Source organism: Ceratotherium simum, chromosome 2, assembly GCF_057802395.1.
Source record: "Ceratotherium simum simum isolate JZ-2026a chromosome 2, ASM5780239v1, whole genome shotgun sequence".
Lineage (NCBI taxonomy): Eukaryota > Metazoa > Chordata > Mammalia > Perissodactyla > Rhinocerotidae > Ceratotherium > Ceratotherium simum.
Genome location: NC_141901.1, coordinates 65,542,184 through 65,830,541, shown reverse-complemented (window position 1 = coordinate 65,830,541; position 288,358 = coordinate 65,542,184). Strand labels below are relative to the sequence as shown.

General features: G+C 38.0%; 2 protein-coding genes across 3 annotated transcripts; one reads left to right on the top strand and one right to left on the bottom strand.

Annotated features, from left to right (window-relative positions):
- The first annotated feature begins 156,819 nt into the window (after nt 1–156,819).
- PALMD (palmdelphin) lies at nt 156,820–206,391 on the top strand. Its single transcript, XM_004420791.3, has 8 exons — nt 156,820–157,111; nt 173,818–173,898; nt 179,596–179,720; nt 198,566–198,680; nt 198,820–198,853; nt 198,975–199,088; nt 200,780–201,877; nt 206,053–206,391. The coding sequence occupies exons 1-8, from the start codon at nt 157,067–157,069 to the stop codon at nt 206,094–206,096; spliced, it is 1,656 nt and encodes a 551-aa protein (XP_004420848.1). The 5' UTR covers nt 156,820–157,066; the 3' UTR covers nt 206,097–206,391.
- A 9,752-nt stretch (nt 206,392–216,143) lies between these two features.
- Nucleotides 216,144–265,452, bottom strand: FRRS1 (ferric chelate reductase 1). Of its 2 annotated transcripts, XM_014780123.2 has the most exons (16): nt 265,316–265,451; nt 255,099–255,294; nt 253,785–253,921; nt 252,598–252,692; nt 251,196–251,343; nt 247,881–248,063; nt 240,912–241,010; nt 239,503–239,650; nt 232,116–232,229; nt 225,337–225,449; nt 223,979–224,065; nt 220,124–220,221; nt 219,811–219,869; nt 218,835–218,978; nt 217,649–217,710; nt 216,144–217,571 (listed from the first exon to the last, which is right to left on the bottom strand). In XM_014780123.2, exons 2-16 carry the CDS (start codon nt 255,292–255,294, stop codon nt 217,479–217,481), a joined length of 1,776 nt encoding a protein of 591 aa, XP_014635609.1. In that variant the 5' UTR covers nt 265,316–265,451; the 3' UTR covers nt 216,144–217,478. The 2 variants fall into 2 exon arrangements, with proteins under 2 accessions (XP_014635609.1, XP_087302949.1); XM_087446823.1 differs by lacking the exon at nt 247,881–248,063 and having other exon boundaries at nt 265,316–265,452.
- Nucleotides 265,453–288,358: the final 22,906 nt, after the last annotated feature.

The following is a 288,358-nucleotide window of genomic DNA, read 5'->3' as shown; positions in this document are numbered from 1 at the left end:
GGTAACTGCCAAATAATGCTGATCCATCAAAGAAGATAAAGACTGAGGAAAAGATGACCATGGTGTTTAGTCCTTGGAAGTTACTGGTGATCATGATGTGAGCAGCCTTTGACTTGTATTAGAACTTTGTCTTCTACTTCATTGAATGTCTTTCAAAGGCACTAACATACCTCTCTATTTTGAGCTTCCCACAATCATGTCAGCTAGCAGTATTATGACCCCATATTGACAAGTAGGCTCCAGATCACACAGTTTTGAAGAGGCTAAACTAGCCTCATAACTCCATGGTCATGAGGGTCGTTCCACATCCCCCAGGCACTCTGTAGACATTCAATATTAGAGAGTGTTTCCCAATTTGTTCTCTATCCTTCAAAACCTCGCTATTTATCTCACAAGACAAATTTATCTAAGCCTCTCCACATTACCAATTTGGCTTATAAGACCCCTGGGTTAACAAATTCTGTAAATTTGTCATCTACTTTGCTCTGCAATGTCCCCTCTTTACCTCTGCCTACCTCTTCCCTCCAGTATGGACTGCCAGGAGGGTTCAACAAGTCCGTGTTGGAATTGCACAGTCATCATGTTCTTATTTACTCTAATTATCATTTCTGTTAACCATTTCACCTTTTGTAGACAGCTTTTATCCTGACATCCTTTTGTCTGTCTCTTAAGGAACATATTTTCCTGGGTTCCAAAATGGGCACTCTTTCTGTAGGTGCCACACAAAGACAGCTAGAGTGCTCTCTTCTAGTGGAGAGGCAGAATTATTTTGTACATGCTTCAGATGATGCTCTCTGTGTTGTTTCTTTCCTTATGATGCAAGACCCTTTTGTGCTTCTTATATTTTAATGCCAATACAAAACATATTAAAATAATAACCTAGATTATTTTACCCTAAATGCATTGAAGAATTAATGCAATATATGGAACATCTCAAGAAAAAAGCTTGCAAGTAAAAGATGATCTTAGCCCAAATTTAAATTTTACCCTCCCCCAGTTGATCTATACACCCTTGGAGGTGTTAATCAAAACCCTTTTACTTGAAAGTGTCAGAAAGTAATTCAAACTTGCTAAAGTAGAAAAGATAATTTCTTGGCTCATTTGATGAAAAATTCAGGGCGTGCTGGGTTTAGCTTTAGGCATGCTGGTTTCAGGAGCTCAAATAAAGTCATTAAGACCCCTACCTTGGCTCTGCTTCCCTCCATGGACTTCACAGTCAGAGTTCTTAGGACAGATTCTTTTGGGCCTATACCATCCCGCCTTTGGCTGCACCTTTGGCTGAAAGACCAAATCGGGTCACCTGAACCAAACACTGTGGCCAGAGGAACTATGTATGTGATAGTCCTAGTCCTGGATCCATCTCACGTGATAACAGTAGGTAAGGGTTATGTCCTCAGGGGAAATACCAGTAACTGGGTCAGTAAAATATCACAGTAGCAGAATGCTGTTACTGAAAACAGAGACAAGGGTGAAAATAGGAGTCAACTCCATTTGGGTACCAAATCTAAAGAGGCCTTCACATTATGAACAGGGTTTTTTAGAGAACGATGGTACATTTAGCTAACTGATGGGGAAGGGTGGTGCGAGTTAGCATTGCTGAGCATCTTGCTTAATTTTTACACCTGTGTGTGTCAGCCGATGCTGCCCTTGTTCTACAGATGAGAAAACTGAGGTATGGAGATGTTCGGTCACTCGCCAACAACCTCATAACTAATGAGAGACAAGCCAGCCATGGAACCAGAGCTTCAAGCTCTGAAGTCCATGTTATTTTCCCTCACCAGGAGGCTCAGCACTTTTCCACTGAAAGCAGGTAATTGAGTGAAGGTAACATTGGATGCAGTCAACACTGAATGCAGGTTCACTGGAGCAGTGGAAAGCTGCCCGTGAGAAGGGGGCAGCTGTACTGTCCTTGATGTCTGTCACACTCTAAACCATGCCTGCAGCCCAGGAGGCTGGTCCACAAAATAAAAAAACATTCCCTCCCACTGAATTGAAGGGAACCTCTTTTATAATCCAGGGAGTTCACAGAAAATGGTACTATGTTAGACTATTTTTGTATCACATAATTTCTCTGATGTCTGGAAAAAAAAATGTATCTGTCTATATCAACTCATGTTAGAATCATGTATGTAAAGAATACAAAATAGGGGGCCAGCCCAGTGGCACAGCAGTTAAGTGTGCGCACTCTGCTTCAGCGGCCTGTGGTTCACAGGTCCATATCCCGGGCGCGCACGGATGCACCGCTTATCAAGCCATGCTGTGGCGGCGTCCCATATAAAGGAGAGGAAGATGGGCATGGATGTTAGCCCAGGGCCAATCTTCCTCAGCAAAAAAGAGGAGGATTGGCATCGGATGTTAACTCAGGACGGATCTTCCTCACAAAAAAAAAAAAAAAAAAGACGACAAAATAGGATGACAATTTAAAATGGAAAGAATAACAGTGTTGTCTTCTGTTCTCAGCCAGTTTCCTGGAAGCCTTTTTTAAGAAGTGCAAATAGTAGAAGATAAAAACAACAACAAACAAACACATAGAGACGGAGATTGGATTGGTGGTTACCAGAGGGGAAGGGGGTGGGAGGAGGGTGAAAGGGATGATTAGGCACATGTGTGTGGTGATGGACTATAATTAGTTTTTGAGTGGTGGAAATGAAGTAATCTATACAAAAATCGAAATATAATGATGTACACCTGAAATTTATATAATGTTATAAGCCAATGTTAACACAATAAAAAAAATTTTTATGAAGAAAATAAAAAAAAAAGTGCAAAGGCAGATGTGCATGTACTGTACAAAATGTTATCCTATTCAACACTGCAGACCCTTCTTGCTTTGCTTCCCTACTTAGGTGATCCAAAAACATGCAGTATTTTGAACTCCCCCAAAGCAGTAAATAATTTCCATAATTATTCCAGGAATAATTTTATTCCCAACTGGGGCTAAAGAGAACATCTTAGAGCTCATTAAGTACTATGCCACTTAAGGATGATTTTTAATTTCCCTTGTTCTCTGTTTTGTTGGACAATCAATAACTATCAACACATATTTCTTAATGACGCTAGTCCTGGACAAGCCTGGAAAATGATGTCTGATTGACCCACAAAGGTTCCTCCTAATATAGAATGCCATCTCTATGTTTAAAAAGAGATGCTTTGAGGCTCAGATGAAGCAGAAAAGGAATCTAAGTGTTTCCAAAGTAGCTCAGCCTTTTAGCCACAGACAGAAAATCCTGTGCCGAGATTCCAGAATTTTTCTTTGTCTTGGTAATTTTCCAGCATGTGTTTTTACTCTTCCAAGTGCCACATCAGAGTCACAGATGGCAGCATGATTTGAGCATGTCTGAGCTTCTCTGTTCTTTAATCCCAATCTAAATTAGATGGAAATCGATATTAACCACTCAGCCTCCCCCACACCAGTCTTCCCCTTCCTGGTGCTGGTTGTATTCAGCTCATTGAGCTTTCAATTGTTTGACCCTATTAGTGTTCTTACCAGCACAACTAAAGCACCTGAGTCTCAGTAATGTGAATACCATTTCACAGCACCTCAAATGTTTTCTTTCTTGTTTCAGTTTGCACCCTCAGATCTAAACTAATTGAGGTTATCAGAGGAGTGCTGCATGGCTAGTTTTGCCCTTTTATGAAGGTAGATGTAGTGTGAATAGTAGGTTTGGGCCTGGGGTTGAAAAGAAACCATCAACAAAACAAAAAGACAACCTACCGATAGGGAGAAGATATTTGCAAATCATATGTCTGGATATCCAAAACATATAAAGAACTCCTACAACTTAACAACAAAAAAACAAACAACCCAATTAAAAAATGGGCAGAGGATCTGAGCAGACATTTTTCCAAAGAAGATATACAGATGGCCAACAGGCACATGAAAAGATGTTCAACATCACTAATTATTAGGGAAATGAGAATCAAAACCACAATGATATATTACCTCACATCCATCAAAATGGCTACTATTAAAAAGACAAGAAATAAAAAGTGTTGGAAAGGGTGTGGAGAAAAGGGAACCTTTGAATACTGCTGGTAGGAATGTAAATCGGTACAGCCACTATGGAAAGCAGTATGGAGATTCCTCAAAAAATTACCATATGATCCAGCTATTCTACTTCTGGGTATTTATCCAAAGAACATGAAAACACTAATTCAAAAAGATATTTGTACCCCTAGGTTTATCGCAAAATTATTCACAATAGCCAAGACTTGGAAACAACTTAAGTGCCCATAGATGGATAAATGGATAAAGAAGATGTGGTATATATATACAATGGAATACTACTCAACCATAAAAAAGATGGAATCTTGCCATTTACAACAATATGGATGGACCTTGAGGGTATTATGCTAAGTGAAATAAGTCAGGCAGAGAAAGCCAAACACTGTACGAGTTCACCCATATGTGGAAGATAAAACGACGACAACAAAAAAACACCTAGATACAGAGAACAGATTGGTAGTTACTGGAGGGGAAGAAGGGTAAGGGGAGGGCAAAAGGGGTAAAGGGCTCATTTGTACAGTGACATAAAAACTAGACTTTTGGTGGTTAACATGATGTAGTCTATACAGAAGTCAAAATATAATGTTGTCCACCCGAAATTTATATAATGTTATATAACCAATGTTACCTCAATAAAAAATAAAAAAATGAAAAAACAAAAAAAATTTTTAATTAAAATTAAAATATTGTACTTTAGGCTGTTTCTATACAGTGCAAAATATTCCTCTAATATCCAAACATTTGACTTAGGATTTTTTCTATTTCTTACTTTTTATCCAGATGCTTGATATGGTTTAGATGTGACCTTCAATCTTAAAACTACAAATTGCATATACATTTATGTATTAAGATTTAAAGACGTTAATGAACCAAATATCAATAACCATGGAAATATTAATTTCTATTCAAAGATACAAAGATCATTCATGATTTTTAACTAACTTCTTTTTAGAATTCAATAAAAATTTATTGAATGTCTACTACCTGAAAGGCAGGGAGTTTGAGAGACATAATAAGTATGAAGGGATCTGCCCTCATGTTAATGTATGTAACACTCTGTTTAACTGGTTGACCCAAACGAATTATTACAGTATATGTTACTTTGCTGTAAAAAAGAGCTCTGCTTAGAGATGCCATTGATTCTCCTTGTGTTTTGCTACCAGTTTCCATATATTTGTGTGCTGTAACATGCAATTCTGGGCTTGGCTTAATGAACTAATTCATTCAATAAATGTACAAGCACCTACTATGTTCCAGGCATTGTACATGGCACTGGGGATAGAGAGAAAGTCATCTCCCTACTGAAGGGATACATACAGTGTAGTAGACAAGGCCATTCAAACAAATCCACAAGTATAACGCAGTATGGAATGGGCCATGGAGGCAGGCACACAGTGTTCTTGGAGCACTGAATAGAGGCCCCTGTGCTTACATTTTTATGTCCCACTCTACTTAGGTTCCAAATTTCAAAACTTCTCCCTGCTAACGCATCTCCCTCTAACCCAAATCTCCTCGTACTCTATGAAATAGACCCTTAGAAAAAGTACGTAATCAAATAGACTTTTAAGTCTGGCTCCACCACGGACAAGCTGTGTGTCCTTGGACAAATTGTTTTAACTTCTCTGAGTCTGAATTTCTCCCTCTGTAGCATGGAGATGTTAATACATCTGCATATATTTGATGTGAGAGTGAAGGGAGATAACTTATGCAAGGTGCCTGGTAAAGTGCCTGGGTACCATAAATGTGAGTACTCTCCCCCGCCCAGCCACAGTTTCAATTACCTTATTGGTCGTATCTCATGTCTGGCCTAGTTGACCAGCTTGACTTATAACGATAATCGCTAACATTATTCAGTATAGACAGTGATCCAAGCGTCCTCAATGTGTTGTCTCATTTCATCCTCACAACCGACCATTGAGTACATACAGCCCAGCCAAGCAATCTAACCGTCTGGCTCCCGTCGTGACCGGCACATGGTTCCTCCCTATCTTCCTATTACTGTCTACGTGTAGTCTAGCCTCCCAGTCACTTCCTAGCTTATGCAGGCTGTTGCATATGTGCAGTCTGACAGATCCACACTGCCTTCCCTGACTGCACCTCACTACATTTACCCCCAATTTGAGGTCTTTTGCTCCACTAGTGTTATATGGGAAGGAAGTTTCCAGAGACAAGGCCACATGGAAAACCATATTGCTAGGAACAGTAGGCTTCCTTTGCCATAGTCTTTTCCTGTTTGCCTTTCAAAATGTCCCCCGGCTAATGCTTCCCAACTGTTGCAACCAGTCTTGTAATCAAATTCTGCCAAAATGTTTCTGGTTGGGATAAGCACATAGACACCCTTTAACTCTTTCCTGTCTGCTATTTGCAGTTTATTCTTATCATCTAGGAAAAATAAAACTTGCCATTTAACTACACCACAAGGTAGAATAAGATAAATGTCAATAAGAAAAGTATGAGTTGCTTCAAGAAAACAGACCTCAGAGAATCTCAAGTTCCCCATACCTGGCTTCTCACAATGTCTTTCATTAACTAGTTGACACGGAGTTTAAGCAAGGAGACCCAGATAACCTGCCAGTAATCTCTTATAGGTTCTCCACCTGTTTTGTTCCTGAAGCATCTATTCTATTTCCGTTTCTCTTTCTTTTGAGGAAAAGCTATGGTTCTGTGAACACCCCGTCTCTACATAATCCCCCTCATGAAGGAAAGAAAAGACTGCCTAGAAACTACCTGTATTCTTCCATCTGTGACTAGCTTTATGACAAAGCTCATGCCAGAAGCTAAATGGCTAGTTTTATAAGGATGGCTCTTGGAAGGTGGAGGGCAGAGAGATGGCAATCTTATCAAACAATCACTGTCATTACAGTGCAAAGATGTAAAGATCTTTCTGACCAACAATCACACATTTATCCATTCCATTCATGGTCCCTGGAGGCGATTCACTTGGAGGAGTCAACATTTGTGGAGGTGTTCAGACCGAGAGCTATCTTTATGGCAGCTTGATGGAATGTCCATTGTTTGTATTAATAATTTACAGGCCCAACACATCTGAAATTAAGGATAACTTAGTATCTTATCAGTTGATGTCCTTCTGTTTCAGGGTGTTGTGTTAGCCACTTCAGAATGTGTCTTCTATCAGCCTCTTGTCATCACCTGGAAATCTGAAGAAATATTTTTGTGCCACAAACTATCTTCAGCCAGTTTCTTCATCAAGGTTATTAACTTTGTCAGTAAGAGCTTGTATCCATTTTAATTCCTTTTTCAAATTTAATCTTAATGTATGTAATGAAATACAATAATTTACTTTCAATTTATCATTATCACAGTACTCATTACAATCACATTTAGTCTAATAATGAATTATTATTACTAAGTTCAATAATGTAGTTAATTACAACTACATGCATATAAAAGCTTAGATGTCTCCAAAGCAGCTCAAACTCATTGTGCTCAGAACCATACCTAAAATGTGTTCTGCATGTGGTGTTTCTTAATTCCATACTTTCACCTCTTTTGTCCTGGTTGCTCAAGCCAGAAATGTAGAAAGCTTTCTCTCTCTTTAGCCATCCACCTCATGCCCCGCACCTCAACATTAGTCATCAGTGTCTATTGACACTAATATCCTAAAAATCCTTTATTACCAACTTCTCACTATCCTTTCTTCTACAAGCTAGTACAACCAACTAGAATCACAAGACCTACTGGTTGATCTGCCAAATCCTCTTTGCCACTTTTTTAAATTTATTTTTCAACCTGCATCCAAAATTAGCCTTAGAAAATCTCAAGTGTTTTCTTTTACTTCCCAACTGAAAATCCTTCAGTGGCTTTCCTTACCTGTGATGATCTTTGTTTGATATGATCTGGTAGACCCCACTTGACCTGAGGCCTGTCTCGTCTTTGTCTTCTGCACCAGCCATTCTCTCCCTTGCCTCATGTCTTGGCCACATTGGCTGATGCAAACTCTTTTCCACTTCAGGACATTTCCACATATTGTTCATTGCCTGGAATACTCTCTAACCCTTCTATGTCCCCTTAAACAAAGTAACTCTTATTTATCCTGTAAACAACAGCTGAAATATTCATTCAGGGAATAATTTTCTCCTCTATTCATCCTACCCACAAACACTCTCCCAAGTAGGCCCCCACTTCTGTGTTTTCAAAGTACCCTGAATAAATTTGTGTCCCATGCTGGAATGATAGCAGGTAGGAACCTTAAGCCACAAGTCCAAATGTGCAAGAAATCAAGCACTGTTTTGTTTTCCTTAAATCAACTGAAATCCAAATCTCACCAACCTGGAGAGAATTTTAATCCCAATTATTACTGGGGTTTGTCCTCTTTTCCTTAACATCATATAAAATCTGTGTGGGGTGTCTTACTCTGTCCCAAGGCACTGCAGAGGCCCAGCCTGTCTTTGGTACACACTGGTTACTGGGGGAAAGCCCATTTTCCATTCTCACATTGTCTCATACGGCTCCCATCTGTTCTGTGCCACACTTGTGGCCTGGGAATCTTTACTGGGAGTGGGAACTCCATGGCCTGGGACCAGCCTTTCTGGGTACACTCCAAGTCTTGCCATTGCCCAAGGGTACTGCCGAGGAAAAGGGACAGAGCCACTCTACCTGCAGACCAGCATCCTCTGCTCCCACCCTAGCCTGGGAAATTTTCGTCCTTTCTCAGTGACCCTGAAGGTATTCCCTCTCCCCACTGCTCCACTCTCTGAGCACAATCTTTCAGAAGAGCAGAAAGCATTGCTTTCAAAGAGTTTCTACTTTCTGCTCTGCAAAAAACCCTTGAAGCAAGAAACAAAGTCTTCTGCTTAAAATGGGAAAGAAGAGAACAATACAGGAGGAAAGAACACACAAAATAATGTTTAGAGACAATTCATGAGGGCAGCTCTTGCCCATAGAATGTGCTCAACATGTATATTTACTGAAAGAATGAATGGATTTGAATTATTAACTCATAATCCTATCTTCTGTTTTGTATGTATTTGAGTGTGTTGACAGATGCTTACATGAATAGAGGGAGAGAAATGTGAGCTGATTTCTTCGGGCAGCAAGAGGGGCAACCTTTCCCTGTACTACCAATCATAGCACCACATCCAGCTCCAGCTCCACGGCCAACTGTGCGCCTGCAGACACCACCATAGTCATCTTAGTAAAGTAAGAGGAAAATGAACACTCTCCCTGTAACACATGAAACCCAGGATGTGTTTTTCATAGGCTAATAACAGTTGGTCTTCGCCTTCAATGTGGACAAGGAGTGTGAATGATTGGGAGGTAGAATGGGCTGGAGGAGACCTTTTACCACATAGGAGGCAGAATTGAGTGTTTTACGTATAATCAGAGCTTAAATCAAGCAGGTTCTAACAAATCACATTATATGGTACTTAGATAACCTTCCTTTCAAATGGATAAAACATTTCCACTTCTCTCTCTCAAAGCTGAGATAAGTTTTCGAAAAGAGATTTATTATCCTCCTTTATAAAGGTCACAGAGAGAGAGAGAGATTCTGACATAGTTTTTCAGCTTGATTTCTTCTTATTTTTCCAGAAGACGTCCAGCAATTGGGCTATGCTTGCAGAAATTTCATTCAACTCTCTAAGGCTACATATTGTATAATATAAGTTTGATGCTTACGAACATCAAATAAAGAACAATAATTTCCTAGGAACTGAGCTCTCCTTCAGCTATGAAACATTTGTATTTTGCAAAATGTGTTTGTTCCTCCAGTACTGAAGCGGATCTGGACTTTGGCAAAGCACCTATCCTACAGGACTGGTTCTTTTAAGAACAAGCCCCCAAGTCCAGGCAGCACATTTGCTGAAATGTAAGTGGGCTGCTGCAATTCAATTTGCTCCCTAACCGCCTTGTGACAATCTTGTTTCTATTTCTGTGTTCCTTCTCCAGCTTCCCCCCTGGTTTGGCTCTAGAGAGCCAAAAGAAGTGGATTTCTGAAAGTACCATTCTGAAAGAATGGTGATGCACCATTTCATCTGTACTTTCAGAAATCCACTTTTTTTTCATATCCCATTTCTGGCTTGAGTGCTGCCTCCTAGCCCACTATTTCCATGGACTGGTAATCTTATAAAGAGTCTCTCCTTTCGCAACAGACTCACATTTGGCCCTCAAAGATATCCCTGACCATTCACAGCCCAACTCCATGAGCCCCAACCCCAGTCATAAACAGGCTAGGTCAGATTACCCTGTCTCAGAATTTGAATCTTCATCAAAGAATTCTAATACTGGTTTTCTAGTTTAAAAGAATCCCAGGATAGCAAGATACAGGGCTAGCCTGATATAGACATCCTGGCCATCATTCATATCTAATTCATTTCAATCATTGGGAAAGCCAAGCTCTTAAACAAGATATTCAGCTTTCTTTAAGCATACTCCTTCATTTAATATTCAAGCTAGTGCAAAATCATTCTCTTGTGGTACCCATTCTGAAGACCAGCCAGGAAAAATACTGTTAACCTTTTATTCTAAGGATATGGGTACATTTTCCACAGGGTGATTTAGGTGCTCAGCAAAAGATATGCACCCAGAGGCATTGGATCTAGTGACAGAGGCAACAAGTGGAGGCACGTCTCCATCCTCCTCACCATAAGGAAACACAATTTCTGGTGTTACAGAAGCTGTTTCTTGACACAGTTAAGGCAGGGAAATTCTCCAGCTCACACTTACCAGATGAATGCCACATTGCATAAGCCATTTGATGAATGAGGATAAAATCGGGTCACAGAGCATTATTGGAGAGAAAAATAACATCAAAGTATCCAACCATAAAATTATAGCTGAGGATGCTGTCATAAGTCAGCACCTCTAATGGAAATAGCACATCTAGCAATTGTTGCTCATGTACCTGAAGGCCAATATTCTATAAGATGATGTTCACCCAGAAATGCTCTCTGTCGGTGATGGCCTGGTCCCCAGCCTCACCATCTTTCTTCTACCCAACCTAGATCATCTGACCCACCCTTAGCTTCAGCGCTGTTGCATCACGAGAAATCAATTCAAGCCTTAGCATTGAGGAATTTAAGAAATTCTAGACCATGTTTGGATGTGACACTCATTCCAGCCCTGACCTTGCCTCATAGAACACACATTCATAATTGCATCTGGATAGTTTTCTTCTGTTCATTCAAATTTTATAAAAGCACAGCTTTTGAAACTGGATGAGTGTAAGTCCTAATCCTGTTTCCACTGCGGAAGTTTTAATATCTGACTTCTTGCCTTTAAAATGAAAATAAAACATTTACTCGCAAAGTTGTTACAAGCATTCACTGGATGATAAATATGAAATTGCCTAGCAAAGAGTCTAGCACATGGTAGGTACTTACCTTGTTGCTTTTAAAAATTTCTCATACTGAGGCTGGCCCAGTGGCCTAGTGGTTAAGTTTGGCGCCCTCCGCTTCCACAGTCCGAGCATGGACCTACACCATTTGTCAGCCATGCTGTGGCGGCAACCCATATACAGAATAGAGAAAGATTGACCACAGATGTTAGCTCAGGGAGAATCTTCCTCAAGCAAAAAGAGGAAGATTGGCGATTAGCAACAGATGTTAGCTTGGGGTAAATCTTCCTCAGCAAAAAAAAAAAAAAAAAAATTCTGATACTACAATTCTTGAGTTTTCCTCTAGTTTTAGTCTGATATCTTGTTTGTTGAAATTTTCAATATCTTATCTCAAAAATTCCAGACCTCTAGTGAGGCATTTCTTCTTCTTCACTGTCCAATATGGTAACACTAGTTACATGTGGTTATTTAAATAAAAATTTTAATTACTTATTTTAAATAAAGTTAAGTATTCAGTTTCTCAGTTGCACTAGCCACATTTCAAGTGCTCAATGGCCACAGACAGCTAGTGGCTACTATATTGGACAACACAATAGAGAACAGTGCCATTACGGCAAAAGTTTCCATTGGACGGTGCTGGCATAGACAATATCTAAGGAACTTACTAATATATTCCATTACTTAGCCCCGAAGAATTTAATAACCTTTTTCCTTAATGTGTCAACAAATGACAGATGGCCCAGAGACCATCTGCTTCTTGACACAAGTTATTAAACTTGAAAATCATACATGCTTATTGCAGTCACACAAATAATATGATTTTCAGTTTTGAGCCTTCTATTCTTAGTTTAGAATACCAGTGGGTAAGAAGAATTAACCTGGGACTTGACCGACCTTTAGAAATAGAAATCACATTAAATATCCTTGAAAGATTTTGAAATATTTCTCCTCAAAAAATTTAAGAATTGAATATTCCCAAAGACTGGGTCTCAGTACCAATGTCTAATATTTTATGTCCAACTTAATAGTATCTATGTTGACTCATGAGAAATCTCCCTTTGTTCCAAACTCTTTAAATCATATGATTCTTTCAGGATCTGAAGTGAAGCAGACTAGACAAGGTACTTTCAGAAGCTCACAGAAGGTTCCCCAGCTTTTACTGCTGGTATCTGTGTGTTACTACCTTCCAAAAGGCCATGGGTTGCCCTTCAAAGAAAACTCTCTCTTTTAATTTTCTAGGAACCCTTTCTCCAGAGCAGTCACCAGCTTAGAGTGAAAAATTGCCTCATTTAATGGAGAAAATCAGGTGGCATAAAATACAGTATTTGCCGTTATTCACTATTCACGCATTCAGTCAGCAAATATTATTGAGTATCTGGTATGGGTCAGACCCTTAGCTAAATGCTGGAGATATGGTGACGAACAAAATAAACATGACCCTTCTTTTATGGTGCTTATGGATGACTTAGATTAATAAAATTGTAAGAATTTTTAGTTGCTTTATTTTATCGCCTCAGACTGCATAGTTTATTCTTCTGCTGCCATGTGTATGGAGGAAGGGGCATTCTACTCCACTAAAGTCTTCATATTCAAGTCAAAATTATATTTTCCAAAGCCACCCAATCCTGGTCTGACTTAACCAGACGCCAATTTGGGCTAAGTCGCCAAGATGGCAAATATGTTTCATCTTATAAAACAACTGTAATTAATTGGTAGTGATACCTGAGATGTTCTGAGAAGCTGTACTGAGGATACTGAGGCTAGATTTGGGGGGTTGGGGGAATGTTGTGATCTATTAGCAATAGCTTCCGTGGGCTCAGAAGATTAGGGCATGACAGGTGTGCCCAGTTACTTGCACTACCTGGGGTAAAAATGAGAGATTGGTGGAAGGAGGTGTTATTCCAGAGTCGCAAGGCAAGCAAGGGCAGACACAGAGGCATGGAAAAGCATTAAGTTTAGATGATGTGTCTCCAAACTGCCTGTGTACTCTTTGGCGGTTCCCAATCTGAATCAAAGTTGCCTTCTTTCTGCTATTAGTTTCTCTAAAAAAGCCCTCTGTCTCCTCTAAACTGCCTCCTAATCAAGGCATCTGTTCACATACAAATCATTTTGTTATCATTAGTATTAACTTTAACATTCTTAGAGTTCAACTCTAAATTTGATGGGCTCTTCATTCACGAGGAAGTAAATTTCAGAATAACCAATAAAACAAAGTTAGTCATGTAATTAGATCATTAATATAAAGTCCTACCCAAACTGTTTAGAACAATGTCAAGCTAGCCAAATACAGCTCAAGATGTGTTTTTCTGAATCAAACTTAAGAAGAAGATGAGTCTGTGTTTAGTGCACAAAAGATAGAACAATAAAGCAAACTATACTGTGAAAACTTCTTCCAAAAAAATTTTCAATTTCTCATTTCTATGCCATAAGTACCTAACTATTCCTTAAACAATCATTCAAAAAAAAACACAAAATCTCCTTTTCCCTCCACCAACCTATGTGTGTGTGTGTGTAGGCTAAAAATAAAACAGAAGAATTGAAACTAGCTATAAAATTACCAATGAACAATTTACTGCAATGTCTAGCATATGATTCTTATAACTTTTTGTAAAATTACTTAACCGTACTAAAGAGATGAGTTATTTCATGCCAACAATTTGTGTGGTGGAGGTCTGTTCATCTTTTAAAAGTCATACACTGTATGAAAAGGGTAATAGTATTTATAGATTTTAAACTGAATGGCAAATGGAAAAAGAAACTCATGCAAAAATAATGGCCCAAATTTATTCTGTCAAATAATAGTCTTATGATACAGAACTCCAAGTCAAAAGAACTGAATATTTGTCTATCCCTGCCCCCTTGTGGTGGGATGTGGCTTTCAGGTAAGGTAAGCAAATTTTTACCGGGGGAAAACAAACACTTCAGGTTTGAAAACAGAGAAGAAAAAAATGAAAGTAGAAAGGAATTATTATAGTTAATACATAATATAATAATTCTATTTCCATCAATATGTGTATACTAAGTGTAACATCTGTGGTTAATTTTTAAGAGCTACTGTACAATAATAGTTATAAATGCAAAATCTAAATCCAAGGATAGAAACAAATAGCAAAATTACAGTTAATTGGTATTTTAGGTTCTCAAGGCCCTGTAACGGTAATTATATAGAGCTATGTTTTACCCAGAGACTATATAGGATTATATGATATATGTCATTCAACCACAATGATGAATGTTTACTAAAGACAAACTATATGCCAGGCACTGGATTATATCTTGGGAAGCAAATGATGAGCAATAATGAACACAGTCTTTGCCCTCACGGAATTTATGTCTTGTGAAGAAAAAAGCCAAGCATCAAATAATCACACTAAAAAATTATACCTCAAAGTGGCGTTTGAAGAAAAGAATATGGTTCTATGAGAGTCAATGATGAAAGAAATAGATGTGGGCACAGTGGAGGTCTAAAAAGTGGAAGAAGGTAGGGGACACTGCTTGCGGGGGGCAGGGAGTATATGGGAACTCTGTACTTTCCACTCATTTTTGCTGTGATCCTAAAATTGCTCTAAAAAATAAAGTCTATTAAAAAAAAAAAAAGAGGAAGAGGCATTTCATAGCAAAGGGCACTGGGGTAGGTAGGGGGAGGCGTACACAGGAAGTACTCAAGCAAAGGTTCTCGGCTGGGCAGTGGCATGGCACATTCCAGGGTCTTCCAAGGTCAATCCCCAGAGAAGCAGAGGAGCCCAGAGAAAAAGAGGGTCTCCAAGGAACATGAAAAGGTGTTCAAGGGCCCACTCTTGCGTGATTATGTGGGCCACGTTATAAATTTAGGTCTTTAAGAGTAATAGGAAGCTATTTAAAACTTATAAGCCGGAGAGTGGTATAATCTGATTTGTATTTTAGAAATACATTAAATATTTAAAAATAAATCTTAAGAAAAGAAAGGATGAGGGAGACAAAATAATATACTACTTTTATTAAATTGTCATACATTTAGTGAGTCCCTACTAGGTGTTCTAAGCTTTTAAGTGTAAAAATTTAATCCTCACAATCCCATAAGGCAAGTAATAGAATGTTATAGCAGTTTCAACAGGAGATGATGTGCAGCTTGGCCTAGAATGCTGGCAATGGAAAGGAATGATGAGAATACATTTGAAAAATACATAGAAGAACCAGTGATGAGTTGAATTTGGAGATGGAGAAAGAGGGAGAAACATGAATGACTCCTTGGTTTCTGGCTTATGCTGCTGGAGGTAAGGTGGTGCCATATCCTAAAACAGTGAACTCCAAAGAATAGCAGATTTGGAGAGTTGGGGGAGGGAGGAGGAGAGAAGCATATACCTACCTTGGATCTTGGAAGCATTGAGTTTGAAGAGCGTCTGAGCCATCCAAGTGCAGTTGTGGGGTATGCCCATGAAGAAATGGGTTAGGTCTAGAGCCACAGGCTGGCAAATTATCTCATAGATAGTGGCAGAAGCCATGACAAAGATGAAATTGCCGGGAGAAAGAACATAGAAAAAATAATTACAGAATTAAGCCTTGAGAGGACAAGAATATATTGGCCAGGTGGAAGAGGATGAGCCTGCAAAAGAGGGGAAAAAAATCCTCTAACCAGAGAAGCGTTAAGATATCTTAGTTGAAAAGAACGAACAGACATCACTTAAGAAGGATGCCAGAAAATCTCAGGAGGAAAACAGTCTTCAATTAACACAAGAAAGTTGTGGAAATTGGAAAAAGGTTGGAGAGCATAGGCAAGTTTGCTGGTGGCAAACAACCAGGCAAAAGTACTAAAAATCAGTTCAGTGAAAGACTGATTCACTGACAACCACCTCATCAAATATATTGGTTTGACAAAAAATAATCTTGTAAGTCTTAAGAATATTCAGTTTGATGACTGAATATGAAATGGTTCATATGCAGTAGGTAAACTTTAGTTTTCATACAGAAATTCTCAGTTTATACTGATTTTTACTCCTTTTAAAAATGTCATTTCGTATTGAGCCAAACTTTTAGCATTTATCTGTTATCATTTATAGTATTTTAACCAATTTCTTTTTACTTCTTTAACATCTTTTTTTATTTGGTCCATTGTGGTCATTTCTTTTCATTGTTTTTTGTGCTTTCAAGAATCGTTTTGCAAATTGCTACCAACCAACTCAAGATACCCTAATTGTTCCTTGGTGGAAATCGCATTTTTAGTTTCATGGAGATGTGATGTTTTTAACTAATTCTGATCCTTTCGGATGAATTTAAATTTTAATTCTAAATTTAACTTAATTTAAACATTTTATTTAAATTTTAATTTAATTTAAAACTCTGATTTATTTTAGTGTCTGTGAGTTTAAATTTAAAGTTTAATCTTAATTAAAGTTTAATTTAATCTTAAACTTTAAATGCTAGATGTATAAAAGGAAAGCTGGTATGCCATTTGAGGAATTGGCAAAAGTTACCGAAATAGAAAGTGACATTCAAAGGTAACTGAAAATATTTCAAAGGTAGACAAGCAGTCCCATTACATACAAAACGGGAGTGGGGAGGGATGGCAGTGCGGGGGGAGTTGGAAAACAGCTTTTCCTTTGAGAATTTTTTTTAATTAATACTGATTCTGTTTTGCTAACCTTTAGCACGTATGGATTTTTTGGTCAGGTTCTAAGGTTGTGAATCAACCTTAAAAAGTTACTGTCCAGAAAATCATATTTCACTGGGAACTGGGAACCAAATTTAAACATCCTAATAACTTTAACTATTAACCTATTTAGAATAAATTGATAAATTTGGTGAATCTGATCACTTGGCAAATGGCCTTTCAGTGAACTGGTCCTTTAGCAAATGTATTTCAAATTAGGAAGTATCAAATTTACTGCAGCAAAGGCAAGCTTCCTTTTCTCAAGGCTCTCACAATCTAGAAGGAGAGATGAATACTCAAGTAGTTACAGACTTTCTGATAAATATTTAGAAAAGAGGTGAGCGCACTTCTACTGTAGCACAGGAGGGAGGGTAGGCAAGCACCAATTTTGCCTCAGACAAAACTTCATAAGGTTCACAAGAATAGTGACAATATCGCTGATTATTGAAAGATTTTTCCAAGCTTAAAAGGGAGAAAAAGATAAGCTGCTTTTCAAAGGATGAAAGGGTATGCTATTTTCTAAAAATGGCAATAATATAGCTCAGGGGGCGTGGATAATGGCAAATGGTAGGAAATGATGAATGCAAAAAAAGGCTGTTAAGTTGAATTATATTAGAAAATAGAATTTCTTGTTAATTAACAAGACTTAGAACTTGATTGGGTGTAGAGGATGAATGAAGGAGCACATCCGAAGATGATGTGCAATTTCCAACTTGGATAAATGGGCAAATTGCTGAGATAGACAAGTTTAGAGGGGAAAATGTTAGAAGGAAAGATATTGAGAGAGAGAGAGATTATGAATTCAGTTTTAGAGATGTTGAGTTTGAGGTGCCTGTGCAGCATCTAAATTGAGAATGTCAAATAGAAATTGTTTAAATGGTTATAGAATTCAAGAGCAATGTGTGGACTAGATAAAAGACTTAGTAATGAGTGGCATATATATCGTAATTGAAACTGTAGGAGTGATTGTTATTGTCAGCAGAATATTTAGAACAAAAAAAAGAATTTTGGCAACAGAACCCTGAGGAACACCAACATTTAAGAAATAGTCAGAGGTAAAATTGTCCCCAAAGTTATTCTGAGAATGAGTGGCTAGAAAAGTAGTGTGGAGTAAAAAAGATGCTAAGAAAGGGGAACATGTTTCAGGAAAGAGAGAGAAGTGAACAGAACAAAATGTTTCAGAAAGTTTGAGGGACATAAGAACCAGGCAGTTTCTATTGGCTGTTTTTATAGAAAACAGGAGGCAAATCATTGGGTGGACACAAGCCAGATGCTTGAAAAGTGAGAGATGAGGAAGTAGAGACAGCAAATGAGCATAATGAAAGAGAAGGGAGCAATAGCTTCAGGGAACAGTTTTTCTCAAGATTGTAGGGATATGAGCATGTTTAAATGCAGATATAAAGTGAAAATAGAGTGAGCGAGCTTAAAGATATGTGGTGTTTCTACCATGCTTGCTTTGTGAGCAAATTGCTTAATTTTTCTAATCCCAATTCTTTCATCTGCAACACGGGGATATAAAATACTGCCTACTTTATGTGATCTAATGATTTAATCCATGCAGAGCTTCACATATTGCCTAGCACCCACTAGTAATCACTTAATAAATACTGTCTAATATTAAACAGTAGAAGGAGCAGGATTGGGACAGGAGGAAAGGAGATAAATGGGGATTTAGATCCAAGACCGTGTGTAGATTTGGCAACAGGACATTAACAAAGTTTCTGTCTCATAACCACTGTTGTCTCTGCCAAGTAGAGTGCAGAAGAAATGGTAGTGGAATTAGAGGTTTAAGCAGTGAGAAAAAGGATTGTATTCCTCATACCTAAGGGAGGATGGAAGGAAGTAGAGAAATTAAAATTGATCAGATGTCTTCTACGAATTATGCATTAAAATAAACACTTTGTTTATATTATCTCATTTAGTTCTCAAAACAAAGTAGTTATTATTCTCATTTCATAGATGAGCAACCTGAGGTTTCTACGTTAGAATATGCTGTGCTAACATAGTCTCAAACCATAACTCAACGTGGAATAAGTTTATTTCTGGCTCTCAGAACAGTCCAGGAGGGTGACAGCGTTCTTTCCCCAGAGTCATTTGAAAATTCAGGCTGATAAAAGCTCTGCCACTTACAACAATATGGCTTCCAAGTTTGGCACAGTCTTCTCTAGCTGAGAGAAATCAAAATTGGCCACCTCAAAATGTATCTCTTTACCTTGATTATTTTCTCTGACGGACATCTGACCTCCCCCACTAACTGCCTAAATGAATTTAACTCTGGGTATGGCTAGACTGGGAGGATTCTTGCTAAGCCCATTCTTATCAAAGTTCTGTTTACCAAACATTTACATTTATAAGGGAAATCTCCATTTGTAAAAGTATCTCCATCTCTGTACCAGGGAGAAGGGGGGATGACCTTATCTCTAGAAACTCTTAAATCTGCATACTCTTGTTTACTGTGATTTCTGGTCATCTCCCATAGCTGTCTCCCCACCACCCCCAACACCCTCCTTTGTCTACCTGAATATGCTACTAAAGGTGATAAATCTCTGCCATTTGTGGAGAAACTCAGTTTCCCTGGTTTCTCCCATGTATACAGGTTATGAAATTTTGTTTGATTTTCTCCAGCTATTGGGTGTCATGACAATTTAGTTTGTAGCCCAGCCAGAAAGGACTCAGAGTGGGTAGGCAATGGTCTTTCTCCCCTTCACAACCAAGTGGAAACTTAGGAAGAAGGACTTTTTCAATCTAGTTTTTTGTTGTTATTTTTGGTTTGTTTTTTTGTTTGTTTGCTGGTTTGTTTGTTGTGGGCCAGGCAGATGGTATGGGCCAGACTTGGAAGGGATATCCATAGCTTCTGCTCCCATTCCAGTGACTAGAAATCAGCCATGTGCCACAGCCAATAGGCTCTGCCCTTGTTTATTTGTTTGAGGAGCCTTGAGAGCAGGAAAGATCATGAGTTTATTTCAGAAACACTGCATTTAAGATTAGTTTATATGTCCAAATGGAATTGCACATGTAGAAGTGGAGCTTAAGAGAGAATCTCAATGGAGTTTTGAGGAGAACCCTGAGATGTAAAGTAAGTAAGACCACCAAGCTTTGAAATAAACAAGATTGCCAAAAAAACAGATAATACAGTAGCCATAGAATCTTAACGTGTCCATGGATAAAATAGCACTGAGAGAATCCCTACCTACTAATTAAAAAGTTAGTAAGGATAAAATGGGAAAATAGGTCCCAAAATGCTAAGCGAATACACAGAATTACTACTCCAGAAACTACAGTAAAGACCAAAAGAAGAGTAGGTGATAATGTATAATATTATCTATCAGTTTTCAACTTTCTTTTTTTCTATCAATAAATGCATTTGCTATGCAATTAAAGACCATGTAGCAAAGGAGACAATACTGGTCAAATGTACGTGGGCTATTTAGGAACCAGAAATAGTTATTAATGCTGCCTGACAACCAGCTGAAAATCTATAATTAGTTTTTTCCATTGTATTTGAATCATTTTCCTGATATATTTCATGCAGTATCTCTGATAACTGTTGTGGGAGATCAAGATTTGACCATCCTAAAATATATCTCTTTACCTTGATTGTTTTCTCTGAGGGACATTTGACCTCCCCCACTAACTGCCTAAAGAATTTGACATGGTGGCTCCTTCCTGGAACAGATCTATCATGATGGCTGTAAAGATAATGTAGGATAAATGTTACAATAGGAAAGGCACCAACAAGCCCATCTTATCAGAAGTTCTGTCTCTCTGGCCGCATTCTCTGGATGGCCCTGAGAAGAGTTGCCAGACAATCATTTACATTTATAAGGGAAGTCTCCATTTGTAAACGTATCTCCCTCTCTGTATTGGGAAGAGGGGGGATGACCTCATTTCTAGAACTTATCAACGTGAAAGGTGAGGCCTTAAAACTGCATAATAAACTTACTCTTGTTTACTGTGCTTTAGTGGTAATCTCCTGTAACTGACTCCTCCCACCCCCAACATCCTCCTTTGTCGTTGGCTGAACATGGTATTTAAGACGAGAATTTCTGCTATTGTGTTGAGAAACGCAGTGTCCCTGCTTTCTCCCATGTATATGTGTTATTAAACTTGGTATTATTTTCTCCTGCTAACCTGTCTTGTTAATTATTTGGCCAGCCACAAGAACCTTAAGGGAAAGGGCAGAGAGGGAGATTCTCCTTCTTCCCCCGACACTGTGTAAGAAAAAATTTAAAGCAAGCAAGAAAACAAGCAAACAAAAATAATAATCTTAATGGGAATAATGCTCAACCTAGCAAAATCATACAGCTCTTCCGGAACAAAATCCTCCATGAAGAGCAAGTGTAGTAAAAAGAGCAATAGACTTGGATTCTTGTTCTAGTTCTGTAAATATCTTATTGAGTAATTTAGAGAGAGTCACTTTCCTTTGGGGGCCTCAGCTTTTCCACCTGTAAAATGACTCAAGTTTGAACTAGATCTGATTCAGTTTATAAAACATTTATCGGATGTTTATTGTCAAACTCTGTGCTGAGTACTGGGGATACAAAGATGATTATGATACGATCCCTGTGCTAAGCTGTTCACCGTAGTTCACATTTCTTTCCTGGGCACATGGAAGACTAAGCTTCCCAGTCCCAGTCAATAGACAGAACCCTATGATTAGTTATGGCCAAGGAACTGTGAACAGCACAGACCTGTGTCAGTTGAGTATGAGGCAGTAGAAGCCACTACTCAATTCCTAATCTCTCTCTTCTGCCATGGAAGTCAGAGAAAAGCCCTTCTATTGAGAAAACGGAGCCTCAAGTTTGAGTTTCCTGGATCCCTGAGTTGCTGAATGAAATGACAGACAGCTGCCCTTGAGAGTTGCCCAGATTTGCAGCAGACTCTTGCACACGGGAGATGTAAAATTTTGTTCTGATGATCTACTGAGATTAATCGCAACAGGGTCTATCATTTCCTCACAAAAGAGACTAGTTAGAAGGCAGACATAATGCAACATGGTAAGCATTTTACTATGTCATAAATAAAATTCCCTTGGCAGGGAAAGGGGAGAGGAACTAATTGTTTCTAAAGAAGTTGATACCAGCTCAACACAAGGCTGACATTGTCGAGAGAGAGGGAGAATCTCCCTCTGCCCTTTTCCTTAAGGTTCTTATGGCTGGCCAAATAATTAACAAGACAGGTTAGCAGGAGAAAATAATACCAAGTTTAATAACACATATACATGGAAGAAAGCAGGGACACTGCGTTTCTCAACACAATAGCAGAAATTCTCCTACCATGTTCAGCCAACGACAAAGAAGGATGTTGGGGGTTGGGGGAGTCCATTACAGGAGATTACCACTAAAGCACAGTAAACAAGAGTAAGGTTATTATGCAGATTTAAGGCCTCACCTTCCACATTGATAAGTTTCTAGAAATGAGGTCATCCCTGCTTCTCCCAATACAGAGAGGGAGATACCTTTACAAATGGAGATTTCTCTTATAAATGTAAATGTCTGACTGGCAACTCCTTGCAGGGCCATCCAGAGAATGTGGCCAGAGACAGAACTTCTGATAAGATGGGCTTGTTGGTGCCTTTTCTATTGTAACATCTATTTTACATTATATTTACAGCCATCAGGTAGAAGATCTGTTCCAGGAAGGAGTTACTATGTCAAATTCTTTAGGCAGTTAGTGGGGGAGGTCAAATGTCCTCAGAGAAAACAACCAAGGTAAAGAGATCGATTTCAGGGTGGTCAAATCTTGATCTCCCACAACATGAGGGAAGTCATGGTATAAAAAAGCCCTATTGTAACTTTGAATGACCTCTGACTAACTAACCCAGCTGGATATGTACCTTCCAGGAGATCTAACTGCTCTGTAGATTTTATGACCCCTGCTTGTGCATATACCACCCAGCTGCGATAAGACGATAACTTTGTTCTTTTGAGCTCCTTAGGAATGTGATGACCCCCTAACAGAGAGTCTATGCTGATAGCCATCATCAATGAAAACTGAAAGATCTGGTGTGGCACTCCCAGTCTGTAACACCAGAAGGTCAACGTTCCTAACCCCCTCCCCTATAACCCACCGGCCTATATAACTGCTATAAGATTTTGTGCCCCCTTAAGATGGTTCTTTGAGACATTAGTTGGCCATCTTCCCCCTTGTTAGCAAGCTGTAATAAACTGCCCTTTCTTTTCCACCATCTTGCCTCTTGACAATTGGCTTTTGTCTTGTGGTGAGCAGATTGTGCCCTTTGTGTGGTAACAAAGTCAGGGAAAATTCATAAATTAAGGATGAGTGTGGCAGTCTAAATGAAGCAACTGGAAATATAATATTGAGACAGAAGAGAAGACAGTCAAGGATGGAACCTTATGGAACAGTAATACTTAAGAATTAGATACAGACAAGTGAAGAAAGACACTGAGAAGAGAAGACAGGAGAAGAAAGAAAACCAGAAGGAAATGGTGCACTAGAAACCCAAAAAGGAGAACATTCCAAGACAAGTCAGAAATTGTCTGTAAAGTCACCTACTGGGAAGTCATGAGATGTGATCTGAGAAGAGGCCATTGGATTTGAAATTTTGAAAGTCTTGAAGACAAAATCCAAGTTGAAGTCATTTGAGAGATGAAAAGGAGGTAAAATATGCTTACAGTAAATATAGAACAGGGGTTATCAAAGTGTGTTTTGAGAAACACTGCATAAAATGCTCCCCCAAAAGAGGGCGGGGTTCACAGTCAAATACATTTGAGACATGCTGCACGCTCTATACCTCTAGGGAAATTTCCTATAGTTCTATTTGTGATTTTCTCACATTGGGAGATGAGAGCAGGAAAAAAAAAAAAAGGTATCATCTACTCACAAACTGACAATAGCAAAGCAAGAAAGCAAAGTAGCATCCTAGGACTGGTCCACAGTGTTGACCAATAATGTTTGGCTTCTACTGTCACCAAGAAAAATGAACTTGACTAGGGAAGAATTAGGATAAGTTTTTGATTGAGTATGTTTTGAAAATAAAAAAAAATCATAAAATACGTTTCACTCTGATGTAACAAATTTGTAGAGAAGTCAGATTGCCAGCCTGATCACAATTATGAAATGTAACTTTTTAATTATGGGATGGGACTTTGGTCAATTTTCATAATTTTTCTTTCTCTGATCCGTATTATGGAAATAAGAATAACATCTATTTCAGAAGTTTTTTTGAGGAGTCAATGAATTAAAACATGCAAAGCACCTAGACTATTGCATGGAACACTGACAATGTTCAGTAAATATTAACTATTGTTATTACCATTGCTATGAAACTTTTCACATTTCCTTCAGCATCAAGCTGGCACACAGCAGACTCAAATAATCCGGGCTCCCTGATGAAGTGATGTTATTGCCCCTGGGAAGTCGATTTAGCGTTAAGTTATAATTTACATACTAATAATCAAGAGCTGACAGAGGAACTGTTATATTTGGTTACTTCAGTTTCAGCCGGAGAGATCTGTACTTGAGAATGAACTGTCAGTATAGCCATGGTCCCCACAGGAGAACTATACTTGTGGGATTTGCTCATTTAATCCCTTACTTGAATGCATGAAAATAGAATAATCTAATGTGTGTTCCTATCCGGGGTTCACACCTAAACACACACATGTTCCCAGCTGAGTGCATAGTGAGTCTGTGCTTTCCTGTTACTCCAACCAACGCATTAAATCACTCCTCAAGACATTTGTTTTCTGAAAGGATACTATAGGAAAGCCATTTTCATAATTAAAGAGCAATTCTTCAAATCTTGATGTGAATTAAAACTTTGAACATAAAGTCTTCTGCTCTGAGGAAAATGTGATTATATCTGCTGCGGCTGCCAAAGAATTCCTTCCCTGAGAATTTACACCATGTGGTCACGTGGGCTGTGAACATCATGAGAGCTTTCCTCTCAAATGGCCCAGACTGAACACTGCCTCCCACACACGTTTTTTTATTCTAAACATGGGGTTTTAACTCATTTTTACTTTAATGTCAGACTTCTTCTGAGGCGATTTACAGAATCCAGCATTAAGCACAGAAAAAGTGGTTTAAGTCCCCTTTCCTCCATATTGCAATAAAAATAAATATCTGAAATTATCAACAACACGATAGTCTTAGGTTGTATAGATTTAAAATCCTTGCTCTGAAAGCAGCACTGAATTCCCCTTAGAATGTCTTTGGAGATGGGTTTTTATATCTGCCATCTGGGTTTTTTATATCTGCCATCCTTAGAAAGCATTTTACTCATATTTTTGTCTGTCCAGTGAAAGGTCCACATTAGCCCATAATAACTATGGGATATAGCATAATAACTATGCTACCATGAGGAGAGCAGTCTACCCTTTCCCAGTTGCTATCTTCTACCTCTGCTGAATCCCTGGACTCTTCCTTCCCTCTTCTGGCACCTTCAAAGCCAAAAAGAAGGCCACCTATCCACCTACGCTTCTATAATTCTACCACACATCTCTGCTTTCCAGGGTGGAAAGAACTGTTTTAGAAGAATGACATATAGTAGTCCAGCTCCCTATTGTTATTTTGTGATGTTCTCAATTTCCATTACATTCCCTCCAATCAGTCACACCAGAAATAGTCAACTGGGTAAGTTTCTTTTGTACCTGACTTTGCGGGTATGAAACTCTTTTAATACAAAGAACAGAGTAAGATGGGTCATGTGGACCCTGACTCTTCCCACCACCACCTTCACCTGGCCGATATCTATTTATTCTCCGTCTTCTGAAGTGTAACTTATACAGGGACACTTTCTCTCAACACTCATTCCTCTTCCAACACACACACTTGTCTAGATTAGGTCCTTCTATACAATGTTCTGAGAAACAATATAATTTTTATTCACGACATTTAGCATAACTGTAATTACAGAGTGATGTGTAATTATGTTTTAGTGATTCTTTCCCCCACTAGACTATTCGCCTGCCCATGGTTACTGCTCAATGATTGTTTGTGGAACGGATGGATCATTGAGGGTAATATCTTTTAAGAAGCGAGGCTGATGAGATTATGGCAGTGCTCAGGTTTCAGTTATTAAACTGAGACATGATGAGGGAAAAATAGGGATAGTCCATTGCACCACTTTGACATTTAGCAAAGCACTTAATCTAACCATAATTCATTTCATGAGTCTGGCCCTTTAAATTTTAAATGTAACAAATAAACCCACTGATATCATCATATCCTTGGGAATACTATTTCTCCCTGTTGTTTTTTATTACTGACCCAGAACATTAAAATGTGGTGTCTGCTTTTGTAGCCACTTAGAATACAAAGTAGCGTTGCAAAATAGCCTATTGAGGAGAATAAAAATTTACTACCATCTTCTATTTGTTTCCCTGATCAATTGCCTCTAACAGCTACTCTGTGCTCTCTCCTGTGTGTTCTCTGCTATTAATGTCTTTCCTGCTGCCTTTCTCTGCTTGGCATCCTCTCTGTACTTCACGCATTTCACCACAGGCATACTATCCACTGGAGGGTTTTGCTGTGTGGATCTTCCACTGTTTGGGAGATTCAGAGCACACGATTAACCCCAGACTGGCCTACTGACATTTGCAGAACCACCCAGTAGTGCTCTTCTCCCCTTATCAGCTGGTGTATGTTCAGAAAATGCAAGCAATTAGAATTTTGTCCTGAAGTAAACACAATTAGGAAACCAATTCCTTGGAGAAAAAATATCCCCAATAATGTTTTCCAAAGCCAAACACAAATGATTTATTAAAAATTGTCCATATTAATTTGTCAAACTGATTTCCAGAATTTAAAATCTCATTTAACACTCCTATTCTTACCTATGATGGTACTTAAAAGGTTGCTTGAAATGTTGTTCATAATGACAAACTCGCACAGTCTAGCAGAAATCAAAATTCCAAGGACAAATACTTGCAAGGGTGTAATATGCAAAGCTGTAAATGTTTTTCCTCTAAATAGATTCTCCAAATTCCTTCTTACTGAATAAAATCAACCATGGAAGTGGGTTCTGCTACAAAATATTAATAAACCTAGAAGCAAATTGATTCAATAAATACTTATTAGGTGTCTGGTATGTGTCTGGCACTGGTAGAAATACAAAAATGAATAAATCGTTAACTTCTCTATTCCTCGGTATCTTCATCTGCAAAATGGTAATAATAATAGTGCTTAACTCAAATCTTTGTTGCAAGGGTTGCATGAGTTAATACATGCAAAGCTCTTAGGGCAGGGCCTGGCAGCTGGTAAGTGCTCACGAATGGCAGCTGTAATTATTTTTATTTACAGTAATGAGGAGGATTCAGCCTAGTGGGCAAGACTTAAATGTAAGCTTATAAATATGAACCTTGCTGTGGTTGTTCTGGCTGTTCTATGTTTTTTCAAACCTCATTTTCCTTGATCACACAACTGTATGAGTAACAAGTCTGGTAGAGATCTGACCCAGCATTAGACACCTCAGAGACTTTAAACTCAACCCATAAAATAAGGTCTTGTCTGACCTCTTCCTCCCTTCTACTCATTTCCAGAGAAAACTTGGAAATACTTGTTTCTGGAGGAGGCCCAAGTTTCTAGCTCAGTCTAATGCCTGGATCACTTTTTGACTATCCTAGATAGTCAAACCTGATATTTGAACCTAAATATCAGGTTAACCCTGAACGCAATTTGTTTGTTTGTTCTGTGTGTGTGTGTGTGTGTGTGTGTGTTTTGCAAACTATAAAATAGAGAGAATTATAAAAATAGCAAACATTTATATAATCCTGTGAGCCAGACACTGTTGTAAGCACTTTCTATAAACTAACTCATTTAGTTCTTAGAATAACAATTATTATCCCCAGTTTACTGATGAGGAATTTGAGGCACAGAGAGCTTAAGCAACTTGCCCAAGGTCACACAGTTAATTAGCTAGGATTTGAAACTACTCAGTGCTCTTAACCACAATACTATACTGGTCTTCATCCCATCTAGATCATAAATTCTCCCTAAGTCAAAATTTCTGGTGTTTCAAGACTAGAAGCTCCAGGAGCTCCTTAGAGGGAAACAAAAAGCATTTGTTTTGTCTTGTTCGACAAAGTTTAACTATGCGGTTCCTACGACTAAGGTCACCATACATCCAACTTGCCCAGGACAGTCTAGGCTTGTACCAGTTGTCCTGGTGACAATTATAAATAGCATCTCCTTTCACTTCCACTGGTATCCTTCTGGATAATTTAAATTATGTGTCTGAGCTTTAACTTACTATGTCTGAAAGCGGAAAATAAGTCTGTGTATATGTGTGTGTGTGTTTCTCCCGGAGATTTTGAATTCTTTCCCCTTAAAATATTTTGCTGTTTTTTCTTGAATTTGTCTGTCAGATTTCTGTCTTTAAAACTAATCCAGAATATTTATCTGTCTCAGTAATCCCCTGGCAAAAGGACTGAGGAGGTATAAAGGAGTAATGGGCCCTGATGCCTATGACACAAATAGTTGACAATAATTCTAACAGAACTCGGCTATTCTCCCATTTTTCTGCTTAGTTCATGTATTGTTGTTGAAGTCGTCTTGTAAAAGGTATTTGAATGTATCCTTGACCAAACACTGTCACTTTCAATTTGTTTTTTAATCTCTTAATTGACATAGTCACTTACCTGATCATTCAGAGAAGAGCATCCTCTTCTGATTCATGAAGTTTCCAGTTTCCAGTTGACAGCTTAGAAGCTGTCGCGCATTTTTGAGGGAACGTATAAAGGAGCAGATTCTTGTTTCCCTCCTTGAGCTTTCATTTCTTCTTGCTCTGGCTCGGTTGTCCTGGATGCTGCTTTGTTTTATGACTTTAGTTCATCTTCTCTTAATCCAAAAATAAATAAATAAAACTCAACAATTTTTTTATACCTCTTTTATATGCCTTCTGGGTATCTTTCTGCCACTTATTATTGTTTTAGAAACGAGTGACTCTCCTGTTACAGATTATAAGTAGATATCTGACTTGAATGCCCTTCTTGACTTCTCCCTCTGGTGAAATCTTACCTATCCTTCCAAGCCCATGTCAAATACCTTCTCTTCTCTGAACCCTCTAGACAGAATTAATTGATACCCCATCTGTGATCCTGCAGTTTTGTTTATCCTGTATTATGATTTTACCCTTATCTGTCACCTCCCTCAATTGTGAGCTCAGTCAGAGTAAAAACTATATCTTACTCATTTTCACATCTTTCTCTTGGGCCTAGCACAAAGTTTGGAATACATGTACTCAAAAAAATGTTTGATGAATGAATAATACTTTATAGTATACAAAGTTTTTTCAAATATATTATCTTATCTTAGCTCTACGGCAATCTCATGAAGATTATAAATGTCTCCATCTCTGGAAAAACTGAGAAATCCTGGAAGGTAAAGGATACAAAGAGAGGCTGTAAACCACTTTATAGGTTTCTAACTAGATTTATCCAAATTATACATGACTTAGTTTTCCAGGGCAATAAAGATAATTTGATTTAAGAAAACTATTTGATTTGACAACTTTTCCTAATGTCCAGAGAAGGCTTCTGAAAATATTTTTCTATTTTTCCTTTATAGTAACAGAGTTATCAGAGCTACTATGACCTTCATTGTAGCAGCTTCATCTGACACAAAATGTGCAGGACTCAGGCTATACTTCCAAAGTGACACAGGTCAAGGAAGACAGGCCTTGAAACTATGTTTCCTGGGTAGGTTTTTCATTAATTTTAGAATGACCTCCAGAGTTAAATGCCCTCTACAGAGCAGACCTTTGCCAATCATCTTGATGCTGACCAGCCAGGAAAATGTCCACGCAGCAGGAAACCACAGCTAAGGCAATGTGGAGAAGACCACTCTCAGACCCACTGAAAAATTGTCTAAGTTCCTCCTGGAGTGCTCCAATCCTTTTAGCCCTAATTCACTCATTTATTTTCTTTCTAAGGAGGTTGGGATGCAAGAAAAATATATTGACATAAAATGTCATTTACACTTGACCTCTGAACAAGAAGCAATGTGAATTTACTAAATAAAGATATATTTGCTTTCTCCCTGCACTACTAAAATCGTTTTAGTCCATGAACACAAAATAAATTAAACATATAAGTAAAAGAAACAGGATCAGCAAGTTGAGTCTGCATTGCAGTGGCCCATAGTAAGAGGAGTTCTGAAATCAGACGAGCCAGGAGTGTTTATTCTTTCAACCAGTATTCGTTGAGCACCTACTATGTACTGAATACTGTATTACATGTTAGCAATTCAGTACTAGGTGAAATGGACATGGTCCCTGACCTCACAAAGCTTACAGTCTCACAGGAAAGCCCGACTTCAAACACTTAATTACAATAAAGTATAAGTACTAATACTCAGAGGAGTCAAGGTGGGGCCTGAGGAAGGGATATTTAAAGCTCAGACTAATGGATAAATATGTTAGTTAGGCAAAGGAGGGGAAGGAATACAGGGAAATCAGGAAAAGTTTTTCAAGTAGAGAGAGGTAAGGAGACAAATGAGAGCTTACTGCAGCCTGTTCCCTCTGTCTAAGGGAGAAGAAATCTGGCTATTAGAGCAACCAAGAGTAATTAAGAATATAATAGGGAGAGAGCCAAAGTCTGAAGAGGTAGACAGAATACAAATCCTGGAGTACCTTATGAGTCATGTGAAGGAGCTAGAACTTCAGAACTTTCAGAACAATGGTATGCCAGTGAAGTGTTAGGCGGGGGTAATGGCATGATAGCCAGCCCTGGTGGTCTAGCAGTTAAGATTTCATACTCTCACCGCTGCGGCCCAGGTTTGTTTCCAGTCAGAGAACCACATCACCCATCTGTCGGTTGTCATACTGTGGTCATATGTTGTCATACTGATGCTATAAGCTACGCCACTAGTATTTCAAATACCAGCAGGGTCACCCATAGTGGACAGGTTTCAGTGGAGCTTACAGAATAAGACAGACCAGGAAGAAGGACCTGGACACCCTCTTCTGAAAAATTTGGCCATGAAAACCCTACGAATAGTAGCGGAGCACTGTCTGATGTAGCACCAGAAGGTTTTGCTCTGCTGTGCACCAGGTCGGAATCAACTTGATGCCACTAACAACAACAACAAAGTGGCGTGATAGACCATTCATTGATTGCTATATGAAAAAATGGATTACAGGAAGCAAGAATGGTAGTAGGGAAACAATTAAGAGGTTATTACAGAGTTCAGTGTAATAGATTGCCAAAATGGCCAGAAAATATCCTTCCCCCTCTACCCATACCACTTTGATAGTGCCTTGCCAAAGTGACTCAACGGCTCTGGATAATATTAATGAATATAATGCAAACAAAGTCTTGAAAAGTTCTTGTATATTGGGGCTTGTTCTCTCCTACTGCGCTTGGAAGCCTGAGATCACCAATGGATGAGCCCAAATTAGCCTGCTGAAGAACAAGAGGCCACATGGGAAAGAATCACTGCATCCTAGCCAAAAGCCATCCAGCCACCAGAGGACAGCCTGCCCACTATGAGATATGTGAGTGAGGTCATGGTAGACCATTAAGCCACCAACCAACTCACCAGCAGATCACAGACACAAGAGAAAACCCAGCAGAGATTAGCCAAACTGGTCCAGAGCTCACTTAATTGTGAGTTAAGCAAAAGGATTTCTATTTTAAGCCACTAGGTTATGGGGAAATTTGTGTTGTGCAGCAAACACTAACTGATACATCTGGCAAGAGATGATGTTGGCCTGAGCTAGCAGGTTAGCAGTGAGAACTAGCAGAGGGACATAGGATCAAGAGATATATAGGTGTTTCAATCAATAGAACACCATGATTTTTGGTTTAGACCAATAGGTAGATGGTGAGGCCTCATGGCTGAGCTCAAGGATAGTAGAGGAGAAAAAGATATGGGGAGGAAGATGGTAAGTACAACTGAGTATACGTAGAACTTGAGGTGACTGGAAAACATCTAAGAAAAGATGTCAAACAGGCCATAGGATAGATGGCTGGAGAACACCCAAGAGAGATCCAGGCTGCAGACCCAGATTTGAGATTTTTTGGTGTAGACTTTGTGATGGAAGCCGTGGTAGATAAACTTTCCTAAGCACAACGGGGAGAGTGAGAAGCCTGAGGGGCCCTAATAGTTACTGTATATATCATTTTGAAAAAGTTACTCAACATCTCTGAGCCTGTTTTACCACCTGTAAAATGATGTAATCTTAACTGACTTGCTGAGCTGTAAAAAAGAATAAATAAAATTTATTTTGTCTCCATCATCTGAGACATATTAAGGACTAAAAATATGTTAATTACCTCCCCCATCACTTACAATTAATAACACAGTAATATTTTAGAGTCAGTTTTGCTCCTTGTTTTAAATTCTTGAATATTTGTGAATTAGTGATGAATTTTAATCATGAGCAATAAGAATACTAGATTCTTCATTCTCCTTTTAAAATTTTAAACAGTGTTTCTTAAATTACATGCATCAGAATTACCTGTGGTGATTATTTAAAATGCAAATTCCTTAGTTACACATTTGAACTTCTGAACCAAGAAGTCTAGAGGATGCAAAGAGCATTCTGCATTTTTAATAAGCTCCCATGGTGATTCTATACACACACTCCAAAGCTGCCTAACCCATACTCTTCCCTGTGGCTCCTTAATAATAATATTAAAACAAGCAGAAGTTGCTGAAATTTATTTGATATCCTGTGAAATTCACACACAAATGGTTATTTCCTAATCATCCTCCCACAACTCTTCTGCTGCACTATCTCCATCCCTCTCCCCCCAGCAACATCACCAGGTAAAACTCTACAAATAGTCCTTCTGCATGTGGGTTGACTGGCCTCCCTGGAAATGGAAGTCCTTGGGCTCCTCCTAAACTGCCCTGAGAACCATTTTGTTATATTTCTAGAATAGAGTCTGACCCATTCCAAGATCCCTAAGCATCCCTCCCAGAGCACCCTTGATCTCCTCCTGTTGAAGTTCTGCTTCATCACTCAGGCAGCTCTGCGTGATTTAATACACAGTCACATACGTTACATGGCGGTAGACGCATGAAATCAGTTGCTGATTAAGAATAAATATTGGCTCAGCTGTTAGGAAGGTTCAAACACTTTAAACTGATTGCAGAAAGAAAATAGGTCCAATCTGTTCTGTTCTGCAAAATGTCAATAGAGACCGTCAAGCATGCACGTCTGATACTTTTCTTTTGCACAAATTACAGAGTAGAATAAAAACCAGGGTGGCATGAATAGAAATTCATATTTCAGGAGAATAAAGGCAGTGGAAAATCAATGAGCTGAACCTGCACAGGTAGCTACTTGTGGGCTTCTGAAGCAAAGTTAACGTGAAGAGGGAGGGCTTTCCCCCAATTTCCAAAGATGGAGCTCTCTGGTCACAAGGGCACTGTTCTAGGCACATGTTTTTGCAAACTTGCTTGTTCATAGCACTTGGGATCAAAAATATGTGGCCCATAAATACAATGTATTTGTCTTTCTGAGAACAATTTGCCTATTTCTCAGCAGCTGGAGCAGAAGGGAGGAGATAAGCTGGGAGCCACACACATGTTCTAAAATAGCATTAAAGGCCTATGATTAAAATACCTTTAAATCTGTTCAATAATACCACATGCCAGCTCAAAGTGCCGCTCCCTCCCAACCCTCTCTCTCGGTCTCAGCCCCCTCCTTCAGGGATCCTGCACATTTGCAGAATCACCGCTATCTGAAACAGAGGCAAGATAAGCCTTCTCCAAATGAAACCATTGAGAAAGTGAAAAAGCCCAATCTCTATGCTCCTATTATGAGTTTGGGTTTTATATTTCTGCTGGTGCATTGTGAAATATTTATTTTCAAATAATATGTTACCAGCAGGTTTTAGATTTATTCCCATTTGAATACTGCAGCCCCCATACACCCATGCCAAAGCACACTCTGTGTCCTTAACATACTCCAGCCCAAGTATAGTCACAGATGAAAAGAAATGATGCTTGCCCCAAGAGCATCATGTACCACTTCGATTTCCACCCTCGCGTGTACAAAAATCTTTGGTCTTTTAAAAAAAAATTTTTCTGGAAGAAACCAAGATACATGCATATTTTTCTCTATCAGAAAAGAGAACTGCTCAAAAGGAAAAGATAGTACACCCCTCCATATGCCTGTGGCTTGCTTTGACTCCACAAGCACTAATGTCATTGTCCCTAATGGCAAGCTCTCTTGTGCACGAGTGCTCGTCTCAGCTGACACTGGGCAGCTCAAGGAATTTATTGATGGTCAAAGTTTCAATCTTAAGAGAACTTTCATAGGTCAGGTGAGAAAAGGGGGATTGCTTATGTTACTCCTTTTGATAATTCCCTTCTCCCACATGCCTAACTAAATCTAATTGAAACGTAGTCTTTAGGAGTCTCTGATGGCTAAGGATCTCAAAATCTGAGGACGAAAGAAAAAAATCATTCTCTCATCACTGTAAATTAAATTAAATTAAACTTATTCCAATGTGATTCAATTAACCCCTTCTCTGTTCAAGACACTACTTGATGAATGATTCAAATACAATACATTTTGCAAGATTTTTTCACAAAGGTTTACTAATAATTGCTTAATAACAAAGTAAAAAAAATATTAACCTCATTTTAAACACCATAGGAAATCTGAAGCTCAGAAAATTTATGTAAATTTACATAAGATCAAGAAGCTTGTAATACAAAATGATTCTGAGTCGACTATTCTTACTACTGTAAATACCTCATGTTGCAGGAAAGACTAGTTCTAGGGCAATGTCTTAGTCCATTTGGGCAGTTATAACTTGTGATGGCCATAGATAGAGAACCAGGGATCACTCTTGTTTTTCCTGGATTATGTAAATCACAAGGTTTGGAATAACCCAAGTGATAGAGCAGGACCCGTGAAAAATGAGTGATATTGAACTTCGTCGCTGGAAAATGAGAGCTAGAAAAAGTTCCAGGGGGGCAAGACCTTGTCTGCCTTCTTTTCCAAGAATTTCCCCAGAATTGAGTGCATTTCTGGCATGTAATAGTCATTTAATGATTATTTGTGGAATAAACAAACCAGATTTAGTTTCATCTAGAAAAAAGGCTACGTGATATTTCTTATGTCTCAGGTTTTGGAGCAATTCTTACTCTATTCATTGTTGATTTATAAACTATTTTTAAGCTGAAAGGCATTTCTGCAATTATTTCTCTATTTTATGGATGAGGAAACTAGATGACTCAAGAACTCAGCCAGTTAGTGGGAGCTAGAACTAAACACTCACCAAATCTTCCTCACTCTAGCAACATCACTACATACTTTCCTTCTCAGAAATTCTTATAGGATCAAAAAGAAACTACTGGTTGAGTCACAACATTTCAGATAATTGCTATCCTTTTTCTTTACAGATTTTTCACTCATCCATACTGTTGTGGTCACATAGAAGTAATTTCTACTTCCTATACATGTTCTCTGTGGTCTCACCTCCAACTTTCACACATGCCATTTACTTCCATCCAGAATGCTTTCCCTTACTACCTCTTTGTTGGAACAAGTCCAACTTGGAGCTCAAACTTTTTTCACCATGGAGTCTTCCTTAACTAACATAATTTCTCAATTGAAAGTTTACCCACTTACGACTGGGACCCACTATCTTTCCAATGGAGCCTTCCCATGTTCGAAGAGGTAATTAAGATCATCTGCTCTACACTGGGTTAAGTGAAACAACTTCTCTGTAATACATAATTCATTCAGTTGCTTTTATTTGCTTCTTATTCATTAAAGCGAACATTTCAAAGCACAAGTCTTTTACTAATAATCTTTAGTGAGTCAGTGTTTTGCTTATTTTTAACTCAAGTTGGAGGGGTTAATCTTTCCTTACTGCAGTCTTAGGATTTTATCCTTTTCTTATGCAGAGGTATGAGAAATAGTTCCTCCCCAGTTGGTTTTGAAGGAAACTGCTGAAGACAAGAAGGTCATAGAAGTAGGGGTGCTAAAATACAAGATTACAGTTAAAAATGACGTCAGTATCATAGTGGCATAAGATGTCCCTCATTTTTTGTTCCCTCTAACAATAAAAATTCAGCATCTGTCCACAGATGAAAGTGCCTTTGAGGGAGCTGTGAATTCAGCACCATAGGCCAAGGAACCTGGGAAGAGTCTCGCCCACCCATGCATTGGTGATAGCAGAAAGACCTCAGTCCCAGCTGTGGATCCTGCAGTGGCCCATGAACCTGCTCCAGCCTCCTCCAGCCTGCAGTCTGGGAGCCCCTGGAGAACACTGACCCAGATAATCACCCCAGGATGAGAGAGCATTTGTTGAAGTCCAAGTTTCTAGAGGAGAGGCTCTAGCACTCTGTTGGAGGAAAAAAATATGAATTTGGATGTCTTGGAGGGGGTAAGAGGAACAGTTTGACCTTACCTGTGTCACCCATCTCCCAAGGTGGTCCAGCTTAGGGCCAAGAAAGATCTCCTTTGGCCTGTGATTTATTCTGCAAGGGAAATGGAGAGTGCGTGGGTGAGAACCCAACTTTTGCAGCTGTGCAGGAAGCTGCCAAAGGAGCTCATTTCTCTCTCACCGCATTTACAGTACTAAATTAGGAGGGCCATGACTAGGGGGCAGAAAGAGTCTGGGAGAGCGGCAGATAGGAATCTCAGAGAGACTTCAGCCATTATTTAGAGTGAAAATGGGAAGCTATTGGCAGGTTTTGAGCATAGAAATGACATGACTGCTAAGAAGAATCTAAGGGTGGGCAAGAGAACAGGAATAGAGAATAATTAGGAAGCTACTGCAATAATTCCCAGCAATAGCTGTTTGTGGCTTGCTTTATAATGATAGCAGTGGAGGTGGTGAGAAATGGTAAGATTCTAAATATTCTTTGAAGTTAGTGCTAAGAGGTAATGTTGAATGACTGTCTATGGCATATAAGAGAAAGCAGTTTCAAGAATGACTCCAAAGCTTTGGTCTAGAGCAACTGGAATGATGGAGATATCATCGCTTGAGATCAAGAAGACTATGGAAAGAAGTCTTGGGGCAAAGATCAGGTGCTCAGCTTTAGACATGTTACATTTAAAATGATTATTAGATCTTTAAGTCAAAAGGTCAAGTAGGAGGTTAGAAATATAAGCCTAGATTTAGGGGAAATATTCAGGTTATAGTTCCAAATCGGTTAGTCATCAGTGTACAGATTGTTTTTAAAACCATGAGACTTGTTGAGACCATGAGTTCAGAGAGAAAGGAAAGTTCAAGTGTAAGCTCTAGGGCACTTCTGTCTTAAGAGTTTGGTAAGATGAGGAAGACCTAGCAAAAGAAACTGAGAATGAAGGGTCGCTAAGATAAGAGAGAAACAAGAAGAGTACAGTGTCCTGGAGGCCCAGAGAAAAAAGAGCTTCAAAAAAGAGGGAGTGATGGGGCCAGCCCCGTGGCTTGGCAGTTAGGTGCATGCACTCCGCTGCTGGTGGCCCGGGTTCGGATCCCGGGCCCGCACAGACACACCGCTTCTCTGGCCACGCTGGGGCCGCGTCCCACATACAGCAACTGGAAGGCTGTGCAAGTATGACATACATCTATCTGCTGGGGGCTTTGGGCTAAAAAATAAACAAATAAAAATTTAAAAAAAAAAAGAGGGAGTGATCAATGGTATCAATGCTGCAGATACATTAATAAGATGAGTGCTGAGAAGCGACCATTGGATTTAGAAACCTAGAAGTCACTGATAGAGGTTGAATGGAATAATAGAGACGAAAATTTTTTTGGAGTGGCTTCAAGAGAGAGCAGAAGGAGAGCAACTGAAGACATAAAATATAGAATACAATTTCGAAGAGTTTTTCTCTAAAGGGAAAGCAGAGGAATGGGACAGTAGTTTGGGGGTGAAGAGAGTCAGGAGAAAGTGTTTTTAATCTAACTGCATGTATATTGGTGAAAGGCATTGCATTAAATTTACATAGAAATTAAAGTTTCCCTGGAAAGTTGAGTTAATTTTTTTCTGATTCCTCTTGAATAGCTATGTTTAAAATTGGCATATATTTTGTTAACAAAAAGACAAAGTTGTGGAATCATACAGTTCAATTCAGGGATGCAGAGTAGTGTTAATATAATTCTAATTGGATATAGTCCTCAATTAAATATTTCCTTTAACATTTTAATTTGAGTGTTAAAAAATTATAATTGATGCTTTTGATTATTACAGATTGTTGGATTTTTTTAGCTCTTAGTACCAGAGTGGATGTAAACACCAAAAAATGTAAAACTGAGGAGACAAGCATAGGTGAAAGGATAATACATCTAACAGTATCAACACTGAATGTACTGAAACGTTTATAGAATTCACTGAGACAAAATAATGTATTGCTATTCAGTAACTTCTACATTTTCATGTTAACTTTTAGAAGGAAATGATTCTGGGCTTGTATCAAAAATGACTAGGAGTTAATTTTAATTGTATTGAGAAATATATTGAGGTGTGAGAACAGAATTGCATTCAAAATAGCTGTGGTGTGCATGCTGCCCCAGTACACAAACGGTGCATAACTGAATTTATGAATTATTTTGGTAGAGCAAACAGGATTCTCAGTTTCAAATGCGGCTGACTTCTGTGATATGTTTCTTAGAAATGTGCATATCAATGTGGTATGTGGCAGACACCAATGGTTGTTTGCCAAAATCATCCTCCCTATTTCCTTTAGCGCCAGAAGGTCCAAATTTTAGCTGGGCACACATCAGCCCAGAATGTAGATATTTCCCAACTCTTCTTGCACCTAAGCATGGCCATGTGACAGAGCTGGTCTATGTGAATGTGAAAGTGGTATAAGTCATCTGCCAGGAAGTATTCTTCAGGAGAGAGTGCTTGCCCTGATTTCTATTTTATGACTGGAATGTAGCTCCATTGGACCAACCAGTAAACTAGGGAATGATGGCTATGCAAAAGAAAGGTAGCAAGGAGACAGAAGCCTGGACTTTTCCTTGATACTATGGAATACCATTTCAGCCTTATGCTGTTTCCTCCAAACTTCTCAAATGCAAGAGAGAAATAAATGTCTGTATCACTTAAGTCACTGTTGGTTGATGCTTCTCTCCTGACCCTGCTACATGGGATAATACATGAAGGCCCAGAAAGTAAGAGCTTTAAATGATGTGAGGTAAAAATGGGGGACAGAATAATGTTTGAGAGATTTTTTGGAAAGAAAAATGATGAATACACAGATCGATGTGTAAGATAATTAATTAATTGTCTGAAAGAATCTCTTCATCTCTGGTTTTATATAAGATGTTTATTCTTAAAGCAATGATTAGAAAGGCATCTGTGCTATCTTAGGGGTCGTTCTTGACTACCCATCTCCAAATAAGAACAAATGCTTTATGAATATCCTTATACCCTGGATACAAAACATGACACTGTTCCTTACTAATGGAGTTAAGGTGCCCAAGCAAAAGAGAAACCATGAATTTTGGTTGAGCAAGATAATAGTTGCCTGTACTGATAGCTGTCTTGAAAATTTATTCAGGGGATATTAGAGAATCCTATCAGACTACCCTAAGGAGAAAAAAGGAGATAATAGCTCTTACTAACAAAAATATCTTTGATGAAAAAGACAGAAGCTAGGAAATATAATCAAAGAAGAAAATTGATGGTGAGGTTCAAACAAGAAAAGCTACTTATACAATACATTTTGAACCATGTGAATAAAAAGGGACACAAATCAAGATTTTTCTATAACTTCCAAAGCCAATATTTTTATCTTTTCTTTTTTGATTACTTCTATTTGAAAGTAAAGATGTTCCTCTTTTGGTAGTGGACACTGTGGGTGGAATAGTGTTAATTCTGGCATCACTAGGTGAACATGAAAACATAATAAGAAACAGGAGAATTGCTCACATTTGACTCTTAGGCATTGTTACTGAAAATGGTGAAGGGCATATTTCAGAGTCTCTGGCCATCAGGATGCTTAGTTCTCAATATTGGAAGAGGACATTTTTATCTCTACCTACGTCACTAACTTCTGTTCTCAGAAATACATGAAATTTTAAAATATTAAACTACCAGCTGTTCTTACAAGGAGAATGGAGTAAATAAATTCTTGAAAAGAGGGAGCATATTTGGTCTTTGGTAAATGGAAGTGGTGTACAGGTTCCAGAAAGTGGAATGACAATTTTTTTTAAAAAAATGTCTTTATGAAGAGGAGTAATCAAGCTATAAAACAAGAAGGAAACAAAGATATCCTGATACCTGGGTTGAAATGAAGAAGCCAAGAAGAAACCAACCTGACTGTGTACCAAAGAGGGTGAACGTGTAGTGGAAGTGTCTGTGTGTTCTGCAGGAGTAGTAAAAGAAGCAAGGAGTGTGAGGGTATGTAACCAATTTTTGCTTCTGCATTTCAGGCATAGCTTGTAAGAACTTGGTTTTGCTTCCATCAGTTAGAAAAGCAATGTACAAGTATGTACTGAGTCCAGTAGACTACCACAGATACAGACCTAACAAGATTAAACAATGTATTACTAAATACTATTGAATACAGTAGAATGAGTAGCTATGCTGGTAGGAAGACCCTATATTAGGAATATGTAAACGCACTAAGGAATATGAACAGACGATAACTATTAATAAAAACAAATGCCAAACCCAGCTCAATTTCTGACTAGATTGACTCAATTCTCATTCAAAAGGTTGAGCAAGATAAGAGAGGTAACAATTTCCAGGCTTCTATTTCCAGATTCCATTTACCTCAGTCTCTACATTCCTACACAAGATTAATATCATGCATGCAAAACCTATAAGACACATAAATAAGCAATTGAAAAAAGAGAACACTGTCAAGAAACAAAGCAATCAACAAAACCAGATTCAGATGTGACCCAGAGGTCTAAGTATTAGACAGGGAATTTAAAATAACTATGATTAAAATGCTAAAAACTCTAATGGGAAAGATGGACAATGTGCACTAACACATGGGAATTTCAGCAGAGAAATGAAAACTATAAGAAAAAATTTAAAAGCCAGCCCTGATGGCCTAGTGGTTAAAGTTCAGCACACGCCACTTCAGCAGCCTGGGTTCGCTTCCCAGACATGGAACCACACCACTTGTCTGTCAGTAGCCATGCTGTGGTGGCAGCTCACATAGAAGAACTAGAAGGACTTTCAATTAGATTATACAACTATGTACTAGGGCTTTGGGGAGGAAAGAAAAAAGAGAGAGAGAGAGGAAGACTGGCAACACACCTTAGCTCAGGGCAAATCTTTCCCAGCAAAAAGGGGAAATGTTCATGGTTAAAGTGGCAACTGGAAAGATTTCATTTAAAAATTAAAAAATTTACAAAAGAAAAAATTAAAGAAACTACTATAAATGAAATATACAGTAACAGATGAGGACTTCCTTCAATAGGTTCATTGGTAGGTTCAACATGGCTGAGGAAAGAAGCAGTGAACTTTAAAGGAAGTCAGCAGAAATCAGACAAACTGAAACAGAAAGAAAAGGTGAGCGGCAAAAAAGAAACAGAACATCCAAGAGTAGTGAGACAAAATCAATCTAACATACTTATAATTGGAACCCAGAAGGAAAAGAGAGAGAGAACAGGGGAAAAGAACTATTTAAAAAAGATAATGATTGTGAATTTTCCAAAACTAACAAAATACACAAAACCACATACATGCATAGATATACCATAATAAAACTACGGAAAACCAATTATAAAGAGAAAATTTTGAATAAATGCAAAGGAAAAAGACATATTACACACAGAAGAATAAAAATAAGAATTACAGCAGACTTCATGTCAGAAACCATGCAAGCCAGAAAACAATGGAATGATATCTTTAAAGTATTGAAAGGAAAAAAATCTGTCAACATGGGATCCTATATCCAATGAAAATACTTTTTAAAACTGAAGGATAAATAGACTTTTTTAGAAAAGCAAAAATAGATCATCAGTAGCAAACTAGTAGGCTTTACTACAATGAGATGTTAAAGGAAATTCTTCAGGAAAAATGAATACAACGCCACACAAAACCCAGGAATTACACCAAAAAATGAATGTTGAAAATAGGATAAATTAAGATGATATAAAATTCTTTTTTCTTATTTTTAATAGCTCTAAAAGATAATTGGCTGCCTAAAGCAAAAATAGTAGCAATAAAGTATGTGTTTATAGCATACGTAAAGTAAAATGTATGTCAACAACAGGACAAAGAATGAGAGAAAGGAATTGGGAATATACTATTGCAAGGTCCTTACACTATGTTAAACATATAATATAATTTGAAGGTAGGGTATGATTGATTAAATATATATGGTAAACTCTAGAGCAAGCTGTTTTTTAAAAATGTTTAAAGAGTGTAAATAATAGTTAATATTGGAGATAAAATGAAGTCATAAAAAAAATCTCCAATCCAAAGAAAGTCAAAAAGATTGAGGAAAAAAACACAGAATAGATCAAAGAAATAGAAAGCCATTAGTAAGATGATAGAGTTTAATACAAGCATGTCAATAATCATATTAATTGCAAACAGTCTAACCACACCAAATAAAAATTTGTCAGCTTGGCTAAAAGAAACAAGACTCGTTTTACATAGAAGGTATAGATAGGTTAAAAGTAAAGGAATGAGGGCCGGCCCCGTGGCTTAGCGGTTAAGTGCACGCACTCTGCTGCTGGCGGCCCGGGTTCGGATCCCAGGCACGCACAGACGCACTGTTTCTCTGGCCATGCTGAGGCTGCGTCCCACATACAGCAACTAGAAGGATGTGCACCTATGACATACAACTATCTACTGGGGCTTTGGGGGGAAAATAAATAAATAAATAAAATCTTTAAAATAAATTAAAAAAATAAAAGTAAAGGAATGGAAAAGATATACCTTGAAAACACTAATAAAAGGGAAGCTACAGTGGCTATAATAATAGTAAACAAAGTAAACTTCAGAAGAAAACATTTTATTGGAAATAAAGAGAGATATTACATAATAATTAATGGTTAATTCACCAAGAAGATATAAAAATACTAAATTTGTATGCACCTAACAACAGAGCTTCAAAATAGATTAAGCAAAACTGATGGAAACAGACAACTCCACAATTATAGTTGGAGAATTCAACACTTTTCTCTCACTAACAAATAAAACAAATACACAGAAAGTCAGTAAGAATATAGAAAGTCTAAACAACACTATCAACTAACTTGATATAATTGACAATCTAGAGAATACATAATCTAACAAAAGCAGAATGCATTTTCTTTCCAAGTACAAAAGCATACTTAGCAATATAAACGATATTCTAGGCCATAAAAAGATCCTAACAAAATTAAAAGAGTTTAAATCTTGAAAAGTATATTCTCTGACCATAATTGAGCTGGAGATCAGTGACAGATAGATATCTGGAAAAATCTCAAAATACTTACAAAGAAACAACATTCTCCTAAACCCATGGCTGTAGGAGGAAGTCACAAAGAAAATTAAAGAAGATTTTAAATTGAATGGAAATGAACACACAGCGTATCATAATTGGTGGGATAAACCTAAAGTAGTACTCAAGGGAAATTCAAAGCACTAAATACTCATTCTAGAAAAGAAGAAAAATTTCAAATTAATGATCCAAGCTTTCAATTCAAGAAACTAGGAAAAAAAGAATGAATAATCCCAAACCAAGTATAAGGAAGGAAATAATAAGGAAAAGAACAGAAATCAAAGTAATTGAGAACAACAACAGCAAAAGTAATAGATGAAACCAAAAGCAGTCAGCAGGATTCAAGAGTCAGAAGCTTCCCCTGGCACCTCCCTTGGGTGGTTTTATCTCAGAGTAGCGCAGTGAGACACCTCCTCATGAACAGCTTTCCCTTGAACCCCAGATTCAGGTTTCTAGCAAGTTCCTCCTGTGCAGCACCCCAGTGAGTTCTCTGCCACCTAGTGACCCATAACTATGTCCTCTCCAACAAAATCTCAGCCCTGGGGCAGGAGTAGGAGGAGAAGGAGGAGACTCTTCTTGGGTGCTCTATCTAAGCCCTAGAGATAACGGCTGCTCCTTATATCTGCTACTCTTAAATTTTTTAGAGATCTCTTTATATTAATTAATCTCTCATTACTCCAATCCCCTGTTACAGTCAAGAATTCTTTATATTTAACTTTCCTTGTTCAAATTGCTAATTTGTGTGTGGTTTCTGTTTCCTGATTGGACACAGACTTATAAAATTATACATCATTCATCCTCAGACTCAGTGGTTTGAATAGCATACAGAAAGCTTTGCACTACCTTCCCTTTGAGGATCTTCAAACCACCTCATTGCAGAGCCCACACTCAACCCCACTCTAAAAAAGAAGGAGGAGTCTTATTTTCTTTCTCTTGACATATAGGAAATTGCCAACATGGCACCTATGAGTCAGACACCCAAAGAAACTTGTAATTTTCTTTTTGCCCCTTGCATAGAAGGCAGAATAGACCGAGACTTGTGCCTCCCACCAATTCTTCATTAAATCCCTCTCTTGGGACCTCCCAAAGAATTGTTCGATATATGAATAAAACTTCCCATTGATAGGAAATCACAGCAGGAGAGTCAAATTCCTGATCTCTCATTTCACATGCCACCTAAGACTTCATTATAAGACTGCATTTCTCTCTAAGCTTAAAAAAAAAAGTGAAACTCTGGGCGTAGTCTTCCAAAATCCCATGTGATTTTTTTGTATGCCTAATATTCTAATGCCATATAATTTTCTACTTGGAGGCTTATTCCTTCCATGGCCCTACCTGATAGAAGTTAGAAGATAAGACCAGAGTCTACAATAATAATAATGAGAATAGGAAAGATAGAGAGGAAAAATAATTTGCTTTTCATATATTGATTCATTTGAATTTGATACTTTCAGAAAATTCTGATTGGCTCATCAACAGATTTGGGCAAAGAAATGGCAGAATTACAAAACAATAGACTATGGATAAGAAGAATTAGAATTCATTCATTCACATCATTCATTGATATTTGAATACCCCACAGAATTTCCACTTACATGAATATCTTACATCATGAGAAACTCAGTATCAACACAACAATCTGTTCTCTACATGGACAACTGATGGTTAGAAAGTTCTCCTATTTACTTTGTACTGAAGTCTCTTACCATCGTTCCTAGTTTTATTGCTTGGGTTTGTAGAGAGTCAAGTCTCAGTCCTTTTTTATACAATAGTCTTTCAAATACCTAAAGATTTCTGCCATGTTCTCCCTTACCACACTTTCTTTGTACCTTTGGTAATGATGAACTTTGGTCTGCTCCCAGAACAAGGCTCCTGAAACAACCAAGATAGTGATTCTAAACAATGATGAGATGAGACAAAGTTCTCCTTACCCTACCCCCACAAGCACTGAGAGACTGAACACCCAGGACCAACTTCATGAGAGTCTGAGAAAAGTGAAACCAGACCCCCTGTCCAGAATTCTTCATGAAGAGATGATTCAGTATTGCCAGAGCACCTCTTAGAGTCCCAGAACCTTTGAGATCCCTGCAATTCTGGAGTCTGAGCCTCTGATCTCAGGATCTGGCTGAGTTTTTCACAAAGGATCTCACAGTATACAGCTAATTTGTTGAGTATGAGGTTGTAAAGAAAGATATTTTACACTGATATTTTACATTTTCTCTATTGATATTCTCAATTCATTTTAAGTAGTCTTTTACCTGATAAGTCCTGCTAAAATTTATTTCTCCATTAGAATGCCAAGGTAAATGTTCACAGTATACTGTTTGCAGAAGCTGGTTAGGATCTAGATGCAAGGTTAATGCTTGAGTTCAAAGACCCAGTATTTCTCATGCAATCCACAATGGGAGTGGAAATCACATGCTAAAACTTGCATTTGATTTTGCACCAGCAAAGAAGAGATGTAAGGACTCCAGATCCCACAGAAAATGACTAAAAAACAATTTCAATGGAATCTGGAATTTATTGCTCATACATGAGGCCTTCCAGACTAATCTTGGTTCTGAGACATAGGCCCCAATCACTTGCCCCCAAACCCACAATATAATCACAATTCTTCTTTCTTAGATGTCCAAAATTGATTGGCATTACATTATATACACTATTTAAGGTACATATACATGCCTCTGAAGAAGTTCAAAGTAAAATATATCCATCAGTCATATTTATTCTGTGAAATAGACTAGCTGGAACTCTAAGCACAATTGTGAGCACCAAGTGCACAGATGAAATCAAAACCTAAAGTTGGTCTAGAGTGTGGAAATAAGTACCAGCTCCATGAATGAACACCTCCTTTACATTGGGAGGGAGGGGCAATATATTTCAATACAAGGCAGCAGATGCTATATGCCAAAATAGCTACGTATACAAGAAGGGAGTGATCCTCATGGCATCCAGCAGATGGGGAAGGCTTCCCAGAAAATGTAGCTCTTATCCTGAGCTCACGAAGGAAAAGCAAGATTTAGGTAAATGAAAGGGAGAGAACAAGGCATTTCAGGTGGTAAGAACTGTATGGTCAAAATGTGGATGCAGGAATGTGCAGAGAATCTCCATTGAACAATTAGCCCAACTGGGACTAGAAAGAAGGATTCAGTGAGAGATAAGTATAGAAGGCAGACAAGTCAGAGGCCAGAGGGTAAAGGGTCTTAACATGCTTAATTGATAACAAAAACCTCAATTTGTTAGGAACAGAGGAGTTTCCACTAGGAAGAGTATTTTATCACCAGAATGATTTAGAATTGCTAGTGCATAGTGATTTTTAAAAAGCAAACTGATTTTAGTTGATATTAATATTGTTTTTAAACTATCTACAGACAATGCATCTTCTTTTTGCCTGTACCTGGGAGTTGACTGCTCTCATCTCCCTGTGGTACCCCACTGATTTAGAATAAGTCATAGAAACTTTCTTGTGAAATATGATGCTCATATTTGACATTTTCTCTCTCTCTCTCTCCCCCTCTCTCTCTATATATATAATAACTTACAATTTCCTAGGCATGGGCTAAATCTTTACATACGTTATCTCTCTTAATCCCAAAACCACCCAGTAACGATTATTATCCCCACTTTACAAATGAGGAAACAAGACTTAACAAACTTTCGAGTTTACACTGCCAATGAGTCAAATTCAGTTATCTCTAGTACTTAAGTGCATGCCCTTACCCAGTTTCTTTATTTTAGTTGTCATCAATAATTAGTAGTTTTGAAATTATTTGCAACACACTCATATCATGTTTTTAAACCATTATTGCTCGTAAGAGTTTTTCTCACACATTCTCTGCTGCCACCATCTGGCCTCTTGTAAAACTTGCAAGCTTTTCTTCTCAAGTTATTTTCAGCCTTATCAGAGTTTTGCATTCCCTTGAAAAAGGGCTGAAATTTGTGTGGACTGGATTTTTATTACTTAAAAATTCCTAATCTTATCAATAGACTCTATTTGTCTGCAATGTGTTAGGGTCATAAAGAGATTAAAATGGAAATTAATTGGCTAATAAACTGTACTGGCAAAAGAGAAATTCATAGCAAATCAGCCACTGTGCCAAATGCTGTTGAGGGGATGTGTCAGGTTTGTATTCAGAGCACAAAGTGAATTTGATGCACTTTTCCCTTGGTTTACTGTGGGAGCCCTGAATTAATAAGAAAGGGAAGGTAGGCGAATTCCAGCCAATCAATAAGGCCGTGAAGAGGTTCAAAGGGCAGGGAAGGAACCAGTAGAGATTTAGCACTTAAGTCATCAACTTCTAAAGGGCTGATGGCCATCATCCTACAAAAAATAAAACACGTTCACAATGGTAAGAATGGGAAAAACAATGAAACCCTTGCCAAGTCTTTACCGTTATCTGCTTTCCTCTGCCAATCACTACCTATCAAAAACCACAGATTGTATAAATGCAATTCTCCCTCATGTGGGAGGGAGGGGAGAGAAACAAAAGGGTGTATGGTAGGAGGACAATGCGCTGATGTGGAAAGAGCAACAGACAGGGAGTTTGCAGTCCTCTCTTGGATCTGACCCACTGTCCTCGACTTGTTCATGAGCAGTTCAATTGGTTCATCTCTAGGTGCCTTTCCAGTTCTCACACTGAGTCCCTTCTTTGAGTGTATAAACTTAATTCCATATTGAGATTATGGGAATATTGAGGATGGAAGAGAAGGCAACAGATGTTTAGTGACTACTACTTTCCAGGCTCCAGGCAAGGTTCTTCGAGCCTACTGCTTCATTTCATTAATCCCCAAAATACCCCTATGAAGTAGAGATCATTACCCTTAATTTACAGTTGAGAAAACTAAAAAGCTTATGAGCTCAGAGGTCCAGTAAGCTGCCCCAAATCATGCAAGCTGCTGCCTGAAGGAATCAGGATTTAAATCAAGATTTATTTAAATGTATGAATAAATGAATGAAGTCAAGAAAGGAGTGCATTCTTCTATTTTTTAACAAAATAGATATTTTTAACTTGCTATATATTTCCTTTCTCACTAATCACTGGGACTGAAATTTTGTTCCACTTGAAGCCACCTGTCAGTCAAATGCAAAGATGCGTATAATAATATTTAACACTTATCCAGCACTTGCTATGTGTCAGGCACTATTCTAAATACCTTTTAACCAATTAATCCTCATAATGACCTGATAAATTGAGACTATCACAGAACCCATTTAACAGATAAGGGATCTGAAGGCCTGAGAGGTTAAATAACTCACCCAAGATCACAGTTAGTAAATGTGAGGCAGAAAGCTAGACTCCATCCTGTTCCAGAGTCTGTGATCTTAATCAATACACTATAACACCTCTTCAGTACACACAGTCCCACAAATACACCTCTTATATACACATACACACACGTGTGTACACACAGTCTGACTTATTCTTACACAAACACATGGTGCTATAGAGGAAATAAATTCAATGTTCAGATTTTCTGGCACGTGTCAGACTCTCACCATCACACTCCCTCTCTATCTACCTGACAAGGAGTCAGAGGAAATAGACAGGGAAGCTGACTACAATAAAGTCTGTAACCACCTGGGCTGGAGCTCACAAAACCTCTCAGAAGAGTGAAGATTGGAATTTCCATAGCTATAGCTGTACTGTATTAGTTTGCTAGGGCTGCCATAACAAAGTACCACAGACTGAGTGGTTTAAACAACAGAAATTTATTTTCTCATGGTTCTGGAAGCTAGAAGTCCAAGATCAAGGTGCTAGCAGGGTTGGTTTCTTCTGAGGCCTCTCTCCTTGGCTTGTAGATGGCCGTCCTCTCCCTGTGTCCTCAGAGTCTTTTCTTTGTGCACATGTGTGTCCTAATCTCCTCTTCTTATAAGGACACTAGTCATATTGGATTAGGGCCCACCCTAAAGACCCCATCTTAATTGAATTATCTCTTTAAAAGCCCTATCTCCAAATACAGTCACATTCTGAGGTGCTGGGGGTTAGGACTTCAACATACGAATTTGGGGAAGGGGGGCACAGAGAAGCAATTCAGCCCATAGCAAGTATTAAATAAAGAACAATATTCTAACAGTTCAGAAATTAATTATGTCCAGAGGCCGATGCTTAATTTTTAGTGATGTCAACATAAGTTGTCCAGGTCAGGTGAATATTACTATCAATCATGTTTAAAATTGCACTTTTATCTTTTATCTCTATAACTAAGTGAAAGACAATTTTAATACATTAACAAAATAAGACACAGAAATGCTTAAATATTAGCTGTGAGAAATTAATTTTTATTGAGAAATTAAATGTTAATTTTGAGAACATTTACTCTGCTGCCTCACCAAAAAAAATGGACGATATCCGATATTTCCAGAAATAAAGCTCTGCTTCCTTCTGTGATAATTCTCATCATAATTTAAAATCTGGAGTTTAAACTTTGCAATGAAAAACATACTTGGACTTGGTGACTTAAAATTTAATATTGGTTAGTTAAGACTATGGAAGACTTGTTTCAATACAAGCTGATTCTAAATATTTTATTTCTTCTGGTAACCATGTGTTTGATTGCTCCCATAGCAAGAGCAAGATTTTTCAAGCAAGCAAAAGTATTATTTTGTCTGGACTATCCTAGCAACAGCCTGAGAAAATTCATGCTTCAACATATTTAAATACTTGGAATAAATTCCTGTTTTTCAAAATAAATAGGAAAGCCTCAGCAATCAGTTTTTAATTTATTAAATATCCATGTATATAATTATCAATTTCATACATTTAGTACAAATGAAACTGTCTCAATATAAGAGAAATTGGTCCTAGGTAGTAATTATAAGTCTACTAAACTTACGTTTTAAGTTCTCATGACTAAGGCTAAAAAGAATAAACAGATCCCCAAAAAGTAAATTTTACCCTAAGAATTGAAATAAAATAACAGAAATACTTTCTTATTCTAGAAATATATGCAGGCCTGGCCATGAGTTTTAGAGTTTGTTTCATTTCATTTCTTTACATGAAAACAGAAAAATAATAAGCACTTAATAAACTACTGGGTGATTTGCTCACTTCTAGAGTCAATTCCAACGTCACCAAGCAAAGTAGGCAAATACATGCAACTAATTAGTAGCAGAGGAATCTTGGTTGTCTATAAAATTATATCAAACCAGACGTAACTTAAAAAAAAAATAAAGTTAAAGCCAAAAAAAATGTTTTTTCAAAAGAATATAAACTCGGAGGCCAGCCCAGTGGTGTAGTGATTAAGTTCGCACGCTCCACTTCAGTGGCCCAGGGTTCACAGGTTCAGATCCCAGACGTGGACCTACACACCACTGGTCAAGCTATGCTATGGCAGCATCCCACATACGAAATGAGGAAGATTGGCATGGGTGTTAGCTCAGAGACAATCTTCCTCAAGCAAAAAGAGGAAGATTGGCAACAGATGTTAGCTCAGGGCCAATCTTCCTCACCAAAAAAAAAAAAAGAGAATATAAACTCAAAATCATTTACTAGATGCCTACTGTGTGTGTGGTGGGCACTGTGTCAGACACTGCACACTAAGCCAATGTTTCCTAAAACAAAAGGTCTTCAATCATCAGTCTAAGAATGACTTGTGGAGAAAATCAGGAGAATCTAATTAGGCAACATTTGAATCTATGTGATAAATAACTTAGTCTGCATCTCTCACAGTAAGTAACTATTGGCACTTAGCATTAACAGTAGAACAAGTTAAAGGTGTTTTGAATTCAGAACTGAATAAATGTTGTAAAGATAAATAAAAAGATCAAACGATAAATGAATAATTATACTCCAATTCTTCCATAATGAACTGATTATGACTTACTACAATACTGTAAAAAGATTTTTTAATTCCTTTTTAAGATAAATGAATGGAGAAATAAATACAAGAAAAATTATAACTAAGGCAGATGAAAAGTACTATATCTCTTAAAATACCAAAAACTGCACACCACCGCCGATGTGTTCACTAAATCATCGAATTACACTACCTGTTATTTTAGCCAAGCTTCAGTTATACAACTTACTGAACGAATTATTTAGATATTTTACCTCACCTTTTTGCCTCTAATGGCAATTCTTTGAGCACGTCACATACCACCATTATCATAACAGAAAAATAAATTTTCAATATGTGGAATTATATCAGTTTGCAATTTATTAGCCACTCTGATAAAATGTTTGCTTTTACTGGAAACTGAAGCTTGCATAATGGCTAATTAAGGTTTGAGATTGATTATTGGTGGATGTTCATTATTCATGATATCACCGAGGTTAATATAGATAATTCATAGTTTCCTCTGTTTTTCAAGTACTATTTTTAAACATCTAAAAATGTCGTAGAAGATCTTTGACCTCCACTCAAGTTTCCACATTGGATCGCCCAAGATATTTATGTATTTAATCTTAAAGTGTTCCACATGATAATGCTTTTAAAATACTAAACGAGTTTTTTAAAGTTCTGTATAATGAATCATTATATACAATCTGTTTTGAAAACAATTGTTCAATTTAAAGGTTTTTGCAAAAGAAGCAAGCATTCCAATTCTTTTCAAAGTTAGCACCAGGTCCCCAGCCCCCACTTAGATGGCTATCAATAAAAATACATAGTTTGGAACTTCAGCCAGTGATATTTTTCTAATTCAGGGATTGACAGAAACACACAGTCTTTTTATTTTTCTGGCCCTTGGAGATATTTATCTGTAGCGACAGAAAGAGAGCATTGAACCCTGCCAGAATTGATCCATTTCTCCTACTTGATGAGAAAAGCAAAATCAACAAATTCTGCTTGTTACTTCAGTACCATGTATGTTTTCAGGAGCAGCAGTTGCTCCAACATTTCTCTTAGATCTGCATGACGCAGCGAACTGACTTCCCAACAAGCTGGCCTCTTAGTTTCATCCTGCTCTGAAAGTAAGAAAATAATGACCTCAGTGATGCTGAAGCAATACTTCCAACCACCAAGAAGGAAACCTTAGTGCCCATTCTGCCACTCGCTGACTGGGTTCAAGACTAACGAATTTCTGCCACACAAAGAAGCATTTGCTCCTAGACAGGAGTAAGTCCTGATGTTTAACTCGAACAATCTTGCCAAGCAACATTGGGATGAACTTATGAAAGGATATGTGTATCTTAGTTCTTTTTTTGTTAATAAGTGCTCCATGTAGAGAGAATGAAAAGATTGAGAGAGTTGGAAGTAACCATCCCATTTCTCTCACTATATTGTCGATTTTCTAAAACAACAGGTCTTTGTTTACTTTTTTTTATTATTCCTCTTATAATCTGGCTGCTGGCCCCCAACCTTTGGGGTCTAAGAGTCATCAGACACTTTCTAATTTTCAAATCCAGTGTTTTTTTCTTAGTTCTCATCTGTCTCAGCCTCTGACACATTTGACATTGTAGACCCACCTTTCAAAGCCCCTCTTTTCCATAGCTGCCATCTCCTTGTTTTTTTCCCATTTCCCTCATTCTGGCTCTACCTTCATTCACTATAAGCACACATGCTAACTCTTTGGGATGCAAAAATATTCTACGTTCATGTATAGCAGTATAGAGCATGGTGTTTAAGAATCAGGTTTTCAAAGCAGACGCACCTGAACTTGATTCCCAACTGTACCACTTACTCTGAGCACATACAGTAATTTCCTAATTATTTCTCTGAGCCTCAGTTTCCCACTTCTGTAAATGCAGATCATAATAATAGTACCATTTTTTTAGTTTTGAGAGGATTCAATTAAATAATGTTTGAAAAATATCAAATTCATAGCACACGGGTTTTTCAATAAATATTATTATTATTTCTAATTTCAAAGGCATTTGACAGACAAAATTAGAAATGAATCAGCACTAGAGACCTTATTCAGAGAGTAACCAAGTGATGTTGGATTTTAATTTGCTTGAATAGAATTACAAAATTAGGGAGCTAGAAAAGACCAGTGAGTCCAGGAGTCGGCAAGCCATAAGCCCACAGGACAAATACAGCCCACCACAGGTTCTTATAAATAAAGAGTTAATGGAACAAAGCTATGCCCGTTCATTTATGTTTTGTCTATGGTTGCTCTCATGCTTCAGCAGCAGCACTGAGTAATTGTGAAAGAGACTGTACGGCCTGCAAAGCCTAAAATATTTTACAGAAAATGTTTGCTTACCCCTAATCTATTCTAACCCTCTTTGTTCCTGATGAGAAAATTAAATACAATCATATAATTCAGAAATTGCTTAGAAATTTCGCGATGTATCATCTTGTTAGTTTACCCGAAACGTATACGTACGCAGAAGTTTACTGAGAGAAATAAAACCTGCTGCGTAGCTTCTTTTGTTCTTTCTGTGACACTCATAGTTCCGGGAAGCCCCACAGAACGTGGGATTTTATTCTGACACTGTATATCTAGCACTTGCACTGTGAAAAGGAAGGCAATTCCCATCAGGACCAGAAAAACCTGAGCTTAAAAAGACAGCATAAGCTCATGCCAAAAGCTGAATTTTCCTGAATATAAAGAAAGGTGGCAACCTCCAACTTCGGCACAAATTAAGAGCGTCGAATTGTTGCAGAAACTGCTGTCCTCCAGAGACTGATGACCAGAATGACCCCAGAAGCAATTTTTTATTCTCATGAGATGGTTTGCTTAGATCTTTCTGGGAAGGAGCAGTGGGTCTTCGGAAAGGTTAGCATGTTATTTGTATCCTGGTAACTAGTTGCAGAGTTTTTGTAGGAATCAGTGAGACCAGACACAAAGCAGGAATAGTGTGGGGCCCTGGCATTTAATCAGCAGTTATAGAAGGCATCAGTGGATGGTCCAGAAAGAGAGATTTCAGGGTGAAGCTTTGATTGCATCTATTATATTCATGTTCGCTCTCTAATGCAGTATGAACATCACAAACAGAAGCTGCTTCTGGGATTCCCAAGGGTAAGGCTTAGCTTCAACTCAAAACTTAACAAAGTGTTAGATGCACACCTCTTCTGGCAGTGACATCAAGAAGACAGAGAAAAAGAAAACATCATTTCCCTTTTAGGGAACTCAGCTCTATTTTCTTCTAGGCCACAGGGAATGGCATTAACCCTAAATTGTACGTGATGTTTACGGGATGCAGAAATAACCCATAGCTTTTGCTACCAGAAGCCTTCATATGTGATCCCTATGGTGTTGTCCTACAATTACCCGTTTCAGAATTAATAAGTGTAGTTGTTAAAAATGCAGATTTCTGGTCCCTGTACCAGACATTGTGATTCAGCACCTGTGTGCCCACCCAGGCATACGCATTTTCAACGTTTCCCACGTGATTCTACTGCAAACTAGAGTTTGGAGACCATGGGTCCATTGAAGAGGGACCTAGCACTAAATCTTTTAGCTCTGTCACTGTCTAGCCTTGTGACTCTGAGCAATTTACTTAAAATGAGTATAATATAAGCTACTCTGCTAGTGAACAAGATTTATTAATTTTGAGAATTAGGAAGGAAGAGCCCAAGGTGTCATGTCGGTGCAATGTATGATTACCTGGAAGAGATTGTGGAGCACTGAGCTAAAACGGCTGAACTGCAGGGGCCGGCCCATGGCACAGTGGTTAAGTTCGGCACATTCTGCTTCAGCAGCCTGGGTTTACGGGTTTGGATCCTGGGCACAGACTTACACCACTCATCAGCCATGCTGTGGAGGTGACCCACATAAAAAGTAGAGGAATGGGTTGGCCCAGTGGCATAGTGGTTAAGTGCGCCCACTCCCCTTTAGTGGCCCAGGGTTTGCAGGTTGAAATCCCGGGCATGGACCAATGCACCCCTCATCAAGCCATGCTGTGGTGGCATCCCACATACAAAATAGAGGCAGATGGGCACGGATGTTAGCTCAGGGCCAATCTTCCTCAGCAAAAAGATGAAGACCAGCAACAGATGTTAGCTCATGGCCAGTCTTCCTCACCAAAAGAAAAAATAGAGGAAGATTGGCAACAGATGTTAGCTCAGAGCTAATCTTCCTCAGCAAAAAAAAAAAAAAAAAAAAAACTAATTTGTTTGGGGCTGGCCCCTTGGCATAGCAGTTGGATTCAGTGCACTCTGCTTTAGCAGCCCCAGTTGTGGGTCTGGATCCCAGGGATCCTGGGTGCAGACCTACCACTCGTCAGCCATGCTGTGGTGGCAACCCACACACAAAATAGAGGAAGATTGGCACAGATGTTAGCTCAGGGACAATCTTCCTCAAGCAAAAAAAAAAAAAGAGGAAGATTGCTAACAGATGTTACCTAAGGGCGAATCTTCCTCACCAAAAAAAATTAAGTAAATAAATAAATAAATGGCTGAACTGCTTGAAGGCAGGGGTGTGCTGAAGCTACCATGTTGAACAATATGGCTTTACTTTTTAATGTGCTCAGGAAAAGCGTTCTAATTTTATAAAATGTTGGCTTAGCTTTTCATGTTACATTGTCTCTTCTCTTTGTCCCTTAAAATTGATGGGGTAGACTAATGTTTAATATATATTTTCATGAGAATGAAGAAAATCTCATAATAAGCAATTTACCAAGGATTGGTGTAGTCCAGCCTGTTCAATATGTTCTACACAATTAAAATGTTTGTGGGCAGAGCTTGAGCAACCCCAGATGAGAAACCATCTGAATATTTGAATGTTGCTACAAACTAAGCTAATGAATATTTTACTCTCACCAGCTGCTTCATAATCCTTCTCCTGCCTAAAAGCCATGAGATTACAAAAACCAATTTCACCTTCTCTGGGGCTTTGTACCTCTGTATCAACAACAGCCAAATCTTTTTGGTATTTTACTGACAAAACAAAAGGCAGAAAAAGCAGCTGTAATCGAAGTCAGTGCTACTAAATAAATCCTAAAACTGTTCATTTGCTCTTTTCTCCTACAAGATACAGCTCAAAACTGGGCCTGCATTGCTTTTCTCTTGGTGTCATAATAGCTCCTGGGACCAAGGAACAAAGTAGCCACTAAAATTAATGTAAGTATTCTAGGAAACAACATCCTCTCACACTCAGCTTAAAAAAAGGTTCGTTAAAAGAATCCAGCAAAAAACTGTTAGAAATAATAAATGAATACAGTAAAGTTGTAGGGTATAAAATCAACATACAAGAATCAGTTGTTTCTATAAAATAACAACACACAAACTAGAAGAAACAAAAATCAAGAATATAATCCCATTTACAATCTCAAAAAAAAGAATAAAATACCTAGGAATAAACTTAACCAAGGAGGTGAAAGACCTGTACACTGAAAACTGTAAGACATCATTGAAAGAAATTGAAGAAGACACAAGAAATGTAAAGATATTCCATGCTCATGGATTGGAAGAATTAACATAGGTAAAATGTCCGTATTACCTAAAGCAATCTACAGATTCAGTGCAATCCCTATCAAAATCCCAATGACAACTTTTCACAGAACTAGAACAAAGAATCCTAAAATTTATATGGAACAACAAAAGATGTTGAATAGCCAAAGCAATCCTGAGAAAAAAGAACCAAGTTGGAGGTATCACACTCTTTAATTTCAAAACACGCTACAAAGCTATAGTAATCAAAACAGCATGGTACTCACAGAAAAACAGACACTCAATCAAGGGATCAGAACTGAGAGACCAGAAATAAACCTACACATTTATGGACAGCTAATTTTCCACAAAGGAGCCAAGAACGTGCAATAGAGAAAGGAAAGTCTCTTCAATAAGTGGTGTTGGGAAAACTGAACTGTCACGTGCAGAAGAATGAAAATAGACCACTGTCTTACACCATACATAAAAATTAACTCAAAATGGATTAAAAACTTGAATGTAAGATCTGAAATCATAAAACTCCTAGAAGAAAACATAGGCAGTACACTCTTTGACATCAGTCTTAGCAATATCTTTTGTAGTATGTCTCCTCAGGCAAGGGAAACAAAAGAAAAAGTAAACAAATAGAACTACATTAAACTAAAAAGCTTCTGCACAGCAAAGGAAACCATCAACAAAAGGAAAAGACAATTTACTGATTGGGAAAAGATATTTGCAAACCATATATCTGATAACCATATATCCAGTTAATATCCAAAATATATAAAGAGCTCATACAACTTAACAACAAAAAAACAAACAACCTGATTAAAAAATGAGCAGAGGATCTGAACAGACATTTTTCCAAAGAAGATATACAGATTACCAATAGGTACATGAAAAGGTGTTCAACATCACGAATTATTAGGGAAATGCAAGTCAAAACCACCATGAGATATCACCTCAGACTTGTCAGAATGGCTATTATTAGAAAGACAAGAAATAAGTGTTGGAGGGGATGTGGAAAAAAGGAAACTCTCATACACTGCTGTTGGGAATGTAAATTGGTACAGCCACTGTGGAAAACAGTGTGGAGATTCCTCAAAAAATTAAAAATAGAACTACCATATGATCCAGTCATTCGCCTTCTTGGTGGTTATCCAAAGAACACAAAAACACTAATTTGAAAAGATATATGCACCACTATGTTCATTGCAGCATTATTCTTAATAGCCAGGACTTTGAAAAAACCTAAGTGCCAATCAACAGACGAACGGATAAGAAGATGTAGTGTGTGTGTGTGTGTATATATAAATATATATATATATATACATGGAATACTACTCAGCCATAAAAAGATGAAATCTTGCCATTTGTGATAACATGAATGGACCTTGAGGGTATTATGCTAATCGAAGTAAGTTAGACAGAGAAAGACAAATACCATATGATTTCACTCATATGTGAAAGATAAACAAACATAGATACAGAAAACAGATCTGTGGTTACAGGGCAGGAGGTGAAAGGGGTAAAGGGGCACATTTATATGGTGACAGATGGCAACTAGAGCTTTGGTGGAAACGTGATGTAGTCTATAAAGAAGGTGAAATATAACGATGTGTTCATGAAATTTAGACAATGTTATAAAGCAATGTTACCTCAAAAAAAGATACACCTGAGCATATTAATAATAATAATAGATGACATGTATGATTATGTGACTAACCTCTAATACATCATCCCATTAAATCCTCATAACAAACCTATAAAATAGATATCATTATCCCCATTTTATAGATGAAGAAAGTGAGAGAGTTAAAGACTGCAATAAATATCACGGTATGTGTAGAACTGAAAATCATGTTAGGTAGTCAGCACAAGTTTACTTGGCTCCAGATACCACAATTTTAACCTTTACAACAAGATAGACCTGATGGCTTTGATGTATCCGTCTCTGTTAGCAAACTAATTCTTGTTCGAATTTAATCAGATTTTTCTATTACTTATTATTTTCATTTTTCTTTAAAATCTAGAAATTATCCCAATTTAAAGGACAATGTCTCGGGGCCGGCCCCATGGCTCAGCAGTTAAGTACGTGCGCTCCGCTACTGGCGGACGGGGTTCAGATCCTGGGCGCGCACCGAGGCACCGCTTCTCCGCCCATGCTGAGCCCGCGTCCCACATACAGCAACTAGAAGGATGTGCAACTATGACATACAACTATCTACTGGGGCTTTGGGGAAAAAAAAAAAGGAGGATTGGCAATAGATGTTAGCTCAGAGCCAGTCTTCCTCAGCAAAAAGAGGAGGATTAGCACAGATGTTAGCTCAGGGCTGATCTTCCTCACAAAAAAATAAATAATAAATAAATAAATAAATAAGGACAATGTCTTTAAGGCATGTGGTAAGGTGCTCAGCAAATATTTGTTGAATGAACAAATACCTCAGTGCTTAGAGGACTTTCCAGGTACTTTAAACCCCAAATTCTCTTCCTTATAATGAACAACCATCAGCATTATTCTCACGCCAGCTGTTCAAATTTAGCAGTTCTTCCCAGGTAACTTGTCACTATTAGTAATTACAGAAACGCAGTTTATAAATTATTTACTTTTTTTAAAAAGTGTGAAGTTAGAGGGCAATCTACCAGACTACTCTCACTTCTGACACCAGTTGCAAGTTCAGGGGTCTCCAAGAACACACTTAGGTTCAATAATTCACTAGAAAGACTCACAGAACTCACTGGAAGCTTATGGTTTAAGATACAAATTAGTTTAGGTTAAAAGACAGAGATTAAAATCAGCCAAGAGAAGAGGCACATGGGTCAGAGTCTAGGAAAGTTCCAAACACAGAACTTCACGTTGTCCTCTCCCCATAGAGTCATGGACAGCATTACTTTCCTGGCAACAACGTACGACACACATGGAATATTGCCAACCAGGGATGCTCATCCAAGACTTGGTGTCCAGAGTCTTTATTCAAACTCCATGGTTGACTGCCCACATGGCTAATCTCAGTTTCCAGACACTCTGGAGGTCAAGTTGATACCATGTGACTCAAAGCTCCTACCATAAATAACATTGTTAAACTATCCGGCATGGCCCATAGTCCCCAGTCACACAAAGACACTCCTATCAGACACAGCATTGCAAGGGCTTAGAGATTACCTCCCAGAAGCTGAGGGCAGAAGACAGACCTCTCTTGGGCAAGGTTTAATTCTTCGCTACACGAAGAGTTTAAAGAAAATCCAAGGTTTTTTCAAGAATATTATTTTCACATGCATTCTGATATATTTTTTGGTGTAGGAGATCAGGAGGCCCAGCTATAACTGGGGGACCAGGATGTGAATATGAACATCATCTTCCAGGTCTGCTGTTACTTCAGAAAATATAATTTAAAAGGGAAATAGAGCTGATTTAGAAGGCAGCCAAGTACAAGTATAAGCATAGATTAGCATCAAACTGCAGTAGAGACCAACATGCAATTATAGCTATTTCATGTGACCAAATTAGACAATTTAAATATGGAGATAGATTTTAGAGTGTCCTTAGTTTAGGATCCAGTCCAATAACTAGACTTTGAAGTCAGGTGTCTCCTATGTGATTGTCCCAAAAATGAGTCTCCCTCTTAATTCTACCATATTTTCCTCCAGCCCATCCCACAATTTTTGCTCTTCATTCTTTTGACTGTCAAGGAAACAGGTGGCTGGCCCATCTGGAATTCCAAGTTTCACTCCATTCTGTTTATTTTCAAATATGCTGAAGTCTCAAAGGCTTACATCTTGTTTCAATTATTTCAATTATTGGGTCCTTGGGTTGAAAGCAACGGTAACTTAATTCCAATTAATTTGGGCGAAAATTTTTTACACAGACACACACACACAGAATTCCATGTGATTTCTGCTGCTTAAGCCACCCAGTTTGTGTTACTTTGTTACAGCAGCCTTAGCAAACTAATATACAGACTAAATATGTATTTCTGGGTGTTTGAATATCATGTTTTATAGTTATCTGATTGTCAAAATCCAGTAGAGTTCACAAAAGCATTTCCTCTTTTGCATCTGCAAATCCAGTCTCTTTTATTTCATTGTCTTTCATCAGCCTACACATATTGGTTTCTCTGTTCACATCACAAATTTTATTCTATGTGGCAGATAAATGCAATTCCCACGAGAATCTAGACTACTTAGCCATATGTCAGGCATAAAGACCTGAATTTTAAATATTGTACTTTGCAGACCCAGATCTCTATTAGATTCTTTTAGTAGATTCCAATTTTCTGTTGAAGTACTCCATCTTTTTACTCATTTTGACCATCTTTTCCTTTATTTTTTTAACATATAAATCATGGTTATTTTGAACTCCTTACTTTACCCCATATTTATATCAGCTCTAAGTCCTTCTTTATTTTCTATTTTATCTCTTGATTATTAGTCACTTTTCCTACTTATTTCCATGTCTAACACTTTTTTATTTTATGCTAGATGTTATAAACGATACATCATAGATGCTCTGAAGTATGTTATCTTCTAAAGAACGTTAAGTTTTTATCTGGCAGGCAATTAAATTACCAGAGGGTCACCCAGATCCTGCCACAGCTTGATTTTTACCTTGTTAGGATAGATCTATTTTACTTTTTTCCTTTCTCGTAGAGTCTAGCCCTTACTCCTAGCATACTCCTAGCATTCTCCTAACTTCTAGGATGTGGTATTGCAATGAAAACAAGCCGAAGGTATTCACTAGCTGGACCCAAACTTTAATGTCTCCCCAGAGCTGTGAAACCTCTGAAATTCCTGATTATATTTCAGCCTCCCCCCCCATTTTTCCTCTGTTCCATCTCTTGAAATCTCATTCTGTGAATGCACAGCTTTATGAATCAACCAAAGACCCAATGTGAATTTTTATGTAGAAATTTGGAGCTCTTTCTCTGCGCTCTGTCCTGTCTAATACCCTACCCCTCAAATCCCAGTCACCATGGTAACTCCAACACCAGTCTCTGTTTCCTCTAACAGCAAAACCGCTGTTTTCTGCTTGGGCTCCATTCCCCATACAATGGTTTGGGAATTGCACTCAGGGAGAGATCAGGGTGAATGCAGGATGTAGCTCACGTGCTTCCCTTAGCTCAGAGATTTCGCAGCCTGGTATTAGTTGCTGCTCACTTCCTGAAAACAACTATTTTATATATTTTTCCCTATTTATATACATTTTTGAGAGAGGAGAAGTCTGATACAAGCTAGTTAATCATGGCCACAATTTAAAGTCAGGCATAAAGTTCTTAAACACTGAGTTAAGTCCTCATGATTCATTTCTTTACTCTTCCATATCCCCTTCTCTGCTCTCTCTCCATGCCTTACTAACCGTAACATAAGTAAAGCATATTTCCAGCAGATAATTCCATAAATAACTATAATTCTACTATAGGAAGAATAAAATGCTATCATCCTAGAGAAGAAAATCTGTAATAGAGTGACAGTAGGACTGCCAATCAATGAACAAATTGGTATCTAGACTTTTTACCTTCTGTAAGTTTCTAAGGAAGAAATATGTATTCTAAACATCATTCATAATTGCCTAGTTACTTAAAAGCAACCTTATGAGGAGACAGACCAGGCAAGGGGTAAAGACAAACACTACGAACAACACATAGTGGAGGCACAAAGAAGATTTCTTAGGTTGAGTTACAGATATGGCACTAGCAGAATTCATGTAGTTTCCCATTACTACATGGGATGCAGTAGTGTAGTAGATGTCCACTTTGGCCAGGCACGGCCAGATATCTTCCAGTTTTGTTCCATGAAAAGGACTCTGATTTCAGGTTTTCTCATATCTACAGAAGGGTTACGAGTAGGGAGGAAGCATCCAAACTGAGTAGAAAGAATCCTGGTCTTTGCAGTTGGAGTGACCTCGGTTTGTTCTCAGATGCCAATTGCCCAATAAGCTTGCATATCCACAGGTTTATAACCTGAGACCTTGAAGCTCTCCTAGATGATCCAGCTGGTCCACTTGACAGAGAAAACTTGACTGTCTCTCCACAGACAGTAAGGAACTGCCAATGGGTTATTATTTCAAGGTTATCATGAAGGCTTTTTCTAGCAGGGTCTTTGTTTCTTGTTAAAACACAAATATATCTAGGAAACATAGTACAGATTAGTCAGCAACACTGCAGAATGATGCCTTTATTGACTCCTTTTCTGATAACTTGTTTTGCTAGTTTAGAGACACTGGACCAAGTGCCATGGGCTGTGAAAGGAAGGCAAATAGGAAGAAGAACAAAGGAATATGCAGAAAAAAGTTTGGAGGCTTGATGAAATAGCTTCAGATTTAGCAATTTGGGCTCTCACTGACATCTGGGTGTTTGCACTGACATATCCTATTAAGAGCATATTAGTACATTAGTGCAAGTGGTACCATATATGTCACTTAACACAGTGGTTTTCGATTTGGAGCTACACAGAAGAATGAGCTGGGGATATTTTAAAACTCTAGGTGTCCTAAACACAGCCCAAACCAATGACATTGGAGACTCCGGAGATGGGGCCCGGGCAGCACTGGATTTTAAATCTCCACAGGTGATTCCAATAGAAGCCAATTTTGAGAATCACTGACTTAAATTCTCTTGGCTTTAGCTCTCTTCTATAACAACAAAGCATCAGTTAGAGGATACCTGAGCATCTTTCCAGTCTAAGTTCTTCAACTTCATAATCCTGCATGAAAACAATTTCTTTACCCAGTGTTTTCTTTTCCTGCTCACAAAACAATGAGGAAAATCCAGTGAGGTCATTTTTGCTTTGGCTTTGTGACTTTGGTGAAGACGAATGTTCTCCAAGGTTTATATCGTTTCATAAGATGTTTGCCATCTCTGCTCACCTGGTCATTCATCAGAGGAAAAGGAGAAACAGCTATTAGGTGTCCAAAGAAAACCACAAGTCTAGCATGAATGATATTATAAAAATAAACATTTTAGAAGTGAGATGAACCCTTTTTGTAAATATAAGGAAACACGTGCTTATTGACACTTTGCTATTGTGGAAATTGTGTATAAATGTTTCATAATTACACATCCATGTTCCATATATGTAAAGAAAAACTGTTTGCATGGCTCTTTTGCAGAAGACTTTGAGGCCTTTTGCTTAAGCCCTGACAGTGCTCAATTCTTTTCTCTCTCCCCAGAGCAGATGTGTAATGAGAAACGCCGTGATCGGCCACACGGGCTTTCACAGGGGTGCTCTGAGAAGAAGAAAACCTGGAGCCAGGCCCATCTCCACAGCATACTCACCTGCCGTGAGCCGCTCAGTCCATGTAAGGTTTTTTATCCACAGCTCTTCCCACATCACAGCTGTGTTATAAAAGAACTATGTAACGTGTAAGACACTCCAAGGTGCTGTGGAGCAAGAAACTAAATAAATATAGGCTGTTTACCTTGCCAAAAGGCATCATCAGCACCTCAGCATCCCAAAGGAAGATGCCAAGTCACCTGCTAAGGTCAAGTGGTTTGTGATCTAAAGCAAATTTCCTCTGTTGAAGATAAATGGTGTAACATCCTCAGCCCCCCAAAAATCTTCAGTGTGACCCACTTACATTCTCCTTACACATACCTACACATTTAGGCCTTCTCACTCCTGTTCACGCCTTTGCTCCACCTGCAAGATCTGCCTTTATTCTTCTGCTCTGTCTCTCCTATTCCCTCAATCCCAACTCCCACCATGGAAATACAACTTATCATTCAAGCCTCAATTTGACTAAAGCAGCTGCCATTGTTCAGCATTTACCGTGTACCAAGAACTAAGCTGAATGCTTTACATAACATTTTTTTATCTAATTCTCTCAACACATCTCCAAAGTAAGTTTTATTAAGCCAGTTCAACAGAAGACAACCAAAGCTCGGAGAGGTAAAATAATTTGCTCAAGATCACAAAGCTACAATTCAAACCTAGGCCTGTCTTGATCTAAAGTTGATGTTATTACTTAGTATATCACGCTGTCACTTTTACCAACTCTCCATGAAATCTTTCTTGATGACTCCACAGTATAGCAGTTTCTCCCAATCTAAACCAAGCTCCCTTCCAGAACATAATTTGATATGCTTTATATTGTCTTGATTTCTGTTTGTTTTATGTTGCTATTTAATTTTAGATGAATATGTTTTGTTTCTTTCCCTAAGTACATTAAAGCCTATTAAGGCCACAAAACTGTTCAAAATGCTTCAACTAATACGCCTACGTTCTGTAGGCCAAGCAAAAATTGGTCAACCTTTATAGTCATGAGCATATGTTTTTGTTATCCTCTTAGCACCCAGCATGTATTTATGCTCAGTAGTCTAACCCAGCCAATAAATTGTTCCCATTCGTCAAGGGTCCAAATGCAGGGAGTTAAATGACAAGGGTGAAGCTGAGAGGGCCAGTGGAGGTGTAATCAGAGATGAACCTGCCTACTTCCAGGGCATCAGGGTGTGATTGCAGAGTTGAGAAGAGCTATCAAAACATAACAAAATGTTCCTTTTTTGTAACTTATAGAATGTTTGTCAAAAAATATTGATATCAGACAGTATTCTATCTATGCATGAGTCATAATATTTTCCAATCAGCTGTGAATAGTCACTAGTGTCTTCTTTGTACAGAATGCTTTTCAATATGCCATAGCACAAAAGTAGAATCAAGCATAAAATAAATGAACATAGTATTTTACATTTCAAGAATAATGAACACTAGATCTTTCTATGCAAAGTGGTTTGGTGAATTAAGAAAAGTATTTAGAAAATTCAGAAGGAAAAGCCCTCTAGCCAGATAAACTTAGAAAATGGAGGGAAAACTTTTAGAGGTTGAATTAAGTAGATAATTTCTTAAGAGGAAAGAGTAAATTATATAAATAAGTACTTATTGATGAAATGAAATAAAACCTAATACTAAGAGAGAAAAATAATTAGCACCCAGGAGAAACTGACCCCACAGGGACTTCCTGTACCAACCACAGTATGGTGTTTTTACATAACTATGTGCAGCAGGAGTAAAGGTTACATTCTGTGGCTTCCTGATGAGTATGAAATTACTCCAATGCTCATTTTTCTAATTCCAAAACTCTTGGCTAAGAGTGCGCAAGCTCTTATTTGGGAACACAGAATGGAATATGCAGAGAAATAAGTTAAAGTAGAGAGGCAGGCATCTCAGTGAGCGGTGCCTTTGCTTACTCACCCACAAACAAGCCCTGAGTACCTCCTCAGTAACCTCTCACCCCTGTGACAGGGGTGTAACAGTCACCTCTGTTTAGAGTGCTAAGAATATGAAGCCACTCCATGACATAGAAGTCAGGAATGTGAGAGTCGCCTCACTCTTGTCCCCTGTTACAGTGTGTGTGAGCGTAAAGGGCAGTCTTCCTTTATTTATGAGTTTGTTTCCCATTTGCATAGATTGAGATAATACCCACTTACTTTCCTTCAAAAGCCTCAGGGGCCAGCCCAGTGGCGAAGGGGTTAAGTGCTCGTGTTCCGCTGCGGTGGCCCAGGGTTCACAGGTTCGGATCCCGGGCGTGGACCGATGCAGCGCTTGTCAAGCCGTGCTGTGGCGGCGTCCCATATAAAGTAGAGGAAGATGGGCAGGGATGTTAGCCCAGGGCAATCTTCCTCAGAAAAAAGAGGAAGATTGGCATCGGATGTTAGCTCAGGGCTAGTCTTCCTCACACACACACAAAAAAAAGTCTCAGGGATAATTCATGAAAAAGTCTCTTCAAATTAGCCAGTGAGCTAAGATGTTTTAAATAATAAATAATTTTCTTTAAGCCTATAAAATCTTCCATCTGCATATAACTACTACCTAGAATCTCAACTGGCTTTTCCTATTTTTTATTAATGCCTGTGAAACTTTCAGGAATTATAACTGTGGGCCCCCATCATTCCCCGGCCTCCCTATAGCTATAGATTTTCTAGCCACATGCTCTTCCAGAGTCAGCTTAGTTCCAGATATGGCGTCAAATGACTTATGTTCAAATTTCAGCTCTGCCTTTGTTAGCCTGTGACCTTGATTAAACCAAGCAGTTCTCTGAGCCTCAGCACATTTATCTCTAAAAGGGGAAATAATACCTGCCTGCACTTACCCGCAGGTGTGTGGTGAGACTCAAGTCGAAAGGTATGCAAAAAGGCTGCCTAAATCACATCTCTGTAGCAGGATTGTTCATGCTATTTTAAGACTTTCTTCTATCCCTTTCTTCCCTATCAGCCAGAAGTAACTACTGTTAAGATTTTCATTTATTTTCTTCCAGTCTTTTTCTAGAGTATATGTATATGTGTTTGTGTATATGTTTAGAAATACCTCCTAAAATGCAGTATTGTATTGTGATACAATTATGTATTATGATACTTGCATATATTATGACACATGTATGGATGTATCCCTAGGTTAATAAAAGTTCTTCCAAAACATGGTTAAAACAGCTTAATATAATGTCTATCATATACAATATATATAATGAAGTATGATGTATGTATGCATACATTTTCATGTTACTAAAAATTATTTCCAAACATGGTTAATAGTGGCTCCATTAAAAAATATGGTAGTAAGTAATTCTACTCTATGAGTGAACCATAATTTATTGATCATTCCCTATTTTTAACTCATTAAAAATACTTGTTTCCAAGGTTTTTTTGTTTGTGTTTTGTTACTTTTTGTCATTGTTGACGTTATTGGGTTTATTTGCTATCATAAACAAGACTGTAGTAAACATCTCTGTGCAAAAACCTTTTTATGAATCTCTAATTCCATAGAGGAGATTTCTAGAACTGAAAGCGCTGGATCAAAGGTATGGACTTTTCTAAAGCCTTTGCTAACATTTTGTCCGATTCTGTTCCTGAAGTATTACACTGTTTAGACAATGTAAGAGAAAATCAATTTTTTTGGTAGCCTTGTCATGATTACCTATTTTAATCATTACTAATTTTATAGGCAAAAAAAGGATCTCTTTATTTTTTATGTTTGTATGATTACTTAGTGAAGTTGAAAATTTGTCGTGTTTGTTGATTTTAATTATTTCTGCCATGAATTACCTCTTCTCATCCTTGGTCCATTTTCCAGTATTTTCCTTACCCCTTTGTAAGCATTATTTACATTTTAAGGAAATTAATTTTTCAGCTGTCCCTCATAAAATTTTCCAAATTTGTCACCCACATTTTAATATTTCTTATGATTTTTGATATTGTTTTTTAAAGCTTTTTTCTCTTCCAGCTTTATTGATATGTAATTGATGTATAACATTGTAAGTTTAAGATATACAACACATTGATTTGATACGTTTATATATTGCAAATGATTACTACCGTAACACTTCCATCCTGTCACATAATTACCATTTCATTTTTGTGGTGAGAAGTTTTTTAATCTTTTAAAATCAAATTTACCAGCCAGTTTCTTCCATTGCTTTCCTTTTTTATACTTCGTGAACTAAGTCGGGGGAATCCCTACGGCATCCGTATATCAATTCAGCCTTTTAATAAACACCAGCCCCTATGTTCAAAGACTTAGCAATCTAGCGTAAAGTTAAGGTGTGATAATACTGATTATTGCTATTCTGCCAGGAAGCCAGTTTGAAATCATCAGCAGGGAGATTATTAAGTATTTCTGGTGCAGGAGCAATTGGCGCCAACCCAGACACAGCTCTATTTATAGGCCACTCAGATACCTCCTATGCTGGGGCATTTAGCCAATGGTGAGGACCCAAAAATTCTGACACTTGGAAAGCAGAAGATGTGCAGTGGTACATCTATGAGTCAGAGGGGCTCAGCCTCAGGGCTACTGACACCAAGGAGAAGATGGGGACAGAGAATAGGACAACACCAAAATCAGTTCTGCTGGGGAAGAGTGGCTTGCCAATGTCTGAGATGCAGAAGCTGTAATTAAAGAGGTGACTCTAACAGGAATGTAATTTAACTCCCAATTCTAAGAGTCTCTGTTTCACTGTTCTCTGACTGCATTTGACTCTGTTCTGAGTAAGGGCCAGCCTCTTGCTTGCCTTACATTTAAATTCTACACTTCTGTCTTTAGAAAGATCCCTGAGTAGGCAAACTTGCCTCCTCAGTGGCATGAATATTAATCATGGCTAATAAAATTAATATTACTTTACATTGATTAGGCTCTTACTATGGTCCATATCCTGCTTTAAGCCCTTTATATTCACGGAACCCTTCAAAACACTTTGAACTGGTAAGAACTATAATTTTCTCCATCTTACAGTTAAAGAAACTAAGGCATAGAGAAGCTAAATTACTTATCCAGGGTCATACAGACAGCAAGAAGATGAGTCAGGATTTAAAACCAGACAGCCTGTTTCCAGAGTTGGCACCCTTATGATATTCTATCATATTCTGTATTTATTAATACAAATTTTGAGAACAAGTATTAATTTTAATTTATATATGTGGAGAAATGTATACATATAAGTTTATACATCTGGAAAGATATATAAAAATTATTTCCTTGCATATCTGTTTTTATTTATTATTGTCAATGAAAGGGAGGGTTAGAAATTAATTAAAGAATTCTTGGATCATCTAAGCCTTTGGTTTTCCCACCTTCCAATGCTTCTACGAGAAAACAAAGACTAGAACAAAGGAAAAACACAAGCATGACAATTTTTTTAAAGTTTGATGTTAGTTCTGCTGAGAATTGGTTTAAAAAGGAAATAGACTGAATGTAATGATCGAAGGAAGATCAAGTTTATATATACACTTATTATATTCCTATGATCACTGGTGCTTCCCTGGGTACCAGCGTAGAGCGGGACAGTGGATGGTATAGAGTATGTTTGGTGAATTCCCAATGACAACACAATTTTACCCATCTCTGAGTGAGCCTTAGCAGCCTAATTGATGGACTCTTGTCCCTTTCTCTTCCCACCTTGGTACCCATGTAGACTCAGGGTCTCTCACGGCTGCAGTTTCAGGACTACTTATGACCAAATCACCGCTTGAGGCCTCACACAGTGACTAGGAGAGGCCACTCCACTGTCATCGATGTTGTCTCTCATCTCCTTCCCTCCACTCCATCCTCCACAGCCCTGCTAGACTAATATTTTTAGTGTGTGAATTTAGTCACATTCCTCTCCTTAAAATCCTTCCGCAGATGCTCACCTCCTATGGGATAAAATCTAACCTCCCTGACACGGTGTACAAGACCCCTGACAATACAGCTCCACCCAGCTGTTTGCCCCTCCTGCCCTCACCACCTTCAAGTTTGCAGGCCAGGCTTCCTGATCTCCTCGTAAGTGCTCGAATATGGGCTTTGGTCTCTTCTAGGCCCAGGTCTTTGCATATTCTACTTCCTGTCCTAGAATATCCCCGACCTATCCCCCCACATCAACATATACTTACATTATTAACAACATTGAGTCTCATTTTAAGTGCTGCCTCCTGTGTGAAGCCTCGCTGACTGCTTCAGGCCACCTTAAGTGGTTCACCGTAGGAACTATGTTTCAACCTGCCTCCCATGTGCATTCATCACGTTGTGTGGTAATTGTTCTCTTGTGTATCTGTCTCCCACTTAGACTATGAGCTCCTTACAGGAAGAAAGCCCTATTCTTCACCTTTGTGAATGGCATTTAATAAATATTTGTGGATGAATGGATGGGTAGATGAATGGATGGCTCAATGAAAGAAGGGATGAATAGTGTCTTTTACACGGTGATAATTTTCTTTCATTTATATTGTTCCTTAAAATTAGCAGAGAACCCCAATGTATGTTATCTCAATTAGACATGACAACAAATTTCTGAGACAGGTGTTATGGACAATTTACACATGAGGAAGCAGGCTTAGTAAGGTTAAGAGACTTGCTAGACATCACAGTTTTGGTCACACCAAAACTTGTAGCCCTTCTAATGTGTCACAACTCTTTCGCACAATACATTAGATTATTTAAATATAGTCAGTTAATGGTCCACAGATTTATAGAGTTTTACGACTGGGAGACTCCTCTAGTCAACCCTTCCTATTGGAAACATGAAAAAATTAGGCCCAGAGATATGAAATTGCTCAAATTCGCACCACTCATTAGCAACAGAACCAAGGCTGGAAAATGGCTTCCTGGCTCCTAATTCCAACTTTCTAGATTCTTAAGTCCAGGCTCTGGCACTCACTGTCTGACTGTGTGACTTTAACCTCTCTGTGCCTCAGTTTCCTGTACTGATAAATTGGGATAATAATGTAACCCACCTCACAGGGTTGTTGTGAGCATTTAAATAAGATCATCCACGGGAAACTCTTACAAGAGTGTCTGAGAACCCTGAGGGCTTTGAAAGCATTAGCTATTACCTATCATCACTTCACTTGGGCGAATTCTTCCTCCTTCACAAATCAGTAACATTAAAGAAATGCTAGTGTAGTGATAGCAGTCACACAAGGGAAAAAAGGTAAAAGGCAAAGGCAATATGATGCATCTTCAGGAACAGAAATAGTAAGTTACAGGACTGGAAGGTATTATGAGTGAACAACAGAAAAACCCTACCTCGAGGTCACAGGCAAACACGTTGTGTTCGGCTTTTCCTTCCCTGAAACTACCCACTTTCTGTGGGGAGGTAAATTGACATGAATTGCATTGCATGGAAAATAATAAAGTAACAGGAAACCACTTTCACTCCTTATTCCCCCCTCCAAGTAATTAATTTTATTCCTCTCTCTGCTAACTGAAATAGATAAGTGCACAAATATATACATAAAATATAACCAGCAGTGAGTACTTATCTACTGAAGGACCACTGGATTACAATAATTGCCTCTCCTGTTGAGTTCCAGCCAGCTGGTTTTCTATAGAGGGAAGGATTCTCCACACTTCTCATTGATCAGCCCCATCAGAATTGCATTTACTCATTGATGTCTTGCCATCCTAGCTTTTAGTAGCAGTCAGATTAGGCAGGGCTATGCTGAATAACAAACAAAATTGCATTAGCTTACAAGAGCAGAGGTCCATTTCTCACTCATGGCTCATGTCATGGCAGATTAACTGCAACCCTACACCTCTTTTCATTCTGGGGCTAGCCTGAAGAAGTAGCCTCTGTCTGGAACATTGTTGGCATCACAGTAGAGAAACAGTGTGGCAAAATGTGAACCCGCTCTCAAAGCTTCCGCCTGGGTGTGACACACATCACTTCCACTCACCTTCATTGGCCAAAGCAAGTCGCATGGCCAACCCGGTCTTCAGTAGGTTGGGGAAGTAGATATTGATCAACAGTAATATAATCTTTCACACATTCCTATTGCCACCATTATTGGTTCTTTTTTTTCCCACTGAGTTTCGGTAGATTTTATTTTTCCAAAGTTAATGTAAATTGTCTTTATCATGCTTCCTGCTTATTTCTGTGTCACTCTTGATTAGTTTTGTGGTATCTGGTACTGAACACAGTATCACTATCCCAAAGAAGACACACATTATGAAAAGGCTAAAGGTTTTGGGGATTTTTTTGTTTTTTTTTTTTAGAGCTTTTTTGCCAAAGTTGGGTTATCAGATCACAACATGAATTCATTCTAACATAAATTCTCATGAGTTTCTGTATTCTTTCTCCAACTCTCTGTTAGACTAGTAAGTACGTCTTCTAATCTTCTAAGTCTTTACCTCATGGGGCCTGGCACTTATCATAATTATACCTTTTGTGTTTTCAAAAATACTTGCTAGTAAAATGATTAAAATAAACAGAGAGCATTTCCTAAAATAAAATAGGCTACAATCCAACTCTACCACCAAACTGTTCTGCAATCTTAAAAAGGGCAGCTCTCTGTCTTTGGGTTTAGAAAGTGATGATGTCACTCTTACTGGAACTGGTGAGATGGGAGAGTGTTCATTAGTTAATGACTATAATGGGCTCTGAAAGCATCCTGCAATCCATGTGCCTTATAATGCCAAGCCACCAAAATCCAAGAGAAGGAAAAAATTAGTTTGCAAGTCATTCTCTTCATGAGTCAGGGAAAAACCAACTTTTATATAATTTACCTCACATACAGTTTCCAAAATTACATTAACCAATTTGAGTTTGTAGAGTATTTTTACCCAAATTACCTAGACTCGCCTCAACTCAGTACCCTATCTCCATGAAATGGACCAGAACCAGAACTTAGGTAAAGCAAGTTACTTTATTCAAAGGGCTCCATAAATTTCACCATTTTGACAAAATTCATCTATAGCAGTGTTTCTCAACCTTGTTTTCATTGTCAGCCCCTTAAGAAGCCTTTTTAGATTTTTGTTTTCTAATCACTCGCATACAATTTTAATACCACAGATATGCTGTGTATCTGATTATTTATTCTATGTTTATCTGTGCTTTATACATAAAAAAGTAATTACCATTTTTACCCTCTTGGGAGTAACATTGCTCCATTGAGAACGCATGATCTTTAAGACAGATGCCTTTTCTCTCCCATGCACTTCTGCCTATTTTACAATTCTGCCATAATTTTCTGCTCTTCTTCCTCAATCATGCCCTTTTGTGTTTTCTCACCTCTTGATCTTTTCTCATGCTACACTTCTTTCTGGAATAACCTCCTTTTTCGTTGAGTCCAACCATTTTTCAAGGACCAGATCAAGCCCTACTTCCTCCAAGTAAAATTTTTTCCAAATACTAAATCAACCTCCTTCCTTCCACAACATTTACCTTTAATAGAAGCCATTTTCTTTACCATAATAAAATATCTCAGTCTACTTTAGACTAAAGTTATTTAGGTACATGACCCCCTCACTGGATTGTAAACTCAAGGACTATTAATCTTGGGTTTCCCACTCTTCTTAGCAGAAGACTTTGTTCAGAGAAAGTGCCCAATAAACATTTGTTGTATTGAGTTTATTAATTTATGGCTCAATTTATTCCTGCTGGCACCTCATATTAAATAGAGACTTCAGCTGCAAAGAGCTCATGTTGTCATTTAGATGAATACATAGATATAGACGCACACATACACATTTTCCACATATGTGGGTGGAGCAGCTTGGGTGGAAAAATGGATTATTCCTTCAACCCTTCATCCTCTGCACATCAAAAGTGGGGTTCCTCCTTGGAAAGTTCCCTGATCTATCCATAGCACAACTATTCTTCATATTGCCTAGGCTCAAAATTTCAGAGGCACTTTAATGCCTTCCTCTCCTTCATTGTCCATCTCTAAGTAGTTACCCAAATTTGTCCATTCTTCATCTTTCTTGAGTTTTTGATTTTTGCTTTTCTCCAGGATCCCACTACCAGCACCTTCCTCTAAATCTGTGACCTCTTATCTATAGTCAACTCCTCCGTCCATAGTTCACGTCTTTCTACATCACTAGTCATAACCATTCTTCAAACATTCTTACTCAGGGTTATCTTCCTGAAACATAAACTGTGATCTTATTCTGCTGCTCAGCTGCTTAAAAACCTGCAGACACTTTGGAATAAATCCAACCAACTCGACGTAACAGCTTTGCAGTGAATTGTGTCCCCCTCAAAATGCACATGTTGAAGCCCTAAATCCCAATGAGATGGGGTATTTGGGAGGTAATTGGTTTTAGATGAGGTCATAAGGATGGGGCCCTAATGATGGGATTAGTGCCCTTATAAGAAGAGACACCAGAGAGCTTGCTCTCTCTCTCTTTCTCTGCCATGTGAGGATACCGTAAGAAGGCACTGTCTGTAAGCCAGAAAGAGAGCTCTCACCAGAATTCAACCAAGCTGGCACCCTGATCTTGGACTTCCAGCCTCCAGAACAGTGACAAAATAAGTTTTTGTGACTTAAGTCACCCAGTGATTGTAATGCCAGCCTGAATAGACCAATATAATGGCTTTCAGGATCCTGCTTCCAACGGCCTTACTTAATCAACCCCAACAGCTAAGGCTCCCGAGAAGGAATATTCAGATCTAGTTAGGCCTAAGTCCTTTCAAACACATGCTGGGATAAAATTATCTCTACTTAAATTAGTAAAATGCTTTCCAAAATAATTGTTTACAGTAAGGATTATTATTGTTTAGACACATTTTTCAAGGAATGTTCTTGCTAAAGTGGTCTATAAGGCTCAACAATTGTAAAATGCATAAATTGCAGGGTCTGCCCTAAGGCTAAGAGAAGAGCAGTTGTATCCCAATTCAAAATACCCTAGCTTGGGCCGGCCCGTGGTTTAGTGGTTAAGTGCACACGCTGGCGGCCCGGGTTCAGATCCCGGGCGTGCACCGACGTACCGCTTCTCCGGCCGTGCTGAGGCTGCGTCCCACATACAGCAGCTAGAAGGATGTGCAACTATGACATACAACTATCTACTGGGGCTTTGGGGGAAAAATAAATAAATAAATAAAATTATTATCAAAATACCCTAGCTTTTTATACCTAAGAAGTAATACCTACTTCTTATGCTTTTTAAATTATACCTAAAAAAGTAATAGTAAGAGGGAGAAATTTGATCACTCATATTCATGAATTGAACAAATATTATTGTTCACCTATTATAAGCCAGGCCTCTAAGCTAAGCAATATTAATACAATAGTCAAAATGGACAGTTTCTACTTTCCTAGAACCTGCAGTCTAGTATGATGGAGGAGTCCAGATCTTTTCTGTAAGCAAGCATGGAATATTACTTCCTTGCAGTTTCATGTTTGGGCCATAGAGAAGCTAAGTGGCTTGCTCATCATCTCTCTTTTATTTCCATCTCTGAGGCTGCCTGTCTATCTCTCGCTTTCCTTTCTCTGTCTCTCTTTCCTACACTACTTTCTTCTTATGTGTAGATGAATGGAAGGAAAGTTTTCCCCCAACTGAATTTTTCCTTATTCAACTACAGAAGAGAAGATTGAAGAGACAACTCTCCACTGTGCTTTAGCAAGACTATCCTGAGAGTCAATGGGCTTTCTGGGAAACTCATGTCAGGAAGCTGTGACCTGAGGCCAAAGGAGGTTTTCATGTCTGAGGATTTACTACCCATGAACTTTACAAAATAAACTGACTAAGTACAATAGAGGGGATCTAAGAAATTAAGCTTGGGCTCATGTTTTGGAGGATAGTTTTTCTCTTTCTAAAGTTAAAACCTATGCCCTACAAAAGATTTGGATTTAGAGAAAATAGCTTTAAATTCAGATCTATGGTTTTTCTTTTTGGCGTTAATGTAACCCCAAACAGATATAATTGCATTTATTTCCTTTTGTGAGAATACTTTTCCATATTTTATGTGTCCTTCAATGTCACAAAGCAGCATTCTATTCAATTGATGACATAACCTTCTACTTAGACAATTCTTTTCTAAAGATTAAATGCTGAACTACGAGAGGATTGAAGACAACCAAGCACAATTCCAAATAGACCCTCAGTCCTTACAACAGACTTTTATTCATAGCTAAAAAGAGGTTGTGTCATTCACTACCTTACTGTCTTTTAGGAGCTTAAACTCCATCCACATGAGCTCCCCTCTCACATCTGATGCATGTCTTGCACATCTTTGTGAAGGACATTATCCTTCATCAACATGCCTGATGTCCTTCACACAGGGGAGGTCTCACTAGGCAGCAGTCTTGTCTTTTTAAAGTCACAAATTACGTAGAAAGTACATGTCACAGGTCTTTCGGTGCTATGGGATTAAGGGTGACAAGACTTTTCTGGGAGAAGAAACACAAATGCTGATAACTTGCTTTCCATTGAGCTGTGTACCACAGCAAAGAAAGAAAGAACAGAGAGGCAAGAGATCTTGTTCCTAGAGACCAAAATCTTAGGCAAACTTAATCAAGTCTTTGGCCATTTTGTGCATCATTTTCCTTTGTCTTTCTTTTCCTTTCCTTTCCTCTTTCTCTCAAATAGAAATAATAAAAGTTTCTCTTTCCTAATGTCCTACTAAAAGCAAAGCCTTGAACTTTTTTTCAGAAGGAAGATCAAGCTACTTGAATATTTTCAATGTATTGCACCTTAAAAAGTATATTTATTTCAAAAAATAATAGCCCAAAATTATTGAATGCTTGCTGAGTGTCATATATTTTGTTAAATTCTGTTTCATCTTCCCTACAACCCTATAAGTGGATATTACTATTATCTTTATTTTGCAGGTTAAAATATTAAGGCACAAGGAGGGCACACAACTGGTAAATATTGAAGCCATGACTTTAACCAGCGTTCTTTATCACTACACAATATTGTACCTCTGTAATTTTCATTAGGAGCTTCATTACCATCACCAGCCCCATCACCAACCCACTATCTCTACCCTAGGAGCAGACAGAAGTGATTCAATACATCAGGCAGAACTTAGTAGATAAAGTTGCGGAGCATATTGGTTAGGATTTAGACTGCCACCTCCCTCTTACTCCTATGGGAGCCTAGGCAATTTATTGTGTTTTGTTTTCTGATCTGTAAAATGGAAATGATAATAACAATATCTACTTGCAGGGTTCTTATTAGTATTAAATGAGATAATCCCCATAAAGCGCTTAATGTCTGCCACTTACATCAGTTATTTGTGTTAACCCATGAAGACTGTATCTTTTTAAGCTTTGTATTCTCAGTGCCTTCTTAATGTTTGACTTATGGCAGCTTCTCAATAATTGTATGATAAATTAATAAAAATGAGGTAGGCCAGGGTTCATTATCAAAGGAGTGTTAGCCTGCCCCAACACCAGGTTTTGTAGCAAATGTGAAGTCAGAGAGATAACCAAGGTCAGATACTCAGTTGCCCAAAAGAGAGATAGCAGATGTAAGCAGAGTAAACATGACCACTGGGACTAAGAGCAAAATCAAGGTCAAAGCTGTCAGAAGCTAAAGGAAGAGAATCTGCAGGACGTTGGAATATGGGTGCATGCACCAGATTATAAAAGGTGACTTTTCTGCCATTTTTATTCCTTTCCTTCTATAAACAAACATTTGCTGGGTACTTTCTATGCATCCAGAACTGTACTAGGCTTTGAGATTATAATTATTAAACCATTGGATTAGTGAATTTGCTTATTTCCTTATTATGCCTATTTGAACTGCAAAGAAGGTTGCTACTAAAGTAGTTAGAGGGACATTTCTCCTGCCTTGATTTCTACTGAGGCAACAATATGATCTATAACAGATGCCAAATTGCAGGTGAGACAGATTGCCATATGTAGAATTTGTCCCCACCAAAAATTTAGAGAAGTGGTTTCCTTAGTCATGGATCCACCTCACTCACTTTGAAAATATAAAAAGGGGAAAGAGAGAGAGAGAATGAAAACGGAAAAGGTTTTGAGAAGAGATTTCTTTGGAGAGAGCTACACTTTAAATTTCTTCCTACTTACTCAGGACAGAGGAATGTTCTGGTATTACCTCATTTCTCTCCAGCATAGTGAACAGACTTTCATGGCACCATTTGAAGAACTAGGTTTTCTCTTGCAGCTGATGGGCACAGAAGACTTAAGCCTGACTCAAGCCTGAGCTAGCCAGAGTGGCCCATGGCAGGCTCCCCAATGGGGTGGCACTGTTGGAATTGAGCTCCTCTCCCAAATTTTTGTTGGGACAAGGGTTGTATGAATGTTTGTGGTGGATGAGATGCGAGTCCCTTGGAAGAAAGAGCTGGCATGGCGTCAGAGCATGTCCTGTGAGGTAGAGTCACCTGGAGGAGCAAAGGAATCCCAGGAACAAGAAGCTAGCAGACACCTATTCCTGGGGACTGTGGAATAGAGCTAAAGTGACAGTGCAATATAGAGATAGACCTGAGAGGGTCAACACATCTAAAAGTGAGAGGTCTCCCGGGATGAGAATACCAGAAGAACCCACAAAAATGCACACCAGGGAGAGAATCACCTTAGAAATGTACCCAGCCCAGAAGAGCCAATTTATGACCTTTTCTATCCCCTTACTGCTACCCTTCTAAATCTCAATAGGATCAGGAACAAGCTCAAAAACTGTGATGAGAAGATTGCTAGGGAGGAGGAAAGCACAAGGCATAGAAAGACAGAGCCACCCACATCACTCCCATCATGTCTACCAACTAGAAGATCTGAGTTGGAAAAAAGGAAAACATCTGATATTGAATCAAATTCAGTTCATCTTAGCATCTTAGACTTGGCAACTCTGATTTATTCTTGATACTAGATTTGTTTCTTAAAAGAGATTGTAAGATGATAATACCTAAGTGTGAGCAGAAAATTTATGGAACCTACCTAAGTACTGATTCAGCAGCAAGAGATAATTACTCTAACTCAATGCCTGAAATAGGGCTGTGGGAGACAATAATACAGTTGTGTTTTTATTACATATCATGAGTCATGTTTTTCCACAAAGGGATGAATCTCTCATTTCACAACTAATCTGTTTCAATCTCTCTGTCTTCTCTCTCTCTCTCCTGTGTGTCTATCTGTCTGTCTCTCCTTCTCTTTCTCAAGGATCTTAGGAATTATCATTAAAATGAATTGAAAAGAAATGATATTGTAACATACCGAGATAAGTAAATAACATTCTCAACACATTCCAATTTGCACTCTCTATTAGTCAGTGTTCTGTTGCAGAGAGCAGAACTCACACATAAAGCACTTAGTCCAAACAGAGCCTTGCACATACTAAGTACTCAGCAAATGAAAGCTATCATTACTTTAAACACCACCTCTTGGGCATTGCTGAAGGACAAGTCATCTTGAGAATCACTCTCTCTTTCTTTTTAGATATTGTTCTGCCTACTACTTACAAAGAAATGCATTATATTACACATTCTCTTTCAATTCATACCTTTTGTTTGCAGATACCAAGCCTCTTTCCAATCATTAGAAATAATAAATCACACCTGTACATTCCAAATTCTGAAGAAAGTTAAATATTTACAAAGTTCTGCATGGCAAATAAAGAACAATTCATTGAGACAGGCCCTATAAGAATGACTCTATACACTTTTGGAAAATTCTATCAGAAATTTGGCCTGAACATTATAGCCATAATTTATCTGACCTTTAATGTTATCACTGCTTTTAACTTCTTCAGACTCATGCAAGAATAAAATGCAGCAAGATCAACAAGAGCTGCTAGTTAAACTAGTATTCTTCCATAGACTAAAGTTTTGGTAGTACCAATTGCAATCACCTGGAAGATATAGTAGTAGGAAGTGGAATTTTTTTCCGTTTTCCTTCTGCCTTTCTCTGTTCCAAAGTCAAATGGTAAAAAGTGCTCAAATTTTCAGCCATCCAATGTTATCAGAAAATCCTAAATTTTCTGGATTTTTAGAAAAACATGCATCCACAAAATTAAACATCCAAATAATAATTGATTTTATGAATCAATTCTAAGGAGCACTTACACTATTCATCACTCTTGCGATGTTCCTCCTTCTCCCATGAGCTAGTCTTTATCATTTCTAGATTATAGATTAGGGAACCAAAGCGCAAGGCCAACCAAGTAATGAGTGCTGGGTTGGAACTCAACCATTAGACTTCTGAACTCAAACTCACTGTTCATTTCAGTATTTCATGCTTTCTCAGCCTCTTTAAAGAAAATACTTTCTGCTGTTTGCTGAAAGTTGGTCAACTGTAGGGAAGCAGAGTGATCCAAAATTTAGGACACACGAGGAGGACAGAGGAAATCTTCATGCTTCTTTTCCAGTTACTGAACGACCAGGAGAAGTAGCAAATACTCTCTGGGCTTTCAGATTTCCTCCTGTGAAGTAGTCGTTCTCATTGCCTTCCAGGGAAGGTAATGAAGGCGGGAAGGGAGCAGATGAGGGTGGGGAGGCGTATCGCATGGTAACTGATCTTGAAAGGAAGTAGAGCTAACTTTAGCCTTTCCAAGTGTGTGGTTTAGCATGGACATCGGCAGATGGCATGATCACATTCAGAGAGGCTATGGAGAAATAATTAGGAGGATCTCAGCAGAACACCCAAAAGCTAGCTGATTTGCTCACTGCAAATCCAGCATTAGGCGGGGCTGGGCAGCTTTATACCCTGAATGTATTAGTCAACAACTCTGGTTGAACTCCCGTGGTGGGCTGGGCAGGTACAAATGCTGTGTGGGCTTATCTGAGAGGATAAGGGATCTAAAGAAACAGAGAAATTGTCCATGAAGTGCTTTGAGCTCTTTAAAGATAAATACTGCTACTCTGAGATGCCATCAGCCATGACTGTTTGAGATACTAGAAGAGAGATGTTAATTGTGTATTGTAAGCTGGTTTTGCTTATACCTACAAGAATAGTAACTCACCAGATAGACATCATAGTTCATAATCTCACTCTCACTAGTACACAAAGGAAAAGGTTTTATCTTAAGAGCATTGCTTGCTCTCTTTCTATGCCATTCTTTAAAGATTGCTCACTCCCATTGGCTGTGTTGTGAGCTATGTTCTTCCTGTTTTCCAAAGACCTGCAAAGAAGAGTTCTGCCCCCGTATATGATCTTGCCTGCTTCCCCCATTAGCTACATTCTCACCTTTCCTTTACCTAACATTTCTTTCCCATTTACATTCACACCATTAAACAGATATGTCCAAATTAAAGAAAGTTTAAGAAATAGAAAAAATTTGAACTTATAAATATAGTAATCATGAGTGATATTTCTCAAATATTTCTTTAATCTACAAAAGATTATGATAGTCTTGTAAATAAATATTTTCCAAAGTGCATTTAAAATGTATTTAATATATTTTTAAGTATATTACCAAGTACTTTTCCAATTGCATAAAATGAGATTCACTTTATATTATCTCACTTTAGAGAACCACTGGATAGCAAAAAAAAAAAAAAGTCAATAGAATCAGAATTAATCCTCAATATGCAATTATCACATTCTTATATCATATTGACCTCAGCATTGTCATGAAATGGATACTACTAGATCAGCCAATGGATTTCGCAAAAGTTGTAGCTAAACTTTAATTTGGGCTTCACTACAAAGATCATTTCAGGCCCTCATTACTTTTTGCAATGGGACAATTTTGTGCTTCCTCAACGTACTAAAGAGCCTGATGATATGTAAAATGGGAGAATTGGACCATTTTGGTACACTACAGTCTACAAAAAGGCCACTCAACTCGGGTCATCCTTCAAAATTACATGTAAATCTTTGTGGAAGATATACTGGAGAAAAGCTTTGTAAAGTTGTTTCCTAAAACTCTTTTCAAGGCGTAATGTCTTGCTCCTAGAATTCTTTCAACACGCAAACTAAAAGCCAGTTTTAAATTTGTTAAAATCCCCTCACCAAGCCTCTTCTCCTAAGGCCCATCCAGGCCACAGAGATAAATTGCTATTCTCACACCACCGGGTTTAAAATTCCATCCCCAGGGACACCATAGGTAAGCTCTGTTGCACAAAGAGAATTAAACTTGGAAAATACGCGCAAGCTAATCTCTCTATTAGGTTAGCAAAAGAAAAAGTCTCCTTACAAAAAAAAAAAGCTGTGCTTAATGTGGGGCCAGCTTTATACCTTTACTTTTCTTTCCCTAAAAGACTTTAAAAGTAACAATCAAGGTGCTTCAAATAAATTGACTGCTAGGCCAAGGTGAGGTCATGTCTGCTAAAGAGATGTTTTGCAGCATTAGCGTCAGTGAATCACCTTGTCAGGAAACAGTTATAAAGAAAAACCATGCCTTCTCCCAGGCTCCACACCTTATAGGCTTGTGGGAAGATAGATAGATAGATAGATAGATAGATAGATAGATAGATAGATAGATAGATAGATAGATGGATGTAATGAGGAAATCCCTCCTAACCTGCTGAAAAGCCACAAAATTATATATATGCTCATAGATCCCCAGCTGCAGCCACATCACACATATAGTTTATTCCCCTAACATAAGATAAAAGGAGATGGTATACATCAGGGTATACTTGTTTTCATTTCTATCTAGTTCTGACCCAGTATTTAGATATCTGTAAGTTATAATTGTTTTTTATTTTCTATTTCTGGACCCCTCCAAGATTATCAAATATCCAGCAACACTCAATCTATCTCCTTCAGATATTCCAGGAAAAGCTTGCTTGGGAGAAACCAGTCATCCTCTGTTTTGATCTTCTGAAATCCACTCGGTTCAAAGGAATCTGTCCCTACAAACAGGTCCCAGGCATGCTTAATACCACCCTCTGTAGTTGCAATCACAACATTTACCACTTTTTTTTGCCCACCCACTAATTCAACACAGCCTAACAAACACTTGGACTTAAGTCAAAATTGCCTGTATCCAAAAAAGTTCTAATGTTGCAGCCCTCCCCACTTGCTCGCTACAGCTCATATTTATCAGCCTTTTCTTTTTCTTCCATGACTCTGTTAAGTGTTCAAATAACAATAGACAAGACCTTCTGCACGGCATTTTTCCTTTTAGACACTCAGATGACCTTTAGTAGTAAACAGGGTGATTGCTGGCATCAGGATGGTCAAGGTCAAGCAGGAAAACACAACTGTATGGTGTGTGTTTGGTTAGCTCTGCAACGATTTGCTTATGACGTATGTTTTAAGGAAAAACTCAATTTTCCACCTGTGTAGGGAAAAACCCAGTTCTTCTCTCCTATGTCTCCTTTCTGTGTGTTTCTTTCCTCCTCACATAGAACACTTCACTTCTGACACTCTGGTCACCAAATGTGTGGAGATTTTTCCCCACACCATGCTATTCTCTGCAACGCCAGCTGGGTATCCTGCAATTTAACTCAATTCTGACACTATCTACCTGGAGGTTCCACAGAGGTGCCTTAGGGGCCACCTCAAGGGCAAAGGTGGGGCCAATCTAGCAGGACGCCTGCTCTAGTTTATCACACATACACACACACGCCCCCTACATCTGATGTAGCACCACTGTTTTTACTTATTTTGAATTTTGAACGTCTATGTAAGCTTTCCTTTGAAAAAAGGGTTGCACTGTCAAGAAAAAAATTATTGACTCTACTTTAATCCTCTTATTTTATAAATGAGAAAACTAAGGTTTAAAGAGATTAACTAACTTTCCCAAGGCCACACGGATAATGAGTAACCAAACAAGGACTTGAATCCAAGACCTCTGAATCTGTATCTAGCCTCTTTTTAATACTTTGGTTTTTTCTTTATGTCAAGCATTCAGAAGTTTACCAAATGTGTCTGCTTCGGTGACCTACACTAGTTTATCCAAAACCAGGTAAATCTACTATCAAACTATTAATTCCACCAATTGTGTTGACTGAATAAATAAAAATCAATAAAAGTAAACTTTCTTCTCTCACAAATTTTTTGAAATCCTCCTAAATCCCTAGATGGAATCTTCCTTCAAACCTTTATTCTGATAAATGTCGATAAGTTCAAGAAAGAAGCCCTGTAAAGATTATATAGCTCCCATATATCTATCTGTCAAGGCAATGTAATTATGTGGTCAAAGATGACCCACATCCAGACAGATTTTTAAAGTTTCATCAATAAGTTTCTGAAAATAAGCCCTTGAGGAGATGGGATGGGGAAATGATATGACTAAGGCTTACGAAGATGATATTTTATTTTTAGCTCATCAATATTGTCTATAAGTATGAACTGATCACAGAAAAGAAAGGAATCCAGAGAAGTAAGCTTTGCATTCAGGGCAAATTTTTTCTGGAGACTTCTGCTCTTTTAGGAAAGAAGCTGAGATTCTGAGAAGAGATTTTGAAAGGCTTTCAGGCTAGAAGAACAAACATTCTCTGGTAAAATACCCCATATTTTGGGTTATGACCCCAAAGATGTGAACTCTAGGAGTAAGGATAAATTTACCAGAAATAGTTCAACTTTTGCAAGCACTAAAGCACAGCTTCATATCACATTAATTTCTATAATTAGAGTGAGATGATCTGGGATTGCTAGTGTCCCTAGGCTCTTGCCAAAGAAAAAATAAGGCCTAGGATAACATTATCACGTGCTTCAAATTAATTTTACAATTTTCCATATACATTGTTTAGCACAATCAAAAGTAACCAGGCAATGTAATTAAAACCCAAGGGAAATAAGGGAAAACATATTTAGAGCTGCAGGAGATGCAGATGATGAAGGTTTTATACACAGACTTGAAGCCTTTATTAATACGTCCCAAAAGACAAAAAACAACGTTAAGAATCTTGACAAACAAATAGAAACTATAAAATAAAACCAAACAAATTTTGGACATAAAAATACAATAACTGATATGAAAAACTCAATAGATGAGTCTAAAATTATGTTATCCACAGCTGAGGACAGAATTAGTGAACTGGAAACAAAATTGGTATAAAATCCTCAACGTGAAGCACAAAGAGATAAAAGTACAGAAAATACAGAATAGAGAGTAAGAGATACAGGAGATACAGTGAGAAAGTCTAACTACTTGTGTGTTATTGAAGTCCTAGAAGCACAGAAAGTGAATGCAGCAGAAAGAAGGAATTCCAAAGCTGCTGAGCAGGTCTCTCAAGCAGTTAAAATCAGCTAGCTTTAGCAGCATCTTCTGCAACAATCAACGCTAGAAGAAAATAAAATGATAGAATTCTCAGTCACAGCCCAAGAATTTTATAACTAGCCTAATTGCCATTTGCCTAAATTCAGAAGAAAACTATGCAAGCTAGTCTCCTTAGGAAACTATTTTAACTAAAAGAAATTAGTGTTGAAGTGTACGAATTATATTAATTTTTTTTTAGTGATAAAAACAGTTTTAATGTATTTTATTTTATTTTATTTTTTGTGAGGAAGATCAGCCCTGAGCTAACATACATGCTAATCCTCCTCTTTTTGCTAAGGAAGACCGGCTCTGAGATAACATCTATTGCCAATCCCCCTCCTTTTTTTTCCCCAAAGCCCCAGTAGATAGTTGTATGTCATAGTTGCACACCCTTCTAGTTGCTGTATGTGGGACGCGGCCTCAGCATGACCGGAGAAGCGGTGCGTCGGTGCGCGCCTGGGATCCGAACCCCGGGCCGCCAGCAGCGGAGCGCGCACAATTAACCGCTAAGCCACGGGGCCGGCCCTAACATATTTTATATTTTTTGCTTTAGCACTTGTAAAAAAAATGTGAATTAGCCTATAAAAATCCAAAGCAAAAGGTATCCTACAATTGCTTTAGGTAAGCTTCCAAATGTAACTTAAGTTTCAAGGAAGAAGACACAGCAAATATTTGGCCTACTCCTCAGTTAAATATTCTTATCAAACTAAATGTGACCAAGAGGTAGCTGAACTCTGGGGAATTTTTGCCCAGTGATGTGGCACTGAGTAATCAATTAGGAACACAGTCAGTCTCTGGGGGAATTTTTAGTTGTAAAATGTGTTCAAATTTTACAAAGATTCTCTCTGAAAAGCTGAGGATAAAAATTTTGCGATTCCCAGGCACTAGTCTCTCGTGGAAGCCAATTAACCTAAGGCTTACTTGGATTTTATTTGATATCACATAAAATGAACTTGATTGGACTAGTAACTCACAGTGAGTGCTTTTGAAGTTGAGAGCAATCTGATCATAAATTGCTTAATTCATTTAACAATAAATGTCTCCGGCATACTGCTTGGTGCCAAAGTTACCTGAAAGGATTCATTTACTTCTAAAACGTGAGTCATTTACTACCCACTCACTGGTTGGATGAGGTCAATATTGATGAGGATGAGGTCAATAAAACTTTTCCAATACTGTCTTAGTAGTATTCATTCCCAGACTAACTGAGAGGGAGGAAAATTGGTTTGATACACAGTGCTTCTGGATAATTGTGCTTCATTTTATCAAGCTTGATGAATTATGCTCAACAAAACATACACAAATGAAATTTCTTCACAATTCCAACATGTTGTGAAAGATCACAGGATTCCACAACACCACTGGGTTAACCTGATGATAATAACAAAGGGTCCTTTTACATCATGCAGTAATTCCATTGTTGTACAGAGAAGGAAATTTAATGCTGAAGTGATTATAGAGGCAACTACATGATAACAGTGATTTAGAAAGTTATTCTCTTTGGGAAGATGAAATATTTCTGGAAGGCCTATCAGAAATAAAAAGAGAAAGAAAGTAGAATTCCAAACAGAGAGAAAGCAAACATCAAACCTACCCACAGAGCATAGTTCATGTAAGGACCAGCAGACAAGAGGTCAACAACATCAGAACTAGAATTCAAAACAGGGTTCATAAGTCAGAGCAAAAGTCAAGCTAAGAAAGGTAAGCAACCCAGTTCAAATTCTTTCCACACATAAGCATGAAACTATTAGACGAACCAGAATATTGAGCAATCTGTCTCCTTTATGAAAGAAGAACTGACTGATAGTTTTGGCCTTTGAATGATGCCAATGTGGGTCAATATGTCACTCGGCTCTCATCAATCAACGAGCCATATCTGGCACTGAGCCACTGGCAGGACAATGTTTTCAGTGTTAGTTGAGTGATATTAGGTGTAGCAGAATCTCTCCTTTAATGCAAAGCCCTTTTAGTTGACACAGTAATCTAGTCAACATAAAAAGTAGACAAAGCATGCAATTAGAAGCAGTGTTTGCTGGATTTGACTACCGACTCACTACAACATGTACTTAGTGTATATTTTTTGAATAAAGGCTGAGAGAATAGAGAATCCACTCACATTTCAGGTAATCACAACACATGAACATTAGAAGTCATCAAATTCTACCTCTCATCCATGGAAAGACCATCTCTCTACAACTTCCTTAGGTAATGGGCAGGCACCCTCAACCAGAACACTTCCAGGGAGGGGAATGGGTAAATTCTTAGGATTGCCAATTCTACTTTTTTTCATTTTTTTTAAAAATTTGGATAAGTAATATATTCGTAGGGATCAAATTTTTAAAATTATAAAATGATACTAGTGAGAAGCACCGCCTCCAACCCATCTGCCCAGTTCTACAACCACGTCACCAGCACCACTGTACCCCGCCCTGCAACAAAGAACCATCGTTATAAATTTTCTGTTTATTCTTCCAGAGATTTTGTGCACATAAAAGTGAATGCAAATATACTTTTTTCCAGTTCCACTTTTAAAGAGTTCAACTTATTAGAAAATACTCATTTGCTATGATTCTAATTTGGCTTCCTTTTGTGGAACAGAAAAGTTATAGTAGTCATGTTCAAAGACATTAAAAAGTATTAAATCTCAGCATATATGAGTGTTTGTACTACCCCAAATGCTTTACAGATATCATGCCACCTTATTCTTATAAAAATCCTTTAATGTAGATATTATCATTATAAAGGTAATAAATCCTTCACAGAAAAATCAGCAAATTTCAATACAGGTTAGCAAAAATATCCTCTGACCTCGTCTCTTCTTCTCTATCTCCCCTAATGCTCACATCTACACTCATTTCTTCTTTTTCCTCCTAAATTCTGCCATAATCACCTCTAAGAGGACCACCTATCCAATGCCTGACCTCACAATTCCTTAACAGACTTTGGAGAGAGACAAATCTGGATTTGAATCAATTTTCACCATTCACTAGCTATGTGAATCTGGATTCTTTTCTTGCCTCTCTGAAAGTGAAAAATCGGAAGTGGGGTGGGGTGAGTGTGAGGGGGCACAAAACAGAAGAAACTCTATAGATTTTTGGTCGCAAAACCATAAGTGGGCCCTCAATTTTCTTTCATTTTGTCCCGTTTTTATATATCTATGGTGGTTAATCCAAACCACTGTCATGTTTTTTCCTCCTTACTTCATGTCTATATCCTCATTATCAGCATATTAACGTCAGATAAAACCATATAGGCAAGTGTGACATAAGAGGAAATATACATATTTAGTCTCTGCCTCTGGTTCCTGGCACACAGTCCCTAAAACCCTTCTAATTTCCAGAGTGATACGGATGCTAGGAGCATCTTTTTTTCTAATAGTTGGGTTTTTACTCCAGTTCCTGACACAGAGCTCCTAAATCCTCTGGAATCCCCTGGGTGGTAAAGGAATGGTAATAGCCATTCTTTTAGAGTAAGTCTGTTAATGACAAATTCTCTTAGTTTTTCTTCCTCTGAGAACGTCTGGATTTCCCCTTTATTTCTTTTGTTCTAATGAGGCAACTCTTAGTGGGTCCCTGGATAGTTTCAGAATTGGGGCTGGTCACCAGAAAGACCAAGCCATGATTAGAAGCTTGGAAATTTCAGCCCCACCCCCCCATTCTCCAGAGAAGGGGGAGGGTCTGGAGATTGAGTCAATCACTGATCATGCCTACATGAGGAAGCCTCCATAAAAATCCTTAAACTACAGGGTTCAGAGAGCTTTCAGGTTGGTGAACACACACACATGCCAGGAGGGTGGTGCACCCCAACTACATGAGGAGAGAAGCTCTTGTGCTCAGGACCCTTTCCTACCTTGCCCTTTGTGCCTCTTCATCTGGCTACTGATTTGTATATAATAAACTGGTAAACATAAGCAAATGTTTCCCTGAGTTTTGTGAGCCATTTCAGCAAATTATCAAATCTGAGGGAGGGTTGTGGGAAACCCCAAGTTTGTAGCTGAACTGTGGGCTACAGAAGTGGCAGAAGTTGGACAGAAGTGTGGGTACCCTGGGGACCCATTATTGTAACTGGTGTCTGAAGTGAGGACAGTCTTGTAGGACTGAGTCCTTAAGTCTATGGAGTCTGAAACTAACTCTAACTAGTTAGTGTCAGAATTGAATTAAATTATAGGACACCCAGTTGGTATCTGGAAAGTTGAAATTTTGGTTGATGTAGGGGAAAAAAACCAACACATTTGTGGTCAAAAGTGTCAAAAGAAATCTCAACAAATTTAAGAGAACTGAAATCATACAGAGTGTATTCTCCAACCTCATCAAATTAGAAAAATATTCAAACTTGGAAACTAAACTACACAACAATCCACAGACAAAAGAGAAAGTCTCAAGGAAAATCAAAAATATATTGAACTGAATAAAAATGAAAATACAGCATATCAAAATTTGTGGGACACACCTAAAGCAGCACTGAGTGGGAACTTGATAACATGAAATGCATATATTAGAAAAGAAGAAAAGTTTCACATCAATAATCTAATCTCGCACTTCAAGGTCTTAGAAAAAGAAGAGCAAACTGAACCCAAGGCAAACAGAAGGAAAGAAAGAATAAAGATAAGAACAGAAATCATTGACATTAAAAACAGAAAAATCAATGAAACAAAGAGCTGTTTTTTACAAAGATCAATAAAATTGACAAACCCCTACCAAGACTGACAAAGTAAAAAGAGAAGAGAAACAAATTACCAATACCAGTAAGGAAACAGAGGTTCATTCTAGGGATGCAAGGCTGGTTCTATATTTAAAAAGCAATCAATATAACCCACCATATTAACAGGCTAAAGAAGAGAAATCATTTGATCATATCAATTGATGCAGAAAAAGCATCTGAAAAAAATCAATATCCATTCGTGATAAAAACTCTCAGAAAACTAGAAATACAGGGGAACTTCCTCAATTTGATAAAGAACATCTACAAAAAACCTACAGCTAATGATGAAAGACCGAATGCACACACCAACACTACCACCACCACAACTGTTACCTAGGTCGGGAGCAAGGCAATGATGCCACTATTCGACATAGTTCTGGAAGTTCTAGCTAATATAATAAGGAAAGAAAAGGAAAAAATAAAACTGCTCCTATTTTTAGATAACATGATTGCCTATACAGAAATTCCTAAGGAATCTGCAAAAGAACTCTTAGTACCTCCTAGTATGAATAAATGAGTTCAGCAAGGTCACAGGATATAAAATAAACATACAAAATCAATTATCTTTCCATATACTATCAATGAACACATAGACACTGAAATTAAAGATGCAATACCATTTATAATTGCTCAAAGAAATGAAATACTTAGATGTAAATCTAAGAAAACAAGAACAAGACTTATGTGTTGAAAACTACAAAACACTGATGAAGGAAATCAAATAAGATCTAGTAAATAGCGAGACATATCGTATTCATAGATTAGAAGACTAAGTATAAAATTTTGTCAGTTCTCTCCAAATTGATATACAAAGTTTAACACAATTCATATCAAAATTCAGCAAGATTTATTCTATAGACAACACTGTTCTAAAATTTATATGAAAAGGCAAAGGGTTGAAATAGTTAAAATAACTTTTAAAAAAAAAATAAAGTGGGAGGAATCAGTCTACCTGAATTCAAGACTTTTAATATAGCTATAATAATCAAGACTGTGTGGTATTGTTGGAGGGATAAGCACATAGATTAACGGAACAGAATAGAGAACCCAAAAATAGACACCCACAAATATGCCCAACTGATTTTTGATAATGGTACAAAAACAATCCGATGGAGGAAAGATTGCCTTTTCAACAAATTTTGCTGGAGCAATTGGATATCCACAGGCAAAAAAAAAAAAAAAAGAAAGAAAGAAACTTGATATAAGCCTCACCTTATACAAATATTATCACAAAATGGATCATAGGCTTAAATGGAAAACATAAAACGATACAACTTTTAGAAGAGCACATAGGAGAAAACCTAAGGAACCTAGGACTAAGCCAAATGAAAAATTGATAAGTTGGACTTGATCAAAATTAAAACTTTTTCTATGTGAAAGATCTTGTTAAAGACAAGCTACAGACTAGGAGAAAATATTTGCAAACCGCATGTCCAATAAAAGACTGGTATCTAGTAACTAGAATATATAAAGAATTATCCAAACTCAATAGGAAAAAAAAATCCAATTAGTAAATAGGCAGAAGACATGAAGACACATTTCACCAACAAAGATATACAGATGGCAAATAAGCACATGAAAAGATATTCCACGGGATTAGCCACTACAGAAATGCAAATTAAAACCGCAATGACATATGACTTCACACCTATCAGAATGACTAAAATAAAAAACTGTGACAACCCCAAATGCTGGCAAGGATACAGAGAAACTGTATTACTCACATTTTGCTACTGGGAATGTAAAATGGTAGAAAACTCTTTACCAGTTTCTTCAAAAACTAAACACAAATACCATAGAATCAAAGAGCAATTGCCCTCTTAGGCAATTTATCCCAGAGAAACAAAGACACGTTCACATAAAAACCTGTGCACGAATGTTTATAGCAGTTTTATTCATAATAGCCTAAAACTGGAAATAACACACGGCACTTTGTGTACTGGAATTATATGCGCGAAGCATTTTAGTTATTTACTTCCACGTCCTTCTCACCGACTAAAAAATGGCGTGTTTGCGGTCACAGGTCTCATCTATCTGTGAGATGTAGTATAGAGTGTCAAAGAGTGACAACTCTGGAGCCAGACAGTGTGGGTCAGATCCTCCGTGGTAGCTGTCTGGCCTTGAAGATGTTATTTGATTTCTCTGTGTTTTTATTTCCTCACCTATAATAATGATAACAATAAGGCACCTAGCTGCAAAGCACTTGGAACGGCTGCTGGCGCATAGTAAGCCCACACCACATACACCTGGCTCCTGACATCTCACCTAGAGCCTGGGAAAGAGTGAGTGCTTTAATAAATGTTTGTTGAATGAATAAGTGAGTAAATGAATAAATTATCAAGGTTCTGAAATATTTTCCCCACAACAATCCAGCTATCCTACTACTGGGTATTCACCCAAAGAACATGAAAACAACAATACAAAGAGATTTATGCACCCCTATGTTCATTGCAGCATTATTCACAATAGCCAAGATGTGGAAGCAATCCAAGTGCCCATCAACTGACGAATGGATAACGAAAATGTGGTATATATATACAATGGAATACTACTCAGCCATAAAAAAAAGATGAAATTGTCCCATTTGCAACAACATGGATGTACCTTGATGGTATTATGTTAAGTAAAATAAGCCAGACAGAGAAAGACAAACACCACATGATTTCACTCATAAGTAGAAGATAGACACATGGGTAAAGAGAACAGATTGGTGGTTACCAGAGGGGAAGGGGTTGGGTGGGTAGGCAAAAGAGGTAAAGGGGGACATATGTATGGTGATGGATAAAAACTAGACTATTGGTGGTGAGCACAATGCAGTCTATACAGAAACTGATATACAATAATGTACACCTGAAATTACACAAAGTTATAAAGCAATAAGACCTCAATAAAATAATTTTTTAAAAAACTCAAAAAGAAAAAAAAGAATTATAAGCAGAAGTGAAATATTAAAGGATAAAGTGCTATGATGGTGGAAAATTAGTCTTAACTGGTTCAGGTAAAAAAATAAAATAAAATTATTAATAACAAAAAAAAATTTTTTAAATAAATTGTTGCCTCTTTCTATCTCTATCACTATACATCTAATCAAGTCCTTTATCTTGTTATACTAGTATAATAACCTCTGATCTAATAAATTAGATAATGTTTAACATAGCCCAATGCCTGACCCACAGTAAATACTCAATAATTATAGACATGATTAAATTACTATAGTCTTGTGAATGCTTTCACAATTTTATCACAGGAAATTATTCTCCATTTGCTCTCATAATAAAGTATAAATCTCTTAGCATAACATTTAAGGCCTTGTAATCTGACTTTAACCTAGTTTTACATACAAAGAAAGTGCTCAATAAATAATAGCTATAATTATATTTACTGTTTTTCTCACTAGATCCTTTTCCACAGCCTAAATTCAAATCAAAATACTCACTACTTCCTGAAGACGCGGATGGCTCAATCTGAAATGTTCTTCCTCTCTTCCTTATCCGACAAATATTTTCTCTTCAATAAAGCCTTCATGTCACCACCTATCTCTACCTAAACCCCACCCATCCATCTATCCATCTAAATCATTCCTCAAGCATTCATTTATTATCTTTTTTTTTTTTTTCCTGAGGAATACTTGCCCTGAGCTAACATCTGTTGCCAATCTTCCTCTACTTTGTATGTGGGTCGCCACCACAGCATGGCTGACAAGTGGTATAGGTCTGCGCCCAGGATCTGAACCCACAAACCCAGGCCACCAAAGCAGAGCATGCAGAACTTTAACCACACAGCCACTGGGATGGCCTTATTATTTACCTTTTTGTCCCCAGGGGCCAGCACCGTGCCTGGCACATAATAATGTTCATTCATGTTTGTTAAATTGGATTGAGGAAGAGAGAGAGAAGTGCTAAAGCCATCAATTTTCAAAACTTCTAAAACCTGAACTGGTTTCTTCAAAATGTAATCGTTATCATTGAGTGCCATGTGCAATGTTTGGTGAATCGCTTGAGTTTCTGAGAAGTAGGACATTTACTTTTAAGACGAAAAGTTGAAAAGTTGCCACACGAATCTCCAAGGAAACCCTGAGTGTGTGTCTCGAAGGGGTGTGTCTAAAGCTGGGTGTTAAAGGAGGCTCCACCTTTCTGACCCTCTTCCTCATTCTCGGCCCCCCAGGAGCACTCTTCCCAGCTACCTGAGCCTCCGTGCTATGCAAAGTTCACACACACACACACACACACACACACACATCTGGGCCCACATTTCCACTGTGTTCTTTCCATCTCTTTCAGCCACCTTCATTCTCCGTCCCATCAAAAATTCCAATGCCTAGGATCCTATTCTCAGCTATTTTAAAGGACACTAATACCTTGATGACTAACATAACTTACCATTTTTCCTCTGCATATACCCTTGTCACACCATTTGAGCACTTGAATATTTTGAGGTAATTCCTGGTTTGACTTCATAAATCCCAGCCAGGAATTTTACCTCATCCTTCAAATTACTGCCACCAGAAAGACAGTGCCAGTGAGGAGAATATAAGCTTTACAACACACATTGAGCCCAACTTTGTGTAAACCTGACTTCTTTTTCAAAACTTAAAAATGTCTACTTAAAAAGGAATAAATTTATGTTCATTATATAATTGAATCAAATAATTCTTAGAGCAAAGAAACCACTATCAAGTTACACAAATCTAGTAAGACTTTTATTTATTTAATTTTTTGTGTGGTAAAATTTTCTGACAAGATTTTGACAGATGTTTCTAAATAGATTTTTCTGTCAGAATTTTTTCCACATCTTTAATATACTAGTTCCTTTTTCCATAATAATTCACTCCTTGACCAAAATTGACCTACACAGGCTTAGGGAGCTCTTTCTTCAGCTGGCTTTAACTCCTAATCGCTGTTTCACGTTGACGCCCTATTTTGAATCTTCATTTCTCTACCACTCAGGGAATTAAAAATATAATTGAATTTAAAAATCTATGATTTTTGTTTTCTCTTTTCTTGTATATATGATATCAAGTCTGATCATATAAACACATTTTCCCACTGCAACCTGAGTAGATTTCATAGATTCCACCACCTCATAACGTAGAACTTCCAGCCCCAGGCAAATTCCATGTTCCCAAAGTCCCACCCAGCCAAGGCCGCTGATCCACAGGTAACCAGAGCCTCTGAGGTGATCTGTGGAGCAATGAGGATAATGCCTCTCTCCTACTCGGGTTAATCTCTAAAGGTGGGAATCCTCAGAGGTGTTTCTCAAACTTCACTATTTATATTTTTAGTGAAATGGATTTTTCTATTTTTATTGTCTTTCCCTGTCAAAAGACAAACACTACACTTTCAGGTTCAGAATCATTTTTCCTCTTCAATGTCTAAGGCTTTACGGCTCAGGCAAGCATGGGGTCTGGCTCCTTTGGCTTTTTGGATGAACTTCCCCCCAGACTTGCTCAGCCTATACGAACAGTTCTGTGAACTGCCCCAGCATCTCACCAGATATAACCAGTCTGCCTCAGCCCTGAAGGAGGAAAACCCAGGTTCGAGTTGAATCCCCACTACCCATTAGGACTAAGTGAGGGAATAGAACAAAACTTGGCTGTATTAAAGCCTCTTGCAGATTCTTCCATTTCGAAAGAGAACATCTGAAAATGGTAATACCTTAACCCAAAGAAACAAGTGCCTAAGAGCAAAACTTCCAACCAGGGGGCAGTAGGCGAGGAAATATTTTTAGAGATTTTCTATCAAATCATACTCTAAACAGGATCACAGAGGCAGACTCCTCAGAAAATCCAGGCCTTTCTCAACTCACACACAGGATCTCTCTTGATGAGCATTATAGGCCTAAGAGATAGCCTCAAGCCCTGGGTCCTAGGAACCCAGGTGGCATTATTTCCTGTCTCTAGGACACTTAACTGTCTGCACTCAGGAGCTGGCCAGCTGCCACCCACGGAGAACCCTCACATAGATTTATTGTGGTAATTTTGGGATCCAAAAACAACCTGACATTTAAGTTTTGCCACTAATTACTCTAACAATCAACCCACTGTTTTTCAATCTCACCTCGAGTTTCTTTCATTTCCATCCAAGCTTTCTTTGTAAAATAAAAGTCATTTCCTACCTGACTGCTTTTGCTTTCTGTCTGTGCAGGTTGGTGAAAATCTTCCCTCTAGATTTATTTTATTTTTAAAGCCATCTGAGGCTGCTCTCTATTCTGTTTTTAGAAGGCTTCTTTTCAAAGTGTGTAGACAGTGGTTGATCATGTAGTTGTTAGACTGAGCGTTTGCTCAATGTGGGGAAGGGAGAAGTGGGGGCCTTGACATTTACAGAGCCTTATTCTGGGCTCTTTACACAGGTATGAAAGTCTCACAACTTCCCTCAAGAATGAGTAGTATTGCCTTTGTTTCACAGATGGAAAAACAGAGGCACCAAGAGGCGAAGTAATATGCTCACCATCATGCAACTCTTAAGTCACGGAGACCAGGTTCGAGCCTAGGTCTGTCAAACTCCAGCTCCCATTCCCTTTTCAAATGCCAAAAGCCTTCCACGCGTCAGAAAGAGAGCTCCATAAATAGTTTTCTCTATGCCACACAGGGCCCTGATTTTAAGTATAGCAATCTGTTTCCCAACACATCTCTTAATGGATATTCTTGTATTCACCATGCTAGAAGAGTATTTCTGCCTGTGTTTGTCTCCAAATAGATGTCTCCACTATTTTGTCTCATTTGTGTATTTTTTGTATCTCAGAGGTACATAGTTTTAGAATTAATCTATATTTTCTTACAAAGTCCTAATCTGTAAATGCACTTTCTCATTCCTGGAGACTAATAGTTTGGATGAAATTACTTGGGAATATTTAGCCAAATTACAGCTGTTATTGAAGTACGAAATCAGGCTGAAAGGTTTAAATCTGCAATCTCAAAAGATCTTGCTTCTGGATGGTAAGATTAATTGTTAGTTTCTTCGGTGAGTTGGAAAAAGTCCATGATATAAGATGATTTGGGCACAATTGATTAGGAAAACAGTAAGCCTTAAAGTCTATAACCGTTTGATAAGCTGCAACCAAGTGGAAAATTAATGTCAATATATTTGGGTAAACACAATCAGACATATTAGGTGAAGGTTACACAGAGTCAAATATTTGTATAGAACATGCCTGGAATTCTGAGTATGTAACTTTCCTCTGTAAACTCTCCTGAATTTTGATTTGTGTGGGCAGCTTTGCTAACGAATTCTGCAAAGAAATACTCAACCAGTGAGGTCAGCTTAGATAAGTATCTGTGGGAAAAAAAAATGAAATGTGTATACAAGAATATAAATCGCTGAGTCAACACTACCTCGAGAAAACATAGCACCTATATGTACAATGCAACCAGACAATTTTGAAATCCTAAAGTAATTTACAACATATTATCTGGTTACAGTAGGCTACAACAGCATTTTGTATACAAAGGAAAAAGTGGCAAGGTCTTGATATGGGCAAAATTCACGTCACGTGCTTTGGGTTGATCCTCACTTAGTTGAATTCTGTGAGCAAATAAAATGATTTTTATTTAACTTTCTAAATATTTTCTCTTTTTTCCTCATGTTAGGAGAAGATCTGTGGTACATCATCACACTCCTTCTTGGTAAAAACACTCCCCAATTTTCTCAAAGTCCTCCTCAACTAGAAAATGTTCTATCACCTCTATGACACAAAACACCATCTCCTGCTCCTAGTACTATCTTGTATTATTATTTATCTTTCAGAGCTGATTATTTATATCTTACATTGATGCAATTTGTACATCAATAATAGACTGTACAGACCTAGAAACAGAGGCTGATGAGCCATCTTTATAGTCTCCCCAACGTGCAATGTGCTGCTGGATGTGTAGTGGGTGCTCAATGCAAAGCTGCTGATTTACTGAGCACTGGATTTTTGAGTTTTAACCAGGGTTATCTTCTTCAATAAGCAGGAAATATTTTCACTAAAATATTCTGCCAATGTGGAAAGCTGAATGAGATTAGATTTTTTTTTAGTCCGTATATAGATATGTTTATTGCAACTAATATGGATAAATATCTGGTGATGAGACAGTCACTAATGAAAATTACACAAAGTCGAAACATAACATGCAAGAATTCTAGAAATATAATACCAGAATAGGCCTTGACAGATTGTCAAATCATCATTCTGCCTCAGCACTAAATGATCTTTTAGTCGTTCATTTCAAAAGATAGTATAAATGCTATAACGTCTAAAATTACTTTTTACCATAGCTTTGATGTATTACACGTCATTCATTAATAACTCTTGTATATTACTTCAATTGAAACGCTCTAGCACATATTTACTGCTCTATAGCTGCCAGATAACATTGCAGTATAAATCTTTTTAAAGCTTTGAATCTTCTAGATATATGGGTTCATTTGCTGCTTTGATAGGTCTAACAAACTATCTCTAATTTTATTATTTCATTTCCTTTCCAATGATCCAAAGCCTCTTATATTTTTTAATTTTCATATTTTGATATAGATATTCAACTATCGTTCAACGTATACTTAATTCTAACCTTGAATAACCCATAAAGCAAATACATGATAAGATTGACAAGAATTTCTGGACCTTACCATGAATTCTGACTTTCTTTGGAAGGCAAAGGAGAGGTATATATATCAAAATAGTACAACAGAATCATGACAAATGAACTGATCAAAATGACAATTTTCCAGTTTTTTAAATGTATCAACCTTTAACAACCTAAGATTATAATAAACTTTGAATGAAAGCTGAAAGCCTTCCCCTACCTGTGACCATTATAATACTCAGACTATATCCAGCCTGTGGGACTTGACTCTTATGTTAACTCTAAACCTAATCTCCGGAGGCCAATCCTGAAACTAACATGACTGACTCGTAATAATAAGCAAGAGATTTGGCATTCAATCTGGTGCCCAAACCCCTGCCCAAATCTCTATTGTTCATTAACCTTGAGTCCAAGCACCGTTGCTGAGAAAGATTCATGAAACTTCCGCCTCACCGGAACATTTTGAGGTAAGCTGGAACTGGGAAGAACGCTATTGTTTGTGAGAGAACCTAACACACAACTCTGAAGAAGGAAATCCGATTTTACAATTGAACCATCAAGCCCTGGAGGAATTGAGATCGGTGACAGCTTTAACAGAGGAGAAATCTGAAGAGAAAGTCCCAGTAATGAGTGGGGTGTAGCACAGAAAGGGAAGCAGAAAGAAAGTGGGGAAAGAGAGTAAGAAACTAGAGACAGGGAAGAGGGAGGAGACCAGGGCCAAATTTGAGACCTTCGTAGGAGGTAGGAAGGTAGATAATCCTGTCTCCCCACTTTCTGAAAGCCACCCCCCTCCAACTCTCTGTCACACACACATGCACATAAACACACACTACACACTCTACAAAGGTGAGATTACAAAAGAGCATTGATTACAATAATACGCATTGAGATGCAGGGCTATGCAAAGGAGACAGGCAAGAAAAGAATCCTTGCCCTGCCCAGTAAGGTGAGGCGGGTTGGTGGAGATAGGGAGATCAGGACAGAGGAGCTGAACTCTGAAGGAGAGCTTGGAATGGCACCAGAATGCCTGTCGTCTTCTTATCTAGCATCTGACTCCCTGACAGATTGGAATCGTTCCAGAGCACAGTGTTTTTGCTTACTGGTGTCTCACCACAACTGTATGAAGGGAAGCTCTTCCAAAGGTGAAGATGTCTATTGGGGGGGGGTGCTCTTCGCCTTTCTTCTTCAGGCTTAGATTAAGAGAAATAGGTCAATAGAGATTTCTCTTTTGAAAGTCTTACTCAGACTTTTCTTTTAGGCAAATCTGCCAAAGACATTATTGTTGCTACTTTTTGTAATACAGAGGCTAGAAGTGAGATATTCCCAAATTAACTTAAATGATTAAATTTTTATATTTCAGCACCCTCCTATCTGAGGCAAAAATCATTGCTAAACTATAGCGGTAACAACCCCCCCACCAAAAATGCAGATTTTAATGCAAATTAGGGAAAAACTTCCTTAGAGTATACAACGAAAAACAGAATACATTGCCTTTTGCAAGACTGAGGTCTTCACTACTTGACTTCTTCAAGTAGAATTTGGGCCCTAATTAATGATTAGAGAAGAATCATGAATCAGATAGTTCAGTGAAATCAAATGTATGTAGGTGGTTGGGTGTGTGTGTGTGTGTATACAGAGAAAGAGAAAAATAAATATGGCAAAATGTTAGCAATTATTAACTTTAGGTGGAAAATATATGAGTGTTCATTATTCTTTCACATTTTCTGTATATTTGAAATTTTCATAATAAAATGTTGAGGAAAAAACCTATATAAACTTATTATGTGCCTAACTTGAGCATCCCCAGTCAAAATCCCCACTGCTATTTTGTGACTTTTCACCAAATATATCATGGCTACTTCTCCACATGAATAAATTTATGTTTACATCTCCATTTTTAAAAATTGTCCATTGTTTGGTTTTGCTTTAACATTTTAAAGCTAATTCTCATCAGTATATGAAATATTTAGTTTCCATTTGCTGTTATATTAAATAAAGCAAGGATGAGTATCTTACATACACATCTTTGCTTATGTGTGACTATGTCCTTAGATAATCCCTAAAAGTATAAATACAAGGTCAAAGAGTGCACATGTTTTGCGTTTTGAGACAATGGTTGCAAGATTGCTCTTCATACAATTTGTACCATTGCATCTTCCCTCCCACAGTGTGTGAGAGGGCCCATTTCCTCACAGTCTTGCTGAACAGTTGTTATTACCAATTTTTAAAAATAGTTTCTTTTGATAAGATGGTAAGCATTCTTTTAATTTGCATGTATTTCATCATTGGTGAGTTTAAACTTTATTTCACATGTTTATTGGCCATTTGTATTTTTTCTTTTGTGTTTCTCCTGGAATGTCAACTATTTCCCTACTGATTTTATAAACCTCTTTTATAATACCTCTTATACGATAAAGCTATGTACTTTTTATTTGTCTTTCAACTTTGCTTATAGTATTTTCTATCATGGAGATATTTTCATGTAACCAATCTATGAATTTTTCTTTGGATTTCGGCTTCAGATGTCATTTTTAGAGAATCTTTCCCTATTTCTAGATTATGAAAATCTTGCTTAAATGTTTTTCCACTACCATTATGCTTTATTTTTTACATTTAAATTATAATCTATTTGAAATTTACTTTGACATTAAATAGACCAGACTTTTAGTTTTGTCCTGGTTTTCTTCAGAACCAGTAAAAATAAGTATTTTTCTTTCATGGCTCCATGTCCTTTCCCAAGTATCATTCACCAACACTTCAAGATTACTAATTCTGCATCCTAATTCTTACTCTCTACTCCTAAATTGCTTGCCAATTATGGTCAATTGAATTCAAAAAGTACTATTGACAGAAATATTCATGCAATGATATTTCAGGAGAGTCATACAAATTTCTGAAGTTCTGAAAAATCATTTCAAAACCACTCGAGTCACCTACAGCATCTGCTTTCCTGCCACCCCCCTGGCGGGAAATGGGCTGTGTCTCTGCTCATTTAAGAAGTGAGTTAAGGAAAAGGTAACATTTCTAGCCCTCTGAGAGTTTATCAAAGTCTCCTGCTCACAGAAAAGGACTGAATTTTCTCCTATGCCATTGTGGCTTCACTTGCTTTACACATGTGACAAGTCACAGTGCAGCATTTTCTTCACAAAGACTTTTCAGGTGTCCTCTGATCACAGATCTGACGTTAGAAAGACAGGGAAACTTGAAGACAGGAATCTGTCTTTACCAGGAATCTGGTAAAGACAGGAATCTGTCCCACTGTATTATCAAAACTTGGTGTCCCTTTTTCATTCAGGTTTATCTATAAAGATTTCCTCATCACTCAGTGATAGCTGTGAGTCTGGAGTCTCTGTGTATATTCTGTGGAACTGAGGTCCGAGGAGGCATATTTCTGTTCCTACAGAATAAAGTGTAAAGCCCTTCCCATTTTTTTCATAAAATAGTTAATTAATTTAGTTAATTAAGTAAAAAATAGATTTCCTTGAATCAGGCAAGAAAAACTTAATGTGTTTGCTATTTCCGAATCACGATGGCTCCAATTTCTCATCTGAAAACCAATAATCTCAGTGTTTTACATCAATGAATTTGTTTTCTTTTGAACCAGCTGCTTTAGGCCTAAGGTTAAAAATTGCTCAGCAAGTGTTAATGACAATTTTATTTCATCTCTCCCAAGCAGGGCATAACCTGTTCCTCCAACAATATCATTCCCACCCCCTCCCCACCAATTCCTCCAGGGAAACAGGCATCATTCTTGCATTTGTCAGTCTTCTGTTGTATTTTTTTCCCAGTCACTGGAATAAGGATGAAGTCATCTGGCTAAACAAGTTTATTTCTTCCCAGTCAAGAAAAACCAGGCCAGCCCCTTCCATAGAATAGCCACTGTGAGTTATGATCATTTAGTGATCTATTACTGAGTATGTGACCTATGAAACTGAATCAGAAGCCACTAGAAATGTTGCCACATTCTACTCACCTGGTCAATGATGTAAGCAAGTAAGAAGTCTGTGAAACTTAAGTGTTTAACTTCTATAACCTAGTTGCATTCATGGAGTTCACCATTTGAGGATAAGAAAATTAGCATAAAATAGCATATCTCATGGTTATTTTTTGTAGTGTGTGCTATAAGCCAGTCCACTACTCCCTGTGTACCTGAACTATTTGTTTCTCTCTTTGGTCTCTGCCTAAACAGTGTGAGTCCAGATCATACAGAAAGATTGGCAGTGATATAGGAGATAGTTGGGAGGTACCATACCTTTTGAAAAGCTGTGATTTAGCCACGTGGAATCCACTCTGTCTCACATAGGGAGCTTGCAAGCTTTGGCATGTCTCCCTGTGCTGGTCTGCCAGCCTCCACACATTATGTTTTGAAAGTACTTCCTCCAACTGCCGCTGAATCGGCAGGGTGGGCCTCCTGTGGGTCAGTTTTTCCATTCTCTCAGACCTGCTTAAGCACGGTGATCTGTTGTCTGTTAATCTTCTATTCTAGACCAGGCCCTGCCCTTGGCCTGCTGAGAAACCTGGGAGCTGTTGGAAAAGAGAGCACCCTGTTAATGGTGTGTACCGTACAGTCAGGCATCTGAGCCTTCCCCACCTCTCCAGCCACACGCCACTGGCTTTGGACCAGAGATAGGGAGGGGCAGAGCAGAGGGTATGTGATAATTTGGTTTGTTTAAACCATACTCTTTTACGGAATGTTCACTGGTCTCCTCGCATATTCTGTGCACGTGTGATGTGTAGCCAGAGTCCCTTCTGGTCCTCTTGAAGCCCAGGGATCATCTCTCTCCACTCAGCCCAGAGCTATCAGTGACATCTCATGAGCTGTCCTTTTGATCTGTTCCAATGAAGGAATATTCATTTAATCACCTTCCAACTAGAAAGTGAAATCAACAGTTGTTTATTGAGCACAAGCTCTTTGCCCAGCACCATCTAGAATGCTCAAAATAGTACAAATGTGGTAGAAGGCATGATCCCTGTCCTCGATTCTATTCTATTAAATTCTGTTAAAGAGACAGAACCATGTGAGAGCCATGTGAGAAAAAACAAGTAGTGATAAATTAAATAGTATGGTATAGGTCTTAGTAATATGAGTGACAGGAATTTCAAGAAGAAAAGATGTGAGTAAGATGGAAGTGTTGGGGAATACTTCATGAAGGAGGTTGAACTCAACAGATGAATTGATAGTGTTTTGCTTTGTAGAAGTCAGGAAGTAGGAAAACTGAGTGCATCATAATGAAAGGCTTTGATGTTTTCAAGGGACAATTGAATAGAAAGTATCTTTTGCCAAAGAAAACATTTATAATGATAATAGTAAGAGTTATCATTTAATGAGTGTTTCCCATGTGTCAGGTACATAGTATAATGTTATATATGACCCAACATATGATGGCATTTAATCTACACAATAAACTCAGATACTATTATTAGCCTCATTTAAAAGATAATGAAACTAAAGTTTTAAGTGTGTAAGTAGTTTGCTCAACATCACAGTAAGCAGCAGTGCTAAGATTCAAACACAGTTCTATTGGACTCCAGAATCAAGACCATCACCAGCTTCGCCCAGACCTCACGCTATATTATTATCACCCACGAGAGGACATTGCTTGAACACTAGTTGATCACAGAGTTCCCAGTCAGAGCCCATGTTGCTCAAGGTTCCTAAAACCTCCACCCTTGAGTGATATCAGTTTAGAGAACCATGATAGCAGTCTGCCTGAGGAGAGCTCCAGGCTATTTGCTCATGTGCCTTTCATACCAAATGGACTATAATGCCCTATTGGTGAAGAATGTGGGTGCTGGGTCGTGTAGGGTTATAGTACTGCTCACTACAGTCCAGAGTAGTCCCGGAATTTAGAACCTAGCCTTACACAATTGACAACCAAAAAAGTCCTTTGCATTGTATAGGGACAATGCTTACTTAAGTCCCCACCGAGACCTTACAGAGTCCTTGGCCGACCTTAGAACAGATGCAAATACTTCAGGCCTGCCTACTTGTGACCAGGCCCAATCTAGATGTCTCAGACTGCTCTACTATGGGGCACAGTCCTTGGACCACCTACCACCTACGCCATCTTTGACATAAACCTCAACAATGCCCACCATGGATCCATGAGCATTTTCTCTTAATGCCCAAATTATAGTAATTTGTTCATTTAGTCAATAAATATTTAACAAGTGCTCATTATGTGCTAGTCTCTCTTCTATCACACAAGTGGTATCAGGAAAGGATTCTTTCTCTTTTTTTCCCCTTTTGTCCTTCTTCATCCTCACCTCTAGTGGGAAATAGGATATGTTGCCTAACCTAATTACATTAAAGTTATGCTATGAAAGGTGATCAGTATTAGTAAGAGAGGATTGTTGGTTTGTGGGAGTTGCAATCTAATGACGATAAGGCTATTTCTTAGTTTTTCTAAGACAGAACCAAAAATGGATCTCACTGGCCTTGAATGTATCTTGATGAGAGCAGGATGGAGCCAGGAATGATGGCAGAGGGGTATAAAAGGAAGGTGGGGAGTTAGAGGAACAGACGGAGGAAGAGATCTCCAGGGTCCACCTGTTTTAGTTATCTCTTGCTACATAAGAAGTTACCACAAAACTTTGTGACTTAAAACAATAATAATCATTTATTATCTCATGGTTTCTGTGGATAAGGAATGCACAGGGCACAGTGGGGAATAGCTTGTCTCTGTTCACGGTGCTCAAGCCTCAACTGGGAGACCTAAAATCCAGGGGTTGAACACCATCATGTGGCTTCTCCATATGGCCCCCGGCTTCCTCCCAACATGGTAGCTGAGTTCCAAAGGCAAGCATCCTGAGAGAGACGGGAGAGAGAGAGAGGAGAGGCAGAAGTGCACCCTTTTATGACCTAGCCTCAGAAGTCACAAAGGATCACTTCTGCCATACTAGATCGGAACCTAGGTTCACAGAATGGTACATAGGACCCAACTCTAGGTCAACCCACCTCTAAGTAGTATAAGTCACACTGTAAGAAGAGCATGTGGAATTGGATAAACTTATTTGTAAGGCCATCTTTATAAAATACAATCTGCCATACCACCTATAGCTGAATCTGAATGGACTACTAGAAGATCCAATGTGTATAATAACTAGATGTTTTTGCACTCTTCCCTAAACTCTAAGGAATCTAAGGATTCCCTAAACTCTAAGGCATTTTTTTGGTAGTAGACTATACTTACATGCCTTTCCATATGCTGTAAGACGGTGTTATTATGCTGGACCTTTCTATTACCAACATCATTAAGCTGGAAACCAAGGTCCCCAGAATCCTCTTCCCCATATGATCCCAGGCTAAAATTGGCCGAAAGAGAAATTTGTGTGAGATTTGATAGATGGAAGTGAAGCAGTAGGCATTACTCCCTAAAAGTCATTGTATATGAGATATAGTGAGGGACAGAGCTGCCCAGCATGTTCCAGCTTGTCTTTTCTCTCCTCCACCATCCATCCAGCTCTTCTTCCTCTACAGACTCTGCTGACCAATGGTGGCCTCATGCCCACCACCAGATGCTTGGCTGTGGACCCACAGAGGCAGTTGCTGTACAGATCAGCAGCTTTCTATAGACATTACACAAGATCCTGTTCTCGTTCCCGCTTCAATGGCTGGACGTGCTTAGCTTCTCAGATTTTCCCTACAGTCCAACTTCTCCACCTGTACAAGTGCTTTAAGAGGAAGAGTTAGTCACTTTTCTCATCTTGCAGTTTTTTAAAGTCTAATGCCTATAATAAATCCTGGATTCTATGACACTCATAGTGGCTCGTCTTTTCTTCCTGGACTCTGACTAACAGAGTTCCATATGGAAAATTCACAGGAGCATCTGGATCAGTGATATCAGCACATCCATTTCCTGCCTGTTAAGACAATGTGAACACTGGGGCACAGAAAGGGCTTTTTCGTGTCGTATAAGGGCCCATGCCAACTGATGGCGATTACACTGAGCCTAATAAAGAGCCCTCTGGAGAAGGCCATTAAGGGGCTGCACCTCTAGCTCCATGCCAGTCGTTGGTAAAGAGAGGTATTTCTCTTCTTTTTCTGTTAAAAATGCCTGTGACTTGAGGACTTCTGGAACTTGAGGTCCTGTGAAGCTAAGAAAATATAGAATCATGAGGAGAGGAAGTATTTCTTGGCAATGGACTAATCTACAACAACACTGCTATTCACCAGGAGGGAGTCCTGAAGGTCACAAAGCCACGTCTTAGTTCACACAGCCTTCTAGTACCCGAGTGGAACCACACACTCCAGACCTTGAGGGAACAACTTGCCTAACAAAACAAAGACAACAGTGAGTGTCTGTTAGAAATCACTTCCTCTATAATATCGAGAGAACAGGAGCAGGGCAGCCTCTGTTCCAACGCCAGCGTCCCCTTGTGAGAGGACACACTCACCTTTGTTCTCCTACCTTTCCAACCTGGCTCCGCTCCTTCAGGCTGTACCTCTTTGATACCTGCCAGCAGGCATCAGCTAGAGCTGCCACCTTCCAGGCATCCACCTGAGCACTCAGTATCATTGTCCCCTCCTTACAGTAACATAGTAAGTGTCTACCACACACTCAGAACTCAGTCCACAACCAGAGGAGCTTTGCATCTTAGCCCTTCTCCTGTAGGAGTAGAACTGTTCTTTGTTATTGCAAAATAAAACTCCCAACACGTCAAAACTGAGCCTCAGTCTTAGATTTCCTGAAAGAGTGAGTAGAGCACTCAGGAAGAGGCTAGATTAACAAACCCCTAATGTAGATAATCACGTTGTTTTCTGGCCCAGTCAGAGCTCTCAGGAGAAGTGAAGAGCCTTTTACACAACAACCTCAGCCTCCATGTCTTTTCCCCAAAGCCGTGACAGAATTGTCCTATCAACAACAGGCTGGGTGCAGGTGGCATTTATTAAATGAAACTCTTTGTGAAAATGATATTGTATCTTAGAGGCAGTCCTGTCAGAGGGATTAGAACAAGAGAAGGTCAAGGATAAATCACAAGTGCTCAAGCCCACTACTATTTATGAGCTTCTGATGCCCTTCAGAACATTCTTCCAAGTCACATATGCTCTAAAGCAACTAACATCAAGTTCAGACAATGTCATCTTGACAATCTTGTTAATTGAATGCACTGGATATCTAGTGCTATAACAATAAATACTCTAAAAAGATAAATTAAATGAAAAATCAGTTTAAATTTTCCTTATGTATGCAAAGCATCAACTACTGATTTTACGTAACCAGGGATGATACATAGAAGAGGAAGAGACATTCATAGACCAGAGCAGTAGTTCTCAACTGGCAGTGATTTTGCCCCCCAGGGTGTATTTGGCAAGATCAGGAGGCATTTTTGTCATCTCAACAAGGCAGGGAGGGAAACTGCTGCTGCTGGCATCTACTTGGTGGAGGCCAAGGATTCTGCTAAACATCCTGCAAAGCACAAGACAACCTAACAAGCAATTATCTGGCCCAAAAGGCCAATAGCTCTGAGGTGGAGAAAGCCTGGACTAGAGCCACCAAAAATTAACTTATGTTCTTTTCAGCAACCGTGAATTTTAAAATATAGTGTAATACTTCCAATCTAAGTTCACTCTTTGAGCCCCCTTCATCCTCCCTAAGCCCTTATTCCAACCACAGTACTGTTGGATCATACATGGAAAAAGAACATCAAAAACACAAAACTATGCTTACAAACAAGATAAGCATCTCTGTGAAACAGAACCAGACAGCAATGTAAAATGAAGAGCCTTCCAGACTCTGGGTACAGGTGCAGTGGCAGCCAGGAGTTTGGTTCCTGTACACGATAGAGAAGGTGGGGAATGGAGCAAGTTACACTGTATGAAATGAGGTTGTGAAAATAAGTTGAGAAAAGCTGCTGCACACAACTCTCTGAGGCAATGGCTTGCAGGATGCTAGATGCCCAGGGAGGTAAAGGAAAAATACAAAGACTCTTGACCAGGACTTGAGCCTCACCACTCACTGCCTGAATCTATGATATCCTTAATAGCACTGTGGGAGGAACCTGAGCCGCCAACATAAGAAGTGGTTCTGGGTTTTGGGCCAAGGGGCCAGTGACAGTGGCTGCAAAAGTACTGGATAGCAAAGAGTATGAAAGAGTAAATCTGCACACCAAATTCCAAAACACGTGGAAAAAAATCAACACTAAAAAAGTTACTTTAAAAAAATCAACAGAACATGAATTCACTCTAGATCAGTGAACTTGTTCTCAACTGGGGATGATTGCTGTCAGCCAGAAGATATTTGGCAATGGCTGGAGATATTTTTGGTTGTCTCAACTGGTGGGGTAAAAGTGTTACTGGCATCTAGTAGGTAGAAGCCAGGGATGCTGCTGAACATCTTACAGTGCGTGGGACAGCCCCCCAGAACAAAGAATGACCTGGCCCCAAATGTCAATAACCCTGAGGTTTAGAAACTCTGCTCTAGATGAAACAAACATAATGGAAATGTCTAAAATCCTTGAAAAGGTAATTGAGGCAATAACATCCATTTAAAAAAGAGAGAAATTTTGAAACAAGTTCAGAGAAATAAAACAAAGGAGTGTAAAATGAATGTATTAAAATCTTAGAAATGAAAAATATCCTTAATATTTAAAAACTCAAATATGATAAAGTTTGATAAAGCACAGAAAATTAATAAATTAGTATAGGGTACTGAAAAATTCACCAAAATTCAAAACAGCATGATGAAAAGACATTTTTTAATATGAAAGAGTAGTTAAAAGATATGAAAGACAAATTAAGAGTCTCCAGTTCCTAACAGTAGCTCCAGGAAGGGTATTAGAGGGGATAGTGCTAATGCATACTCAAAGATAGAGTGGACAAAATGGTTTAAAATATGAAGAAGGCTATCAGTACTCACGAAAAGAGCACTCTAAGTACAAGCAAGATAAACTAAGATGAATCTGTGTCTAAACACATCAGAGTAAATAGGCAGAATATCAATACGTAAAGAGAAAACTTTTAAGAACTACCAAAGAAAAAGAACAGCTAAAGAGTAAGGACTATCAACATTTTTCTTAATATTTTCATTGTCAATAGATTTCTCATGAGTAGCAATAGATGCCAGAAAATAATGGAATCATATCTTCTAAAACCTTAGGGAGAAGAATGCTCAACCTAAAATTCTATACTCAGCCAAACTATCTTTCAAGAGTATAAGCAAAATAAAAATACTTTCAGACATAATAAGAACACCCATAGACTCTATATAAACAAGGATCTCTGTGTGTACATAGAGAGACAAAGGTGTTTGTATGTTTAATATATACAAGCATACATACATACATATATACATATACATATATCCTTACATGTATAATTGTATATAATCACATATGTGTGTATATAACACATGTATATGCATATATATCTGTGTATGTATATATATATATCTGTGTGTATGTGTATATGTATATAATTTTAACTTCTAAAAAAGGGGAGAGACATAAAGAGGGAGGATATATAAAACTCATCACTTTGAAAGAAAGGGAAGAAGGGAGAAAGAGAAGGAAGGAGAGAAAGAGAGAAGGAAGAAGGAAGGGACAAAGGGAAAGGATGATAACCAGAAAACACAAATAAGATAGTAGAAACAAGTTCAAATGTACCAATAATCATAATAAATGTAAATAGATTAAACCACCTATTAAATAACAGGGATTATCAAGGGAAAAATCATACACAGTGTACAAGAAACACACCAAAATAAAAGTACACAGAAAGTTTGGAAAAAAAGGACTAGAAAAGATATATCATGAGAATGTGAATCAAAAGAAAACTCATGTTTCAAGCAAGAAAACGTTTCAAGGAAAATAATTAAAAGGAAAAAGATGAGCACTAAATAATAAACAAAGAACATTCCTCTAAGTTACAATAATAAACATGTATGCACCTAATAATTTGACTTCAAATTTATAAAGCTAAAACTAACAGAACAAGAGGAAGAACTAGACAAAACAATGTTAGTGGGAGATTTTGAAACACCTCTATCAGCAATAGATCAAGCAGGAAAAGAATTCAGATTTAGAAAATTCAAACAACGTAATTACAAGTTTCATCTAATAGACACAAAAAGAATCCTGCACCTCACAAACAGGCATTTTTATACATACATGGAGCATTTGCAGGACAAATTCTACAGAATATTTTATTAATCTAAAGAAGCACATGCTGAAAGTTTTATACGCCAGGCATTATTTAAAGGGAAGCGTTCTTGAGAAGAGGTAGTTAGGGGGGACACAGAGGTGAAAGAAATACATTTTCGTTTATTTAGTAGACAAATACTTGAACATCTAGTATGTTCCATACTCCAAATTAGTTTAAAAAAAAAACTTTCCAAAGTGCTTGCCACCTCCCCCCGCCCCTGCCCATTACCTGCCCGTTCTCCCAGATGCTTCTCCCCTTCCTCCTCCAAACAAAAAGCAGAGATCACTTTTGAAGGATGATCTCCTAATAAACAGGTGTGTAACTCTTTTAAGTACATTTTGGTTGTTACTATTTTAAACTACAGAAAGCTCATAAGGGCCAAAGGGGTGAGAATCTCATTAAAGGGTCAAGTGATTACTGAGCCTACTCAGCTAATCATTATTAGTGATTCTGGGTTTGTTTAATTGCAAGAACTCAGATGAGGGACAGACACACTATTTTAAATCCTTTTTCCCATCTCAAAATCCACAAAACTATGAGCCTCTGCAAAAAATGTCTGTGGGGCTGAAGGATAGGAGAAAAAGGAGATAAGATTCTTCCATCTTCTCTCAAAGGCAGCAGCAGTGCAAAAGAGCAATTTTGACATGAATTTGACCCCACCGCTTTTCAGCTTAAGCAACCTCTAGCAAAGGTTGCTTCTTAAGCTCCCTGAGCGTCAATTTCCTTCTCTGTAAAATAGAGATAATGACACATTATAATGCGAGTCTCCTGAGATTCCTGTGAAGATTAAATGACGTAATGTTCAAATGTGTAGATGGGCCTAGTACGTAATAAATACTCAATCCTATAGAATCTAAATCTCTCATCCTGAAACAGTCTGCTGAGAGCCCCCCAAACCAGCTCAAGACTGTTCCTCCCCTTAGTGACAGATGCCTTGTCCCATGGCCAGCCCCCCTTTCCTGAGTTGGTGACATCAACTTCCTGACCACTTCATTATTTCCACATTGGGAAATAGGCAGCTTGGATTCAGGAATACAGAGTCTGTGTTAGGTACTAATGCTACCAGGGTAAGGTCTTCAGGGAATTTCATAGATGCATTAAGAACGTATAGAGACTAAAATCAGAGCTCCATAGCCCTGGGATTCCTTGCTTTCTTAACGTTCCGTTCTCATCAGTGTTTAATATTACTGAGAGATGAATGCAGTGGAAGAAACAACTTCCATGACTGAAAGAAGATCGAAGGAGAGGTCTGATCATACTGTTATTATAAAATGGGGAATCCTAAAATCCTGCTAAGATGACAATATATAAAATGTAAAATATTTTAACTTTTAGAGTTTTCAAATGGCAATACCTGAATTCAAAACAGTTGCTTAAAATTTAGCCTGAGTATTTTAACCTATAATCTTCACCATAATACTCCTACATCATAACATTCAGCTACATTTGGAAAGGCAAAAATTGTCCACAAAAGCAAGGCAGACTTTGGTTTTGACTTAATATGGCATGAGGGCTACGTCTACATAGATATAGGGGTACCAGGCTTTCTGATAGCTTTTTTATTCGTTTGTTGGTGTGTTTTTTCTTTCTTATCTTTTGAAATGTTCCAAACCAGATATTCTCTTTCACTATCATGTTTAGCAAGAAAATATTTCCCAGCACCTTCTTCCAACCCAGTGTCTGAGCAACTGCCACTGTGAATCAACACTTCCCAAATCCTGGGGCTGGTGTGCAGCAGGACATTGGCTCTCACACCAAACGTACGTGTGAGTTTCAGCAACGTGCCCTCTGCCCCAGCTTCCCTTTGATGTAGCCAGGGAAAAAGACTACTTCCCTCCTAGGAACTGGAAAAAGTGTCAATAAAAATCAAAGGAAATCTTTTCAATGGAAGGAAAAGGAACACATCACACTTGTAAAATCCTCTCTCTTGCTAGACCATAAGCTTCATGAAGACAGAAACCATGGCTAAATTGGTAATAATAACATCTTCATCAGCAATGTTTTGTAACAGAAAACAGAAAGCACTCTGGCTGGTAAAAGAACAAAGGGATTTATTAGGAGGTATCAGGAGCTTATAAAATTATTGGAAGTCAGTAGATTCTAGACTTTCAGGAAGCACCTAGACCTCAAAATCATCTTTCTTCTGCAGGAAGATGCTCAGCACAGGAGCATACTGCCTCTGTGTCTCAGTCAAAGAACAGAGCCACCAAGAATGACATAGAATATGGATTTATTGCAGGAGTCTGGCCTTACTCAATTGTGTGAGTGGTCCAATGATTTATATATCACTGTTGCTCACACACCTGGTGTTAGACCCTGATCACCTCAGGTCAGCAAGACAGGCAGTTGGGGAAGAAAGATGGATGTGAAGTAGAAGAGAGCAAGTATAACCTGGAACCTGTCAGGAGGAGCTGGAGCCCACAAGAAAAACAGAAACCCACATTGGTCTGTTATCACTTCTAAGCCTCCAACTTCAAAAATGGGTTGTCCTGTAGAAGAAACTGGCATCCTTTACACATGAACCTAGTCCAGGGGTTGGAGAAGCTGAAGGAGGGGATCTAGTAGGAGCTAGAGGAGCTGTGAACTCAGCTACTGCCCCACACCAACAAGGCGAACCAACAGATAGCAACAACATACATAAGCTGCAACAGTGCCTGGTGTCCTGCACAAATCTTCTGAGGGTAGAAAGAATATGGCTGCTGCTTCATTTCAACGTCCAAATCTCATGCAAGATCACATAGCCCATACTAATCCAGAATTATACAGAAAAGGGAATTCTGAGAAATGTAGTTCAAGTTTAGCTGAGTTAACAGAGTACACATCTACTACACTCTGCCATGAAATGGATACCTTGTGCCTTCAGGTCAAAGTCAAACCTCACACAAATGCATCTGATAAGAAAACTCTAAATCATATATGACACCTTAGCTGCAAGGGAGTCTGGGCAATGTAGTTCTTCTAGCTTTACAGAGATGCATGATCAGAAACTGGAAAAGAAGTTGAGCCAGCCAACATTTATTGAATCTTTACTATGTGCTATGTTCTGTGCTTAATACTTTACATTTATTATTACAATTTATAATAAGGAATAAGGCTCACAAGACTATGTGGGCTGAGAAGTCCCACAATCTGCCGTCTACAAGCTGGGGGTGCAGGAAAGCCCATGGCATAGTTCAAAGGCCTGAGAGCCAGAGAGCTGATGGTGTAGACCCAGCCCAAGTCTCAGGCCTGAGAACAAGAGAATCAAAGGCACGAGAAGATCAGTGTCTCAGGTCAACCAATCAGGCAGAGAGGGAATTCAACCTTCCTCCAACATTTTGTTCTATTCAGGCCCTCAACAGATTGGATAAAGCACACCCACTCTGGGGAGGGCCATTTGCTTTACTTAGTTCACCAATTCAAATGCTAATCTCCTCTGGAAACATGCTCACAGACACTCCCAGAAATAATATTTAATCAGATACTGGGCATCCCATGGCCCAGTGAATTTGACACATAAAATTAACCATCACAGAGCCTAATTCGACAAGTGCCAATTAGCAAACCCAGAGGGGTTTCACATGGACCAACACTCCCTTCCTGTTTTTTGTAATTGTTCTTTTCCCTGACTCTACCGAGCTCCCTCTCACCACCCTCCCTATTCCCTCATTCTCCCTTTAAAATGCCCAGTCACCGCTTTACAAATCGAAGTTGAGTTCAGTTCATGCTGGACTCTTTCCTCTATTGCAATAGATTATTATTGATTAAAATCTCTCTTTATCACTTTAACTAGTGTCCAGCTTTGTTTATCTTTGACAATCCTTAAGTATTAAAATGAAATGACTTTCAAAACTACCAACTTAAGAGGTAGAATTATCCCACTTTCTAAGGATCGTATGAGAAAATTTATGAAGTAGAAAAAAAAGGACAAAGAGAAAAACAAAGAAAAGCCATACTGCTTATTTTAATATTAAATCAATTGACTAACACCACTAAATTTATAAGGGAAATTTTGATGCTAATCAATGTGAATTTTGTGAGTCCCTCCAGAATGGAGAGTATTAACATTGTCTCAGAAGTAAATACAGATGACAACCGCAAGACTTCCTTCCTTCATCTATTCAACAAATTCTATTGAGTACCTAGCATTCAAGAACCAACTAAGCAGACAGAATAAACTCGCAAAAAAGCAATATAGAAATCAGAACTCAAGCCTAATGAAAGAAAAGAGAAAACAAAAACAACATAGGGCCATACATAATTTACTATTTATTATTGTTATATCTTAATTTGTATGTTATTATACCATAGTTTGTTCAGGAACACTTGAAGCGTGTGCCCCTCCCAAGCCCCCACTTCCACCCCTTCTCATCAGCATTCTCAGTCCTACAGGTGTGCAACATGCTACATAGACTGTAGAATATGGTTTGAACTGAGGCCCCTACCATCCAGTCTGCCAGAGGGATCTTGTGAAAGATCTCCTGAACCCACTTGAGGTTCTGCATTACTGAAACCAATCTAGTTACCTTGTTTTACTCCCAGTGAGGGTCAAATGAAGTAGTCTATGTGAGCAGGCTTTTTGAACGCTATACTATACCATATAAATGCTCAACCTTATGAGATATTTCCCCTCCAAGCTACCTTGAGCCAGGATGGTACACGGCTCAGGACTGAACTGGTCCTCAACTTTCATTGAGTTGAATGGTACTTTGACCTCATCTACTGTTTTATGTATCCCTACTACACACCAAGCGACAGGAACTTGAGAGACTGGTAAAATTCATTATTATGGCCTACAACTGTAAGAAGTCATTTTCTTTTTGCACAAGGGCCAGTTCAATACAAATAAAATTTATGTAGGCTGAAAAACGTTGTTAAAGAAATGAAGAGATTTTCTACAGTTCCCACAACCAGTCAGTTCAGAGAAATAGCTAGAATTAGTCCATTTCATTTAAGATAACATTTACTGATGAGTGCTCAAGAAAGAAAAACGAATGATATGGGCCCTCCATCCTCCACAGTTAGTTTTCTCACGGCCTTAAAATCTTCATTCTTCTTGGCTAGATCACGGTCCTAGGAATAACACCATGGCCACCAGTTTCCTAGAATGCCAGCTCCCAGAACTGTGGCAGCCAGGCAGCTGCACAGCTCTCTTGTGGTTTCCTATGCCAGAAGGTCACACCGGGTCATGGCCCGGCTCTGCCACATAGGATCCTCCACTCCCAAGACTGCACCTCGGCTGCCACCCTGAGGGCCAGCAATTCTTTCAAGTCTGGTTGCTGTGAAGACTCTCTCCTCAATTCCTTTTATTTGTATTATTAGTTGAAAAGCATTGGTTTGAAGTATAAAACTAGAGGGTCACTTGCTCAAGTTGCTGGTGACTTCCAAGTTAACTAAAGTTTTTAAACCCAAATATGTAGCATCTTAAAGTAAAATCCAGCCCAGAGGTCAACAATCCTTACTGTACTGATTCTGCCATGATGTTAGTAGGTAATATGACACAGACCACTGGGGAAAGCTTTGCAACATCACTACTTACCTGTCGAAGATGAAGAATTCCCTTGGCAATCTCTATCATTACAATATTTGAATTTGTGTTGCCAAAAGGAGGACCCTTGGCAATCTTTAGTGGCTTGGAGAAATTCAATTTACCTGAAGAATAAAATAAGGTTAAAAAAAAAGTTTTCAAAAGAAAAGAGAGTATCAGACAGCCTAATCTTTGGAGACTGACAGAAACATATCAAGAACTGAGGTCTGAGAAAGAGAAAGCATTCATAGAGGCAACTCTTGGGTATGAAGAAAACAGTGACCACAGAGAAAAGATAGACCTAGCCCTCTAGCTTCAAGAGGAGAGCAAACCAAGGGGAATTCTGAGAGGGAAATGTATAAGGGATTGAGAAACTTCATCATAAAAATGACTGAATTTGAACATGTCAAGGGGAGGGAAAGCAGAGAAACTAAACCAAAAGAAACAAGCTTTTCTGCTCAGAGAAAGCACACAATGTTTTGAAGAGGCCCAAAACTTCATGAGGAAAAGGTTATTATTATTGTTTGCTCCTTCCCATCACAGCAGCCTAGGTGGAAATAATAGAGTCAGCTAGAAAAACACAATGCAGCCTTCTGTTCTAGGGGAAGTGGGAAAAAAAAAGAGATCCAAGGTTGCCTCCTTCTTACCCACTCTTGAGGCACATTTTATACCATTGTTGGACTTTGCGGTTTCCCTCTGGTTACCATGGCATCAGAGTGTCAAATGCCTTGCTTCCATTTTAAAATTGAATTCTCTTTCAAACAAAATTGTTTCCATTTGAGAATATTCTTACCCTCACACCCTATCAGAACCGCTTTCAAAAGAATGCGTCTTTTTAAAATATGGATGAAATTCATTGTGTTCTTCTGTTTATAGAAGGAACATATTCTTCTTTTTAAAAAATTAGAAAATGCAGAAAAACATTTTTAAAATGAAATGAAATTGCCCTATGTGCTCTCCACCTACGGATGACCATGGCTTACGTTTTGGCATATTTATTTCAAGTCTCCTCCATGTTTATATATTTTTTGTATTACAAATTGCAAAATTGCAACCCTATTACATATACAGTTGTACATGCTCTTTTTTTCACTTTACATCCTATAGAAGCACTCTTCTAAAGCCATATAACCCAGAGATGGTCCTTACAGAGCTTTAGCATTTGTCTCATTTGCATCTTACATATTCTTAACAAAAGAAGAATTTAATAAGACAGCAATCTAGTCTTTACGTCCCTGTGAATCTAAAAGTTTGAGAGAAGTTAGCAGCAGGGAAGAATGAGTTAACTGTATTAGGAAATGCTTGCCATAGCCGTTGCTTTCCATTAATTCATGCCATTAAAGCGCGAGTACAGACAGCTTCACGTATGGTCCTGAGTTTCTTTGAACAAAAAAAAATCTGAGAAGGTAACTATAAAATGTCATGATTTTTCTTTCTAAAATTGCATGTTCCCTACAAGTACTAGAGTGCTTTACAACTAGTAATTCATTAGCCCATTCATTCTTGCAAAACAGATTTAAGATTACTCAGCTAGTCCCATAAACCAGGCAACGAGACTCTAAAGTCTATAAAAACACGCATGAAGACAGTGAGCTAGAGTGGAAATTGTAATTAGTTTTGCATCAAACAAAAGTGGGTTCAAGTCTAAGCCTTGCAATTTAGTAGATGTGTGACTTTGAACATGTCATTAAAATTTCCTAAATCTTAATTTCCTTATCTCTAATAATTTGGACTGAAAAACTACCCAGCCACAGGATTGCACTAAGAATTAAATGAGATGAAATATGGGGGGGAAAATGCCTTACGCAATGCCTGACACACAGTAGGTGCTCAGCAAATATTGATACCTTTCTTTCAATGGCAACTTGAGCTAAACTTAAAACTCTCCCTGAGAATTACCCCATTTCTGCAAGCAATGGTGTTTACATAGTTCATTATATAAGTGATTAGTGATCCTATGTTGTTTTTCAGTTCTGCATTAACAAACATTCTTGGTAAACTCTGCCTCCATTCTCCTCTTGATAAAAGTTATGTAATGTAAAAAGTTTTCTAATGAAACTTCAGAGTCAGGAAGAACAGGAATGTTCATATTTCCAACAGGTTCCTTTTTCTGAATTCCCAGCTCAATAGAGGAAATGAGTTAATTTGTGTACCATCAAAACCAAGAGAGAAAAAAAGACTTCCCCTGTTCACTGTTAAGAAATCTCCTTAAGTATTCCACCAGAGCTTCCAGAATCAAGATTAAAAAGAAAAGGAAAAAAAATGATGTTTCCACACGTTTCATATCAATAGAAGGATGTTGAACTTGTGCTGGTAAACACAGTAAGGAAGCAAAAGCCTCATTAGATCCTAATTGTTTTATAATTAACCATGCTAGAGGCAGTTGCTATGAGGGGTTTGCTCAAGAGATTTTTGACGATTACAGGATTAAATTGAACCAATTATTTACTGAATCTGAAAATATACAGCAGGCACCAAAAAACATTCCCTTTTTAAAATATTTCCAGGATTGGTTTATGTCCTAATAAATAGTAAAAAGTGTGATTTTTTTCTTTTGGCTATTAGATTTATTTATTTAGCATGTTTCACATCAAGGTAACTAAAATCAAAACCACTTGTGTAGATAAATCAATGTAACACTGGAAACTGGAACAATTCACACCCCTTATTTATATCCACTCTAAGTAGGAACTACTACTACTACTAGGAGATGGATGATTGATAGATAGATAGATAGATAGATAGATAGATAGATAGATAGATGGCAAGCAAAATATTACTTTTGAACCATTTAAAAAATTATTTAGATATGTATCTGCCCTAGGCTACTGAGATAATCACTAAATTCCCATATGTCAATGTCATTTTACAGATGAAGAAGACAATATCCAGGAAAGTTTTGTGATTTGGCTAATGATCTGAAGACTTGAAACCCAAAATTGAAGTGTTCAGATTTTCTTCTTGGGACATGATGAATCTTCAAAAGTTTTGATCATGAAGGTTAGATCATCACTAAGATGTTTTAAGATCATTCAGAAAGTAGTTTGCAAAATAAACTGGAGGAGGGAGAAATTGGTGGCAGGGAGCTAAAACAGAAGACTAATGAAATAATCTAGCAAAGGGCTCATTTTAAAAAGAGTGATATGTGACAGGTTTGCTTCCACTAAAAGTAGTTTTGTTTGTTTTGGTTTCATTTCTGTTTTGTTTTGTTTCTGTTCTTCCGACCCTGTTAGAAATACCTTTTCTGTTGTCTCCTTTTCTTTAGAGGAAATCTGGCCACTGTTCTCCCCCCACCCCTTTCCTCAATGCATTTTTTTTTTTAAGATTTTATTTATTTATTTTTCCCCCAACGCCCCAGTAGATAGTTGTATGTCATAGCTGCACATCCTTCTAGTTGCTGTATGTGGGACGCGGCCTCAGCATGGCCGGAGAAGCGGTGCATCAGTGCGCGCCCGGGATCCGAAGCCCGGCCACCAGAAGCGGAGCGCGAGCACTTAACCGCTAAGCCACGGGGCAGGCCCTCCTCAATGCATTCTTAGAAACTCCTGCCTTGTGACATCTCATTCTTGCTTTAGATTCCAGCCTCTGATTCTGAAACTTCTCTGTCTGTAACTCTAGGAGCAGATGTCAAGATCAGCCATAATGTTTCATATTCACCCTTCCACCCTCCCCACTTGAAGTACATACAAGTTTGGGCCCCCCCGAGAAGCCACATCCACATACAGCAGTAAACTATAAATCCTGTGTGAGATTACTTCTCAACAAAAGAGAGACGCAAAATGTCTACCATCCAGCATTCCCAAATAAGTCTTGACTTTTAACCCTACAAGATCTTTCAAACTGAGATGAATTTCTTTGCAGTGAGAAATTGCAAATCCACAAAAAGCATTTCCTTTTAAAATACCCATTCCTGAGGTTTTTTGTTGTTTTATTTTTGTTTGGGTTTTTTTCATTTTGGGAGTTTTTTTCTTATTATTTGGTTGAGGTCATGTTGGCTTATAACATTGTGTAAATTTAAGGTGTACATTATTATATTTCAGCTTCTGCATAGAGAGCATGATGTTCACCACCAATAGTCTAGTTTTTATCCATCACCATACATATGTGCCCCTTCACCCCCTTTGCCCGCCCCCTACCCACTTCCCCTCTGGTAACCACCAATCTCTTCTCTCCTTCCTGAGGTTTTTGAGAGCTGAAGAAGGCTAACAGAGCTTGGTAAGTGTAGAGTTTGTGACTTAGGGGCTGCATTTCAGGACCCAGCCTTCTTATAAAGGTAACAAAGTAACCTCATTCTTTTGAGGTGTGGTGTTACCTTAAGGAATATATGGTATTTTTTTTTCCTTTTTCACTATGAGAATATTTTCCTTCTTTGGGATATGTTTCTCTACTTGAAATAAACTGAAGAAATAGGAATCTTGATGATGAAAGGAAAATATGATGATATTTTTATGGGATCAATAAGTAAACTTTCTTCACAGGTCTAATAAACAGCCAAGAAAATGCCACATATCTGACAAAGCGCACTGACTTTTAAAATTGAAAGATATTTTTAAAAATGTATACTGTAAGTCTTCATTTTATATATGAAAAAGGGAAACAGCTTTCCACTTGGTAAGGGAAGAATTCCTTGGTGAACAGAGGAAAATAAACTAAAGAATATTCCCAAATTTCCCTGATAAAAATCTAAAAGAATACCTGACAAATCATTGAGAGTTTAGATATTATCCAATGCGAAAAATATTCAATGGGATTTTTATTTTTGGACTAATATGTTTTCTATGTTCCAGGTCTGGTTAACATGCCATATTTATTAATTTTGATATAAGAGAAAAAAATATTTTTTAAACCAAGTGCTTATCCAATTGCTTTAAACTTCCGTATTGTCTTGACCCACCACTGAACTGCAAGCTCTGGGAGGAGAGGGACAACATCTGACCTGTCCATCATTATTTTATTGGTGACTAGAGATTGTAATTTTCAGCAGCTATTTGTTGAATAAATTAAACAGCTAACTAGTCAATTAAGATTTTGACACCAGGACTGTTTTTTAATAAACTTTTTATTTTTTAATAATTTTAGGTTTACAGAAAAGTCACGAAGATAATACAGAGAGTTCTGGTATATCCTTTATCCAGTTTCAGTTTCCCTTAACATTATCATCTTACAGTGGTACATTCTCGAAACTAAGAAGCCAACAGCAGTACATTACTATGAAGTAAACTCCAGACTTTTTTCAGATTTCAGTTAATTTTCCCATTAGTGCTCATTTCTGTTCCAGAATCCATTCCAGGGTACTACATTGTATGTAGTGGTCATGTCACCTTAGTGTCCTCTGCTCTGTGACAGTTTCTCAGTGTTTCCTTATTTTTCATGACCTTGAGAGTTTTAAGAAGTACTGGTTATATATTTTGTAGGGTGTCCTTAGAATTGGTTTTGTACAATGTTTTTCTCAAGATTAGACTGGGGTTATGGGTTCTTGGAAAGAATGCTGCAAAGGTTTTCAATTCCCTTTTCAATACACCACATCTAAAGTACATGATATGCACATGACAACACTGGTGATATTAACCTTGGTCACATGGCTAAGGTAGTGTTTGCCTGGTTTCTCCACAATAAAGGTACTATTTTTCCCACTTCCTGCTCTATCCTTTAGAATTGGGTATGTCCAACTACATTCAAAAAGGGGAGGTGGAAGAATCTACGTAAATTATTTGGAATTCTTCTGTTAGGAAGGTTTGTTTCTTCTCTCCCACTGACTTTTTTATTCAATCATTTATGTATATCAATATGGATGCATGTATATTTACATTATATTTCATATTACAATCGTATGTTACGCTGTTTATTTTGCTGCTCAAATTATTCTAGTTTGGATTTCTTCAGTTAACTCCTGTCCCTTTGACATGCTCCATCCTTTAACCTTTTGAGCACGTCCTTACTTTTTGGCACTACAAGATGATCCAGGTTCATCTTTTATTTTCCCTGCCCAGCCCTAGAGTCAATCTTTTCTCCAAGGACCCCTAGTTGCCTTTATAGCAAAACGATATTTAAAAAACCAAGACCTGTGCACTGGGAGTGCTTGTCTCTCCTGGGATGTCCTTGCTTCTAGACTCTCAGTGGAGATAGCTAGCTAATATATGTATATAAACCTATATATACACACATATCCATAATTTTTTCCCTATTAATCCATCAGTGTATATATTAAGCCATATATGGGTTCATACTGATGTCTTCGACTCCAATCCAGTATCACAGGGTTCATTCTAGCCTTCCCCTTTTGTGACCTCCCAGTCCAAAAGTGAGAAACATGGCACCCACCGTCCACCATCCATTTACTTATTTGTTCGATCTCAGTGTAAATGTACAGCAGCTTCATAGTTGTTAACTCATACTTCCACGAGAAACAAATTTATCAACTAGAATACAGTGTTTATATATAGTTCTTTTTGTCTTCACCCTTATAGTTTCCAGTCAAAACATCACTTTCCAACTTAGATCAGCTCTTTTTCCCTCGAAATTCTTTATGTAGTTGTGGAGTACCTTTGTACTACAGTTAGAACCATTGACCAAAGGCTGCCTTCCATCTTGGGATCACTAACATCCTGGTTGACATTTATAGCTTGCATATGTTAAAATTCACTATATGTGACAAATGCATTTTGACAAATGCATACACAGAGTTATGCATCCTCCACTCCAGTGCCACACAGAACAGTTCTATCAACCTAAATTTTTCCTGTGCATCCGCTTTGCAGTCAATCACTCCCCTCATCCACCAACCCCTGGCAACTCCGGATCTGTGTAGTTTCGCCTTTTCCAGAATGTCATATGAATGGAATGATATGATATGTAGCCTTTGGGATCTAGCTTCTTTCACTTAGTAGAATGCGTTTAAAATTCATCATGTTGTTGGGTGAATCAATTGCTCATTCCTTTTTATTGCTGAAGAGTGTGCCATTAAATGGATATACCACAGTTTATCCATTTTCCTGCTGAAAGACATCTTGGTTGCTTCCAGTTTTTAGTGATTATGAATAACGCTTCTATAAACATTCACATGCAGGTTTGTGTTTGAATATGTTTCAATTTGGTTGGGACATACCTAGGAGTGTGATTGCTGGGTCATATTGTAAATCTATGTTTAAATTTATGAGAAACTGTCAAACTGCCTTTCAGGGACCTTTCAAAATATATTACAGACTGCAGAATGAAAATCATTTTTAAACCAATTCAGCTATCAAATTAGATTTTAGCATTAAGAATTTATTACCATAATTTTTAAAATCATTCCAGTTAAAAACTCCTCTAAAAATGTCTACAACTACTGGTGACTGGAGGACCTTGGGCCAATTGTGTGCAGCTAATATCATGTATGGATAGTGTTGTATTACATACAAAAATTACTAGGTTAAAGTAGTCTTTGTCTTGAGGGTATTTGTAGCCAATGTAGCTAACTGATAAAGACAAACTAATTTCAGATGAGGAATGTGGTAATTCTCTACAAAGCACATTAAAAATTCTGCAAATATTAATGAGCAACTCGTTTGTCCTACTTTAAAGCATCATGCTTTATATAACAAATATAATAGCACTAGACTTTTAATTTTAAGAAAAATTAAATGACAGTCTCTCAGAATTATTAGTGAAGCCCTTCTTTTGTATATCATACATCTTACTTGGTGCTTTTTTCATTGACCTCTTGATTTAGGTAAATTATTCCCCAAATATTTGGAACTCATTATTATATCATTTTTAATATTCTTCAAGTTCAATCATACACTTTCTTAAGTATTTTTCTAAATCTGTTTGCTGAAATGTAAGCTATATTGTCAGTTCTTTGAAAGGCAAGACTTTTTCTTCCATCTCTTTGCTTTTCCCTACAGCTCCAGAAGGTCAGAAGACAATTAAGTAGGCATTTTCAACTACTCATCTGTGTAATTTAGGTGGAGCCTACCTTTCGTCCTCTGCCTCAAAGAGAAAAGATGGACAAAATAATAGATTATTAATATAAATAAAATGTATTTTCACGTTCCTATTACCTCCTCTGTCCATGAAGTCATAGGCAGTTTCTGAACAGCTGAGCCAATTATGGACTCTAATTCTCCTTCGTTTATTAAAATACATTTCTCTCACTCTTGTCTTTGTCCCCCTTCCCCCCGAAAAGGACAAAATTATAGACCTAACCATTCTAGAGCTTGTCTGTGCTTGTAAATAACATGCAGACTAAAATTTAATGTGAAATTTACTCTTTACTCCACAATGTTATTAATTGAGAGATTGACAACCTATCAATCTTTATAGAAAGTTATCTTCAATGTAGATCAATAAAAAGAACTGGGTTCAGGATCCAGCACCAACTTCACAGGCATGCCACCTGTGTGCAGTCACACTGGGTCCCACACTTACAGAGGCCTCACATTTGGTTTAATGCTCTCCTGTCTCTGCTTTGAAATTCTTAATTATTTTTTAATAAGGGGCCTCTCATTTTCATTTTGCATTGAACTCTGAAAGTTATGTAGCCAGTCCTGTCAAGATCATATTTTAATCACTAATCAAGACACTGCAAGGGTACCCTGTAGAAGTGTACGTACTTTTTCCTTCTAGCAGAATCTATTTTTAGGGTCATAGCCTCCTGAATCAGCCAACATGGTTCTGCAAAGACTACAGTTCTATAAATTCTTCTCTTCTTATTTGTCAGTGATTGGGGTAGAGTACGGGAAAAGTGGGGAGGGGTGTTATAGTCAGAAAGCTTCTTTGTAGTTTTTATGGACTTTTCCAATGGGCCAGATTAATGAAGAGGCTTCTGATTTAAGGAGTTACACCTAATAATGCCACCCTGCTCCCAGACCTGGAATCAGAGGGAACAAGGTGCGATGGATGAGATTTGATATTAGTAAGTAGATCTGGGTGTGAATTCCATTTTCACCACTCACCAGGTTTTTGATCTTGGACAAATTATATGAACACTGATGCTTAGTTGTTGTTTTTTTTAATTTAAATAATGGAAATAATGATACTTCTTTGCAAATTTTTGTAAAGTTAGGAAAAAAACTGGAACATGGTATGAGCTCAATATTATTGTGGAACTATGCCCTTTATAAAAATACACACCCATAAGTGATTAAAGACTCCTTAAATTTCCTTCCTTTGGACTGTTCTCACTGCAGGACTCTTTTCTACTTTGTCATGTTGCCATTAAAAGTTCATCATAGGGTTGGCCCCAGTGGCGTAGTGGTTAAGTTCGGCAAGCTCTGCTTTGGCGGCCCGGGTTGGGATCCTGGGCATGGACCCACACCACTCATCAGTGGCCATGCTGTGACGGCCACTCACGTACAAAATAGAAGAAGATTGGCAACAGATGTTAGCTCAGGGTAAACCTTCCTCAGCAAAAAAAAAAAAAGTTCATCACACGTATTTATATCCTAGCTGAAAAACACAAAGAGATTGAGAATAGGTTCCAACACATAGGCTCCTTACACTTGGCAAACCCTTATTAAATTGTTTGGAAATGAATAAAAGGAGATTGAGGAAATGCATCAAAAATAACCTTTATTCACAGTTTTTCAAGAACTGGCCTACCTGTTTCTCTCACCAAAGCCCTATAAATCTGTTCCTCTTCCTCTTGGACTGACAGCTCCAGGTTTCTCCTTCTGCTCGCTATTTAAAATAATAGAAATAAGAAGACAGCTTGTTAACCTAAGTTTTACTCATAAGTCTTGGCTTCTCCTTGGGAAAAAAATTATCTATTTTTGAATTCATCATCATTCTTGGGAACACTAAATAATATGGTTTACTCTATTAAAAAATCTAAATTTTCAGTGTCTTTGTACTGAAGAAATCAGGCTAAAAATTATTTCATGCTATTATTATCACCAAATGATGTAACTAAATTCCAAAAGGATGCCTTCACAGAGGACATTCAATGTCAAATTTGTTCAGAGCTATTTAAAATTAAGTTTCAGTTGATGAAGGTCATAAGTAAACAATCCAGATGTTTTATCAAATTCCACCATCAAAACTTACCCTGCCACAGTCATTTACGCATTGAAACTTTGACTCAATGGGTTTCTTTGTGTGTGCCTGATTGTTGACATTGGCCCTTGAGAGGAAATTACATTAAACAAGAGACCGGTATGCCAAGGTGCATAGCCTTAGAGCTAGCCCTCTCAACCTTCCTCAAAAAGTTCAATTCACTGAAAACCAGTTAGAAGATTAGTTTGTCCTGTAAGACTCTGATAAAAGTTCTGAAGCTACAATAGGTTATTTCAATCTATTTTGCAAATTTGTTCATTTCTAATATGGCTCTGTATTATTTCCCAGAAAAAAGACATCAATCCTGTTACTTAATGAACCTCTTTTCCTGTTAAAATTGTCATTGAATTTTAGACTTAGTACCTTTGAAATTATCTCATCCATCCCCTTTATTTTACAGTCCAGAAAACTGAGACCAGATAATTTAAGCGACTTGCTCAAATCTTGCAGCATGTTAATCGCAGACCTGGAGCTAGAAGTTGTCTCCTGACTCCTGGTCTAGTCTTTTCATTAAGAAGTGAAGCCACTCTAAGGTTTGCTACACCTGTCTGTGTCCTTTGCTAAAAACCATCTCTTGCTCACTTGTAGCAGAATCTGCTCAATATGTCAGAAAAGCATGAGGCTCAAATACAGATGAGAATCTCTGATACAATAAGAATAAATATTCTTGCCTACATCTGGGTAAAGATTAGGAAAATAATATTTTTTTAAGTATGAAAATTTTCCCTATGAATTTGTAACACTTACAGCACACCACGTCTAAACACCAACAGAGTACAAGGCCAAGGGGCTGGGTTCAGCTGCCACAAACCTGAAACAGTTGCCCAGGAAAGTAATTTCCAGATGGCTATACCAAGTTGACAAGATCTGAACTTGTTTTCCTCATGTCTTCACCGTCTCATCAAGGGTCTGGATACATATTCATTCAAGCATGTCTTGTTTTATTTTTTTGCCAAAGCCAAAATACACATAGAGCTAACCCTAGCTGTGGCAGGGTGTTTGACACTAGGGCCAAGGGAGCCATTCAACTATTTAAAACACAGGGTCTCTCCCCAAAACTCCATTATTACCATAGTACCATGCGCATTCCACCCTGGTTCAACCTCCATCCCCCATGACTAGCTCAACACTAAAGACCTTTGCAGTCTAGCATCATATGGGAACTTGTTACAAGTACATTCTGGTACTCAACCTACTAAATCAGAGATACTGCGGTGGGGCCCAGCAACATCTGTCTTACTAAGGCCTCCAGCTGAGTCTCAACCACACTAAGGTTTGAGAACCACCAGACTTGCCTATATCCTTTCACCTTAATTGTCATTGGTAATAGGGAGAGAGAAGCATGAGGAAATAATAAGAGTTTGATAAGATTAGAAAAAGTCTAAAACAGCTGCTGTAAGGAATTCAATGAGGACTAAATAGGACTTTAAAAAGTGAAAAAAAAATGTCCTGTAATAACCAAGATTCAATGGAATTTAGTTAATCCAATCTGCAAAAATTTTGCCTCTCATCTTACCATCCTTGCAGTTAAGAAGAAATAAAGAGGACCAGCCCCATGGCTTAGTGGTTAAGTGCGAGCGCTCCGCTGCTGGTGGCCCGGGTTCGGTCCCTGGCGTGCACCAACGCACCACTTCTCCAGCCATGCTGAGGCTGCGTCCCACATACAGCAACTAGAAGGATGTGCAGCTATGACATACAGCTATCTACTGGGGCTTTGGGGGGGAAAATAAATAAATAAATAAAAATTTAAACAAAAAAAAAAATGTACGGGGTGGGGAAAAGACAAGGCAGAGTATAGCCTAGTGTGGTGGGTTGGCATTATGTCAACTTAGCTAAATTTCCCAGAATTCCCTTCCCTACACAGGACCAGGTGAGTTTGGAGCACAAGAGACATTTGCATGACATTTGGAAGGCAAAGGAAAAGAAGCATTCATCTTCCTCTTGTGCTGGGAAGGTCAGGGTCAGGTTCAGACACTGCTGCAGCTCCTGGACATGGTGCTTCTGTGCTGCTCCCCTGGTTGGCACAGGGCTGCAGCCAAGCGCACTTGTCCAGCTCCTGCGGGATCTCCTGCTTCAGCTTCTGCAAATCCTGCGCCAGGTGCATGTTTAGCTCTGTGGCAAAGGGTGCCAGCTTCTCTCGCAGGATACACTCATCGCCCAAGTCGAAGGCTTAGAGTCAGGGAGAGGCTGATTCAGTGCCAGTCTGTCTTCAGGACCATTTTGTGTTTTCTCCCCTTCCCAACTGCCTGTCCCATGAACTTCAGGCTCTATTAGGCTCTATTTCTTTCAGAGAAAGAAAGAAAAGCCTCATATAAGTTGTGCAATCAGCTCCCACAATTGCATGAGGTCAAATCCCTAAAATAAATCCCTTTATAGTATATGCGTGTATTGATTTTTATATGCTAAGGGATATAAGGATAGATATAAATTATATAGATATAGATGACATAGATATAGATATAGATGTAGATATAGATAAAGGTTCTCTGATCAAATCCTAACCAGTACAGATTTAGGTACCTAGAAATGGGATGCTACTGTACCAAAAATTTAAAACATGGTAGAATGGCTTGAGATGAGGTGACGTGCAGAAATAGGGAGGACTTTGAGAAGAATGTTAGTGAGAGCCGAAAGAACTTCGAAGAGACTGCTAATGAAAGCCTGATGTGCTTCAAGGAGGTTTTCAAGGAGATTTAAAAGAAAGTGAGTGAATAGATAAACTGTGGTACATCTAGACAATGGAATATTATTCCACACTAAAAAGAAATGAGCTATCATTTCATGAAAAGACATGGAGGAAACTTAAATGCATATTACTAAGTGAAAGAAGTCAATCTGAAAAGGCTGTGTATTGTATGATTCCAAATATACGACGTTCTGGAAAAGGCAAAACTATATAAAGACAGTAAAAAGAACAGAGGTTAGGGAGGAGAGTGGGATGAATAGATGGAGCACAGAGGATTTGTAGGGCAGTGAAACTACACTGCATAATACTGTAACAGGTGGACACATGTCATTATATATTTGTCAAAACCCATAGAATATACAACACCAGAAGTGAACCCTAAACTACAAACTTTGGGGGATAACTGTGTCATTGTAGGTTCCATGTATTCATGCCTTGCATAGTCCCCTCATATAATGAATTAGGTCTGTCCCTGTGCTACCAGTACAATATGGCAGAAGTGACAGCATGTGACTTCTAAGACTAGGTCATAAAAAGCATTTCAGCTTCCGTCTTGGTCTCTTGATTCATTTGCTCTAGGGGAAGCCAACTGTCATACTGTAGGAGACCAGAATATGTCACTCCAAAATATGCCAGTAGGATACCAGAATATGCCACCCCAAAATACGCCTTTCTGGCGTAAGAATTATTTTGAGCTTATTATTTTGAGAAATAGCAGACACAGGAGAAGCTCTGAAAACAGAGTATAAGTTAACTTTTTGTAAGGGAAATTTACATTTGTAAGAGTGTCTTCTTATTTGCACCATGCAAAGAAGGATGACTCTAAATAACCAGAGACTCTTACCGATAGAGAAAGCACCTAAATCTGCATAACAAACCTTACCTTTGTTTACTGTACTCCCTACCCACCCTCCCCATAACTTGCCTTCCCCATACTCTTCTTCCTTTGTTTTGGCTGAAAGTGGGATTTAAGCCAAAATTTTAGGCACCTCTTTTTGAATTTCTCATCCATGAATTTCTCCCGTGTTTATAGGAGATATGCATGTTAATAAACTTGGATTTGTTTTTATCTTGCTAATCTGCCTTTTGTTATAGGAGCCCCAGCCTAGAACCTAGAAAGTTAGAAATAAAAAAGATTTTTCCTCCCCTACAATACCATGAGGAAACTCAAGCAGCCCCATGGAGAGGCCCATGAGGAGAGAAACTGAAGCCTCTGGCCAACAGCTATGTGAATAAACCACCTTGGAAGTGGATCTTCCAGCCCCTGTTAAGCCTTCAGGAGATGGCAGCCTCAGGTGACATCTGATTCAACAGCATGAGATCTTCCTAAATTCTTGACCCACAACATGAGAGATAATAAATGATTATTATGATTTTAAGCCACTAAGTTTTGGAGTGATGTGTTACACAGCTATAGATAATAAATACAGCAAGGTTGGAAATGTAGGAGATCTGTAGGGTAAAGGACTTGACCATGCTAGATAGCAGATCTCTGGCATGATTAACAACAGGGTCCAGGCTGCAGAGGAAAGCAAATGACGCTTAGTAGAAAAATCACGGTTTTAACAGAAAAGTTTAAAATGAAGTGTAAGCATTCTGAGATATTCTGGCATCCCTGGTAAAGGTACTGACACAGCATAAATTCCTGTGGTTAGAAAAAAGTATGGTTGTGGCGGCAGTCATTCACTTGAAAAAGATTTTATGAGCAAACACTCTTAATAATTTACATGTGTCTGGGGCTTGCACAGTTATTTTCACATACCTTACCATGTTTAATTCTCACACTAACCCTGTGAAATAGCTATCATTAATTCCATTTGATGGATGAAGAAACGGGGGCTTGAAAAATTTGCCTAAGGTCACAATTAGAAAATGGCAGAGCCAAGATGAAAATTCAGGTCTTCTGATTCAATGCACAGCTTTCCTTCCATTGATCACAGTTGTCCTGTGGAGAATACAAAAGAAATGGTAAGCCCTGTAGCCCTATCCTCTCAGAATTTAAAGCTTTGGTAAGGAGAAAAGATATAAATATACAGAGTAGGTAATTAATGATAACTAGCATTTTATGCTCATGGAAACAAGGGAAGAATGTAGACAGCAAATGCAACAGGAATTTACAAAAGAAAGAGATTCGTTTGCACTAAAGAAAAGCTTCATGAAGGGCACAGGGGTTTTAATGGAGGAAAAGTACAATTTAGATAGTGGGAGGGGAGGAGTTATTCCTTTCAAAGGCCATAGAATAAATCATAGCAAATAAATCATAGCAAAACTTCAAGTCAAGAAGCACAGCACATTTAAGAAACAGAAATGAGACTACTTGTCCAACAGAAGATCCACGTTGGATCCCAAAAGAACAACTAGAAGTGAGGGACATTGGATGCCAGTGTGACGAATTTGAGCTTGATACCACATTCAGTGGGAAGTCATTGGAGATTTCTGGACAAGGCAGTGACCGATATTCATAGAGGTAAGACCCTCTTCCAGCTTCTAGAATAAATACAGTCATACCTCTTTTACCTTTCCAACTTGTTGCTGGAAACTGCATCTGCCCTAGCAGAAAGTCTGGCATCTCTCTCTTAAAAATCGTATCCTATCCTAATCCTGAATTGGCCAAGAATTCCAAGGGCTTTCACCATTCAATCTAGGGGTGATTTGTTCTTCCAAATGGTAGGAGAAGGAAAGAATGGAGAGGCCCATCAGTCCACTAGCACCATAGCTTGGTTCAGTGTCACAGAGTTCCTCTACAAACTAAGAGATGACTGTTCATTGCTAAGGTAACACCCATACTGGATGAGATCACAGTCACGGCCACAGTGCTTCCCCAAATTTGCATCTTAAGCTTATTTTTCTTTAACTCTTACATGTTTAGCCATTGTCGCCAGAATACAACCTCACACCAGGGCAGCTGGATCCAAAATGGCATCCACTACTTGCTGTTCAGGACCTTAGTCCATGTATTAACTCAGATCACTAGCCATCAGCCCTTCCCTTGAGGTGATGCTAATAGGACCTACCCCACCAGATTATTCTGAGAATTAAGTGTGTCAATATATATAAAGAATTTATACCATCTGGTGTATAGCAAGTTCTCACTACATGTTATTATCACTATTATTTTATATTCGAGAATGCCTACCAGGTGGTGGAAAACTTCTCAGAGAGACAGGCTAAGCATATTACTGTCTTCAAAATAATTTCTAGCTCTTAATAGTGCCTTAGAACTAAAATTTGTTTGCTCTCCCTTTCCCATAGTAAAGAATGAGCACTGTCAAGAGGCAAATATTCATGCTAGGTAGTTATTAGAAGAAAGAATGGATGAGTCACGATTTCCAATCCACACTAAGCTATATGTGTTATAAATAGGCCTTTTATAATGGAGTGAGCAAGTCAGGGCAAGGCAATTTCAGTGAAGAAAAAGAAAAAGAGAAACGGTTGTCAAAAAGAAAAAAGTTTTAGTGATGCAGAATGAGGGATGGAATCACTTTATAAAGGATAAAATACAATTAAAACACTATACGTGTTTTCCGTGCTGACAATTCAACATACAAATCCTTGTTCTTGCCCTGTCCTCCAAGCTTCACTCAAGTTCTGCACGTTAGTGTACACCAAGAAAACTCTAAAGGTATCACAGTATGCCAAGTACTTTTACCATTAAGAACCACGACAGGGACTAGGATGGGGCAAGACTCTTCAAAGAAATCTCCACGGGTGGGCATTCAGGGCTACAGTGCTGACCTGTACACATTGCCTTTGAAATGGGCCTAGTTTTTCCTAAATTACCATCTCATACAGCAGTAATGACCTCAACAAAGGGCACTCCCTGAGGATTAACCATTTGGAGGCAGGGAGGATTTTAGAAGCTATCAACTCCTCCTCCTCCTCTGGAAATTCCAGGCCCTTTGACGGCTATTACTTAAGTGGATACTGTCAAAGTCATTTCGTTTCTAATTAATCTCAAACCCCCACTTTTATCCATGTGCCAAGACGATAGTTTAACTAACAAATAAATAGTATTCCAAATTCTTACCCCTCTGCCTCCCAAATTCATTCTGCATCCCAAAGACAGCAGTATTTAGTATTGAGAAAACTTGATTGAAATCATCACATCTCTTTTATTAAGAATTTATTTTCCTTCATTGGGGCTCTTTAGTGATGCATCATGACTATTTTCTTTATAATATTTCACCAGGTTTCAGTAACAAAGCTGCCTTGGGAACAAAGAAAGCAATACTATAATCAACTGTGACTGTGGGTGTCTGCCAGTCATACAGAACAAAAAAGAAAGCTCTAGAAAATAACATGAAATTTAATGAGTTTGCTCTGCAGGTAGTTTGCCTGTGTCCCCCTAATCTCTCACTGTGACAGCATTGTCCTGTCTGTGCCTGAGAGCCAGCACCTGTCGCCCTTCCCTCTCCCCCTCCACAGGGCTCACTGTGGATTCATGTGTCTGAGGTTGTCTGTCCTCCCACACTCTGGCTACAACGACTGACCAACTACAAAGTAGGGATGAGTGACAAAGAATGGAAGGCCCCCTGTTTCAGAGGGTGTTTTAAATTCCAGGTTTAAATCTGTGAACTGGAAAGGAAATGCTGGGGGCCAGCACCTGATGAACAGCTGGTCACGTTCTCAATGTCGTCATTATGGTGTGTCATCTAAGTGACAGGATTGAAATAGCTAGACTCCCTGGAACCAGAGGGTCAGATCCAGGCAAAATTAGCTTGACTTTTCATCAGGGTAATGACTGTAATCTTCTACATTCCCTAGAGTGCTTTATAGTCGAGGATCTTAAGGAGAGTTTGCCAACAATTAATCTCAGCAGAGGCCGTGGGTTTCAGGATGGACAATAACACTCGTTTACTTCTTTCTAGTTCATAGTATGCTTTCACATAGAGCTGCCTGAAAGAACTGCGTCTATCAAAGCATAATATTACCAGTAATATTACACCTTTTAATAAATGATCCTATTGTGGACTCAATCCACCCCGAGTCCAAAAGTGGAGAAGCACATGGCAGAGCTGGCTGCAAGGCAATTCCTTTACCAAGAGTGGGAAATGCACTGGCATCTTGCTACCAAAATGCCCATCGGTCCCAGTTAGGGGCTTGAAATCTGAACACCCAGAAACTGGGTCTGAGACAGACCTGTCTTCTATGAAATGTGCTAAAAACCAAATACTATTTTAGGGCCAAATAATATTCCTGAGAATTCAAAAAGAGAGAGAGAGATCAACAAAACAAAAACAATAATTTCACAAACATACTGAAAATGGCACAGTTTTCTCTGGAAAGCTTGTAATCGGTAGTTTTTGTTTTGCTCAGAAAAGAGATCGAATCGTAGAATCACAAGATTTTAGAGCAGGAAGGGATCTTGGATATTATCCAGACCAATTTCCTTATATTGCAGGAAAAAAAATGTAGACGAAATTTTTCCCCCCACAATCATCCAGTTAAGAACAGGTTTCCATTGAAGGGAAAGGAGTCAGGGAGAGCCAGGGCATAAGGCACTCCCTGAGGAGGGTAGAGCTCTGTGGGATCCCCATGACCGAACTGGACACGAGGATCAAGATGCTGAGAGCAGAAATAAGAATGCTGGAAGGACAGATAGAAGGAAACCGAAACCAACATCACTTCACTTTCCAGATGCTACTAGACTTTCCTTGAACCTACCCTGGAAGGTTGCAAACAAAAATGAGGATCCCAGGTCTAAAATGAACTTAGCAAATTATAATCCAATGTCAAATAAAATTGCCACATGAGATTCTGGGGAGCCTTGAAGGTACCCCTATAAAATATGGCAACAAGCACATGCCTTTTGGCAAACACAGATGTTCGCACTATGTTCCCTCACAATAATGTTAAATAAGACATGAATGCACAGAGAGAATTCACAAAACTGAGAGGCAAGATTCTATAAGCTTTTCTATCTGAATTTAGGATAATAAAATATATAATCAAAAATATGTACTATTTGACAATTAAAGAGTGCCATTTCCCAAACTCTCTGACAACGCTACAGTCTCACACTGCTTCTAAAAATTCCTTTCACAGTTGCCTCTATAGAAGTTTACGTTCTGCACTATTCTTAGCTCTCAGCTAGGTCTCCAGCAGTTGGAGAATTCCAGGGAGTCATCAACGCCAAATTCCAGGATGTGAAGCTAATACCACTGCTTCAAATCTCTCTTTTTAAAATAAATGCATGATTTTAGGTTTCAGTTATCAAAAGAATGTGGCTTTAAATATAAAGTAGGCTAGGGCCGGCCCCGTGGCTTGGTGGTTAAGTGAGCGCGCTCCACTGCTGGCGACCCGGGTTCGGATCCCGGGCTCGCACCGACGCGCTGCTTCTCTGGCCATGCTGAGACCGCGTCCCACATACAGCAACTAGAAGGATGTGCAGCTACGACACACAACTATCTACTGGGGCTTTGGGGGGAAAAAATAAATAAATAAAATCTTTAAATATAAAGTAGGCTAAAACACGGATTTTTCTATAGCAAACTCTTAAAATAACCATTTCAATGAAAGCTTATGACGTGGGTGGCAATGGGGGTGACAAATATAAATATATATATTTATGTATATCTTTTTAAAAGAAGCATCAGATTTAATATATGATTCCAGTACCAAACTTTCAAATAAAACTGATATTTCACATAGTACAGCAATTTGATCAATGAATTTAATAAGTGATACTGAATTTCTCAAGTTCAAATTAATTCATTGATCGAATATTTATTGAGCACCTACTACAGGCCAGCACTAAGTGCTTGTGAAAAAAACTGACAAAAATCCCAGACTTCGTGGAGGTTACATTGTAGTAGGGAGAGACAGACAACAAAAAATAAACATTAAAAAAATAGAGAAATTATCTAGTGTGTTAGAAGGTGACAAGCACTATGCAAAAACAGAATAGCGTGGGAAGATCAGGGCAGAGAGGCTATACAATCTTAAACAGGGTGGCCCTGAGTATACCTGATTAAGAAGGTGATTTTCGAGAAGGCTTACAGCAAGTGAAGAGGTTAATTATGTGGGTATCTAGGGGAAGAGAATTCCTCTTCCTCTGCGCAAGGGCCCTGAGGTAGAGCACATCATCTTGTGTGAGTAGGAAGGAAAGAGTAATAGAAGATGGATGAGGTCAGAGATTAATAGGGGCTCAGTTTGTGCAGGATTTTGTAGGTCATCATAAGTATTTTGGCTTTTACACTAAGGGTTTTGAGCAGAGGAGTACCGTGATCCGACTTATGCTTTACAAGCATCAATTCTGTTTGAAACAAATGATAAGGAGGAAGGATGGAAGCCGGGAGACCAAATGAGGGTGAGAGACAACAGTGGGCTTGTACTAGGGTGCTAATAGTGGAGATGATGAGAATTGATCAAAGTATACAGTTTAAAGGTAGGGCAAATGAGATTTTCTGACTGATTGGATGTGGGACATGACAAAAAGAGAAGGTCAAGGGTAACTCTGGGAATTTGGCTCTGAGTAATTAAAAGGGTGCTGATGCCATCAACTGAGATGGAGACAATTAGAGGAAGTATTGCTGGGCAAAGATCAGACATTCCATTTTGGATATACTAAGTTTGAGATATTGATGAGCTCTTCTAGTGGAAATTTCAAGAAGGCAGTGGATAGAAACAACTGTTTCAAAGACTTTTGCTGCAAAGGAAAGCCAAGAAATGGGGTGGTAACTGGCAGGGATGGTGGAGTCAGTAGAAAGCTTTGGTTCTCATTGTTTAATACAGGAAATATAATAGTATATTTGTATATTGATAATAATGTTTAAACAAAGTGAAACATTGATGAAGTAAGAGAGAGAGGTGAGAATTTGGGGGGCAATGACCTTTAGTAGGTAAGAAAGAGTGGAATCTAGCACACTAGTGGGAGGATTAGCTTTTTCTCTAAGGAGAAATAATAGAAACAAGTGCAGACAGTAGAGCTAATGGCTGCAGATGCTGGTAAATATGGTGGTTATTAGAGTCTAGAGAATTCTCTTTCAGTTGTGATTGAGGATGATAGAGGAGGTATTTGAGGTTTGAAGAGAGATATGAAAAAAATTGACTAGAAAAGTGGAGAAGTCAATAGACTAGGGAAACGTAATGTCCAGGCAGCATTAAGGACGAAGCATAAAGCAGTGGAGGCCCACCTGAAGTAGGTAGGCATTCATTTTCAGTGGGACAAATCTGTACAAATTATACAGTGAAGCCAAGTTTTTTGTTTTTGTCTAGTCCTGTTCCGATTCATCGGTGTAGTTGTGTAGTAGACAGAGAGATAGATTTAGTGCTTTGGCAAGGAAGAACACTGAAGCCAAAACAGGCAAGGGAGTTAAGAGTAGGTGCAAGGGAGTGACTATATTGATTGCAAATGGAATTTAAGCTCAGTCAAGGGGGAAGAGAGGACATTAAGTGGGTGACAGACAGTGAAAAGGTAGTAAGATCAATGGATTGGAGATCTAGGTGAGATCAAATTGTTGGAATCATGGTTCTGGAAGGAGTGAGCTAGAAGATAGGAAACGATGGTCATAGGGTGGGAAGAGATTATGGAGCTGTTGCGATTATGGGTAATGACAAAATTCAGGATAATAATCTTTTTATTTACCCGAGGGAAATTACTGTAGAGAAGAAAAATAGAATGTGACCAGAAAAACACGAGAAAGGATTGAACACAGAACTGTTGAAATGATCACAGAAGTGGCTGCTAAATTGCTTCTATGGGAACCTTGTGGGTGTACAGAAAACAGTGACAGGTGGCAGCCAGTGTAAGAAAAGGGCACTGGAAAGACTTCATTTCTCAAAAAGAACCATCTGCAAATGTTTCACCAATTCAAAGTTTCTTTGAGTTATAGCACTCCTCTTTTAGACTGCATTTAGTACCTCAATCACCTACACCTCAGTATGAATTGTAATAATTACTTAGTTCCAATGCTCTCCTATCTCAGAACTTAGATCTGTGCACAGAGAAAATGCAAATTCTGAGTTGAAAAGTGAAAAGATGGACTAAGAAACTTTGAGTGATGTTCATATCAGTTTTATTCATAATAGCCAAAAAGTGGAAACAATTCAATTGTCCATCAACTGATGAATAGGTAAAATGTGGTATATCCAAAAAATGGAATATTATGTGGCCATAAAAAGATATGAAGTTCAGATTTATGCTAAAACATGGATGAACTTTGAAAACATTATGCTAAATAAAAGCAGCCATAAACAAAAGGCCATATATTGTATGATTGCACTTACATAAAATGTCTAGAATAGGCAAATCTATAGAGACAGAAAGTAGATTAGTGGCTGCCTGGGGTTATGGGTACAGAGAGGTTGGGAGTGATGGCTAAGGTGTATGGGTTTCCTTTTAGGGTAATAAAAATGTACTAAAATTGATTGTGATGTTGAATGGACAACTCTGTGAATATACTAAAAAGCCATTAAATTGTACACTTTAATTGGCTGAGTAAGGGCAGCTAATTTTTGACAAGGGAGCCAAGAACATACAACAGAGAAAGGAAAGTCTCTTCAATAAATGGTGTTGGGAAAACTGGACAGCCACACACAAAAGAATGAAAGTAGACCACCATCTCATATCATCCACAAAAATTAACTCAAAATGGATTAAAGACTTGAATGTAAGGCATGAAACCATAAAACTTCTAGAAGAAAATATAGGCAGTACACTGTTTGATATCGGTCTTAGCAGCATATTTTCAAATACCATGTCTGACCAGTCAAGGGAAACAATAGGAAAAATAAACAAATGGGACTACATCAAACTAAAAAGCTCCTGCAGAGCAAAGGAAACCATCAACAAAACGAAAAGACAACCTAACAATTTGGAGATGTTTGCAAACCATGTTATCTGATAAGGGGTTAATATCCAAAATATATAAAGAACTCATACATCTCAACAGCAAAAAAAGAAACAATCCAATTAAAAAATGGGCAAAAGATCTGAACAGACACTTTTCCAAAGAAGATATACAGATAGCCAACAGGCACATGAAAAGATGTTCAATATCGCTAATTATAAACGAAATGCAAATCAAAACGACAATGAGCTATCACCTCATGCCCGTCAGAATGGCTATAATTAACAAGACTAGAAATAACTAGTGTTGGAGAGGATGTAGAGAAAAGGGAACACCTGTACACTGCTGGAGGGAATGTAAACTGGTGCAGCCCCTGTGGAAAACAGTATGGAGATTCCTCAAAAAATTAAGAATAGAACTACCACACGATCCAGCTATTCCACTGCTGGGTATTTACCCAAAGAACATGAAAACATAAATGCATAAAGATATATGCACCCCTATGTTCACTGGGGCATTATTCACAATAGCCAAGACTTGGAAACAACCTAGGTGCTCATCAAGGGACGAATGGATAAAGAAGATGTGGTATATATACATGGTGGATTACTACTCAGCCATAAAAAAGGTGAAGTCTCGCCGTTTGCAACAACATGGATGGACCTTGAGGGTATTATGCTAAGCGAAAAAAGTCAGAGGGAGAAAGTCAAATACCATATGATCTCACTCATAAATAGAAGATAAAAACAACAACAAACAAACTCACAGAGACAAAGATTGGATTGGTAGTTACCAGAGACGAAGGGGGGAGGGAGGAGGGCTAAAGGTGCGACTGGACACATGTGTGTGGTGATGGATGGTAATAAGTCTTTGGGTTGTGACCTTGATGTAATCTACAGAAACTGAAATATAATGATGTACACCTGAAATGTATATAATGTTATTAACAAAAAAAGAACTCAAGGGGGGAAAAAAAATAAATCGGTGAATTGTATGGTATGCGAATTATATCTCAGTAAAGCTGTTTTTAGAAAAGGAAAATTTGAGTGAGTTTGGGTGGGCTTTGGACAGCTGGAGGGCAGCATTAAAATAGACTACAGGAAAGAAAGAATTTGAAAAACATTAAAAGAAGTTCTATCTTTCTTGGAATCTGACCTAGAGCCCTGAGTGTCTCTTAAATGAACTCCATCCCCTTCCTGGGCCTGTTTGCCCAAGGCTGCCAGTGCCTCCCCAGCAGAAACACACTGACCAAAGTAACCTAGGAGAACTTTCAGAGCACAGTGTTTAGAGTTCAGTCTCTAAATTCAAGCAGAATGGATTGAAATCCTCCCTCTGCTGCAGGTTATGTGGGTGTGAATTTGGGCAAGTCTCCTTATTGCTCTTGGTCTCAATTCCCAATGGAAATAATAAAAGTACTTATAATAATGTTGTAAGAACTAAATGAGATAAGAAAGGCATAGCACTTATTGCAGTAGCTGGCATATAATGACTGCTTAATTATAATAGCTATAAAAGTTTAGAAACCTAAAAAGAGGTGGCTAGAGATTCCAGCATATTTTAAGGTGTATACTCTGCCACTCCGCATTTACGCCTTTCCAGGCAGGCAAATTGGAAAGAAGTGACGCATGTTCAAGAGAAGTATATTTTCCCCTTCCTTCTCTCCCCATCCAGTACTGCCTCTCTGGCAAATATTCCTGTCTTTGGGTGAAATCTGTCATCGCTGTCAAGAAGAAATGGTAATGTTGCAGGGGCAGCTACATTTCCACCCAAAAACTCAGGCCCAATGCAAAAGAACTGCTGTGTCGTCACCTTTTGTGAAAGAATCAGGCCCAATGTCATCAACTGGCCTTCATAAGCCTATAGGAAAAAGTCTCCCAAAATATATCTTATGAGTTTGACATTAAGAATTAAATTAGAATTTACTGCCAGATGATTATAACAATTTCTGAACTTGCAGACCTCATATTCCAGCATGCAGACAGATATCCAAATACATCTGAAATTACGATGTATTAAGTGGTATAATAAAAGTAGGTACAACTGTCTATGAAGGCACATGTGAGAGAATAATTAATTCTATCAATCCAGGAAGGCTTCAGAGAGGAAGTGTCCTTTCAGCAGGCCTTGAAAGGGTGAGAGGACTTCTAAAGCTGGGGAGCAAAAGAGGAACTGAGTAACTTCACTGGTGCATTTCCTAGCCAGGGAATGGTGAGTACAAAAGGGAGAACATGGGGAGCAGGTAGGGGAGTACAGGCTGCAAAGGGCTTTGACTGCCAGGCTAAGATGTTTGGACTTTACTGTGTAATTAAAGGAGACAGGGAAGTGGTGTGATAAGATCTGTGTTTTAAAGGAGAACTGTGGAATCTAACTTTTAAAAAAAGATATATCATTTACAATAGCAACAAAAATATACAGTACCTAGGAATAAATCTAACAAAAGTTTTTGTGACAAAGACTCCTAGTTGTCCTCCAATATCTATTTTTTTTACTTTCCTGGTAGTAGCCTCACTAGCTGAGCACATGACCACGTGGAATGAAGACTGCCTTCCAGCCTCCCCAGGACAAATGGAAAGTTGACAGAGGAGGCGCTGCAGACCCCTGGGGAAGGACGATATTCCATACCTTATACGAGGACAAGTGATTATCCATCCCCTTCCTCCTAGGAAAGACCAGTCCCTCCACCTGCACTCAGGATCCCAGACTCATCTTCTCAACAACTTCTCTTCTTTAGCCATTCCTTTCTTCTCTTACAAAATCAATTGCTCACCTTCCATCAGATCATTCCCATTGGTTCACAAATATCTTCAAATACCTACAGTCCTTAAAAGCAAGAACTTTCTTCTCTCCATACCCACTTCCAGCCACTGCCTTATTTCCCTGCTTCCATAAATAGCCAGATTTCTTGAATTTTAAATACATATCTACTCTACTTCTTCATCTTCCGTTCTCTCTCTAGACTATTCCAAACTGCCTTCTGAACTCATCATTACAAGAAGGAAGAAAGAAGGAAGGAAGGAAGGAAGGAAGGAAGAGAGAGAGAGAGAGGGAAGGAAGGAAGGAAGGAAGGAAGGAAGGAAGGAAAGAAAGAAAGAAAGAAAGAAAGAAAGAAAGAAAGAAAGAAAGAAAGAAAGAAAGAAAGAAAGAAAGAAAGAAAGAAAGAAAGAAAGAAAGAAAGAGAAAGAAAGAAAGAAAGAAAGAAAGAAAGAAAGAAAGAAAGAGAGAGAGAGAGAGAAAGAGAGAAAGAGAAAGAAGGAAAGAAAGAAGGAAAGAAAGAAGGAAAGAAAGAAGGAAAGAAAGAAAGAAAGAAAGAAAGAAAGAAAGAAAGAAAGAAAGAAAGAAAGAAAGAAAGAAAGAAAGGAAGAAAGAAAAAGAAAGAGAGAGAGAGAGAAAGAAAGGAAAGAAAGAAAGAAAGAAAGAAAGAAAAAGAAAGAAAGAAAGAAAGAAAGAAAGAGAGTCACCAGAGATTTTCCTATTGCCAGTTCTCTTTGCCACTTTTCTGTTCTTTTCTAATTTGACCCCAAAAGCAGCATGTGATGTGGTTGTCTCACTTCCTCTCTCCTGTAACTCTCATCTTGCACACTTTCCTGCCTTTTCTGCTACCTTTCTGGATCCTTCTACTCAGTCTCCTTTGCCTGTTCCTTCTCCTGTACCTGACCTCTAGGTATTGGATTTCCACAGCCCAGTCCTGAACACTTTCTTCTTTCTCTACGTTCTCTCCCCACAAATGATCTCATCTATTCCCATGGCTTTAAATACCATCTATAAAAGCTGATGACTCCAAAACTGATTTTCCAGCTAAACCTCTTCTCTGAGCACCTGTCTAGTATGTCCTAGTATATCTACCTCCATGTGGATGTCTTAGGTATTTCACATTTATCAAACCTAAAACCACACTCTTAATTTATATACAAAACAAAAACATACCTGTTCATCTCTCACTCATTCTCCTTCACCAAGAGTCACTCAAGATGAAATCCTGGATGTCATCTGTGGTGGCCATGGGTGCACCATTCAGACCTCACTTCAAGAAAACCTGTCTCAGAGGAAGGGCATGGTTGACTGACAGTCTCTAGGTGTACACCTTCACACCCTTCTCAACGTTCACTCTGAGGCAATGCTTCTTCCTGGCTGCTGCCACAATGACTAAATGCAGTAGGAGAGCTAGAGCCAGGCTGTTTCAATGTGGGATTCCTTTCTAATGGGCAACCTTGGCCCAGGAACTCCCCACCAGCCTATCCAAGACTTTCTCAAAATTGCACTAAGGTCTGAAACTCTTCCTACACAATCTCCTTCCTTGCCCCTCTCCTTTGAGAAGTGGTAGAATAGCATCACAGTCTCCGGTCTCCCTGCCTACCCATTCTTCCTCCCCATAAATAGCTATGAATAAATGAATCATAAATGAACCAAACAATTAACCACCTCAGTGCCTCATTCAAACACTGTCTTTCAATCAACATAAGCTTTAAAAGGGTCTCTAAAATTTTTCTGTTTTGGAGCTATATTTTTATTTAATTCTTTGGGGAAGAAAGATCAGGACAGGGTGACAGCCAGGGCAAACCTGTAGTGGAAATAAACCCTAGCTCCTCTCCCTAGTGGATGTCTCCTGAAGTATCACAGGAGGGGACTTGAGGACAGCAATCGACTGATACTCACCAATAAGGCAAGGTGTCACTGAGCAGTACATCAGTTTCTCAATGTCTATCTATTGGGAACTATGGATTGGGACCACTATCTCAATATCTCAATATTTATCTACTGGGAACTATCACCTCATAATCCAATTACCCGAGTAGCTGGTTAAAATGCATAAAGAAGGAAAGTCAAGCAAGTTGACTTAACAATGAGGACGTTGGGTGGGATACATTTTCCGAGGAGGCTGGTAGCTCTACCACAGTTGGGAATTACCTAAATTACTTTTCTTTTCACATAGTGAAATTCTGAAAGAACTGAGATAACTTCTTTGGTAACTTCTTTGGTAAGCCATCAAAGAGACATACCTCCCATGTCAACAATGTTGGGATGGGTTTAAATATACAGAATTACCAAAAGCAAAGTTGCTTTTCATTGGGGAAAAAAAAAATCTACTCTGTCTCAAAAAACTACACTCATAACTAAAGTCTGGCTATTAACGTCATGAAGCTACTTTTTTTTTTTACGAGTACCACCCATTACCTGGAGGCAGTTGTCCCAGGTTGTGAGATATTTACTGTAATTGTTAAAAGGAAACAAACTCTCCCATATGCATAGTTTGCAAGCTTATTAAATGTTATATGGCAACAGCAAAAAGATTTGGCTAGTTTAGAAAGAGCAAATAAAAACCAAATAAGTATTTAGCTAAATTTCATAGATCCAGAAGTACGAAAAGGGGAATCTAATTCAAAAAGATCCCTGAGTTTTCAGCTTGGGACAATTCAAATATTATCTCCTCAGAGAGGCCTTCCTGAACTGTTTTGTCTAAATTAGTGGAACACCCCACCCCCACCCCTAACCAGTAACTCTACTGAAAGGCCTGCTTTGTTTTCTCTATAGCACTTGACACTATCCAAAACTGTGCTTATGTGTTTGCTTTTCTCATGTCTGTTTTTCTCCATTGAAATCTAAGGCCCAAGAGAGCAGAGATGGTGTCCCTGCTGCTAGGAACCCTAACTCTAACCCCATGCACGTGCCTGGTTCATGGTAAATACACAACTAATACAGGCTGAATACATGAATTCAACCACACTACAACAATCATTTCTTTAAGGTGTATGGTGTTGAAAACATTCACATTGTGAACAGAGTTTTAGATCTAAAGAGATTTTCAATTATCATTCAATTCCCAGCAACATGTTAGAAACCAAGATTTTATTTGTCATTCCAAGTGATTCATCCTTTCCAACTAACCACATAAGCACCAACACAATACCAGCTGACACACAGGTAACTTGTAGAGTGTAATTCCCACAGTGGACCTACTGATTTCAAGCTAGTTCCTTAGGGAAAAGATCACTTCTTTTCATCCATGAATTGACCACTCAGGAAAGCATGAATGCTTAAGCTCACATTCCACTTAGACTGTGGGAAGTGTTTTCACCACTACATATATCATTCAGATCGATCTAAACTCTTTGAGGGCTGGTGGATTAGTCAACATACCCAGACTTATTTAGTTATATTTTACCTAAGAGTGGTAATTCCACGGTTAAAGGGAGGAAGAGGAAAGGGGGAGGAGAAGATGGGCTTTGTTTAGGTAGTGAGGATACAGGTAATAACCAAGAGCTCTGTGCACATGTGGATGAGAGAGGAAATAAAACTGGCCATGATATGGGGTTAATTATGCATGCCGCTTGAATCAGAATGTTGGCTACAAGCTCCAAATGTGTTAGCACTCCTTCATTTGGCGGAAAGAACCAAGAGCTATTGACAGAGATAGGAATAAAAGCTGTAGTAATATTGCTGTGGGAAATAAGGACTCTCAACTATCATCCTAATACTTTATCAAAATGACTTTAGAAAAATCTAGTTTCTTTTCAAAATTTTTTTTCTGAAGAGTGTTGAATTTACATTTTGATATTAGAATAGCCATTGTGCGCTGAAAGATCTTCCCCAGGCCACACCAGTGCTAGAGAGCCAGGGAGACCATCAAGAATACAGAAGCAATTGCAATTATTTTTGACTCTTGAGCCCTAGCTTGTGAGGGCACTCCAGTCCTAAAAGTCCAAGTCCTTTCCCAATCCCTTTGATCCCGGGAGCTCCCACACACTCCTAGTCCTTTAATGGAATTCTCTGCTCTTCCGCAGGTGGCCTCTTCTATAACAGCTGCTGGTTCAGTCATGCTGGTCCCCTCCTGCTGGACTTGTCTCTTCTCTCCTCTTGGTCATGTTCAGAGCTCATGGACTCGGCGCTAGGTCCTCTCCTCCCTGGTGTATAGAGTTTCTTATTAGGCCCCTAAAGGTAGTATGCTCTACTGATTTTTATAGCTCTTACTCGGGATCTGAGGTCAGGTTCCTTCAGGTTGAAGTCAGACACACTTGAGTTGTACACATAAAAATACTCCTCCCCAATAATAATTAGTCCCCTAAACTGAGGTACAGGTCTTTTCAACATTCTCCTGTATCAAGGTGAGTTTCCTGACTACTCGGGGTGTTTTTAGCAGTTTCTGGAGCACCAGAGTCAAAGGACCAGCTCCTCGTTTGTGTCCCCATTTCCCCTAGAAGCCCACATGCAACTGCCCTGATATCACAGCATTCCCAAAGGGTATGCAAATTAGGCTTCCTCCTACCCTGCACCCTACCATCCTTCTCTTGTTAAGGTGAAACTCTAATGTAGTGTGAACCGGGTGCCTTTGAAGCAAATGGAAGTGAGAAATTTAAAAACTCAGTTTAGCAGCCCAAAGCTCTTCTTTGTTTATTGCAGAATCTTACCTGAAATAGAGAAACACCATACTTAAAAAAGAAAGAAAGAAACTAAAGTCAGTGATTTGAACTACAGTAAATACAGAAAAAAGAAAAAGACCATGAATCAGCTAACATTCAGGACTTCTCTGTAGGAGTCAAATATTTCTCCCAAATAGAGAGGGCAGTGGGCTGCCACGTAGTATCTATTCAATCAGCTAGAACATTTTGCTCTTTAGTATAATGAAGCTTGCAAATAAAGCTAAGCTCTGAGTTGGTTCCCAAGGGGAAGATCAGGCAGTTTGCTATGGTGGAATGTGAAGACATAAGGGGAAAAAGTGATCATCAATAAACAAATGCACACAACTGAATCATTACATTCTTTTTTGTGAACAAAACCTTCTTTATTTTGAGACCGATGTTAGAAGTCACTGCTTCTCCTTTTTATAAGTAACTTGGCATTTGGGGGCTACCATTTGTAATGGCCTGTAAGAGCCTCTCTGTACATTTCACCCGCTGTGTACCCATTGCATACCATTTGTTTGCATTCCATTTGTCAGCATGTGCATTTGTACTTGGTAGATTTGTGGGAAGGGAGAGAAGACCCAGCAGTCACATAAAGCTCAACACGAAACTGAAAGTGTTTACATTGCCCTGTTGGAAGTGAGCTGACTACCTTCAATAGCTCCAGGAAACATTATACTTACTCCATTCGGCCATCATAAAATGCATTTTCTTGCTTCCTCACACACACAGATTTGGTAAATTCAAAGAAAGGAAAATGGATCTGCCACACCCCTAAAGGGATGTGATTTTTATTTCATTCATATCCATTTCCAAAAGAGATACATATACAAAGGAGGGGGATAAGAATAATACAGTTTGATAAAAATCAAATGTCAAATGGGCAAATCGTAGCAAGTTAATAAAGCCTTGGACAAAATTAACCAGAGATAGTCATCTGGCTTGACCTTTCTTTCCCAACTGAATTACTATTCTTCCCCTATTCAGGGACTGCTTTTAGAGGGCTGGTTACTATTGTGGTACCATAATGGCTTAGGATTTCGTTTTTAAGAATTCCAAGGTCCATGAGGAACAGAGGAGACTGCTCTTTGGAATTTCATTTAGAAGGAAGTTTTCATTTAAATTGTTTTCAAATTTCCCTTCTGAAAATATTTTTTATATTACAAGATTAATATTAGATATGTACAAAGGAATATTTTTGTTGCTGAGATTTAAAAAAAAGTGGGTGATGGACAACTAATGTGGGTGTAAAGTGGCAGCTCTCTCTGTCACTATTTGGACTGTACTCTAGACCTTCAAATTTCACAGGAAATAAGGACTCCAATTAACCTCCAGCTGTAAAGGAGTCTTTGCAGATGTGTTTACGGCAGCTACATTTCTTGGAACTTAGCGTTCTCTTAAATTCTCGCCCCACCCACACCATTGCATGACTGCATAATACAATTCTTTCAGTCTTTGCCTTGGGCACATATTAAGCAACCTAACTCCTACAGTTAGAATCTCACCAAAAAGAAGAAGACAGAGATAAGAGAGGGCAGGGGAGAGAAGGGGGGAGAGGAGATAATCTAATGATAACAGATCTAATATTTTTCATACTATGCTAAAATAGAGCAAAACTTCTAAATGAAAATGTTTTGGGTTTTTTGTCGTTGTTGCTTTTAGGCTCCTTTTCAAAGGCCTATCTAAGGCAACTAACCATTACTGGCCCTTCCAAAACATCCATCTCTCCAAAGACAGACTCATTAAATATTTTAGAAGTAAATTCTCAGTTGGTGTCTTTCAAACACTTATTTCCAAAAATCTTCAGGCTAGAATTACAATTGTCTGGAATCCAATCTGTCAGTAAATGAAACCTCAGAGCCTTCACTCTTAATAGTGAAATGGACTGAAGGGCAGACAGATTGACAGCTGGCTCATTTCTTGCTTTGCCATGTAAATCCACTTTAACATAATTGGCTCACACTCTAGCTTTCAGAGTGATGTCTCTGCCTAGAAGCCAATCTAACTGGATAAGCTTATAGCATATTTCCATAATGTCAAAGAATCAGACGAAGCCTTCCAAGATTTCATAGTGAGTCTAATGGAAAGACTACTGGACAGGGAATGTTACCATTTAATGAATTGGCTTCCTGCCCAAATCAGTCAATCCATCTATGCCTCAGTTTCCCCATGTTGGAAATGAACACATCTGATGGCTTCTTCATTCACAGAGAAGGATGAGACTCTGGTCTTTCTCCTGAACAAGTCAATTGCAGTATTAGGTTATAAGTGTAGAAAGATGCATTCAGCAAATATGAAACCATTGAAAGAAATAATAACGTGCCTGCAAGATTCAATATAACTTTCTAAGAACTTGACTTGTATAATAAGATAATTAAGTAATAATAGCCATTTATTAAGTACATATTATGCTCCATGACCGATTTTACCTAAATATTCATTTAATCTTGATCAAAAAATTTTATGAGATACCTGTTATTATCGTCAGTTTACACCTGAAGAAACATATTCTCTGAGATATGAGACGATTTTTCCCAAATTCACTCATCTAGTAAGTGGAAAAATTATCTCCCTGATTCTAAAACCACCTACATTTTTTAACTTTCTAATGGAGGAGAATCAAGATATTGATGTGTGTGAATTAAAGGATCCTATAGACCAATACATGTATACATATGTATAGTCTTTGAACCCACACACCTTACATAATAAGCTGGGGATTTATAAGCCTATACATGGACAATTTGGTAAGTACGTCATTCTATCATCTGCTAAGAAATCTGCACGTGGGAAGGTTATTCAGTTTGTCTATGATGATCTAGAAAATCAGGAACTATGTACAATGTCCCTTTGCTTCCCCACCCCCACCTTGACTAGTTCTTTTGGTTAATTAACTCCTAATTGTCCAAGTCTAAGAGACTCCAACACTCAGCTCATCTGTCACGTCTGCTAGGATGACGTAGCTGAACTCTGGCCTTCTCTCTACCCTCAGGCTGACTTTGGTGATCTAGCACTTTTTACACAGTGTTTACTTGTCTTCTGTTTACCTTCTGTCTTCTCCACTAAAAAGAGGTCATTGTCTTATTCATCTCTGTCTCTAGAACATAGCACAATGTCAGTTATATAGTCCGTAGAAGTTTAACCAATGTATGATGTATGGATAAATGAAGGAACAAATGATCAGAACTCAGAACACTTAGGCTTCCATTTAGTAGTGACACCCCTTTACAATTCTGTATCCAGTCCCCAAATTGCATTCCTGTGACAACCAATGTGTTCTTTGAAACTTCTTGAGAAATATATATGAAATCTAAATATCGCGTATTTCACATATAAATATTAGCACCAGGAATTCTCACGTTTAAATTCGGGAGTCTAGTAGAACTGCGGAATCAATGACTTCTTTGTGGGGAGAATAGTTCCTCCATGATCAGTTTCCACTTCTCTATTTGCATTTATGATCCCAATACAGATGTAATGGTATTTATTTTGCTATCCCAACAAAAACTGAGATTCAAACTTAAAGAGAAAGTTAAAAGTGTGCAACAATTTCAGTACGTAGAACGGGCCCAACTCAATATTTCTTTGTGCAAATCTAGGGCAAAAATGCGAACTACTCAAATATTCAAACTTGTAATCAGTTATTCTTTAAACTAAAAATCACAAACTTGAGGAGAAAAAGAAGAAATAAGCTTTCAAGACAAAAAACCAAGGATAGCTCAAATTTTTCAAGTTCAAAAGGCAGCTGAGTACACACAGAAGCAATCTGGGCAATTTAAACACCCAGTTTAGTGTGTGCTATCACATATTATGGACACTGTTCAAAATACTTCTGACTTCAGGAACATTTTTTGATCCAAATATTTTAAATAGTATGTTGAATCAACTGGCTAAAAATGAAAGCATCAAGTGAAGGTATCACAGTGGAATGGCATTTTTTAGAACACCCAAAACCTGAAAACAATGCTGAGGGAAGGGCAGCTTCCTTACACTGCTAACAAAGGAAGGAAAATGAATTAGGCAAACGGTCCTCACCAAATGCTCTGACTCAAAACAAATACATTTAAAGTTCAACCTAGGTGGTCCTCTTCATCCCCTCTATGGTGCACACCGTACGAGGGTATGAACACCACCAGGTTTGGATGTATGAGTGGTAGAATGATAGAGGAGAATGCCTTGTGCTCAGGCGCCTATAATCCTTGATCTTGGTGGAATGATAATTATAGACTGTTTAGCCTCTTGCTTTTCCCTGGTTTAAAGCAATGCTAATACTTTTTATAACACTGGGTTTTTCACATCCTTTTGTAAATTGAGGCGGAGGAAACTAAAATATAAGATCCCAAATATATTAAATATTACTTTATGTTACACACACATAAGAAGGGAAATAGATTACAAAACACTTTGATTTTGTTTGATGGGTGTTTGAGGGGATTATTTTGCTATGTATGTTTGGTTTGTTGATAGGTTATTTTTTATCCGTGCCTATTTTTGATAGGTGATTAGATAACTGAGGCTGGTTCAGAAAACAGCTACTTCCTTTATCTCCAAAAAATCCAACAATTGGTTTAGTTAAATATTCTTTTCCACTAAATCGAGCAGTTGTTTGACCTCTAGGAGACTCAGCCTGAAAGAACTGTGTGATGTTCAAAGAGCAAGCACTGTGCTTAACTACACTCACTCTTCTATCTGCTAGCGGTTTACTACTAGAAAACTTCACTAATGGAAAAGTTATAGTCTAATCTCTAAACAAATTTCTAAGGAAAAATGGTTATAGACTGTGTCCAGTCTTAGAAAATCAGTTCCACAAATCATCAAAATGATCAAATTTCCAGTCATGTGTAATGTATTATTTTAGGCATGTAATGACATACGTAGTTAAACCTCATGCTATGGTGTCTCATAACAAAGGAAAAATAGGGGCCGGCCCCATGGCTTAGCGGTTAAGTGCGCGCACTCCGCTGCTGGCAGCCTGGGTTCGGATCCCGGGCGCGCACCGACGCACCGCTTCTCCGGCCATGCTGGGGCTGCGTCCCACATACAGCAACTGGAAGGATGTGCAGCTATGACATACAACTATCTACTGGGGCTTTGGGGGGAAAAAATAAAAATAAATAAAATCTTTAAAAAAAAAAAAAGAGGAAAAATAGAGGTAGGATGATATAGTGGACTGAGATGGAACTTTGAGACCAGACAGTCCTAGATTTAAATCCTGGTTTCACTGCTTACTGGACATGTAACCCCTTGATCAGTTATTTAATCTTTTGAGTGTTGATTTCCAAATCCATTAAGTAGGCCTATAAAGCACCTGACACATAGACAATCAAATAGAAGATCACAATAATCATCATTCAACAATTATCTATTGAGTGTCCAGTAGGTACAAGGAATGTTCTAAACACTTAGAATACAGATAAACCCTTCACTATATGGAAGTTGCGCTCCAGTGAAAGAAGACAGACAGACAAACAAATGAAAAGAGAGCATTATATAGTATTGTAGGAGATAATAAAGGTTATGGCAAAAAATAAAGCAAGGTGAGGGGATAGGTAGAATCAGGAGAGAGGGCTGTGGTTTCTATACTGTGGTCAAGGTGGGCCTCATTGAGAAGGTGACAGCTTGGCCAAGACCGAAAAACATGAGGGAATGAGCCACACAGATATCTGGGGGAAGTGAGTTCCAGGCAAAGGAAACAGCCTAAGACTCTAGGGCAGAAGAGAAGTCTAAGCTGAAGATGTAAATAAATTCAGGAGTCCTGGCATATAAATGGCATTAGGATGAGACTAAATGAGATTCCAGAGAGTGAGTAGAGAAGAAAAGAGCACCAACAACCGAGCCCTGGTACACTCCAATTTTAGCAGGTTGGGGAAAAGAGAAGGAAACAGCAAAGAAGGCTAAGAAGGAGAGACCAGTGAGGTAGGAGTGAAACCAAGAGAGTGAGGTGTCCTGGAGGCCAAGTGAAGAAAGAAGGAAAGAGGGATCAACTCTGCCCAGTGCTGTGGATAGTTCAAGTAAGATGAGCCCCTGCACTATCGACTGGCTTGAAGCCTATAGCATTTTCCCCACTTACTCTCTGAACCTTAAAGCTCAAATTACCTCACAAAGAAATGGGTATATTGTCGACTTAACTATATAGAGTACCCCAGAATGAAAATAAAACAGTATCAGGTATCTCTTACAGTTTATTCACATAACTATTTGTTACTTGCCTATAGCAATTAAATCCCATCTAGGGGTCTACATAGAGAAGGAAAGGATGAGAAAAAACTCACAGTGTCCAGTGACGGGGGACAGTAAGAGTCAAGGGTAAGAAGAAGAGGAATGGGCTGGTTAGCACATCATAAATCTGAGGGTCAGGATTATTTGAATGATTCTTGGAAAGATATAGTGTGAGAAGGAGACTCTCTGACCTTAGGCTCATACCACTTCTGGCCTCCAGAAGTCTGAGAAGTCATAAAGAAAGAAGGAAAGAAAGAGAGCGAGAAGAGTCAGGAAGAGAGTGAGCATCCACTTTTTTAACAAAATCTGGTTTCAAAAAGGATCTACAAAAGTCTTTTCACATAGACATCCTAAAAATATTTATTTCCTGCCTTTGGTTTCCTTCCATTTTCTTCCTGCTGCTAGTTTATCTGGATTCTATTTCTCTGATTTTCAATCCAAAATCTCTAATCTAAGCTTCTATTTTGTAGATAATTTGGAACCTATCAAATTCTCATCTTTTTCTCCAATTTAACCCTCTCATTGAAATTTCTTTTGGATTTCTCCCTTATAAATCATTCCCATTGCCATCATCCTTAGGTTTTAAAATATTTATATTAGCCCTTAAGTACTCCTGCTCCACTAACTTTATCCTGCTTATTCATCTATTTCTTGGCCTCTGGATTCAGACCTTCTAAAGGGGAGGAAGCAGCCTGGGAACTTTTCCTTTTACAGAACAGTGGCAGTTTTTTGGACTATTTCCACAGGCACTCACATTTCATATCTCCTACCTTCCTAAAAGATCTTCCTACCCATATAGATCTTTCCCTATTCCTATATGTTCTGAGGAGAGTAGATAGTTTTATTCTTCTGAAATATGAATTTAATCTTTCATGTCCCACTCCCCTAATCCACCTTCCCTGAACATCAAATTCTATGTATGGATGGATATTTCTGTCAATCTTTCTATCCAGTTTCTCCTCTCTGCCCCAGGTAGGACAATCTCCTTTCTGGTCCTCTAACACATTATGTATCCCTCCCTCGCACACTTAAAAATGACTTCTCTGCATTTAAGTTCTGCTTTCTCCCTGCAGTAGCTTTTCTGAAACTCACACTTATCTCTATTTCCTTCAACTCATTTTGCAGTTACTGCCTATGCCACATACACACTCACTACACTATACTATCCTGATCTCAAATAGTGCAGTGGTTAGCACTTTGTTTTGTCAGAATACAATGACCATTGGTTTACTACTCTTTTGTCCTCTAATTGTTTCGAGCATATGTCTTACCTCTCCATCCAGATAGCAAATTCATTTTAAGAAAAGGCACTGTCTCGGAAGCTCTTATATCCCTTAACTCCTACTATAAGCTCAGGTAATTGATTATAACTTTTAACTCTTGCCATCCTCATTTACACTGGTTGGCAAACAGCAAAATATTTAGTGAAATTAGTTTAACAAGATAATTGAGAGAAGATAGAGCTCTGTTGTATATCTCTGTTACAAAGACTGAATTTGGTCATGAATATATATTTAACATTTAATGAATGCTAGTTCACTAGATTATTCTGCTTTGTGGACTATAATTCTAGCTATTTTGTGATCCTGCTTACTACCACAGATATAATAAATTTTATAAATCCAGGTGAGACTTCTTTCTGGAACTTCAAACTCATGTATCCAGTTGTCTACTCAACATCTCTATGTGATAACTGACTGACTTGTCCAAAACTGAGCTCTTAGTATCTACCCTCTGCCTCAAAAAGAAAATTGTTTCACCAACTTCCTTATCTCAATTGATGGCAACTTCCATTTGCTCAGTCTGAGAGCCTTAGAGTTATCATGAATCCTCTCTTTCTCTCAAACCACACATCCAACCTCAGGAAATCCTGTTGGTTTTACTTTAAAATATATCCACAGTTCGACCAATCCCCACTTCCCCCATGCTACCACCTTGGCTCAAGCTACCACCATTTCTCCACTGGATTACTGCAGTAGTATCCTACCTAGTCTCCCTGCTTCCATCCCAGCAAAACATGCTAGGTCATATCACTTCTTTGTTCAAAACATCTCAGTGGCTTCTTACCCCACACAGAGAAAAAGCCAAGTTCTTACTATGGGTTACAAGACCCTGCATGGATTAGGACCTATTCCAACCACATTTCCCCTCAGTCCCTCCTGTCTAATCACACTGGCCTTGTTTCTGAAACATGCCAAAAATAGTCCACCTGAGGGCCTTTGCACAGGCTTTTCCTGATATGCTCTTCCCATCGGTATCCTCCTGGCTAACTCCCACTCTTCCTTCAAGCCCTTGTTCAAATGCTCCCTTCTCGTTGAGGTTACCTTAACGGCCCAATTCTAAATTGCAACTTGCCACCAGTTAGCAATCTTTATTCTCCTCCCTTGCTCTATTTTCTTTCCACAGCAATTATCACTGTGGCTGGCATGATAATGTGACCCTCAGACATCCAACTACAGGACATAAATGACCAAGCGTTCCAGCTGCTGTACTCTGAAATCCATCCCTGAATTTGCATCAAGACCACGCCTCTCAGAGGCTACTCCCAGCCAGTGATTGAGTATGGCAGGAACGCTGACCTCTCTGGTAGCTGACTTTGGCTCCAGTACTCTCTCATAGCCTTGCTAATCTTCCCTCAACTGCACTGCAGATTAGACTATTTCCACCCAATTTTCCCTCCCTGTCTCCTTCACTTGGGTCAGACTTGCTCCGTGGTCTGACCACTCTCCTGGACTTTTCCAGCTCCAGCCTTTTCTGTCTAGCTCCCCGTTTCTTTTATAGGGTCATTCTCCTAATAAAATCCAACACCTTGGCATTTGTTTCTCAGAAGACTCAGACTAACATAAGCACCTTCCCACCTCCTATATTGTGCTTGCTTATTATATTCATCTTGCATTGCCCAGGAGAATATTAAGTTCCAGCAGAGCAGGTATTTTGTTTATCCATGTATCCCAAACACCCAGCACAGTGCCTGACACATCATATGTGTGCAATAAATACATGCAGAATAAATGAATAACAAATACTTAAAAATATTAGCAATTATTAGTATTATTAACTAAATAAATGAATAAACACATGATGATACCAATCAGTTGTCACAACTCTGCTCCCTCCTAAATTCTCTGATCCTCTTATTTAATCTAGTTCTCCTCTACACTAGAAAATCCTTGGGTTTTCCCATAGAAGAAATGAGATTTCAGAGGTAAATTGTTTTTAGGAAAAGATCCGGACTAATAATTGGGTGACTGCCCATCTGTTCTGAGCAGCAAATATGCAATTCTGACTGAGATATTTATCACTACCGCTCTCTTATCTTTCATTTCAGCCAAGATCTGCAGATAAACAAGATCAAAAGTTTTGAAAGTTTGATTTTTTTTAAGCTTAAATATCCATCCAAAAGTAATCAAACTTGGCCCACACCTAATCAATTCTCCTCTTCTCTAGTCTCCCTAAATGTCTATTGAGGACATATGAGCAAGGACAAACTGCCGTCTAGTATGACTTCAAACTCTTTAAACTGGTGGTTCTCACCTTAGGGTTCTATGGTTGGGTGTCTCCACATGACAATATGGGGAAATCTTTTCTCACTAGGGCCACCAAGTTTATCCAGAGGAGATTCCCATAGGGTTCTGCCTGAGGGGTTTGCACCCAGCTGTAAGTGTTCTGGGAGCTAGATGGAGGAGGAGGCTGGGGGTCCAATTCTTTCTCATAAAGACTGATTTCATCTTCAGCCTGTCTCTCACCTTGCCCTGTTCCTTGGGCAGGCCACGATGAACGGCCGTTATCAAGCCAGACAGCCTAGGTTCCAATCCTGGCTTTGCTGCTTGCTAGCCAAGTGGCAAACCACCTCTCTGAGCCTCTGTCCTCATTTTAAAAATAGGGCTAACAGCACCTATCTCCCAGCACCTTGTAAGATAAATAAGATGTAAAGCATTTGCCTATTGAGAGCACTCAACAAATATTAGCTATTATTATTATTGATATTAACAATGCAAAGGAAATTAAACCATATGTTCAATGTTTGTGTTGTCCTCTTAATCTCTTCAGCTGAATGTTGATATGAAGGTGTTTGATAACATCCAAACACGTAATAAAGAGGTAGATGGTAATTAGGGTTTACCACATCAAAATTTAATTAAAGAAATGGTAAGGGGAAGAAAAGAGACAATGTCCATTGTAAAGCTTCCCAGCCTCTGCTTTGACCTGAGAGTCTCCCTGGGCTTGACTTCCTATTTCTAAAGGGCAAGAGAACATCCACACAGTGCCAGACTGCATGAGTTACAGAATGTCTCATCACACTTTCAAAGGCTCACTCCTTTCTCTTGCACAACTGGTGAGGTCAAAATGGGCACCTGCCTGCAAGCCGAGAGTGTCATTTCTGAACAAGGTCCAAGAAAGAACTGCATTCCATAGAAATCCAAGACAAGAAATAACAGAGGCTGGTATGTGACGTTGAAACCACACGGAACACTGCTGGTGGGCCAAGTTCTTAACAGAGTCACGTTAACACCTTTGGTTTCTCCATGACCTAAAGATTCCAAAGTTTGAAACAAACTGCTGCAGTGGGAAGGGGAGGAAGAGAGAAGGACAGCCTGATATAAATTTACCACTATGTCTAGTTCTAAAGTAACTACAGCATTTCTTATTATTATCTAAAGCCCATCTGAGGAAGGAAGGCAAGCAAGTGATTTGGCCGGGTCAAGGTGAAGCTCTGTCCTAGTAAACTCTGAACGAGAGTGTAGGTGAACTAACTTTGTACAAACACACACAGACCCACACACGCAGAGATGGTCATGTGTCGCCAGAGCAGAGGATAATTAAACACTCAGCATGTGAGTTCCCTGTGCCACTCCTAGAAAACAATGAAGTGGGTAAGGAACAGTTAATGAGAAAATGTGCATTGCTAACTGTGCACATTACAACAAAGAGCTGGCAGCTCCTGAAGGAAAAGGGCTTGTGCCGCTGCCGTTCAAACTTGTCAGTCAACTCGTGCCAGCAGCCTCAGCGTCTGCCTCCCCAGCACACCCTCATTACATGTCTCTGTCTGGCCTGATCTGTACATCTGCTCAGAGACGCTCCTGCCGAGCCGGGGATTTCTGCTTTTCTCCACTGGTGCAAAGAGCAGATTTCTCCCTGCTTCTCCAGGACTCTCACCCCTGCTCCTCTGCCCACGGAGGATCCCGCTTTATGGTAGCTTTGGATTTTCTTCCTCATCTGCCTGTCCTTGACCTCTAGAATGGAAGAAGCCGAGCTGGTGAAGGGAAGACTCCAGGCCATCACAGTAAGTCTGCATACAGTTATAACTCGTGGAGGTGGTTGCTTAGGGGAACGGGCAGGCAGACACGTTGCTAGCTGCCCCTGCTGTGGAGCCCCCGTAAGTGGAAAAACACAACTGTCACCTTTCATGGACGAGTCTCTGCCGCTCTCTTAACCCTTGTGACCCTCTGTAACTCTTGGGCTCCGGAAACTGAGTGCAGGGCACACGTTCTTGATTTTTGTAAAAACTGTGCCTACATTTTAAAGAGCGATCAGAAGCTTTTAAGGCAGCTTGCTTAACTGTCATTCACCTTCTGTGTACCTTAAAAATGCAGTTTTTCCTTAAATTTATATTTGACATGAGATCAAAAAACAGATCCCCAACTTGGAAACTTTTTTAAACAATTAATACACCAAAAAGTTAAACTCTTTTCAAAGGGGGAAGGAAAAAGAAATAAAACAAATGACTTGAAACTTTTCATTTGGAGCGTGGTAGTATATTCCAGAAAGCCTAACAGAATTAAAATGAATGTTGTTGTACTTAAACTAAGCGTTAAACATGAGAAAAGTAGGGAAAAGCACGCATCAGGTTAATTCTAAGATATCACTTTCCAGCAGAGTCACAAACTGAATTAGATCCTGATAAAGGAATTCAATGCACGCAGCGCAATGGATTTGGAAAATATTTTGTTAATACCGGGAAGAAAAATAGTGCATTTTTTGTGTTTGTTCTGGGAAAGAGTCAAAGCAAGAAATGAATTACTTTCCTTAAATGATCCAGCTTTTTTTTTTTTTTAATTTTATAAAATCCTCTATTTGGCAGTAACTTGGAAGTCTGTGGTACAATCATTTATCATTAGCTACAACTTCTGATATAATTTTTTTTAAGAAAAGAAACTTTGGAAATCATCATCCCAATTTCTCAGCATTTTCTGCCACTGACATTAGCTGTCAGGAAGAAATGAGTACTTTTTAAAAACTAACGCTAAATCAAGGTGAGTAGGAGGATATTTTTCTTTGCTCTTCAAATTACCATACCATAAGTAACAATGCTAATCCCAATTTAGGATTTTTATTAAATAGAGACAGTGTCTCAGTTCCACCCAGAAAGGATTCAATAAGTTGAAATATTTTCTCAGCCAATGGTAAGGAAGGAGCCAGAAGTTCATGGATAAGGTTGGCACTTTTCCGTAAGACAATGCTTTTGACATGTCTAACTTCCAATTAGTCCACTTTCCTTTCTTCAGAAAACTTGGATTTGAATTGTTGTTTGTTTTGCTTTGTTCTCTTTTGTTGTTAAACTCGGCCACCATTTCAGCTGCCCTGCTCTAAGGGACAGGAACTGACCCTGCTCTGTTGTTTTTGGCGTGGGCCTTTTGCATCACAGCTGTTGTGTAAAGGTTACTTTATTAGACTGTGTGAGCTGTGTGGGCACAAGCTCCGCTTTTCCTGATGCGTCTATCTCCTAATTAACTCAATGAAATCATGTATCCAACGAAATACACACATAGCGCCTTGTTCCGCATTTTCCTTTTTGAATTGGAGCACTCCTTGCTTAAGCCCTTTTTGCTTCTAGAGCACCTTATAACATGTCGTACCAGAGCAGCATATGTTCTAAAGGTGTGACTGCATACTGTTATTCAGGAAGACTAGGAATTTTTACTGAGGGCTCCAAATGCGAGTAGACATTGAACAAGAGTCAGAATGCTTTACAAGCAGACAAGAAAGTAAGTAGGTTCCTGAATATACTGGTGTGCTCTTTTTTTGGTGATTAGAAAAATACTCCTTCTGGATGATTTCATTAGCCTAAATACGTCCCACTAGAAAAAATTAAGCAAGTCTCCAAAGTAAGATCACGAAGTAATTGTATCTTGGAAGTAATATATTTGTATAAAGGTTGTAAGGAAAAAATTGGGAAAAGTTTATGGCAACAAAATTTCCACTAGCTAAGTCCAGTCACCAGGCTAAGTCCAGTCACATTTGTCACCACCTCGAGGGAAAATGGAGCAGTGGGGTGTCCATGGAAACAACACATCCACTCCTCTCCCTCCTGGATGCCCTGGGAAATGCCACTGCCTCCACCCTTGCCTTACCCAGGAAGCCACCTCAGCTATGCCCCTTCCCCCTGGGAAAATGAAAACACCCGGTATCCAGAGAGTTTGCAGGGATTATTCACTTTTGGAAGTACTTAAAATATTCAAAATCTCTGACGTAGACTAAAACTCAGAGACAATCTTCTCATTTTAACTGTTTCCCTCCTATTTCCCTACACAGAAACTGTTTTTGTATACTTCAAGAACAAAACCATAAGACAATTGCCCAATGTACCCAAACACAGCAACTCACAGACTTCATTTTGTTAGGAAAGAAAATTTTTTACACTCTAAGATCTTTTTGATTTTTATATTAAAATTTCTTCTTCCAGTTCCTGGCTGTGAAATGAAATAATCTTCACTGTTGTATTTATTCCACCTGATTTCGAGCGTCCAAAAAGTCTTTGTTTCCATTACAAGGAGTTGAAAAAAACAAATGTATACGCCTAAAGTTTGACAAAACCAAGTGCCAGGCTTCTTGTTCCTCCAAAAAAAAAAAAAAAAAGATTAAACACAGTATGTAGATGGAATGTGGCACTTAGGCTCTCAAACTGAAAACTAAATAACTGTGATGGTGCCATTCATTTCTCTTATCAGTAAATTGAATTTTATATTAGTCAGAAGTCTTCTCAAAGACTTAAAGAGAATAAAAATAAAATTATGAAAGTACACAGAAACAATTGTTTGAAAGAAGGTATTTCAGTTCAGGGGTATCAAATATGGATTCTATGGTGCATACTTACTCTCATGTTCCTCCTTCATTGCTTTATCCATGTACCAACTCTTCCCTTACTAAATTAATAGTCAAAGTATCTCTTAGCCAAAGAGTTCAGTTTTCAACTATCACTCAAATACAGGGCTGCTTCAAACTGATTAAATATTACCTAGATTAAAAAGTTTTTTGAGGCTTTTTTTCAAGTTAGTACATGTTTGAACAAATAGCTGATTTTTATGCAACAGAAGAACTATTGAAGTAGATTAGTAATTTGAAGTTCACTTTTGATATTACTGGAAGTGATGATACCAATATCTCCAGCATTCTTGGAAAGAGGGAGATAAAGGAGTGTAGAGTTATCCCTAGGGAGTTCCTCTCTGGAAGTAAACATGGCCTGCACTGAAGAACAGTGAAAAGACCCACATGAATTCCCCTCAGAAATAGAAAGATCTCCTTAGGATCAGTAACATCTCATACACTGTTGACATCCTCCTCAAGGAACGTATTGTCTTATCTCCATTCCAAGGGTGACGTTAGAAAATACCGTTACTAAATAATATGGGGATACTTTGACTGGAAAAATCCTGGATCTTAAACTGGCTAGAGATCATAGACTTGCAAAAAGAGTACTGTTTGGGGGATGAGCTCAGAAGAATTCTGAGAACTAGAATCAATCACAGAACAAACCCAGTAGGGGAAAAAGGGGGTTAAGAATAAAGCTGCCATTTTTAGTCTCATCAAGGTTTACCTTTCACTGTTAGGAATGTGTGTTATCAACTCATTCTCTCATTCCTTTATTCAGTTAATGGTTATTGAGCACCATAACACTACTACGTCCCAAGTCTTACGGATTTACAAGAAAAGAAGCGAAATAAGGGGAATCCAGAGTGTCAGGAGCGCGGTGGGAGTGGGTTGCAATTTGCAGTAGAATGGTCAGGATGGACCTCATACCAAGGGTGACATTTGAGCACAGATGTGAAGGAGGTGAGCTCTGTCAGAAGTTAGACGATAGCAAGAATCACAAGAACAAGCACCTGCCTAGGACCAACTCCATTTGGAAAGGAGCCATATAAAGTCCTGATGCTGGAATTTGAGCAACAGAGCCAGATTTGCCGGCCAAAGCTGCTCATGACCCAAAATAATAAGGAGCTCTCACATTTCCCCGGATCCACTCCCTGTTTCTTTCCACTCCCAAGGAATTTTTTTCCAAACTTGTAAACATAGGAATTTAGGAGGCAAAAAGTTTTTTACATACAACAGAAATCTACCCAATGCAAAGACCAACATTAAAACAATAACATAAACACACAAAGTTCTGGTTATTTCTTTGGCACGTGTTGCCTGTCACTGGACACTCCACCTCAGCTCATTCTCTTTTTGTCAATATCTGGGATCGTCAAACAATTAATAAGACAATTAACGACTTCAAAGTAGGACCTGCTACATGATTTGTGGGGCCCAGTAGACAATGAAAATGTGGGGACCCTTGCTCAAAAATATTCAGAATTTCAAGATAGTAACAGCAGAAGTTTAACAGCATTAAAACTAAATGCTGGCAAGCCAGCCTGGTGGTGTAGTGGTTAAGTTCGCACCCTTCGCTTTGGCAGCCCGGGGTTCATAGGTTCGGATCCCGGGCGCAGACCTACACACCGCTCATCAAGCCATGCTGTGGCAGCATCCCATGTACAAAATAGAGAAAGATTGGCACAGATGTTAGCTCAGGGACAATCTTCCTCAAGCAAAAAGAGGAAGATTGGCAACAGATGTTAGTTCGAGGACCATCTTTCTCACCAAAAAAAAAAACAAAAAGAAACCCAAACAACTAAGCAGTAGGCCCTTCTGGGTGTGGTGCCCTGTGTGACTTCACAGGTCACCTGCCCAAGAAGCCGGCCCTACTTCTATTTCCCAGGCTGGCCATATACATTTTGTCCCTATTCACTCTGCCTGTACAAATGCAAGAGTGAAAACAAGAGCAAGCCAGCCTGGATCTTGACTAAAGGTATACCTTAATGTGTGTTTGGATCGTTGTATTATTTACAGTTCTAAGGACTTCTTAAAATAATAACGGCTAAAAGAATGCATAATGCACCATTGTTCCCGTATACCTCACGGTTAAGACAAAGTTACAGGAAGAACTCCCAACTGGTCGTGAGCATCCAAAGACATTCACATCACGATGGTACATGGAGAGGTAGGAATCTCCTAAATAAAGTCCTGTGCCAGAACATTCAAACAATAAAGCCTCCACACAATTTTCCACAGGGCTGTACTGAGATTACATGTTTCTTCCAGAAAAGGAAAGGTTTCTTCAAACAAATGTACTATGCCACATTTCTTTGCCAAACATAATAGCCCACCCACAAAGCAGACCCACAAAGATGAGGTATAATAATTTTGATAGCTTATTAAGGAAACTGCTTTTTGATAATAGGGGAAAGTTTTTCCAGTGTGCTACAGAATGATAATGCTACTTTGCAAAGCCCTCTGCTGACAAGGATCCCCATGAACTTTCTGGACATTGCTGGATGGTCAAAAGGAAAAACTGCTTCTTTAGAAAACTGATTGAAATAAATCAGAGTCTAAGCACCTAGTCTGTCTAGAGTCCAAGCGAGTGCAGTATAGTTCAGTGAGCTAAAATTGAAACAGGACTTTCATGTCCTAATCTTCAGTCTCAAACTACCTAGCTTCTCTTAAAATAAAATAAGAGCATTTTAATTTATTTAAATGGCAGTGGTATCATGTAGGAAAGAGACTCCATAAAAATTTACTGCCTCAGGAAGCTTCCTCACCCGGAATCCTGTGGGGGGATGTCTACTTTCCTAAGACACCATAAGAGCAGTTTGAATGAGATCTGTACTTAACGGTTTTTACATAAAATCCCAGTGACTGAGTGGATTCTGTCAAGCCATTTAAGACATAAAACCAGGTTATTCTCTGAAGCTCTGAATGGAAATCGAAACTGGTTCCCGTCCTAAGTACCAAGTTCCCAAGGTGTAACTGCATCTGTGATTGACACAGGATGATGCAACATATTAAAATGAGCTACAACAGCTATTCAAAATCAATCTATGTTAACAAATCTAGAACATAAAGGACGCCTCTTAAGCAAAGGAGTTCTGAGATTAATAACAATAATAATAGCACCTATTCTTTCATAACATTTAGGATTTAAAAAAATAAAAATAAAACTTTCACATCTATATCTCATTTTCCAAACAGTCCTACGAGTATTTTCAAAAGCAGATGTTACCATGCCCATTTTTAGGTGGAAAACCTAAGACCAAAAAAGTTAAGGGATTAGTTAAACAGTAGAAATTGAATCCATTCTTCTGCTTGTCAGATTCTCTGACCACAACATCACAATATATTCTAATAAACATCAAAACCACAAACCTCAACCCCTGATCAGAACTTCCTCTGTTACTCATTCTTATGAATAGAGTTTGAAGCGGAGCAGAACCCTTGGAAGTTCTGCTTCATTTAACCACATTTTCTAACCTAAACCAGTCCTTCTCCCCCTGCAGTGCCCCCACCCTGCCCCCTTCCCCAGTCTGCTGGGAGTAAAAGTGGGAAAGGAAAGAATGCGATGCCATTTCAGAAGCATTTGTTATTGCTTTAACAGGGTTGGGACAGAATCATCTTTCAGAGCATCCCATATTCTAAGCCTTTTTACTTTCTCCCCATCTCACTTTCATTACACAGTCTCTTCCCTCCAGCCAGGATTTCTTAAGGCAAAGACATTGTTGCATCTCTCACAGCTCCCAACACTGAGCTCAATGCTAGCTGGAGCACAAAAACAAAAACATCGTCAATGAGTGAATGAATGAATGAATGAATGACTACCATCAAGCTGAAAAGGGCGAGAAAGCTAATGACTGTCTGGCCTGCTAACAGATTTTTTTTTTTCACTGACACAGACAAGTTTACGATCACCCTTGATTATTCAAGGGCTAGTTTTATGTTTGTTATCTTTTTTTTTTTTTTGTCACTATTCATTAGAATAAGCAAGAAAGGATAGACAAAGGAATTCAAGAGTAGAACACAAACTGGAATCTATTTAGAGATCTGTTAGAATTTGTTGCAATACTAGGAGAGAAGACTAAAGTTACTGGATAAAATGCGGTTTAGAAAATCTGTGCTTTTTAATTCACCCCATAAGTGTTAGTGTTAACCACAATTACAATTCCCGCAGCTAACTTAAGAATTAAGTTATTTCAAAGCTACACACAGAAATAATCATAAGACCAGGAGAAAGTTAGAGACCTCTTTGTCCCCATTTTCATCCTCTTTATACCATACGCTCACCCAGCTACTCCCTGAACACTTCCAGCATCAGGTGGATCAAATGCTCCCACAACACTCCATTCCGTTTGAGAAGAGCTCTCTGTACTAAGAGTTTTGACAAAATGCACCAGAATCTGGTTTCCTTCAACTTCCACCAATTATCATGACTCTAGCCACTGAAGCTATACAGCTTCATTTTCTTAATTTTGATCATTCCTCATACCACAGGCTCATTCTAGACACTCTTCAAAATGTCAGTTGTTACTCTTAAAATTCAATGCTAAGAGTTGAACAGAAGTCTCTGTCCAGTACAGAGCCCCTTAGTCCTATAACATCCCATGTTTGGGGAATTGTATTCCTACTGACATATTTGGAAAGTGATAAGCTGTGGTATTAAAAGCATCACCTTTGGAGTTATAGAAAATTAGTTTCAACATCAATTCCAACACTGGACCAACCATATGACTCGGGAAAGTTAATAAACTCTCTAGTCTTCAGCTTCAGTGTCTCTAAAATTAAGAATAATAGTTAACTTGAAAGTTAAGTAGTCAGATGCACAATGAATATACAAAAATCAATAGCTTTCTGAAAAACAATAGTTAGTCAGATAATGTAATGTGAAAATATCCCATTCCTAATAACTACAAAATTTAAAAATACTGTTAAAATCTAAAAATAATCCTACTTAGAAAATGTGCAAAATGTACATGAAGAAACTTTTATACTTTTATACCTACTAAGGAAGTTTACAGGGTTTATATAATGAAACTTGACTAAGCAATGTAATATATGTCTCTGGAAAAGCACACCATTCCTTAACAAGAAGTTTGAATACGAAAAAGCTGTCAGGTATTTCCAAATTTATAAGTTTAAGGCAATTCCAATCAAAATCTCTAAGGAGGCATTTTATTCACTCTTGGTGGCAGCATGAAATTGCTAAAACACGACAATTTGGCAACTGGTAAAAGAAAACTCAAAAACTTTCATCCTTTGACCTAGAATTTCATTAACAAGGAAGTTGTACTAAAGAAAAATAAAAAGTGAAAAGATGGATTCCTAAGATGTTCATAACATAACAAAGTCATTTCCTATAGTACAAAAGTGGAAGCAAATCCAATGTCCAAAAATAGAGATGAGCTGAATAGATATAGTGCATATATATGTGTATACATATATATGTGTATATATATATAATATGGAATAATATACAGCCATTAAAAATAATTTAGAAGACTATTTAATGACATGGTATATCATCGTGTTCATGATATGTTAAAAGAACTGTCACACTACTAAAAATGTAAAAAGCAATTCCAATTTTATATGAACTATAATATATCATGCAGATATAAATCATATGTAACAATATTGATCTCTGATTATCTCTGGATAATGATAATCACTATTAGGAGTCACTATTAAAATTCCATCAGGGCGTGTGGTTTTTTGTTTTTGTTTGTTTGTTTGGTTGGTTGGTTGGTTGGTTTTCCGGAATTAGTGGGGCGTGAGGAGGGGTAAAGATTTAGTTGGGTTTTCAATTTGTTTCTATCAGAATTTAACAAAATGGTCCAAAGTCTGACTGGAAAAATAAAATACTGCTACTAATCAAGACATTTTAGATAAGAGCAATAAAGGAAAACTTGCCCAATAAAACGTTAATTTACCTCATTGGCATATAATCTAAACTATGTAGTATTAGTACCAAAATCAATAATTAAAGAAACTATACAAATTACCTGGAACCAGACCCTAATTTACATAAAAAATTAGCAGAGCCAGCCCTGACAGCCTAGTGGTTAAAGTTCTGTGCTCTCCCTGCTTCAGTGGCCCGGGTTCCTTTCCTGGTCATGGAACCACACCACTCGTCTGTCAGTTGCCATGCTGTGGCAGCGGCTCACATAGAAGAACTAGAAGGACTTACAACTAGGATATACAACCATGCACTGGGGCTTTGGGGAGGGAAAAAAAAAAGGAGGAAGGTTGGCAACAGATGTTAGCTCAGGGTGACTCTTTCCCTGCCAAAAAAAAAAAAAAAAATTAACAAATGATAAAAGTTATTAAATGATAAAATTAGTAAATGAAAAATAAAAGTAAATGAATAGGAAAGAATTCTTCAATAAAACCAGATTAGTTAAAAATTTGGAAAAAAACATTAGATCCTCAGCATTTACCATAAATCAAAATAAATTTAGCTGGATTAAAGAGTTTTTAAAAAATCTTTAGAAAACTAGAAGAAAATACTGTATGGATGAATAGTTACTGTATCTCAGATGATGATGTATGTTTTTAATACATCAAAGAAATAAGAAAAAAAAACTTTCAGTGCTTCTAAAAACACCATAAATAAAATTTAAAGGGAGGGGCCGGCCCCACAGCTGAGTTGTTAAGGTTCCACATGCTTCGCTTTGGCAGCCCAGGTTTGTGGGTTTGGATCCCGGGCACAGACCTACACCACTCATCAGCCATGCTGTAGAGGCATCCCACATACAAAATAGAGGAAGATTGGCACAGATGTTAGCTCAGGGCTAATCTTCCTCAAGCAAAAAAAAAAAAAAAAAAGAGGAAAATTGGCAACGGGTGTTAGCTCAGAGTGAATCTTCCTCACCAAAAAAAAAAAAAAAAATTAAAAGGCAAATGAGAAAAATTATTTACAACTAACATGGCAAACAGAAGGTTACTATCTCTAATTCAAAGAGCTCTTATAAATCAATAGGTAAATAATTAATAGGCTTTACAGAAAAAACGGTAGACATCACCAATAGGTGATATAAAAAATAATTAAAACAAATAACCAAGAAAATTATGACTAATATTTGACCACACTAATCTCAGAAATCTCATTAAGACATCAAAATGATGCCCTATTCATCATTTTGCCCTATTCAAGCTGCTAAAGGATCTTTTATTTGTAATATTCATAAGTAGTAAACGTGAGGTAATGGACGCTGTTTTGTGGTTATATAAGTTACAACAACTTTTCACTGAAGTCTTTTTAGTGATCTGTATCAAGAATTTTCAAAACATCCCTACCCCTTGACTAGGTAACTAACTTTTACAGACCTATCCTGAGGAAATAATCAGAAAAAAGTGGTCAAAAATTTATGTACGAGGAACTTCATCACACAACTACTTATAATAGCAAAAGATGTAAAACAACCTAAAAGGCAGAAAAGGGGAGACCAATTAAGCAAATTACAACATTCTAAATAAAATTTAGTATTTTTACTAATAACATTTAATTACATGAGAAATGTTCATGACACAATATTAAGTGCAAAATGTGGAACACAAAACTCTGTGTATGGGCCTCCTTGTGTGGTTTGTCCGTGTGTGTGTGCAGGCGTGCGTATCTGTGGCTTGGGTATATTAAAAAAAGATTGGAAAAAAATGTACCAAAATGTAGACAATAGTTATTTCTAAAGTAGTGGGAGTATGGGGGATTTTTATATTTTTCTTTAAAGTTGTCTGGATTTTTCAAATGTTCTACAATTAACATATTATCGTTTCATAGTTTACATTTGTTAATAATGAAGTTATTCATTAATTTGGGTCCATCATTCCTAACAGACAAAATGTTCTGAAATTTTGATTTGGTCATTTATTATTTCATTGGTTCCCAAACCTGGCTAATCATTAACATTACCTGGAGCAGTTTTTAACAATAAATCTTCCAGCCCAGCCCCACTTAACCCTTGAAATTCTGATTCAGAAAGTTATCTAAATACATTTATGTTTATCTGTTTATTGGGTTTAGTTCTAGTTTTTTATATCTTCTTACAGGGCATTGGGTTAAAAAAATGTTAAATCAATCACTTTCAAATAAATATTCCTTTCTATTCACATTTACACAAATTACCAAAAGAATAAAATAAGAAACTTTGTCAAGTCATGCTAAAACTAAGAAATATGGAATTCCCATGATCTAGATATCACCGTTCCTCAGTTTCTTCACCTACGTAATGGGGATTAAAGTAGTCCCCACTTCATAGAAATTTGGGGAAGATTAAATAAATTGATAGCTTTAAGTTCTTTACGTAGTTCCTGACGCATAAAAGGTTTTCAATAAATGTTAGCTATTGTTATGACCCTCATAATCTTCATCATCTGCAGATCTTGAAAAATTAAGCAAAAGAAATAAAGTCAGTTTTAAATGCTTTGTTGTTAATAATCAAATGCTCTCTCTCAGACATTCTTTGTCTAAATACAACATCGTTGAATAATTCATTCTACAACTTTGCTGGGGATTAACCAATAAGTTCACCAGTCTTTAAATATTCACAATTCACTTTTTTCCATCTTCAAAGAATTGGGGCATTTGCCACCTTCAGTCTTCTGATACCTCTTCACTCACCCAAGATTCCAAGATTACTTGACAATGTTTTTCTGTTATGTCTAGAAATTTTTCTGCTCCCTGAAATGAGACCATCAGAGTCCGAGGAGCTCTGTCTTCAGTGCTGTTTCCTCTTGGACTTCAATTCCCCTTTAAGCATATTTGTTCTACCCTTTCCAGAATCAAGATTATTCTCCTTAATCAAAAATATGAAAGCAAAATAGGAGTGTCATAGTTCTAGTGTATCTCTGTCATGTTATTATTACACTACGCATCTCAGCATCTCATTATCACCTTTATCTTTTTGAGGTCAACATCACTTAATTATATGTATTTATTTATACACATACGCTTTTTGCGCCCTCAATGTTTTTCACATCTTTACATCATCCTGAATTTTTACCTTATTTACACTATTACAAATAGGTACCACCTGCTTATCCTCAGTCTTGGTTTCATGAGCTCATTGGGAAGATCCCAGTGATATTAAACTATTTGGTTTGGTTTGGTTTATAGTAGCTCTTTCCTTCTCACCTGCGGTCATTTGTAATTGGGTAGCCATATTTCCATTCGTAAATTGCTCATTCTTCATGATCTATCTTCCCTCTTGAAAAGTTTGCCCCTTTTTCGATTTTTTTTTAAGAATTTTTCAAAAATTTTTTTCAAGAACTTTTAAAATCTACTTTCATCAAAATCTGGTAAACTTCTAACTATGCTCAGGATTCTATTCTAGGAATATCGTGTTAGCACATCCCTTTCTTTCAAGGTTACCATTATTTGCACATCACCAGGAAGTTCTGCATTGTTGGTAGCACTTAAATTCAAAAAAACATCTTCTATTATTGTTCTTTTGAGACCTTAGGCAATGAAAATGTCAGCAAAGCTAGTCATGAAGTTATAAGATACTACACTTCTAGCAGAATGAATCTGAAACTATTTGACTAATTGAATGGGCCCAATTCTCCAAGTTCTATTACAAATAATATCTGATCGACCCCAAAATAAACTTCCATATAAATTCTCTTCCTCCTATACTCCTTAAATGTGGGTGCTCCATGAAGGGTTTGTCCTTAGCTCTCCTTGTCTTTTCGAAACAATTTCTGTCATGCTCTGACATAGTCTCATGGCCTCGGCTGTCCCTCCCAAAACTCTCGCATCTTTGTCTCTAGCTCCGACTCTTCTTCTGATCTCTCTCCATCCAACATTTCAACTGCCTACCGGATAACTCCACCTGGTGGTCCCAAAGACACCTCAAACCTGGTGTGAATCCACCATCTTCCCTCCCAAACTCTTTCTTCCTTCTGTATTTCCTATTTCTATGAATGATTCTGCTCTCCTCTCAGTTTGCTAGGCATAAAACCCTTGTACTCCCATTTAACTTCTTCCTCTCTTGCATCCAAATGTCATCAGGTGCCAAGTCATGCCAATTTTAACTCCTTGATATCTCTGACATCCACACCCTCTACCACCTCTTGTTCTAGCTCTCATGGTCTTATGTATGAGCTGTAGCCTAACTGACTTTCCCCTTCAAGTTCTTCTCCTTCAATATCCACTGCAGAATGAAGTTAGATTAAACTTCTAAAAAGATGGTGTTAACTCTATCATTCCTATCCCTCTGAAGACCTTTCATTGCTCCCTATTTCAATACCTAAATAAATTCCAAACCTCTTGTCCTGCCATTCAATATTCCCCAGTGAGGATCTATCCTCATCCTATTATTCTTATTTTATTTCCCGCTATTCCCTGTATGGCAACTTAGATCCCAGACTTGCTGTTCCAAATAATGTCCCAACTTTCTACTTCCAGGTCTTTGCTCACATTGAGCGCTTGACTTGACTGCCCTTTCTCCCCACACCCCAGCCCCCCAGCAGATACCCAACATACCCTACCGGGATGCTACTTCAAAGCCTCTCCTAACTATATGCCAGAAGCAGCCATTTCCTATCTCCCCTCAACTCTCATTGTACCTCACTTATACCTTAGTAATGACATTTATCACTTTACTTCTTGGACTATAGTTACTTGTACAAATGATTCTCTTGCTTTATGAGAATATAAGTTCCTTGGCAAAAGTATCTACTTTTGAATAATTTTTTTTCTTTTGACTTTTTATTACAAAATAATAAAGGTACAGAAAACTACATTAAAATGAACAGCTTAGTGAAATATTATAAGGCGAACACATCTGTAATCACTACTCAGCCTAGGAATATTGTCAGGCAACTTAGAAATAATTTTTAAACATCGTACAACTCCTAATGTCACCTTGAACGTAGTATTTGTACATAAGTACCTAAGTATTGGATAAATTCATCATTAAATAACTCAGGATCAATCTTGCCTTCTTCACAGATTCAGGCATTTTAGAATACTAGCTAATTGTTAATCAATCGTATCTCTAAAATACTTACACTCCTAAGTATTGTGCTTATTTTATTATGTATGTAATTGCGGTAATATCGTTGAATCATGGGTGGTTACAATAGCTTTATCATTGCACAAAAAGTAAGTAAATTAATTTTCAAAATAATTATGAGGTAGCCTTTTACAGAATTGGAATTTGTGGGTGTCAACTGCTAAAATATTCTAAGTCAGACAGCTGAAAATCTAGGCAATTGTTCATTGAACAAAAAGTCTGCCTTAGTTGAACACTGAAGAAGTAAGCAGCAATTTAAGTTATTCATAATGGTTAACAGTAATAAATATCTGATGTGCCAAGTTGCAACAGGTATCTATAGAGATGCTCAAGCTTCTGGGGAAATTTTGGGAAGCAGATGGCTTTCACATCTATTTGTTCCGTGGTAATTTGGGAAGGAATTATCTGGCTATGATAACTTTTGGTACAATAGCAATAGAGCTAGATATACAACTTAAAGTTGACTTGTAGTTTATTCTGCCATAATAAAACTAAATTATTGCCATATTATTTTTCAGTAATGCTTATAGATCCTTATGAAATTTGGCAAAAGGATAATAACTTGCTGTTGATGAATATCTTGTGAGGAAAATGTGCTCCTATCTTAAAATAGGATCATGCTTATAATGTTACAAAATTACCTTCTTAACTACCTAGACTAATATGAGAGAGGAATCACATTACCTCTGAGAGACAAAACATTGGTACGGTATTCCTTAGCAACGCTTCTATAACCCATGTTGCCAAAACCCTTCAGACGCCCTGCCTCTACCCACAGCTTTCATTGGCTTATTACTAACACTAAGACGAAACCAGCCCAAACTGGCTATCGGCAGGGGTGGGGAAGCATTGCTGGTTTCAGCAGTCACCATCACACATACATAACGTGCTCTTCTCTCTGGGCTATCCATAGAGAAAGGTGGATGGTTACACACAACATGCAGGGAACTAAAAATGTGCCCCCCTCCCATGAGAGGCCCCACTCCTGTTGCTGGCTGTGCTGGCACTGCCTCCAGGCCACAGTGCTTCATAATGGAGAGAACAATAAGAGAAGTTGTGAGAAGCTCGACTAATTTCCCACTCAGGGAAGTGGTGTAATGAATTGGCTAAGAGTGTGGAGGCTGAACTCAAATGGCCTGGGTTCAAACACTGGTTCGGCCACTTATTAGTTGTAGGAGCTTGGATTAGTTAATCTCCGTAAATTTGCATTTCCTTTTCTGTAAAATAAAAAAGTTATTACAATATCTCTTTGTTATTATGACCATTAAGTGAAATAGTGCCTGTAAAATGCTTATCAAAATGTTGGGCACGATACATTTAAAATATTACTAATATTTGCTCAATAACAGCTTCTAGATATAGTGGAGAATTGACTCACAGGTTTTCAGAGTTTTTGTTCCTAATGACCAGATTTCATCCAAAGAAATTATTCTGAAGATCCATGCTTTTGCCTAGCTATTTTTTTTCAAAAGAGCTGCTTATGAAATTTAAAAAGTAATACCGATGAAGTCATATATTCTTCTTATACACAAAGAGAAACATGACATAAAGTTGGAGAGCAACGTGTTGTTTTTCTTCAACAAATGTACCTGAACTTATACATCAAAAAAGAGTTTTTGTCTTCAAAGGAGTCACATCAGGAAGCCATGCACTTACTTCAATAATGCTGCCAAGTATTTTTGGCACTCTTCCTTCTAAATTACCTTCTGAGCCTGCTTCAAATTCTTTTAGATATCTTCATTGGCAACAAACTTTTATCCTTTGGGAGATTTCAATTTTGAAAGCAGATTTAAAACTAATTCTTGTAAATAAGATGGAAAATAATGTCACCTCCAGTCAAAATAAGGAAACAAGGATATTCTTGCATTGCTTGTAAAATGTCTCAAACAATTCCCGAGACGGAATCTTGAAAACATTTCAGACCAACGAAGCATTATGAAAATTAATATGTTTCTGTCTATGAGATTAACAAGTTATGTGTTTATTTACTTAATTTTATTTAACAACTACTTATAGAGCACTATGTGCAAGCACTATTCTAGGAACTTTTATATATATTAGCTCATTTAATACTCATATCTTATGAGGTAGTTACTCTTATCCTCATTTTACAGACACAAAGAAGTTAAGGATTTTGTCCAAGGACACAGAGCTAGTAAAAGGCAGAACCGGAAATCAAACTCAGGCTGTCTATTTAACATATACGCTATATTTTCTAAAAAGTACAACCTCTGTGTGTTACTAGTTGTGCTATCTGGGTTTTTTAAGGTAATGCAATTTAAACTTGGTGAAAGATACTATTATCACTCCATGAATTTTTTTTAACCTCAGCTAAAAGCCCTCTTACTGTTAACATGCATTATCTAATCCCTCTTTTCTGTCTTCCCATAACAAGGCTTACGGGAGGAAACAGTCTCACTTTCTGGCTTCCTAGTTTTCCAATGCGCCATAGGCTATCCTGTTTTCCCACATAAGCAGACCTTTTATCCAGCAGTTTCTTCAGCCCTGTGCCGGGAATGGCCTCTCTCCTCACAAGGTTTCCTCATGCCTATTTCAAAACTCCCTCCTTAAAATTCACTTTTTCCATTGCATCATTCAGTAGCTCAATCTCCCTAGACTAATGGGGAAGAGAGGAAAGGGGAGAGCGGAAGGAAAGACTTTACAATATTTTTAAGTTCTCTTTGAAAAAGGACCTTATCTCATTTTCCATCAGCAAAATGCTTTGAATGTCTCCCTTTGCTCTCCTTCGCTTTGAAATATTAGTTTCCAAAGCAGCTTCATACCCATGCCAGGGGCACGCTGGTGGCCAGCCGTTCGATAATGACAACAACCCCAAGGAAACATACGTAAGCAAAAGGAAAAAATAGATTATGCTGGAACTTTTTTATTTCAGGATAAAAGAAAAATACAGGAAGAAATCTCACAGAAGCGTTTGAAAATAGAGGAAGAAAAACTAAAACACCAGCATTTGAAGGTAACGTATGACTCCAATTGCATTTCAATGATTTTGTATTCAGATATTCTAATGGCACTCAAATTCAATAGTAAAGATGCTTTAGGAAGGAAAAAAATTCCAACATAGGGCTACTAACACCCTAATAACCATAGAGGAGGCCAACAAGCTAGTAATAGATGCATATGAGATTAATACCTGCTGGGAAACGTATGGAAAGTTGAAAACATGGTTTTATTGCTTTTACCCTTTATTACTGTATTTCCTCATTTTCTTGGGTAACCTTGAGAATTCAGCCTTGATAATTTGGCCCTGAATACAGTATTGCTTAACATCCCTAGGGAGCGGATCCAGCTAGGAAGTCCCTTTTTAAATCTGTGAAAGGCCAGCCTTTCCCAGGGGGTGCATAACAGACACTGCTGGCCTGGTCAAGGATGCTGGTATCTAAAAGCTCAGTGCAATGAATCCAGTGTTGTTTGGGTATGGTTCGGGTTTTTGTTTTATTTTGTTTTGACAGAACATGAGATCATAACCAAAAATAATCCTCCATTTTCAAAATCAGACTTTACATCTTTCATGGGCGCGGTCATTTTGTAATTTAAGCACATCGAGTTTCAAAATTTTATTACGTAGCTTAGTCACAGGATGCAACCAAATGACAAACAGGAGCTCCTTGTGAACAGGTCCAAGCAGGAAACTACTTATCTGACAGGGCTGCTACCGATAGATGTAATGAATCCCTCAATAAAACAACGCCACACGCTCGTGGGGTCTACAAACTTTAGTTCAACTTGCTGAATTCAGCTAAATCCATCTTTCTAATGAACCGAGTATCCACCTCTGAAAAGAAACATAATTTAAGATTCCAATTAGCCTCAGTTCTCTGGATTCTGTTTGCTTCTTTGCTCCTATACAAATTGACATTTCCAATGTTTGATGGATCATTTCAAAGCATAGCCAGACTGCTATCCCTACAGTATGTCACATTGAATTTACGCAAGTAGTAGACATAGCCAAGAGATGCAGTGTGTACTCCCAGAAAACCAACGAAATAAAAACAAGTTTTACCAAGTTATTTCAGTGCAACTCAAATGAAGTCAAAATTCACATCTAGAACAATTTTTGAATAGGCCATTTCTAACTCCAAAATCAGTGCTTGTGTGCGCGTGCTCTCTCTCTCTCACACACACACACACACACAATTTACACACAGTTTGAGTCTCACAGTGAACTCATTATTGCTTCTGAGTAAACTGATAGCTCTCTAGCATTGAGCAATTGCTATCCTTGCAGAATGGGTAGCCAAACAACAGTAGAGCTCACAGTAGGATAAAAGGTTTAAATATCCCCTCGGTTCATTCTAAGAAGTTTCACATAGGAAAACTCTGAGGCACTGAAACGTCCATTTCTGAGGTGTTACCACATTTTAGTACTTGCCAAAAACAGCCCAAAAAGTAATAGTACATGATCTTCCCCACAGGTTTGCTTTCTGCAACCCAAGAGACCTCTTCTAATCTAATCCAATCAAAACATTTATTATGCTTTGGACTGCTGTACACAGTTGTGCAGATTGTGCACTGCACAAAGATACCTGAGAGAGGGGTGCTGAAATCTGCCCATACTCACTTGGAACTGTGCACTCTGGCACAGGGCTGCTTCTGCCTGGAGGATGAAGTTTCTTTTTCTCCTCACAAAGGTGCTGTCCACCTTCTCAAGCTGTGCACTGACCCAAAGGGGTGAGAGTAGGGAACAGCACTTTCTCCTAATTTGCATATTAATGTCATGGAGGCTAGCAGTAGTCCTGGAGGGCTGTAGCACTTTTGCCTGCAACCCAGTGGGAAATTCAAGATTAAATAAGTAATTGCCAGTTAAAAGATAATTTTTTGAATATTTAAATACAAGTGTAAGCAGTAATTCTTTAATCTGGGATGGTCAAAAAAGGTTCTATTAAAGGTGTGGAATTTAAACCAAGTCTTAACTGATAAGTAGAATTTATATAGGTATACACAAGGCCTTTCACTCAATAAACATACATTAAGCACCTATTGTGTGCAAGGTACTAAGTTGTATACTAACAATATAACATAAAGTTTGATCTGTGTTCTTAAAATGGTAACTGACACATAAACTTAAGACATTTATACTGTGGTGAACACTATATGCGAGGCTTAAATGGCAACAGGAACAGAAGAAAGAGTGGCTGCTTCAACAAAGTACATTCTTCTAAGCCTTGCAGAAAATGGTTGGCTACACCCAACAGCGACTAGGCATAATTCCAAAACAGGGTTCAAAAATGTGTAGGAGTATTTTAAAAATCAATTCAAAATATGTTCACCAAGTCAAGAAAGCTCCATTGGCCTCTAGTCACCAGTCTTTCTTTTATTTTCTTCTTCATCCATTTGTCTCCATTCCAGTGACTATCCTCACCACTTTTCAGATTGAAACTATTTCATTACACTTCAACCACCCACTTTAAACAACACAAATGTAAACATTTACAAAGTGCCTCTTCTGTATCGGTAGCACATATTTCAAAATAGTTATAGTAACTCACTCTGACATGCTTTAGCTCCAGAAACTGACAATCAAACTGACAAAATGCTGGAAAGAGGGCTTTCCAGGGACATTACTAGCTTTCTAACATTCAAATATTTCTGAGGTGTGTGCACTATGGATCTTCTCTTCTAGTATCATGATCACAATCTCATGCCACCAAGAAACACAAAATACACTTAACCAAGAAAAATTTTCTTTCCTGGAAGTCCATCTAATTCATGGTATGAAAAACTAATTTATTCCTAACATCTACTGTAACTGCCATGTAGAATGTAGAAGTGCTTCAGGAAAACCTTTCCCTGAAAAACTGCCAAAAGATCTATTACCTGCATGTCATTTATATTTTCATGTCGTTAATATGGCTTTGATTCTGAATGTCATTGTTGTGAAATAGATTTTATTATATTCATTAGCATCATAAACTAAAGCACAAGTCTAAATTGTGACATAAAAGCAAAATAACTGATTCAATTATTGTACCATATCATTTTGATTGCACATCTAAGTTACATATTTCATATTTAGATGTGAAGAGTTCTCTGCCAGAGGTAAAAGACAATTCGTGAATTATGGACAAAGTTTTATAAAGCTAAAATTAAAAGTATTCTTATTCCTGGGGCCAGCCTGGTGGCGCAAGCAGTTAAGTGCACGCGCTCCGCTGTGGCAGCCCGGGGATCCCCGGTTCGGATCCCTGGCAGGCACTGACGCACCGCTTGTTAAGCCATGCTGTGGCGGCGTCCCATATAAAGTAGAGGAAGATGGGCACAGATGTTAGCCCAGGGTCAGTCTTCCTCGGCGAAAAAAAGGAGCACTGGCATTGGATGTTAGCTCAGGGCTGGTCCTCCTCACAAAGAAAATAAATAAATACAAAAGAAAGTATTCTTATTCCTAACCAGACTAAGAACCAAGAATGTAGCCCCAAGTTAACGTAATCACATCACAAGAATCATTCTCTGCCTTCCACAACTCAGGATCAAAAGACCAGCCCGCCTAAGTGTTTCTTACAGTGATATGCATGTAAATGACTGAAACAGTCCTTGTAGGTGGTTGGTAAGGACTGTAGTTTACTTTGATAGGTGTCATCTGTCTTTACGCTGCATTAGCTATCGTCATATTCCATCAAGTAAAAATAAATTAAAATCAAGGTGAATTCTTAAAATGCTGATATACTCAGATTTTCTTGGCATCTTGGACTTCAGGAGATAAATCTTGACCTTTATTAATAATATTTACTGTGTCTGTGGGAAAATATTTTTACAAACAGCTAAACAGCTATAATTAAGGGTCAGGATAACACTGGGGGAAAGAATCTCTAGCTACAAACTGGAAAAATACAAACCACTCTGATGGGGTGTGTTGTCCACACGCAATTGCTTGAAACTCTGAAAAAGCCAACACAGGTATGATGATCTGGGGTGACATTGTTATTCAGTCTAGCGCTTTTCGAACTGTGTTCTGTGCATCCATAGGCTTCCAGGCCCTCTCACTGCTTCAACTTGAGCAGTCCAGGTTTTATCTATTCTACAAATTATAACTCCATATAATATTTGTTTGTAATCAGTGTAATATATTTTTTAAATGGTTTGGAAACCATGACTCTAGTTAAAATACCCATCCTGTGGTAATTATCTAGCAAAATCGATCAGTCTTATTTAAAACTTTTTTAATTCAGAGATATTTATATTCTAGTGGTGTTAACTCGAGCATGCTTTTGAAAACAGACAGAAATTCTTACTTGCTCTCATTTTAATTGTAGTGTAAGAGAAAGAAGTCCCAGAAAATAAAGTTCCCATTCTTCTCTCTCATCGTTTTATCCATCAACTAATTGTTAAAGCTATAGATATTTTTAATTCTTTTGTCCTTTAACCTTTATTCTAGAATTAAGTAGTTAGCACACCACCATGTTACAGATACCCTAATGGGTATCTGAATCTGACCACATGTTGACCTTTACCAGTGTATCTTGTATCTTCATACGTTTGCATGTTACTAATTAGCATCCTTTTGTTTCAGCTTGAAGAAATTCTTTCAGCATTTCTTGTAAGGCAGTTTTAGTGGTGATGAATTCGCTCTGCTTCTGCTCCGGGAATTTTTAGACACAATCAGTCCCCAATGAATAATTATTGAACAAATAATTCACAAAGGTAGATTAGATACATAGTGACAACACTTTTCTGCAGGAAGAAAAGGACAAACTCAAACTCTTTGAAAATAATATCTAACAGTTTCTACTTGAGACATGGACAGGATGCAAACAAAATTCCCTCTGAAATTTACAGGTCTCTTTCATTTTCTTTGTCTTAGCTCAGATCCAGGAATGTAACTCTTTTATGCAAATTCAAGGGGATGTTTTCTCTGTATGATGAAACGTAAATCTTCTTTGTTTTGTTCAAGTTTACAAAAATTCATCCCACCAATATTTAGACAGATCAGTGAATTTTGTGCATCATATTATTGGAACAAGTACGGAGCTGAACTTAAAGGATATCTAGAACCAGGGAAGTTCTCAGAAGAAAGAAGGGGTACTGAGTAGGCAAAACAATAAATGTCGACCACACAGCCTAAGACTAACATTGAATTAGTTTAAGATAGGATGGCAGTCTCTTGTTTTGCTCACCATTCTAATTAATCCCACAAAAGATTTTTTTGGAGCAGTCAATGTATACTGTCACTGGCATGAATATCAAAATGGCTTCAAGGAGCTTTTTACTTTGTTAAGGTCACAAGATATATACCCATCAGCCAAACAAGTAACAGTAAAGCATCACATGACGAGGTCCCTATGTGACTGCTATAAACATACGGCAAACATACAGTGTATGTAAACATACAGTGCTGCGTGACTTTGAAAGAGTTCTCTGAGGGTGAGGACGGGGCGGGCGGGCGGGGGTACAGGGGGAGCACAGAGACCTTCACAGAGAAGGAGGGACCTGAACTAGACCTTGAAGGATAAGTAGGAGTCAGATACATAAAAGCTGGCTTTGGAAAGGGATCGAGAAGTATGCAACGAAGCAAAATACCAGATTTATTCAGGCAAGGCAGTGAGAGAAAATAATTTCTCTTTAATGTGTCCATTATTGAAATTCGTAAGATTTTAAAGCAGTCAGAGATTTTGGAAATTGTTGACTGATATAAGAACCTCTTTGTGTTTCCTGATATCAGAAAAAGGCCTTGAGGGAGAAATGGCTTCTAGATGGAGTCAGCAGCGGAAAAGAACAGGAAGAGATGAAGAAGCAAAATCAACAAGACCAGCACCAGATCCAGGTTCTAGAACAGAGCATCCTCAGGTACGGCCCTCGCTGAGAGACTCCACAGCTACCTGTGTTTTGATTTTGTCCCATGTTGCATGTATAAGAGCCATTCTCATTTTTAAGGAAACAATCAGATCTTCCATTGGGATTTCTAATAAAGACTAAGGAAACACACCAGAAGGCAACAATGAAATTATATTGTAAATGTTACCTACACCTAAATGTAAAATAAACACAAGATTTATTCTTAAAATACATATTGATAACTTACCCATAGCTCTCTAGGCCTATTTCCTCATCTAAAAAATGGTAGTAAAAATATCTATCTTTGACAGACGTTCAGCAAGTTAAAAATATATGTGCTAAGCTACTAGCACCTACCTGGCCTATGGCAGGTGATCAAGGAACAGTCCTTCTTCACAGCCCTAACCCTCACTCTCACCTTAGGACAGGGGACAGTTCTACGCATGTGTTTGCACTGTCCTTCCATCACACCTCTCCCAGGCCCTCCCCAGTCACAACCATGATGTTTTGGAAAAGAAGACACTGTAGGAATACTTCACTAACATTTTCTCCCTTTTACTTCCCTGATTACTTGGTCACAAGTGTTGACCTCACTTCTTGATGTCATTCTCTGCCCATCACACGTGATCAGTACAGAGTCAGCAACTTCTGATATAACAAGTTTTTTAATTGCCTTAGCTTAAAATGAGGTGATGGACATATAAAATTGGAAAGCTCAAATATTAGATGAGATTATTAGTATTGTCACAAAATATAGATCTCATGGAAGAAAGAGATATGGGAAATGTCAGAATCATTTTCTAACGCAGAAAAAAGATGGAATTTCTTGTGGTATAATAAACACAGAAATTCAAAGCCTACAGATCTTTGAAACACAGGTAACTTTTAAAACCTGACTCACTGTGAACTTGTTCCCTTTAGTGAGGACGACAGGAAAGACCTGGAAGATAAAAATATCCGGATGACCACATTTTGTCCACATTCACCACACTATACAAACAGATTGCTTTAGGCCTAAAGTTGACACTATGGAAAAAAGCTTCCTTTTTTCAGCTGATTTTCATTTTACTTGCTTAATTTCGTACACTTATATATTTAATAGCTAAAATCATTGACTACTCCTCATTTAGATGTTTTTTGAACTAACAATTCTTAAAAAGTTGTATTTTATAATTGAAATTGTTACATTTATATACCCCTCAGTTGTTTGTCCAAAGACATGAAGTGCTTCTGAGTGGTAGATAACAAATACTTAGAATAACTCAATAAGTCAACTCTACAATTTGGAGAACTTGATTCTTCATAAGGCATCCCTTAGCAAGAGCTTCTTACCAAAGTCTGGCTTAGCTGATGATTACTTTCTTCATTCCTCAGCACAGAACCCTTATCTCTGAAGGGTCCTGAATTTAACCCCTGTACACTCTTCGCTCTGCATAGACACCTCCTTGCTTCCCCTCAGAGCCCCCTCTTTAGAGTCTTCCCACATACTGAACACCAACAACTTTCTCTGCACCTGATGGTAATCGAAGTGGCTACATATACTCAAACTCTATAACAAGGTTGGACAGCATCCTGAGTAATCCCAGAGAATTTATTAAGATTCTGCTGACTGCTTTCGGACCTTGCCTGAATGCTCTGAGAAGCACATAAGCTTCTAATAGTATTGATAGCGGCTTACCTAGTTAGAGTTCCTATCCAACCAAAAAAAAAAGGAGGAGGAAGAAGAGGAGAAAACATATTTACCGAGCCATGTTACGTGCCAGGCACTTTACATATATCATCTCATTTAATCTTGATAACCCTGTGAGACAGGTGTCAATATCTTCACTTTTTGCAGAGAGATTAAAGAATTCACACAGTTAGGAAGTGGCAGATCAGTGACTAACTCATTTGACTACCTAATGCCGCTTATAAAATCACGGCACACAGTAACCTCTGGACTGAAGAGGTATTATCTTTTATAGGAAGTCTTTGAAGCGCGTTCTGTCCCTCAGTTCTTTCACCAAACAGCTCCTACCAAACCCGGGATCTTCTTCCATGGCCCTCTAATGCCTTTGTTGAATTACCAGTTACATGTCTGTTCATTACCCAATTTCTAGCTTCTCGCTACAACTCTATCTTTAGATCTTCAGGATGTCTTTACCCATCAGTGCTCCTTTATAACGCCAAATGATTTCAATCCCCAAATATAAATAATAATCACAGCAATGATTCATTTTTAAATGGCCTTGTGCAATTTACAAAGCACTTGCACTTACATTCAGTCATTTAATCCTCACAGCACTCCTAGAAAGAAAGCATCGACACCTCCTTTTCATGGATGAGAAAATAGGCTCAGAGAGGGTTAGAGACTTAATTAAGGTTACAGAGCCAGTAGAGGGTAAACCTGGGCCTCAAAGCAAGTCAGATTCAGTGTTCTCCTGCTGTGAAATTAAAAGAGAGCCGTAGGTGTCAATGTTCTGGAAGCAGTAAAACACCTAACACCTAATAGCAAATTGCTTTATTTAAAGAATGGTCTTAAAAAGATGGATTTGCAAAGAGTTAGTAAAGAATTTGCATCATTGTGACCCATAAAGTCATACTTATCTCGTTATAAATGTGCAGGGAACAGAATGTTCTGAAGCAACATACGGAGACAAAAAATATCCGTGCCTTGCCTGTGTTAAGCAGCCTCCGCTACTGCCCAGCATTATAGAAATCACGTTGCCAAAGCAGCTTTACCTGATAACTGAACATTTTCTTCTCAGATATTTCTAAAGCTGCTAAATAATCAGGTGCATGTTTTTAAATTCAATCTTTCTCCTAAACAACTACCCACAGCGCTTAAGAAGCTTTTCTTACCAACCAAACACAGTACATTTTCCTGTTAGCTCTGAATGGCCAGAGCCAACTGATGAAGTTGAACTAGGCAGAGGCCTCCTTCTTCTCTAAGCAAGGAAAGTATCCCAAATCCCCAATGTGATTTATCACTTGACTTAGGTGCCTGCTCGAGGGTGACATTTGCCATCTGCCAGGCCTCTCAGCTAGAGGATAAGATTTTAATAGGAGCATGAAAATAGAAATATTGCTATTACCTCAGAGTCTGTAGCAGGGCCAGACTTTGCTCATGAAGTTTTCATTCCTCCTACTTCATCTCCTGTGAGATGAACTGAAAGAGCATGGCCTTTGGCATTCAAATCCCTGTTCTGCTGACCGTAGTGCATAAGCCTGACCAAGCTCTCTCATCTCTTCGGGCCTCAGTTTCCCTGTCCATACTAGTGGGACAATTATAGCCACTTCAAAGGTCTACTGTGAGTGAAGCAAATTCCAGAGTGCCTGACACATGGTAGGCGTTCAAAAAATGTTAGATACTATTCCTCATTAAGAGTCAAAAATAATCAAAAGAAGGACACCGCCTGGAGCTTTATCTGGGAATTTTTATCTTTTGGCCAAGATCTCTCATTTCTTTATGCTACTACAAAGAATCTTTTTCTTTGAGTAAACTGAGATTACCACCCAACTAGGATTCTTCCCATTTGGAAATGATTGATGGGTTTTCTTTACGGCTTCAAGACTAAAATGCTAATACTAGTGGTTAATTTTCATAGAGCATTTGGTATAGACCAGGCACTGTGCTAAGCACTTCATATATATTATTTCATTGAATTCTCACAACCACCTTATGAAGTTGATAACATTTAACAGGTGAGAAAATAGACATTTATAAAGGCTAACTTGCCCCAAGACATACAGCTAAAAAATTAAGAACCAGGATTTAAAATCTAATTAAAAGTCCTAATCATAAAAATGAAATTGTGCCTCAGATCCTGCAGAGAAATTTTACAAAAATTATATCTTGTAACTGCTACCTTTTATGGCACTTTTTATTTCCAATCCATGCTGTGATTTCACTCTTATATGCATCATTTTATATAGACAGTCATGTGATCCTTTACCATATTAAAAACACTCAGAAGTTCCTGACTCACACATAACCTTTAAGTAAAACATGTCTATTTATTTGTCCTCTCATCTTTTTTTTCAAAGAGAGGCAACATTTCAGAAAGTAAATGGGTTTCCATGGTTTTTGTCTCTGAGTCACATTCTTAGCTTTGGAACCATATTAGTGAGTATTTTGCCTGGTGCCTTGATTAACACCGTAATGTTCCCAGGAGGAAAACTATATTGAACATCTTCTGAATCACTTTGCTTAAATAGAGTTTCAATTTGCCTCCCAAATGAGCCCTGCTCTTACTGTGACCACTGAACCATTCACTTCCTGATTGTAGGCACAGGTGCAAATCCAGTACTGACTTCTCAGTCGAAACATCCATGTACACAAATTTACAGGCTGGCTTAGAAATCCTAGTCTGTCTCTTGTGTTTCTTTCCTCCGACTGATAGCCTACACCCAAAACAACACCCCAAGCACCATAAGAAGTGTCCAAAGGAGTTATGTCATTCACATCCTAGGTCATCTCTCCTATGGAGCTGCCCTGCGGTGCTCCACGACTCCCTCTGCCAAGTTGCCTTGCATCAAGCTCCCCCCCAGACACTTGCTGTCTCTTGAACTGTGTCCAAAGACCTCTGACTTTAATTGGAGCACACAGAGCGCCTGACAGAAACATCATAAGCATAAAATGCAAAAGGTTAACTGCCAAGGAGAATGATGCAAATACACTGCATTCCCTGTGACAGGGATTATCTACTATGGTTAAATGTTCTTTAATAAGGATTTTTTTAATATTCCAAAGTACCCTTCTGACCCTCTGCCTTCCTTTAATGCTCTTTCATTTGTCTCCAAATAGTTAGAAACTGCCTTCCACATGTGGTGCTAATGGGAAGCTGTATGTGAAGCACTGGGATTTCTAGGTGATTATATGTCCTGAGAAAAGCTGAAGGGCAAGCCATTACAGCAGCTATAGCCATTCCACATAACTTACAGGAAATTCCTCCACAAATGGAGATGGAATACTAGAAAATGCATTCTGCTCAATATCATATAAAGCAATAATCTACTCACTTAACTCAAAAGATAGCAGGCAATATTCAGTTTCAAAAAGGAACCAAAAGCATTGATGTAGAAATTCAAAGGGTAAGTGATTTTGCTGCTGGTTATGGTTTATCAAAGTTTAGCTCATTACGGTTTCTATCCCCAGTTTAACCCCTACCTAATGCTCTTATCTACCTGTGCAAGCCAATTGTACCTTAATGAAACTAATGCCTCATGAAACACCACAAGGCCTGCTGCATGACAAATATCACATGCTACATGTTTATGCCTTCGTGCTCGACCCAACCAGCCATAACTAACATCACATTGCAGGGAAACAGACAAGCTGCTCTTTTGTGACAACATAAGAGAGAAGAGAAAAGAAAAAAGGAGAAAAAAAAACACCACCATTTGTTTCTTCTTCTTAAATTTGCTGTTGCCTAGAAACACTCAAGAAATTATTCTGAGGCAATTACATGAGTCAAAATCATTCCAAGCATGTATTTTACTCTCCGTATTTTGACTAATTGGTTTACTGGATTTGCAATAGTTCATCTGTTGTTGTTTTTAATTTCCCAGATATTCTAATTATTTTTAATGCAGGAGCTTTTTTTAATTTAACAAAAGGTGCTAAATAAACCAAATTTCCAGCAAAAAAAGGGAAGAAATCTATCCTCTCCAAAAAAAAAAGAAAAAGAAACACAAATAAAAGCCCCTAATACAATGCCTAGCACATAATAGGAATATCTTTGAATACATCGCTCAATGAATGAATGAATGAAAAAAATGGATGATGAAAGGAAAGATGGATGAACTTGAAAAAATCACCTATTGGGGGACCAGCTAAAGAAGACTAGACAATGACTTGAACATTAATAAACTAAAAAGGAAAGCCTTGAAATTCTTTAAAACGTAAGAAAAAATAAGCACCCAACTACCTCGAGTCAAGGGCAAAGGCGGCAGTGGTGCCCTTGGGTTCTGAGGCAGTTGTTAATGGCGTGTTTTAATGTCTCACCATCACTTTACTGTCTCACCTTTCCCCCTCCTTCATATGCTCTTTTATTCCTGTATCACCATCTCCCAGCATTCTTTCTTATTCATACCTGCCAATCTCATCTACATGTTAGTAGCAATAAGGATTAAATGGTAACTCAGAATATACACACCCACACACACTGTGGTAGACTAAAAGGTAGGTTAGACTAACCTTGAAGAGTCCTTCCCCACCCCACTTCAATTCAATAATAACAGCCACCCTTTATGAAGCACATATTATGTACTTAGCATTATTCTGAGACTGACGATTCTCTGAGGGAAGTCTAACTAGCTTTGTTGTACACATAAGGACACTAAAGCACAGAAAGCTATAAATCTAGTAACAGCCAAGACATGGTCACACATAGATCTTTCTGACTCCAGTTCCTTTCCACCATGCCTCACTCTGCTTATTCTTGATTCATTTCAACGATCATGTATTGAGAAAATGCCACGTGTAAGTCTTTGGTCTTCTAGAGGAGATTCGAGAATCATAAGTTCCTCAAAGCAAATTTTTATATGTGTTTACTTCTCATTAGATCTTTTAACTTTTCAAAAATGTTTTTACATTAAGTATCTCATTCAAAACAATATTCAATAACTTGATACACAAATTTAAGACCATTATCGGGGATGTCACAGATCTCTAGCTGCATTGACAGTAATACAGAAGGAACAAAGCAGCCGCTGAACAATCCAGAAAGTGGGAGGGGAGTTAGTTTTAGTGATCCATGCTCCAGGTCTTGGTCACAAAGAAAGAATGTTCAAAGGCAGAGATTCACTATATTAGAGAAAGTGTCTGTTCAGCCATAGGGCCTATGCTTCCGCATTCCCCAGGAGAGTTCCCAGTGACTAAATTTACCAGCTCAGAAAACTTCCACACCACTCCTTGCAATGCTTCTTTTGTCTGCCATAAGGCAAATGTCACTTAGTGCATTTAGACCACCCAATGCTGACTGGTCCTTGTTGGTTATTCTATGTTATATTAAGCTTGGAATTTATATTTATTGGTCTTCAAATAATACAGTCCTGTTCTTGGTATCAAACATGAACAATTAACACTAGAAGCAAAGGAAAAATGATGTGGTTAGAAAGTAGAAAATATAGTGGCTGCTCTATAATACTGTTAGAGATAAATGTTAAGGGTTACAAGGCACAAAGCCAGTAATTATTTCTCAATGGAGAGAGTCAATAGCTATACACATCATTGAATATATTTTGCCATTTCATTATATGGTTACAAGTAGTTTATTCACTAAAAATATTTTTACCCTACAACTTTTTTTTTTTTAAGAAAAAAATTTCCCCAAATCGTGGATAAATACATCTGCAGTTAACTTGCCACGTCCTGGCTACATCAGTATTTGAAAGTCACTTGGGAAACTCATGTCACCTATGTAGAGGTCAATTTGAATTATTATTACACTTATTTAGCTCTTATTAAGTGTTTGGCATTCACTACAAGGTTCGCTACAGGCCCTAATTAAAAACCATACACCCAGCTTCTGTCCTGCCAAAGCATTTGAGAAGCCCATAACTAACCAATTTACCATAGCACACCAACCTTCAGGGCGTGCATTTATTTGCATTCATTTGAAAATTACATTGGTAACTTGCACGTGAAAGTGGCTGATTCTCTGAAAACCAGTTTGGTTTCTTATTTTTCATGGCAAACGAAACCTTAAATTTACAAAATATTATTCTGATTAAGAGGGTTTGCTTTTCTACTAAACCATTCTCTTCTGACATTACCTGCCTACATGGCAGTTTCAAATCATGGTAGTATGGTCTGCTCATAGGATAATTATTAATATCTACAGAGTTAGATTAGGAGATGAGATTCATCCATGCAAAGCTGCTCACATGTAACTATAAATTATTCAGCTTCTCTAAACATCTGCCCTGTTCCCAATTATCAGAGCAGACTGACTCTTGTTTCAATGTCACTGTTGGGCTAGCTTTTTGCTTCTAGTTATCTTGAAGCTGCTGTGTTGTATTGCTCATCCTGATCTTAAAATGCTCAGAATTAGAGGCAATAGATCTGGCTGGAGCAAATTTAGTGTTTGCTGTATGCCAAATGCTCCTAATTCTCTGGTGTGCTTACCCACAGCATGTGATGGTTTGCACTAGGGGGTTAGATCTTCCTTATTATACACATGCCCTTTGGCAAGGGCTGATTATAAGACAATTCTTGTCCTATATCTCTGCATAGATGGATCCTTGTCTTTTCTGATATACTTTTATTTCAGTTTGGTGAATAAAATGTGCCTGACATGTAGTAAGGGCTTAATAAAAGTTTAAGTGGCCGGCCCGGTGGCATAGTGGTTAAGTGCGGGCACTCCACTGCAGCGGACCGGGTTCGGCTCCCGGGCACGCACCGACGTGCTGCTTGTCAAGCCATTCTGTGGCGACGTCCCATGTAAAGTAGAGAAAGATGGGCACAGATGTTAGCCCAGGGCCAGGCTTCCTCAGCAAAAAGAGGAAGATTGGCATCGGATCTTAGCTCAGGGCTGATCTTCCTCACAAAAAATAAATAAATAAATAAATAAATAAAATAAAAGTTTGTTAAAAGTGTTTGATGAAATTTATCAGACCCCAACTTTCTTTTCTTTTTTTTAATTTTTTGTTTATTGCAGTAACATTGGTTTATAACATTGTAAAAATTTCAGGTGTACATCATTATACTTCTATTTCTGCATAGATTACATCATGTTCACCACCAAAATACTAATTACAACCCATCACCACACACATGTACCGAATTATCCCTGTCACCTTCCTCCCTTCCCCCTTCCCCTCTGGTAACCACCAATCCAATCTCTGTCCCTATGTGTTTGTTTCTTGTTGTTATTATCTACTACTTAATGAAGGAAATCATACGGTATTTGACCTTCTCCTTCTGACTTATTTCACTTTGCATTGTACCCTCAATGTCCATCCATGTTTTCACAAATGGCTGGATTTCATCGTTTCTTATGGCTGAGTAGTATTCCATTGTGTATATATACCACATCTTCTTTATCCATTTGTCCCTTGATGGGCACTTAGGTTGCTTCCAAGTCTTGGCTATTGTGAATAACGCTGCAATGAACACAGGGGTGCATGTGCCTTTACAAATTGGTGTTTTCAAGTTCTTTGGATAAATACCCAACAGTGGAATAGCTGGATCATATGGTAGTTCTATCCTTGATTTTTTGAGGAATCTCCATACTGTTTTCCATAGTGGCTGTACCAGTTTGCACTCCCACCAGCAGTATATGAGAGTTCCCTTCTCTCCACATCCTCTCCAACACATGTTGTTTCCCGTATCAGACCCCAACTTTAAAATATAAAACAAGCAAAACAGCCCACCTCCTACTACACTACATACTCTCAGTTTTATTGAGAAAATATAGCTTGACGTTACCATTGGCCAAATTATCTATAAAAATAAAATATCTTTTATCTCTGACCCATTAGTAATAATTTATCTGCCTATAACTTATGACCAATACACTTTAGTCAATATTACTTGGTTAAACTCATCAACTGTGTGTATTTAATAGTATCCATTATGATTCCAGAGTTATTCATTTAGATGAGCTATGATTTAAAAATAAATTTAAAAGACCTTTCCTTTTTCATTGCAACATTAGCCGTTCAATATTAACTAGCTAATGTCAATACAAATCGTGTCAGATTTGATAGATTATTTAGAAACATGTAAATTCTTTAACCTCTAGGAGCAAAGACTGATTTATTTTTCTATTTTTACCAGCTAACTACCTGAAACGCAAGATACTAATAAGTAATTCTGCAAATCAGTGGAAAGAATTCTGACAAATCTCGTAAAACACTAAGATTCATCCCCATAAAGTTGTGCAATAGTTAGCATACTGGTTTTGATGCTTTAAAAGACTCCATAGTAGCAGTGGTTTAAACAGGATTAGAAAGGTTCATTCTTCTCGCACACATAATAGTCCTACCCAGGAGACAAGCATGGGGGAAGGGAGCAGCAAGGTTACATGAGATGATTGAGAGACACTGTTTCTTTCCATCTTGTTACTTTGCTACTCCCTAAGTGATGCCCTTGGTTCAAAGACAGCTCACCACCACCTCATCTGCATTCCAGCGTAGGAAGGGGAAGATAAACGGAGGACAAACAGCTCTATTTTAAGGATATGACATGAAAATTGGAGAGGTCACTTCTGCTAATATCTTATTAGCCAGAATTTAGTCACATGGCACCATTTAAATGCAAAGGAGACTGGGAAATGTAGCAAGGTAGCCAGGAAGACACGTAAAACTCAGGGAGTTCTATTACTAAAAAGAACAGGAGAAATGGATTGGGGGGAGGGGTAATTAGCAGGGTGTTAAAACAGACTAATATATTTTTTCATTTGTTAACTAGGTAACGCTTATTAAATAGATGCCATCCCCATAAATATTATGAAAATTCTAATAATGCTGGAGCACTGTTTTGATTTTCTGTCTAGAACAGTATTTTCAAGGACTGGTGTGTCCCTGAAGCTATATTAGCACCATGCTTGCTCTAAAATCATTGATATTAAAGTTGAAGATCAAATCCCCAAGTAGACCTGGCAGATTTTCTCTTTCACTGAAATTGTCATAAAGGCTGTCCTCTCTCCTCTCCTAACAGACTAGGAAGAGAAAGGGATAACTAATAGTTATTAAGGAACTCCTCTATGTCACACCCTGTACTAGAGGCTTACAAACATTATCTAATTTACCTCAAGACAATACTTGGTGAACGCTATTATGATTCCCCCAGTGAGAATACTGAAGCTTGGAGAGGTTCAATAATGAAGCCAAGTGTGTTAGCTTTGATGTGGGCTCACTTCCTGTTTCCATGGATATAGCTGGAAAGAAAAAGAAAAAAGGTGGAACTTCACACAAAATATATGGAAATCACCAGCCACTTCCTGTTCTCCCAAGATTCAGTGGGGAAGAAAAGAACAAGAATCTCTGGCCCAAGCGAAAATCAAGGGTTACAATTGCTCACCACTCCAGGCCAAATTCAACTTCTGCTGGAGGCAAAGCCATTCTGAGAGCCTGTGAGTCCAAAAGAAACTGGATCCCTCTTTGTCTAGCTTGGGGTGGGGTTGGTGAGGTGGTTTTAGCACTTCCATCAACTGGTCTCAGAGATACAATTGGCCATCCATATCTGTGAATTCTGCATCCCTGGATTCAACCAACTGTAGACCGAAAGCCTTACAATGATTGTGTCTGCACTGAACATGTTTGTTGTTAGTGCCGTGGAGTGGATTCCGAATCCTAGCGACCCTGTGTACAGCAGAGCTGAACCCTACTGGGTCTTTTTGCGCCATCCTCTCACCTTCCAGAACTACATAAGACAATGCTCTGCTGCTATTCACAGGGTTTTCATGGCCAGCTTTTTCGAGAGTGGGTGGGCAGGTTGTTCTTCCTAGTCTGTCTTAGTCTGGAAGCTTCACTGAAACCTGTCCACCATGGATGACTCTGCTGGTATTTGAAATACCAATATCATAGCTTTCAGCATCACAGCAACACTCAGCAGCCACAGTATGACAACTCACAGACGGGTGGTGTGGTTCCCTGACCGGGAAACAAACCCGAGCTGAGGCAGTGAGTGCGCCGAATCTCAACCACTAGACCACCAGGGTTGGCTGGATTGAACATGTATAGACTTTTTTTCCTTATTCCCTGGTATAACATGTATAGACTTTTTTTCCTATTCCCTAGTATAACAACTATTTACATAGCATTTACATTGTATTAGGTATATAAGTAATCTAGAGATGATTTAAAGTATACAGGAGGATCTGTGTAGGTTATAGGTAAATACTATGTCATTTTGTATAAGGGACTTGAGCATTTGTGAATTTGATATCCACAGGGGTAGGGGAGGGGATGTCCTGGAACCAATCCTCCAGGGATACCAAGGGACGACTTTATATCAGTAGTGGCACAGCCTGGGTCTAAGACCTGCTTACTGAGACCACTCCAAAGAAACAACCACTGGGCCCTCTCTTTGGGTGTGGTACTGGTTTTTATTAAGGGAACTTGGACTACCAAGACACAAGTAATTCATCAGTCCTTTCAAAGTAAATAGCTGAAGCCAATCATAAACTTAATTTCAAACATAGCATTGATGATTACATTCAAACTGCAGTATTATAATCAAATTGCATTAACAAGCTTAATATTTAAGACCTAACGCTTCCATTACTTTGAACAACAGTCTTGTGTCCAAGCAAACAAAGTCTCACTATAAAATAGCACTAGTTTAGGAAGCTCCAGATTCTTTGGAGGAGACTGTTCTAAACTCCGACCAAAAACCAAACTCAAGCAGCCAAAGATAAAACTAATAAAGCCTGGACTTTAATCCTGGTCAGACTGACTGGTCCAATAAGCAGAGAAATTCCCAGTCCAACGATATCACCCTCGTGAAGATTAGGACAGAAACAGTAATGAGTCAGCACTTTACCATGCTGGTGGACCCCAGCTAGCATTTCAATTTCACTTGCTTTATTATCATAGAAAATAAGAAATCTTTTTATACTGCTGGGCAAAATGAATGTTGTGTCTAAGTTCATAAGATTCCATTTTTTAAAGTTTTGTTCCCATGGTGGCTAATTAGAATGGAATTAAGAGCTCAGGCTCTGTTGGCAGAGACTTGATTTCAAATTCTGTCCAGGCACAGGCTACCTGTAAGCTTCCAGTCCGGTTACTTTTCTAGGTGTCCAATTTGCTCATCAGTCAAATGGAACTAGTAACTACCCATGGGGGGTGTCGTGAGGACTAATTAGGCCAGAGCCTGGTATGGTGTACGTACTCAATACATGTTTAATGTTGTTCTAATTGCTAACAAGTGAAGTGCTGTAAGGGAGGACATAAAATTTGGATTTTTTTTTCTCCTGAGTTCCAGTCTGTTTGGCCCCTAATGGGAAATTCCATAGGGTTGTTAGTCCTTGTTAACTCCACCAAAAACTGAAAAGATAAATGGACCCTTAGCAGCAGAAAAATTGCCTTCTGAAATAACCCCTTTTTGATGCATCTGGCATTTATGTGCTATCCTTTTTCTAAGACAAAAAACTGCATGTTGGAATTGGATTGGGGACGTGATCTCGTGATGATTAAGGGAGGTTATTACTAGAACAGAGCATGAAATGAAAGCTACCTGCTTTCACCTAGGGAGCTCTTGAAAATAGCCCTCTTTTCCCTCAGCAAATAGGCAAGAAGAAGAAAGATTCCAATAATGGATAGCATTACAAATCCTTTTTCATGTGCTCTGCTTATCTAAATTGGCACATGATGCCTGCCCACCATCTCTCAGAAATTGTGAGAAGTACTAACTCATCCGTCAGGCCCTGCCTAACAGCCCGGGAGCCACCAAGAGGATATTTCTCTTTCTGCGCCGCCTGTTTCTCACCAAACTGAATCAGCATTTCTAGGAGCTCAATTCCCATTCTGAAAGGCAATACCTTCTAAAGATGGGGATGGCAGCACTTATGGAAATTCTAACCCAGCAGCTGAGAGATAAGCAGGTGAAGGTTAGAGAGTTATCCCCCAGTGACCTCCCCAAAAGCTTTCCATGTAAAAATATGTAAAAAAATTTACATACGTATAACTAAAATTTTTCTACATACACACACATAGGTATAGGTGTATGTAATACATATATGTATATGTATGTGTGTGTATGGATGTATATACATACATATGTATTTTCCTAATACTTCACTTATACTTGCTAAATTTTTCTCTCCACCCGAAACCCTAGGAAAGGGATTGGATATGAGTCTCTCATTGAAGCTCTGCCTTTTTTGAGCTTTAAATCAGGGTGGAGTATCCTCTTAACTATGAATGGTCACTGAGCCAGGAAAAAAAAAAAGACACACACACACATACACACATATATAGAGACAGAGGGAGAGAGATAGAGAGACCTGAAAAGCAAGCTAACCCAAATGGTAATTTTAAATAAAAACAAGGAAGACAAACAACAGATATCTATTCAACAGATAATAAGTTCAGATTCTATATTATGGCTTATTGGAAAAGAGAAATAATGAGGAAAAAGTAAAAATATCAGAGAGATGGATACAAAAAAATCCCTTATAAAGTCTGTACCAAGCACCTACACCAGGCATTGTTTTTGGTGCCCAGGGTTTCTCAACCTCAGCACTATTGACATTTTGGACCAGAAAAGTCTTTGTTGTGGGAGACTGCTCTGTGCATTGTAGGATATTTAGCAGCATCTCTGGCCTCCACCCACTAGATGCCAGTAACACTCCTCAAGTTGTGACAACCAAAAATGTCTCCAGACATTGCCACATGTCCTCGGGGGAAAATCACCCTCAGCTGAGACCGACTGTGCTAGATACAGAAAGATAGTCCCTGCCTCCCAGTCGCAATTTTGATTTCATGTTCCTTCTGAACAGTCAGTCCTCAAAAACAGTCCTCTTTATCTGACGTGGAGGCTGTGGGACCTCCCCTCCCATTGCTGGGCTGGTGTAGCAGTGCCCCCTCTGAGTTCTGACCGTGCAGGGGGCGTCTGGGGAGAAGCCTGTTCCTTGCTCTCGGTTTCTGTTTCCTGGGTTTCCCATCACTTCCACTGGCATTCTGATCTCTTAGAAAGCTTTTTTAGAACAACAAATATCTAACATTTATCTCTTAGTGATATTTATGTTGTCCATAAATAATATACAGAGGTATCAAATCAACATATGAAAATAGGATATTGAAGTGGAAATTTTAAGAAATGCTCTACATCAATAGGCATCTCCCATCAGAGGTTTTTGATTCTAAGTGATTAGTACCAAGATGCTGCCTTATTTTGCTATTGAACTGAGAGCTGGCTGTAACTAAGTGATAAAGAACAGAAGGGGAGTGTTTGTTAGTTTCTGCGGGGTTTTCACAAACATGTCATGATGTGTCATTTGACTGCAGCTTCATATTAATGCAGTTTTCACCCAGTGGCTTGAAAACCTTCAAAAACATTCATTAGCAGATACTCTGATGAGGTTAGCAGGCTTTCAACCTCATATTCTTACCATATTAGTCTAAAGATATTCATGAGAATCATATGACATTACATCACCTATGGGCTTCTCTACAGAGGAAAACAACTACAAATACCATTGCACTTCATAATTCCCTGAGATGTAATTGGCAAAGCACTCTCTCTCTGTGCTCCAGGAATAGAAAGGGGCAGAGACAGGAGGAAATTAGCATTTGCTGAGTTCTTACTATTTCTTTTATTCTTTATTAAACTCTATGAAGTAGTTAACATTGCCCAGGCCTCTAAATGTTTAATTGCCCCAGGATTCAGTCCTTGGAATCCCTGACTTTCTAGGAAATCTTATCACTCCTATGGCTATAAATACCAACTCCCAAATTTATACCTTCAAACCCAGACTTCTCTGAGCTCCCAACTTTATATCTAGCTGTCTTCTCCATATCACTATTTGACAGTCTCAAATTTAACACATCCCTCACCAATCTCCTTTCTCCTCTTCCCCAGATTTCTGTTTGGCTAATGGCCTTCACATTTTTCCGATTATTCAGGTCACAGACATTGGAATCACCCTTGACATATCTCTTTCTCTTGCACTCATATATATTCTATCAACAAATGCTGGCAGCTCTTCTTTTGAAATATTTCCAGAATCCAATTACTTCTCTTCCTTCTACCCAGGGAGCACCCTGGATTAAAGCATCTTCATCTAGATTATACAACAGCTGACCTCCATGTTTGCCCCTCCCGAGTCTACTCCCAACACAGCGGACTATGTCACTGTTTACATTTCACGTCATGGCGCGTTTCTCCTCCGCTCAGAGGAGTGGCTCCCCAAACGCCTTACCACGCATGAGGCCCTGTAGGATCCGGCCACCTGCCACCTCTCTGATTTCATTTCTCACCACCCGCCCCCTTAGCCCTTCTGCTCTTACTTCAAGCTTTGTAGCGATTATTCCCTCTCTCTGAAGCACTCTCCCCCCAAAACTCTCATGTGTCCCTCCCTCATTTCCTTCACATCTCTGCTCAAATGACACTTTACCATAGAGACTCTTCCTGACCACACTGGGTAAAATAGTGCTCCCTCCCCCTTGTTCTTCTGTTTATAGCCCTTATCCTACTTGTTTTGTGGAAATATTTTTCTTTATAAATAAATGTGTGTATGTATATTTACACATTTATTTATTGTGTATATATATGTACATATATTTTTGTAATTGTATATGTAAATATGTGTGTGTATATGTAAATGTATATGTATATATACATATACATACAATATATAGGTATATAGTCTAGCGCTAGATTTGCTCACGGACCATAGTTTGCCAACTTCTGCAAACGTGTATGTATATATATGCATGAATAAATAAATATATATATAAAAATATAATATGTATATACATAATATAATATATATACAAAATATAATATATATATACACACACGCACACATATATATACACATTTGCAGAGGTTGAAGAAAAGAAAAGACCACCCAGGACCAAATCTAGCCCTGGCCTATTTTTGTGCAGCCATGATCTAGAAATAGTTTTTATATTATTAAAGGGTTGTAAAAGGTAAAAAAAAAAAAAAAAAAAAAAAAAGATGAATATGCAACAGAAATCATATGTGGCCTGCAAAGCCTAAACTATTTACTGTCTGGCTCTTTACAGATAAAGGTCACCAGCCCCTGTATTTGGGTATTGTCTGTGTGCTCCCACTAGAACGTAAACTCCTTGTGGGCAGGGGCTTTGTTCACTGTCGTATCAGATAGTGCTTGCTACAAAGTAGATGCTACACAATTATTTTTAAATTTTTTTTTCCCCCAAAGCCCCAGTAGACTGTTGTATGTCATAGCTGCACATCCTTCTAGTTGCTGCATGTGGGACGCGGCCTCAGCATGGCGGGAGAAGCAGTGCGCCGGTGCACGCCCGGGATCCGAACCCCGGGCCGCCAGCAGCGGAGCGCGCACACTTAACCGCTAAGCCGCTGGGCCGGCCCATAAACAATTATTTTTAAATGAATGAATGAATAAATGGAGACAATGAGGCTTAGTGAGGTCTGGTGACGTGTCTAGGGTCACCCAGAAAATTGACAGATGAACTAGGATTCAAACCCAGATCCTCCTGGTTCCACAGCTGGATTCTGAGATCCCAGAGCTGCTTGCAGCAATAATTTGAACCTCCTTGTTTTCTACCCCAAGGTTCTCCATTAGACTGTCTCTGACTTACTGTCAGGTAAAGGATCCTGTGGGACAGGGGATAGAAGGAGAAAAAGACACAATGTATTTCAGAAAACCTTTAATAATTATACCATAATAACATTTATGTCTAAGATCAACTATATTCAATGTGCTTTCATATACACCGTCTCTTCTTAGCTTCACCAAATTTCTGTATATAGTAAGGTAGGTACTATATTCTCATTGTACACATTACAAAACTGAGTTTCAGGAAAGTTAAAGGAATTGGCTCTCACAAAGTAGTGAGTAGCAGAAACAGAATAATCCAGATCTATCACTTTTAGTATAGAACTTTCTACTCTGCCAACCAACATATATCCCTACATCTACTGATAAGCAAATGTTCTACCATGGACGTGGAGGGATTTTAATAGAATAGTAGTCACACCTCAGCAACTTCTTCTTTCTAAGAAACCAGGGGTACTACATTTTACTTGGAGTTCTATGATACGCCAGAAAACCTTCTCAGCTACAAAACCAACTATAAATGGCCAACTATAAATGGCCAGAGGCAGCAGGAAAGTCAGAACTCTGGAGCAATGAGTAGGAGAATGGTCAAGCAGACCGTATCTTGGGCTTTTATTGGTGTGACAATAGCACAGGATTTTTGAGCTGCCAGATCCATTACTATTTTAAAGAAGGAAGCCAAGAAAACTGACAGTTATCTTAGCTGACACTAATACCCACAGCTGTCATCTCCTGGACTAGCTGCTGTATCTAATCATCCATCCTCTGAGGCAGCTGACTTTAGAGCTGAGAGTATTTGGCAGAGAAACTACGTGTGTTTCATGGCTGCCAAGGGCCAGCCTTACTAACTGTGTGAATGCCAGTGGCTGTCTGTTTTTATACAGGATAGAGGTCATGGTGCCACACCCTGGAGTTAACTTGAATCTGACATGCAGCTGTACACTGGTCAAGACACCAGCTCGGAATGTTTGCGACCAGTCCAATTTCAAATGCTTATCTCTTTGTCCCTATAAGTTCTGTTACACTTTGTCAGGCCATGTGTTCCCCTTTTTTTTCCCCAGAAAATGTAGTCTCTATAAACAGCCATAGCTGAGGCCACTCTACTAGATTTTGTCCATTTCTCGGCTCTTCACACTCCTCACTATAATATGACACAACTCTTAGGAGACCATAAAACTAAAATGAAGTTTCATGTTCAATGTTAGGATATGCAGGGTTTTTAAGTGTTAGATAGCCATGATTATTAAATCAAGTTTAATAATTATAATGTTATAAAGTAAGTTATTACTTAACTACTTAAGTTATTAAGTCTCTTTATAAAAGAAATTTCTCTATTTCATTTGGAAGTAGCATTAGTAATTGCAATGAAGAAAATGGAGCAAGGGGCAAATACTTTACCTGAGAATTCCCTTTGTCAAAAAAAACTTTTAAAGGTTGAATTGAATATTGTTAAATCAAGGTCAGGTATTAGGTATCTTCTATGTACTAAATGTGATGTTTGGTATGATGCTATGTTCTTAGACAGTATCTGGATACTTACATGCAATATTCCAAGGAAAGTTTATATATAGGGAAGATATATTTGAGATCTCTACATTTATGTTCTCTTAAGCAATAAAAAGTATATCTTTTTGTCATCAGACTTGAGAAAGAGATCCAAGATCTTGAAAAGGCTGAACTGCAAATCTCAACCAATGAAGAGGCAATTTTAAAGAAACTAAAATTAATTGAGAGGACAACAGAAGACATAATAAGGGTAAGCATTAACTAATTTTAAAACCATGATCCTCTCTCAAAGTAAGTCCACAAATAATATATAGTTCTTCAAAGTATATCCACATTTAGAATTCATTTTTTAAACTGTATTAATCATAGAGAATTCTTTTTTCTTATAGTCTGTGAAGGTGGAAAAGGAAGAAACATCAAGAGGTATGTTTTTGAGCAGTATATTCTTTGTCTAACTAAGATATTTTTTGATAAGCCCAGTGAAATTTTTCCCATTACTGTAAATGTATTCTGAACATATTTTGAATTAATATTAATTTTACAGAGTCAATTGAGGACATCTATGCTAATATCCCCGACCTTCCAAAATCCTATGTACCTTCCAGATTAAGGAAGGAAAGAAATGAAGGAATAGAAGATGATGAACAAAATAGAAAAGGTATATGAGAAATCTGTCTTCAATGGTAGGTTCTCAAATTCAGATTTTACCATGTCAAATATTAGCAACTTGCTTTGACATCCTATGCTTCCAGGTCAAGCAATGGTCCATTTTACAAAGTTCCATGAGGGATGTAAGTCACTTGCACAGGTAGGGATAAGGGGGTTACAGTATTTATTCCATCTATTCTTCCCTAACAAAGTAGGGACAGGGAAGATAAAGTCCTGAAGGAGACAAGAAGCTCTTAAAAGCAAAGCTCTCCTGCTCAAAAATATCTCTCCCAACATATTCCATCCAGTAGACACTCTCTTGGGTTACTAAGATCCTTTATGAATATGAAAACACTCCCCTTGGAAAGATGAGGTATTATTTACCCCCATATGAGGATGATTTTCATAAAACTAATACTTCAAAGCCTCTAGAAAAATGAAGGCTTGTATGGGAGCAGAGAGGAAACCTTTAAATTTTAGACTGTTAAGAGAAGCTACACTCCATCTGCAAGTAGCAGTCATTCATTCATTCATTCATTCATTCAAGTATTTATTTAACACATGATATATTCCAAACTCAGTTCTTGCACTAGGAATAAACACAGTAGTGAATGAAACAGCAAGAATCTCTGTCCTCATGGAGCTGACATTCTAAGGGAGAAAAGAGACAAAAAACTAGGTAAACAAATAAAATATATCATGTTAGGGAGCAAAAACGCTGAAAAGAAGAATAAAGCAGAGATGGGGGATAGGGATAGTGCGAATGAGGGTCTGCAGTTTAGCTGGGTAGCCAGGGAAGGCCATCAGGCTACAGAGGGGGGATGAAATACTCTAAGATTGGTTCAGAAAGGAAGGTGGGAGGCCACAACAAAAGCAAGCAATGCCACATTGTAATTTTGCCAGAATCCTATTAGCTTTACTCTTCCAGTTAAAATCCCAGCCATAAGGATCTTGCCTGGGTCATGAAGCAGATCTCGGCTTCCTTCAAAATCAACTAGTACTCTCCAATCCAGTGGTTTCAGTACAGCCCATATTGCCTTACTGTTAGCCCTTCTTCTACTTGAAAGTGGGAGTGAAAATGAAAAGAAACATAAGGCAAGAGGAGAAACATGCAGTTCTAGCCTTCTCCCTCCACTCACCCCCCTTCATTCCCAGTTCCACACTGAAACAACCTCCCTGTTGCAAAACTTTAACACACTCCTCTATAATTTCAACAGGCTACTGGCCTCTGAAGCAAGCACGTAACTTAATAAAACACACTGCGCTAGGCCTTTTACCTACGGTAATACATAGTGCAACATATTCTTCCTAACTCAAGAAAAGATCTAATTCCTCCCACTGAGTAATGTAAAAAGTGTAAATCTGTCTTGTTGGATTTATTAATTAGAACAAGGATATCTTTTGGTTCCCCAATGAAAATCCTTACTATTTAGAACCATCAGCTTCTCTTCTCCAATCAGCTTCTCTTCTTCAATTCTTTCAATTTTTCAGCAATTCCATACATCCTCACATAAAAACCCACATCATTACAATGTTGGTCATTATATAATTAATGAATAAAATCAGAAATTAAAAAAATAGACATCTCACATAAAAGATCATCAAAGGGTATACTTGATATAAAAATAAACACTGTGAAAGCAGGCTAGTTTACAAAAGGAAAAGTTAACTACATCAAAGATCAAATTTGTCTCTCAACAGCTTTGTATGCCATGGAAATTAAAGTTGAAAAAGACTTGAAGACTGGAGAAAGTACAGTCCTGTCTTCAATACCTCTCCCATCAGATGACTTTAAAGGTACAGGAATAAAAGTTTATGATGACGGGCAAAAGTCAGTATACGCAGTAAGCTCTAATCACAGTGCAGCATACAACGGCACCGATGGCCTGGCACCAGTTGAGGTAGAGGAACTTTTAAGACAAGCTTCAGAGAGAAGCTCTAAATCCCCAACAGAGTATCATGAGCCTGTATATGCAAATCCATTTTGCAGGCCTATAACTCCACAGAAAGAGAAGGCAACCCCTGGACCAAACTTTCAAGAAAGGATAAAGATTAAAGCTAATGGACTGGGAAATGATAAGAATGAATCTGTACACAATATGGACAATGGACTTTCAGAGGAGAGGGGCAACAGCTTCAATCATATCAGTCCCATTCGGCCAATACCTCATCCCCGATCTATGACTCAACAAGCAGAGGAGACACCCCACACCCTACAAAAGAGGCTGATGACTCCTTGGGAAGAATCGAGCGTGATGCAGGACAAGTATGCGCCCTCTCCAAAGGCAAGACTGAGTCCCAGCGAAGCACTAGTTGGGAAGTCAGAATGCCAGGGTTCTTCTCCTACTTGCCGGGAGGATGAGGAAGATATTAGATATAATATTGTTCATTCCTTGCCTTCTGACATAGATGATACAGAACCCGTGACAATGATTTTCATGGGGTATCAGCAGGCAGAAGACAGTGAAGAAGACAAGAAGCTTCTGATGGGGTATGACGGGATCATCCGTGCTGAGCTGGTTGTGATAGATGACGAGGAGGAGGAGGGTAAAGGAGAAGCAGAGAAACCATCTTACCATCCCATAGCTCCCCGCAGTCAGGTTTACCAGCCTGCCAAACCAATGCCACTTCCTAGAAAGAGATCGGAAGTTAATCCCCATGAAAACACAAACCATAAATCTCCCCACAAAAATTCCATATCCCTGAAAGAGCAAGAAGAAAGCTTAGGCAGCCCTGTCCGCCATTCTGCGCTTGACATACAGATAGCTGGAGACGGAACCGAGGATCCGTCCTTAACAGGTAATAACAAGGACAAGGCTTGCCACTGCTGTTTAGTTATGTGACAATCTTCTCTCTGTGTTGTTAACAAACTCTCTTGCTTTCAGCTTTTTTTGACCACTTCATTGACTAATATGTGCTCAGAATGCTGATCTGATCATCACCATAAGTAAAGTGGTTAAATCACATCAAAAGAGAAAGAAAATCATTGTCTTATTTGGATATTGCATTGATTGACCTTAGTAACTTGAAATTAGGTCATGGGATAGTAGTGTGTGTGAATGTGTTTTGATCACTAATACGTTAGATCATCAATATCATGTCTTTCGCCACCAGAATCTGATGCCAGCTAGTTTTTTATGCCTTTCTGTGATTTACACTTCCTACATAAGTTAACAAATTGCCTTAATTTTGCAAGAAAAATATAAAAAACAAATTTTATTTTCAGTGGGATATTTTATTACTTTGCTATATCTTGTTCCTCTATAATTTTAGTTTTATTAACTTTATTTCTTTATTTTTCTACATTTTAAAATAGAATATCAGTTTATCTCCCGTTATCTATAACATTTAACTTTGCACAGTCTTCTCTAACTTAGCAAATTTGTTTTTTTCTATTTTCTATATACTTGCATTTCTCATCCTCTATAAATTTTTGTAGGTATCTAGTTTTTTTAGTGTTAAATTGAAAATAACACTTTTTCTACTAAAGTGATAGCTTATCAATTTTAGATTCCTTGTTATCACTTGAAAATTGTATTCTACTTATCATTTATAAGGTATCAAGAATCTGACAAATTCAGTTATAATAGCTGTACTTACCTTGGCTAAAGACATAAGTCAAATTACCCAGAGATTATAGGTACTGGGCGTGTGAAAGGGACGGTAATTTTAAATGTCTCAAATGGAAGAATGCTCATTAAAGAGCCATAACTATTAAGTCCCAGCTACTCCAGCAAACAGAATCTGATAATTCTACAGAAGTATGGTAGTACTTGCACAATTCAGGAAGGCTTCTTCCTCTGCAAGCCATAAACCCAATTTTGGGTTGCCAATAATACAATAAAATGGACCTCTTCCGTGCTCTTAAGTAGTTAAACTAAGCATACCAATTGTAAATTTAATTATCTGAAGAATTTCTAACCTCTTGGTGAGTGTACATTTATATTATCTTCCTAAATCAGAGTTGAATGGTTTCCCCACAATGGAAACTTACTAAAACTAAAAGTTTCTTTCTGTTCTGAGAATGAGCTTTGTTTGTCGATCAAACTTTACATCTTAAATTCATTTTTGAAACAACAACACAGAAGACTTAGAAAAAAGCAACGTACTGTTTATGGTCAAGAGTAATGACATTATCCCCTATAAAATCTCCCAGTTTTGAACTTGGATATTAGCCAGCTCCTCCTGAACACCCTTATTCCTTCTCCCTTGCCCATGTCAACACATTTACCCCATAGAAAAAGACAGGAAATGACTAATGTTTCCAGACAACCCTAATAATGCCACTGAACTAAAATAATGAAAACAGGAAGACCTTTTCCAGACAAAGTAACAATACAAAGTTCTGTACTACCAAGCAAAGCATCTCATAAACAGAATATTCCAAATTCCTTGCCTTCCACCATGATATTGTTCTACATTCCTGTTTTCCAATTCAGTGCATGGATTATAGCACTGAAGTGGGTTTTTTTTAACAGATTTTGAAAATAAGTATATCATATTGACATATGCCCTCGGGAGAATCCACATACATAGAATAGATAGCCACCTGTGCCCTTCAATTTCACAAGCACCAATTTCACAAGCTTCTCCCCCTACCCCCTAAAATGCTTCTTGATACTTGAAAATCCACCATTTCAGTCAATTCCTTTATTTATGGTATAGGTCCCCTACTAAATATAAATATTTCTAGTAGGCATAATAGTTAAGAATTGTTAGTCTCTTTTCTCTTATTGTAAATATGGTTATCAAAGCCTTATCTAAGAATAATTTTTAATTTGGAAAAGAGCATGAAGGAGGAAAAAAGATGGGAAAAGGTGGAGTCTGGAGATCCTAAAGACAAAATTTTTTAGTCAAAACTTTGAACAGGGTAAAACACGACAAGAAAATTTAGGCAAAGTTATGTCCATCTGCTAATGCAAATATAATAGGGTCATGTTCTAAGATATAGCTCAGTGCCAGACATTTCCATCAATAAGTAGCCCCAGCAAGCTTTTACAGGGAGTCCTCTACTATCCCCACTAACTAGAGAGCTGGGCTTTCTTTCATAATCCTCACCAACCTATTCTTGTACTCCTTCTAGCTCTATTCTCCCCTCTTAGAGATCTTACCTCTTAGTTTTCAAGACAAAGAGGTGGGGAACCTCAGCTCTGGGGGATTCGTATGCTATTGGTGCTGAACTTGCCAGCCTATGGCAACCATTAGGAGCTAAGGGATACTGAGAGTAAGGAGGCAAGCTCTCTTCCACCAAGTTCTACCAACCAAAACTATATTGAATTGAATTGCTAAGGGGAGAGGAGGTAGAGATCAGAGAAGAGCAGAAAGGAAAAGTGAAAAAGAGAGTTGACGGCCCAGGTTTTTTGCTGCTGCACCTAAGGGCCTTCCCATTGCCATCATGCTCCGGCCTTACACATCTACCTGGAACTCATACCATTTACTTGCCACAGGCCTGAAGAAAGGAATAGCAGACTCTAACAATCTAGAGATCTTTTTCCTCCTTAAGAAATGGGACAGTGAGTTACTGGATTACCCTACTCCTGAGGATGTCCCAATTCTGAGCACCTCTAGGATGCCCTTCAAGAACTTCATTGAATGTCCTTGTTACACAGGGCATGCCTAATGCACTGAATCTCAAGGTTAGGAGTTACTGTAGGGAGGAGGACTTTGCCCCTGCTCTCCATTTTGGTACGGGCAAGATAGAGGTCCATAAAAATCCAAGAGGAGAAACTTCATAAAACCTTGCCTGCTACCTTCAGTTCACCCCCTGCTGGGGAAGTACAATTCTTTCTCCAGGTTTCACCATCCAACATCTCCCAGCAGTAGAGATCATCCTCCTGGCCACAGAACAAAGGAAATTCTCCCAGCAGGTCCTAGATTCAAGGGGACATTCTTAGCCCTGCAACTAGAAATGATCATTTCTCTTAAGTTTCGGAGGGAAATAATGCTCTTGGACTTCATTTAAATGAAAATATTTCACATAAATAGAGTGACAATCAAAATGATCATGGTCTTGTTTCAGTATTGGATCCCCATCCCTTCTCATATTTGTGAAAAAGAGCTTCTTAGAGATACGTTCATTCGTTAATAAACAACTAACGTATGGCTGAGAAATTAAAGAACATGCCTTCCCTTTTTTATTTTTTTCATTAGACAAAGTTGTGCAATCAGTTAAGTAGCTGGTTCTTGGGCCATCTTACACGTGAGTGTAATGACCAGTGCCTTGCAAGCATCTCTCAGCCTTTGGAACATGACCGAGGCAGCTATACTCAGAAGTCCTAAGTATTAAGGGCATGCTACCAGAACATCAGAGAAGGGTTATGAATTCTAAATCTACCTTTTCTAAAATGGTTTCAACATCCAATACATCATTAACCATGGAATATGCTCAAAAAGAGATATATTTGCCATTTGAAAGTATACTTATGACATCTTGACAAAGACATTTTATAATTATTCCAACTCAATTACTGGTTCACCTCATTTCATTCATAAAGAAATTTATTTTTATAATTCTATATCTAAGGATGGAACCCCTTGGGATAACCAAGTTTGATGAGTTAAAAGATAATCCAACCATAATTAAAGTTTAAGTGTCAATACTTTTTTTTTTTTTAGTAGTGCGTAGCTCAGAAATTTGCACTAAACTCAGTCACTGATCTATAGGAATTTATCTATGGCTAATAGGGAAATTGTGCACTAATCCTATATTTACTCAGCTTATGCTCTGTTTGCTCTACTAATTTTTCTAATCTTTATAGAAATAGGTTCCTTCTAGTTCTGAACCTGCTTCTGCCCTAAGTTAACCATAGCTTATTATTTCTACTATCTTTTTGTGCTACTAAAACAATGCTCACATTGTTGGATAAAATCACCTGAGGTATGTTTCAAACTTTCCTGCATTCTATGAAACGGTCATTTAGAGTGGAAATCAAGCCTTTTTTTTAATAACTCTCTTTTTTTTCTTTTATTTGCAGCTTTAAGGATAAGAATGGCAAAACTGGGGAAAAAAGTTATCTGAGGAGTACACCATCTACGTAAACATCCTTTGGAGAAGACACTAAGAAATGTTTGCAAATCTCTCTTCTGGATATTTGTTTCTCAAAAAAATTATAATTATACCCATATTAAGCCATGTGGATAAGCAGTAGTCATTATTTGTGAAAAATTCCAAAAAAGCTGGGGAGAACAAATGCTTAACTTTTCCAGTTACTTGACACAATTCAGTGGGGGGAAAAGCATATTTTTATTGTATTGCTACCAAAGCATTTCTAATAAGAGCTTGTTAAATTTAAGAATAAAGTTATTTAAAATAGCCTGACTATATTCTATTAACAGACATTGTAATTTTGCTAATACAAAGATTGAAAGATCATAGGAAGTCATTGCACTTCATTGCAGAAATATTCATCTTCAACTCTGACAAGTAAACACACCATCCCAAGTCAACAAGGCTTTAAGACTTCCTCCTGCTAAGCAGCAATTCAATTGATTTGGCAGAAACTTCAAACCGTCTGCGTACATCCAAAAGGTGCATGCAATAATTATCCTCATGTTTTAGAACTAGATTTAGATTATTTCGATAGTGTTTATGACTTTGCAGATGATGACTGGCACGTTCACGCTTCTTGAAATATCATCTTTTCTTTTACTTGGTTCAATGTGAACCCCATGGTGCAATGACTGATTATGACCTAAGACTGTGGGGTGGAGGACTTCCCATATTCTCAAAGAACACATATCTGGTTTGACCAATTCTTGTAAACAAGTTAGAATCCTAATATTAAAACTTAGTAAGAATGCGTATAGCATGTCATTCCTCAGTATTCTTACCAGGATGTTAAATCCTGATTTGAAGGAGAATACTTCCACGCCAATTCTCTCTTACTCTACCTTAGTGCACTGTCCTCCATCCAATACCCTCAAAATCCAGTCCCACACATCTTTCCCTGGATCATGCCAGTGCATATTACCCAGGTCTTTCAAGTCTTTCAGTGAATAGTCTGTTTCCTCTCATGGCAGAAACTGAATTTCCCTGGTGAGACTATGATGAGACTTTATCTTAGTTACTGGTGTGGAGGCAATGAGAGGTGAAAGAAGCAGATCCTGACGAGAGCAAGCATTAACCTGGGAAGCATCAGCCTCGGATGACTTGTTTTCAAGGGACAAGTTGTTCTCTAGGAGGAGAGAGCTCCTCTCTTGGCCTGGAATGTCCTGGGAAATCTGGAGCTTCAAGTTTTGGAGGCACTTTTACACAAATACCCCTATTCTAGGACCAACGGTCCCATTTCTTCCTTTTCCTGGCTCTGACTTGAGCATAAGTAACTTGTCAAACCTGCACATTCTTTTGTAGCTCTGCCATCCTGTGATTAAAGCATTGGTTTTTCTTTTTGCTTTTTTGTACACAAATGTTTATTAGAACACTGCCTGAAACCTAGTAAGTGATCAATAAATGAATGAATGAATGAATGAATGAATGGTTCAGAAGGGAAAAGATGTAGCGTGCGAGGGGAGGCTGTGTAACACCAGCTGGCCTCAGGCAGCGTGAGCCAGCATCTGGCTGGCAGATCATCTCGCACCTTGCCAGAGGGCATGGGCCAAGGCTGATGCATAGAAGTGGTCCACCGTGGCCAGAAGGTTTGGGAGGCTGGGGCTGGTCTTTTGCCTGGGGGTGAGGCTGGAGCTGCTGCAGAAGTGGCTGCTGGGTGGGCAGAGTGGGACCTGAGTGCAAGGCTGGAGCTGGTCAGTCAGGGCTGCTGAGGTGAGACTGGACCATCCACACACCAATCCACTGGCTCCCGTGCTCAATGAAAAGGAAAGAAAGCCAGGAAACAGAAACGGAAGTGAGGTTCCTTCTTGCCGCTATTGCCCAGCAGCATCACTCCAGAACCCTCTATTGGCAAAGTCTAACATTGCATCAGCTGGCAAAGGAGAGATGTTTATAGGTTCAGGCTCACAGGGCAGGGCAAAGAAGAGTGGATCTGGAGATGAAGCATTAAAGGACGAAAAGAAAGATGAAGCATGAAACTGGCACAGTCCACCCGTTTTTCTACTCAGCTCCCATATTTATCCTTCTACATACATTTGAGCGTTCGAGCAACTAAAAAACAACTCTGTTTCCATCTAATAAGACACAGCTATCCTTTATACAAAGATCCCACTCTCTCCCCAAAATCAGGAGACATAACACTCCCAAGAGTCCTTGTCTCCACAGCTAACAATATTAAACATTATTTTTAAGAATTTTAGATTAACAAAAAAAACTGAGATAATACAAAGTTCCCATATAACCCACACCCAGTTTCCTCTATTATTAACATCTTATGTTAGTATGGTAGTGATACATTATTATCAACTAAAGTCTCATAGTTTATTCAGATTTTTTTAGTTTTTACCTAATGTCCTTTTTCTGTTCCGGGATCCCATACAGAAAATCACATTACTTTCAGTTGTCATGTTTCCTTGGGCTCCTCTTGGCTGTGACTGTTTTTCAGACTTTCCTTGTTTTTGATAACTCTGACAGTTTTGAAAATTTCTAGTCAGGTATTTTGTAGGACGTCCCTCGACTGCAAATTGTCTGATGTTTCTTGCATGATTAGACTGTGGTCATGAGTTTGGCAGAGGAAGACCACAGAGTTAAAGTGCCATCACATCATATCAAGGGTACATACTTTCAACATGATTTATCACTATTGATGTTGACCTTGATCACCTGGCTGAGGTAGTGTTTGTCAGGTTGCTCCACTATAAAATTATTCTTTTTTCTCCCTTTCTATATTGTATGCTTTGGAAGGAAGTCACTACGCACAGCTCACACTTAAAGAGTAGGGAGTTAAGTTCCCTCTCCTTGAGGGCAGAATAGCTACATAAATTATTTCAAATTTTTTTGCTCAGGAGATTTTTCTACTCTCCCTCATTTGTTTATTTAATCATTAATTTAAATCAATATAGACTCATGGATGTTTACTTTACAGGAGTTAAAATCCAACACAATTTGTTGCTCAAATTGTTCCAGCTTTGGCCATTAAAAGCTCTTTCACTTGGCTCCTGTGCATCCTTGACATACACCTATAAATGTTTTGAACATGAGATGTCTTTCCATTTCATTAGGTCTTCTTTAGTTTCTTTCAACAATGTTTTGTAGTTTTCAGTGCACAAGTCTTGCATTTCCTTAGTTAAATTTATTCCTATTTTATTCTCTTTGATGCTATTGTGAATGGACTTGTTTTCTTAATTTCACTTTCAGATTGTTCATTGCTAGTGTTTGGAAATGCAATTGATTTTTTCATATTGACTTTGTATTCTGAAACCTTGTTTAACTCGTTTATTACTTCTAGTAGTTGTTTACCGGAATTCTTTAGGAATTTCTATATATAAGATTATGTTGTCTGTGAAAAGTGATAGTTTTACTTCTTCCTTCATAATCTGGATGCCTTTTATTCCTTTCTCTTGCCTAACTGCCTTTGCTAAAACCTCCAACACAATGTTGGTGCAAAGTGGTAAGAACAGACACCCTTATCTTGTTCCTTATCTTAAGAGGAAAGAGTTCACTGGTTCACCATTAAGTATGATGTTAGCTGTAGGTTTTTCATAGATGCCTTTATCAGGTTGAGGATATCGCCTTTATTTCATATTTGTTGAGTGTTTTTATCATGAATGGGTCCCTCTCTTTAATTCTGTCAACTTTTCCTTCATGTGTTTTGAAGTCTGTCATTAGGCACATACATATTTATGACTGTAACATATTCTTGATAAATTAATGCTTTAATCATTAAGAAGTGTCTCTCTTAATAATCAACAAATACAGTAAAGTTGCAGGGTACAAAATCAACATCCAAAAATCAGTTGCATTTCTATACACTAATAACGAGCTAGCAGAAATAGATATCAAGAATACAATCGCATTTACAACAACAACAAAAAGAATAAAATATCTAGGAATACATTTAAAGAGGTGAAAGACATATACACTAAAACTATGAGACATTATTGAAAGAAACTGAAGAAGACATAAATGGAAAGCTCTTCGATGCTCATGGGTTGGAAGAATAAACATAGTTAAAACGTCTATATTGCTAAAGGAATCTACAGATTCAATGCAATCCCGATCAGAAGCCCGAAGACATTCTTCACAGAAATAGAACAAAGAATCCTAAAATTTATATGGCAGAAAAAAAATCTTGAATAGCCAAAGCAATCCTGAGAAAGAAGAACAAAACTGGAGGTATCACACTCCCTGAATTCAAAATATACTACAAAGCTGTAGTAATCAAAACTGCATGGTACTGACACAAAAACAGACAGACAGATCAATGGAACAGAATTGAGATCCCAGAAGTAAACCCACACATCTATGGACAGCTAATCTTCAACAAAGGAGCCAAGAACATACAATGGAGAAAGGAACATGGTGGTGTTCACAGTGGTGAAAACGATGCAGTCTATACAGAAACCAAAATACAACAACATACATCTGAAATTTACGCAATGTTATAAGCCAACATGATCTCAAAATAATAAAAAAAAAAAAGAAGGGTCTTTCTGTAGCTCTGGTAATACTCTTTGGCTGGAAATGAATTTCTCTTGTATAAATATAGATATTTCAGCCTTCTCATGCTTACTATTTCATGGTATACCATTTTCCATTCATTTACTTTCAACCTATCTGCCTCTTTATATTTAAATCACATCATGGGTTTTGCTTTTTTATTCATCTGACATTTTCTGCCTTTCAGTTGGAGTATTTAGCACACTAATGTTTAATGTAATTGTTAATATGGTTGAGTTTTGGCCTACCATTTTATTATTTGTTCTCTATTTGTCCCCTCTGGTTTTTGCTCCTTTATTTTTCCTTTCCTGCCCTTTTATTCAAATTATTTAAATAATTTTAGAATCCCATGTTAATTTTTCTATTGGCTTTTGCTTTTTATTGCTTTTTTCCTCTAAAAATTACCATATACATCCTTAACTTTTCACATTAGAACTTAAAACTTTTCACTTAGAACTAGCATTGTATAACATTATGTAAAATGCACACATCTTGCAACTATACAGGTCCGTTATTCCTTCCCATCCTAAATGCTAACTTGCTATATGTATTACATCTGCATACATTATAAATGCTACAAAACAATGTAGACCTTTCTTTGCCTTAAACAGATATATCTATTATAAAGAATTTAAGTAGGAAAATTCAAGAAAAGGGTTTATATTGACAGATTATTTACCATTTTGAGTGCTCTTCATTCCTTTTGAGGATTCGTGTTCCCATTTAGTATCACTTCTCTTCACTTTTGCATTTCTTGTAGTGCATATGTGCTAACAACAAATTCTCTTAGATGTCTTTCATCCAAAAATGTTTTCATTTTTGCCCTCATTCTTGAAGGATATTTTTTCTGCATATAGAATCCTTGTTGACTTTTTTTTTCTCATTCAGCACTTTAAAGATGTTATTCATTTTCTATGGCCTCCAAAAATTCCTATGAGAAGTCAGATGTTAACCAAATCATTGTTCCCTTGTATGTAAGGTTTCGTTTTTCTTTTTCCTTTCAAGATTGCTCTGTATTTTTTGCCTTCAAGAGTTTAACTATAATTTGCATAAGCATGACTGTCTTCATATTTTCCTGCTTGAGTTGTTTTCCTGTATCATGAATCAGGAAAGTTAAGCCTTTTAGCAAATTTGAGGATATTCCAGTAATTATTTCCTCAAATTCTCCCCTCCTTCTGAGATAATACTAAAAGATGCTATCATTTAACAAGTCCCTGAGACTCTGTTCTTTTCCAAAATGTTTTCTTTCTTCTTTTCAAACATTAGATAATTTCTATTTATCTATCTTCAAGTTCATTTGCTCTATTTTCTCTCATCTCCATTCTGATATTAATTCTCTCCAGTGAATTTTTTAAATACTTTACTTTTTCAGCTCTCTAATTTCCATATAGTCCCTTGTATTGTTTCTATTTCTATGCATCTTTTTATTTATAGCAAGTATATTTTCTTTTACAGCATCAAGAATAGTTATAATAGATGCTTTAAAACCCTTATCTCCTGAATCGAATCATCTAAGAAATCTCAAAGATTGGTCTCCATTGATTGTTCTTTGTTTAGAGCAGGGGTTGACAAAAAGAACAAACTATGGCCCATAGGCCAAATATCCATTTTTGTATGGCCCACAAGCTAAGAATGGTTTCTCATATTTTTGAAGGTTTGTAAAAATAAAAAAAAAAAATTATGGAAGAGAGACTATATGTGGTCCACAAAGCCTAAAATATTTCCTATCAAGCCCTTTAGAGAAAAAGTTAGCCTATCTCTGCTTTGGAGAATGGGCGAGAGTTTTCTAGTTCTTCTTATGTCAGGTAATTTTGGATTGTCATCTGTATAGCATAAAATATTAGGTTATAAAAATACTGGGTTCCCTTATTTTTCTCCAATGAATGTTGCTTCTTTTGCTGTAGCAGGCAATTAACCGGGTTGGACTGCAAATTCTGTTTCCTGTGTTCCACCTCCAACCTCAGATCAACTTTTTTCGTTCGGTCTAGCTGCTTTGTGTCTGCTTCGTGCATGTGAACAAGTTCAGGGATCAACCAGAGCTGTGGGCAGACAGGAATTGGGATCCCCTCTCTAGTGTTTTCCTTTCCAGGATCGCCTCCCCTCCCGCTCCCTGACAGCTGTATTTGGCCCAGACATCAGTCCTCTAGTTTCCTATGCCAGAAACACTGCAGTTTCCCTGCCACCCAGCACCACACACACAGCTGACTACAACTGTCCTGAAGCTAAAAACAGTGAAAACAGAGAACTCCAGACACTATTCCTCCTCTGAGTGTGGACTCCTCCCCAGAATCTTCCTACTTCTATTCACTGGGGCCTTCAGGCAGCTGCTTTTTGAGGTTTACACTAGTTTCCTGGAAGAGCCGGTTTGGCAGGATGTTACTCACCCATTTCTGGCAGTGGAAGTCGCATACTTAGAAAGCATGGGTTCAGGAAATTCTTATTCCAAGAGTTTGATTACCATATATCAGTGTTTGATTGGGAATCAAAACATTTATTTAGGTCCTTACAGGAAATGTAGAGTACAATACCATTTCTTTTACGTGTGAATAAGATATCATATGAACAAGATATACTTCTAAAAATACGCTCTAGGAACTTTCTCACCCCTAGACTAGGGGTATAACCAAGAGCAGTAGTAAGACAAAAATTTGTTTTACTGAGGTGAAATTCACATAACATAAAATAACCACTTTAAAGTGGACAATCTGGTGTCATTTCCTACATTCACATTGTTGTATGACTACCACCTCTCTCTCTCTCTAAAACATTTTCCTCACCTCACAATAAAATCAAATACCCATTATGCAATTACTCCCCATTCTCTCCTCCTCCCCCTACAAGCCCCTGGCAACCACCGCTCTACTGTCTCTATGAATTTATCTATTCTGGATATTTCATATAAATTGAATCATAATATGTGACCTTTTGTGTCTGACTTCTTTCACTTAGCATAACGTTCTGAAGGGTCATCCCTGTTATAGTATGTATCAGTACTTCACTCCTTTTTATGGCTGAATAATATTCCATTGTATGTATGTACCATAATCTGTTTATGCATTCATCTGTTGATGGACATGTGGGCTATTGCCATCATTGGCTATTGTGAATAGTGCTGCTATGAACATCAAATTTTTTTTCTGTTTTTTTTTATTGTAGTAAAATATACATAACACAAAATTTACCATTTCAATGACTTTTAAGTGTACAATTCAGTGCATTAAGTACATTCAGTGTTGTTTGTGCAAGCATCACAACTATCAATCTCCAGAACTATTTCATCATCCCAAACAGATTTCTGTACCCATTAAACAATAACTCCCCATTCCTCCCTCTCTTCCACTTTCTATCTCTATGAACTTGACTAATCTATGTACCTCAAATAAATAAAAACATACAATGTTTTGTGTCTGGTTATTTCACTTAGAACAATGTTTTCAAGGTGAACATCAAATTTTTTTATAAAATAAAAAATACACAGTTTATATGTAAAACTACTAAAGTCCAACACTGTAATCAAACAGCAACGACATCGTCAACAACATGTACAAAGCACATTTTGCTGGCATCACTTCACTCACTCTTCACAAGTGCCCTGTGAGATGGGCTTTACAGAAGAAGGAGTGAGGCTGAGAGAAGGTAAGTGACTTGCACAAGGACGTGCAGCTTATAAATCAAACATGCATGCTCAGGTCTTCCAGCTCCACTCCCAAACTCCCAGTCCTTTTTAATTTACAGGATCAGCTGCCTCCCAGCCCACCACCACCCCATTTATAAGGATGGTCAGGACAAGGAGAAACCCATAAGGGAGAGAGCGTCTTGGAAGGCTCCAAGGACAAGGAAGAACTGAGCCAGAACTTGATAAACTAGCTTTTGCTGGGAAGAGAGGAACCTAAAGGGCATTCCAGGTAGGTGACCTTCAGTGATGAGCCTGGTGGCGGCTGGGCAAGGAGGAAAGAAGCAGGATGTGGACAGAGACAGTGTGTATCCCAATCATATTTGAAAAGACTTAGAAGAATCCTTTCTTTCATTCCCATCTACAATGGATAATCTTAAACCATGACCTTCGTTCTTTTTTTTTTTTTTTCTTCTCCTTCATCAGAGTTTACAGATAAATAGAATTTCAGCCAAAAGCTACACGTGCCCCTAGAGCTTCCTGGTTGGCGTCTGCTGCATCTGCCTTTTCCCACTGCGTCCTGGACTGGGGCAGGATGTGGAAAGGATGAATATCACTTAACACACTTTAGAGCCAAAATCCTGATAAAGCCAAGTAAGCACTAAAGTGAATCTGACTCATTTACTCAATAACTTATGCCATAGGCTAACTATGCCCTTAAGATTGATTTCCACAGGCCAGAAAATAATAAAAATAAAAATAGCCTTGCTGTTGAATGCTATCTCAACCACGATTTTCTACAATTTGTTTCATTTTTTCCAAATAACATACTTATTTTTATTTTATAGAGGAATCCATCTTTAAGAAGAAAATTCACGATTTTGCTCACTGTTGGGGCAAGACTGCTAAAGATATAAAGGCATTTAGTTTAACAACCACTCTTATCAAAAGAAATTTTTTTAAAAAACAACACCCAGGGGCCGGCCCGCTGGCGCAAGTGGTTGAGTGCACGCACTCCGCTGCCATGGCTCAGGGTTCACTGGTCCAGATCCCGGGCATGCACCGACACACTGCTTGTCAGGCCATGCTGTGGCGGCGTCCCATATAAAGTAGAGGAAGATGGGCACGGATGTTAGCCCAGGGCCAGTCTTCCTCAGGAAAAAAAGAGGAGGATTGGCAGATGTTAGCACAGGGCTGATCTTCCTCACACACACACACAAAAAAACCCAGATTGTTCATTACAAAAACAAGAAGAAAAATCGAGAGGAGTGAAGAATCAGTATTTTCAATTTATGGATATCAACCACTCATAAGCAGAATAATCATAATTTGGTATTATTGAAAAGGTTTGGTCTATAAAGATTACATGACAAAGACTTCTTTGGACAGCTCTGTATATTAATTGATGATATATCAAAATAGTGCTAACAGATGAATCAGTGAAAAAGAAAAAGTTAAAATATCTTAGCCTCAGCACTGGAAATCCAGAAAGTTCATATATTTGAAAGCCAAAATATCAAGGTTCATCTTCTCCTTAAAAGAATTTATTAAGAGAAATTTATTATCCTTTAAGCTCCTTAGAATTAAAAACTGGAGGAAAATATTTTAGTGTGCATTTAATTTTCTATACTAAAAACATTTTTTAATAAAGACATTCAAAAAGAAAGTTTAGACTGTAAGTAGCCTGACTTATAGAACATGTACACAGAAAGTTCACTTCTCAACCCAAAGCTACTTATGATAAACCCCTATATAAGGAAAAACAAACAAAACTTCCATGTTGTTTTACTCAGTAAAAGATGCAGGATACACGGCTGAGGCTGTTACTTACACCAGAGAGAAATTAGGTCCTTGGGCCAAGCAGAAACTATAACATAATCAGAAAGAAGACTTAAAGAAATACAATATGCCTCCCTAAACTTTTTTATTTTAAGAATGTCCAGTTTTGCTTGTTTCCTTTGCCTAAGATGGCTGTATTCATTTGTTATAAGGTCATAGGAATGTAAAGGAAAATATCAAACAATTGTTACAAATAATTATGGTTAGAAAACGAACAAAAATAAAGCCAGAAAATAACAACACTGGTCCCCAAATTCAGTTTCTAACCCATAACCCCGACTCCCCCTTCCCCAAAAAAGGCAAAATTTTTTCAAATAAAGATTAAGAGTTGGTGGACTTTAAGGAAAATACCATCCCATGATGTTATATCTAAACACTAAAAATGAATCACAGCACAAGGATTCAAGAAGCAGTAGTTTGGTATTATGGCACCACCCACTGGCTAGAAGTCCTCATAGCAAATGCAAGCCCCAGCCATAAGATAGAAGATAAATTATTGAAATAGGAAGGAAAAATAACGTTGATTGATTGCTCTTATTCGTTCGAGCACTAGAAACTTCTAACAAAACAGAACCACCCATATTATTTTATTACCGTAAGGAAAGAGAATAGCTTAGACATGGTCACGAGGGTGAGATTTATTAATTTTGAAATGCAAGTCTACAATCTCCAAAGGCTATGGGACTTAAATCTTATAGTCAAAACAACTAACATATAAAATGCCATTTCAGCCCTGTAGCTGAATATATAAAGACAGTCTTTAAGCAGAGGATGCATACTTGCATTTCAAGCTAAGAAAAAAATTATAACATTCATAATATATTTAAATGTTAATGAAACCTACAATGGGGTCAGCCCCACTTCCATCTTTACCAGAGAAGTAACAAAACACATAGAGCAAAGCACATGTCCAAAAAACTGGACTGAAAAACATAGTTTCTCAAAAAGTCCTAATAAAGACCATTCAGATAAACTAGTAAAAATAAGTGTTTTCTTTCAAGTACCACAGCACCTTTATAGTCCAAAATATATTTACCTTAATACAATCTCCTTTTTATCCTAATGATATCTTTTTTGTTTTCCAAATAGTTCTTGTTTACTTTCTTTAATGCTAACATTCTTAAAATCTCAGCATAAAAATATTTGAGAGTCATTTCTCCTCCAATACAACCTTCCCTTTAAGGCTCAGAATTACACTTAAAGGCTTGACATCACTTTATAATCCATAAGACCCTGCTGAATGTTGATCTCCAAAGACCAGACTTCAGAATTCCTCTATAGACGTGACCTGGTCTTCTAAATTAGAATTCACGAATAGGCTCCGGGCAGTCAGTACAGGTTTCAAGTTTCTTGGGCTTGATGATAATCATCACCTGGTCTGCAAAGCCAAGGTCTTTGCTTGCTCATAGGCGGTTGATTGCAGATAAGAATATGATGAGAAAAATCACATTCCCACAGATATAAATTGCTAACACTGCCTTTTTAAAAGCATGACCCTGAAAGACAAATTGAGATATGAAAGAAAGAAACAGCTATCACTGAAGTGTGTGTCAATTAAAAAAGAAAAACTCACTTCTGCTTCAGCTACAGTAAATGACTGGAGGATCTGAATTCTAGCGTCATCCAGTATTTCACCTGTCAAGAACAAAAACATAAGTTTACAAGGCCAGTGGCATGCAGGTAAACTAACTCTCAAAAAAAGCCCCGATTTGTAGCGTTTAGTGATATCCAAGGTGTACATTCTCCCCTTTCAGGCTACCAAATATTGCAAACTTCCTGAATATTTAAGGTTCTCACAAACTGGGACGAGCTGGCTACAGCACACATTTGTCAAGGGGTTTAAAATATGCCTTCTTCTTCTAGTCAATAAACACCAGATCAAAGCCCTAACAGCCCAAGGTTTAAGAACATATGTATTTTAAACAGCAAGCCATAATTCAGTGGTTGTCAAAAGCCCCATGTATGTAACCCTACCAAGAACCAAAAACGGCAGTAGAGACATTTACTACTCAGCTCCTAAAAGCCACCCAGGCTCCTAAACTCACGATATATACACTAAACAACAAAGAGGTTTTGTTTTTAGAAGGCCACCTTTACTTATCATTTGGGGGTGTGAAAACTAGATAGGACACAAAGGACACTTAGCCCAGAATCCAAGCTAGTTTAAAATGTCACCCATTCTCTACTAATCTCTCCACTCCTGATGGCTCTAGGTAGGTATCTTGACCCTGCCTGGCACCAAGACCAAAATGGACCTTACCACTAGAGAGCTCGGGCAAAGACCTTCCTATCTAGCTCACTAGTTAGCTGGCTATATATGATATATATGGCAGCCTATGTGACAGCACACAGTAAGTGTGTCAAATAGGTAAAATTTGTGTGCAGCTCTGCCCTGTGTTGACTTTGGGCATCTCTTCTTCCTCCATCTTAGAGTTTTCTCAGCTCCAGGCATTCACAGTTCTTAGTGCATACTGGCTCCCAGTCAGACCAGCATGCAAACTAGAAAGTACTGACAAAGAAGACTTCGTCCCTAAACCTAAAATCTTTCCCTTCTATTTTACTCACAAAATCTAATACTAGTGAATATAAAAAGCAAAGGCAGAAAATTTCCACAATTTCTACCACTGACTGAGTAATCACAACAGAAATTTTTAGTGAGCTACCATGTAGTAGTCAACCATTAAGATCAAGAAAGTAATTATATTTCAATAGTTTGTATAAAAGTGATTCTACATAACATGGCTTGTTGAGCAGGTTACCATTTCGAGAGAGTCGGTAAGCATGTATCTCCAGAACAATCTCAGTCCCAACATGCCAGGCTACAAATCCAATCATTGCATAGGTTTTCCATGGGCCAGGAAGATTCAATCCTGGTAAATCCATTCCCAGGAACATTGCGGCCACTGCATTTGTAAGAAAAAATATATATATTCAAATGTAGTCACCACCAAGAGAGGTAATTTTGTGTGTATGTGTGTGCATTATATCAAGTAAAACATACTAAAAAAGTTTGAGATGAATTAGATTAATATGTAAGACCAAATAGTTAATTTATTTTTTTTATTATAAGACTAGAAAGAGTAAGATGGGAAATTATAATTACAATCTACCAATTGTTAAAAAAGAGACACCCAAATTTTCCAAAAAGTTTTAAGTCTGCAATGTAGGAAAAGAGAAAAGTATGGAAACCATTGCTGATTATACTCCCCCTTCCACAAATTTATATAGACTATAGAAATATGAGGGTAGGAGGTATCAGCTTAGGTATTTATTATATAAGGCATCAAAATGTATTGGATAAACATACTTGACTTTTGAAAACCTCCATTCCCTAGAAGGTACCATCCCCATGGAAAGAACCTGGAGACAGAGGGCTGGGACCCCCATCCCCCGCCAAGCCCACCTCAGCCCAACTCACAAATGACCCTCAACTTGAGCTGCTTAAATGTTTGGCCATCAGCATAGCTTATTCTGCTGGCAAAGGCGAATGCTAAAAAAGCCTTAAAGGGAGAATTTTAAAGTCATTTTAAAAACCTGAAACTTAAAGCTGAAATAATGACTTAAATAGTTACCTCTAGAAATTACTTTCTGGATTTTAATGTTTAAGGTTGATTTCTCCTCAACAACCAATTACTCCAATTACTAATGCATCTAAAAATCATTTAAGCCAAATTACAACTTGCAATATAAACAACCAGCAATTATATATGAATAAGTGGCATCACAATTACTTACCTGCTATTATTCTAGCAGCTGTTCCCATACTCCAATGAGTCCAGTTAAACACTTGCCTTCTACCAAAGTAAAGAACCAGTCAGGATTCTTAAAAGTGATGGAACTATAATTAATTCCCAAGGGACTAAAAAGCACATAATTTCCCTTATTGCCTAGGAATTAGATATCTGAAACACATTTTAAAACTTTTTCAAGTAAATATAATTTATCACTGAATTTTATAAAATGCAAAATGTTTCCACTTGAAAAGGGATTCATTTGCCAAATAATGATGTCCACATGAAGAGCATTTATAGATAAAAGCCGTAAGTACCTTGGGTCATGTAAAGGTGGTCTGAAGGCTGCCAGAAGAGGCTGAAGAACTGCTAAAATCACCACTATACAACCAAGGTATGGGTGATAACCTGCGTACTGAGCAAAGTTACATCATTTTAATAGTCTCAATCTCGCCCATCAATTTAAATCCTCAAGTTAAAAATAATACACACAGATGTATTCTTAGTGTTTTTCTGTAGCTTTAAACATGTAATAGGGGGCCAGCCCTGTGGCATAGCGGTTAAGTACGCGCGCTCTGCTGCTGGCGGCCCCGGTTCAGATCCCTGGCGCGCACCGATGCACCACTTGTCAAGCCATGCTGTGGCGGCATCCCATATAAAGTGGAGGAAGATGGGCACAGATGTTAGCCCAGGACCAGTCTTCCTCAGCAAAAAGAGGAGGATTGGCACGGATGTCAGCTCAGGGCTGATCTTCCTCACAAAAAAAAAAAAAAAAATGATAAACATTTAATAATAATAATAATAATAGTCACCATTCACTGAGTGTCTACTTTATACTAGGCACATACTTTCTACACATTGTCACTAATGCTCACTGCGATGCTTGACAGTTAGTTATCAATATCCCACTTTCACAAATGGGGGAACTCAAGACTCAGAGATATCAAGTAATGTGTCCAAGGCCACACAGTGTGCAAATGGTTGTGGCAGAATCCGTGCACAGAATGCTGTCTCTCGCCCATCAGGATGTTAGATGACCACCAACACCAGTACAGCCATTTGCAGCCCACCGAGGACTAGTTAGAATCCACATGTCAAGAGCACGCACCCTAATGTACTGTAATTATTTGTTCAGACCTCTATGCTCCCTGAGCTGAAGGTTCTACATGATTTCTTGTAACTCCAGTGCTTAACAGAGCCTTAGTCACTTAATAAATGTTTGTTGATTAAGTGAATAACCTGCAGAGCCAGCGTATTAACATCTTATCTCCTCTGTTCAAAATGAAGGTCCAAGAAAAAACATCAACACAGTATCTCAACAGGCTTGGTCACACTCCTCTCTTAGTGATGTCGTGTGCCTGCTCAAAACAGCAGACAATGGGTTAGACCATTTTGCACAATTATTTCACTTAAAAACTTAAGGGAAGAACTAAGAAGATGCTCTAAGCTGTGACAAGTTTAGATGGAGGGATATTACAGTCTGTTGCCACTGACTCCCATGCTTGGGTAGGCTCTAAAATCTGTGATCTAGAATGAGGACATAGTGGTTTCCAAGCCGTGATAGGAAGCTTTTGTAAATAGGAACTAAAAGCGGACAAGAGAGCACTTTAAAATCACTTTCAAATCATGGACACAGTTATACACTGACAAAATTATAACCAGGACCATGGAGGTGGAAAGTGCCTCTATCTAATAAAAAACAGTAACAGTAGCAACAATGTTCTTATACATGCTTAGAATGTGCTGGGAACTATCCTAAGTGCTTTCAGTTAATTAACTCTCAATTCTCCGAAATGCCAAGATGGATACTATACTAGCCCCATTTTACAGATGAGTAAACTGAGGGACAGAGAAGTTAAGTAACTTGCCCAAGGTGTCCCAGGTAATAAGTGATGACATCAGGATTTGAATCCAAGTAGTCTAGCTGTAGAGTTGTGCTCCTAACCTTTATACTATCCTATTCATAAACTGGAAAGACTACAAACTACAAAGGTTACAAAATAAGTGTTACCCTTCTCCCAAAAACCTGGATAAAATAAGGTTCTGATGTCTTGATTCATATCAAAAAATCTTCATAATTTCCTTAAAAAAATAGGTTGACTAATCTATAAACTAACTAAAAAGCAGAAGGGAGGTTTCCTGGTGATGTCTGTGACCCCCGAATCATCAAATCTTAGCCCTTGTAGCAACACCCCAAACTGAAATATTAAATTTTGATATCAAATTCTGACTGTCTGTAAAACTGGTAGAGTGTAATGGAAGCACAGGCTCTGACCTTAGGTACATCACTTATGCTCAATAAGCCCTATTCATTTGTTCAAGATATATTTACTGAGGACCTACTATGTAGGTACAGCCCTGGTAGTCTAGTGGTTAAGATTCGGCTCTCTCACTGCGAGGCCGTGTTCGTTTCCTGGTCAAGGAACCACACCACCTATCTGTCGACTGTCATACTGTGGCGGCTGTGTGTTGTTGTGATGCCGAAAGCTATGCCACTGGTATTTCAAATACCAGCAGGGTCACCATGGTGGACAGATTTCAGCAGAGCTTCCAGACCAGACAGACTAGAAGAAGGACCTGGCCATCCACTTCCGGAAAGATGGGCCATGAAAACCCTATGAACAGCAGTGGAGCACTGCAAAAAAGACTAGGTAGGGTTCTGCTCTGCTGTACACAGGATTGCTAGGTGTCAGAATCAACTCGATGGCTCTAACAACACCACTTACTATGTACCGGAATCTGTTCTGGGTGCTTGAGATACACCAGTGAACATACCAACAAATATCCTGGCTCTCACAGAACTTACATATTAGTGTGGGAGGGCAGACAAAGAAAAAACATAATATATAAGTAAATTATATGAAATGATATATAAGTACATTACATGAAATGACATCAGGTAAAGAGTGCTATGGGAAAAAAATAGAGCAGGGCAGGGCTCTCTGAGAAGCTATTATTTGAGCAAAGACTTGAAGAAGGTGAGGGAGTGGAGGAAGCAAGACCAAGGCAGAAGGAAGAATCTTTGCAAAGACTATAAAGCAGGAACATGCCTAGCATTAGGCCAGCGTGGAATGAGATGAGCTATGGGATGAGGAGAGGAGGAGGAGATCAGTTCAGAGAGTAACTGGGAGCCAAATCATAGAGGTCACTGGAAGGATTTTGGCTTTAACTTTGAGTAAAATTAAGAGACATTAGAGAAATGAGTTTGGGCACAAGAATGATATGATCTGATTTACATTTTTTAAAAATCACTCTGCTTCTTGGTTGAAAACAGACTATACATGGACAAGGGTTGAAGTAGAGAGACCAATTAGGTGCCTACTGCCATAGTCCAGGCAAATGATGATGGTGGCTCTAACCTACATAGTACCATCAGGGATGAGAAGTGGTATGTTTTAAATGTAGAGCCAATAGGTTTTCCTGATGGATTTGATATGGGGTATGCAAGAGAGCAGAGTTAAGAATAATTTCAAGGTTTTGGCCTGAGAAGGCAACTGCCAACTACTAATATGGAGATGGCAGCAGGGGGAGCAACACAGAGAGGAAAGATCAGGAAAGATCAGGAATTCCATTTTGGACACGCTAGGTTTGAGACATCTTAAACAAGCAAGTTGAGGTCCTGAGCAGACAGCTGGATGTGTGAGTCTCAAGCCAGGGGAGAGGTCTAAGCTGGAGATAAACTTTTGAGAATAAGCCTCAGTTTCTTCATTTGTGACATGGGATTATTATCAATAATACTTCATTTGAGGTTTAAATTTGATGACACATGTAAAGCACACAGCACAGCTGGTCACAAAGTAGGAATGCAACTAATGTTAGCTTAGTGGTAATCATAGTGTTAGTTAGAGAAAACCGCTTAGTGTGTTCATGTTCCCCAGATATCACACTTGGAATTTTCACCACTCCATAGTGAGAAAACTCACTAAAGCTATATAGTGTATACATAACATTTCATGCAGCCTAAAAATATTTCATTACCAAGTAATCTGCACTGACAAACTCACTCCATCCCTGTCCCCCAACAATGTGAAATAGTCATCAGATGATTCAAAAAGGAAAGAAAGAGCAACACGTGAAGAAATATCTTTTTACTCATCATTTGAGACTAAAACGGCAATCTCATTTGACATCAAAATGAATTTATATAAAAACATCCTGTTTAAGATACTTACCCAACTCCAACCTCCTCTGTAAATAAAAGGCAGAACAAAAGCAATGCAGGTGAGAGCAGAAGTAGTGAGCATGAGCATTCGATGCACCTGCAAGGATGAAATGACAAAGTGAGAAGAGAGTTAACTATGTACGAGACAGGAGTTGGTGTTACTATGGGGAAAAGATCATGGGGTGAGATTCACTGAAGGCCTGCATTTGACTGACATCTCATCACAGTTTGTGGTCAGTTAAAAAAAAATCTTAGTATACCACTGAACTTTAAAGAGAACCCTAAGCTCCCATCCTCATCATTCAAAAGCATTTGCCAAGACTTCACCTGCACAGAGCAGCAGGAATGGATATTTCACGCACAGAGCAAGTTACTCGCCAAGTCCTTCATTCCCTTCCAAAGACATTTATTAAGTTCTACCAACAGGCACGGTGCTATACCAGATACAACGAGGCAGCAAGGAAATAGAAAATACTGTCTCCTGAGGAGCTCGGGATATTAATTGAGTAGATAAGAGAAACATATATAAAATGCATAATTCACTGTCCAAATTAGAAGAATATTGAGAGTGAAAATGGGCACTGTTAATTGATTATGCCAGGATAACTGGTGCAAACTAAAACTATTCCAGGGAAAGTAGGACATATAGTCACTATATGTGTATGTGTATATATATGCACAAACACACACACGTCACCCTACATATAGAGGCATCGTAGTTTTAAAAGCAGTGGAGGATTTGAATTGGTAAAGAGAAGACATAAAGAGTTTTCCAGCTGGGAATATCCACATAAACATATGAGAGAGACATCCCACGGGAAGGGGCAGCATGGAAAGGAACACTTCTACTTTCTCATCCCACCCACACAGGAGATAGATGAATTGATTGGTGAGCTAGGGATAGCCCAACATTCACTGGCCCATCAACCAGAGGACAGACCCCTGCTTTGCAATGCAGTAAGCACCCACTATCTCTTCTGCTCTCCTGCCTTTCTTGACCAATCCGTACTCAGCGCAGTGGGTGAAGTTCTTCCAGCCTCTCCCCCTGCAACTAGACACGTAAGTCAGGGTTATTTGGGTCTGAAAGTCTGTGTTACAAAGGCGCACACAAAGCCCTGAAATGTTCTCCAATCCAGCCTGACCCTTCATAAAGCTGTCTCTATTTTGATCTTCATCAAGAACCTTATGTCTGCTCTCAACTGGCTAGGAAATTAAAGGGCAAAAAGAATTATTATTAGGATTCCAAACCTACAACTGTAACCACACACACACACACACACAAAAAAAAACCCACACATACTTCATATATTTTTATGTTGCAATGTTCAAATAATACATAAAATACATTAAACTTTTTCTCCCACTTACCTGAAACCAAACTGCTTTGCCCAAGAAAGCCTTTGACCAAACAGGTTTGAAGAATCGAGCAATCAGTACACCTATGCTAACAGTTGTCACCCATGCCACAAACATTAAGGCACCTACAGGTGAGAAAATACAATGGCTGACATCACAAGCTAATTAAGCCATTTCTTAAATAACCAAGCCAAATGCTCAGAAAATATTAACAGCCAGCAAAACACATTCAACTGACAGAAGCAGAACCTAAAAAGACCCTATGTCATAACCTTTATCACCACTACTACTACTTCTAATAGCTGACACTTCCCCAGCTTCTGTTACATGCCAGGCGCTGTCTCTAAACGCGTTACATGTATTAATCTAACTGATTTTTACAACAATCCTATGAAGTAGTTACAAATATTGTTCCAGTTTTGCTGGATAAGGAAACTAATATATAGAGAAGTTAAGTAACTCGCCTAAGGTTACGAAGTCGGGATTCGAACCCAGTCTGCTTGAGTAACTGTGCTCTTAAACCATTATACTAATACAGCCTGTCTGTAGTTATCTCAGCATCTTCTCCCATCTCACTCCAAAAAGCAATGAAAAACAAATAGGCACATTATTTCTAAACCCGATTACTGTAAAACTAGAGCTATGAGAAGAAGCGAATTGACATCAATAAAGTTATTTTCAAGACTAATAGTCATGATATTTATTGCAACTCTACAAAAACGGATAACTCTGGAAAATACAAAGGAAATATACCAAATAAGGAAAGTTCCCCCAAATAGGAATATTTTACAATAGTATAGTATATACTACCTTATTCCCCTACTTTTTCCTTAGTTAATTTTTTATTGAGGTGTGTAGACTACATCATGTTCACCCCCAATCTATTCTCTGTGCCTATGTGTTTGTTTGTTGTTATTGCTGTTTTTCATCTTCCACATATGAGTGAAATCATATGGTATCTGGCTTTCTCCATCTGACTTATTTCACTTAGCATAATGCCCTCAAGGTCCACCCATGTTGTTGCAAATGGCAAGATTTCATCTTTTCTTATGGCTGAGTAATATTCCATTGTGTGTGTGTATATATATATATATACACACCACACCTTCTTTATCCATTCATCTGTTAATCCAAGGTCTTGGCTATTGTGAATACTGCTGCAACTAACATAGGGGGGTGCATATATCTTTTCAAATTAGTGCTTTCGTGTTCTTTGGATAAAATACCCAGGAGTGGAATTACTGAATCATATGGCAGTTATATTTTAAAATTTTTGAGAAACCTCCATACTGTTTTCCATAGTGGCTGCACCAGTTTACATTCCCACCGGCAGTGTGAAAGTGTTCCCTTTTCTCCAAATCCTCTCCAACACTTATTTTTTGTCTTTTTAATAATAGCCATTATGATGGGTGTGAGGTGATATCTCATTATAGTTTTGATTTGCATTCCCCTAATAATTAGTGATGTTGAACATCTTTTCATGTGCCTGTTGGCCATCTGTATATCTTCTTTGGAAAAGTGTCTGTTCAGATCCTTTGCCCATTTTTTTAATTGGGTTGTTTATTTTGTTGTTGTTGAGTTGTATGAGTTCTTTACATATTTTGGATATTACCTCCTTATCAGATACATGATTTATAAATATCTTTTCCCACTTGGTAGATTGTCTTTTTGTTTTGTTGATGGTTTCCTTTGCTAAGCAGAAGCTTTTTAGTTTGATCCAGTCCCATTTGTTTATTTTTCCTTTTGTGTCCCTTGCCTGAGGAGACATGATATTCAATAAGATACTGCTAAGACTTATGTTGAAGAGCATACTGCCTAAGTTTTCTTCCAGGAGTTTTATCGTTTCAGGTCTTACATTCAAGTCTTTTAAATTTTTTTTTTTTATAATTTTATTTATTTATTTTTTCCCCCAAAGCCCCAGTAGATAGTTGTATGTCATAGCTGCACATCCTTCTAGTTGCTGTGTGTGAGACGCGGCCTCAGCATGGCCGGAGAAGTGGTGCGTCAGTGCACGCCCGGGATCCAAACCCGGGCCGCCAGCAGCAGAGCGTGCGCACTTAACCGCTAAGCCACAGGGCCGGCCCAAAGTCTTTAATCCATTTTGAGTTAATTTTTGTGTGTGGTGTAAGATAATGGTCTATTTTCATTCTTTTGCATGTGGCTGTCCAGTTTTCCCAACACCATTTATTGAAGAGATATTCCTCCTCCATTGTATGTTCTTGGCACCTTTGTCAAAAATTAGTTGTCCATAGATGTGTAGGTTTATTTCTGGGATCTCAATTCTGTTCCATTGATCTGTGTGTCTGTTTTTGTGCCAATACCATGCTGTTTTGATTACTATAGCTTTGTAGTATATTTTGAAAAAGGGAGTGTGATACCTCCAGCTTTGTTCTTTTCTCTCAGGAAAGCTTTGGCTATTTGGGGCCTTTTGTTGTTCCACATAAATTTTAGGATTCTTTGTTCTATTTCTGTGAAAGATGTTGTTAGGACTTTGATAGAGATTGCATTGAACCTCTAGATTGCTTTAGGAAGTATGGACATTTTAACTATGTTAATTCTTCCAATCCATGAGCATGGAATATCTTTCCATATCTTTGTGTCTTTTTCATTTTCTTTCAACAACATTTTATAGTTTTTGGTATACAGGTTTTTCACCTTCTTTGGTTAAATTTATTCCTAAGTATTTTATCCTTTTGGTTGTGCTTGTAAATGGGATTGTATTCTTGTTTTCTCTTTCTGCTATTTTTTTGTTAATGTATAGAAATGCAACTGATTTCTGTATGTTGATTTTGTACCCTGCAACTTTACTGTATTCATTTATTATTTCTAATAGTTTTTTGGTGGATTCTTTAGGTTTTCTATATATAAAATCACGTCATCTGCGAAAGTGACAATTTACTTCTTCCTTTCCAGTTTGGATCCCTTTTCTTTCTTTTTCTTGCCTAATTGCTCTGGTTAGGACTTTCTAGTATGATGTTAGCTGTGGGTTTATCATAAGTGGTCTTAATTATTTTGAGGTACTTTATCTCTCTACCCATTTTATTTGGAGTTTTTATCATAAATGGATGCCGTATCTTGTCAAATGCTCGCTCTACATCTATTGAGATGATCATGATTTTTATTCTTTATTTTGTTAATGTGGTGTATCACGTTGATTGATTTGCAGATGTTGAACCATCCTTGCATCCCCAGAATAAATCTCACTTGCTCATGGTGTATGACACTTTTAATGTATTTTTCTATGCGATTTGTTAATATTTTGTTGATGATTTTTGCATCTATATTCATCTGTGATATTGGCCTGTAATTTTCTTTTCTCGTGTTGTCCTTGTCTGGTTTTGGTATCAGGGTAATGTTGGCCTCGTAGAATGAGTTAGGAAGCATCCCCTCCTCTTCAATTTTTTCGAAGAATTTGAAGGATAGGTATTAAATCTTCTTTTAATGTTCACTAGAATTCACCACGGAAGTCATCTGGTCCTGGACTTCTGTTTTTGGGGAGGTTTTTGATTTCTGTTTTGATCTCCTTACTAGTGGTTGGTCTGTTCAGATCCTCTATTTCTTCCTGATTCAGTTTTGGAAGGTCGTATTATTCTAAGAATATATCCATTTCTTCTAGATTATCCAATTTACAAAAAGCATATAGCTTTTTGTAGTATTCTAACTGTTTGTATTTCTGTGGTATCTGTTGTAATTTCTCCTCTTTCATTTCTGATTTTATTTGAGCCATCTCTTTTTTTTCTTGGTGATCTTAGCTAAAGGTTTGTCAATTTTGTTTATCTTTTTAAAGAACCAGCTCTTAGTTTCATTGCTCTTTTCTATTGTCTATTCAGTCTCTAATATTTAAATTTATTTAAAAAATAAATTTCATTTATTTCCACTCTGATTTTTATTATTTCCTTTCTTCTACTGATTTTGGGCTTCATTCATTCTTCTTTTTCTAGTTCCTTTAGGTGTATTGTTAGATTGTTTATTTGACATTTTTCTTTTATTTGAGGTAGGCCTGTATTGCTATAAACTTCCCTCCGTACCACTTTTGCTATCTCCCATAGATTTTGGTATATTGTACTTTCATTTTCATTTGTCTCCAGGTCTTTTTTATTTCTCCTTTGATTTATTCATTGACCTAGTAGTTGTTCGGTAGCATTTTGTTTAATCTCCACATATTTGAGACTTTTCCAGTTTTCCTCTTGTAGTTGATTTCTACATAGTTTCTGTAGTTTCATACCGTTGTGGTCAGAAAAGATGCTTGATATTATTTCAATATTCTTAAATTTATTGAGACTTGTTTTGTGGCCTAATATGTGATCTATCTGGGAGAATGTTCCAGGTGCATTCAAAAGGAATGTGTATTCTGCAGGTTTTAGATGGAATGCTCTGTATATATCTATTAAGTCCATCTGGTCTAATGTGTCATTTTCAATGCCAATGTTTCCTCATTTTGATCTTCTGTCTGGGTGATCTATCCACTGATATGAGTGGAGCATTAAAGTCCCCTACCATTATTGTGTTACTGTCAATTTCTCCTTTTATGTCTTAATATTTGCTTTATGCAATTAGGTGCTCCTATGTTGGGTGCATAGATATCTACAAATGTTATATCCTCTTGTTAGGTTGTTCCCTTTATCATTATGTAATGTCCTTCTGCGTCTTTTGTTACAGTCTTTGTTTATTAAAGTTTATTTTGTCTGATATAAGTATTGCTACCCCAGCTTCCTTTTTGTTTCCATTTGCATGAAATATCTTTGCCATCCCTTCACTTTCAGTTTGTGAGTGTCTTTAGGTCTGAAGTGTGTCTCTTGTATGCAGCATATATATACGGGTCTTGTTTTTTATCCATTCAGGCACCCTATGTCTTTTGATTGGAGCATTTAGTCCATTTACTTTTAAAGCAACTATTGACAAGTACGTACTTATACTTATTGCCATTCTGTTACTTTTTTTCTGGATGTTTTTATAGTTCTTCTCTGGTCTCTTCTTCTCTTGCTCTCTTCCCTTGTGATTTGATGGCTTTTTTTAGTGTTATGTTTGAGTTCCTTTCTCTTTATTCTTTGTGTATTTATTATAGGTTTTTGGTTTGTGGTTACCATGAGGTTCATATATAACAATCTATGCAAATAGCAATCTATATTAAGTTGATGGTCTCTTAGGTTTGACCTTTTACTAAAAGCCCTTCACTTTTACCCCCACTCACATTTTGTTTTTGATATCATATTTTACCTGTTATTTTTGTGTCCCTTAACCTCTTATCATAGCTATAGATGATTTTAGTACTTTTGCCTTTTGACCCTCATACTACCTTTATAGGTAGTTGATCCACTACCTTTCCTGTATATTTGCCTTTACCAGTGACATTTTTTCTTTGATAATTTTCTTATTCCTATTTGTGGCCTTTTCTTTCCCACTTAAATATACCAAATAAGGAAATTTCTCCCAAAATACTAATATTTTACAATAGTATAGTACTACATTATTCCTCTACTTTTAAATCTCATCTTTTCAACAATAAGATCTCACTCAAGTAGAAGATAAAAACAACAACGAACAATCACGTAGACACAGAGACTGGATTGGTGGTTACCAGAGAAGAAGTAGGGAGGGAGGAGGGTGAAAGGGATGATTAGGCACATGTGTATGGTGATGGATTGTAATTAGTCTTTGGGTGGTGAACATGATGTAATCCATACAGAAATTGAAATATAATGATGTACACCTGAAATTTATATAATGTTATAAACCAATGTTATTGCAATTAAAAAAAAAAAGAAAGAAAGAAAGAAAACAATATACCGGGCTACTTTTCAAATGGAATCAACTTCATCTGTAGAATCAGGGCACATTAGAGCCTTGTTTTTAGGCTACTGCTCTTGCAACTTGGTTCCTTTCATCATTTTAAGTACATGATACCTAAGTATAGCACTGAGTACTTTGTATACCCTCAAATACTTGTACACTGATCAGTTCTTCAACAAAAAAACTGTATCTTTGAAACCAAACTAATGTTAAACGATCACAATCACAAACCACACTTTTATTAGCATTTGTTTTAATAAATGGCATAATTAAGGTCTCATAAAAGTTAAATTAATTAACCTAGGGATACTCAACCCTGGCTACAGTTAGAAACAACCAAGGCATTTTTTTTAAATTACAGGTGTCTTAAAAGCTCCATTGGTGATTTTAATGTGTTTGTTGTTGTTAGTGCCATCAAGTCAATTCTGACATCTTTTTACACCATCTCTCACCTTTTGGTGCTATATCAGACGACACTCCGCTGCTATTCATAGGATTTTCATGGCCAATTTTTATCAGAAGTGGGTGGCCAGGTCCTTCTTCCTAGTCTGTTTTAGTCTGGAAGCTCTGCTGAAACCTGTCCACCATGAGAGGTTTTTGACGCTGCTGGTATTTGAAATATGAGCAGCATAGCTTTCAGCATCACAGCAACACACAGCCATCACAGTGTAACAACTGTCAGGGTAGTGTGGTTCCCTGACCAGGAAACAAATCCGGACCACTGTGGTGAGAATGCCATATCTTAACCACTAGAATATGATGACTGGCTTTTTAATGTGCAGCCAGGTTTAAAACCACTGAATTATCCCTACTCTCCATTTCTAATAAAAATTAGCAAACATTAAGATAGATACTGCTACCTGCAAATGTTAATGTTTAAACATAGAAGATTTATGAACATTTGCTAAATTATGCCCACCACCATTCCTAATTCAGCCAGCGCTGAGTCATCAGGTAAGTTTATTCCACAAAATAGTGATAATACTACACGTGTAGCTTACCATGAGCCTTCAGAAGGAGTAAAGAATGGAATCCTCCTATGTTCTTTGGAGAGTCTGTCACATCATGTTTTTCATATGTAATCAAAGGTTGCTGAGAATGCTTATAAATTCGACCTGAAATTTAAAAAAAAAAAAAAAAAACCATTGAAGAAGAATTACTTCCTCAGGAGAGAAGAAATGGAAAAACAATGGCATGGCATGGAAATAAAATTTCCTAAGGTAATAAAAAAATAAATATCAACAGAAACGCCATTCACATGCAAAAGCAGCATAAACGTATCCGCAAGTATACATAATCTTCTTGAAAAAAGTTAAATAACTTAGCCAACATTCAACAAAGAAGTGAATCAAAATGAAGACTAGGAATGGAGAAATTATGGTAAAAGAACCGGTGGTATGCAAGAGACCAGTTAAACAATATAAGTCAAAATAATTACTGTTAATAAGATCACGAATCATTGAAAATGTCAGATGTAATTCTTCTAAGAGAATATATATAAAAAAAATCTAGAATCTATATTAAGCCAACAGAAATTGGGCCCAGCAGAAGGGGATAGGTAGAAGAGAAAGAAAAGTATTTTGATGCTGTGTTATTTGGCATATGGTCAATTCAGACCAGGTTTGACTAACAAAGCAAAATCCCAAATAACAGCGATGTAAACAAATTGAAGATATATTATTATTATAAATAAAATTAAATCTGTGAATGTATAGAATTATTGCAATTTGTCTGTGTGTGTGAGTATGTATGGTATGTTTGTATATTCTGGGAATCTATCCTATAGAAACATTCACCTTTTAACCATAGATATATGTACAATAAACTTTTCATAGAAACTACGTACACGAAAATACGTTCATAGAAACTACGTTCATGAAAATATGTTCATAGATACTTTTTTATGCTGGCCAAAAAAAATTCAAACAAGCTAAATGTCCATCATTAGCAGAATGAGTAAATAAATTATGGAACATACATACATTTTTAGAATACAATGCAAGCATCAAAAAGAATAAAAATAATGTAAAAATTTGATATAACAGATATATATGAATCTTTGTTCCAAACAAATAATAGGCATTAGACCAGACTACACCTCAATAATTTCCAAAAAGAAATAATTATACAGGATACAAGTTATATTATCTATCTAAAATGCAACAAAACTGAAAATTAATAACAAAAGTTAGGAAAAAATGGCCCATCAGGATATTTATAAAACTACTCTTCTAAATAGGCCTTCATTTAAATAGGAAATCAAAACTAAAAGCACAAGTCTTCTTAAAAATGTATAACAATGAAGACTCTTCATATCAAAACTCATGTGATGCAATCAAGGTACTATTCAAAACAAGTTTTTATCATCTTAAAACCATTTCCCTTAAAAAAAACAAAACAGAAGACAAAGTATTGAAGTGATCATTTAATTCAAGATGTGTCTAAAATAAAATATAGCCCAGGAAACCTGAAAAGAAGATTGATTAAAAATAAAGGTAGAGGGGCCGGCCCCGTAGCTTAGCGGTTAAGTGTGCGCGCTCCATTACTGGCGGCCCGGGTTTGGATCCCAGGCGCACACCGACGCACCGCTTCTCCGGCCATGCTGAGGTCATGTCCCACATACAGCAACTAGAAGGATGTGCAACTATGACATACAACTATCTGCTGGGGCTTTGGGGAAGAAAAAAAGGAGGAGGATTGGCAATAGATGTTACCTCAGAGCCAGTCTTCCAAAGCAAAAAAAGAGAAAGATTAGCATAGATGTTAGCTCAGGGCTGATCTTCCTCACAAAAAAAAAATAAATAAATGAAGGTAGAAATTAAACTAGTAAGTCTAAAAATCAGAAAACTCAACTTTGTAAAAGGCCAATAAAATTGATTGAGTCTTTGGCAAGTCTGACCATAAGATAGAAAGAAATATCACAACAATGTTAGAAATGAAAAGGGTGACATAGCTACTCATATAGAAGATATTCTTTAAAATTATATGAAAATGCTATATACAACGTTAAGTCAGCCAGAAATATTTCAAAATCTAGATGAAATAGATGAATTTCTCGGAAAATCTAGAATTACAAAAACTGATCCTAGAAGTAGTAGTAACTCTGGAGAGTAATAACAATAGAAGAATTTTTTTTAACTAGTCAAATATTTCCATCCCTAAAGGCTCAGACTGTTATATGGACGAGTTCTATCATACTATTAAAAAAATTTTTTTAACTTTAAAAATTCTTATTTAACTCTCTAGAGTTCATTCCATGAGATTAGCATAACACTGAAACCAAAACTAGGCAGGCATGCACACGCATGCAAACACACACAATCCCACAACCATAGACCAAAATCATTTATGAATATAGATGCAAAAAGCTTAAATAAAATATTAGTGAATGAAATCAACTGTGCAATAAAGAATAATAAAACATGGCCAAGCAACATTGATCCCAGGAAAGTGAGGCTCGTTCACCATTCAGAAATCTATAAAAGTAATGATAAAATATCATCTCAATAGCTGCCAAAAGAGATCAGAGGAAATTCAGCACACATTAATGACATGAACTCTTAGTAAAGTTAGGAATAGAAGAACATTTCCCAAACACAATAAAGAATATCCACCAGAAAAATACAACAAACATGACACTTAACACTGAATATCAGATGCATTCCCACCAAAATCAGGAACAAGACAAGAATGCTTGCCATATCAGCACTGCCATTCCACATTTTTCTGGGAGAACTAGACAGTGCAATGAAACAAGAATGAAAATGAGGGCTATTAACCCTGTTGTTACTTGCACAGGATATGATGTTTATCCAGAAAATCCAAGGCAACCAACTAGACAACTAAGTGGCATAATTCAAGGTAAATATTCAAAAATCAATAACTTTCCTACACACCAACAAAAATAGAAAATGTAAGAAAAATAATTCCATTCACAATAGTTTGTTTTAGAAATCTATAAAATACCTAAGAACAAAGTACCAAAAAATATATAAGCCCTATACGAAGATACGAAGAAAACCATAGAACATCACTGAAAGATACATATACACAGGATCTGAATAAATGGAATATCCCAATACATTTCTGGATAGGAAAACTCACTATTGCAAAGATGTCATTTATTCCCCCAAATTAATCTAAAATTTCATTGTAATTCCAATCATGATCACAATAGGATTTCTAATGAAACTTGACAAATCACAACTAAAGTTCATGTAGAAGAACAGATACACAATGAAGAGGCAAGAATTCCTGAAAAAGAAGGCCAGGAGGGGAATCATGTTCTATCAAAATCCACAACCTAGGGCCAGCCCAGTGGTGTTCGCATGCTCCACTTTGGCAGCCCAGGGTTCTCGGGCTCGGATCGCGGGTGCAGACCTACACACCGCTCATCAAGCCATGCTGTGGCGGCATCCTACATATAAAAGAGGAAGACTGGCACAGATGTTAGCTCAGGGACAATCTTCCTCACCAAAAAAAAAATCCACAACCTATTATAAAGCTATAGTAATTTCAACCAGTGCAGTAATAGACAGATAGATCAATGGAAGAACAAACTAGAAATAGTGTGATTTACTGAAAGATTTTTAGCATATGGGAAAGAGACTTTTGAAGCAGAAGAGATACAATGGTGTTAATATACCTGGTTATTCATTTGACAAAGGCTATTATATCATGGCTTGTTATAAGAGAGAAGATCAGAGATAAAGCAGAAAATGAGAAGAGTTTTATGTAATGAATACCTAGAGAAGAGAGTGTCAAGAAAAAAGAGTCAATAACTATCAGGAGCTACAAAAATGTCAAAAAGAAAAGGATAAAGAAAACTATTGAGGGCCGGCCCCGTGGCTTAGCGGTTAAGAGCGCGCGCTCCGCTGCTGGCGGCCCGGGTTCGGATCCCGGGCGCACACCGGCGCACCGCTTCTCCCGCCATGCTGAGGCCGCGTCCCACATACAGCAACTAGAAGGATGTGCAACTATGACGTACAACTATCTACTGGGGCTTTGGGGGGAAAATAAATAAATAATATAAAAAAAAAAGAAAGAAAACTATTGAAAATGACAAGAAAGGCACCGAAGAATCTAAAAATATCCCATTCGTAGAGTCGTAGTGATGAAAACGAGACCACATTCCCAACAGCCTGACAGTCAAGTTGGAAGAAAAGTGTTTTTAAACTCTGATTCACTGCAGAGCCATGGACTAAGCATGAACTTAACCTTCACTAGAGCAGAAGTCCATTTTAATTTCAGAGTTCCATTGCACAGCTCCATTATAATTTTGAAGTTCTGTTCTAAGGGAGGTTGAGTTCATGTTTAGTACATGGCTCTTCAGTATTATGTGACCCATGGTATTTCAAAATTGTTAAAATAACAGGTCATGTGATAACAGGGTCTCTACTTCATTAATTACTTAATTTAGTAGATTTCCTAATTGTGAATTACTTATTCACCTAAGTGAGTTCTTTCAATTCAGACACTCAGCATTTCACATGACTGCTTATCTCATTACAGGACAATGTCAGCATTCTGAGGGAGAAACAGCACTTAGAAAAAGGTTTTAAATGGATTTTACTGAAATTGGGTACATTTTACATTTATATGGGTTATGGAGATTATATGATTGCTTTGAAAAATGTTTTCAACCTCACAAAGTCTCACTGCTTTTAAGCAGAGTGCAACTTATAAATGGTCCACATACACAGATAACAGAAAAGACAATGACTTTTGTGGTAATTGCACATTGTTCCCCAATACAAGGGAACTGGAAAGTGAATTCCCTGGAATAGTAATATCTAGGCTTGTTTTTTTGAGGTTTTGTTTTGTTTTGCTTTTTTTACTTTGCACTCCACCAGCTAAAAACAATCAGTCCGTGCCCGATATATATTTCTGTTAATAAGCATATTATGTACTATTGTTTTAAAACATTATAAACACTGTAAAATATATTGAAACAGAAATTTTTTTAATGAGATAAAATAAATAGAAATAGAAAATTCTAGTATTGTTCCCTGTATCCCCTGGACTGTCTTACAATGTGTACAACTTAGTTGGGAGAACTCTGTCCTAGAACAATAAGTTATCAAACCACAGTATACAGAACAATCATCTCAGATGCTTGTTAAACATGCAGATTCCAAGCACCAACAAGAGAGATTCAGTGTGTCTGGGATGGAGTTCAGGAATCTGCATTTTGAGCAGTCACTCCAGGTGGTTCTGAAGCAGATTGAGCCCCACACTTTGAGAAGCACCACAAAAGACAAGGTAGAGATTCTCCCTACCATGCCTTCAGCACAGCAACTCCAGCAGGAGAGGGAGATAAAAGAAGCCTCTATTCTTCACATGTATTATCCATGAACTAAGTTTTTCTGAGGGAATGTTAGAACTATTACTCAAACGTTGTTTCTATCAGAAAATATGTTCCAATTTCTACAATGCTGACCTAAGAAGAAATTTTTGGCATTGCTATACACTCACGCACACACAATTTATTATACAACAGAATTCATCCATTTAAATGAAACTGCTTTTCTTTTAAAGTATAAATTTTTTTAAGTATAACATTTTTAATAGTATAAATGCAAACCGTTAAATCCCCTAGCAATTTAAGAAATCACTTTGATTCAATACTCATTTATGGAGCACCTCTAACATGCTGGGCACCAAAGGAAGCAGTCTGCTATGATGGAAAGGGCATGACCTTTGCAATTGGAACAGACCTGGGTTTAATTCCTGACTCTGCACTTGTTGATTTTGAATAAGTTACTTAGACATTCTAGGTTCCGGTTTCCTTCTCTCTAAAATGGGTAATATAATATCTATTTACAAAGCATCTGTGAGAAATAAATGAGATTTATGTAATTTATGGTAAGCGATAGCTGCACTAATAACAATAACACAATTGTTATTGTGCACACTAATCTGCACTTTAGTGGTATCTCTTTAAAAACACAAATATTTGACCTTTTCCTCATTAAAAATTCATTTCCTACATTTTCCATCTTCGAAAGTATTGAATACTTAGGCTTTGAGGTAAAAGAGTTTGGGTTCAAATTCCAACTTTACCATTTACTTGTCTGGGCAAATTACTTAATCTAAGTTTCCTCCCAGACAAACTAGGAATAATAATAGTACGTATCTAGTACAGTTCTTATGACGATAAAAATGAAGAACCTAACTATAGTGCTTAGACAGCGACTGGCACTCATTAAGTACCAAATAATTTTTATTCTTTAGTATCGCTTAACCAAGAAATGATTTTCAAGCTACAGTTGCTGTTGCTGGTGCAAATAAGAATACATGATTTGGCTAAGACAACTACATAAGTCACCTACAACGAAATCTACAAATGTTCCCGAATTTTCTCTAACACCGAGTAGATATTTTATCCTGCTTCAAAACCTTTTGGGTCTCCACTTTACCTATAGTATAAAATCTAAACCACATGATAGAATAGTCAAGGCTTTACACAGTTTGCCTGCGTCACATTTCTGCTCTTCCTACGCCTTTATCCCACCCTCTAAACCTCCATTTTATAAGCCCATCTTCTCACTATTTTCAAAGGAGGCTTTAGTTTCAAAGTTTGGGGGCAGTATTATCTCCCAAGAGATGAGTCACTAAATACTACCTTGGCATTTCCTGCAGTTCTTCAAAATATCATTAGCCAAGATCTTAAACAAAACCTAATTATTCCTATTAATATGTGTTGCAATACTCACCAGGGTAGTCTTCTTACAGATAAACTAAACATTCCAACTCATAAAACTATCTTAGGCTGCACTTGGCATCAGATTCACTCAGAAAGATGTGGGACAGGAAACCCAGCACACCTGCAGGGCGCCGTGAGGCATTCTCCTCTGGTGGGAGGTTCTCAGTAGTTTACTCAGCTGTCCAGGAGCTATTCTCTTCACCCCCTCGCCACCTCCCTGAAGAAAGCTCAGGTCCAAAGAGATGAGATTCATATTGGACAGGTTATCCCACAGGAGCCATATCACTTGCAACAACTCCAAAGTCTCTGCTTTGGGCCTCTGCAAGGAATCTGCCAATGTCACAACACTCAGGGAAGCCCAAAGATATGGCTTCTTACCAGGTATTTATAGTTCTTCCTGGTCCAAATGCAGTTTGCCATCCAGAAGTCATTTTTATCATAAGTACGTTGCCTTATAACATAATTAACACTACTTTTATCTAGTTTCCAGGGAAACGAAGCTAGAAGGTCAACCAAAGTCAATTTGTCAGGCAAAAAATAGAAAAGCTTTTTGATAACTCTTTACCCACAGTGTATATGTTAAAAATGAGCAATTACAGTGGTCTTTCCCAAAAAAGAGGGGGTGGGGGAAGGGAGAAGAGAGAGAAAAAAACGTGAAAGATAGTTTTTATCAATATACTTACCATCATCAGCTGCACCATCTGCTATAAATATGTAATAGCTTGTGTTTAGATCAAATCTATTCTTAACTGCAGGAAGGGTAATGTTTCTTCTGAAAGAACACTGCATAACACCATCTTCCAACCGCCAAGCCATATCCTCAAGAGTATCCTATAAACACACACAATGGGTCTTCTCAGCACTTTCCAAAGATTTGCTAAAAATAAGATATGATCAAAATCCTGACCCGCTCCATTTCCTTTCTCTAAGATCCTCTGTGCATGTTTTGTCTGCAGTGTCATTGTTTTTCTACTTCCTCTTTGAAGAGTACAAGAAATATTTTCTCCCAGTTTGTCTTTATCCCACTTGGCAAAAATATTATTTTTACTCTGAGTCAGAATCCAGCAATTCCTCTACCCAGGTTAGAGACTTTGGCAGATGTACTAACTCCATCTGGCCACTAACACACAATCAAAACACTGAAGAAACAATTAGCAAGTAATATCCTAGCGGCCAAAATGCAACATGCAACTGGAGAGAAGTTCAAACCCCACGGGAAAGCTATGCAGAGAACTTAACACGTCATTAGATGATAGCTACTGCTGGGTCAGAGCTCACTTGCATGTTAATTGCCGTGTGAAAAAGACACTTCTCTACCAGAAATAGGCCACCTTTAGCACAGATGCCAACTAGGGGAACTTAAGACAACTGCCAAAGGCACTGAACCAGCCTCTGCCATATGTGCACCTCTCTCTCACTAGTCAAGAAATTCTCTGTGTGACTAACAGAAGCCTCTTTTTAAAAATCTGTCAGTAAAAGGGGCTGATGCTTTGACCATCTTAACAAACCATAAAATATTTTTTGTAAGATGCAACAAAAAGCATTTAAGTGATACAAGCAAGAATTCATATTTTACTAAAAGAGAAACCTGTCTTGTGCTTTCTAAAGCACAGAAAATGGAAGATGTTATTCAAAGGGTACAGAGTTGTTACATAAGATGAATAAGTCTAGAGAGAATAAGTCTAATGTACAGCGTGATGACTATAATTAATAATACTGTACTGTATTCTGGAAATTTGCTAGGAGAGTGCTCTCACCCATACAAAAAAATGATAACTATGTGAGGAGGTGGATATATTAATTAGCTTCACTGTAGTTATCATTTCACTATGTATATGTATGTCAAAACATCATGTTGTACACCTTAAATATACATAATGTTTATTTTAAAAATATATATTATAAAAATAAAATAAAATGCAGAGAAGTTTCTCCCAGATTATTATAAGAGAAGAATGCTGTTGCCAGGCCCCTGCTTGGGCTCTGCTACTGTGGGTTTGGAAGCTGTTTTGCAGCACAGCCTTGCCACTGTCAGTCACATAGCCAGAAGGTGGACCAGCCAGGTGGAGGTTCCCAGAATTTTCACACGTACCCTGGAGTCCATCACAGGGTGACTTCGCCCCGTCAAATGAGAAGGTTGTATGTACACAGTCTGATCTTCACGAATACACAGATAAGCATCATCATCACCCTGAAAAACAGTCATGAGTAAGAAAAGTTCAAAGGAATTTCAATATTTTGTTTTTTTAAGTCTTTAATAAATAAAATAGCACTTGACGCTTTTATTTATTTATTTTTTTTGGTGAGGAAGATCAGCCCTGAGCTAACATCCATGCCAATCCTCCTTTTTGCTGAGGAAGACTGGCCCTGAGCCAACATCGTGCCCATCTTCCTCCACTTTATGTGGGACGCTGCCACAGCATGGCCTGACAAATGGTGCTTCAGTCCATGCCTGGGATCCGAACCTGGGCCGCCAGCAGCAGAGCGTGCGCACTTAACCACTATGCCACGGGGCTGGCCCAGCACTTGATGCTTTTAAAACATAATTTACCAACTCATTCTTAAATGACACTATGAATTCGAGAGAATTGGCTATCCAATTTATTAATTAAAAATAATTTTGTTATAACATAAAAGCAATACAATTTCAGCATAAAAAAATAGATTAAAATAGACATATAACACGTTTATATGCCCATAAACCCATCACCAATTGAACATCACTTTAATGCTTTCATATATATTCATCCAAACCTATTTATATTTATGCCTATTTTTTCTCCCCAAATGGGAAAATATACAGTTTTGTCACCCTTTGTCACTGAACTTATCATAACATTGTTCCAGATATTTATTTGTAAATAAATACCTATGTCCCACAAATTTCCGTAACTATAAATCCACTCCATTATATTGGGTTCTGGGGAGTAATTTTTAAGATGGAAGACACTGAAATCAAATATTGCTAATATTGTACACACGCAATAGATTTACTGTTACATATTGAGACCAAAATGTCTGAGCTCAAGGAGGCATTTTTTTTGTCAGTATAATTTTCATCTATCCTTTAGTCTCCAATATTTCTTAACTCTAAAAGTTAGACCTTATTTAAAGTGACTATCAGAGGGCAGACTGCATTTTCAAAGTACATTTAAGTGATGGTACAAATGAATAATCTGGATTTTAAGCTATCATGTATAGTTTTGGTTCTTTGACCTATTCTAAATTGTTCTCCATAAACTATCTAACAAGGTCTTTTATGTGCTTTAGTCACTAAACTCCTTACACAAGATCCAAGAAGTTATAATAAATTTTGCTATATATATCAATAAGATATTCGATGTTTTAATTTTTTTTTAAAGTTCCACTTCCAAGAACTCTCAAGTATATAACCTTAGCAAAGCAATTATTCACTGTTACACATCTTATATTCAAATCAGAATTAGCCCAACTCAAGAAATTTGGAGTCATCATGATTTACACCAGGAATTGACAAACTATGCCACACAGACCAAATTCAGCTTGATGCCTGTTTTTCTACAGCCCAAAGGCTAAGAATAGTTTTTATTTGTCTAAATGTTTTTTAAAAATTAGAAGAAGAATATTTCATGATGAGTAAAAATATATGAAACCAAATTTTAGTGTCCATAAATAAAGTTTTATTGAAACACAGCCACACCTATTAATTTATGGATTTTCTATGGCTGCTTTAGCACTACAACAGAGCTCAGTAGTTGCAACAGAGACCATATGCCCACAAATTCTAAAGTAGTTACTATCGGACCATTACAGAAAAAGTTTCCTGATCTCTGATTTAAACAAACAATGTGTTTTCTAGAATGTGTATCATCAATGAGGCATAAGAATTCTTTTGTTATTTAAAACAAATTTTTAATATAACAAAATGGTTGATTTTGAGGCAAACTAATGATAAGAAGTCAACTACCATACTAAATGATTGCAGGTAGACCTCTCAAATATTGGAGAGGATGACAGGGATGGAGAAGAGGTAACTCTCAATTCTCACCATGAAGGGTAAGAGAAAGTGCTATTACACTCTTAGGCTCCAGGTAGTTCTAGAAACCCAATTTTGGAGCATGGAATCACACATGTAAGAAGTTCCACCAAACCCCTGAATTGGACTGAACCTCCTTCCCCAATTTGTTCCTCTTGCTTCAAGTATTTAGAATACACTCTGTGAAAAAACATTGTGAGGATACTGTGGGAGAAATAAAGATGACTAGATGGTTCTTACAATCAAAGACTGTTTTAATGGAGGAGACAGATGGTTGTAATAATACGTGAAATATGATAAAACAGAGACTTGGACAAAGAGCTATGGAAAGACAAATTATATAGGGCCAAAGGATTGAAAAGACTTATCAGAAAAGATAATAATTAACTAGGCCTTAGAGAATAAAAAATATTTATATGTGAATAAGGTAGAGCTGAGATTAAAGGAAAAGTTTTCCCAACTGAGGAACTTCCAGGACCAAAGATAAAGAAATACAAAAATATATGAAAATTTTAGGAAATCAGTAGTTTTGTTAGCTAACACATATACAAAGTAAGGCCAGAAATACCAATAAAGATTTTGAAGAGTTTTGAAAGTCACGATAAAGAAAAAGAACATTTTTCTGTAACTACTAAATGTTCATCAAAGGTTTTGGGGAATAGGAATGAGATGATCTCAACCGTGGCTCGTTGAAAGACGAAATGGAGAAGAGCAATTATGGAGGCAGGAGGACTAGTGAGGATTACTGCAGTGGTCCAGAAAGAAGACAATAAAGGTAGAAGCCAAGTCAGAAATAGTGACAATGCAACAAAGAGAATGAAAGAAGTATATCCAGGATAGAATCAAAAGTATCTGGAAGATCAGTAGCAGTGAACATATTAGCAACTCAAATCTTGACTTCTAAATACCACTCCTATTAAAAGGAAACAGAGCTCGTTTGAGAAATGAGGAAATGTATGAAAGTATAAGATGAGTGGAGAACATCCTGTTACACCAGAAAACAAGGACATGCTCAAAAACTAATGGAGACACATCAAAAGAACGCAGAAACCAGCTTGAAGGGGCTGCCATTGGCCACATTCGGGTCAATATGAGCATCTATAAGAAGAATGATGGTAATAAACTATAACACAATAGACAAAAAGAATCTGTTCATCCATAGTGTTACTCCAAAAGGGGAGGAGAGATGCAGAGAAAAGAAAACTCTTCTTTTCAAAAGAATGCCAACTGATTCAGGGAAGGAACATCAATGAATGCTAAAGTCATTTGGTAAAATGTTATTGAGGAACAGAATATTCATACAGAGTCAAAGTATCACACCACAGATGACTTATTAATTAAAAAGATAAAATATACCTTCACAATGGAGAAATCTGACACATACCAGTGATCAAACAGAATCATCAATAATGGAACAATTTGACATTATGCACCTCTTTAGATATGATGCACTGAGATAGAAACACATCCCTTATGTAGTATTTGTGCCAAAAATTTTAACCTGAATCTATTATACAAATTCTACATTCTACAAAATAATTGGCCTGAAAAAAAAAATCAAGAAAAAAGGTAGAGTAACTGTTCTAAAAGTAAAAGAGATTGAAGAGAGATAACAATTAAACACATTGAGTGATAACTGATTGGATCTTGGATGAGAAATTTTTTTTAAAAAAACAGCCATAAAGGACTTTATTGGGACAGTTGAAGAACTAGGACTATAGATTGAATATGGCATAAAATTATGTCATTGTTAAGTTTTCTCAAAGTGATATAGATATTATGGTAAATGTAAGAGAATGTCCTTGTTCTTAGGAGATACATGCCGAAAACTTTAGAGATAAAATGTCATGATATATCTACAACTTAACTTTCAAATAGTTCAAGAAAAAAATGTGTGTTTATATGCGCCTCATAAGTCAATCTATACGCACATACACACACACACAGAAAGAGAGAAAGAGGAAGTGGCAAACGTAGGTGAATGGGCTTACTGATGTTTGTTGTAGTATTCTTTCAACATTCATATAAGTTTAAAACTTTTCAAAACAAAAAGTTGGAGGTGGGTAGAAGGAAAAAGGACCTTAGAGGTGAATAAAAAGGAAAAGTCAAAGTCACAACCAAAATTTCCCTGAACACCAGAGAAGATGGTGGCAGCAATGAATGAGACAGTCTACAAAATTGCCCAGGACAGCATCTGAAACGAAGCAAGAAATCAATAATGGTAGCTACTTTTTTAATACTGTTGTTGATCCCCAAGAATGGGGAGCCTGGAGGACATTAGGAGGGAAGATAATAAGTTCAGTTTTATGGGTGATGGTTTGTGTTGTCCAAGAACACTCATCTGGATGAGACCAGCTGGCAGCTGGAAATCCCAATCTGGAGTACAAGAGAGGCCAGGACTGGGAACATTCTGGAATTTAAGCATTGACAAATTATGTATAGAACAAGATAATACTGAGCAGGAGAAGGAAAAAAACAGAAGCTGATATAGTGTGTATACTTGATATACTTTATATCATTTAACAAAATATCTGAGGGGCCTTCCCGGTGGTGCAGCAGTTAAGTGTGCGCGCTCCGCTTCAGCGGCCGGAGGGTTTGCAGGTTCGGATCCCAGGCGTGCACCGACACACCACTTGTCAAGCCATGTTGTGGCGTCGTCCCACATAAAGTAGAGGAAGATGGGCACAGATGTTAGCCCAGGGCCAATCTTCCTCAGCAAAAAGGAGGATTGGCATTGGATGTTAGCTCAGGGCTGATCTTCCTCACACACACAAAAAAAAATATCTGAGATGGGGAAGATGTGTGTACTTTGAAATTCAGTTAAAATTCAAACACTAGCACATCATTGTTAGCAAAAAATATGGACAACTATATTTTTCATCAATTTTAGTGATGAGGTCTAATACCAAAACAACTGCTAGCATTAATTTACAAGCCCAATTGAAAAAAAAGGTATAATTTAGTTTATCTAATCAGTATTCATAACATCAGATATCTTAAGTATTTAAATTTACACTACATAGTGAAAAGAAATAGCAAGTCATAAAAATACCCTAAAAATTTAAAAATAACCAAAAATAGAAATAATCACTTTAAAAATATTTTTTGAGGATGATTTATTTTCCCCAATTTAGGCAGACAGGTGTACAGATTAATTTAATCATTAAATAGGATTGCTCTATAAATCAACTGCACCTGCATAATTAAATCTTTTTTATAAACATTTTTGATGAGTACTATACTAGAGACATAACATTTCTAAGTAAGATAAATATTATCTTGAATTAGAGATAAACACTTTTGTGCCTTCTATGCCTACAACTTAAAAGAGAAATAACTGGTCTACTTGTAGGGTCCTCATCACCACACTCAATGCAACAATAGTGTCTTTTCCTCTTGCTGACAGATTTTATGTGATCAGAAAAGGAAATGTGTTAGTATTCTATTGCATGAAGTTTGGCTATAAAGTGACTGGAATGTTTTTTATTTAAGTGACTAGAACACATATCTAAGTGAGTACAGTACCTTAGACATGAACCCTAAAGAAACTACACACTTACCCCAACAAGGCTACCTTTGTTAATCCTTGTCAGACTCATCTTAAGAATTTCCTTCATAACCAGTTCCATCACATTCACACAACAATCACCACTACCACCATCTTTCCTTATTGCTTTGTAGTCAGATTTTATTTTTAACTTAGCCTCATTATCCACCTTATGCCCCAAACTTGCTTCATTTTTGCCAGAACTGAGAATATCCAAAAGAATATGCCAAAGGTCTGATGCCAATTACAAAAGGGAAATGAAAATGTTTTGAACAATTGCATCATCATCTGGGCAAGTATAAAATTTCCCAGAAAAGCAACTTTAAAATGGAGTCATAATTTCTTATACGTTATATTCTTAATGTCTTATATGGTACCTTGTATCTCAGAGGTTTAAGGTATATCCTTTGTTTAATGAAAAAGGATGAGAAGTGCATTCTAGAACTATTTGGTAAAATATATAGGTCATATGAATATATTGTAACGTCATCCCCCCCAAAAAATTTACACTTGGCTTCCTGCAATACTTGCAATCAGTGTACAAGGACCAATGTGATCAGAGTGCACTTTTAGGGAAAACATGAGTTCTTCTATCACAGAACCTCAGAGTTCTTCTTTTTTTCGAGATACAACTCCCTAAAGAAGTGATGTTAAGTTTAAAACCTGACAGGAAGAAAACTCTCAAGAAAAGACTCCTTGCCTTTGCTAATGTGGAAGTAAGAGACTGTCTCCATTTGGAGTAATCCCCGCCCCCCACTGCCAACTCTGCTTGAACAGGACTGACGCGTTCCCTGGCCACAATACCCTCTTCCTTGTTCCTGGAAAATCAGGATGCTAATGCCGCACTCTGCTTTTCCACACCACAGCACAAGGCTGCCACCTACAGAATCCTTTAATCCACTCAGCACTACCAAGGAGAGCAAGAATCAGCTTAAAACAAACGCTGCCTTCTGTAGATCTGACAAAGGAACCTACTGGTAAAGAATACATTTTTGCCTGGACATGCAAGGTTTAATTCTCTGTTTAGGAAAGGCACCAATGACTACCAAAATGGGGAGACCAAGAGCAGCAACCCATGCGGTAGTTGCTGACCACGTGAGAAAACAACTATGATTTGAAAAGCATCGCAAACAACATGAGATTTTATGCAGAGCAATTTTCTTTTAACTGCACTTCCTGCTTTATCACAGAGAGATAGACAGACAGAGATGGACAGAAAGATAAAGTAGCAAATCCACTGGAAATAAAATAATTTTCCTAACTTCCCTTACAACAGACAGCCTGTTCTTAGAGGTATGTAATTGCCCAACTGTTAAAAACCTGAAACACTCAAAGCTGTTTAACTTAGAATCTGTTCTTAGTTTCTCCTTCCCTTCCCTTCCCATTCCCCGCTTCAGTACGATAATTCGACTCTGGAACAAACAGCTCAACTGCCATTGATTAGCCCTCACTCCAGTGATTCTCCTTTCATTACCATTATGTAAGTGCAAGATACAAACCATCCATCGGTCATGAGAAAATGCAAAGGATAAGTAGCCTTGACTGGGACCGCTCATTTCAACCATCACTGACTGGTCATCTCGTGTGAAGGACAAGAAAAAACAGGCACGCTCCTTCTCTGGGTCACAGCTCAATGGACTCCTAATACAGAACTTCTTGTTTCCACAGTCTGAAGCATTGAACTAGAAAAATGACGGGGGAGGGGGAAAGTCTTAATTATCAAACAAGCAGTTCATTTCCAATGACAGAAGAGCCGCTACCCTGAAGTACAGGTTTTAACAAGAACACCTTTTCATAATAAGGATTCAAATAAGAGAACAAAAGACACATCCCAAATTAGAAATGACCAGAGCAGTAGTCAGCTTGTGAACTTTTAAACTTAATTAATTTTAATTAAAATTTGGAAGACACAACACTAGTTGGACTGTAATTGTGCATGAGTATTAAAAGTCCCTTTAATACACACAATATTTCACATTAATTATGTCCTGGAGCGAAGTTCCAGTAAATTTTGAGAAACTTCTCAGGGAATACTGAAGTCCACATTGACATTCTTTTCTAAAAGGTATCCTCTAGTTTTCAGAGATGGAATTTTAAAAAGCAAACAAACCAACCCTTAGCAAGTTTTTATATTTAGACCCTGGACTCTGCTTCTAGAATTCAGGTTCAAATTTGATATTAAAATAATATAAGAAAAAATGGTTACTCCCATATATACTGCCACTCCAAGTAATAGTAATAATTTAGTTGGGGATAAAAAAGAATAATCTACTATGATTTAATTCAGAGCTTCTTGGCATGGGAAATAAGAGGAAGAGGTCAAAAAATGTCAGCTCTACAATTTGACAGAGCAAATGAGCAGTCATCTTGTTAGAATGGGCTGTAACAGTACATTTCAGCAAAGAGCTAAACATTACTTTATGTAAGCAGATTTAACGAGAACTGGATAGAAAAAACTCTAATTTCTTCTTCTACTCTACCAATACTTCTGGCCCCAAATGTACGAGGAGTGTTTCCCACACTAAGCAATTCTGCAATTCTCTGCGGGCACTGAGTGTCCTACAATTCAATTCCTTTCTGACACTGTCTACCTGAAGTTAGTGTCAGATCCCACAAGGTAAGGGCTCAGTCCCACAAGGCTGTCCCCATTTCAGATGCCAATCACAAGTCCCAGATTGTCACCTGTACTTCTGACTGATCAGCCATAAATTGGAGGTTCCTATGACCCCCTCCTCGGGCTTGATAATTTGCTAGGATGGCTTACAGAACTCAGGAAAACAGTTTACTTACTAGATTACGAATTTGTTATTATAAAAGGATACAATCCGGGAACAGCCAGATGAAAGAGATGCATAGGGGAAGGTATGTGGGAAGGGGTGCAAAGCTTCCACGACCTCTCTGAGGCACGACCTTCCCAGCACCTCCACGTGTTCAGCAACCTGGGAGCTCTCTAAATCCCATACTTTTGGGATTTTTATGGAGGCTTCATCACGTAGGCATGATCAATTATTAACTCAATTTTCAGCCTTTCTCTCCTCTCTGGAGAATAGGCAGTGGGGTGCTGTAAGTTCCAAGCTTCTAATCATGGCTTGGTCTTTCTGGTGACCGGGCCCCATCCAGGAGCCAAACAAGAGTCACCTCATTAGATCAAAAGATGCTCTGAGTGCTCTTATCACTTAGGAAAGAAATTCCAAGGGTTTTAGGAGCTCTGAGTCAGGAACCAGGGTCAAAGACCAAATATTAGCAGGAATGGGAGACAGAGACCAATGCACATATTTCTTATTATTTCACGGGACTTTAAAGTGAAATCACAGTAGAGTGAAGAGAATAAGCCACTAGGAACCGGAAAACTTGGGTTTTGGTCTCTGCTTTCTGCTTTAATCCATCACGTTTGCTAAAGCACTTATTCTCTCAGGGTCCCTTTACCTTCAACTATACAACAGGGACTGAACAAAGTAGACCCTGAGTTCTCTTCCGGCTCTACAAATGCTATAATCCTATGATGCTGAATGAACCTCTCTATAATCAGAGATTATAAACTTGGCACAAAGACACAACAAAAGCTCTATCAAGAGCTAACGCCTTTTATGCGAACATATGGAAAGACAAGAATCTTGTCTACAGATTTCTACTGGGAAGCTCAGGTCCAAAGTGACTATTTATTCCCCTAAAGCAGATTTTAAATACATAAGCGTTAAGACTAAACTAAGAATTAATGTAAATAACAGACCTAATTGTATGGTCAAACAAAAGTGCCACATTCATATTAATGTAATCAAATATGATGGTCCTATTTTGCAAAATGTAGAAGAGAAGGAAAACAAAATGAGACTTTACACAGGAGTACAAGTGCCTTACGTAGTCTGTCCTAAGAGAACAATGAGTTATAAAAAGATAAAAAAGGGAAGGAAAAGAAAAAAGGAACTAACATTACTGGATATCTATTAAGTGCAAAGCAGTTAGAAACCTTATATTCGTCACATTGTTTAATTCTCATAGTGATGCTATCTAAGAGTTAGATATTATTATTTTTCATTTTATAGGTGAAGAAACTGAGACTAAGAATTAAGTAATTCGTCCAAAGTCACCCCGAAAGTCAACAAGTCAGGATTCAGGACCAAGTTTGTTCTTTCAACTGTAACAACCTGCCCTAAGACATTTCTTATTACATTCACTTCTGAATCCCTAAGTCTAATTTATCAGCATTGCTTTTAGTAAAACCTTTCTAATGTTTCTAATATGCATTACCCTTTCTAAGATATGTTTTCTTTAATTGTAATTCTTTTGAATCAAAGGGCCTAAGTGGAATTCTAGCTGATGAGCTTGCAAAAGAGTTTCTATGGTTCAGCACTTAGAATTCCCCAGTACTCACTGGTCTTCATGAAGTGAGATCTAAGAGTTATATCACCATCTCAAGATTCTCCTCCAAATCTTGTCTAAATTTAGCTTAAGCTTCAAGCTCCCTCTCCATGTTTAATATTTGGCTGTGTTTAAAAAAAAAAAAAAAGGAAGAAAGCTGCTGCTTCATCAGATTTATTTTCAAATGAAAACATATCCACTGCCAGTATAGACTATGTGTGAATGTCATAACCACACCTTGAACATGCAGGGTCTTGCACTCCCTTTATTCTAACCTATAAGTCATAATGTTGCAATGAAGACTTCCTTCAGATTTCCCACAGAGAACCCAAAATCTCACTATCACGACCCAGTACAGCTGCTTCCATACACACTTCACCAAGCATAGAACCACAATTTCCAAGGAAGTTGTTATTTTAGATTGCATTTGGTGAAACCATAAAAATGTTACTTACTGATTTGGTTAAATGGGAGACTGGAGGTAATGTTGACAAATGTGCAATTGTAGTTTCAGGGGTTGTAAAAGGAAGTGCGTTTGGTTGTGAAATTATAGGACCAGGAATCTTCACCCAGTAGATTTTATACTTCTCAACAACCGTGACTCTGAAATGCAGTAGCAGTGAGATTAGACAGAACCCTGATGGTGGCCCATCATAATCAAATCAAAAAAAAAAAAAATTAAAAGAAAAAAAGGAATGAACTAGGGACACACGACTTAATAGTACCTAACAGTACTACTAATTTTGTCTGAGGCAAATCTCTAATGACTGCCTTCCATCCTATCACTAAACGAACTTTTATTGCCCTCTCTTTATTTCTCTCTCTCTTGCTCTCTCTCCTCTTACTTGTCTGTACTTTGGGCATAGTCACAGCAGCCTTGAATGCCAGGTCCAGGGACTAAACTGCACAGATTTCTATTCCGTGACATATAAAGAATATACTACTACTACTCATTTCATAGTGTGCTGTTCAAATTATTCCAAAGGGCATGTGTAGCAGGGAGCTACAGCAAGAAGCAATATAGGGGCTGCATAAGCAACTGCCAGCTGTTACAGGGGTCATATCCCCTTTTTCACATTCCACACAACACTCAGGTGCAAAGCTGTGTTACTCTGTGCTGGGGACCTGTGCGCAAAGTGAAGTAAAAAATGGAGACATATTAGGAGAGCAATTCTTCCCTCAAAATATGTGTCTATACTATTGGTGGTGAACACGATGCAGTCTATACAGAAACTGATATATAATAATGTACTCCTGAAATTTCAAAAAGGTTACAAGCCAATATGACCACAATACAATAATTAAAATATATATATACATGTCTATAACACCACTCAGGAATCATTACATGGCTTTATGACATTCCATTTCCCCTTGCACATAGGATTAAGGCAGAAGTGCCATTCTAATTCTGCTGAATTTCACAATTCTGAGGGCAAGCAGGGTCTTAACGTTTCTAACGATCTAATCTGCAAGTCATAACACTACAAAAAAGTCATCCAAATTGCAGGTCTGTTTTTTTCATATTCTCCTACCAAGGCAAGAACAAATCTAAAATTATTAGTCCATATATCATATAGACTGAAGTATTAATTGATGGCTCCGATTAGTGTGAAGGCAGTGTAAACACTTCATTCACTCAACAAATGTCTATTAAGTGCCTGTTAGGTGCCAGGCCCTGTGTTAGGTAGAAAAAACAAACAAAAAAGCAAAATAACCACTTACATCACTAAGGCAGTGTCATTACTGTACCAGACCTCTCCTAAAACAGGTGAATGTCTAATAGGTATAAAAAGTGATACAGACCATTATTGTTTCAATTATACTAGTTACAAAGTTATAAACTCTTCTACTCACAGAAACTGTATATGATTCGGGGCACTGCTGGGAGCATTCCAGTAGACTTTAATTTCTGTTTTTTTGGATGGATTTGTGTGGCTCACAGCTGATCCCTGAAATAAAATGGAAAAGAACTACCATTCAGTCGCTCAATAGCTCAGCATGGCTGGAATTACTATTATTTTGCAAAGTAATTTATTATTCATGACCTTGGCATTCTGGTAAAGACTATTTTATTTAGATCAGGGACTCAGGTACTCAATAAATGCATGTTGACTGGTTGACACCAGATTAGCAGCTGGATCTATGAATCAATTAGAGTCAGCAGAAATTTAAGAAGTGAAGAAAGTTATGAATACTGGATGTGTTAATGCTCTATAGAGCCTGCTCATTATTTCATTTATACTATAAATTTATACTCCTTCCATTAATAGATATAAATAGAATATAGGCAATTCATCAAAAGAAAAAATTCCTGCCTCTGAATATGTAGCATTATATTTTAGTAATTCCTTTTTCTTGAACAATCTTATTTCCCACTTTTATGGACCTGGCAAATCCTTACTCATTCTTTGAGACCTAGTGTGGAGATCGCCTCCTCTAAGCAGCTCTCTCTCAATTCCCTCCAGCCTGTGTGTGACACCCCCTGCTATGCTTCCCACTCACCCTGTGTATGCTTCTAATCTAGGTTATCACACTGTTCTACATATGTGTCTGTCCTATATCCATATGTTCTACTTATGTACCATATGTCATATGTCCATATGTTTTACTTATGTGTAAGGCTATGAGTTCATCAAGAAACAAGAGTAAGTCTCATTCATCACCATATCCCTTGCACCCAGGACAGTTCCTGGTATAAGAAATTTTTACTAAATGAATGAATGACAAAAATTATACCTCTGTCCCACTCTAGAACTCTATCTTCAATATTAACACCCTTCAAAAATCAATCTAATAAGAGTCAATATTATACAAAATATCAAAACCTATAAACTCTTCAAGCTACTGTCCTACTTTTTCTAGGATGCTGATGTGTAAAAATATATTGCCAGTAGTAAAATTAGGGGGAAAGTTTGATCATTGTGAATCTATTTAGATGTCTGCAGAACATGGGTAACGTCGTTGTTTATCTTGCAACAACCATCCTGTAGTGAAAAGACCCATGGAAACGGACAGAAATCAGTTTCAAACTAAACACAAACCTGTATATCTTCACAGGTCAGAAGCTGTGACACTTGACTGTCAATCAATGTGAAGGAGCCAATAGGAGAACCACTCAAATCCTCAGTGTCACGTGCTTCTAAGAGAAAGCCTTTAAAGGGTAACCCTGACAAAGTAACTGAGAAACAGACAAAAAGATAAGAGGTTTAACATCATCTCAAAAAGGAAACTGTTTAGAAGAGGCATATCACAGTTAGAATTAGGTGAATGTATACAAAACTGCTCCAGGAGAGAGAACAGTAGAAATCATCCAACAAAGTTCTAAACCGTGTTCTACAGGACACTCATTCCATGAGATGTTAGTTGCCATTCCACAGGGGAAAAAATGATAGGTGATGGTCAGGGGGCAGTCCATGGGCCAAATTAGTTCAAAAAATGCTTGACAAAAGTAAATACTTGTTTCTTTACTGCAAACCTCTCAGGGCCTTTAACATCCTACTGTGCAGCATGAAACTCTCAGAAGTATGTTACACATAACACACAAAGTGTTCCAAACTTACTTTTCCATACATTGTTGTTTTCCTTTAAATAAATTTATTTTATTTTATTTTTTTGGAGGAAGATTGGCCCTGAGCTAACATCTGTTGCCAATCCTCCTCCTTTTCTTTTTTTTTTACTCCCCAAAGCCCCAGTACATAGTTGTATATCCTAGTTGTAAGTCCTTCTAGTTCTTCTATGTGGGACGCTGCCTCAGCATGGCTTGATGAGTGCTGATGCTTGATGAGCGGTGAGTAGGTCCGTGCCCATGATCCCAACCTGCGAACCCCAGGCTGCTGAAGCAGAACGCACAAACTTAACTGCTACACCACTGGGCCAGCCCCCATACATTGTTTTTGTTAGAGTATCCAATAATATTTTGCATTTCTAGGGTTGCAGAGTATAGTTTTTAAAATACTGTTATAGATATACCTTTAACAGTCAGCTTACATTTTGCCAGAAGAATCAGGGAAACACAAGAGATTATACTATATCAAGAAGGATAAGGGTTTATTATATCTTAAACTAGATAAACTTTATTTTCCTATTCTATTGAGTTAATAGTACTGTTAATGAAGATATATTAAATAACAAAAAAACATATTTTAAAACCTGTTCTGAATAGGGAGTAGATATACTACTTAAGTAATATAGTCATCCGTAGTAGTTAAACACAAAATGAGAAGTATAAGATGACGGTATCTTATGAAAATAGGTGAACAGATTTAAATGAAACTGTATAAATCCAATAGTAATAAAGAGTCAATGTACAGTAAAAGAGGGAAACTCAAAATACAAATAGTTAATCCCCACAGTACCTTTAATCTGATCTCCTGGTCTGAATGTCATCTGACTCACTGAAATGTGGTGAACAGGATCAGATTGTGGGCTATGACCATGCTCAGGAATCATTCTATGACATGAATTTGTTATTTTTCCATTGGGATAATTAGCCACAGAACTAACGTGCAACAGAAGTATGAAGGCACCAAGTGTAAATCCAGGAACTGCCATCTCAAAAAGAAGATTAAAAGCACATTATTTTCAAATGTAATTAAAATATAAAAGCTTTCACATCACAGGATAGTAATTCTAGATAACTACTAGCTTTCAATAATCAGCTAATCGTATCTCAAATATACATAATAAAAAGAATGTGATATATGAAGTTTGACCTGGATTTGAATCTCAGCTCTACCAATTACCAATTATGAGACTTTAAACAAGTCCCTTAAGCCTCCCCTTTCTTACCTGAAAAATGAAGAAACTAAGACCCTCCTTTCAAAGTTATTTTAAAAAAATGAAGATATAGCCCAAAGTCTGACAAAGAAGATAATAAATGTTAGCTTTCATTAGCATGATTGTGAAATAATGAACTAGTCCAATAACAGCAAAAAGTTTTACTCCACTTCATTCTAAAAAGCTTAAAGATCAAATAAGAAATGTTTCTTCTGGATTTTAATATCACCACCTGAATAAATCTCTGATATACCTTCTCCCAAATTCCCATTAAACTAATCATTGTAATAGGATGGGAAATTTAATTTGCAATACTGAAAACTGAGGATAACAGGCAATCAACTGCAAGAGACAATATTTCTATTACCTATAACCCAGATACTTCTGAATTAAGAAACACGATCCTCAGCCCAAGCAATTTTCTTCTCTCATCCAGTTTATCTGCTTCTTACCATCTACCTAATAGAAAACCAGCTATGTTACATCAGTTCCACCCTCTTCTAGCCCACATCAACCAATTCACTTCATGTATATATTCAGAACCTGCAAATCATGGCATACAACAAGATTAGAGGTAGATGGGCAGGGACATGCTACATGGCTATAAATAAAGTCAATACTGTGGACAGGCTGCAGATGGGAAGACCCCAAGAAGCAGTTCATTCTGTATAGAAATGGAGTTTTCTATATCATAGATCTGGTCATAGATAAAATAAAAGCACCCTTAGAATCACTAGAACAAATTATCTTTTTATAATCATATAAATTATAAACCCCACATTGGACCAGAGCTAAACTACATGAATTCCTGCTAGATACCAGAAATTGTGCTGGGAGCTACACACTTTAACCAGCCCTGCACATTATACCAGCAGCTACAGAGTAGATAGTATAGGATCTTACAGATAGGACTACAGGATCTATATACCTGTAGATAGTACAGTATTCTATACCCCTATTTTTTATCAAATATCAAAGCTAGGTAGAATTTTTCCCATTTAAGGATGAGCAAGAGGAATAAATGAATCAATCAAGAGCTTCTAAAAAATCTATAGCATAAAAGAAGCAAAAGACTCCTCTGTAGACTCATAGGAAAAGCATAACTTTGAAAATGGTTAACTATTATAGGAAACAATATTTAAGAAAATAACTTCTAAAGGGTAGAGTAGTAGGAGACTTTTCTACTCAAACATGGCTTCCAGGTCCTTTTGTTAGGGGTAGACCTGCTTTTGGGACCAGGCAAGATTTACTGGAGAGGATCAAGGTCATAGTTTTAACCATATGACCTTAGCCAAGTTATTATGAAGATTAAATGCAATAATGTGCCATTCACCTAAAGGACAATATAGGGAAAGAGTTAGTTCAGTTTAACAAATATTTATTTGGCACTGACTTCCTGTCAGGTGAAAGTGGAAACAAGACTTGATTTCTCGTCTCTGCCATGCGCTAGGTTGCTGAATAATGTCAATCCAGTCACTTAATCTATGTCTCAGTTTCTTCTTTTGCAAAATATAGCAGGAGAACCAGAATAAATTCAGGGTCACCTTCATCACTAACACGATTTTCGGAAAGCAAAGTGGAAAAGCCTATCGGGAATTATTAGAGCAAGAAGTATAAGACCGGAAAGAGAAGTAACTAAGTCACCACTACCTGTCATTCATTAGAAAAATATAACAAATAAGGTCAGAGAGAGAAGTAGACAACAGCAATTTCTTTGTCCTCGGTCAGATGCTGACCAGTCAAGGTGAAGTTCTATTTTCATTATAATGGCTAATGACAGTTTTCTAGTTAATGATTCAAGGGACAGCCTTTTTTCAAACTAATACATTAATTCATTAGCCAACCTATGCCAAGATTGCATAGTTTTAAAGGGAATAGGGAGTTATTCATGAAAACATATGTTAAAATTTTGTAATGTGGATAATGAGCCATTAAATTATGAGGTCATCCTACAAGCACTGGGAAAACTCCACCAATTTTGTACAATTTTTTAAAGTTTTTAATATTCACATTCTACCATGGATACAATATTGAGAACAAAACAAAAAATATCATAACTTGCATTTTGTCATCCCAGGACAAAGAAGGATCTATTAGTTTAAAAGATTAAAAGAGAGGTTACCCTGATTCTCTAACTGAAATATTCCCAAACCTGATGAGATTTATATAGTTTTCTTTCTTGCCTGAAATACAGGCATTTAGAAAAAAAAAAAAATGACTGCTTATACCATGTTCTACATACATCTCACGCAAAGATAAAACTTCAAAACAAATGTATTCTTTATTATTTAAATACCAAATTCTTGTACTTGGATGAATGTGTAATTATTATTGTTATTGTAGACCACAAAGGCAAGTGATATATGATAAATATAGGACACTATATTTATTACAACAAAGTAAAATTCAGATCAAATGAGAAGGATGCAATTGAAAAATATTTAGATGTAAGAAAGTCATTAGAAAAAAGGAGTGTGTTAATTAAGAATTTTTTAAATAAATTGCTCATTAAATGTCTTTTTATTGTACTACTCCAAAAACATGTGAGAAAAAGAAAAAAATGGAGGAAAGCACATCTTTTGAAACCATCTCAGATGATTAAGCTAGTAAATAACTAATCGAGTCTAGTCATATTGCTTCCAAGCTCTAGCTCTTGTTAGTCATTCATTTTAAATTAAGGCATCAAAGGAGTTCAAAAGTCAATACGCACACAAAAATCGTGAGAATTCAGCAGAAACACCCACTCTATATTACCTAAGATATGAGTGTAAGCACACACTGAGTGTCTTAATTGATCCAGAGGTATGCGCTAACAAAGTTTTCTTAACTATGAAGAAAGAGCCATAAAAAAAGCAAAACCTTAACCAAAAGAGTTTGCTACAAAATATCTAAATAATTTGGAAAAGGACTTTTTTTTTGCTATCTTCAGTGGGCTTATTTAATTTTTTAACCACACCCAAAGTAAGAAATATTTTTAGATTATGACCCACCAAACATTTCAAGAGACATTATTTACCTTTAACCACATGTGATAAACTTATACATTTTCTATTCCTTCCTGTTTTTTATGCTGGTTACATCCTTCTGAATTGTTATTTCACAACCTACCAATGGATCTTAACTTGCAGTTTGAAAAACATTATCTTATGGCATATTTAGACCATTTAGTTTCAGCCTTGAATCAAGTTCTAAATTAGGAGTATCAAGAATTTCAGTACATGGGCCGGCCCCGTGGCTTAGCGGTTAAGTGCGCGCGCTCCGCTGCTGGCGGCCCGGGTTCGGATCCCGGGCGCGCACCGACGCACCGCTTCTCCGGCCATGCTGAGGCCGTGTCCCGCATACAGCAACTAGAAGGATGTGCAACTATGACATACAACTATCTACTGGGGCTTTGGGGGAAACATAAATAAATAAAATTATAAAAAAAAAAAAAAAAAAAAAAAGAATTTCAGTACAAAAGGAGAGTTCTCAGAACTAAGGAAAAAACAAACAAGCCAAGCCTTAGGGAGGATTTTGAAGATAGGAGATGGATTTACCCATGGAAAATGTCTTATTCTCTCTTTTGTGAAGCTGAACAAAAACTATAAATATGGCTAATAAATTAGCATTCTCACAGTGACCTTCTGTATGAGAAAAAAAAATTTTTAATTAGCCATAATTTAAAAACACTGCAATCGCTAGAGCACTTGAATGCTCCTTTCAGAATTTCCACCAACTACATTCTACAAACTATGTTTGAGGTAAATAACTACTTCTTACTCAATATTGTTTTCATTTTATTTTATCACTAGAATTACAATGGCATTATTTTCTTTCACTTTGTTACAAGTATAAAATATTTCAATTAATCTATGAGTTAAACATGCTTTTGTTTCTAGGCTTTTGACCTAGAAACAGAACCACCATTTATAATATTGCTTCTATTAGAAAATGGAACTGAAATTCCAAGCTGAATTAGAAATTAATTTTGGGACACAGCACATTTGTAAGGTCAGCATTTCATCTAGGATCTGGGGCAAACCTGGCAGGCCTGTGACCAAAAACCTAGAGGGGCTCAGGTTAGAGGTAAAACATGTGTTCACCTAGAGAGTGGCCAAGTTAGGCGGAAAGAGTTTTAGAAAAATAGGTAGAACCAGAGAAGGATAAGGAGACTGATAAAGTCAGAAAAGTTAAGACTAAGCATAGGAAATATATATAGAAAGCAATGAAATTTCTTTGACAAAAAGCAAGAAAAGGATTACAGTTTTACTATAGAGGGGGGAAGAAAGGGGACATAGCATGGAGAAAAAGAAAAAGAAACAAACATTTGGTGAGAATCTGGTAGATATTACTTCTGACATAATTCCTACAACAAGCAGATATTATCTTCATTTTAGAGATGAAGAAACTGAGGCCAGGGAATGTACCCTAAATCCTCTATACTTCGAAGATTAGAACCTAAATCTAACTCCAGTATCCATGTTCTCTCTTACCCATGTTCTCTACACCACTGCTCCCTCCTTGGAGAGAGAAGGATGTAGAAAGTAAACAGGTCCATCAAGGATCCAAATTTCACAATGAACAATGTGAGTGGGGGCATATTGTGACAAAAATCTAAATTAGCCTACCTAATTCAGAATGTTAAGTCCACTCTATGTGTCTGAGAAGCAATGTAGAGATTTCTTTCATAGAACTAAAGCGTCTAAAAGAATGGATGTAAAAACAACTAGTTCAATCCTAAAAACACCAAATTGCCAATAAATGGTAATTGCCATTATTTATTATCATTATTAACTTTCCATCACACCAGTATGTGCTAATTTCCTCTGAACACTGTTGTGGTTAGACAACTGAGATTTTCATATATTTCTTTCGTCTGCATTTAATTTGTTCAAGCCATCTTAAATATTTCAGAAAATTTGCTCCCCTTCTTTCCAGTAATTTAACTTTAAGTTCACAGAAAACTTCCACATCAAGAATTAAATTGACTTTAATAACTGAATCTCAAATTATAGGGAAATTGAAAAATAGGTCAAGTATTTCCACTTCCTCAGATGAAAGTGTTTCAGACTCCATTTTCACAGCAGGAAGCACAGAGAAAAATGATTTTTTTAAATTAACAATTGGAGTTATGACATTTTCAGACACGGTTCTAAAAAACAAAAGCATAAAAAAATGGCCCATTGAATACAAATTTGGGATCTGTCAGGTCTGACAACTTAAGATGGTTGAAAGAATACTGAAAAAGAGTTTAGAGTTTAAGTGAAAACAAGAAAAACAGAAGAGAAAGGCAGAGAAAAGCCACTGAAGAAAAGTAATTGGGAGCTCCGCAATCTAATCCTGATTCCCCTAATCACAGTATCATCAGCAAGGAAGTTTTCCATCTTCTTTATTCATTCTCTGGAAAAAATGATTGGAAGCAAATATCCTATTACATGTTATAGAGATTTCATCTGGATCATTCTACACAGCCCTTATAATAACCCTGTCCTCAAAACACAATGAGATGCTAAGTAGGATGGCCCCTTCTCCAAAGACACAAAACTAATCGATGAAACCAGAGCAAATACCATTAATTTATCATTTAAATGATGTTACTATTTATTGAACGCCAGTTCTAGTCCAGTCATCACAGTACGTACTTTATTTGTATGAACTCTAATGCTTGGAAGAAACATACAAAGGTTTTTTTGTTGTACGGAAACTGAAGCTCACAGAGGTTATAAAAAACTATTGCCTAAAATCACACAGAGACAGCTAGGTAAAAAATGCATATCATTATAGAAATTTAGAGGTACAGGAGAAAATAATTATAGAAGAGCTAACAATTACTAAGGGCTTGCAACACATGAGGCATCATGTCAAGGACTTAGCATGTATTCCTGAAAACAACCCAAGAAGGTGTGGGGCGTATTATTGTCCCCAATACGTAAAATAGGGCGCTGATTAAGACACCTGCCAAAGTCACAGCAAATGAGTGGTAAAAAATAGGGTCTCTAGTCTAGTTTCTGAGGTTTTAACCATTAAGCCATCCACAGCTTCAAAGGAGACCCTTAAAGCTGACATAGTAAGTAAAATGAGGCATTTGAGAGGAAAAGGAATTTGGAATGAGCACAATTTGAGTTGGAGCAATAAAAGAACCAGAGGTAGAAAGAAAAAACTAAGAATGGACTTTTGGGGCAGTGAAAGACAGTCTAATTAGATCCAAAGTTAAACATTAGAAATAGTCATTGTAAAAAATATTGCAATTAAGTCTGATTCCTCTTCATGCCCCTTACATGAAGATATCCATCCACAGACTTTTTCCTTTGGCCCCTGCATTTCTCTGCACGCTCATCACTTCCATGGCCTCAATTATCACCCCTAGGATAATGTTTCCTAAATCTTTCAATTGCCCCCACCCCACATCTCCGCAACGCTTTGACTCAAATTTCCAACTGTGTATAGATTTCCAGCTGGATGACAATAAGCTCAATTTGTCTGAAATGAAATTCATCCTCTTATCCTCCAGACTAGTTCTTGCATCTGACTTTCCTATTCTGATGTTGGCCTGTCAACACATTTCTAGTCAGCAAGACTTGAAACCCCAAATCTCAGGACTTGACTCCAACCATTCCTTTGGACCTGTTTTCAAACAAGCTCTGCAGATTCCACCTCCACCCTTCCTCACTGCTACCTCTCCCTCTTGCAACTCTCTTCTACTTTCCATCCCCTCTTTCACATTTGTCTGCTATTTTCCATTCTGCCCTCACCTCCAAGCACAAAGCCTTCATTACCTGTCACCCAGATTAATGAAACACTCTCCATTGGTCTCCCTGTTTCTGCATCTCTATTCTAATCTGTCCTACACAACACCACAGGATCATTATTTTCCTAAAGCACAATTCTCATCATGTCACTCCTCTCCCCCAAAGCCTTCGACAGCTTCCGAGGAGTTATTAAATTAAGGACAAAAGCATTAGACATTTAATGTTTTGGACCATTCAGCACAACCCAATTTCAAGGATTTTCCCCCCATACTTTAGCAACAATGCACCATTTGTACTTATTCCTGGAATAAGCACCACTCTTTTTTTCTACCTTCTAACTGGGAGCTCCATTATTTCATCCATTAAATTCCTACCGATATAAAAATGGATATATGTTAAATGGGAAAAAATAAGATATAAAAATCCCTGCATACTATGCTTAAACTATGTAAAAAAAAATGTGCATTGCCTATCATTTCACTTAAAACGCAAAAGACTGATGATATCCAATATAAGCAAGGATGTGGAGAAATGAGCAGGCTCATGCACAGTCAGTGAAGAGTGTAAATTGTCACAGCATTTTTGGAGGAAATTTGATAGTATCCTACTAGACTAAAATATGCTTAATCTCTGACCTAAGAATTTTATTTCAAGGAGTTTATCCTACAGAAAAACCCACACAATTATGCAAGGATTATTTGTAATTGCAAAAATGTAAGACAATTTAGGTCATCACAAAAATAAACTATGCTATATCCAAACTATAGAATACCATATATCCATTTAAAAGAATGGAATAGAGGAGACAATGACAAACATAACAACTAATAATTACTGAGTGCTTTCTAGGAGCAAGGCATTTTCTCAAGTGCTTTGCAAGTATTAACTCACTTCACAAAAGTCCTGAGACATGAATCTGCATGTACTTAAGTGGAAACATGCTCTTGCCACACTGAGGAATGAAAACAAGCAAATTGCAAAATGATATGTAGTAGACCAAAATATCTTTTACTTAAAAGGAAAGAGAGAAGGAAAAAAACCTCCATGCCATGCTTTAACGGTTCTCAACAGTGGTTACTCTTTAGGAGGGTGTTTTCAGTATGGGAAGAGGAGTGGACTTCCTATCTTTAATCCTCTTTGTATTGTGCATATTTTTTTAAAAGCATGTAGTGTTTTATAATTTAAAAAACACTACAACATATGCATATGTAAAGACTGTAAAGAAATACATTAAATTAATTATAAGGTGTTTGGATTTTTTTTCCTTTTTCTATTTTCAAATATTTTATGTTACTTTTACTGTTTTCATTTGTTTTGTTTTAGTAAATAAAAACTCTACCCCTCTTTCTTTTTTTTTTTTTTTTTGCAAGGAAGATCAGCCCTGAGCTAACATCCATGCCAATCTTCCTCTTTTTGCTGAGGAAGATCGGCCCTGAGCTAATATCTATTGTCAATCCTCCTCCTTTCTTTCCCTTTTTCTCCCCAAAGCCCCAGTAGATAGTTGAATGTCATAGTTGCACATCCTTCTAGTTGCTGTGTATGGGACGCCACCTCAGCATGGCCGGACAAGCGGTGCGTCGGTGAGCACCAGGGATCCAAACTCGGGCCGCCAGTAGCGGAGCGCGCGCACTTAACTGCTAAGCCGCGGGGTCGGTCCCTCTACCCCTCTTTCAAGGTCCATTTAAAATGCTATCAACTGCTGTGTCCTATAAGACAGTGAACAGTATGGACTCTGAAATCACATAGACATGGGTTTGAAACCAGCAGGCACCACCTTGGTGACTTTGGGCAAATTATTTAACCCCACCAGGCCTTAGTTTTCTAATTTTGTTAGAGACAACGCTACCAGTATCAAAGGCTTTTGTGAAGATTAAATAAAATAACATCTATGAAACATCTAGCACAGTGCCCATCATAAACCAGGTCTTCCATTAAAATCAACTTCGTTCCTTGGAGTCTTGCCTAATTCCACCAACCTGATGTAACCTCCCTCTTCTCGAAACCTCAATAAGCTTTACTTTTTGTTAATAAAAAATTTTGTCACATTCTTCTGTCACAACTGGGAACTTGTGTTATGGCAAACTCTCGGAGGCAGCAAAAGTATCCTACTCATTGATCTCCTTTCACTCTGACTAGCAGACAACACTGAAAACATCACTTGCACAATGTAATTTCCAGAGAATCTGATATTATGTAAATGGACAGGTATGAAACAGAAGGTACAGCCCAACAAAAGAGGCAACATATTGGCTTATTAAACGACTGAGTAGAACCCATCATTTAAACAAAACCATCCTTTAAAAAGTCTAGCTCATTGTTTTCAATAAACCAATAGACCAAATTTTAGCCTCCCACCTCTGAACTATCCAAATACAATACTCACATCTTTCCACTTTTTTTTTAATTCAGAGGAAAAAGAAAATATTTGAACTGGAAAGTTTAGCTTTGTAAAGAAATATTCCTGATAACGCATTTAAAATTGAAAAATTCCCTTTGCCCCTAGGAAAGCATTGACAAGATGCAAAAAAATTAAGGGTAGAAGTAACACCTAGTCACCCCAGATCCTTGTGAAATTCTAAAGACACACCAGGGGTAGGGGTAAAGGGTGCTATGATTTGTAGAATAAAAATACTTTAAAAACCAAGTAAAGCTCTAAGTAACTTACATACGGGGATATACGCAATTAGGTTTAAATATAAAAGGGAGTTCCCATAGTTTAAAATTTAAATAAAAAAAAAAAAGGAAAGAAGGATATAGTCATGAATGTATAAAGTCAATACTTTTCAGGATCCCAAACACATCTCTACTTATAATTACCCCTTTCTTGGGATTAAAACTCATTAGTCAAAGTCATGGGACGTATTATTAACCTAACTCGTTAGCGAACACTCATTAGCTCAATACAAGCTCCCGAACGAACATAGTTTGTTAACAAAGTATCCATCCTGGCGTCGCCGAATGCCCCCAGTCATCACAGGCGCCTGCTCTCAGTACTGTCCCCAAGCTGGATTCAATTTTCAAAGGCTTTGCAAAGAGATGACATAAAGAAAACAGAAGGAGACACTTACCTTGAGGAACAAAGGCAGCCTCGCCAACGTCTGGTTTTGTTACAACTCGTATCACATTTCAGCAGCTGGGTGGAGCTAGTTTATGCAGTAACCAGAAGGGAACGTTTCCCAGGCTAAGCTGCAAAACTTGATTTGCAAGACCCGTACTACTTTTAGGACTGCATTTCTGAGAATTGAGAAAGGAACGTTTCTTACCAACTAATAATTGTTTCACTGAGAAAATTAAATTTTTGCCTTTACAAAAGCATTTGAAAATACATACCTGTTCTATAAAATGCAAAGTAAAGACAAATAAAAGAACCTATTGTGCTTAGTTAGGTAGGGTTGCCAAATTTAGCAAAGTAAAATACAGGATGCCCAGTTAAATTTGAATTTCAGATAAACAACCAATCACTCTTTAGTATAAGTATTGCCTTATGCAATATTTGGGACATAGTTATACTAAAAAATGATTCATTGTTTTTCTGAAATTCAAATTTACCATGGGTGTCCTATATTTTATCTGGCAACCCTATCTACAGAGTAACAGTAAATAAAACTACAAAAGGTGTAAAAGAATCAGATTGCATAGAACTGAAATCTTTGAAAGTGAATGACATAATGCAAAAGAATTATTTTATTTTGCAAAATAAAGAAAATAACCGAATGGTAAGGCTTAGCTCTGTCTAAAACCACTGTAGAGGAGGAAGAAATTTTCCGCTACCCTTCTAGGTTCTTCTGGCTGGTCTGAGAATTAAATTGACGTGAGACAGAATCACAAGAGAAAATCAAACAAAGTTTAATAACATATATACATGGGAGAAACCCAGGAAAACTAGAGTAATGTTACCCCAGCTCCTGGCCCCATAAGACATTAACCACAACCCTGCTCAGAACAAGCCTAACGCGTGCTCTGAGGAAGGGACGGATTGAGGGTAGGAGGCTCACCCCTGGGCCCCTCCTCTGAGCTCCTTTGAATGTGGATCGGAGTCCCACTGGAGTGTGGTGAAATTGGTAACAGTAACTCGCCAAAATGGCCAAAGCTACCACCTTAAATACCATCTTCAGCTAAAGACAAAAAAGGATGTTGGGGGTAGTAGTTTGCAACTTCAAAGGGGAGGAAGGCAATTCATATGAAGAAGGAAAAGCATATGCTTGGTAAACAAATGTTTGCCATACCTTACAAGGACAATGTGACACAGGGAGGGCTAGATTCCTCCCTGTCTATCACACCTAGTTCATGTTATACTAGAGTTATCTATGGTGATAGCTCCTTCCTGGAATAGGCTTTCTATCTTAAATTCTTTTAGGCAGTTAGGGGAAAGTCAAAATTTCTTCCTGAGTCTTGTTCTTAAAAATAATCAAGCCAAAGAGACACATTTTGGGGTGGTAAATTCTGCTCCCCTACACCACCCTTCCCTTGTCTATCATTTCCCTTAAAGTCTCCAGATATAATTCCCCTTATCACTATCTCCAGAAGTTCACCTCTACCATGCTCTTTCTTCATCAGCTACTTGTCAGCTGTCACAAAGGAAACTAAATTCATTAAAATGTTCAATGGAGCTTGGCCTCTGAGAATTTGACTCTGCCCTCCTGGATCCCACTCTCATGCCTCTAAATCAGCAGTTCTCAAACTTTTGGGTTTCAGGATCTCTTTACAATTCTTAAAAATTATTGTGAACCCCGAAGAGATGTTTGTTTATGTGGATGATTTCTATCAATATCTATTGTATTAAAAATTAAAACTGAAAAATATTTAAATACTTATTCACAAATTCACTTTTAAATGACAATAATGAACTCAGTACATGTTAACATAATATATTTCACAGTTGCTTTTATGATTGTTTTTCAAAAATAAGAATTTAGCGAGAAGAATAGCATTGTTTAAATTTTTGCAAATTTCTTTGGTGCCTGGCATAATACAAGGCAGCTGGATTCCCATATCTGCTTCTGTATTCAATCTGTTGTGATGTCATATAATGCATGTGACAAGAGATTTTCACATATTGAGGTATAGGGGGTAAGTATTTGGGTTCAAAAACTGATTGGGCATGAACTAAAGAAGCTTGACTTATGGCCTATCAAACATACATTGTACATCTGCTTTAACCATTAAAGTAAAGAATGCACTCTCAAGATAAGAATGCATACTTCCCCTCCTATGCCCTATCAGTAACATACTTAGTCCCTTTCCCAACATCAGGGTCATGTTGACCTGATAATTTGCAACTAAATACCTCTTTGAAACTTGGATGAAAATGTATCCTGGGTGTGTTTAATGTGTGTTCTTTGTTCTACAAATGTATAAGACTGTACTGAAAATCACACTTCTCTGGAATGCTTTCTTCCTTTGTGGAAACTCCCTTCCCAGATTAGAATCCTCAGCCTGGCTCAAGTAAAATTCAATTTATCTCTCTTATCTATAGAATGGTTATTGGTTATTTTGCATCGACACTTCTCAACTGGATTATAGTCACTATCTACTAAGTGCCTCCAGTTTCTCATCAACCTAATTAGCCATTACACACTTGACAAGAGATTTTCACATATTGAGGTATATGGGGTAACTATTCGGGTTCAAAACTGATTCGGCTTAAACTAAAAAGCCTGACTTATCGCCTATCAAACATACACTGTACATCTGCTTAACCATTAATGTAAAGAATACACTCTCTTAAGATAAGAATGCATACTCCCCCCCCCCATGCCCTATCAGTAACATACTTAGTCCCTTTCCCAACATCAGGGTCATGTTGACCTGATAATTTGCAATTGAATACCTCTTTGAAATTTTGATAAGAAGGTATCCTGGGTGTGTTTAATGTATGTTCTTTGTTCTAAAAAGATATAAGACTGTACTGAAAACCATGCTTCTCTGGAACGCTTTCTAAGGCCTTCCTGGGTTATAATCCTCACTCTGGCTGAAGTAAACTCACCTTATTTCTCTTATCTATAGAATGGTCGTCGGTTATTTTGCGTTGACACAAACTCTACCATGTTAATCTTTCTAAAGCATGACTTACATCATGTAATCTCCTGCTCAAAAAATCTTCACTTACTTAGTACTTATTACCGAATGAATGAATGTCCAGATTCCAAAGACAGATGGTCAAATGAAATAATATCTGTAAAGTATTGTGCCTGGCACAAAAATAAGTATTTAATAAATGATAATTCAAAGCAAAAAAAACAAAGTTTTAACGGTGGCTTTGTAAATGAAATGTCCCATCTTCCCAGTGCTACATAAATGATAAGAAATTGTTCCAAAATCATACATAGAGTTCTGACCAAACTTTGTTCACTAAATTCATATTTTACATGTTCTCTGACAACATAAAGCCATTCTCAGCATTAGATTACTGGTAGCAACATTCTTCTTCATATTTTTCTTACCCATCAGTTCAAGATCGCTTCACATCATGCTCCCCTATACACAGCCTATTCCTTAAATTACTCAACATAATGTGACTTCCTTACGATGACTGATCCTCAAGAATATCTGCCACTTCACCCACACCTCCAGCAAGAGCTCCCTGTGTCTTCAAAAACGTAACTAACACTATCACTGAGACCCAGTGACTTATCTAGATACAATTAATCTCTTCAAAAATATTTTTATTTTCACCATAATATTTTTTCATGTAAAACCATTTGGAGATGATCTGAAATCATAAAAGTCTACTCTAGTATAAATACATAGAGAGTAGCTCACTGGTGGGATAGGACATTGCCTTCTATTAATTCTTTTCAAGTGAGATATTTCTCTTTCTTTTTTTTTTTGTGAGGAAGATCAGCCCTGAGCTAACATCCATGCCAATCCTCCTCTTTTCGCTGAGGAAGACTGGTCCTGGGCTAACATCTGTGCCTATCTTCCTCCACTTTATATGGGACGCCGCCACAGCATGGCCTGACAAGCGGTGCCTCAGTGCGAACCCGGGACCCAAACCCGGGCTGCCAGCAGCCGGGCGCGAGCACTTAACCACTACACCACGGGGCCAGCCCCATCAAGTGAGATATTTCTTTGTTGTGACATACTGTCCTGCTCATTGCAGAATGTATAAGCATTCTTGACCACAGCTATTAAATACCAGAAGCGCTCCTCTCCCCATTCATCGTAATAATCAAAAAATTACCACCACACATTTCCAAAGTTGTGGCAGGAAGCAGAAATAATTCCTTAGTTCACTGTGTAAGGCTGTGACTAGATAAATAACTCTGGGTTCCAGTGGAATGAAGTGTTTTACTTGCGAAGAAAATAAATACCAAGAGGGAAAGACCTAGAGTACCACCCCTTTCTAGTAAAGAACAGTCTTGCTTCTACAAGTTGACAGATCACTTCAAGAGAAGCTTGGCTTACAATGACTGTGAAAAGGCAGGGGAGTGTAGTGAAAAGAGCACTAGATCATCCTGGACAATCACTTATCCTCTCTGTTTTTGTTACCTCAAGGGTAAAAACGAGAGCTTACAACCAGAACTATAGCTTCTCTAAGGTCTCATGCCAAATTCTGAATGCAGGCTTCTGATGGCCAAGAAGAGACACATAGTGAGCCAGAAAAAGCCTAGACTTTTAGAGTGATAAGTCACTTTATGAAAAAGAACCATCACAATCAGTCAACAAATATTTTTTCAAGTACCTACTATATGACAGATACTGTGCTGGGCACTAATTATATTCGTAAAAAGTGGCTCTATATCTACTGTAGTATATTATAATATCTTAGGTGGATGATGATAGATAGATGATAGACAGACAGAAAGCAAGCAAGCAACTACCTGATAAACCCATCTGCCGGTAGACACGCAGTTCTCCTTGCTTTCCAGACATTGGACCTGAGCATGCTCTCTGTCCAATGCCCAACACTGTACGTTTTATGAAGATGAGATTGGTTTGTGCTTGCATAACCATGACCACTTGCATGGCTTCAACTATCTCCTCGATGCTAATAAACACCTGACAAGAGATTTTCACATATTGAGGTATATGGGGTAACTATTCAGGTTCAAAACTGATTTGGCTTGAACTAAAGAAGACTGACTTACGGCCTATCAAATATACACTGTACATCTGCTTTAACTATTAAAGTAAAGAATGCACTCTCTTAAGACAAGAATGCATGCTTCCCCTCCTAGCCCTATTGGTAACGCCCTGTTTGTAACGCCCATATTAGTTCCTCTCAGGACATCAGGGTCATGTTGACCTGATAATTTGCAACTAAATACCTCTTTGAAACTTTGATGAAAATGTATCTTGGGTGTGTTTAATTTATGTTCTTTGTTCTAAAAAGGTATAAGACTGTACTGAAAACCATGCTTCTCTGGAATGCTTTCTTCCTTTGTGGAAACTCCCTTCCCAGATTAGAATCCTCACGCTGGCTCAAGTAAAACTCATCTTATCTCTCTTATCTATAGAATGGTTATTGGTTATTTGTGTCGACACACCTAATATATAATTACAATCCTCACTCTTTATATATTAGTAACTTCAAGTCCTGTTTTCCTAACTGCTTCCAAGGTATTTGAACGTCTCACCATTCAAAAACTGAACTCGCTATATTTTCTCCTCTATCAACACTTGTAGTGGGCTGAATAGCGGCCCCCTAAAAGATATCCACATCCAAATCCCTGGAACCTATGAAGGTTACCTTATATGGCAAAAAAGGGCTTTGTAGACGTCAGTAAGTTGAGAATCATTTTTTTTCTTTTTTTGAGGAAGATTGGCCCCGTGCTAACATCTGTTGCCAAGCTTCCTCTTTTTCTTTTTTTTACCCCAGAGCCCCAGTACATAGCTGTGTATCGTAGTTGTAGAGGTGTAGCCCTTCTATGTGGGACGCTGCCTCAGGATGGCCTGATGGGCAGTGAGTAGCTCAGCGCCCAGGATCCGAACCGGGGAACCCTGAGCCGCCAAAGCGGAGTGGCCGAACTTAACTGCTATGCCACTGGGCCGGCCCCTAAATTGAGAATCTTGAGATAGAAAAATTATCCTGGATTATCCAAGTGTGCCCTAATTGCAATCACAAGTGTCCTTAAAAGAGAGAGGCAGAGGGAGATTACATACAAAAGAAGAGGAGAAGACAAGGTGACCATGGAGGCAGAGATAAGGAGAGATGCGGTCACAACAAAGAATGCCAGCAGCCACCAGAAGCTGGAAGAGACAAGGAACAGATCCCCTAGAGCCTCTGGAGGGAATGTGGTTCTGCCAACACCTTGATGTTGGCAGGGATACTGATTTTAGACTTCTGGCCTCCAGAACTGTGAAAGAAGAAATTTCTGTTGTTTTAGGGGCGGGCCCGGTGGCACAAACGGTTAAGTGCGCGCGCTCCCCCTCGGGGGCCCAGGGTTCACCCGTTCGGATCCTGGGCGTGCACCGATGCACTGCTTGGCAAGCCATGCTGTGGCGGCGCCCCATATAAAGTGGAGGAAGATGGGCACGATGTTAGCCCAGGGCCAGTCTTCCTCAGCAAAAAAAAAAAAAATAGAGGAGGATTGGCAGATGTCAGCACAGAGCTGATCTCCTCACCAAAAAAAAAAAAAGGAAAGAAATTTCTGTTGTTTTAGCCACTAAGTTTGCAGTATTTTATTACAGCAGCCACAGGAAACTAATCAACTCCCCTTTCCAATTTCTCTTTTATTTATTTTTTTTTTTTAAAGATTTTATTTATTTAATTATTTCCCCCCCAAAGCCCCAGTAGATAGTTGTATGTCATAGCTGCACATCCTTCTAGTTGCTGTATGTGGGACTCGGCCTCAGCATGGCCGGAGAAGCGGTGCGTCGATGCGCCCCTGGGATCCAAACCCGGGCCGCCAGCAGCGGAGCGCGCGCACTTAACCGCTAAGCCACGGGGCCGGCCCTCTCTTTTATTTTTATCAGTCAGTGTGATACCCATTCTCTTCAACACTCAAGCTAAACCTAGAGATGACTTTCAACTTTTTGTTTCTTTTATATATTACAGCTCAGAGTTTTTCAACTCGGAACCACAATCCATTTATTAGTGGACTATAAAATCTTTAGTGATCACAATCAGAAAAAAGTTAACAAAATAGAAAAGAAAATATCAGAGTGCATTACATATGATACGAGTAAATAAATGCCGTTTCATGAGTTTACTCTGATTATATCTGTGAGGAGATATGCCCTGGTTTGTGAGGTAAAATGAATTTCTTGCTGTGGGCAGCAGCCGAAAATGTTGAAACCAACTGCTTTTAACATCTCACCAAGTCAATTATCAGTTCCTCCTTTCTCATTACTCACATGCAGGCCTTCTTCCCACTTATTTATTCTAAGCAGGGGAACATGGTGCTTTGGAATCAGCTCACCCAAGATTTGAAGATCAGTTCCATCACTAACTTTGTAATCTGTCCCTCTCTGACCTGTTTCTTCATTATAAAATGAAGATCACAATACATTCCTCACAATGTTGTTGTGAGGATTAACCAAGATAATATACGTGAAGTGCTTAGTTCAATGCCTAAGCATAAAAATTGTTCAATAAAAGGTATGCACTATGATTATCTATATTCAAATTCTTTGGACTATAATAGCAGCCTTCTAACTAATCTCTTTAATTTCATCTCTCACAAGCCCCATTAATCCTGCCAACAGTCCAACATCAATTAATCCTCCTAAACTATTTCTTTTATCAATAATATACTATGATTTACCATTGCTTGTAGAATTAAATCCATACTCTTTCTGACATTTAAAGCACTCCATCATCTGGCCACAACATTCTCATTGCTGTCCCAGCAGGTACTGCTGACTAAATCAATCCATTAAACACAAAGACTGGTTCCCGTGTTTCCACATTTGCTCATGCTCTTCCCTTATCTCCTTCTTTCTATCTATTAAATACCAGACATTCTTCAAGGTTTGGCAAAAGTTCAATCCATCCATGAAACTTTCCTGATAATTGGAACTAATATTAGTTCCTCTGTTATAAAATGACTTCATGGCCAAGTAAATAGATCATATTCTCTGAAGTCAGACCCACATAGGTTGAAATCCCAGCTCTGCTCTTTAATAGCTGGTTGACTTCAGACAAGTTTCTTACCCTCCTAATCTCACTTTCTTCATTTTATAAGGAAGATAATGACACATAAGTGGAGTTGTTGTCGTGTTTTCATGAGATAATATCTCATCACACAGGCACCAGAATGATCTTGGAAACTTGCTCATGACACTACCTTTAATGTCTTATATATGAGAGTGAAAATACACATTACATAAGTTGCCATTCCCACACTCAAGCAGTCATCATTCATTGCTTGTAATACTCTTTACTACTAAACCCATACATGACCTCAGACCACATTCTCAATACATTACACCACATAGTCAATACCAACGGATGAAAATTCACACTCACTGCAAGCAATCCCTAGAATAGGGACCATGTCATTACTTTCAATTCCTCTTTTTAGGAACTCAAAAAATAGATGTTAAATATAAAGTCTTACCTTAATTTAAGTGGTAGACAGATAGATACCTAGAAAGCCCCTTCTGTTTTACCCCTCTTCAAACTTGATTTGAATTTCAGTTCATTTTAAGGCCACATTATTGACCACAATGAAAGCACGGCAGACATTATCTCTTTAATTACATTTTTTTCTTTTGTAGCATTTTAATTTAGTGCAAGACAACATAATGCTTTGTAATTATGTGCCACAGAGACAGAACCACTGATCAAAGTAAAATATTAAAAGGTTGTCTCAGCTCCACCAAATCACTAATAAAATCTCCATTGGTCACCTAGAAACATGACATAAATTAAGTCTTGGTGTTTACAATCAGTGGTTTCTACCATTTCCTATCATTTATGGTTATACTACATTTAAATTTCTACCATATGTGTTATTAAATCAATTAAAGCAAATGAAAAGAAGAAACTAAAAAAAAATCAAGGAAAGGAAGAAAATAGTATCTATTTAGTAATAACCTAGATCTACTCAGTAACAAACTATTTTTTTATTTACTAATTTTTTATTTTTTTTATTTTTTTTTTTTTGGTGAGGAAGATTGGCTATGAGCTAACATCCATTGCCAATCTTCCTCTTTTTTTGCTGAGGAAGATTGGCCTGCCCTGAACTAACATGTGTGCCCATATTCCTCTATTTTGTATGTGGGACGCCACCACAGCATGGCTTGATGAGCAGCGTGTAGGTCTGCACCCAGGATCCGAACCTGCAAACCCTGGGCCACCGAAGCGGAGCATGTGAACTTAATCACTATGCCACTGGGCCAGCCCCATATTTACTAAATTTTAACAAGGAAAGAATAGCATAAATTTCAGTAGAATTTTGCTTTGGTAGCTCATGGGCTATGAGACTTTTTAAAATGTCAATTATATACAAGATGACTTTCTGTTAAGTAAGAGCCTTTAATATATACAAATGTAAAGTAGTCTTATTTATTTATTTATTTTTCCCCCAAAGCCCCAGTAGATAGTTGTCTGTCATAGCTGCACATCCTTCTAGTTGCTGTATGTGGGACGCGGCCTCAGCATGGCCGGAGAAGCGGTGTGTCGGTGCGCACCCGGGATCCAAACCCCACTAAGCCATGGGGCTGGCCCTAAAGTAGTCTTAATACTGAAGAGAAACTATACTCTCCACAATCAGAATAAGAAGTAATAGATTTATCAATTGAGTAAAAAGTCATTTGTTTCTTTTATACACGAAACATTATGTAGTCAGGGTAACATTTATAATGAAAGCTGGAAGCTCACCTAACCCTTTTTCCAAGAATCCTTTTTCTCCATTGGGTAAACTTTCAAAGTTACAGAATTATAAACTCAACAAGCATAAAGCGATAAATAAGACAAGGTCCTATCCCTCGGGAACTCCCAGGTGAGTAGGAGAGAGAGAAATCTAATTAAATGATCAGTGTAAACGGTGCGCGGCTTGCTGTGGGAGATGGTATAAAAAGCTGCGAAAGCCAAGAAGGCAGCATCTCGCTGCTTGCATGAGTCTTCACAGAGAAGGAAACACAAGACGGGTGTTTCCCAGCAGACAGGAAGGAGAAGGGCATCTTACAAAGAATGGGAGTACAAACACCACTTGTTTCACAAATGTGTGAAATAGCATCATGTGCCCTGAGAAGGGAAAATAATTTTAGAACATGAGTGATTTAAGGGGATTCCCACCCTCCAACCCCACCAGAAGGAACAGGAGTTTGTCCATCCTATAGTGCCACAAAGTTGAATACAGGAGCAAAAGCCTTTCCCCAAAAGCCTTTAGTTGCATGAAACCCGAAGGTAAATATTAAACGTGAGATCCTGCTGAGGCAACGATATCAAAACAAGGAGAGCAAATCCAAACCTGGTCACTAATCAAATTAGTTGGAAAATGAGAGCTGAAATATGTGGCCAAAATAAGGAGCCCTGAAAACCGAGAAAAACAGGAGTGAGGAGCAATGGAATGGCTAGAATGCTGATCCAGATAAATTCCAGAATGGAGTACAGAAGCCTTCAGTGACGTTGTCTGCGAGGATGGGCTGGCATAAGCAAATCAGGGCCTTTCTAATGGGATAAAATGGAATGAGCAGCCTCCATTCCCTAGAGTTTACCAGCTTCCTTAGGAAATGGCCCAAGATGTTAGGTGCATTTCCTTTTTTTCCTTGCATTCTGAGTTTTTAATTATTATTTATTTTTAATTATATCTATATATTTTCATTGTAAAAATGGAAACAATAAAGTTAAAATTCTACTTGATACCATCCAATTCCACTTTCTTTCCCAAAAGCAACCATTATTACCAGTTCAATGTGTTTCCTTCCACGTATTTACATACAGTTTTTTGTACTTACAAAAATATATAGCTTTGGTTTTGTAATACAAATAATATCATTGTCTGCATATTGTTCTGAAATTTTTTTCAAATAACAATATATTGTCAAAGAATAACTCATGTATTTAAAACACCTTTGTTTAGTTATTTGCACAGTATTTATTCCTTACATGAGGAGACGGACATCAAACCATCAAGGGACAAAAGCAAAAATAGGATGTATCAAAGAAAGGGGAGAGGAAAAACAACTGTAGGCGGTCTGGACATAATGAATCTTTTGCCCATTTCTGGTGTAAGCTAATTCGCTGGCCACTAGCTAAGAGTCTAGTCTAGACAGTGTGCCATTGAGCAGGCTGGCAGGGGTCAACAAAGATAACAATTTCAGTAGTTTATGGATTCTCCAGAAAACCTTGCTAATCCCTACAGAGCACATAGGAGCAGCCATCTCTCTATGATGGCTGCCATGTATGTCCCTTGCCCCCCCGCCCCAACTCTGACAGCCACATCTGCACCATTTCCCATATTAGAATTTCTCCATCTCCCCTAATACCCTGGTGGAACCTTGGGGTTATCCTTGAATCCTCCCTCTACGTTGTCCTAATTGTATTAGCTAAAATATCTCCATACCCATTTTTCTCCTAATTATTTCTCTAATTTTTCCTCTTCTAGTTAGGTTTTTATCATCTCTTGCCTAAAGTAATATAACAGTGTCCTAATGAGTTTTCTGCCTCTAGATTGTTTTCCTTTCAAATCCTTCTTCTACCCAACTGTCAGATCTACTTATTTAAAAATTCAAATAAGACCATGACATTCCTCAGCTTAAAATCTTCGATGCTCCCTATCCCAATGACCTACTGAACAAATTCAAAATTTATTAAAATGGCGAAGTTTTCTGAGGACTGGCCCCATCCACCTCTCCAATCTCATCTCTCCTCAGTCCCTGTCTCACACTTTATGCTTCAGCAACACTCAACCACTTATAATCCATGGCACATCTCATGCTATTTCTCAGGTCCAAGCCCATTCTAATGCCATCCTCTTTGCCTGGGATAAACAAACCCTCACCCATCCTTCCCTGGGGGTGAAAAAGCCCATGTGAATTTTTGAGATAGTCATCCACTTTCACTAAACTGTTTCCAGAAATTGCTATGGCTGTATAGGGTTTTCTGATCCCTCACTCCCTCTGTTCCTTTCACTCCTTTTTCCTGGTGGGAATCTTTCCTCATAATAAGGCAAAGAAATTTTTCTATGAGATCCTATAAATATTGGCAATATTGGAATAATCCGAAAGACCTCAGCCCATGGCCAGGAGAACTGGAAGGACCCAATGTCATGAACTGGGTTCTCAGGCTAAATCTTATGGAGCACCACCAGAATGGTGTCAGCACCCAGGGTGGGGTCATGGGGATGGGGATGGAGTAGGTAATAGAGAGAAGTAGAAAAAAAGATGAGGAAAGGAGACCTAAGAGAGTAAGAACTCCAAGATGCCCATCCGAGTCTGGCTTTGCATGGACTGAACAGCAACCTGATAGGAAAGAAATAATGTTTTCCACCATTCTCTGGGCTACATGAATATGCCTCAACAGCAGCCAGTATTAAGGTCATTTTCTTTTTAACAATCATACCTGCAACCCTTTCAGACTTTGCAGGGCATTCACAGGGTTACATATCTGTTGTCTCACAGGTTCAACACATCAAAGTGCCCACTTGCTGCTTTAGCATCAAAGCCAACTATATTCATGTGTCCTTAACTTGCAATTTTACATATAGTGCCCCCTTATACAATCAATATTTGTATGGATCATTTGCACCCATCTCCTGCCTTTTTTCTCCTAGCTTCTGGCTTCGAGATGCTGTGTCATTATTCTCCACTTCCTTTCACATAAAAGGGACTAGTTAGCCAGGCTTTCTGGTACACTTTTTCCAATTCTCTTCAACTATTTATTACTCATTTATTCTATCTCCCTTACACTTTTGACACTAGGGCTAAATTCCTTTCCTCTTTTTACTTCTTCTTGTCAAATCCTATAGCATCCTTCAAGAGGTCAAAAAATAAGCAGATTCTTATTTCAGGGGTAATCAAACTTATTGATAAAAGATGGAAAAACATGGCCCAGTGGAGGAAGGTATGGAGCAGATTTTATGAACCCTTACTCCACCTACCCTAACCATCTCCCCCAAAACATACACACACACATATTCACAGACTCACACCAGCTCTCCTCTCAGCAAATTAGATAAAACTAATGTTAGCAGGGTTCAACTGCTTCAACTATATACCTCCACCCTTACAAAGCTATTTATAGCTACATCTAGTTGTCAGAGGAAAAGAGAGTCCCTACTGCAGTTTGAAGCTAACTTTTGCATTTGTCTTCTTGCTAAGATTCCTTAGTTGTTCCATTGTTTCACCTACCTCTTCTTTCCACCCTTGGGCAATCTAAGCACCAGTCCAGCTAAACTGCTTGGGCTTCCCCAAATGCACAAGTTCTATCGTGCATTGGTACCTTTGTTCACATTGCTTCCCACTCCTGAGACGATGCCCCACCCCCACTCCCTACATTCAATGCTGCTGAACCCATGAGTCAGAATCTAACTCAAAGCTCACTTCCTCTGTGAAGCCTTCCATGAACTTCCCAGTAGAATCAGCTATTCCCTTCTTTGTTTCCCACTATACTCTGGGCACACATCTGTGATTCTTTATTGTGCTTAATACTTTACATGTCTGTCTCTTCCCATTATTCCCTAAAACTTAGAAGGCTTTTTATATTGCTCTCATTTGCTTTTGTATTGCCAGCAGTGGGCAGCACCATAGTAGGCACTTACATGCTTGTCACATGAATAAATGAATGAATGAATGATAAAACAGAAGAATATCCTTTACCAAAACACCGCATATATGATAAAAAGGGATAGAAGAATAGCATTTGATCTGTATGAACCTCATGTTTCCCCCATTATTCATCCAGTTCCTAAGCTTGGAAGCATGATGAAGAGCACTTGAGTGAGGGATAAAAGGAAGTAAAAAAGAGAAGTGAGTGTTATTGTGGTAATTAGGTCAGCCAGTCATCCAGGACATGGATGGTAAGTTTCTAACAGAAATCACAAAAGTGGCACAAGACTATGACACAGTGACTGGTCACATCACACAGAATGCTTTCTTAGAGCCTGAGAATTCAGCCTTGCTGTTTTACATTGTCTAGTTTTACCATGGACTTTTAATGACCTGATTTTCCTATTTCTTGCCAAATCTAGTTTGGCTTCTACCATGCCTACTTTTTTTCATACACTAATCCTGGCCCAGTCTTGTCTCCTCTTCCTTCACCACTCATCTGATACTCTCCTCTAGTCTCTTACCTCCATCAGCCAACAGCAAGAGCTAAGTAGTAATGACATCAGACATTTGGGGGCTTCGGGAAGTTGCTTAGTAACCAATCAGTCTCAGCTGCCCTCTCTGGGTTTAAACATCTAACATACTGTTCTCTGCTACTCCCAGTGGGCCAAGTTTGCTCTTGTCTAGTCTACAATGGGATATTTTCTTTTAAGATGTTGGGAATAAAACTCTAAATACAGAGCAGTAGATAAATTCTTGACCTGAATTACTAATAACTTACCTCTCAGAGAGCAAAGGAAGCAACAGTCAGAACTGTTTCTCTTGAATCAGTCCTAATCAACAAAGAAAATCTGATGAATCCAGAGATAGAAAACTTGAAAGAAACAGGAAGAAATTAAAAGTGGTGGCATCTATTTGGATGGGAAGATTGGTGGAGATTGGGGAGGAACAGATTTGAAGGGTGGAAAGCAGGAGTTCAGTGTTGGACATATTAAACTTTAGATGCCATTAAAATATCCAAGTGGAGATACCTGTTTGATATATGTGTCTAGAGACATAAATCTGAGTCATTAGCACATAGGGCATGAACATGGGTAGAAAAGAGAAGAGGTCTGAAGAGCGAGCCTTGGGGCACACTAATATTCAGAGATTGGGAGGAACAGGCAAATTCAGTAAAGGAAATTGGGATTGAGTGGCCAGTGAGGCAGGGAGAAAACTGAGAGAGTGGTGAATCCCAAAACATAGAAAGCGGTTCTGAAGGTGGCGGTGGTCAATCATGTCAAATGTTGCTGAGAGTTTGAGTATACTAAAGATTAACAATTCACCAGTGAGCATGGTTTCTCAGTCATCTATGTGCCACCTGCAACAGAATTACCCACTTAACTTAGTAAAATGAGATTTCCAGGCCCACCTCAGACCTGCAGGATCAGACTCTGCGGGGAGGGGCCCAGAATTCTGCAGTGAAGCAAGCACATTCTTATGGACCTGAGAGTTATTGTCCTAAGGTCATTGTCTGTGGAATTATACCCATTGGTTTTCAAGACCAGTGGTTCTCAGACTATCACGTGCATCAGAATCACCTGTTGGATTCCTTAAAACACAGATTAATGGGTCCCACTCCCAGACGTTTTGATTCAGGAAGACTGGGGTAAGTCTGAAAAATTGCATTTCTAACAAGATCCCTGGCAATGCTGATGCTATTGGTCTGTGGACTACATTTTGAGAACCACTACCAAACTTTTTGAAACAGGCCTTTTAAAAGTAGAGTAAAAATATATCTGATTCAAAATCTGTCCCCTTCCTTGGTTAATAAAACTCTCAGATAACATAATCGTAGAGATAACAAGTTTTCTCTCTCACCACAGCTGGAATTTCCCCTTCTTCAAGGCAGCCTCTGCTTTTAAGACTTTTTGACTGATTGAATCAGGCCCACCGAGATTATCCAGGAAAATCTTCCTAACTGAAAGTCTACTGATTATGGATTTAAATCACATCTACAAAATATCTTCATAACGACACCTAGACTAGTGTTTGATTGAACAACTGGGGATTATAGCCTAGTGAAGTTGACACATAAAACTGATCACATTATTGTATCTAAAAGAGAGTTCCTTTTAATTTTTTACTCCCTTACGATTTTGTATTTTCTTTACAGCACTTATCACTACCTCACATTATTTTTATATATTTATTTCTTTATTTATGTATTGGCTATCTCACCTGCTAGAATATAAGGTTCATCAGAGAAAGAATTTTGTCTTTTGGTTTTGTTTTTAACTATTATTTGTTCAAATAATCTCTTATTTTTGGACATTGTGTTTATTTCTGCTGTTTTGTTATTATGACCAATGTTAATATAAAGATCCTTGTATATACATACATCTTGGGTCACTTTTCCAATATTTAATTTTTAAAAGTAATTTTTGTCTTTTTAATCTAGTTTTTCTGTTAGTTTTTTCAAGTTATGTTTATAGAGGTATAATTCTACAAAGAATAAATTTTCCCTATTTAGTGTAGAATTCTGTAATTTCTGACAAACACATGCGCTCACCCCTACCCTCTATATGGTCATGTCACTATTTTTAGTTCCTCTACTGGTTACTTTTGTGACTTAATATAATACCCAAACTTCTACCTAATTGTCTCAAATATAGATATTATCCTTTGAATTTCTCCTATATAAGATGAGGCTAATAGGACTTCTAACATTCCATTTATATTCCCTACCCCATCCCCTCCCATCTTCTGTCAATAACTTCCACATGGTCAAGGGGGATAACATTTACATTCTATTCTGTAAGCATAATTAGGTCTTCCCGGTTTTGCCTGCAAATTGACTTCCAAGTTAAAAACTATAAAGAGCATTTATACTTTAATTATTGATTATTTTAATATTATTCACTGAAGAGTCAAGATGGAGTTCCTAATCAATGTCTGCAAAGTCTTGATCCAAGTGCCACTCAATAGGACAATGTACAAAATGGACTCTCTTTTCTTACATTCCCACAAATTGTTCGAAATCAGGTCATATTTGGGTTGCGTCACACTTAGAACACGCCATTTCTATACAGCTTTGTGTTTGTTTATTTTGCCTTGGGGTTTCATATAATTTTTTTCTGTTCTTGTAGGACGAAGGAATATATGCATTTCATGCAATATCCTTAATATTATCCAGTTTCTTACTCATTGTATCTATTGCTTAGAATCTATTCCATTTTTCTTTAAGTCTACGGATTTCCTATTTTAGATTGGATTCATTTAGACTATCAGTTCCTTGTATGGTTTTTTTTTCTGAAGATTTTGTTTTCCTCTTTTTATGCATTGTGTGCTCTTAAAGTTCTTACTATTTTTTTTTTTGTGGATTCAGTAGTTTCTTAAATTTTTCTGAGTTTTGAAGGGTTTTGTTTTGTTTTTACAGTTTCTGTTCTCTGAATTATGTATTTCCTCAAGAGTAAGTTTCGTAATTTTACTTTAGCTCTCCTTGTTCATATTGTAGGCTTACTCAAATATCAGGTGATTTAGCTGCCTGTTTCAACTTGAGAATGTGGCAATGGAAAGTTTAACAAGGCCTCTGTAAGGAAAACTTTGCCCTTCCTTCCGTGTGTCTCTCTTTTACTCTCACACTACTACCACACTCACAACACTTTTGACACCAGATGTGTTGGGGGTTTTTCCCACACCAGGCAATTCTCTGTGACACTAGCTGGGGGTCATATAATTTAACTCGATTCTGACACTGTTTACCTGGAGATAGCACCAGATCCCACAGGTTAGGGTTCAGTCCTACAAGACTCCCTCCCCACACACACACACACACTTCAGATGCCACTGGCAAGTCCAAGTTGTTATCTGTGCTTCTGACCAACTGGCTATAAAGTGGAGGTTCCCATGACCCCCTCCTCAAATTCAATTAATGTGCTATAGTGGCTCACAGAACTCAGGAAAACAGTTTACTTATTAGATTACCAGCTTGTTATAAAAGGATATAACTCAGGAACAACCAGATGGACAGATGAACAGGGCCAAGGTTATGTGGGATGGGATGCGGATCTTCCATCCTCTCTGGGCGCACCACTCTCCCAGCACCTCCACGTGTTCACCAACCCAGAAGCTCCCCAAACCCCATACTTTGGGGATGTTTATAGAGGCTTCATCATATAGGCATGATCCATCATTAACTCAGCTCTCTCCAGAGAATGAGGGGTGGAGCTGAAAGTTCCAAGCTTCTAATCATGGCTTGGTCTTTCTGGTGACAAGCCCCCATCCAAGAGTCCACCAAGAGTCACCTTATTAGAACAAAAGATACTCCTATCACCCAGGAAATTCCAAGGGATTTATGGGCTCAGTGACAGGAACCAGGGTCAAAGACCAAATATTAGAACAAAAGATGCTCCTAGTGCTCTTACCACTTAGGAAATTACAAAGGTTTTAGGAGCTCAGTGCCAGGAACAGGGGGAAGAGACCAATATACATATTTTCTATTATCTCACACCTCTGTGTGAGAGAACAGGGCTTATCATTAGACTAGCTTTGCTTTAGAGTGGGTGACCTGTTGGAGAATCAGCCTAGCCATCTTGCTGCCTCCAAAATACCAAAATATTAATCAATAGATCTAAACATGTAGCTGCAGATGAACTCTGAGTATCACTAAAAGCAAAAAGTAGACTAGAGAAATTTTACGTGAGCCCCTAGGCCAGGCTGAGGGATGTAAGCAAGGAGTGGGTAAGCCTCTTGTAGAAACTCTGTATGAGCCCCAAACTGCAGCCAAGTCCTGGAGACAGCCAGGCTTGAAAGAGCTGCTGCCACTGCCAACATGGACCCAGAATTTCTACCCATCCAATGCTGGGAGCTGAGGGCCATCAGCAGTACCTTCAGATAGATGGGTAGAGGGGCAGGAGGCCACCAGGGCTCAGAGCTGCCCTTGGGGTGCAGGAGCTACAGCTTCTTCTCTTAGGGTTTTATTATTGTGTTCACAGTTGTAGCCTCAGTTCCAAAAACAGTGCCTGGCATATAGTAGGTGCTTTACAAATAGAAGCTGAGAGGCTCCCAAACCCCAAATTGTGAAGACACAGTCAAATGCATCTCAGTGAAGAAGAGGAAGCAGCATTTGTGTCCCATCATCACTAATTTTTCCTCAGCGTTCATTCTTCCCTTCTTCCTTTCAGTAATAGATCCTCTTCCCCTTTTCAGCAGGGCCTATGGCCGCTTCATCAAAAAAATACACTTCCCAGCCACCCTTGCATCTAGGTGACATAACTAAATCCTCTCCAGTGGAATGTGAGTGGAGATAACAGAAGAAACGGGGCCGCTGGATGATCTCGGGGAGAAAAACCAAGAACAGGCTTTGATTTGCTTGCCTACTGTTGTGTGAAAAAGAAATAAAATTCTCTCTTGTATTTTGGGCTTTCTGGTGCAGCAGGTTTGCCTGCCCCCAACTAATACTGCATTCAAACAACATAATTTGACTACCGAGGGAGCTCTCCAATATGATCAAATTTGAAACAGAGGACTAGAAAGAAATGGCACCAAAGCAAAAGATTTATGATAAAGAGACTAAAGCCTAGAATTAACTGAAGTATTTTAATATGCTAAGAAGATTAATAAGGGTCCGCCTGTTAAGAAAGGCTTAAAGACCAAAAATGAGGAAGATATAATCTGACTGAAAGAGGCTAATGGTAAATTAAAAGATGGCAGTGGAAAATAGAACTATCCAATGCCTGTTTTACTTCTTCTCTATCAAAGAGAACAATCTCAAAAGCAGAAAGACTAAAACAAACGTGATCAAGGGAGACTAAAAGGAACGGGAGAGATAATGAAAGGCAGCCTCTGCATTCCGGGCCCCAATTACTTACAGCTACTGATGCCCTTCACCTGAAGCCTTGGTTCTCCCAAGTTTATAAATCAGTTGTCAACAGAGTTGGTGTCAAATGCCAGACTCAAACAGAGGTGCCTTAAAAAGCCTGGTGAAAATATGCCCTTAGGGTTGGAGGGCAAGGCCTCAAAACGTGTGTGGAATGAATGTTCTCAGATGTGAACTCATGTGGTATTTTTTCTTGTTTATTTGTTCATCGAGTGTCTCCCTTACACACACACACACACACAAACACTCACGAAAACAGCCTTAATTAAAATGTAAGTCTTCTCCAACTCAAAAGATAATTTTCTCTTATCTCACTTGATTTCCTTGTGGTATTGGATACTATTGGTCACTCCAAGTTTCTTGATATTTATTTTCTTAGCTTCTGTGACTGCACTTCCTCCCAGTTTTCCTCTGGTGGCTCTGACATGCTGTATTCAGCCTTCTATATGGACTTCTAATCATACTCTTAAAGTTTAGCACTTACACATTAATGTTCCTCAGACTTCCACTCTCAAATCTATTTCCCCAACCACCCGTTCTCCAAGCTAGAAACCTGGTGCTCATCGTACGCTTCTCCTTTCACTTATCCTCCACATTCTATCAATCATCAAATCAATATTATCCTACCTCCATAATATTGCTCACAATCTTCCATGTTTTTCTAACCCCACTGCCACTATCTTAGTTCGGGCCCTCATTGCTTCTTGCTTCCTAACTGGTCTTCCTGCCTCCAGTCTTGCATCCCTCTAATCCATCCACTACACTGGTTTGGATGTGTCTTTCTAAAGTACAAATCATCACATCATTTCCCTGATTAAAATCTTTTCCTGTTTAAAATATTTTCCATATTTAAAATGTTCTGTTTTCATAATCAAGTCCAGCTCGATAGCATATCACTCAAAGCCCTTTAGAATAGGATTCCTGTTTACCTCTCTGGCATCATCTGCCGCTTACACACACACATTCTTTGCTCTCACCATTGAGAACCCTTTGCAGTGCCCCAGATGTTTCAGGCAGCTTCATGTCTCCAGACTGTGCCATCAAATGTTTCCTCTGTGGTCCCCCCTCATTGTCATCTAACCATCTCCTTCCTGTCCTTCAAAACACAGCTCCATTATCAACCCCTCAGTTGACCCATCATGCTATCTGCTTTCCACGTGAGACTATAAGATCATTGTGGGCCAGATCTTACCAGACCTTATGACCCCTCTGCTTAGCAAACAAAAAAAAGTTGTTGAATGAATTAATTGACTAACTAATAATTAATTAATATGTCCTCCAATTTCCAACTACTCCTGAACATAAGCTTGCAAATGTTGGGTCTTCTGATAGGTCGGTCTTCTGATAGGTCTCTCCTCCCCAATTTTGACTTCATACTTCTGTCTTAGTGCTCTAAGAATTTACCCAAGTTCCACCTTTCTATGAGGCTAATAAAAGCCAGCAGGAATATATTAGGAGCTCAGTCTCACCAGAAGGTAAGGTCTGGGTCCAGTTTTCATATCCAATGTGCCCTAGGCAAATGTATTTCCATAAATAATCCACCTGTGCCCACACCTGACCCTGCATTGTTGGCCCAGTTTATGCATCTGGCTATAGCCTATATCTCCCTCTCTACCACAGAAGCATTCTACAGAAACATTACAGACTACCATGATCATTTTTGTAATTTGTCAAAGTTCCTCTGAGAAACCACCACGGCACCTCATCTGAATTCAAATATTGCCTCTGGCCTAAGTTTTCTACACATCTTTGGACAATGGAGATTGTTTTGTGTTGAGATGTCAAAACCAGGGATGGTGGTGAGGGGTGGGGAACAAAGACTGAAATATCAGAAGATGAGGCCTGGGCAAGTTCACGTTCAGGATTAGTCTAGTTTAGGGTTGGATGTTGGAGAGTACTATGCTTTGAACAGCAAGGTACTCATCAGATCAGTTCTATAGACTGATCAAGCCTGCACAGAACTGCATGAAACTACCATCCATTGCCCTTTTGGTTGAAATTGAGCATGCTTCACAGCCAAGCTTGCCTCAATTTATGCCAAAAAGTGAATATATCAGCACTGTTTGAGTCTAAATGTATTTAAGCCTCTGTACCAGAGCTGAATAAATACTGTTCTGGTTTTCAAAAAGGGGTTTAAATTAAATTCTAGAAACTGCAGAGCTTGATGACAACCCCCTATAAAACTCTAGAATGGATAAAGTAAGAGACCTTTTATGAGAAAAGCAAATGCTAATCATTAGGAGCAACTTAGATTCACAAATAACTCACTACTACAGGTTAACTTCCTTTATATTATCAGACTGGTTTATCAGAAGCATGCCATTGACATAGCACAACTGGCTTTCCAATAACATATATTAAATTTAGTATAGTTATAAAAAACTCCTGGTTATTTTTTAGGATCAAGTTGATGGTCTGTGATGAAAGTAGTCACTCCCTGTCCCTACTCTTGCCTTTTAGCACCACTTTGTTACTCTTAATCAAGTGTTTCATGGGGCATGAAGCATTTTTTAAATTAAGAATAAAGTTTAATATCAGTTATGATAACCATAGCTGCAATAGTGTAATTCATCTGGAAATTGATAAATTATCTGACAAGGTGTGAGGTCTCAGCTATAGGCTAAATTGTGCCCACTGCTGGATTTAGCGGATTTAAACCTGTCTAAGCTTATTTGGGGAATTACATATACAGGCCCCACAGAGCTCTCCTTGTATGAGGAACTGAGGTACCTCCTGAGAGAGAACTTATCCTAAAGGAATCAGGCACAACAAGCTGATTCAGTAATAGAGTCTTGGTGGGAGGGAGGGACAATTCTGAGCACACAGTGGTGTTTGTCAATTATATTTATTTCCAAGAACAGTCTCCTAGGACTTATATTGCAGTCCTGTGAAGAGAGGAGTGATACAAGTAAAACCAAAGAACTGTATTCATTATCTGTTGCTGCGTAACAAATTACCACACTTTTAGTGGCTAAAAACAACAAAATATTTATTATCTCACAGAATCTGGGCACAGCTTAACCAAGTCCTCTGCTCCAGGGTCTCTCATGAGGCTGCAATCAAGGTGTCTGCCAGGGCTAGCATCTCAACTAAGAAGCTCAACTGGAGAGTGATCTGCTCTCATATTCACATGGATGTTAGTAGGATTCAATTATCTACGTCCTGTTGGACTGGGGGCCTCAGTTTCTTGCCTGCTGACAGAGAGTAGCTGCCCTCAGTTCCTTTTCACTAGGCCTCACCGCCACAGCAGCTTGCTTCATGCAAGCCCAGAAGACAATCGAGTCTCTAGCAATCTGGAAGTTACACTATGTAACGTGATAAGGGAAGTGCCAGGCCATCGCCTCTGCCACATTCTATTGGTTAGAAGCTAGTCACAGGTCCCACCCACATTCAAGGTGAAGGGTCTACACAAGGCATGAATATCAGGAAACAGAGAAAATTGAGACCATTTTAGAGTCTTTCTGTCTCAAACTGGTGTGTTAAAAACTAAAAGTCACTGGGATACCAGCAGCATGGCTTTCGTACTGCTTTAACAGAGTGCAACATAGGGAAGAGAAACGTATTTAATAATGGAAGGTCTTTGTGAGTCTGA

Coding starts and splice junctions, on each gene's coding strand:
- PALMD (XM_004420791.3), top strand. CDS start 157,067: ATGGAAGAAGCCGAGCTGGTGAAGGGAAGACTCCAGGCCATCACA. Junction 157,112..173,817: donor GAAGACTCCAGGCCATCACA/GTAAGTCTGCAT, acceptor TTTTTATTTCAG/GATAAAAGAAAAATACAGGA. Junction 201,878..206,052: donor CGAGGATCCGTCCTTAACAG/GTAATAACAAGG, acceptor TTTTATTTGCAG/CTTTAAGGATAAGAATGGCA.
- FRRS1 (XM_014780123.2), bottom strand. CDS start 255,294: ATGGCAGTTCCTGGATTTACACTTGGTGCCTTCATACTTCTGTTGCAC. Junction 241,011..247,880: donor TTTCTCATGACCGATGGATG/GTTTGTATCTTG, acceptor ACTGTTTTTCAG/GGTGATGATGATGCTTATCT. Junction 217,572..217,648: donor TTACTGTAGCTGAAGCAGAA/GTGAGTTTTTCT, acceptor TTTGTCTTTCAG/GGTCATGCTTTTAAAAAGGC.